The sequence below is a fragment of the Bufo gargarizans genome, chromosome 1, assembly GCF_014858855.1.
Source record: "Bufo gargarizans isolate SCDJY-AF-19 chromosome 1, ASM1485885v1, whole genome shotgun sequence".
NCBI classification, from domain to species: Eukaryota; Metazoa; Chordata; class Amphibia; order Anura; family Bufonidae; genus Bufo; species Bufo gargarizans.
Genome location: NC_058080.1, coordinates 456,837,174 through 457,045,597, shown reverse-complemented (window position 1 = coordinate 457,045,597; position 208,424 = coordinate 456,837,174). Strand labels below are relative to the sequence as shown.

Here is a 208,424-nt window from a genome sequence, read left to right as displayed (position 1 = left end):
TGCCCAACCCCCACATGAGGGGCAGGATGTACCCCACTATCCTCACATCACAGGGCATGTTCACTCATAGTCTGCCCGAACCCCCACATGAGAGGCAGGATGTACCTCACTATCCTCCCAGCACAGGGCATGTTCACTCATAGTCTGCCCAACCCCTACATGAGGGGCAGGATGAACCCCACTATCCTACCAGCACAGGGCATGTTCACTCATCGTCTGCCCAACCCCCACATGAGGGGCAGGATGAACCCCACTATCCTCACATCACAGGGCATGTTCACTCATAGTCTGCCCGAACCCCCACATGAGAGGCAGGATGTACCTCACTATCCTCCCAGCACAGGGCATGTTCACTCATAGTCTGCCCAACCCCCACATGAGGGGCAGGATGTACCCCACTATCCTCCCAGCACAGGGCATGTTCACTCATCGTCTGCCCAACCCCCACATGAGGGGCAGGATGAACCCCACTATCCTACCAGCACAGGGCATGTTCACTCATAGTCTGCCCGACCCCCACATGAGGGGCAGGATGTACCCCACTATCCTCCCAGCACAGGACATGTTCACCCATAGCCTGCCCAACCCCCACATGAGGGGCAGGATGTACCCCACTATCCTCCCAGCACCGGGCATGTTAACTGAAAGCCTGCCCAACTCCTACATGAGGGGCAGGATGTACCCCACTATCCTCACAGCACAGGGCATGTTCACTCATAGTCTGCCTGAACCCCCACATGAGGGGCAGGATGTACCTCACTATCCTCCCAGCACAGGGCATGTTCACTCATAGTCTGCCCAACCCCCACATGAGGGGCAGGATGTACCCCACTATCCTCCCAGCACAGGGCATGTTCACTCATAGTCTGCCCAACCCGCACATGAGGGGCAGGATGTACCCCACTATCCTCCCAGCACAGGGCATGTTCACTCATAGTCTGCCCAACCCCCACATGAGGGGCAGGATGAACCCCACTATCCTACCAGCACAGGGTATGTTCACTCATAGTCTGCCCGACCCCCACATGAGGGGCAGGATGTACCCCACTATCCTCCCAGCACAGGGCATGTTAACTCATAGTCCGCCCAACCCCCACATGAGGGGCAGGATGTACCCCACTATCCTCCCAGCACAGGGCACGTTCACCCATAGCCTGCCCACCCCCACATGAGGGGCAGGATGTACCCCACTATCCTACCAGCACAGGACATGTTCACCCATAGCCTGCCAAACCCCCAACTGAGGGGCAGGATGTACCCCACTATCCTCCCAAGACCGGGCATGTTAACTGAAAGCCTGCCCAACTCCTACATGAGGGGCAGGATGTACCCCACTATCCTCACAGCACAGGGCATGTTTACTCATAGTCTGCCCAACCCCCACATGAGGGGCAGGATGTACCCCACTATCCTCACATCACAGGGCATGTTCACTCATAGTCTGCCCGAACCCCCACATGAGAGGCAGGATGTACCTCACTATCCTCCCAGCACAGGGCATGTTCACTCATAGTCTGCCCAACCCCTACATGAGGGGCAGGATGTACCCCACTATCCTCCCAGCACAGGGCATGTTCACTCATCGTCTGCCCAACCCCCACATGAGGGGCAGGATGAACCCCACTATCCTCACATCACAGGGCATGTTCACTCATAGTCTGCCCGAACCCCCACATGAGAGGCAGGATGTACCTCACTATCCTCCCAGCACAGGGCATGTTCACTCATAGTCTGCCCAACCCCCACATGAGGGGCAGGATGTACCCCACTATCCTCCCAGCACAGGGCATGTTCACTCATCGTCTGCCCAACCCCCACATGAGGGGCAGGATGAACCCCACTATCCTACCAGCACAGGGCATGTTCACTCATAGTCTGCCCGACCCCCACATGAGGGGCAGGATGTACCCCACTATCCTCCCAGCACAGGACATGTTCACCCATAGCCTGCCCAACCCCCACATGAGGGGCAGGATGTACCCCACTATCCTCCCAGCACCGGGCATGTTAACTGAAAGCCTGCCCAACTCCTACATGAGGGGCAGGATGTACCCCACTATCCTCACAGCACAGGGCATGTTCACTCATAGTCTGCCTGAACCCCCACATGAGGGGCAGGATGTACCACACTATCCTCCCAGCACAGGGCATGTTCACTCATAGTCTGCCCAACCCCCACATGAGGGGCAGGATGTACCCCACTATCCTCCCAGCACAGGGCATGTTCACTCATAGTCTGCCCAACCCGCACATGAGGGGCAGGATGTACCCCACTATCCTCCCAGCACAGGACATGTTCACTCATAGTCTGCCCAACCCCCACATGAGGGGCAGGATGAACCCCACTATCCTACCAGCACAGGGTATGTTCACTCATAGTCTGCCCGACCCCCACATGAGGGGCAGGATGTACCCCACTATCCTCCCAGCACAGGGCATGTTAACTCATAGTCCGCCCAACCCCCACATGAGGGGCAGGATGTACCCCACTAGCCTCCCAGCACAGGGCATGTTCACTCATAGTCTTCCCAACCCCCACATGAGGGGCAGGATGAACACCACTATCCTCACAGCACAGGGCATGTTCACCCATAGCCTGCCCAACCCCCACATGAGGGGCAGGATGAACACCACTATCCTCCCAGCACAGGGCATGTTCACTCATAGTCTGCCCGACCCCCACATGAGGGGCAGGATGTACCCCACTATCCTCCCAGCACAGGGCATGTTCACTCATAGTCTGCCCAACCCCCACATGAGGGGCAGGATGTACCCCACTATCCTCCCAGCACAGGGCATGTTCACGCATAGTCTGCCCAACCCCCACATGAGGGGCAGGATGAACACCACTATTGTCACGACCCTTGGTCACGGTCGTGACTCCTTGGGAGCCGCATGCAGTTACCCGCGGTTTTGGTGTTGTGTCAACCGCAGCTGGGGGCACTTAGTGGTTTGCCTCAGGTGCAGTTGCCGCGGATAACAGGCATGCGTGCGGTTGCCCTTGGCAACGTGTTTTATGTGCACTCCCTTTGTCTGTTTGTGGTGCACTAGGTCATGTGTTGTATGCACGGAGACACCTTCCTTCACCTGCGGTTGTCCGCGGCAACGTCTGTTGCTGTGTGCATGTGGTGGCAGGGTCTCGGCCTGCTGGCTGTTCCCCAGAACATGGTTGCCACGCATGCCGTTGCTGGCGGTAACAGGTGAGTGTGTTGGTGTGTGTTATGTATTGCGTGTACTTCCCCTTTAAGTTGGTGTTTTCCCTTTCCTGTGGTGCTGGAAGGGTTAATTCTCTTCTCAGTGTGTGTGATGTCACTGGGTGTGTTCTGACCGGTGGGTGTGGCCACTTAGGCCTATAAAGCCTCGTTCTCTGGCTGGGCTCAGTAGGTTGCTTTCAGCCAGGCATAGCTGGAGCAGCCGCCTGTATATTACCATCTACCAGTGGGGGCCTCCCTTCTGGTCATAAAACTTTGTTATTCAGTGTTATCTAGGTGTGTGGGGGGTTTCTGTATCATTGCGGCTTATGGTCCGGGTCCCTGTGTGATGTCTGTGTGTGCTGTCATTGTTGGTGTCCTGAACAAACAGCACCTGCACATGGGTTCCTGGTTGTGTTGTTCTGTGGCAGGTGAGTGTTGTGTTGATTGCGTTTGCCTGTCACTGCCATAAGGTGTTTTCTGTTTCCCCTTGTTGCTTGGCCATTGAGACTCCTGCTCCTCCGTGCCAAGGAGGAGTAGGTCGTCTCACCCAGCTCCTAGGTCAGGGATCTGCGGAGGGTCAGCAGGGATCCGAGGTTCCTGAGTATGGGCCCTCCTACCATCAAGGTCGGCCCATGCAGGTAGGAGACAGGGTCAGAGTTAGGGACGCAACAGGAGGTGACCTGCTCCCTAATTCTGTGTTGTTTGGCCAAGTGGTAACCCTACCATCTCCTGGCACCGCACGGCTGGGGGTTTCCCCCACCTCCAGCCGTGACAACTATCCTACCAGCACAGGGCATGTTCACCCATAGCCTGCCCAACCCCCACATGAGGGGCAGGATGAACACCACTATCCTCCCAGCACAGGGCATGTTCACTCATAGTCTGCCCGACCCCCCACATGAGGGGCAGGATGTACTCCACTATCCTCCCAGCACAGGGCATGTTCACTCATAGTCTGCCCAACCCCCACATGAGGGGCAGGATGTACCCCACTATCCTACCAGCACAGGACATGTTCACCCATAGCCTGCCCAACCCCCACATGAGGGGCAGGATGTACTCCACTATCCTCCCAGCACAGGGCATGTTCACTCATAGTCTGCCCAACCCCCACATGAGGGGCAGGATGTACCCCACTATCCTACCAGCACAGGGCATGTTCACTCATAGTCTGCCCGACCCCCACATGAGGGGCAGGATGTACTCCACTATCCTCCCAGCACAGGGCATGTTCACTCATAGTCTGCCCGAACCCCCACATGAGGGGCAGGATGAACACCACTATCCTCCCAGCACAGGGCATGTTCACTCATAGTCTGCCCAACCCCCACATGAGGGGCAGGATGTACCCCACTATCCTCCCAGCACAGGGCATGTTCACTCATAGTCTGCCCGACCCCCACATGAGGGGCAGGATGTACCCCACTATCCTCCCAGCACAGGGCATGTTCACTCTTAGTCTGCCCAACCCCCACATGAGGGGCAGGATGTACCCCACTATCCTCCCAGCACAGGACATGTTCACTTATAGTCTGCCCAACCCCCACATGAGGGGCAGGATGTACCCCACTATCCTCCCAGCACAGGGCATGTTCACTCATAGTCTGCCCGACCCCCGCATGATGGGCAGGATGTACCCCACTATCCTACCAGCACAGGGCATGTTCACTCATAGTCTGCCCAACCCCCACATGAGGGGCAGGATGTACCCCACTATCCTACCAGCACAGGGCATGTTCACCCATAGCCTGCCCAACCCCCACATGAGGGGCAGGATGAACACCACTATCCTACCAGCACAGGGCATGTTCACCCATAGTCTGCCCGACCCCCACATGAGGGGCAGGATGTACCCCACTATCCTCCCAGCACCGGGCATGTTAACTGAAAGCCTGCCCAACTCCTACATGAGGGGCAGGATGTACCCCACTATCCTCACAGCACAGGGCATGTTCACTCATAGTCTGCCCAACCCCCACATGATAGAACATGTCCTATATTTTTGCTGAACGGCCGGATCACGGACACATTAAAGTGAATGGGTCCGCGATCCGCTGCGGCTGCCCCACGGACGGTGTTTGTGCTTTGCGGGCCGCAGCACGACCACGGGGCGCACAAGTTCGTGTGCAGGAGGCCTTAATCTGAGAAAAGGTGCTCTGTCTGTATCAATTCAATAATTATATACTTTTATAGACATGCACTCTTCATTTGGAACTATTCAAGAGCAATAATCACGTGTATATAAGGTTATATTAAACATATACATATGTATTGACACATCTGTAAAAACATATAGGCTAAAATATCAAACAAAATATATAAGGATATGGAAAATAAAAAAAGAAATTGAAAATGATACCACTTCAATAGTGGGTTGCATCTATGGTAAATCAATGACATCACAATGTCTGTCAACCATTTAGCTAATATGGCAAGAAAGGGGTATTGCTTAATACCACTGGTTCATTAGGATTTTGCACAATGTGAGAAATAGGAGATATAGCTGGATGATCTCAATGAAATATCGTCGATTAATATACTATATGTGTGACGGACAAAGAAAGATGGAGAAGGTTAATGTTTGTAGGAAATATTATATCCAATACCATAAGTTCAGATATGACATAAATGATTTTCCAGTAAATAGGAGGTAGTTCACTTACCGCATATAAAAAGATATATAAAAAGAAAGATGAAAATAAAATATCTCAATGCATTGAGTTAGCGTTTGTTATTATGTTCAGTCAAAAGTTCTTTATTAATCTTTCCTTGATAGTAAGAACTTAATCCATATGTTATATTCATCGTTGGTGGTATAATGTAAACCGACGCTGCGTCCTACGTGGTAGCAGTAAGGTAACAGGTGTTTGGTAAAGTGATGAACTCACTGCTTATGGTGAAGGGTAAATTGACCTGCGCCCCACGTGGCACCAGTGAGTGAATGGTGAGGCTTATCTTACCTCCACACCTCCGTGTATGGCGGGTGCTGCTCGTGTCGGCGTCTCACGTGGTATCGCTGGGGTGCAAGGGGTGCAATGCAAATACGCTCAGGCCGGTCAGCTGTAGTTGAGTGGTATTTGTAGTGTCCTTGGAGCGCTCCAATTCTTCCTCAATGGGAACAGTATTCTGGCAATAGATGAGTATTCTATGGGTCCTGGATCTTTGTTATCCCACCTGTAGTACCTTTCTCTGTCTAACTCCTTAGACTCCTGTTTCATCAAAGATGAACTTCATATTCAGTCTTTCCCAAGACCCAAAATGGATTCTTGGTTGTCATCAACTCAAATTGTTTTGATATTTTGGTTGTATACTGTATATTTTTACTTTTTCATTTATACATCTGAGAGTTTGAGTCCCCTTTCTTATTTGTTCGCAATCAACTCTTCCGTAACCCTAAAAAACGCATGTGATTTTCATGCGTTTTCAACACAGTTTTTTGTCTGAATATGCGTTTTTTGTGTACAATTGCGCCTTACTTCAAATAATAACCCTATATATTCATTTTCAATATATTATAAAATATTATAAAAATATAGAAAAAATAAGAAAATATATAGAATTTGTAACTTTAAAAAAAAAGATAAATATATATAAATAGACATAATCTTATCATTATACAAATCAATGTCTTATTCATTATAGTTCTCTTGTAGTTATTCTAACAAATAGGCTTCTTCTTTTCTACAGATCTGTGCATTGATGTGAAGGAGATGGGGGCCTCCCAACGAGGAGAGATCAGGGTGCTGGTAAACAGCCTGACTCCGATCTCCCGTCAGTGAAGGACATCCATCCCTAATCTACAGAAAGCCAAAAAGTTCCATCTCAGCATTGAGTCCCCCAGGTATGAGTGTATTAAAGTCAAAGATTCTCCTTGATTCTAAACGTGACATCCTTGTCACATGATTCCCTCATCTCCAATGTATTTTTACTTTTTCAAAGGCAGCAAAGGTCAAACCTGCTGGGTCTTTGTTGTGAAACTGTTTAAAGTGTTTGGATAAGGAATGTTTCTCATAACCATTTCTTATATTCCCTATGTGTTCAGATATTCTCTTTTTAAGTGACCTTTTTGTCCTCCCTATGTATTGTTTTTTACAGGGACATTTAGTTATGTATATAACGTTAGTTGAATTACATGTCAAGAATTCTTTAATTTCATACACAAAGGAATTTTGTGTAGAGCCGACCTTAATAGTTTTTTGTCTGGGACTGTGTTATTCTTACAATTATTACATTTTTCGCATCTAGAAAATCCTTTTATATTAAAGGGGTTCTGCAGTTTTTTAAAGTGATGATCTATCCTCTGGATAGATCATCAGCATCTGATCAGCGGGGGTCCGACACCTGGGACTGCTGCCGATCAGCTGTTTGAGAAGGCAGCGGCGCTGGCAGTAGTGCCGCGGCCTTCTCACTGTTTACCGCAGGCCCAGTGACGTCACGACTAGTATCAATGGCCTTGGGCGGGGCTAAGCTCTGTTCACTTAAATTTCACATTTTATACAACGAAACTGTCCCATGGGTAAATTAAACAACCATAGGGGTAGGTGACAGCTTGAGTACAAAATATAACTGTTCTTGGTTACTGGTTTATGATATGTACTATAAATCAATTTGTAATTCTGTACTGTAATTAACAGATTAGGGTATTAAATTAATTCTTTACTAATATTTGAGGAAACGTGTAGGTTGTTTGGATTATTATTGATTGCTTCCAAAAATAACTGAAGTTCTGGCTCTGTCTTTTGCTATATAAAAACAACATCGTTGATGTACCTGCGCCAGAGCACCAGGTCCGTCCCCAGCCTGGGCACTATGTTGTGTTGTTCCCATTGTGCCATAAATAAATTGGCATAGCTGGGGGCAAACCTGGTGCCCATGGCAGTACCCTTGATCTGTAAATAATAATCTGACTCAAAAAATAACTAATTATTTGTCAATATGTATCGTACTCCTTCTGTTATAAAATTGATTTGTTCTGCACAAAGCCGAATACTCATCTCCAATTGTGTCTTCATTGCTGTAATCCCTTGATCATGATCTATTATAGTATATAATGAGTTAATGTCTAATGTACCTATAATCCAATGTGATTTATAGTCTAGACTTTCAATGATTTGTATTATCTGTGTAGTATCCTTTATATATGAGAATGTGTTTTTCACAATAGGCTGTAAAATTCAGTCAATAAATTAGAAGTCAAAGATCCAATTCCTGAGATGATTGGTCAGCCCGGTGGGTATTTCTGATCTTTATGTAATTTTGGTAGACAAAAAATAAAATAGTCTAACGCCACACATTAAAGTACAAAAACAACATCTTTATTAATCAATATAAAAGACAATAATGACACTAAAACAATGGAAGGAGTATTGGAATGTAGAACAAAGGCTCCCCCAAAAAACAAATGAACAAGTGGTCATAAATTAATAAATAGGTGTATAGCCACAAGATAACAATATTGTGCATTTGGCTTGCAGGCGTGACCACCAAAAGGTGAAACCACAGTATATATTAGGCTACTTTCACACTCGCGTTTGGTGTGGATCAGCCATGGATCTGCACAAATGCTTCCGTTCAGATAATACAACCGTCTGCATTCGTTCAGAACAGATCCGTTTGTATTATCTGTAACATCGCCAGGACGGATCCGTCTTGAACACCATTGAAAGTCAATGGGGGACGGATCCGTTTTCTATTGTGCCATATTGTGTCAGTGAAAATGGATCAGTCCCCATTGACTTACATTGTGTGTCAGGACAGATCTGTTTGCCTCCGCATCGTCAGACGGACACCAAAACGCTGCAAGCAGCGTTTTGGTGTCCGCCTCCAGAGCGGAATGGTGGCGGAACAGAGGCAAACTGAGCCAAACTGATGCATTCTGAGCGGATCCTTTTCCATTCAGAATGCATTAGAATGCAAACTGATCCGTTCTGGACCGCTTGTTTGAGCCCTGAACGGATCTCACAAACGGAAAGCCAAAACGCCAGTGTGAAAGTAGCCTTAATTATTAAGCTTGTTTTAAAAAAACATTATTCACATTTGTAACAATGGCCTGTAGCAAAAAAAACAACAACCATGTACAGATAACAAAAAATAAACTGATGGCCCTAACTAACAATACAAGTCAATCTACATCTACAAACAATAAGCAAGTGGTACAATACAATCCCTACAAAAAGAACTGACCAGTTTAGGGAGAGCCAGAGGCAGTGGCGTCGCCGGGGGGGGGGGGGGGGGGGGGGGCCAGAGGGGGCCACGGGCCCCCCCTACATCATGCTGTGCCCCCCCATGTGCCCCTTCCAACTAAAATGCCCCCCCAAGTGAGCCGCCGCCGCCGGGCACAGGGAGATGAGCGCTTCCATTGCGCTCATCTCCATTGTAATCTGCCTGTGCCAGCGGCGGTGCAGGGGAGGGAGAGGTGTGTCCCTTCCCCTTCCTCTGATAGGCTGCAGGCACTAGGCCGGCAGCCTATCAGAGGCCGGCGCAGGCAGCGCGATGACGTCATTGCGCCGCCTGAGCCTTGCAGAGCAGGACACAGGCCGGAAGAGGCTGCATCGCATAGCTGACACTGAGGTAAGTATAAGTGTTTTTTTTTTTTTTTTTTTTTTTACAATAGTGTTACTGGCACATTGGGGGGGGGGCTTATTACAATACTGGCACATGATGGGGGGGGCTTATTACTGGCACATGATGGGGGGGGCTTATTACTGGCACATGATGGGGGGGACTTAATACTGGGACACGATGATGGGGGGACTTAATACTGGCACATGATGATGGGGGGGACTTAATACTGGCACATGATGATGGGGGGACTTAATACTGGCACATGATGATGGGGGGACTTAATACTGGCACATGATGATGGGGGGGACTTAATACTGGCACATGATGATGGGGGGACTTAATACTGGCACATGATGATGGGGGGACTTAATACTGGCACATGATGATGGGGGGACTTAATACTGGCACATGATGATGGGGGGACTTAATACTGGCTCATGATGATGGGGGGACTTAATACTGGCACATGATGATGGGGGGACTTAATACTGGCACATGATGATGGGGGGACTTAATACTGGCACATGATGATGGGGGGGACTTAATACTGGCACATGATGATGGGGGGGACTTAATTCTGGCACATGATGATGGGGGGACTTAATACTGGCACATGATGATGGGGGGGACTTAATACTGGCACATGATGATGGGGGACTTAATACTGGCACATGATGATGGGGGGACTTAATACTGGCACATGATGGGGGGGACTTAATACTACGACATGATGGGGGCTTAATACTGGCACATGATGGGGGGCTTAATACTGGCACATGATGGGGGGCTTAATACTGGCGCATGATGGGGGGCTTAATACTGGCACATGATGGGGGGCTTAATACTGGTACATGATGGGGGGCTTAATACTGGTACATGATGGGGGCTTAATACTGGCACATGATGTGGGGCTTAATACTGGCACATGATGAGGGGCTTAATACTGGAACATGGGGGGGGCTTAATATTGGCACATGATGGGGGGCTTAATACTGGCACATTGGGGGGCTTATTACTGGCATGTGATGGGTGGCTTATTACTGGCACGTGATGGGACTCTTGTTACTGGCACGTGATGGGGGCTTATTACTGGCACATTGGGGGGCTCTTGTTACTGGCACATGATGGGGCTCTTGTTACTGGCAGTGGCACGTTATTGAGGGCACTTATTCTTATTACTGGCACATTATTGGTGGGCACTATAGGGGCATCTACTGAGGCCACAAAGAAGGGGTGTTTTATATGGGGGGCTCTGTACAGTAGCATTTTATACTGGGACACATTATGGTGGGTACTATGGGGAAGGGGGGAGAGGAGTACTATGTAGTCATCTACGGGGGGCACTAAGAAGGGGTATTTTATACTTGAAAATTATGGGGGACACTGAGGGCATTTACTGGGGCACGATATATGGGGCATTTTATACTGGTACATTATGGGGGGCACTAGCAGGAAGGGGGGAGAGGAGCACTATGGAGGCATTTACTGGGGGCACTATATAGGGGTATTTTATACTGGCACATTATGGGGGACATTAGCTCAACTGGGTGCATAAGGGGGTATTTTTGCACTGTCACATTATAAGGAGAATTATTTCTACTGGGGGGCATTATGGTGGGCTTTATTACTCCCCCATGGTATGACCCCCTAGTAGCAGCACCAGCCTCTCCCTGCTCTGCTATCCCTCTGCCCCTTCTCCAAATCCTTATTATGAAATCTTTCTCATTAGGATAAAACACAACATCAGCTCCACCGAGCCCCCGGCCAAGTGTTGAAGTGGCGTCCGAGATCCCCAAGGGCCAAGCCAAGTAACTGTAAGTGTTCTTGTGAAATATGTTTATGTTATATATGTACACTCCTGTGAGAGGCGGGGAGGGAGATCTGTGGATGACACTGTTATAGGGAGGGAGATCTGTGGATGACACTGTTATGGAGGGGGAAATGGGGATGACACTGTCATGGGGTGGATCTGTGGATGACACATATAGCATAAGATGCTATATACGGTATGTGTCATCCACAGATCCCCCTCTCTATAAAAGTGTCATCCACAGACAGCTGGACTTTTCTTCCCTGTTGCGGTTTTAGGTATTGGGTAAAGTATCGCAGCATTTCTAAGCATACTTGTGTAAATGTATTGTTGTTATAGCTGCCCCCCCTACTTTTGTCCTGGCCTCCAGTGTGCCCCCCCAAAATTTGAAAGCTAGAGACGCCACTGGCCAGAGGCCCAACGTACGTTTTGCTGGTGCGCTTCTTCCGGGAGGCAGTGGAATACAGGTAATCTAACTTGTGTTCCTAGGATGAATTTATACTGCTGTTCCAAAATAATCTTATTGTCCAATCCTTTTTTACAATTTTCAAAAAGAGTTTTATTAAACTCTTTAGTAGGATCCCCTTTTAGTTTTTTATATGTAGTTTCATCAGACAGCTGATTTATACACTCTAAATTATATTAGTCTGCTTCAAGAATCACGATGGCACCTCCCTTATCTGCCGGTCAGATAATAATATTCTCAGAATTTTGTAGTTGGTTTATAGCCAACACACCGATGATTGAAATGTAGTACATATCATAAACCAGTAACCAAGAACTGTGTGGGGGATTAGTGTCCCGACCCTTTCTCTTTTGCCTTGCGGGGCTCCTTCAGCAGAGCAGGTTTCTTATGTCTAGCTCCTTTTCCACTCATCTGGACCCCTTTAACATTATTCTCAGCAGGGGTTTCTTTGGGTTTGGGGCCAGTTTCAGAGTCTTCTGCGTCTTCAGTGGTTTTTCCCACTTCAGCAGTCACTCCTTCCACCCTAACCTTGGTCTCTGGAACATCCAAGGATTTCTCCCATTTCAAGACCTCGGCCTTAGCTTCTTTGGCCTCTATTTCTCCATTTACTTTATTAGCCTTTTCATCCTTCACGCACATGACATCATATCCTTGCCTTCTTAACTCCTCCTCCTTCTCATCAAGGTTGGAGGCACTGGGGACATCAGGATCTTCACCAGACTCATTGCCTTCTGGCAAACCCTCCAGAGGTTCACTCAGGATATTGTCCCCCAATCGCTTAGGCTCTAGGAGATGCATCTCACAGTAGTAGACACCATCTGTATGCTGGTCATCTGTCTCCTGCTATTTCTTCTCCAGCAGACCGCTGGCTTTCTGTAAGGCACTGACAGCAGAGGGAACATCTTTCATGACCAGGTCCTGGCTACTCATTGCCACGAGTCTCTTGGCCTCTGCATTCACATCAGCCCCTTCAGCTGGGTCAGCAGAAAGATCTTCCGTCTTCTCCGCTTCGGTCGGCACCACGGCGCCACCATCTCCAGACCCATTCTTAACAGGCTCTGGCTTAGACTTCTTCAACTCATAGACGTTCTTCCTGACATCATCCTTTGAGCTCATGAGATGATCCATCCCTGGTCTGAGTTGCTTGTTCAGCCTCTCACATTCATCTCGCTCCTCAAGTGCTTCTTCAAGGGATCGAGCCAAGGAGAAGGTCTCCTGTTCCAGGTGCTCTTCACTCGGCTCTGCTGCAGCCGATGTAGGAGTATCACCATTCTCTTTTGGCCACCCTGTGGGGGTTCCACCCAGGGTCCCTTTGAGCACTTTGTTTGTATCTACCGCAGTCTTCTCCGGTGACTCTGTTAAGACATCTAGTCCCTTCTCTATCATATCTAGGGACCGTGTTGAGAGGGAAAAATCTTCAGGATTGCAGCTGTACTGACGTGTCAGGTCATCTAGCCCTGCCTGGGTATGGGTCTCAGACACTAGGCTGCCATCTCCCCACTCAGCTCTCGTCACGTCAGGTATAACTGTCGTCTGGTCGCTACTAGTGACCGCCTGAATTTTCCGAAACCTTGACGTGGTAGCTTCCCTCTTGGAGTTGCTAATGGTCACAGCACATATATCGCCTATGTCACTCGTGTCATTATTAACGCTGACCCTTAGGGGCACTGCCGAGTTAATCCCTACCTGGGACATTACTTTATTGACCATAAAACACTGTGGAGACTGCATGTTCACCTCTAGTATGTGTGATACACCCTCTAGGACTGCTACCTTTTCTTGCACGTTCACCAGAGTAGGATTGCTCCACTCGGTGCTCACATTTATTTGCACTTCTGCATCATTCACATGTTTCTTATCAGCACCCTTGTTTTCAATAGGCAATATTCTTTCCCCATGGCAGTCAATGTGCAGCTCCCTTAGACCTTAATTTAAACAGACAAGTACAGGTTCTGCAGGAGTTTCGTCACTACCTGCAGAAGTGTCTACTTTACCCCACAACAACGAAACGTTATCACAACCCAACATCACATCATATATGAACATATTTGTAACATCTTCCCCTCGGAGACTTCCCCTCAGTGAGAACCACCTGAACTTGCTCAGGCTCTCTTTCAGGTGCCTGGTTCACATTACTCATACAGTCAGATCCATAAATATTGGGACATCAACACAATTCTAACATTTTTGGCTCTATACACCACCACAATGGACTTGGAATGAAACGAACAAGATGTGCTTTAACTGCAGATTATCAGCTTTAATTTGAGGGTATTTACATCCAAATCAGGTGAACGGTGTAGAAATTATAACAGTTTGCATATGTTCCTCCCACTTGTTAAGGCACCAAAAGTAATGGGACAATTTGCTCCTCAGCTGTTCCATGGCCAGGTGTGTGTTATTCCCTCATTATCCCAATTACAATGAGCAGATAAAAGGTCCAGAGTTCATTTCAAGTGTGCGACTTGCATTTGGAATCTGTTGCTGTCAACTCTCAAGATGAGATCCAAAGAGCTGTCACTATCAGTGAAGCAAACCATCATTAGGCTGAAAGAACAAAACAAACCCATCAGAGAGATAGAAAAAACATTAGGTGTGGCCAAAACAACTGTTTGGAACATTCTTAAAAAGAAGGAATGCACCGGTGAGCTCAGCAACACCAAAAGACCTGGAAGACCACAGAAAACAAATGTGGTGGATGACCGAAGAATTATTTCCCTGGTGAAGAAAACACCCTTCACAACAGTTGGCCAGATCAAGAACACTCTCCAGGAGGTAGGTGTATGTGTGTCAAAGTCAACAATCAAGAGAAGACTTCACCAGAGTGAATACAGAGAGTTCACCACAAGAGGTAAACCATTGGTAAGCCTCAAAAACAGGAAGGCCAGCTTAGAATTTGCCAAACAACATCTAAAAAAGCCTTCACTGTTCTGGAACAACATCCTATGGACAGATGAGACCAAGATCAACTTGTACCAGAGTGATGGGAAAAGACGAGTATGGAAAAGGAAAGGAACTGCTCATGATCCTAAGCATACCACCTCACCAGTGAAGCATGTCGGTGGTAGTGTCATGGTGTGGGCATGTATGGCTGCCAATGGAACTGGTTCTCTTGTATTGATGATATGACTGCTGACAAAAGCAGCAGGATGAATTCTGAAGTGTTCGGGCAATATTATCTGCTCATATTCAGCCAAATGCTTCATAACTCATTGGACGGCGCTTCACAGTACAGATGGACAATGACCCAAAGCATACTGCAAAAGCAACCAAAGAGTTTTTTAAGGTAAAGAAGTGGAATGTTATGCAATGGCCAAGTCAATTACCTGACCTGAATCCGATTGAGCATGTATTTCACTTGCTGAAGACAAAACTGAAGGGAAAATGCCCCAAGAACAAGCAGGAACTGAAGACAATTGCAGTAAAGGCCTTGCAGAGCATCACCAGGGATGAAACCCAGTGTCTGGTGATGTCTATGCGTTCCAGACTTCAGGCTTTAATTGACTGCAAAGGATTTGCAACCAAATATTAAAAAGTGAAAGTTTGATTTATGAGTACTATTATGTCCCATTCCTTTTGGTCCCTTAACAAGTGGGAGGCACATATGCAAACTGTTGTAATTCCTACACCATTCACCTGATTTGGATGTAAATATCCCCAAATTAAAGCTGACAGTCTGCAGTTAAAGCACATCTTTTTCATTTAATTTCAAACCCATTGTGGTGGTGTATAGAGCCAAAAATGTTAGAATTGTGTTGATGTCCCAATATTTATGGACCTGACTGTATGCAATTCTTCAAACCTCCTGATCAAGTCATAAAGTTCTTCATGAAAAATAGCAGATGAAGAAAATAAAGCTTCATCATTTACATTTTTACCACCAGGGGGCGCTTCTCCCCTGACCACAACCTTCAACGAAAAATGCATGTTATCAACATCAGATATTTCACATGACATCCCACTTTCATTATGCCTTTCCGCCAACTTGGCACAATCACCTTGCACCTTATCCGCAACATTGTTTTTAATGGTCACTTCACTTAAAGGATTAGGTACCAGTTCTGCACTGACTGCGGAAGTGTTTCCACTTCCCCCCAAGTCACGGAACAACAGGAAATCACGGCCCAACATTCCCTCATGTATGAGCGTAGTTCTGCCAGCAAGTCCATAAGTCCCAGTTCTCACCGCAGTCTCACGCTCAGTGAGAACCACTGGACAGTTCTTATTAACTGCATGACTCTCCCGTACACTTAGCATTTTATTACTTCCAGGTTTCTCCCTCATGCTACCTCTTACCTGGGCTAGCATAGGATCTCAGAGTTTTGCCACCCCAAAACTAGCTTTCGTCACGGGCAATTTAGGCAACATAGCAACCTTCTCCCCTGCAGATTCCTGTGAGGAAGCAACCAGAACAGGCTTATCCGCCTGTTCAGACACTACTTTTTTCACATTGTCACATATTTTAGTAGCAGTTTCTCATTTGGTTGTCTTACCCCATACCGGCCCAGCAGGTAGCAACTGCCGCCGGCTCACTGTCATGGGGTCTGCCACACAATCAACAGGAACGTTCTTACCTCTTGATGTCACAGACTTAACAGTTTCGGGAGATGAGGACATTCCAGGGACATCTCTACCGAGATCATCATCCTTTTTCCGGACTTTGTAAACCTGCCCCTGGTTCCTGGTACCACGATCACCTGCAGACTCTGTGATGCAACCGTTGCTACTGGAAACGCCCTGGCCTTGAGTCCAGACTTTTCCCGGATGGTTACTCCAGCCGCACCCTTTAGGACTCTGTGCACATTTGCAGGAAATATAGGAACTCCTGAGAGCAAAACCTCTCTCCACCTCCTTTTCTTCCCGTTAGTTGCCCTTGGCAAAACACATATCTTTGTCTCCGGAATTTCAACCGCAGAACTTAAAGCACTCTTGACTCTCCATATCTGCCAAAAGAATGTGAAGTTCTTGCCCAGTGTGAACGCTACCCTCAGGGTCTCGCATTTCAAGAGCTCCCACTGTACGGAGCCATAGTCCGTCACAAAGGTCAGTGACACCGTCGTTTTTATCTCTGGCCCCCTCGTTACAAAGTCCAGAATTTCAGGCAGGACCCAAGACAATTACTGGCGAGAGTCTAGAATGACCCCCAGTGGGATTCCCCCGATCACTAACTCGCAGGATTTCTCCCACGGGCTATACCATTTTGCAGCCATTTCCACCGGTCAGTCTCTCGTACTCGGCTTCTGGCCCTTTAAATCCTGCAGAGTAACTCCTTTGCAACCCAGCAAAAATTGTCCAGAACAGCATGGGCAGCACCTGCTCCATTCAGTGATGTCGTTGCCCCTAGCAACCGTGTTGATTTTTACTTTTCAGCACGGACATGTGCACGCATCCTCCACCAATTATGGGGGATTAGCTCTTTTTCGAGGGTTGCAACCACACACTTCTTCACAGACACCAGGATTTAGGGGCCAAACTGTGCTTTATTGTGGCACACGGCATGAAGAAAAAACATACAAAGCCAAAATAAAATACCGTGCCTGCCTGGGCCCTATCTAAACACATAGGTTTCCCTGACTCACCTAAAGCGTACCACAGTTCACACCCGTGATGAGATGCGGCTTTCCCAGCCCAACCTCCAGCAGTCTCCAGGCTGCTCCCACACCAGGGTCTCTTGGGGAATAGTGGTCTCTCAGCCCTCCCGGCTCAGACCACACAGAGCCACTCCAGCTTTCTGTGTGCAAGTCCCCACCCCCTCTCACTCTGAGGATTCCTTTATCCCCAGGTGATTACTGCACCTGGTCTTTCTTCAGACCTGGTTATTGTTGGGAAGACACAGCAAATCCTGCCATATATCTCCCCTAACAACTGTTATATTTTGTACTCAAGCTGTCACCTACCCCGATGGTTATTAAATGGTATAAAACGTAACTGTACAGAGAATGATAAATTTGAGGAAGAAGCCAAAAAGATGAAGAAACTATTAAGGCTACTTTCACACTAGCGTTGTTTTAATCCGGCGTTCAATTCCGACACTGGAACTGCCCGCCGGATCCGGAAAAACGTGTGAAAACGGATTACATTTGAATCCTGATCAGGCTTTCGATCACAATGGAAAAATGCATTGGAAAAAACGGATCCGCCATTTATGGACTTTAACTTTTTTTTCACATTTTTCGGGTTTAACATGCAAAAGCCGGATCCGTTTTGACTGAACACACGGGGCCGGATCCGGCGTTAATGCAAGTCAATGGAAAAAAAGCCTGATCAGGCGTTCAGTCAAAGTGTTCAGGCTTTTTGGCCGGAGGTAAAAATACTGCATGCTACGTTTTTCTGAAAAGCCTGATCAGTCAAAAAGACTGAACTGAAGACCTCCTGATGCATCCTGAAGGACTGACTCTCCATTCAGAATGCATTAGGATAAAACTGATCAGTTCTTTTCCGGATTTGAGCCCCTAGGACGGAACTCAGCGCCGGAAAAGAAAAACGCTAGTGTGAAAGTACCCTTATCATGGAGAAATATCCACTTGATATAGAAATGTCTCTAGTGAGGGATATGGATAGACAATCCTTTTTTATGGTAGGTAATATTGATAAAGGAGAAGATCAGAAGGATGATGTTATACAGATTATTTTACCTTTTAATGCACAATATAAGAAAATAGAACAGATTATAAAACACCATTGGCATCATATTCTGAAAGATAAGGTCATCGGCCCCTTGATAAATACCACTCCTTAACTAATTCACACAAAGGCCCCAAATTTGGAACCACAAATAGCACCATCTATTAAAATAAAAAAAGGGGAGATCAGTCTATAAATAATTGGCTTATTATAAAAGGGTTTTTTAGATGCGAAAAATATAATAATTGTAAGAATAACACATTCTCCCAAAAAAAACAATTAAGGTCGGCTCTATACAAAATTCCTTTGTGTATGAAATAAAAGAATTTTTGACATGCAATTCAACTAATATTATATACATAACTAAATGTCCCTGTAAAAAACAATACATAGGGAGGACGAAAAGGTCACTTTAAAAGAGAATATCTGAACACATAGGGAATATAAGAAATGGTTATGAGAAACATTCCTTATCCAAACACTTTAAACAGTTTCACAACAAAGACCCAGCAGGTTTGACCTTTGCTGCCTTTGAAAAAGTAAAAATACATTGGAGATGAGGGAATCATGTGACAAGGATGTCACGTTTAGAATCAAGGAGAATCTTTGACTTTAATACACTCATACCTGGGGGACTCAATGCTGAGATGGAACTTTTTGGCTTCCTGTAGATTAGGGATGGATGTCCTTCACTGATGGGAGATCGGAGTCAGGCTGTTTACCAGCACCCTGATCTCTCCTCGTTGGGAGGCCCCCATCTCCTTCACATCAATGCACAGATCTGTAGAAAAGAAGAAGCCTATTTGTTAGAATAACTACAAGAGAACTATAATGAATAAGACATTGATTTGTATAATGATAAGATTCTGTCTATTTATACAGGTCCTTCTAAAAAAATGTGCATATTGTGATAAAGTTCATTATTTTCTGTAATGTACTGATAAACATTAGACTTTCATATATTTTAGATTCATTACACACCAACTGAAGTAGTTCAAGCCTTTTATTGTTTTAATATTGATGATTTTGGCATACAGCTCATGAAAACCCAGAATTTCTATCTCTAAAAATTAGCATATCATGAAAAGGTTCTCTAAACGAGCTATTAACCTAATCATCTGAATCATGGGTAAGACTGCCGACCTGACTGCTGTCCAGAAGGCCATCATTGACACCCTCAAGCAAGAGGGTAAGACACAGAAAGAAATTTCTGAACGAATAGGCTGTTCCCAGAGTGCTGTATCAAGGCACCTCAGTGGGAAGTCTGCGGGAAGGAAAAAGGGTGGCAGAAAACGCTGCACAACGAGAAGAGGTGACCGGACCCTGAGGAAGATTGTGGAGAAGGACCGATTCCAGACCTTGGGGGACCTGCGGAAGCAGTGGACTGAGTCTGGAGTAGAAACATCCAGAGCCACCGTGTACAGGCGTGTGCAGGAAATGGGCTACAGGTGCCGCATTCCCCAGGTCAAGCCACTTTTGAACCAGAACAGCGGCAGAAGCGCCTGACCTGGGCTACAGAGAAGCAGCACTGGACTGTTGCTCAGTGGTCCAAAGTACTTTTTTCGGATGAAAGCAAATTTTGCATGTCATTCGGAAATCAAGATGCCAGAGTCTGGAGGAAGACTGGGAAGAGGGAAATGCCAAAATGCCTGAAGTCCAGTGTCAAGTACCCACAGTCAGTGATGGTCTGGGGTGCCATGTCAGCTGCTGGTGTTGGTCCACTGTGTTTTATCAAGGGCAGGGTCAATGCAGCTAGCTATCAGGAGATTTTGGAGCACTTCATGCTTCCATCTGCTGAAAAGCTTTATGGAGATGAAGATTTCATTTTTCAGCACAACCTGGCACCTGCTCACAGCGCCAAAACCACTGGTAAATGGTTTACTGACCATGGTATAACTGTGCTCAATTGGCCTGCCAACTCTCCTGACCTGAACCCTATAGAGAATCTGTGGGATATTGGGAAGAGAAAGTTGAGAGACGCAAGACCCAACACTCTGGATGAGCTTAAGGCCGCTCTCGAAGCATCCTGGGCCTCCATAACACCTCAGCAGTGCCACAGGCTGATTGCCTCCATGCCACGCCGCATTGAAGCAGTCATTTCTGCAAAAGGATTCCCGACCAAGTATTGAGTGCATAACTGAACATCATTATTTGAAGGTTGACTTTTTTTGTATTAAAAACACTTTTCTTTTATTGGTCGGATGAAATATGCTAATTTTTTTAGATAGGAAATTTGGGTTTTCATGAGCTGTATGCCAAAATCATCAATATTAAAACAATAAAAGGCTTGAACTACTTCAGTTGTGTGTAATGAATCTAAAATATATGAAAGTCTAATGTTTATCAGTACATTACAGAAAATAATGAACTTTATCACAATATGCTAATTTTTTTAGAAGGACCTGTATATATTTATCTTTTTAAAAATATTGTACATTTTTTCTATCTATTTTCTTATCTTTTCTTTTTGATATTTTATCTTTATAATATTTTATAATATATTGAAAATGAATATATAAGGTTATTATTTGAAGTAAGGAGCAATGATACACAAAAAAATGCATATTCAGACCAAAAATTGCATTGAAAATGCATAAAAATCGCTTTTTTTAGGGTTATGGGAGAGTTCATTGCGAACAAATAAGAAAGGGGACGCAAACTCTCAGATGTATGAATGAAATAGTAAAAATATATACAGCCAAAATATCAAAACAATTTGAGTTGATGACAATCAAGAATTCTTTTTGGGAGAGCTGAAGGCCGGGCGCCTGATGAATTTATAGAAAATTGGATGAAGCAACTTTTCCCAGATACAAATTTCTCCTCTGCTTATGCAGTGGAAAGGGCACACAGAGTACCGGCAAAACACCCTCCACCAGGGGCACCGCCTCGCCCCATGCTTGCAAGGTTCCTTAACTATAAAGACAGGGATAAGATACTCGCTCTAGCTAGAAGACGGCAGGAGATAAAATTTGACAACGCTAGAGTCCCCATCTTCCCAGACTTCTCTATGGAACTACAGAAACAACGCGCCACCTTCATGGATGTTAAAAGGCGCCTGAGAGAAGCCAATATCCCATACTCAATGGGCTACCCTGCTAGACTTAGAGTGGTGGACGGCGACAGAGCGGTGTTCTTCACTTCCCCTGGAGAAGTCTCCTAATGGCTGGCCCTGCGGCGACGATCACCGAGACGTTGACATATCTAACACATCCAGAATTGGCCGTCTGACAACCCCAGTGGACTGGTTTGCTTGCATTAAAATGTGTTAATTATAGTTTTCCTGGCAAAACCCTCTAGGTTTTGTTACACCGTAGCTAATAATATAGGGCTTTGATATACAGACGTGGACAAAATTGTTGGTACCCTTTGGTCAATGAAAGAAAAAGTCACAATGGTCACAGAAATAACTTTAATCTGACAAAAGTAATAATAAATTAAAATTCTATAAATGTTAACCAATGAAAGTCAGACATTGTTTTTCAACCATGCTTCAACAGAATTATGTAAAAAAATAAACTCATGAAACAGGCATGGACAAAAATGATGGTACCCCTAACTTAATATTTTGTTGCGCAACCTTTTGAGGCAATCACTGCAATCAAACGCTTCCTGTAACTGTCAATGAGACATCTGCACCTCTCAGCAGGTATTTTGGCCCACTCCTCATGAGCAAACTGCTCCAGTTGTGTCCGGTTTGAAGGGTGCCTTTTCCAGACTGCATGTTTCAGCTCCTTCCAAAGATGCTCAATAGGATTGAGGTCAGGGCTCATAGAAGGCCACTTTAGAATAGTCCAATTTTTTCCTCTTAGCCATTCTTGGGTGTTTTTAGCGGTGTGTTTTGGGTCATTGTCCTGTTGCAAGACCCATGACCTGCGACTGAGACCAAGCTTTCTGACACTGGCTAGTACATTTCTCTCTAGAATTCCTTGATAGTCTTGAGATTTCATTGTACCCTGCACAGATTCAAGACACCCTGTGCCAGACGCAGCAAAGCAGCCCCAGAACATAACAGAGCCTCCTCCATGTTTCACAGTAGGGACAGTGTTCTTTTCTTGATATGCTTCATTTTTTCGTCTGTGAACATACAGCTGATGTGCCTTGGCAAAAACTTCGATTTTTGTCTCATCTGTCCACAGGACATTCTCCCAGAAGCTTTGTGGCTTGTCAACATGTAGTTTGGCATATTCCAGTCTTGCTTTTTTATGATTCGTTTTCAACAATGGTGTCCTCCTTGGTCGTCTCCCATGTAGTCCACTTTGGCTCAAACAACGACGGATGGTGCGATCTGACACTGATGTTCCTTGAGCATGAAGTTCACCTTGAATCTCTTTAGAAGTCTTTCTAGGCTCTTTTGTTACCATTCGGATTATCCGTCTCTTAGATTTGTCATCAATTTTCCTCCTGCGGCCACGTCCAGGGAGGTTGGCTACAGTCCCATGGATCTTAAACTTATGAATAATATGTGCAACTGTACTCACAGGAACATCTAGTTGCTTGGAGATGGTCTTATAGCCTTTACCTTTAACATGCTTGTCTATAATTTTCTTTCTGATCTCTTGAGACAGCTCTTTCCTTTGCTTCCTCTGGTCCATGTCGAGTGTGGTACACACCATATCACCAAACAACACAGTGATTACCTGGAGCCATATATATAGGCCCAATGGCTGATTACAAGGTTGTAGACACCTGTGATGCTAATTAGTGGACACACCTTGAATTAACATGTCCCTTTGGTCACATTATGTTCTGTGTTTTCTAGGGGTACCATCATTTTTGTCCATGCCTGTTTCATGAGTTTATTTTTTTACATAATTCTGTTGAAGCATGGTTGAAAAACAATGTCTGACTTTCATTGGTTAACATTTATAGAATTTTAATTTATTATTACTTTTGTCAGATTAAAGTTATTTCTGTGACCATTGTGACTTTTTCTTTCATTGACCAAAGGGTACCAACAATTTTGTCCACGTCTGTATGCCTGCACTTTACTAATAAGGACACATTATTTCTGTGGCCGCAGCCCACATGCCTCTGCCACCCGACATCATAGGCGGAGGCATCCCGGATTTGCTGGAAGTTAGTCTGGAATAAGAAATTATTACAGACTTAATACCTGGACAGTATACCGTTAGGAAATGTTGACGGTTAATAACTTTGAAAGTTTTTCTGGTATTATAAATACTATGTTTTATTCGTTAGATATAATTGTTTCTGTAGCAATGCAACGTGTTACTACATCCACTGCATTTGACACCACTACCGTCCACACATATCTGCATCTGAATCCATGGCTGAGTTAAAAGTACTATCATGGAACGTTAGTGGTTTGGGGACACCGCAAAAGAGATCTATGGCGCTAGCCTTTATTAGAAACTATAATCCACAGATCCTATGCTTGCAAGAGACGCATCTCACTGCAAATACCTCTCGGGTACAATGGGCCGCATATTCATATCACTTCTCCTCTTCACGAGGAGTGTCCTTAGTACACAAGCAACTGCGCTGGGAAGTGAATCATTGATTCAGAAGGCAGATTTGTCTTTGTACACTATCTAATTGATAACGTACAATATACATTAATAGAGATATATAATCCACCCCCAGGCTCTATGCATGTCCTTCACCTGGCAGCTACATTTGTGGCTTCATATCCGCAAGCTACAGTAATCTGCATGGGTGACCTGAATATGATGTTAGACCCCTCACTCGACCGTCACCAGAGAAATGTGGACCCAATGGATATAGGGATTCCCTCACGACTGGATAGATTTCTGACTGAATTTAGATGGTTAGACCTCTGGAGGACTAAGTACCCAACAGATAAGGTATACTCTTGCCACAGTGGAGGACATGACTCTCTATCCCGAATAGATTATATGTTGGGCAATGAAGTGATGAGGTTATATCTGAAGGTGATAGCATATTTCCCCAGGGGAATATCGGATCACTCACCGATATTGGGTACTCTGATGAGAGGCACCCCTTCAATTATGTATAGGATGAATGTACATCCCTTCTGGTTGAACCTTTTAGGATCAGCGGACGGAATCCCTTACCAACTGCAAGAGTTTTTAATGACACATGAAAAAAAGCATAATCTGGCGTTAGTATGGGACACCTTAAAGGCTTTCCTTAGAGGGACCTTACAATCCAGCATATCCTATATAAAAAAAGACACTAAACGTTCAGAGGGGGAGCTGGAATCCCAGTGTAATACACTGGAGCAGCGACATATTAATCACCCATCTGACACCAATAGAAACGCGTGGCTCCAAGCGGGCAGACAATACTTAGCAACACTTAGAGAAAAGGCTGACAGGAAACTATTTTTCCTGAAACACATAGCATTTGAACTGGGAAATCAGTCAGCCAAATTATTAACCCAATTAGTCCGTCAAGACTCACCATCCTCAACAATTTTAGTAGTTAGGGACTCTACGGGACAATTGCACAACACACAAGAGGAGATACTCCGCACCTTTACTCACTTCTACCGAGAGCTATATAGATCTAGCATAACAGCTACTGAAGCAGAGATAGCTGCCTATTTGGCAGACATAGCTAATACCTACCCTTACTACAGTACAACGTGCAGCGTCCCACTAGCTTATGTGGGAACTGCAAAAGCTTTTTGTCATCTTCTGTAATATCATGCTGTATTGTGTTATCATGTGATATCCCTTTTTACCAGGCTGTCAGGTGCACTACATACATCCACCACTAGATGGGGGTAGCACCACAGTATAAATAGTGCAGTTCAGGCCTAGTTAGGGGTCTCTCAGTTGAGAGTTAGAAGTGTGAAGGAGATGGAGTAAGGAGCTACGGGGGAAGGAGAGGTCCCCTCTCCTCTCAGCGCTCTCTGGAGCTCCACGGCCCAGAGAAACCACCGTGTACCTCAGTATAAAAGCCAGGAAGACAGGCAGAGGTCTACATTCTACTTTGCATTCTTCAGGAGTAACAAGTGAATTTCTTGTATTATTGGATCAAGACAAAGGAAGGACAAGGCCATTATTATAGGCCCTTGTGATTAGGTGAAGAACTTATTAGCTTCTGGCAGCCTCACTGTTATTCTTAAGACAGATAAGGATTCTGTCATATCACTTGTGTAGAAGATCAAGACTGAGACTACCTCAACTAAGACTGAAGCAAGGCAAAGAGCTGTTTCTCAGTGAGTACATAACTAACTACCCTAGCCTGACACATTACTACCAGCACAGCCTGTTACTGGGATTAATCACATCCAACTTGCATGTGTATCAGAGACTGTTTAATAACTGTGTACTGTCTTCTCTTCACTATTGCATAGTTTGTTAATGTGAGTGCTCATGTGTGTGCCTTCAGCACCATCTAGTGACCTTTACCTGTAAGTGCATCTTCTGCCTTGTTAAACTATGCATATTCATTAGGTCACCTGACTTCCTGCTCACAGTGCTTTCTGGGAAAGAGACAAGCTCCTGCTTCCTTTTCTCCTCACCTCATGGAAGGAGCAGCTGCACATTGTGTGTCTCTTACTAAAGCATCGTCGGTAAGGGATTTATTTATGTTTTTGTATTGATTTTGTGTACATTGTGCTGTATACTCAGTTATTGTATGTTCATTTTCTTATAGTTTACCTTATCTACTGCCGGTTAATAAAAACCACAGACTACAGAAACAAGTCTCATCTTATTAACTAGTAGAATGGTGATATCTGCCTGTTGAACTGCATACAGACCCCGGGGGTACATGTTGTGAGAACAGGACAAACTGGATGTAAACTATTATCACGAACCTGGTTATAGTAAAGTTCCCAGTTGGATTTAAACCTGCCTTATTCTTCTAACTCCACACCGCTATTACTCTCAACATTTTGCACCATCAAGGTGCTGGAGTCACGACATTACTTAAACCAGGGGCCCAGCCGCACAAGCACTCAGCACCCATTCACCATCAAGGGCACCTCAATAACCACCTGGCCGGTGTGCCCTGTAACCGAGTGTGCCCCTGGAGAATCCAGTGCTGTTCTCCCCTTCACTGCACTGCTGGCCCAGGGAGGCATCTGCTAAACTGTGAGTAACCAATGAACTGTATGTACATTCCGGCCCACCGTGAACCTTATGTGTTTTACCCCTGTGGACTGGCACATTGAAAACGTACACAACTAGACCACCAATCAGCTTAGAGGAAATCATGCAAGCTATAACAGACCTTAATAATGGGAAATCCCCCAGCCCCGACAGGCTTCCCAAAGAAGTATACGCCAAATATGGGGAGGTTCTAGCTCCACAATTGCTATCTACTCTCCAATTTTCTCTGGACAGAGGAAACCTACCTGACACTTTTATGAAAGCCACCACAATATTATTTCTCAAGCCGGATAAGGACCCCTTAAAATTGTGGCTCATATAGACCTATAGCATTGCTAAACATGGATTACAAAATCCTGACAAGAGTTCTGGCCACTCGGCTAAACCGGGTAATCCTGTCATTAGTCCATCCAGACCAGACATGATTAATGCCTGGTAAATCCACCACCAAAAACATCCGGAGGGTCCAGGTAGCCGCCCATATGCAGACTGGGCCTTGGCTTCATTAGATGCTGCCAAGGCATTCGATTCAATAGAATGGCCGTATCTTATTGAATGCCTGAAAAAGTTTCTCAAATGGATTACTATTATTATTATTTATTATTAAAGCGCCATTCATTCCATAGCGCTGTACGTATGAAAAGGGGTATACATACATAATACAGACAATTGCACTAATCATAAACAAGACGAGCTACAGACTGGTACAGAAGGAGAGAGGGCCCTGCTGTGGGGGGTTACAATCTACATGGTATGGGAGAAGGACACAGTAGGTAAGGGTGAAGTTGGTCATGGTGGTATAGAGGCAGCAGGGTCACTGGTTGTAGGCTTGTCTGAAGAGGTGGGTTTTCAGGTTTCTTTTGAAGGATTCCACTGTAGGTAAGAGTCTGATATGTTGGGGTAGCGAGTTCCAGAGTGTGGGGGATGCACGGGAGAAATCTTGAAGGCGATTGTGGGAAGAGGTGATAAGAGGAGAGAAGGGGGTCTTGTGAGGATCGGAGATTGCGTGTGGGGATGTAGCTCAGAGATGTAGAGAGGACAGGTTGCGGATACACTTAGATACACTTAAACGGCCCAAACCGGAAGGTGGCATGGTTCTACCAGATTACTATTATATTACATTGCAGGGCAGTTGAGCCTTATTAGAACATGGTATGTTGCGGAGGAATTACCTACTTCAGAGTACTTCCTAATGTGCTTTCTGGACTGTCACTCCTTATGGTGAGTCCTAGAGATGCCCCCTAGATTCCAGAAACCACTGCTACCGCTGCATAGGCAGGCACAGTATATCTGGAAAGAGGCAAAAATACTAACCCAGTTCACAGGAGTGGTTTTAGATATACCTTTATGGACCAATCAATCGCTACCACAGATGCACGTGGTCATGGGGGCTGATAGATGGCAAGCTGCAGGGGTAAGAACTCTCGATGATGTATACGATTAGGGTATACTGATAATATTTGAAGCACTGACCCAAAAATATTATATTCCCCACACTCACTTCTTTTCATACCTACAACTTAGGCCAGCCATACAAGCCACATTCCTGAACAACAATACCACGATCTCAAAATACCCGCTAATAGGGATAGTTAAAACCCAGGGCCCCAGAGGTCTAGTGTCAGCAATGTATTCCCACTTAGTGCAAGCAAAGGTCAAAAATAGCCCTCTCAAAGTCATTGATAAATGGAAAAGAAAGATACCCACACTCACAGAAGAATCCATAACAGATTTATTGGAATCACATCTACAAGTATCGCCAGCAGTTAATAACAAAATTATACAACTATACATTATTCATCAAACATATTTAACGCCAACTTAGCTATATAGAATGGGCAGGGCTTCATCTACCGTATGCCCGAGATGCGGCGAGCTAGACGCAGATTCCTGGCATATGATATGGAGTTGCAGTCCAATTGCAACGTTTTGGAGAGAGGTGACTGCCTTTCTCTCCAATATGCTGCCGGTAGAGATAGAATGCACTCCTGAGATTTGTCTGCTTGGACTCATAGTTGATGATAACTGGGATCATCACTACATGACGATATTCTTGAGAGAATCGCTATACATGGCGCGCAAATGTATTGCACTGCGATGGTATGACCCCAATACACACGACCATATCTATATGGAAATCACAAATCAACGAAATTATACCATATTTAGTGTTGGTGTTTAAACACCGTAATAAGCCTAAAATTTTTTAGAACGTCTGGTGTACCTCTCCCCATACACTGTACTCAGCTCCAAGAATGCAGCAGGCACTGTCGGCAGCGCAAGGTCCTCTGGATTGGTCGGTTTAGTGGAGTAGCAAAAATGTTTTATGTCAACCTTTGATAGTGGTTAAGAAATTATAACAATGCAGTGAACAACTGAAAGATATATATGTAATGGACTCGATTTATCTGTGTATACTATGATATGCTTTGTGGTTGTTGTAAGTTGTTGATGTTTCTTCTTTTGTGTTAATAAAAAAGTTTAAAAAAATGAATCCTTTTTGGGTCTTGGGAAAGACTGAATATGTCTATGGAGTTAGACAAAGAAAGGCATTTGGTACTACAGATGGAATAACAAAGATCCAGGACCCACAGAATACTCATCTATTGCCAGAATACTGTTTCCATTGAGGAAGAATTGGAGCGCTCCAAGGACATTACAAATACCACTGCAACTACAGCTGACCGGCCTGAGCGTATTTGCATTGCACCCCTTGCACCGCCGAGAACAGCGATACCACGTGAGATGCCGACACGAGCGGCACCCGCCATACACGGAGGTAAGATAAGCCTCACCATTCACTCACTGGTGCCACGTGGGACGCAGGTCAATTTACCCTTTACCATAAGCAGTGAGTTCATCACTTTACCAAACACCTGTTACCTTACTGCTACCACGTAGGACGCAGCGTCGGTTTACATTATACCACCAACGATGAATATAACATATGGATTAAGTTCTTACTATCAAGGAAAGATTAATAAAGAACTTTTGACTGAACATAATAACAAACGCTAACTCAATGCATTGAGATATTTTATTTTCATCTTTCTTTTTATATATATTTTTTATATGCGGTCAGAGTGAACTACCTCCTATTTACTGGAAAATCATTTATGTCATATCTGAACTTATGGTATTGGATATAATATTTCCTACAAACATTAACCTTCTCCATCTTTCTTTGTCCGTCACACATATAGTATATTAATCGACGATATTTCATTGAGATCATCCAGCTATATCTCCTATTTCTCACATTGTGCAAAATCCTAATGAACCAGTGGTATTAAGCAATACCCCTTTCTTGCCATATTAGCTAAATGGTTGACAGACATTGTGATGTCATTGATTTACCATAGATGCAACCCACTATTGAAGTGGTATCATTTTCAATTTTATTTTTTTCCATATCCTTATATATTTTGTTTGATATTTTAGCCTATATGTTTTTACAGATGTGTCAATACATATGTATATGTTTAATATAACCTTATATACACGTGATTATTGCTCTTGAATAGTTCCAAATGAAGAGTGCATGTCTATAAAAGTACATATTCACTCATAGTCTGCCCAACCCCCACATGGCAGGATGTACCCCACTATTCTACCCACACAGGGCATATCCCGCCATAGTCTGCCGACCCCCACATGGCAGGTTGTACCCCATTATTGAGTATTCAACCAGCACCGGGCATGTTCCTTCATAGTCTGTCAGAATCCCACATAACAGGATGTACCCCACTATTCTACCAGAGCGTATTCCTTCATAGTGTGCCCAACCCCCACATGGCAGGATGTACCCCGCTATTCTACCAGCACAGGGCATGTTCACTCATAGCCTGCCCGACCCCAAAATGGCAGGATGTACCCCACTATTCTACCAGCTAAGAGAGCATGTTCCTTCATAGTCTGTCAGACCCCCCACATGGCAGGATGTACCCAACTATTTTACCAGCACAGTGCATGTTCACTCATAGTCTGCCCGAACCCCACATGAGGGGTAGGACGTTCTCCATTATTCTACCAGCACAGGGCATATTCACTCATAGCTTGCCCGACACCCACATGGCAGGATGTACCCCACTATTCTACCCGCACAGGGCATGCCCCTTCATAGTCTGCCTGACCCCCACATGAGTGGCAGGATGTACCCCACTATTCTACCAGCACAGGGCATATTCACTCATAACCTGCCCGACTCCAATATGGCAGGATATACCCCACTATTCTACCAGCTGAGAGAGCATGTTCCTTCATAGTCTGTCAGACCCTCCGAATGGCAGGATGTACCCCATTATTCTACCAGCACAGGGCATGTTCTTTCATACCAGTAGAAACCTGACAGGCACTCAATCAAATAGAACCACTAGAATTAATTAGTAGTAAATAGTAAATTTATTATGATAAAAAGCATACCAAAATATGCCTTAAAAATGGTGAGGTCAAAAGGTATGCTAAAACATAGGATAAAAATGGATCTGTAAAAATAGCAATGAAAAAAACAGTATCAATAAAAATGGCAATGGCATTAAGAGGATGGCATCTAAAAAAGAATTAGTGAGTCAATAGTCCAATAATAGATGCAGTCTTTAAGAAAATATATAACAGTATGGCTACATGCACACAACCATTGTGTGTTTTGCAGTCCGCAAATCTCGGATCCTCAAAACATGGATGGCATCTGTGTGCGTTCCGCATATTTCGGAACGGCACGGACAGCCTTTAATATAACTGTCTATTCTTGTCCACAAAGCGCAGACAAGAATAGGACAGGTTATAATTTTTTTGCGGACCACGAAATGGAGCAACGGATGCAGACAGCACACGGAGTGCTGTCTGCATCTTTTGTGGCCCCATTGAAGTGAATGGGTCCACATCCAACCCGCCAAAACTGCGGCTCGGATGCGGACCAAGACAAGGGCCGTGTGCATGAGGCCTATAAAAAAGTCTTGGAGTACTGCCAGTGTATTTTGGCAATCAACCTTCCATTATAGCAGATAACCAATATCTGTTCAGCTTGGTAGTAAATAATGACGCTGATGGAGATGTTGAGGGTATAAGGATATTAGTAGATATTGGTGAAAGATGATATATCTTTTAGCTCAAACTGCTCAGGTGGACATATACACTCCGAAACGCATCTGGTAATATCTTAAACAGCACTCACATTCAGGATCCACAGATGAAAGTTCCAATGAAGCTTTGAAACTTATTCAGAATTTTTGAAAGCGCTTTCAACACCATCACCAGGACCTGGCTTTTCCCATCTTCAACCTATGAATGGCTGCATAGAGAAGCACATACCATAGAGCAGCACAGACTACGTGAACGGCACAGATCAAATGAGCGGCATAGATCACGTGAGCCTCAGTGATCGCATCGAGGTACAGTGCTCACATCCTATCCACGCGGGACGCCAAACCTGGACAGAGAACGGCCGCCAAACAAGCGGTACAGGTTGGTGAAAACGCAGAGAGGTACGAATATTTGTGTTACTAATCTCATGTGGGACTCCACATTAGACACATATCTAGGCAGCCAATGTGATAGTACGATTGCATTACCGCTCTCCTTGACAAATCTTTGAACTGTCAACTTGCTGTTCACTGATGAGTCTGGGACCAAATGCTATTTAGATACATTATACTAACATATGTCCACCTGAGCAGTTTGAGCTACAAGATATATCATCTTTCACCAATATCTACTAATATCCTTATACCCTCAACATCTCCACCAGCGTCATTATTTTCTACCAAGCTGAACAGATATTGGATATCTGCAATAAGGGAAGGTTGATTGCCAAAATACACTGGCAGTACTCCAAGACTCTTTTATATTGTTATATATTCTCTTAAACCCATTAAGGACCCTGACATTTTTCACCTTAAAGAGGACCTTTCATCTGGCAAAAGATTGTGAACTAAGTGTCATTATCTGTACAGCGACACCCAGGGATCTCACTGCACTTACTATTATCCCTGGGCGCCGCTCCATTCTCCTGCTATGCCCTCCGGTATGTTCGGTCACTTGGTTATAGTAGAAGGAGACTGCCTTTGTTCTCCTGGGCGTCTCCTTCTCCTAGGCTGTAGTCTCCTAAGTCTCTGCCTACTATAACCAAGTGACCGAACATACCGGAGGGCATAGCAGGAGAACGGAGCGGGGCCCAGGGATAATAGTAAGTGCAGTGAGATCCCTGGGCGCCGCTGTACAGATCATGACACTTAGTTCACAATGTTTTGCCAGATGAAAGGTCCTTTTTAAGGACCAGGCCATTTTTAGCAAATCTGACGTGTCAATTTATGTGGTAATAACTTTAAAACGCTTTTCATATCCAGGCCATTCTGAGATTGTTTTCTCGTCACATATTGTACTTTCAAGACAGTGGTAAAATGGAGTAAAAAAATTTAATTTTTATTTCTAAAAAATACAAAATTTACCAAAAAAAAGGAAAAATTAGCAAATTTCCAAATTTCAATTTCTCTACTTTTATAATAGATAGAAATACCTTCAAAAATAGTTATTACTTTACATTCCCCATATGTCTACTTCATATTTGGATCATTTCGAAAATTACATTTTATTTTTTGGGGATGTTAGAAGGCTTAGAAATTTAGAAGCAAATCTTAAAATATTTAAGAACATTTCCAAACCCCAATTTTTTCAGGACCAGTTCAGTTATGAAGTCACTTTCTGAGGCTTACCTATTAGAAACCACCCATAAATCACCCCATTTTAGAAATGACACCCTTCAAGCTATTCAAAACTGATTTTACAAATTTTGTTAACCCTTTAGGTGCCCCACGAGAATTAAATGAAAATGGGAATGAAATTTTCGAAATTTCACTTTTTTTTTTGCAAATTTTAAATTTGTATCTATTTTTTTCTGCAACACATCAAGGGTTAACAGCCAAACCAAGTTCAAAATCTATTACCCTGAATCTGGAGTTTACAGAAACACCCCATGTGTGCTCAAAAAAATATGTATGGCCGCACAGCAGGCAGGCTTCAGAGTGAAAGGAGCACCATATGGCTTTTGGAGAGCGGATTTAGCTGGAATGGTAATTGGGAGCTATGTCGCATATGAAGACACCCAGAGGTGGCCCTACAGTGGAAACCCCCAAAAAGTGACCCCATTCTGGGAACTACACCCCTCAAGGAATATTTCAATGTGTGTAGTGAGCACTTTGACCCATCAGGCGTTTTACAGAATTAAGAAACGCTTGGCTGTGAAAATGAAAAATTTCAATTTTTTGCAGAAAAAGTTGCTTTACACACACATTTTACACTTTCATAAGGGAAAACAGGATAAAATGTACCACACATTTTGTTCCACATTTCCCCCCAAATACGCCAACACCCCTTAAGTGCTCAAAAATTGATGTATGGATGTATGGCAGGGTTCAAAAGGGAAGTAGCGCCATAGGGCTTTTGGAGGACAGATTTTGCAGGATTGGCTTTTGGGAGCTATGTTGCATATGAAGACACCCTGAAGTACCCCTAGAGTGGTAACCCCCCAAAAGTGACGCCATTCTGGAAACTACACCCCTCAAGGAACATTTCAAGATGTGTAGTGAGAACTTTGTCCTCAAAGGTGATTCATGGAATTGGCTGTAAAAAATTAAAAAAAAATTACTTTCAAAAGGGGGAACTGGAGAAAATGTACCCCCTAATTTATTGCCCATTTTCTCCTGATTACAGCAATACCACATATGTGCTTGTATACTGCTATATGGGCATACCACAGGGGTCAGAAGGAAAGGAGCACCAAATGGCTTCTGGAAGGCAGATTTCTCCGGCATAATTGACAGGCGCCATCTTGCAATTGAACACACCCTGAGGTGGCCCTAGAGTGGAAACCTCCAAAAAGTCACCACATTCCGGAAACTACACTCCTCAAGGAATATTTCAAGGTGTGTAGTGAGCACTTTGACCCATCAGGCGTTTCACAGAATTAGGAAACGCTTGGCTGTGAAAATGAAAAATTAAATTTTTTTTGCTTTACACCCACATTTTTCACTTTCACAAGGGGTAACAGGACAAAATGCACCCCACATTTTGTTCCCCATTTCCCCCTGAATATGCCAACACCCCATATGTGCTCAAAAAATGATGTATGGCCGCATGGCAGGCTTCAGAGTGGAAGGATATGGCAGTTAGGAGAGAGGATTTAACTGGAATGGTAATTAGGAGCTATGTCGCATATGAAGACACCCTGAGGTGGCCCTAGAGTCAGGGCCGTCTTTACCAAGGGGCAAAAGGGGCAGCTGCCCCGGGCCCAGTTGCTCCTGGGGGTCCCAAGGCAGCTGCCTCTTGAGCCCTGCTAGCTACTGCCCCGGGTGTCAAGCTGTCTGTGTACTTTAACATTGTGATCTAGGACCTTAGATGACATCATCACCATGTGACCAGTAACCTAGCAAATACTGGTCACATGGCTATGAGGTCATCACAGGTCCTAGCAGGAGTGTTGCAGAAGTTAACTGTGGAGCTTTTTTGTGTGAAGATTACATCAGAAAAAGGTGACAGGGGCTGTTATGTTAATATACTGTAAACTACTGTATAGTGGGGTGCTGTATATTGTGTGGGGGCCTGTATACTGTGGGGGGCTGTATATTGTGTGGGACTGTATACTGTGTGGTGGGCTGTATACTGTGTGGGGCTGTATACTGTGGAGGCTGTATACTGTGTGGTGGGCTGTATACTGTGTGGGGGCCTGTATACTGTGTGGGAGGCTGTATACTGTGTGGTGGGCTGTATACTGTGTGGGGGGGCTGTATACTATGTGGGGGCCTGTATACTGTGTGGTGGGCTGTATACTGTGGGGGGGGGGCCTTATATTGTGTGGTGGGCTGTATACTGTGTGGTGGGCTGTATACTGTGTGTGGGGGCTGTATACTGTGTAGGGGGCTGTATATTGTGTGGGGGCCTGTATACTGTGGGGGGGGGGGGGGGGTCTGTATACTGTGTGGTGGGCTGTATACTGTGTGGGGGCCTGTATACTGTGGGGGGGCCTGTATACTGTGGGGGGCCTTATACTGTGTGGTGGGCTGTATACTGTGTGGTGGGCTGTATACTGTGTGGGGGGGCTGTATACTGTGTGGGTGCCTGTATACTGTGTGGGGGGCCTGTATACTGTGGGGAGACTTATACTGTGTGGTGGGCTGTATACTGTGTGTGTGGTGGGCTGTATACTGTGTGTGTGTGGGCTGTATACTGTGTGTGTGGGGGCTGTATACTGTGTGGGGGGCTGTATACTGTGTGGGGGTCTGTATACTGTGGGGGGCTATATACTGTGGGGGGGGGCTGTATACTGTGGGGGGGGGGCTGTATAGTGTGGGGGGGCCTGTATAGTGTGGGGGGCTGTATATTGTGGAGTGCTATACTGCTGTACTGTATACTGTGGGGGTCTGTATACTGTGGGTGCAGTATAGTGTGGAGTGCTATACTGCTGTACTGTATAGTGTGGGGGCTGTATCGTGTATAGTTTGGGGTGCTGTATACAGTGAGGTGTTGTATACTGTGAGGTGTTGTATACTGTGGGGTGCTGTATACTGTGGGCTGCTATACTGCTCTACTATATACTGTGGGGTACTGTATAGTGTGGGGTGCTATACTGCATACTGTGTGGTGCTGTATACTATAGGGTGCTATACTGCATACTGTGGGGTGCTGGGGTGCACTGTAACACTAGGTTGAGCCAAGCCCTGGTCTCCTTCCTGCAGAGCGGTGCCCACTTCCAGCCTGAGCCCAGCTGCCCAGAACACTGATCCTGAGCCGCTGGAGTCTTCAGAACTGGAAGTATTTACAGTCATTCACTGTACTCTACCAGATGTGTGGATTTTTTGTGTGTGTGTTGTGGTGGAGGGCGTGATTGCCTGCTAAGGTGTGGGAAGGCGGGATCCAGGGGGCCCAAGTAAATTTTTGCCCAGGGTCCAATCAATATTAAAGACGGCCCTGCCTAGAGTGGAAACGTCCAAAAAGTTACCCCATTCCAGAAACTACACCCCTAAAGCAATATTTCAAGGTGTGCAGTGAGCACTTAGACCCATCAGGCGTTTCACAGAATAAGGGAACACTTGGCTGTCACTTACACAAGGGGTAACAGGACAAAATGCACCCCACATTATGTTCCACATTTTCCCCCAAATACGCCAACACCCCATATGTGCTAAAAAAATGATGTATGGGCACATGGCAGGGCTCTAGATACAAACAGCTGAATATGGATTTTGATGACCTGAATTGGCAAACATAGATTTTAGGTGCCATATCGCATTAAATAAATTCCTGAGGTCCCCAGAAATGAAAAACCCCATGAAGTGACCCCATTTTGGAAAAAGCACCCCCGTACGAACATTTTAAGTGGTGGAAAGGATACTTTTTAGCAAACAGTTGTCTCACAGGAGGCAAAAGCAGAGAAGCATTTCAAAGCAAACATTTGTAAAAAAGAAAAATTACTAGCAGACCCCAATTTTTCACTTTCACAAGGGGCTAAAGGAGAAAATGCACCCCAGCATATGTTCCCTATTTTCTTCCCATTTTGCGAACACCCCATATGTGCTCGTAGCCTGCTGTATTAGCGCACAGCAGGCCTCTAGAGGCAAAGTGCAAAATATGTTTTTTGCTGGCTTGAATTAGCAGACATGGATTTTAGCTGCCATGTTGCATTTAAAAAATTTCCTGAGGTCCCCAGAAATGAAAACCCCCAAGAAGAGACCCCATTTTGGAAAGAGAACCCCCGTACGAATATTTTAAGTGGTGGAAAGGGTACTTTTTAGCAAACAGGTGTCTCATAGAAGGCAGAATTACTTGAGAGAAGCATTTTGAAGCACACATTTGTAAAAAAGAAAAATTACTAGCAGACCCCAATTTTTCACTTTCACAAGGGGTTAAAGGAGAAAATGCACCCCAGTATATGTTCCCCATTTTCTCCCCATTTTGCAAACACCCCATATGTGCTTGTAGCCTGCTGTTTTGGCGCACAGCAGGCCTCTAGAGGCAAAGTGCAAAATATGGATTTTGCAGGCCTGAATTGGCAGTGTGAAGCCATTACAATATGGCGCTGGCAACCTAAAGGTTTACATACCCCACATACCAAAGAGGTTGTAAAATGGTACACAGAGCGCAGAAGCTAAGTGTTATCTGTTTCTTTGCTTATGTATTCTAGCCAATGGAACTATGCCATGAGCCTCAGGGGGGATGTCCCCTCTGATGTACATACAGTTGTGTTCAAAATAATAGCAGTCAGACATCACTAACCTGATCAATCACTGTTTTTGGTAGAAATTATATTTCTACATGGCAAATAATTTACTAGCAGGTGTAGTAGAGTAAAAGAAATCCAATAGACCCAACAGTCATGACATGCATGCTGCTGATTCTGTGTAATTGAATCACTAATTGAAAGGGGCATGTTCAAAATAACGGCAGTGCGGAGTTTAATTAATGAGGTCATTCATTCTTTGAAAAACAGGTGGCAATTATTGCCCTTATTTAAGGAAGGAAGGCAGCAAATGTTGTACATACTGGTTACAGTGCATTTCTCTGTGAAATTGTGGGGAAAATGGGTCATTCCAGACATTGTTCAGAAGAACAGCGTACCTTGATTAAAAAGTTGATTGGAGAGGGAAAAACATATAAAGAAGTGCAGAAAATAATAGGCTGCTCAGCTGATCGCAAATGCTTTAAAATGGCAACCAAAACCTGAAAGACGTGGAAGAAAGCGAAAAAGTACCATTCAAATGGATAGAAGAATAGCCAAAATGGCAAGGACTCAGCCAACAATCAGCTCCAGGAAGATCAAAGAAGGTCTAAAGCAGGCATCCTCAAACTGCGGCCCTCCAGCTGTTGTAAAACTACAACTCCCACAATGCTCTGCTGTAGGCTGATACCTGTAGGCTGTTCAGGCATGCTGGGAGTTGTAGTTTTGCAACAGCTGGAGGGCCGCAGTTTGAGGATGCCTGGTCTAAAGTTACCTGTGAGTACTGTTACAATTAGAAGACGCTTATGTGAAGCCAAGCTATCTGCAAGAAGCCCCCGCAAAGTCCCACTGTTGAAAAAAAGTAATGTGCTGAAGAGGATACAATGTGCCAAAGAGCACATTGACTGGCCTAAAGAGACATTTTGTGGACTGATGAAAGTAAGATTGTTCTTTTTGGGTCTAGTGGCCGGAGACAGTTTGTCAGATGACCCCCAAACACTGAATTCGAGCCACAGTACACTGTGAAGACAGTGAAGCATGGTGGCGCAAGCATCATGATATGGGGATGTTTCTCATACTAAGGCAGGCATGGCCAACCTGTGGCTCTCCAGCTGTTGTAAAACTACAACTCCCAGCATGCCCTGCTGTAGGCTGATAGCTATAGGCAGTCTGGGCATGCTGGGAGTTGTAGTTTTGCAACAGCTGGAGAGCCTCAGGTTGGCCATCCCTGTACTAAGGTGTTGGGCCTATTTATCGCATACCAGGGATCATGGATCAGTTTGAATACATCAGAATACTTGAAGAGGTCATGCTTCCTTATGCTGAAGAGGAAATGCCCTTAAAATGGGTGTTCCACCAAGACAAGGACCCCAAACACACCAGTAAATGTGCAACATCTTGGTTCCAGACCAACAAGATTGACGATATGGAGTGGGAAGTCCAATACCCGGATCTTAATCCAATAGAAAACTTGTGGGGTGACATCAAAAATATAGTTTCTGAGGCAAAACCAAGAAATAGAGAAGAACTGTGGAATGTAGTCCAATGATCATGGGCTGGAATACCTGTTCACAGGTGGCAGAAGGTTGACTCCATGCAACACAGATGTACAGCAGTTCTCAGAAACAGTGGTTATACAACTAAATATTAGTTAAGGGATTCAAAGGAAAGCAAAATCTTCAAACTGTTTTTCAGTTTATATAGTAAATGTTTGAGTTTGTAAAGAAGAATACGAACAGTCTAATATTCACTTTTCTAAAAAATAAATTGAGGAACAACGCATATTTGATATATTTTTCTTCATGTTTTGATTTGGAACAGAATGTGTAGTGTTCCCAATGCATTTGTGTGTATGGAAATAAAAGCTATTAGAAGGATTTTGAGCTTTATTTGCTTTTTTAAACACACTTCTATTATTTTGAACACAGCCAGGGGCGTAGCTAAAAGCTCATGGGCCCTGGTGCAAGAGTTCAGCTTGGGCCTCCATCCCTCAGTGCTTGTTGGCAGGGGAGCACATATCCTTCCTGCTGCCTGAGGCAAACATTGAAAGGGCACCCCCCTCATGCCAAATTCTTAACCTAACTCCTTCCCTCCAGCCAGAGGTGTAAATTGACCAGTATGCACCTTCTATAATGCCAGTGTCTTATGTTCTTATGTGGCACAAGGGTCTTTAGGCTCCTGGGCCCGGTAGCGACTGCTACCTCTGCACCCCCTATAGCTACGCCCCTGAACACAGCTGTATATACTGCAGGGTCAAAACGTCTTTAACCCTGCCTGGTGTCAGTTTTGTCTCTTCCATGTATGTACAATCCTAGGATTAAGACAATTTGGAGCAGTAGAGCAAATACATTTAGCTCTGATTGAAAGCAGCTCTAACACTGGCCATGGAGGCCAAAGCTTGAAGCCTCAGGAGCCAGGAGGAATGTTCCCTGGCATAACTTATCAGTCAGACTACAAAGTGAAGTGCAGCATACAAAAGAAGCTTAGATATACAGCCAGCCTGTCAGTACAGCAGATTCAGAGAGAAACAGATGTAGCAGAGTAGAGTTTGCCTGCCAGTTTTATGCTAAAGCCTGCTGGAACCAAGACAAAGCCTGTAAACCGTTTTGGAGAATGTTTATTCAAAGTAAAGCTGCCATTGAACTTCATCTCAAGGTCTGGACTCCAGTTATTCTTTTATCCCTCAACTATTCCCCCTATTTATTGCTTCGGAGACAAAGTCTGGGTACCGTGACACATAAAGAGACATTTTAGGCCACACTATACCACTTGGCATTCCTACACCTGGGTTGCATTATAGAGGGCCCTAGGGGGAGACGCCCGTTACAATAACAATACATTAGTAAGTGGCTTGTAGTAACCTTATCTACATGATAAATACCATTCAACGAGAGCAGACATTAGCTGTTTGAAACAGCAGAGACCTGACAGCTATGATGCACACCAGTGGGCACCATATTTAACAACCTCCTTTCACTGTACATGTACGGAGCTGGGACTCAAGGGGTTAAAGATATTGCAAAATCTTTAATGCAGTAAATTAAATAAGTTTTTAGGCAGCAGATCGTGCTGTGTGAACAGTGATCTGCTGCCTAGAAACAATGAATCTGTATGAGGACAAGTGATTGTGCAGTGAGCCCAGGATGAACAAGTGGTGGATGGGAGTGGTAGTAGCTCTGGTAATGAGGGTTGTATAAATGGATCACAGTGGCAATCCTCACACTGTTACCCCCTATGGTAGTGGCATGAAATCGCACACTTTTCTTCCCTCGGAGCACACTCTGATGAGGCTCCTGTCTGGCAGTAGTTGGGGTGCCCTTGGTGTTAATGGTTGGTCTGGGTACAAGGCAGGAGGTGGAGGTGGAGGTGCAGTGGCCAGCATGTGGTGGAATCAGTAACCAGGCCAGTTGCAACAAATAAATTAGTCTCTTTTTTTTGTTTATCTTCAGATAAACAAGTGTCTGGTTCTAGAATTGAGTTTTTTTTACAAATGTATTTTTGTTTTCATGGCTCTCCTTTGAAGGTGCTTTTACTTGGTGATGTCTATTTTACTAACCACATGATTTTAAAAAGAAATCCACTGGGCTGGTCTACCTGGCCACATGTACAGTCGTGGCCAAAAGTTTTGAGAATGACACAAATATTAGTTTTCACAAAGTTTGTTGCTAAACTGCTTTTAGGTCTTTGTTTCAGTTGTTTCTGTGATGTAGTGAAATATAATTACACGCACTTCATACGTTTCAAAGGCTTTTATCGACAATTACATGACATTTATGCAAATAGTCATTATTTGCAGTGTTGGCCCTTCTTTGCATGCTCTCAATCAACTTCTGGGCCAATTCCTGACTGATAGCAACCCACTCTTTCATAATCACTTCTTGGAGTTTGTCAGAATTAGTGGGTTTTTGTTTGTCCGCCCGCCTCTTAAAGATTGACCACAAGTTCTCAATGGGATTAAGATCTGGGGAGTTTCCAGGCCATGGACCCAAAATGTCAACGTTTTGGTCTCCAAGCCACTTAGTTATCACTTTTGCCATAAGGCAAAAGTGATAACTAAGTGCTCCATCATGATGGAAAATGCATTGTTCTTCACCAAACTGTTGTTGGATTGTTGGAAGAAGTTGCTGTTGGAGGGTGTTTTGGTACCATTATTTATTCATGGCTGTGTTTTTGGGCAAAATTGTAAGTGAGCCCACTCCCTTGGATGAGAAGCAACCCCACACATGAATGGTCTCAGGATGCTTTACTGTTGGCATGACACAGGACTGATGGTAGCGCTCACCTTTTCTTCTCCAAACAATCGGAAAGAGGCTTCATCGGAGAATAGGACTTTGCCCTAGTCCTCAGCAGTCCATTCACCATATTTTCTGCAGAAGATCAATCTGTCCCTGATGGGTTTTTTTTTTGGAGAGAAGTGGCTTCTTTGCTGCCCTTCTTGACACCAGGCCATCTTCCAAAAGTCTTCGCCTCACTGTGCGTGCAGATGCGCTCACACCTGCCTGCTGCCATTCCTGAGCAAGCTCTGCACTGGTGGCACTCCGATCCCGCAGCTGAATCCTCTTTAGGAGACGATCCTGGCGCTTGCTGGACTTTCTTGGACGCCCTGAAACCTTCTTAACAAGAATTGAACCTCTTTCCTTGAAGTTCTTGATGATCCTATAAATTGTTGATTGAGGTGCAATCTTAGTAGCCACAATATCCTTGCCTGTGAAGCCATTTTTATGCAACACAATGATGGCTGCACGCGTTTCTTTGCAGGTCACCATGGTTAACAATGGAATAACAATGATTTCAAGCATCACCCTCCTTTTAACAGGTCAAGTCTGCCATTTTAACTCAATCAGCCTGACATAATGATCTCCAGCCTTGTGCTCGTCAACATTCTCACCTGAGTTAACAAGACGATTACTGAAATGATCTCAGCAGGTCCTTTAATGACAGCAATGAAATGCAGTGGAAAGTTTTTTTTGGGATTAAGTTAATTTTCATGGCAAAGAAAGACTATGCAATTCATCTGATCACTCTTCATAACATTCTGGAGTATATGAAGATTGCTATTATAAAAACTTAAAGGGCTTCTGTCACCCCCCCTAAAGTCATTTTTCTTTTTTTGGCTACTTAAAATCCTTATACTGCGATTTATCAATATATAGGGCTCTTACTCTTTTTCGTTCAGTAGTTTCTTCAAAAAACTGACTTTTATAATATGTAAATTACCTCTCTACCAGCAAGTAGGGCGGCTACTTGCTGGTAGCAGCCGCAGTCTCCTTTCAAAAAGACGCCCCCTCCTCATGTTGATTGACAGGGCCAGCAATCGTTCTCGTCCTCTGGCTGGCCCTGTCTGCGTTATAAATCTCGCGCCTGTGCTGTAGAGGTCTTCAGTCGGCGCAGGCGCGCTGAGAGGAGGTCCCTCGCTCGGCCGCTCATTCCTCAGTGCGCCTGCGCCGGGTGTAGATGTGCACAGGCGCGGGATCTCGGCCAGACCTAGGGATGATACAAGGGTATAGGAGGGCGGGCAAAGGAAGAGGCTGGGAGAGGAGTAACAGTTAAAAAGGCAGAGCAGCCTGGGCAACTACACACGGAACACCGACCCTGGGCACTCGCGAGTGCTCATTTGTATATGAAATAAACAGTAGTTTTTCCTGCTTCTGGATGTCTAAAGAAAATAACAAAGGTACCATTACATTCATGTATAGCTGTGCTACAGCTCTATGTAAGCGCTGTATATGGTCATATAGTGGTGACAGACTCCCTTTAATACTAGTATCTCCCTGCAACTAGTTTCAGGATCGTGAAGGCAATTCAGATGGGCAGAGGTGCATTCTTGAATGGAGAGAGTGGCCTGTGTCGGACGGGTGCTCATTTTATTGCTTTAACTGGCCCCATGTTTGATACCTGTCCTTCCTTTGGATAGAATTTATCAATAGCAGGGGCATCTTCTTGAGTATACTCTGACAAGAGATGTGGTTTCTCATGTGTATCATGTGGGCCCGGGTTTCTTTGATGTCATCTTTTATTGTGCACTGTGTTCGTCTTTAAAAATTATTTTAGGGAGTTCGGTCAAAAGCTTAGGGCAAGGACCTTTTCCGAAATACTACCTGTACGACGAGCCACACAAGAAAGGCAGCAGGACATTAGGGAGGTGAACAAGTGGCTCAAGAACTGGTGTAGGAAGGAGGGGTTTGGGTTCCTGGAGAACTGGGCCGACTTCGCTGTTGGCTACAGGCTCTATCATAGGGATGGGAGGCACCTTAATGGGGAAGGGGCAGCTGTGTCGGGGGAGAAGATGGCTAGAAGGTTGGAGGAGTGTTTAAACTAGGGACTGGGTGGGGGAGGGTAATTACGTTATAGGATGGGAAGATAGTGCAGATAGAGACCGGGGGCAAGGTAGTGGGAATGGGGGAGGAATGGAAGGAGGGACTAGAACAGTTCAGAAGGAAAGGTGTAGGGTACAAAATATACATAAACCTCTCAAATGTATGTATACTAATGCCAGAAGCCTGACTAATAAAACTGGTGAACTGGAATTAATGATGTGTGAGGAGGACTATGACATAGTGGGAATAACTGAGACATGGCTGGATGATAGCTATGACTGAGAAGTTAATGTACAAGGTTACAGTCTGTTTAGAAAGGATCGCCAAAACCGGAGAGGGGGAGGGGTCTGCCTTTATATAAAGTTCTGTCTAAAGCCCACACTCCGCGAAGATATAAGTGAGGGACATGAACATGTGGAGTCACTGTGGGTAGAAATACATGGAGCTAAAAACAACAATAAATTACTAATAGGAGTTTACTATAAACCACCTAATATACCAGAGTCCACAGAAAATCTACTACTAAACGAGATAGACGAGGCGGCAAATCATAATGAGGTGGTTATTATGGGGGACTTCAACTACCCAGATATAGACTGGGAAACTGAAACCTGTACATCTCATAAAAGGTAACAGGTTCTTGGCAATAACCAAAAACAATTACCTTTCCCAACTAGTTCAGGACCCAACTAGAGGGACGGCCATATGGACCATACTATTAACCAATAGACCTGACAGAACAGCAGGTAGGGGGACACCTGGGAAATAGTGACCATAAAGTAATAACCTTCCAATTATCATTCAAAAGAGTGTTTCTTCAGGAAGGAACAAAAATACCAAAACTTCAAAAAAGCTAAATTTAACCAACTAAGGCTCTATTTACACGTCCGCAACGTGTTTTGCGGATCCACAAAACACGGAAAGCAGCAATGTGCGTTCCACATTTTGCGGCCCGCACATTGCAGGCACTAATAGAATATGCCTGTTCTTGTCCGCAATTGTAGACAAGAATATGACATGTTCTATTTTTTTGCGGAACGGAAGTGCGGACCCGGAAGTGCGGATCCGCAATTCCGTGTCAGGGCAGCACATTGTGCTGCCCCATAGGAATGAATGGGTCCGCAATTCCGTTTCACAAAATGCGGAATGAAATTGCGGATGTGTGAATGGAGCCTAAGAGAGGCCATAGGCCTAACTAACTGGGACAAAGTCCTCAAAAATAAAAATACAGCCACAAAATGGGATATTTTTAAAAGCATCCTAAAATCTAATTGGGAGAGGTACATACCTTATGGGAATAAAAGGTAAGGAACAAGAAAAAAAACAATGTGGATAAATAGAACTGTAAAGAAAGCAATAAATAACAAAAAGAAAGCATTTAAATCACTAAAACAGGAGCCCTACTCTCTGCAGAGTGTGACACATGGACATCTTAGCTTCCTCACTTTTCTATCATCCCCCAACCAGGAGTCCCCACAGTGTTAGGGTCCATTCACACATCAGTATTTTTCTTTTCCAATTTTTCGTTCTGTTTTTTGCGGATCCGTGTTTCCGCAAAAACCTTCGGTTTTCACCAATTGTACATCCGCATACGGAAGGAGGAATATATGTTGGTAGGGTACTAAAAAATAAATTTCTTTCAATTTCCTGGAAACGGATCCGCAATATGCGGATGAGATATTGATGCATTCTGCATGTAATCCGCATTTTTTGCATTCTGCATGTAATCCGCATTTTTGCCAAAAATGCGGATTACATGCAGAATGCATCAATATCTCATCCGCATTTTGTGGACAATAGTAGGATAAGCTCTATTTTTTTTGGCGTATCCACGGAACAGAACGGATTAATTTTTTGCGGGGCCATTGAAATCAATGGGTCCGCATTCTATACCGCAAATTGGCAGAACGGATGTGGATTACAAAATACGGACGTGTGAATGGACCCTTATCCTGCTGCTTGCTGTGCTCCCCAGTACTCCCAAATATTATCCTTAAGGCCCCATGCACACTACCATTTCACAGCCGTGTGCGGGCCGTGGAACCGCGGCCTGGATCCCTCCTGAGAGCAGGAGCGCACGGCGTCACTGGTTGCTATGACGCCGTGCGCTCCCTGCTGCCGGCACAGTACAGTAATACACTGGTATAGATCATACCAGTGTATTACTGTACTGTGCCGGCAGCGCACGGCGTCATAGCAACCAGTGACGCCGTGCGCTCCTGCTCTCAGGAGGGATCCAGGCAGCGGTTCCACGGCCCGCACACGGCTGTGAAACACGGCAGTGTGCATGGGGCCTAAGGCAAAGGATTGCCCCCATAATAATAGTGCTCCTTATAGTCCCACCAATAGTAATTCCCTTCTAGAATGCCCTTATTAGTAACACTGCCCCCCTATAGTGACCCCAACAGTGATAATGCTCCCCAAGAGTGCCCCCATAAGTAGAAGAGCCCTCCAGTATTAATAATACCCTCACAGAGTCCCTGGTACAAATAAAGTCCCCCTATTGTTACCCTAGTGGTAATAAAGCTCTCTACAGACCCCTAAGTAGTAATAAGGCCCCCATAGTGCGCTTAGTAGAAATAAGGCAGATCTATAAGTCCTTCCTATAGAGCCCCCAGTAGTAATAAGAATGCCAACACAATTACACTATTTCCCTCCTTCCGCCAGAGTCCCATGTAAATACCATCACACCATCTCTCCAGCCCCCTCCAATATATAATCACATGTAAATAACATCCCTCTCTATCAACAGCCCCTTCCAAAATACAGTCCCATGTAAATAACATCACTTCCTCCCCAGCCGCCTCAACATGCAATCTTATGTAAACATCACCCCCTCAACATTCAGTCCCATGTAAATAACATCTCCCCCCCCCCCCACTAGCCACCTTCAACATACAGTCCCATGTAAATAACATCACCCCCTCAAAATTTAGTCCCATGTAAATAGCATCACTCCCTCCCTCAGACCCCTGTAACATTGAGTCCCATGTAAGTAACATCACTCCCTCCCACAGCCGCCTTCAACATACAGTCATATGTAAATAACATCCCTGGCTCTCCCAGCCCTCTCCAACATATAGTCCCATGTAAATAACACTACTCCCTCCCTCCCAAAGCCACCTCCAACATACAGTCCCATGTAAATAACATAATCCCCTCCCATAGCCGCCTTCAACATACAGTCCCATGTAAATAACATCACCCTGCCCAGCCCCCTCCAATATACAGTCCCATGTAAATAACATCACTCCCTCCTACAGCCACCTCCAACACACAGTTCCATGTAAATAACATCCCTCTCTTCAGCTCTAACATACAGTCCCAGTTAAATAACCACAACTCCCAGCATTGCTCTGCCTCTCCATTCACTTACCTCTCCTTATGTATCAGACATCCCCACAGCTTCCTCTCCTCTTGACTGCTGTCCTCTCCTGCACTGGTCACATGATGGTGACATCATTGCAGGTCCTTCTCAACAACTGCCTGTTTTGCTGGTCACATGACCTGTGATGTCACCACAGGTCCTTCAGCTCTTCCAGTGCATTAGATTCAAGTGTATTGCGGACCAGAGGAAGGCAATACAGTTGTATCTATCTGGAAGGCAGGACATTCAGGGCCTGGGACAAAACATCAGGGGCCCAGGCCCCGAATGTTTTAACCTAGCGACGCTCCTGCCATAAACTATAGGCCGGTAAGTTTAACATCTGTCGTGGATAAACTGTTTGAGGGTTTTCTAAGAGATACTATCTTGGAGCACCTTAAGGAAAATAAGCAAATAACACCATACCAGCATAGCTTCATGAGGGATCGATCATGTCAAACTAATTTAATCAGTTTCTATGAGGAGGTAAGTTCTAGACTTGACAGTGGTGAATCAATGGATGTCGTATATCTTGACTTCTCCAAAGCATTTGACACTGTACCACATAAAAGGTTAGTATATAAAATGAGAATGCTTGGACTGGGCGAGAATGTGGGTAACTGGCTCAGTGATAGAAAACAGAGGATGGTTATTAAGGGTACACACTCAGATTGGGTCACTGTCACTAGTGGGGTACCACAGGGGTCAGTATTGGGCCCTATTCTCTTCAATATATTTATTAATGATCTTGTATATGGCTTGCACAGTAAAATATTTTTTGCAGAGGACACTAAACTGTGTAAAGTAATTGACACGGAAGAGGACAGTATACTACTACAGATGGATCTGGATAGATTGAAGGCTTGGGCAGAGAAGTGGCAGATTAGGTTTAACACTGACAAATGTAAGGTTATGCACATGGGAAGGAATAATGCAAGTCACCAGTACATACTAAATGGTAAAACACTGGGTAACACTGACATGGAAAAGGACCTAGCAATTTTAGTGAACAGCAATCTAAGCTGTACAAACCAGTGTCAGGCAGCTGCTGCCAAGGCCAATAAGATAATGGGCTGCATCAAAAGGGGCAGAGATTCCCGTGATGAGAACATGGTCCCTACCACTTTACAAATCGCTAGTCAGACCACACATGGAGTACTGTGTACAGTTCAGGGCTCCTGTGAACATAGGCAACATAGCAGAGCTGGAGAGGGTTCAGAGGAGGTCCTGGCCATGTCGTGCTGGGAGAGGCACTTGTTGGTGCTTAATATTGTAGACATGCAGGATGAAAAAAAGACGTGGTGTGTCTCTTTTCCGTTTAGGGAGGATTGGCACCTCCAAGTGGGGGGGGGAGATTTAGGAGCAGCCACAAATAAGGCCAAGTTGCTTTCTATCCTGGCACCCCCTTGATGACATGCCCATCTTCTATCAGGGGCAAGCAATTCAGCACTGGGACACAAGATATAGACCATGTATGCACTCCCCTGGGCTGTCACCGATTACTAAGGCAATAAATAGCATTAGCACCATTGTCGCATTAGGCCATCTCATGCCAAGCAGGGGATGTATTTCTGACTAGCTTGGACTGCATCTAGGCACAGTGATGAATCGCATATGCCGCATTCTTCCCACTTTGGTTCATTTTACAACCTCTGTTAATGCCTCTCTGCCATCCCTGTAAGCCTTTACCTGTCCACTTACCTGATATCGGTACTGCTTTTGATCCCTGCAGTAACAGTTTCACACCCTTTGCTGGACCTCCACATAGAGAGACACCGCAAATCATCTGGGAGGAGTGACCTGGCCTTTGGATACACCTCCTCCCCTATGATTCACTGACATGTGGGCTCGGTCCTGTTGGTAGGTGAGACTTAACCCCGTAAAACGGGTCAGTTCCAATGGCCGCCATACACGCTGCCACTAAACACTCTAAGGGTCCATTCACACGTCGGTATTTCTGGCTCCGCATCCGTTCCACAATTTTGCGTAACAGGTGTGGACCCATTCATTTTAATGAGCTTCCCTTATTAGACAGCAGGTAAATTTATCTACCCAGTCTGGGGTCAGGTGTTTAGGGCAGCAGCCTCATTACTGTGGGGATAAATACAAGCCTCAAAATCACATTCCTGGTCAGAGCTTGGAGACTGCATGACCTGTGGTGGATGGTTAAAACCTGATGGCCCTGTTTGATCTGAAGAACCTAGATGAGGTAACCTTCTACATAGTTTGCACCCAGATGGGCAAGTATTTTATATTTATTTTTTTATTTTGCTATGAATGTCGAACTTGGATGCCCTGCAGTGTTTATGAAGACCCCCCCCCTAATTTGGACATTGGATATTGGTCTTCGATAAATGCAGAGTACCTGCCAGCCCTACTCCCTTTTTAGAAAATAAATGTGGAAATGCGTTGAACGTGACAATCTACAGCTAGCAACTATAGCAGAGACTAGACTTAATAACTATTAGAGCAGAATTTTAGCAGTTTATAGCCATAGGGGAGAAATAAATAGTTGAGTTAATAGGTCTGCATATGCACTAATTACCACCCATATAACTATAGACTTGTGTTCAGCCTCCATTCTTGACCAAAAAGGGGATTCTAATGCTAATGCCAATGTACAAATACCTGTGAGGGGCGCAATATCCCTTGGTCAATGATGAGGGTGATTGGGGATTGCGATTAGGACATATAGGGGTGCAGTATATTTGCCTGGACATCCCATATACCAATGCTCAGCATGATAGCAAAGGGTGTTCCCTGCAGGGCATAGAGCTACCTTTGCTTACCTAGAGATGTTAGGATTACACACCTTTAACGACCTGCACATTCCTAACACTAAGCTTAGCCTGAAATGTGAAAAAAGCTATGGGAGCTTCATAACCCTTGTTTTATTAGTATAACAAAATAAAGTTTTTTTAAATTTGTTATTACCGATCTTTCAGGCGGTGTATCATTTTACTGATGATCAACTCTGTGAATGTCCTTGAGTGACCCAGAGCCCTGACGAACATCTCTGGAGAGACCTGTAACTAGCTGTCCATCCACAGTCCCCATCCAGCCTGACAGAACTTGAGAGGATCTGTGAAGAAGAATGGCAGAAATCCCCAAATACAGTGTGCAAACCTTGTGGCATCAAACCCAAGAAGACTGGAGGCTGTAAAGTGACAAAGGTGCTTGAAGTCCTGAGCAAGGGTCCATTCACACGTCCGTAGTGTATTGTGGATCCGCAATACACCCGGCCGGCGTTCCCATAGAACTGCCTGTTCTTGTCCACAATTGCGGACAAGAATAGGACATGTTCTTTTTCCGGATCCGCAGACCGGAAGTTCGGGGGCGCGCTCCGGAAATGCGGATGCGACAGCATCCATTACTGCCCCATAGAGAATTAATGGGTCCGCCCCCGTTCCGCAATTAGCAGAACGGATGCGGACCCATTTGGTCCGAATACTTAAGTCAAGGCAACATTTAAGTTTTTCCTTTTCGATAAATTAGTAAACATTTCAAACATTCTGTTTTCACTTTGTCATTATGGGGTATTGCAGAATGATGGAGGAAATGCCGCAACATCAAATGTGAACTGGTCTGTGTGTATATATGTATGATACTTTTTTTTTTTCAGAGTTCATTGTGCAGGTTAAACAATATGAAAACTTCATAGTTCAGGTTATGATCATAGTAATAACTATTGTGCATTGTTAGGCCTCAGGCTGCCACAGGAATCCATCAGCACCACATGATCGTATTACAGGGGAGCTAATGGGTAAGAGATGGAGTCCCCTCATTTTGTAAACCAAGTAGCTGCCATGGTCAGCAGATGAATTATTATCTACAGTAGGTTGACAATATTTTATTCTTTTTTTTTTTTTTCAGCAAGGAAAAAAATTGTTCAGAATGTTTAATTTAAAACATTTCAGTTATCTCATACATTTACAATGTTCTTTTCAGACTTCAGATTCCAAATATCTGGTATGGGTATGTGCTATAACCAAACTACTATATTTATATATGGTATATTGGTTATTTGATCCTATGGTGAACACATGTTGATAAGGGTCCATTCACATGTCCGTATGAATGGTCCGGATCCGTTCTGCAATTATGCGGAACGGGTGGGGACCCAATCATTTTCAATGGGACCGGAAAAGATGCAGACCGCACACAGTGTGCTGTCCGCATCCGTATTTCTGGTCCGCGGCCCCAGACTTCAGCCCCAAAAAAATAGAGCATGTCCTATTCTTGTCCACAGCTGCGGACAAAAATAGTAATCCTCTAAATAGTGCCGGCCATGTGCGGTGTCAGTGTTTTGCGGTCCGCAAAACACTACGGACGTCTGAATGGACCCTTATATGATGGTGATTTGGAAAACTACCAAAAATTGGATACATGTATAACAGTTATGGGCAAGGATTTCTAATGTCTTGGTAATTTAAAAATGAAATTGTTACCAAGCTTTGCTGATATCCATGTGGCACTGTATGAACAGAAGGTACAGTAACTATAAATTACATTACCCCAATTATAAAGTGTGTAAAACAATTGTGATCACAGAAAAGTCAAGATGCACAAGAGCTGTTCAGCCATGTTTGAGAGGGCTATAAACATACCGTAACTGAACATCTAATAATCGCTGTGCGGTACCTATGTATTTGTATCTCACCTTTTGTTGCAGAAGCATAGAACACATATTACATCTTTTTGAGGAAAAGAAAGTCTAAAATGGTCGAGTAGAATCAGTGTTTACAATAGTTTACAATTCAGAGAGCTGTAATTTAAATGGTTTATTACTGAAAACAGAACAGGAGAAAAAATACAAAAACAGGCTATGTATTTCCCAGCCTGGTTGTAACAGGCAAACACTAGTCAGAGAGACATACTAGCCCAATGATTTGAGACAAAGGAACATTAACAGCCAAGTTATTTTAAATTAATGCATCACATGTTTAAGAAATTCTACGCCAAAAAAGGCACTTGTCAAAATTTTTGGAATGTTATTAGAAAGCAGGACATTGCCAGAATCCTCACAAGAGGTAAGTATGCCAAAACGGAACCATCCCTGCTGAATAGGTGGAGCTTTCAGGACAAATGAACATAGGAAACAACTTTGCAGTACTACTTCTTATATTTACATCGTACCAAAAGACTACAATATCGATCACTGTAGTTCATCAGTTTAGAATACAAATTGAAGTGTCTGTAATAGGACACGTAAAAGAAACCAAGCAGAACAAATACTGCAAACGTTTTGCATGTTCCTACCCAAAAAGAACACGGTACATTTAATCTAAAAATAATCTATATTCCTGTACAATATTAACCACCAGATGCACTGTATCCCCTATTTTTGAGCAAAGTTCACAATTCAGTATCCCTGTATTTTGTTGGTTGGGCATAAAACCCTCGCTTTGACTGGTCAGACAACTGGCGGCGATAATCATCTTCCTCTTCATCACTTCCGTAACTTCCTCTCTTATCCATGTATGACCAAGCAGCCGGTTTCTGGGGCTCTGGATGACGAGAACTTTAGGAGGAAAGAAATGAAATGAGTCAAAAGACTTGTAGGCATCAACAAACTAGGCGTATTTAAACACTGGGGGACATTCATCATTGTTGGAGTACTTGAGCTTAGTTTTTAGACTGTGGACCTAAGCCAAATTTATGACATTGGCAAAAACCCATTCAATGCAACCTAGCTGCACCTTTTGCAGTGAAGTTACACCTAGGGTTGAGCGATATACCAGTATACCGCGGTATTAAGAAACAGCGATATGGCGGTATTGCTATTTCCTAATAACCACTGCATTTTGCGAAGTCATAGAAGAGGTCAAGTGCGCTGACCGCTTAAAAATCTGCATCCGTGTATACCAATACAGTTACTGCCCGCAGCAGCCGGCCTGGCTCTGGAGCGATGAGGCGGGTAAAGTCTCACTCTGACCCCCGCAGAGTTCACCTGCGAGTGATGGAGGAAGAGGAGAGTGAGACAGAGAGACACGACTGTCTTACATAAAGATGTTAGGTCTGTCTATGACCATGTATGTTATACTGAGGGGAGGGCCTTGTGGCTGCCCCAGTGCCACATACAGTATATTTGGAACATTTGGGACCTTCAAACCTGGGTCCCCATCCACGTGCACCACCTGTCCCATGGATCACTATCGGGTATCCTGAAGATCGGTGTATAAAAATCATCCCCTATTTTGGGTTGGAGTGCTGCTTAACACCGACTGTACCATACAGTATAACGTCACCTTGTGGCTGCCCCATACAGTATAACGTCACCTTGTGGCTGCCCCATACAGTATAACGTCACCTTGTGGCTGCCCCATACAGTATAACGTCACCTTGTGGCTGCCCCATACAGTATAACGTCACCTTGTGGCTGCCCCATGCAGTATAACGTCACCTTGTGGCTGCCCCATACAGTATAACGTCACCTTGTGGCTGCCCCATACAGTATAACGTCTCCTTGTGGCTGCCCCATACAGTATAACGTCACCTTGTGGCTGCCCCATACAGTATAACGTCACCTTGTGGCTGCCCCATGCAGTATAACGTCACCATGTGGCTGCCCCATGCAGTATAACGTCACCTTGTGGCTGCCCCAGTGCTCCATACAGTATAATGTCTCCTTGTGGCCTCAAGTGTTTTTTTCTTCTAAATGGGCATTTATCACAATATACATCATTATCGCGATAAATTTAATATCGTTATCGTGGAAATATTTTTGATATCGTCCAACCCTAGGTGCACCTGGGGTGGATGACTGGTGTAGAGATGCAACTTTTGTGTAACACTACTTGCGACATTTTAACGCCACAAAACTAGGTAAATATACAACTATATAGGTATATGCATGAAAACTTTCCCAGTCAAAAAGTTTCCCTGCAGGCTCAGCAGTTAGGGAGGGGGGAGGGTCGGGATTGTTATGTTATACACTTAAGTGATATGTAATACATGATTGTACTGATCGCATGACTATTTGTAATATTGTACAAGATGTGTATGACAGATAATATTTGGAAAATTAATAAAAATTTATGTACAAAAAAAAAAAAAAAAGTTTCCCTTTTGCCCTTAGTAGCTAATCAGATTGTCTTTTATAAAGGGATCTGCCAGCTCCAAAACAACAACTAAACTAGAATAAGCGGTATATAATGTGCTGTAATTTCATCAAATAACATGTATTCATTTATATGAAAAATGTATACAAATTTCCAAGCTGCTTTGTTCTCAGTGCCTCGCACCTTTCATCTATGGAAACCTCCATTGCTTACATCAAGGGGGTAACAAGATGCCCTGGTTGTGAAATGAGCCAAGTTCTGCGTCAAATCATATGACCAGCACTGATTCAGTAAAGAGAAACTGCACTATATAAAAAGCCAGTTCAAAGAATATACCAATAACATCCACTGACTGCCGCAGCGCATGTAAAAGACTCAGTTGAAAAGACCTTTTTAGTCTGTAAGTACCAGCTTATCCAAAAAGCCTTACAAATAATATAATCAAAAGCTTCCATTTGTTCCAACCATAACCCTACTAAAGCAATCCGTACAGGGGACTAAACACCAGTTACCTTGTTGGTTGAGGTCGAATCGGTTCAGGTTTCTGTGGCTTTATAGGAACAGCATAGATATCAGGAAGTTTCTGTGCCAGCTCCAACTGCAGAAACAAACAAAATCTTGAGCTTTTATGTATGGGGAGCACAAAAGCAGGTGAAAGTAGCAGTTATGTAAGACAATAGGGCAGATTTACTAATCTAAGACAGTGTAAACTTAAAGGGGTTTTCTGAGAAGTTAATACTGATGACTTGTCCTCTGAATAGGTCATCAGTATCTGATTGGTGGGGGTCCAACACCCGGGAACCCCAGCAATCAGCCATTTGAGAAGGCACCGGTGCTCCTGTAAGTGCCATGGCGTTCTCCGTACTTACCAAGCACAGCGCCATACATTGTATAGCTGTTGTGCTTGGTCCCATTCACTTCTATGGAGCTAAGCTGCTCCTAGGTCATGGGACCAAGGAACATGTCACTGGCCTAGGAAAAGCTGGAGAAGGCCATAGCGCTACTGCAAGCACCGTTACCTTCTCAAACAGCTGTCCGGGTGTCTGACCCCCACCAGTATCAAAATCTTAAAGAGGACCTTTCACCGAATATTACACTGTAATATACAGACATGTAGATCGGCACCCGGGGATCTCACTGCACTTACCATTATCCCTGGGAGCCGTTCCGTTCTCCTGCTATGCCCTCCGGTATCTCCGGTCACAAAGTTATGGTAGGCGGAGTCTGCCCTTGTTCTGCTGTCGTGCTGGCCAATCGCATTGCAGAGATCACAGCCTGGGAGAAAATAACATCCCAGGCTCTGAGCTCTGTGCTGCGATTGGCCAGAGCTAGAGCAGAACAAGGGCAGACTCCGCCTACTATAACTTAGTGAGCGGAGATACCGGAGGGCATAGCAGGAGAACGGAGCGGCGCCCAGGGATAATAGTAAGTGCAGTGAGATCCCCGGGTGCCGCTCTACATGTCTGTATTCTTAGTTCACAGTGTCATAATCGGTGAAAGGTCCTCTTTAAGAAAGCCCAAGCCCTTTTAAAGCTGCCATACAAATTCATGAGATGCTCCGATGCTAGCCTTAGGTGGCTGCCTGGGTGAAAAAAAGGGTATGTCCGGGTTTTAGCTCTGAACCCGGACAACCCCTTTAAATGCGGTGCAAGACACCTGCTTCTGTTTTTTGCCACATATTTCACCAGAATTTTAGCACATTTTCTAATCCATCTTATCTACCTACGTGTCCTCCTGCCTGCAATAAGTGTATATTATGACAGTATTCAGGGAAGAACTTTGGACCTCTTTAGTTTTAAGAAAATAAAACAAAATGTTTTTCAATGGTGGACATTCACTTTAGGTAAGGGGTGCAAAACCTGCGACCCTCAATGCCATTTTGTGTGTCCCCAACAATCTGGTTACAGATATGATTGTCTGTATCTCATGGCTGCTCATGTATAATTTATAAGTCAGAAACAGAAGACATGTTAAAGGGGAGGTCATAGTTAAAAGGTATGACTGGAGGACATTTTCACCTAGAATAAAGTGTAAACTTTTTCATTTTCACAGCAACTCCTCACTTATTGCTAATTCAATTTCATAACAGTTTTTTTTTTTACAATTATTTGCTTACTTATATACCTTCTGTTAGGTAATCTGTTCATTATCTCACTGCTGTTTTCCTACAGGTCCATGGAAGCCATTTTTTATTGTTTTAATTTTTTACATGAACCTTATACTATACTTATGTCTTCTAGGTTTTTAAATGGATTTTTTCCTTCCATACTTTATTTTGGGTGAGATACCATATTTTACCTTTAACTATGACCTTTCAGCCATGAGGGTCATTCCACATAAAATTTATACTGCAGGTGGGAAATTTCCTCCAGTCATACTTTACTTTTAACTAGAACCTCGTCTTTAACGATGCAGGTCAATTCTTCCGATTCCCCAACCTATTGGCTTTAATCCTACAAGAACGCCCTATTGTACTTATTCCTTTATTTCTTTCCCTTTAACTAAGTCTTTTCCTTTAACCAGGAGGTTCATGTCCACGTGCCTTCAAAATCACGTTACCCGAATGAACACATTCAGATCACATGACCTGTGAATTTTGGTTCTATTAGCCATTTTGATTTTAAAACCTTTTACCTGTTTTTCTTTATGTTATGCTATGATTAAGCCTTACATGCGTGAAATATGTAAGCTAAGGAATGCCATGAAGTTTTAATGTTTCTTTAGAAAAAGTTAAGTTTTAACCTAAAAGGGCACTGGATCTACTTATGCATTTGCGGAATATCAGCTAGCACCTGGAATTCAAGGGATGATATGTGCTGCCTTTCACTACACCAAGGAATATTATACAGTGCTGGTTTTGGGGGAGCTGTATAGCTTTTTAGTTTCTCATTACAGACTTGCAGTGACTGGGATTAAAGATGGCAAATTAGGTTAATAGCAACTGCAGCATACGATTGATATAAATGGGGGAGGGGGTCTCTGTGCTCCAATTGCCACCCCCTTCATGGGAAAATCATGACCTTCCAATCGGTTGCTAGACCAATCTAGGACCTTGTGAAAGGATTAACAGACAGACCACAGAATCGCCAAAGACTGCAATAGTAAACAGGACACCGAGTGGGAGGGTCATGTGACCATTCCAGTCCATCAGAGACCTCCACTGACTAACACTGTGCATGCGCTAGTTTCTAAAAATGTGCAGTGTTAGTCAATAAAGGGCACTGATAGACAGTACTAGTCACATGACCCTCTGTCAGCATAAATTTTTTAACCACGGTGCCTGGCTACAAGTAGCAATCAATGTCATACACAAGAATTAAGCATATATAAAAAAAAAAGTAATCAGTGCCAATGGATTAATAACAGTATCACTATTTGCCTTCATGTGCTGTTCCCAGATAGTGGCCAACCCCTTTAACTCCAATATACAGTAATAGTCAGCTATAACAATAAGAAACTATTAAGATCTAATGTCATTTTAATACATTAATTGGCACAGAATCTGGACCTAAAAATGATGTGGTGTTAATAATTTAAATATGTAATGAGGATACAACTTACTATTTTACAGAATCCCTTATAAACCATATGAAATTTTACAAAGCTTGTCTTTTTATAGGAATTCACCATGATTTTTATATTGATGGCCTATCCCAAGAAGAGAACATCAATACAAAAATCCCGGATAACAAATTGTATAAAAAATAAATTTAATAAAAAAATTAGGAAGTTTATAGCTGAGGGGAAGAAGGTCCCTGTGTGCTGATCACAGGCATTACTTACCCGTGCATTTTGTGCCTCGTGAAGCTCCTGTATCCTTTGCTGCCTTGCAGTGTGATCCATTTTCTCAAATATTTTCACTTTTCCTAATACAGACTTGGGTGGATTTAGTATTTCACAGTCTTGTCCCTCATCCTGAATCCCAGCTGAGGTGGTAACAGTAACAGGAGGTTTCAGAATGGGCTTCCCACCAATCACAGGCTTAGCAGCAACGGGAGGGGGTACAGCCTTGGCAGATTCACCTGAGATTTCACTGCTGGCTACACTGGAGCTGCTTCGTTTAGCGTCATAACTGCGAGGAGAATCATAAAGCTCATCCTTGTCTTGTGGCTTCACCTGTAAAACGAAAATACAAAAGTACAAGCTTTAAGAGGCAGACACGGCTTGTCATGTCATAAGACTATATCAAACATGTCCATGAACACACTCATGGACTTTTTTTTATGTAGGTGGACTACCTTATACCTGCACCATGATAGAGCTGAAGTATGGCAAGTCTTTCTAAACCAATTTAGTGGCATAACTGCGAATATTTAAAATGTTGAATGGATTTTCCTGTCGAAGGCTTGGTCCCATCTTATAATGCCATGGCATATCACTAAGATAAGTTATAGCATTTGGAAAGTGGAAGTCTGACTTATGAGACCCCTTCTGATCTTAAGAGCGAAGGGACAGAAGTGACTTCAGCACTACCACTGCACAGCAGCGCTCCTGACCATTCAAGTAAATGGAGCTGCGCTGCAAGCACCGCTGTGTAGGAATGATCTATGATGGTTTAACTAGCACTGCAATCCTTTTATTCTGAGGATTGTGGAAGAACTGGCATCTAGATCTCAAATGATCTTAAATGGATGGCTATACTACATTAATATAATATTCACACCAGGATAAGGATTTAGAAATGCCACATATAAATGAAATACCATAATTTTCACATTATAGGACGTACTGGACTATAAGACGCACCCCAGTTTTAGAAAACAGAAATTTAGAAAATATATTTTCTAGGTCCTCTTTGAAGGGAATGTGGTTTACTGAAGTGGAGGGGTCAAGGTCAGTAGCTTTAGGGTGTAGTGTTGGGGAGGGATAGTTTTGGTCAGCTCCTGTTACCCTTAGTGTGTCATCTGCTGACCATTGTAAGAACTATCAATGGTGCATGTGGTTACCTTATTAAATATACTTATCCAAATAAATGTCTCGTGTCATTGCTCTGTTGTGTCCTGCCATGCAAGTATTTGTCTGCAACACACACACACACTGAGTCCTGGTACATATACAGCACAGTTAATTACACACAGATACAGCTCTGCTAAATCCATGTGCACACATACAGCACTGCTACACATACACACCCCCTTTAATAAAAAATAAAAAAAACATTTCCCTATTTCCCTGCATAGTGTGTGCTATATAGTTCTTCTGCTCTGGCTCCTGCAATTATCATCAAAAGGTCCTTAAGCTGTACTTGGAGTTTTCACTTCCTTTCAGTACACCTGTAGGATCTTCCTCCCCATGTGCTCTCCTTCTGCCGCTGTTCACGCAGATCGGTGTCTACTGGAAGAGAGAGGTGAGTGCAGATGCACAGTTCTCTCACTTATCGGGCAAAGCGCTGCATGTGTGCTCTGCCGGATCATTAAAGAAGCAGTCAGGGGTCTAGCATGCTGGATCTCCCTGACTGCCGTTTACAAAGATGCAGGCGCTTTTTAGCAAAATTTGTTATTGCGAAAAGGTGCATCTTATAAAGCGAAAAATATGGTAATAGGAGAAACAATGGCCAGGTATAACATGTAAGTGTAGGAAAAATTACATAACATGATCTGTGTTCGCGTTATGTACATCGATCAGTACACTGCTGACTAAACATACCTTTGGTGGTTCTGGTTTAAATGGAGGCGGACTTGGCTCTCGTAGGACTTCTCTGCTGCCGGCTTTTTTCATGTTACTTCTTGGTTCAGGTACTGGCTTAACCACAGGCTGAAAAAATTATGTGTACCACAATAATCTTATTCTGCGGATTTTAGGACCCCCTCAGTTTTCAACTATTTCCCAAGACTGCTCTACAGCAGTGTTTCTCAACACTAAGGCAAGGTGTATTTTTTGTAACGGATGTTTTTTCTTTTTTACTATTTATTAATCCCACAAGGTTAGTTTGACAGGCAATCTTCTGATTGCTTCTAATGCACTGTACTGTTTATGCAGTATAATGTATTAAACTGTCACTACTATATTGACAGGGAGGGGTGGATTGGCCACAGACCTTACAGGGAAATTTCCCGGTGGGCTGATGCCCAGGGGGCCGCCTGGTCCCCCTCGCAGCCGGCTAGTGGAAATTTTTGGGGATGGATTTTGTGCTGCTGGCAGGATTTTGTGATACAATATGGTATTGCTGGTCCCGCCTACTTGTGTTGGCCCTGCCATCCATAAAGTTGGACCAGACTACAAAACTGGGCCACTTTTAGTATTTTTTCCAGGGACACTAAGTTTCCAGTCCGCCCCTGCTGACAGTTAAATCATGCTGCACCAGAAAGGAGCAGACTGATAGGGCATACACTGCAGGTAAACCAAGTGGCCTTTATTAGGCCTCCAGCTGCCATGTAAATATCCAGTGATCTCACTTGCGTGGTGCTGAGGCCTGACATAGTGAGCTCCCTCCCTCTAAACATCTTAGACACCATGGCCAATAGCGACCATGGCATCTAAAAGGGCTAAGCAGCCCAGATCAGAACTTCCGCTAATCCAACTTTCATATGAGAGACGGACTTCTGCTCTCTGTTGCACAGGCGCACCCGTGCAGCACTCATTCTAGGTCACCATAAAGAGGTAGCAGCCTAGAATAAAGCCCATTAATGACCACTGTAAGAACACATATCAGTCACAAGTCATTGCTATGAACACTTAAAACCCCCTTAACATACCTCTTCAAAATGAACGGGCTCTGATGACCGGCTAATAGCTGAAACTGGCACTGGATCATCCACAATCTCATCCAGCTCATTGTCTGTATATGCCCCACCTTCCCCGTCTGTGTCTTCAAAGTCACTTATCAATCTGCTGTCACAGCTCAAGTAGTCAGCTCCCATTGCAGTCAGATAGGACATTCGGTCTTCATCCTCATCAACTCCATCTGCCTACAGGTTTCAAATTTTTCAAGAAAGAAAGAAAGTAGTCAGATTACAGTTTCACAAAATTATATAGAATCCAGAAGTTGAATGGGTCACTATGAGGGCGTATGAACCAAAACAGATAACCACTCTGCAACAGTGGCAGGATACATTACATATGTAACAATACAATCTGATTAAGCATGCTCACGATACATAGGGGGATATTTACCATCAATGAAGGAATTTTTTTTAATGTTTACGGTAAACATTTTTAATACGTACAAGAACCCTTAGGGCTTAAACAGTAATATTTAGTTATGGCAATTTATCCATATTACAATAATGCCCACAAGACAAACTGCAGTGCTGCACAGCAGAGCACCTATATGGTTCACCATAACATAATAATAAAAAATATTAATCAAGTCTTAATGCACCTACTTAAGAGAAGTCTCTATGCTACACATGCCCTGGAGGGACAGAAGAAATAATCCAAGTTTGGAAAATCTGCCCTTCCTAACTGAAATGCTAATTTGTCTGCTACATCTCAAATTTAATCTAGTCTGTCTTCTGAGACTGCTGGTAGAACACCCTGAGTGTCTTGTGATCTTACAGAGGTTGTCCCATTATAAACACTTATCCCTTAGGGCGCATTCAGAAGACCGCAATTTGCAGAACGGGTAGCCCATTATCGAAATGCCTATTCTTGTCCGCAATCAAGAATGGGACATGCTGTATATTTTTTGCGGGGCTGTGGAATGGAACAAAGGATGCAGACTGTCCACGTCTTTTGCGTCCCGATTGAAATGAATGGTTCTGCAGCAGTTCCACAAAGTTGTGGAATGCATGCGGACTCATTCATACGGTCGCCTGAATGAGCCCTTATCCACATAATTGGTGATAAGTGTCTGATCGGCAAAAGGTCCAACTGCTAGAGCGTCCGCTGATCACGAGTACAGGGCCCTGTGTTTCCTGGTTTGAATGGAGCAACAGTTCTGCATGCATGTGGCTACTCCATTCAACTCTATAGGGTTGCTGGAGATGGCTGACTTAAAACAGTTGCCTATCTCCAGCAACCCTATATTGAATGGAGTGGCAGAATGCATGCATGACTGTTGTTCCCATTAAACTAGGGAACACATGACCTCCATTGGTCATTCCCCACCCATCAGACATTAATCTCCTAGGGTTTATAATAGCACAACACTTTTAATGTTTGGGCCAAGAAATAAAATACATACCTTTCCTTCTGACACCCAGACTGCTTCTCTCTGTTGGTCTTTGATTACATCCTTCAAGCTTCCATACCAGCCATCATTTGAAGAGTTTAAATTAATAGTGGCTGTGTAGAAAACCAAACAGTCAGTAGAAAGTAAGAAAATCTTCCTGCATGAAGGACACTACACACCTAAAAATAATTTGGGAGTAACTTTAAAGGGCATCTGTCAGCAGATTTGTATCGCGGTTCGCTCGTTCATTTGTGGTACATGTTCACCTCCTGATCATCACTAACGAGCATTACTATGAACACTCGTTAGCGATAATCTGTGCGATTCTCAGCCCGTGTAAAGGGCCACCTCAAGCACCCTCTTCATTTGTATTAAAGTATAACAGTATGAACAAGCATGGACGGGGTGCATTCTTCGGTCTCCTGCCTCTGCTACTTATATTGGTAACTGCATGCCGGTTTTGAGTACAACAATGGTCAAGGGTCAACAGCTGGAAGTTCCCAAAAGGTAAAACCCATCCATTCAGTCATATATGGCATATGACACTGATAGGACTTATATGTATTTGGTTGAAATACCCCTTTACACTCTCCTGCAGCCTCAGTAGCATGTACATTTTGGTTTTATGATAAAACATCCAGTATTCCATAAAATCTCTGGGTAAAAAATTGTGGACACCGACTGGGTTTTAATTACAAAAAATGGCAGTGCCAATTTACCTGCCGGATCTCCACATATTCTGTGAAGGCCATGATAACATGGAGCTAAAAGCACTTTCATCATGTTGTAGTGTTAGGAAACTAGGATAAATGTAATAATACACTTGTTGCCCTACTTACCTGTAATGAGATGAGCGCAGGACTTCCTCAGCTTATTTGCCTGCTCATATAGCTTCCGAGAACTTTTGTTTGATGTTGGGCACAATCTTTGCCTCATGGTCTTTACTCCTTGCTTGCTGTCTGGATTGAACAACACGACTATAGGGAACCATTGAGTGTAGTTGAGCAAGTCCACTGCTTTAGGAGTAACATCCATAAGAGCATGTTTATCCTTAATCAAAGTGAACAGAAAAGGCAATGTAAGAAAATAATAAAATGTCCTGCTATTAAACTGGTATTAAATACACTACTACTACTGGTCACAGATAGTCAGAATCATATGTATAATTATATTAGAACTTAACAGACTCAAGCAGAAGTCAGTGTGGGGGTCAGTCCTTGTATAAAGAATTCGGCAGAGCGTATTAACTTGTGTTAACAACTGAAGCCACTTCAAGTGTGCACATAGCCCAAAATATCAATATATAATGACCTAAAATTTATCATTCACAGGTGAATGTATTTGCTGTAGTTGGACAACCTTTTACAGCTTAAAATAGTTAAATCTATATTAAGTACCGTAAGTAATAATGTCTTATTTCATTTACAAACGTGGTTAATATAAAAAAATGGCAAAGGATTCATTTATTCATTCCAAGGACTTTACAAATGACTAGGGGACAATACAGGAAAGGGTTCTTTACAGTTAGAGTAGTAGGACTATGGAATGTTGTACCCCAAAAGGTGGTAATGGCATTAAAAAAAGGGCTAGATGCTTATCTAATAGCAAACAGCATTAAGGGTTATAATTAAACAATTAAATTTGTATAATTGGTCCAGAAAATACATTTTCAACCTATGCAATATGAAGTAATGCAGTTACAACTTTGCTTGCATACACACATGTTCAATGATCTGTCGAACTGTATTTAATCGCACTATCCCATTTGATTTCTCAGAGCCAGCATCTTTAGGTTCCGTCTCTGCAAGAGTAAAATAAGATTGTCAACAATCTTCTAAATATTGGCAACGTGTACACCAATAGATCCCTGAAAATATCACTTACTGGCAATTTGAAATAGATCTGGCATATCTGCTGCCAATTTTTCCATGGCTACATCTGCAATCGGGCCAAACACCACAACAGGTCTTTTAAAGCCGGCTGTGACAAAAAGACAACATTATTAGTAAGGTGACAGAAAATTCACATTTAAAAAGGAATGTGTCATTAGAAAATTACCCATTGTTGCAATCAAGTTTTTATGTTTAAAGGGGTTTTTCGATACTTTTATACTAATGAACCGTGCCTTCCGTAGCAAATTCATCTTCATGCGTGACAATGCACCACGGATGCAAGAATTGTGAAGGTAATATCAAAGAAGGAGCCCTATGTTAACGTGTAACTTGGCCTGTTAAGATGTTTATGATTGAAATAGCTTTTGATTTCAGTAAATGTGACATCTTAAAGGGGTTGTCTTTGTGATGGACCCCCAGTACTCAGGAAGAGTATGTCCACCTCTGTATTCTTCCTTACTCAGGAGATATTGCAAACCGCTGACCTGTAGCTCCCAGTTTTCCCCAGTCACTGGTTGAGACTCTGTGTAGGTGAAAAGAGTCTGCTTTATTGAGCAACTGCACAAACTTATATAACTAAAGTGATCAGATGAAACTGTAATCCCATCATATTCCCCTTCCGCTCCCCAGACAATCTGTCTGTACCACACCGGTCCACCTGCAAAAATAGCTCCATACAGCCCTAGCAGGAGCCTGGCAAAAATCTCATTGTCCTGGGCTCTTTCAGAGTACAATGGGAAATAATGAAGGGGGGAGGGGGGTGCTGACAGTCTTGATAACAAGTTACAAAGTATAACATAATTACACATATTCAACACCAATACACATTTAACTCTAACTGATGACCATGTCGTCACATAACTCCCTCAAGTTAAAGGATGGCAGACCCGGGTCCACCTGGGGATGTCCTTGTTAGTCACCCTTCCAGTTCTGTTTGGTGAGATAGTCAATCAGCATTTGCATTGTTTTTCCCAGGCCGGTATTAGATTGTGAAAATGAACGGCTGTAGGGACAGGCTCCACTGCAACTGCCGTCCATGTGCCCCGGACACCTGGTTCAACCAAACAAGGGGGATCTCCAAAATTCTAGGTCTGTAGTAGCTAGGAAGGAGGCTAGCCCTCAGGCTTCTCCAGCAGCCCCAGTGACTGTTCAGTCCGTCACATTTCTCCCCTCCCAACAGTAGAGTAACCAGGTACCAGACCCCTAACTGGTCTGGAGCGGTGTTAGTCGGACAAGATAAATCCAAAACCTCTTCCAACTGGTCCGCTGGACTCTGCTGCAGGAGAGTGATGCCACTGCCGCTGGGAAGGGAGGTCGGCTACCTCTTCTCCCTGGAACACCCTCTGCCGCTAGGGGGAGAGAGGTCGACTACCTTTTGTCCCTGGGACATTTTCCGCTGGGATGTGGTCAGGGAATCCTACCCCCAGGACCTGGTTGTGGGTCTGCTGTGGAGAGGAGGGATCGCTTACCTTCCCCTCCTGGCATTCCTGCGGGGTTGGTTGGGGATTTGTACCGGCCGTCTAGCATCCCTGTAGGTCTGGTGCAGAGACCGTGGTCCCATTCACAATATCGGAGTTACAGTGCTGCCCATAATTATTCATACCCCAGGCAAATTTTTACTTAAAGTTACTTTTATTCAATCAGCAAGTATAATTTTTTGACGGGAAATGACATAGGTGTCTCCCAAAAGATAATAAGACGATGTACAAGAGGCATTATTGTGGAAAAAAAAAAACATTTCTCAGCTTTTATTTACATTTGAGCAAAAAGTGTCCAGTCCAAAATTATTCATACCCTTCTCAATAATCAATAGCAGTATGATGGATATACACCCCGTCCTCGTGATGGAAGAAAATTCGAGGGCTTCAACCAAGGATGCTTATTTTATTTCAAGAAAGCTCGACGCGTTTCGGGGATTACAACTAAGTCCCCTTTATCAAGAGCACAAATAAAAGCATAACATAACACTGAAAGGACTCACAGTTAAATAGGGAGGATGCATATCATTCGTTTGGTTGGTTCCATGTGGCTTCTCATTGTGGGCAGTAACTTCCTGGTCACATGACCTCCAGGGCCGGAACAGGAAGTGAGTTGGTGGGGCAATCTAACTGGAATTTATTGTATTGCAGGGATTTAGTGGCTATGTTTTTAATATTTAATAGTGGCATAACGTTTTGCCATAGAAAACTGTATTGCAGCCAGAGGTCTGCGCCCTCTGATTGCATTGCTCTAGCCCCAGTATCGCTGTGCGTTCCACTGTGGAACGCAACAACAGCTTGCCTGCTGGGAGCGTCCCACAGCGAGTCCTCTTCCTTCCGGCTGCCACCCGATGCGCTCCAAGCTGGAACGCACCGCTCAGGCTCACTGTCGGGGGGAGTGGCCACGATCCTTTGAACGTAGGATGCGTTCCAGCCTGGAGCGCACAACATCGGCCTCCTGCAAAGGGGAGTGGTTATACTTTAATTTAATGATGCGCTCCAAGCGCATCACTTAGATCTTACACCTGAATCTTGCATATTAAGACATAAAGGGGCAGGTGATTGAAATTATACAAGAGGGTTTTTTTTATCAGTCAAGAGACTTTGAATGATATGCCTGGTCCCATAACAATCACAACAAAAAATGTATATACTATCAGTTGATAAGTTGCCTTGAGGCATATTTGAATAGCATACCCCAAGCTTCTATAGAAAATAGAATACAATAAAATAATAATAAATATGAATATAAATATTGATTAAAAAAAAATATATATGATTTCAATCACCTGCCCCTTTATGTCTTAATATGCAAGATTCAGGTGTAAGATCTAAGTGATGCGCTTGGAGCGCATCATTAAATTAAAGTATAACCACTCCCCTTTGCAGGAGGCCAATGTTGTGCGCTCCAGGCTGGAACGCATCCTACGTTCAAAGGATCGTGGCCACTCCCCCCGACAGTGAGCCTGAGCGGTGCGTTCCAGCTTGGAGCGCATCGGGTGGCAGCCGGAAGGAAGAGGACTCGCTGTGGGACGCTCCCAGCAGGCAAGCTGTTGTTGCGTTCCACAGTGGAACGCACAGCGATACTGGGGCTAGAGCAATGCAATCAGAGGGCGCAGACCTCTGGCTGCAATACAGTTTTCTATGGCAAAACGTTATGCCACTATTAAATATTAAAAACATAGCCACTAAATCCCTGCAATACAATAAATTCCAGTTAGATTGCCCCACCAACTCACTTCCTGTTCCGGCCCTGGAGGTCATGTGACCAGGAAGTTACTGCCCACAATGAGACGCCACATGGAACCAACCAAACGAATGATATGCATCCTCCCTATTTAACTGCGAGTCCTTTCAGTGTTATGTTATGCTTTTATTTGTGCTCTTGATAAAGGGGACTTAGTTGTAATCCCCGAAACGCGTCGAGCTTTCTTGAAATAAAATAAGCATCCTTGGTTGAAGCCCTCGAATTTTCTTCCATCACGAGGACGGGGTGTATATCCATCTTACAGGCGACCTTGGCGAGGGAGGTAAGGAGGACAGGTGTCTTAAGTTTATCCTGTCCATCCTCCTCCCTGGTGAAGTAAGTCCCTTGACTTAACTTATTTTTTATTATTATACCACCATTATTGTAGCAAAACCTTTCTATACCACCTTGACATAATATCAATTGAGCGGTTGCAGATAACCCGTATATTATACTATACACATATATCTCTTTACTGCCATTCTTGTAATACCTGTCACATGTAACTGGCGCCCCACTATACTGTTATATGTTCTTCTGCATATGGTACACTATCAGTGTTCCTGTGCTGTGTTTCTTTTTAAGTGGGTAGCTGCCTCATACTGTGGCCAATCTATTACAAGCTGATAATCTGACACCAATTCAGAGTTCTCCTCTGGCGCTTTATCCCTCCTATTCTCCTTTCCCTGTCCCATTTCCCTCTTCCATACATCCACTCCAAAATTTTTCTCTTTTATCTTCTACAATAATCAATAGAAAAGCCTTTATTGGCTATTACAGCAATCAAACGCTTCCTATAATTGCAGACCAGGTTTTTGCATGTCTCCACAGGTATTTTTGCCCATCTTTAGCAATGAGCTCCAAACCTCTTAGGTTGGAGGGTCTTCTTGCCATCACCCTGATCTTTAGCTCTCTTCACAGATTCTCAATTGGATTCAAGTCTAATGTTAATGTTGTTGTCTGCTAACCATTTTCACCACTTTTGCTGTGTGTTTTGGGTCATTGTCATGCTGAAAGGTCCACTGGTGCCCAAGGCCAAGTTTCTCTGCAGAACACCCCCAAAGCATTAGGTTCCCACCACCATGTTTGACAGTGGGGATGGTGTTCTTTGGGTTGAAGGCTTCTCATTTATTACGCCAAATGAAGGAAACATCATTGTGACCAAACCATTAAATTTTAGTTTCATCTGACCATAACACAGAAGACCAGAAGTAGTCTTCTTTGTCCAGATGAGCTTTTGCAAAGGCCAAGCAAGCTTTTGTGTGCCTTATCTGGAGAAATGGCGTCTTCCTTGGTCTGCATTGTGCAGTGTCCGTTGGATTGTCTGCCTTGAGACATTGCCATCAGCAGAGCCCAGATGCACCAGGATGGCCATGGTGGTGATCCTTGGATTCTTTTTCACTTGTCTAACTATCCTCCTGGCCAGCACAGGTGTCACTTTTGGCTTCCGACCACGTCATCTGAGATTTTCCACAGTGCGGAACATCTTGTATTTTTTGCTCAAATGTAAATAAAAGCTGAGAAATGTTATTTCCACAATAATGCCTCTTGTACATAGTCTTATTATCTTTTGGGAGACACCTATGTCATTTGCCGTCAAAAAATTACTTGCTGGTTGAATAAAAGTAACTTTAAGTAAAAATTTGCCAGGGGTATGAATAATTATGGGCAGCACTGATTATATACCGTATTTTTCGCTTTATAAGACGCACTTTTTCCCCCCCAAAAGTGGGGGGAAAATGGCCGTGCGTCTTATAAAGCGAATACTTCGCTGGCCGCTATGCTGCACAGCGCGGCCAGCGAAGTATCAGTGACAGTGTGGAGGGAGGAGGCGGAGACACTCATGGCGGGGCCCGGTGCAGTGACTCTACTCTAATACACCGGGCCCCGCAACTGTTAAACATTCAATCTGATCTATATCTAATAGTATATGCTCTGTACGGTACTTACTGTAGTACCGTAAGTATAGCGCAGACCGGCATCTCCCTCGGTCATGCGCCGCTTGCCGCACCTCCTTCCTCATGCGCCGTCTGCTCCAGCTCCCTCTGTCATGCGCCGCCTGCCCCAGCTCCCTCTGTCATGCGCCGCCTGCCTGTTCATTCATAAAGTGAGATAAGCAGGCAGGCGGCGCATGAGGAGGGAGCTGGGGCAGGCGGCGCATGACAGAGGGAGCTGGAGCAGACGGCACATGAGGAGGGAGCTGCGGCAGGTGGCGCATGACCGATGGAGATGCCGGTCTGCGCTATACTTATGGTACTACATTAAGAGCCGTACAGAGCATATACTATTAGATATATATCAGATTGAATGTTTAACAGTTGCGGGGCCCGGTGTATTAGAGTAGAGTCACTGCACCGGGCCCTGCCATGAGTGTCTCCGCCTCCTCCCTCCACACTGATGCATCTGATGGGGGATCTGTAGATGACACTTAGGGGGATCTGTGGATGACATAAGTGTCATGCACAGATCCCCCCTCAGTGTCATGCACAGATCCCCCCTCAGTGTCATGCACAGATCCCCCCTCAGTGTCATGCACAGATCCCCCCTCAGTGTCATGCACAGATCCCCCCTCAGTGTCATGCACAGATCCCCCCTCAGTGTCATGCACAGATCCCCCCTCAGTGTCATGCACAGATCCCCCCTCAGTGTCATGCACAGATCCCCCCTCAGTGTCATGCACAGATCCCCCCTCAGTGTCATGCACAGATCCCCCCTCAGTGTCATGCACAGATCCCCCCTCAGTGTCATGCACAGATCCCCCCTCAGTGTCATGCACAGATCCCCCCTCAGTGTCATGCACAGATCCCCATAACAGTGCGTCATCCACAGATCCCCCCATAACAGTGCGTCATCCACAGATCCCCCCATAACAGTGCGTCATCCACAGATCCCCCCATAACAGTGCGTCATCCACAGATCCCCATAACAGTGTCATCCACAGATCCCCATAACAGTACATCATCCACAGACCACCTTTAGTTCAAAAGCTACCAAAAGCACACCTTTTGGTTCAAAATATTTTTTTCTTATTTTCCTCCTCAAAAACCTAGGTGCGTCTTATCATCAGGTGCGTCTTATAAAGCGAAAAATACGGTATATATATTTATATATATACATACATACATACATATACACACAGTACAGACTAAAAGTTTGGACACACCTTCTCATTCAAAGAGTCTTCTTTATTTTCATGACTATGAAAATTGTAGATTCACACTGAAGGCATCAAAACTATGAATTAACACATGTGGAATTATATACATAACAGAAAAGTGTGAAACAACTGAAAATATGTCATATTCTAGGTTCTTCAAAGTAGCCACCTTTTGCTTTGATTACTGCTTTGCTCACTCTTGATGAGCTTCAAGAGGTAGTCACCTGAAATGGTCTTCCAACAGTCTTGAAGTAGTTCCCAGAGATGCTTAGCACTTGTTGGCCCTTTTGCCTTCACTCTGCGGTCCAGCTCACCCCAAACCATCTCGATTGGGTTCAGGTCCGGCGACTGTGGAGGCCAGGTCATCTGGCGCAGCACCCCATCACTCTACTTCATGGTCAAATAGCCCTTACACAGCCTGGAGGTGTGTTTGGGGTCATTGCCCTGTTGAAAAATAAATGATGGTCCAACTAAACGCAAACCGGATGGAATAGCATGCCGCTGCAAGATGCTGTGGTAGCCATGCTGGTTCAGTATGCCTTCAATTTTGAATAAATCCCCAACAGTGTCATCAGCAAAGCACCCCCACACCATCACACCTCCTTCTCCACGCTTCATGGTGAGAACCAGGCATGTAGAGTCCATCCGTTCACCTTTTCTGCGTCGCACAAAGACACGGTGGTTGGAACCAAAGATTTCAAATTTGGACTCATCAGACCAAAGCGCAGATTTCCACTGGTCTAATGTCCATTCCTTGGGTTCTTTAGCCCAAACAAGTCTCTTCTGCTTGTTGCCTGTCCTTAGCAGTGGTTTTCTAGCAGATATTCTACCATGAAGGCCTGATTCACACAGTCTCCTCTTAACAGTTGTTCTAGAGTTGGGTCTGCTGCTAGAACTCTGTGTGGCATTGACCTGGTCTCTAATCTGAGCTGCTGTTAACCTGCGATTTCTGAGGCTGGTGACTCGGATGAACTTATCCTCCACAGCAGAGGTGACTCCTGGTCTTCCTTTCCTGGGGCATGCGAGCCAGTTTCTTTGTAGCGCTTGATTGTTTTTGTGACTGCACTTGGGGACACTTTCAAAGTTTTTCCAATTTTTCGGACTGACTGACCTTCATTTCTTAAAGTAATGATGGCCACTCGTTTTTCTTTATTTAGCTGCTTTTTTCTTGCCATAATACAAATTCTAACAGTCTATTCAGTAGGACTATCAGCTGTGTATCCACCTGACTTCTCCACAACGCAACTGATGGTCCCAACCCCATTTATAAGGCAAGAAATCCCACTTATTAAACCTGACAGGGCACACCTGTGAAGTGAAAACCATTTCAGGTGACTACCTCTTGAAGCTCATCAAGAGAATGCCAAGAGTGTGCAAAGAAGTAATCAAAGCAAAAGGTGGCTACTTTGAAGAACCTAGAATATGACATATTTTCAGTTGTTTCCCACTTTTTTGTTATGTATATAATTCCACATGTGTTAATTCATAGTTTTGATGCCTTCAGTGTGAATCTACAATTTTCATAGTCATGAAAATAAAGAAAACTCTTTGAATGAGAGAAGGTGTGTCCAAACCTTTGGTCTGTACTGTACATATATAATATTTATATACATATACACATATACACACATACGCATACACACACACATACCGTACGTTTCTACTATTGGTCCTGCGAAAATGAGGCATGCAGATGACCGGTTTCAGTATTTTGCGGATCCGCTGTTTGTGGACCCCATAACACATATGATCAAGAGCATGAGGCTTGTTGTAAAATACACACAAATTACTGCTTAGCAACTCAAATTGAGTATAGAATAAATAGCAAGGGTATTATTTAGTAAATTTTATTATACACATCACAAAATATACTTCAAAGTGGTCTGACACAATGACATGTGAGCTTGAAGGATAAAGAAATATCGAAAATGGCAATTACCTTCCCTCAGCATAACCCTCTCATAGGACGGGAATCTGGTGCTGATCCACGAGATTGAAGTTGGGTCATCACGACCCTTCTTAGCATTCTTCTTTGCTCCAGCTCTTTGGGCTCGGTTCTTCCAGAAATCTGCCCGGTCTCCGGCTCCCCCTGTTTTCTGTGAATTCTGCACACTGGCCAGCTGATCGGCTCTGAAACATTAACAGCTAATCTCAGAAAGGAATCATACTACCCCACACCAGAGATCTGCATGCAACATCTGACAAGTATGAAGTAGGGGTTGAACACCTTGTTTCCACATTCCCTGGGGTTTCTTTATTCCTCAAGCATTTACAAACTTCTCTCAACACTATCCAGGCTTGGCGTCATTACAAGAACAGGTCAAATTCATAAGCAGAACTATCTACTCAATATCTGTACTAACTACACTTCTTTAGTAGCGATTTTGACTTGTAACCCCCCCCCCCCCCAATACACATCTGTGTTAACTACTTGCACCCCCTTGTAATAACAATACCAGAGTATGTATTCTTATGAGTCTACCAAGAGCCATTCCTCTATCATTCCTGGTGGAAGAGATGGATTAATTACTAGCAGTTTGCAATGAAGGTCCAGATGGGTGTTACCAGTTCAGGGTGTGTCCCTGCACAGTCTAGAATTATATCAGTGTTGCTAGTGTCAGACTCTTTAGGGTCACAAGTTTTCAGTGAAGGTACAGATGGGTGTGACCAGTTGGGGTTGTAACTCACAACCCCAACTGGTCACACCCATCTGTACCTTCACTGAAAAAATGGCTAGTAATTCACCCAAATCTTCTAGCAGGAATAATAAAGAAATGGTACAACATACAGAAAAGTTATATAAAAATGACTACTACATGGGGAATGCACGTAGTTGCCGACACAGACATGTCAGGAGAGGTGACAGGTTCCCCTTAAAGCACATAGGAGAACATGGTTAAAATTCAAATCCTTTTACTCATAGTACTAAACAAAAACGTCTATATTTGCTTCAATAGCTTCAGGTCAAAGAACATTCAAGAAAACAAATCTGAGGAAACTGCTGTGAACTGGCAGCCTTATAAATCACACCCAGACATCCCTGGAGCCCAAGTTGCTTTGAATGACTTGAAAAATCTCTATATTGAAAGGAAATGTGTCACCAAAAATTTGATCTGCCATTTAAAAAATCTGATAGTAGCACATATCTTTTTTTATTGCAGATTTTTTTAATTTCAATTCCTGAACATGATTATGGGGGCTGCCATAGCTGTGCTTAACAGCAATTAGAAAGCATTAAGATATTTGCTTTACGGCAATGGTCAGGAGGGGAGCTCACTGACTTTTATAGGAGAGTTTTCTAGGCAAGTTCTGCACACTGTGCAGAGGTCATTGTACAAGGAAAGAATAGATAAGATTTGACAATCACATATTGTGAATGGTGGATCCTGTCTTATCTATATACAGAGGTGGTATCATCACAGGCAGGATTAAAATGAGTTAACTGCAGTAAAGTGATCTGTACAAACCAAGAAGAGGCACCAATTATTAGACAGTGCAAAAACTGCTGGATTTTTGGTTTTAGTTTAAATATAAAAAAAGACATTGAAAATTAAAAATCACATCATCAAAAATTATTTAAACATAAAAGACGTGATTTAAACAGCAGATCATTTTCGGATGACATATTTTCTTTAAGCCCTGGACAAATAGCAATGAAAATATTGGAAACAGAAGGCATAATTAGTGGGCAATCTGCCACACAGTACTTATGTAATCCAATCCCAGTATCCATATTATAACAGAGATAATGTATCACAAGTGTCTTTATACACTCAACGACAAAAAAATAACACACCCAGATCGAAATGTCCGATGGCAGCAAAACTGTACATGCAAGCAAATCTGTAATGATTACAGGTGTGATCCGATTAGACATTGGGTTTTGCCATAAGACTGTGTAAACGTGCTTCCCACGCTACCCTATAAAAATGCTCTCAGAGGTTACTTTTGGGCAGTGTGCCCTTTGATGAGAGATCATTGACTGCTAGACATGCCTCTATCATGCAGTAGCATTTTGCCCCCTTGAACCATATCATCTTTAGTGAGGAACCCAGGTTCTGTTTGGGATCCTACAACAGTCAGTACACGTGGTGTGTGCTTTTTCATGCCTTTGCGGTGGAGTGACACACTGCCACAAATGCTGGTGTGACGATCTGCAGAGCCATTGCATACGACAGTTGCTCAGCCCTACTAGTTATATAAAGGGACACTAACAGCTCAGCGATAGGTGCAGAACATCCTGCAGCCATGTGTCACATTCCAACTGGTACTTTTTAGCAGGAAAATGCTCCCCCACACACTGTAAGGGTTTCCCAGGAATGTCTCCGACAGACTGCAACACTTCCTTGGCCTTTCCCGTCGCCAGATTTATCAGCAATCAAGGATTTATAGGACTAGCTGGGATGCTGTCCGCGTCTTTTGTGGCCCCATTAAAATGAATGGGTCTGCATTTAAGTAAACAAAATAAGCAATGCCTTACCAATCCCTTCACTCCCGTGCTGACAATTCTTAGGTTCCCTGCCAGTCTTTATTCACCTGGTTTCATCGATTCAGTGTGGACACATGTGACCGTTGCATCAGTGACCATAGCGGTGCAGACATATGACAGTCAATGATTGGCTGCAGCGGGCATGTGTCAACATGCTGGAAGCCAATATATAGGCTAGCAGGGGACCAGGGAAATATCGGCACAAGTGGTTGAAAAGGGGAGGAGTGTTATTTTTGTCATTTTATAGCACTGTAAACTGGACAATCCTTTTAATATATTTTTTGTGGTCTAAAGTAACAAAGCAGTTCATTTTGCTATTCTCTGGTGGTCTAGGGTAATCCTCTAATAACCTAAAAAAGAAAGCAAGCAGGTGGTTTAACTCCCCTACCCAGGGTATCTGCTGTGCACCCTTGCTAGGATGCTGAACAACATGTACTCATTCAACTTCCCCTCAATCCCTGATGAAACACAGCTGCACAGTGCTCACCATGAGAAGGCACATAGTCACTACTGCCAATGACAAGCATTAGCTCTAACCAAAAGCAGCAAACCGTGAAGGATCAGGTTAAAAAGGGAATCAACGATGTGGTCACATTAATATCTAATAAAGATATACATAGGTTAAGAAATTGGAAATACCTGCTTTTACTAGGAATAAGGCCTTTCTCCAACTCATTGGCAATCCTAACAGACAGCCAGCTGCCCAGTTTTCCATCGTATAGGGTATCAACCACCCTAAAAATCTCGCCTCTTGTGAATCCTAGGAACTGTGGACCTTCTTTTTCATATTCAAAATGAGTTCTTATGAAGAATGAATCCCCTCGACCACAAGCAAGTATATTTTTGTATACTAAAAAAATAATTATACATTAAAATTGGTTGCATGCCCTTTAAATGCTAATAGAGAAACTTAATTGTAGTTACGAAAAATGTTAGAGAATTAAAAATGTATTAATATAAGACCATCAATATATCACTATACTAAATGTATAATTGCCCATGATAAAACAGATTAAGGCATCATATACACAATAGAGCCATGTGCGTAGAGTCTTATGGTGGCCACATGGGATTTATATGATGCAATAGACCAGTGATGGTGAACTGTTTACAAGCCGTGTGCCCAAACTGCAAACCCAAAGTGCCAACACAGCAATTTACCCTGAATACAAGTATAGTATATCTTCCATGTACTTTATCACTTAGCTATAATAGCCGCTGGCTGCATTCAATGCTCTGCCTGTGCCATTCATAGTGCGCTCTGCGCTGATGAATGGCAGGAAAAGTACAGAGGCAGATTGGTACACCAGGGTGCAGGTGCCCAGGTGCCATAGGTTTGCCACCACTACAATAGACAATAATAGCAAACCTAAATTTAGGTGCAAGTGGACTTTATATGCATTCCTCACCACTTTCCAAAAAGGGGGCATGGTGGGTGGGGAATGGGTGTGGCCATCACCCTGACTTAGGTACTGAAATCTAGGCACACGGACTGCCAGAGGATGTGCATAATTTGTGACAGGGCATGCGCCTCGTTTTAAATTAAGCACATCCTCCCGTGGTACAGGTGGATATCAAGACCAGAAATGCCTGTGTTTATGAATGACCCCCAATGTGTGCCACTGCCACCACATGTTGCCTTTTTTACAGCAGGCTTTAATAATTCTATTTGACAATAAACTTACCATCATATTTACTCTGGATTAAAATGGTCACCTCTTCACCTTTTGGGATTTCCAACAAATAAAGGACAGCATCTTCTCGAACAATGCAACGGAAATCTTGTAAGTTCACCTAACAGTTAGGAAAGAAAGAACAGTAATGTCAAAAATTGTAACCAAGAGGTCCATCCAGACTGCCCTCTTTCACCCTACAATGTCATTTCCAGGTATGTTTAACCACTTCATTACCATAACTTTTTTATTTTTCCGTTCACTTAGCCATATGAGGGCTTTTTTTCTGCAGGATAAGACCTCATGCACACGGCCGTTGTGCGGCCGTTCAGTGTACTGTGGACAGCAATTTTTGGTCCCCAATGCATGGGCAACAGCCATGCGGCGGCCAAGACGGGTCGAGACCCATTCAATTTGAATGGGTCCGTGATCCGTCTGCACCGTAAAAAAATAGAACATGTTCTATTTCTTTGCGGTGTGGAGGAACAGACAAACACCACGGAAGCACTCTGTAGTGCATCAGTGGGGTTCCGTGCATCCGTTCCGAACCGCAGCTCCGGACCCATTCAAGTGAATGGGTCCGCATCCGTGATGCGGGGAGCACATGGTCGATGCACGCATATTGCGGACTTATTGTTTGCAGGCCGCAATACGGCCACGGCCGCGTGCATGAGGCCTAAGTTATACTTTGTAACAGCACCATTTAATACTGCATATGATGAGGCTAGTAAGATCACAGTGATAACACATTTACAGTATATAGGTTTTTCTTGTGTTTGAATACTGAAAAAAATATATTGAACTCTAGAATAATATAAACTTTCTTTTCATCTCCATATTGTTAACCCCTTGACTTTTTTAGAGTTACGTCGATGGATTTGTGTGAGGGCTCATTTTTTGTGGGACAATATGTCATTTTGGGGTATGTGTTACTTTTTGATCATTTTTTTTCTTGTTACACCATACACCGTATGGGATAAATATTTTTATATTTAAATTTTTGGGAAAAGGGGGTGAATTTTGATTTCTTTTAAACTTTTTTTTTTTTTTAGGCCCCGAAGAGGACTTAAAAACATGCAATCATTAGATTGCCATTTATTTTCCCTAATAGATTTCTATCCATTAGTGAACACAAAATGTTGTATATTCCAATGCAGTTCTGCCACCCACAGGCCTGCATTGTAATATACCAGTAATAGGCCTAGAAGTCTTGTACATGCTCTGGCCTATTACTGCCAAGGGACGACTTAAAAGGACTCTTCCGAGATTTTTATACTGATGACCTATCCTCAGGAAAAGGTGCCGACGCTCACAAGAGCCAAGTGACAACATGTTCATGTGCCACGTGGCCTTGGAGCAGCTCAGCCCCATTCTAGTGAATGGGGCTCATATGCGATACCAAGCACAGCCGCTATACAATGTATGGTGCTGTGCTTGGTGAGCTGCGCGAAGGCAAATGTGCCTTCTCAAAAAAGAGCTGATTGGGTGGGGGGTGTTAGATCAGTAGTATCTGATTGGTGGGGGTCTAACGGGTCATCAGTATAAAAATCCCAGAAAACAGTTCTCAGCCAGCGGAAGATGCTAGGACTTTAGTAGTCTTCCGTTTTTTGTTTTTTTTCACCTTTCAGATGCTGAGGTCACATTTGACCACTGCATCTGAGGGGTTAAACGCTATAAGTGTTATCACCAAAGACATTAGGCCCAGGTGTCTGCTGTATGAAAGGCGCCATTAGTGAATACCCTGCTGCTGATGTATATGGTTGTCCGGCGAGAGGGTAGAGGTTAAGAAACCTATTACAGATCTTTCCACTAACTATGCAGGGCACATGTTCCACACCACTATTCACCCACTTTCTAATGTTAGGGTCGATTTACATGGGCCAATATACAGGAAAATGGTCGGGACTGAACGGTTTGTTTGCTTTACATGCAGCAATCATCCCTGTTCATACCTTAAGCAGCTGGTCACCCTCTTGAAGACCTTCCTGCTCAGCAGCACTACCTTCTTGCACACCAGCCACAAATATACCAACGTCATTGCCCCCAGCAAGACGCATGCCAACGCTATCACCTTTTCGAAACTGGATCATTTTTGTATTGGGTCTGAGAAACAGAAAATAAATTGCAAATGTTTAGGGTAAACGATAAAAAGTAGATTTCTTTATATAGTCTCTGTAAAAAAATAAAAATAAAAAATTATATTATATATATATATATATATATATATATACACACATATATATATATATATATATATATATATATATATATATATATATATATATACACACACACACACACACATATATATTTGTGAAATATGATTTAATTTGTACATAATGGCCTTCTGCATGTATGAGGACTGTACAGAGGTGGGCACCCCATAAAAACACATTCTTCTATTGCTGCATCACAAACAAATGTTTTATCATAAAATATGTTATACCTAACCCCAGATTATTCTTACTTACCCATAGGTCTCTAGATCTTCTGGACTTGGTTGCAAAAAATTATTGGTAGGTGCTATAGGTTTGTCATCTGTAAAGTAAGAAAGCATGAATTCTTAGTCAGTGACCAGCCTCACAAAAGACATCTAAACTACTTAGAGGGGTTACCCCACAAAGAATATTTTCTTTTATTTCAACAAAGCACCAATTAAATAAACTTTGCAAATGTTTTAGTATTTTCATCCCCGCCCAGATCTATAACTTTTATACTTTTCTATTGGCATAGCTGTAGAAAGGCTTGTTTATTCTGCAGGATGAGTTATACTTTTGGCTAAAACTAAGGGCGTTAACCTGGCAGTCCCCTAGTATTCACATCCTTTAACCCCTATAGAGAGATCTGTACTGCTACAGAACAGCCACCAGGGTGCTAATTCTTGGAGTAGTCTCATGGGGTCAGAGACATTGATGCAGGGAACAGAGGGGTCAGGTGAAATCGAAGTCAGGGACAGACCAAGGTCAGGATGGAGGAGAACATGCAATATAATAATAGGACTTAGGTCAGAAAGGCAGTGTAGGATCAGTGCGGGTAACAGGCACAGCTCAGGTCAGATAGCAAGGGTCAAATAGCGGTAATTGGGCAGAGGTCAGTAAACGGGCAGACAAGATACAGCACACCTAGCAGGAATTTACCAAGCTAAAACACCTACTGCTCAGACGCATTCCCACAGGGGAGGGTGCCTTAAGTACCAAGGGTAGCCAGGCTATTGGCTAGTGAAGATGCATGTGTGTGCCCTGGCCCTTTAAGAGCCTGGGGGAGTGTGTGCACAATCACCAATCATGCCCTACAGGCATAGAGTTAAGGCCTAGCCAGCAAGCAGGCCATAGCCTGCACGAAGGAACAGAGCTGAGCCACAGAAGCACTTCTGGCCAACAGGGTAAGTTTAACAGCACAGTGGCAGCTCTCAGCCATTGCCGCTGTAACAAAATGCTACCATGAACTGTACAATAAAATATATTTGCGGAGTGGAAAAAAAAAATGCAATTCTGAAATTGTTTTTACTGTTTCATTATTTTCTTTTTACTGCGTTTACTATGCAGTAAAAATGACCTGTGACATAAAGTGTATTCTGTGGGTCAGATCCTTTTGAAAATGACAATGTAGCAAATCAGGACTAACCTTGAACTTCTTCTAAGTATACTGCTTCTGTGATGGGCCCTGGAACTGGGCTTACAGAAAGTGGACTTGGTGTTTCAGCTGCATTCAACACTTTAAAAGGAGTGGGCATGGCACCCATCTTAGCAAGTCTCTTAGGTGGTTCCTCTTTAGAGCTAAACGTAACAAAAAATAAAATAAATAAAATTAAAAAAAAGGCATTATCGAAACAGTCTACCTGTTTCAGGAAATAAGAAAGGCAAATGCCTATACTGGTAGAAGCTATTTTCATTAGTAAAGTCATCAAGGGATTAATAATGGCACTGAAAAGCCTGGAATATAAAATGTAAGAGTTTTCAGAGCTTTTTTTTTTTTTACTGATGATCTATCCTACTTGATTGGTCGATCACATCAGACACTTATGCCCTATTCTGTGGATAGGGGATACATTGTTTTAATAGAACAACCTCTTTAAACTGGCCCTACACAACAAGATTTTCTGCAGGAAAAAAATACAAATAAAAATTGTGTGTACAGGTGATGTGAATTGTACCTTTAAGGGGCTCTCTCACTATGCCATCACTCTGACTGACTGCCGGGACAATTCAGAACTACCAACACAGCACTCATTACTTGAACTACTGAAGAATGGACAATTGCCAGGTTTTTTTCTTGGTCAGGACTTCCCAATCAGAATACCCTAGCAATATGCCATAACATTAAAACATGATAAAAGGGCCTGTAACAACTACTGACAAAACGGTCAGGCTTTTCTATCATTTTAGGCGATCATAGCTTTAAACTCTTATGTGAACAATCATTCATTATGTCCGAAGACCGATTACTGTTTGACTAAAAATTGATCAGTCATATTGAATTTGTTTGGATGGTTGTCTGCTAAAACTTTACATGTACTGCATGATCGCCTGTATACGGTCATTCCCCACAGCTCTTTTTCTTTTAATAATTATACCCCTGACCTACCAGTTCAGTCTGGGATGTTGACGCTTGGATCTTTTGTACAAATCGTCTGATGTACCACCGATCAGTAACACTATGGGAACTTCTAATCCTAAAAGGGTTGGCTCATTTCACACACTAGGATATGCCATCAATGACCAATAGGAGCTGGGACCCGCACCCATCATCAGAATGGGGTCCCTGAAGTGAACGGAAAGTAGCTGTGCATGCGCCGGCACCCTCCATTCATCGCTATGGGAAGTTTACAAAGAGCTGACTCTGCTATTTTCAGCAGTCCCATAGCAGTGAATGGAGCAGTAGCCACACTTGCGCTCCCCATCCATCACTATGGGACTTCTGAAAATAGCCAAACACACTTACTCAGCTACTTTCGGAACTTCTACACCAATGAATGATAAGCACACTGGGGGAGATTTATCAAACTGGTGTAAAGTAGAACTGGCTGAGATGCCCATAGCAACCAATCAGATTCCACCTTTCATTTTCCAAAGGAGCTGTAAAAAATTAAATTGTGGAGTTTGGTTTCTATGGGCAACTAAGCCAGTTCTACTTTACACTAGTTTGATAAATCTCCTCCACTAAGCATGCTCGTGTGCTCTCCTTGACGTTGGGGGCCCCATTCTGGAGAGAGGTGCAAATCTTACTTTTGGGACCTGCTCTTATCCGATACTGATGGCACATCCTAGCAATATGCCATCAATGTGTGAGATGAGCGCTTAAGTTCCAGAAGGGACAAAAATTCTCTTTGCAGAAAAGAATAATACTGTTACATGTATGGTAAGCTGGAAGGTCTTTCTGGTAGTGCTTTATGGAGTATACGCAGGACATAAATATTCCTTTACCATGGGGAGGGGTTGAGGTGGGGAGCTAAAGCCCTGCATTTCTTTAAATTGTCAAATTATGTAAGCAGTGATGCCATTATCTAATTTACTATACTGGCCAGTTATGTACAGAAAGACATTGTAGCACTGTTTCTCACACTGGCATTTCTTTCAATTTCTCGGTGAAGGAAGGAGAGTCTGAATGCTGTAATCTCCTATCATCTTGAGGGGAGCTGGAACGGTCGGATTCTATTTCAGATATATCTGTGTAACATAAAGTGAACAATCTCAAATGTAAAAACATAAGAACTTTTTAGAACAGAAATATGGTGCATAATGCAAAATATTGTAAAACAATTCAGGAAAATAATCAGTAGCCTTCAGCAATTGACATGATTCAGCCTAAACTGGTTTAACATGCTATTGCATTCATAATATCATTGTGGTATACATTATTTTCTATATCTATAACCTGCACCTAAGGGACATCAGCACATCATAAATGACCGAGTCTCTTCAGAGACACTCGGCATATTAGCATGAATGACTGGCTTCCTCGATCGCCGCAATTTTACTATTTAGATGCAGTGTTCACAATTGACCACAGCATCTAAAGGCTTAAATTACTACGATCAGCATTATTGCCAGTTGCAGACATTAGCTGCAGGTCTCTGCTGTTTGAAATAGCAAAGACCCACCGGCTATGGCATCCGCATTTTAAAGAACATGTATGGTGCTGAAAGCCTATGTGTAAATTATTATTTTTTTTATTTCTTTTTTCATAAAAACACAGAAGCATGATTTCTTGGATATAGTTTTTGGACTTTGCTCCGTGTATTCTACTTTCTGTACTAGCTCTTGAACGTCCTCCTTTATTTGAGCTTTTAGCACAGCAAACAGGCTCACTTGACTTTCTCAGTCAAACTATTCACTGTGACCAGAATGGAAAGAGGATGAGTGACTCAATGAGAGGCATCAAACATTGCACGGATAAGTGCAATGCTCTTCTGTGGACCACTTTACTGTTTTGTTGAAAGGCCTAGACAGAGTTGTTATACCAGCATCCTAAATTATACATCAACTATTATATTAGAAGATAACATCTGTCCCAAACAGACAAAGTAAAAGTATCAATGGGTTGCCCATCTATATAGGAGTTTTCTCTCTCTGAGCAATAATTTGGATATCATTTACAATGGCACAGCGCTGCTGAATTGAAAAAGTACAGCTAAATAGTGAAAAAAATTATAATATAAAATATATATATATATATTTTTATTTATTTTTTTTTTTTTTCTATGAATACGGAGTTAAAAAATACCCCTTTCTGATTGAAGTGTCCCTTCAAGAGGTTTCCCCCCCTCTGGGTTATGTTTATAGTTTGTACTGGTGTTTCATCCCAAATTGTCCTTCTGTACACTTGCCATATACTAGAGATTTCAGACAGCTGTTTTCTGCAGAACGTGTTGTTCATGAATGGTCTTGGAAGGCTGTAATTTTGGACAAAGCCATAAATGAAAAATAAATCACTGACCAATCTCTGCCCTGATCTGTAGCCTTCCATTGATGTGATGCCTATATGTCATTTGGCATAAAAAAAACTATCCGACAAGACAGATAAGCTAAGCTTTCTTCGGTCAACTGTCATGCTTGTGCGTGTGATGAAAAGTAGTCAAAAAGTGGTCCAAATCAGTCTTTTCAGGAGCCCCAAATCTCTAATGTACAGCCAGCTTTCATTATAAAGGCAGATTAGGAAATAAAAAACTTTAATTTAAAAAAAATTTAAATAAAATCTGCTATTAAACACATACCTCCAATATCCGAATCACTGTCGTGCAAAGAAGGTACATTGATCAGTGTCTGTCTGGCATCTCTTTGTACAACCAGTTGCAGTTTCCCTCTTGACTTCTCAATTAGTTTCCGGGCATCAGCTAAAGACATATTTTCTGTCACCGTGCCATTGATCTGTGGCAGAGAAGGAGAGGCTTTAAAGAACCTTTCATATTAAACATGTAGCACTGTCTGGACAGTGTGGTAAGGGCAGGATGGACTGAAGAGATTAGTATATTGATATAGGTACAGTATATGGTGGTATATGTATATTGGAGGGTTGCCCCATTGTCTATTTTGAGACATTTTTGTACGTAAACATAGATTAGTAGATCATTTTATAAGAAGAGATACCATGTAACTGTTTGCGGTGAGCCTATGTCTCTAGTAAGCAGTCTTACTTAAAGGGTTTTTCCAGGCTTTTAATATTGATGACCTATCCTCAGGATAGGTCATCAATATCAGATCGGCAGGTGTCCGACACCCGGCACCCCAGCCGATCAGCTGTTTGAAGAGGAGGCGCGTGCCGTGCCAGCGCTGCCTCCTCTTCGCTGTTTACCTTCTCGCCGTCGCCTCTACAGCGGTGAGCAGGTGTAATTACACCTAACCGTCCCATTCATTTCAATGGGACAGATCGTTCCCATACACTTGTATAGGAGCGATCAGTCGCATTGAAATGAATGGGACGGCATGGGTGCAATTACACTTGCTCACCGCTGTAGAGGCGACGGCGAGAAGGTAAACAGTGAAGAGGAGGCAGCGCTGGCACGAAACGCGCCTCCTCTTCAAACAGCTGATCGGCGGGGGTGCCGGGTGTCGGACCCCCGCCAATCTGATATTGATGACCTATCCTAAGGATCGTGAGATGAAAGGGTCCCCATTTTAGTGATCAGTGCAGGCCACAGTGGTCAGACCCCTGCTCGTCAGACAATCGTAATCCTTAAGAGGGACAACACCTTTAAGTAAGACTGCTCACTAGTGGCATAAGCTTAGAGCGCACTGTTACATGACATCTGTTCATTCCATCCTGCCCTGTACCACACTGCTGACAGACAGGGAAACATGTTCAATATGAAAGATTCACATCAAACAAATCAAATCTAGTACTACATTTTTTTCAGTTATTCATTAGTTTTTATGCATGTTACACACTAGATTAATATGTACTTCAGTGTACAACTATTCTGCTCAACCCCATACACATGCAACCTCAGCTTGGCCAACTGTGAATGTGTTCTCAATGGAGAGCAGGGAATAATTTGCTGCCAGACAAATGTCCTGCAAAGACCAAGGACTGGGCATTATAACTGTCACGGCGTGGTGTGGGTAGTAAACTCCACAGCAGAGGGAAGGAAAAAGGTACTAGGCCTGGAAACTAAGGAAAGGGGGAAAGGTCATCACCTAGTAAATCCCTAGACCGAGCCCTGACTACTATCAGTATGGCAAATAGTCCTGACTACTATCAGTATGAACAGACCTCGATGGTAGGAATGTTCATACGCTGTAACCTAGAGCCCTATCTGACCCTAAAGAGCCCTGGAGATAGAGTAAAGACAAAAGATGACCTGTTCCTTCCCAGCTGAAGGAACAGGAGACTTCCTCAGGCCTAATACCAAAAGATAGGGGAATACAACGAACTAGAAAATAGTAAAAGACACTTAACTCCGAAGTATGCGGATGAGCAGCAACTCCGTGGAGAACAAAACACCAGCACTTCCAAAACCAGAAAGGAGCTATCAACTGCATAGCATGATAGGCGAGACCAGACTAAATAGAGGAATTGGAATGACCACTTAACCTACACCTGAGACAAGATGTGCAGTCATAACCAGCAACAACACAGAAACAAGTGAAACCAAAGAGGCTGTCAGATCACATCACGTGCAGCCAGTCTCTTAGATCTTCTGACCCCTGTCACGGGAGAGACCGTGACAATGTCAGGACAACTCAATACACATCAGATGGTCGGCTGATCCCACCACAATTAGTAGGTTCAGATGACATTCTTCTAACCTGTAAATGGACGTCCTCAATATAGCATAAAACAAAAATACAAAAGATATTTACCTTAAGAACAATGTCTCCTTCATTTAAATTGCCATCTCTTGTTGCCAATCCAGTATCTGTCATTTCTTTGATAAATATCTGGCTACCTAGTCGCAAACCATACTCTGTGATAAACAAAAAAGCATAAAACATGACCTGAAATTCTCCAAAATAAACAGTGTGTGCACACATTTGTATATGTGTGTATGCTGACCCAGAGAAAAGATGCAGCAGCACTCCAGCTGCACTGGAATAAGATGGCAAATACTTCATTAACCCATATTGCAATGTATTAGCTGACTTGATGAGGCCTTTTTAAGCCCTTATATGTATATTTGCACCCATGGGGCATTTTTATATGTATGCATATGATTGTGTGTGCACATGAACTATAACACTACTCTGAAACATTTTTTTTTCTATGTATTTTATTTACATGGTTACGACACTTGGCTGTGAACAGTTCAAACATTTCCTTTACAGTAGCCATGTGGAGAAAAGAAACCTCACTGAAAAACAGATCTGGGAGAGCTTTAGGCATGCTTCGTGACCTGTGCAAAAGCCATTGTGCTGGGAGGAGAAGGAGGTAAGTGTGGATTAAGAGTCATAGTTATTCATAATCTCCTGATCTCCTGCTGATGATTGGCAGTTCTCTCCTAGAAAGAAAGGGAGAAAACTAGGTAGAAGACGGTCAGTCATCGGCAGGAGAGCAGGAATCCATGAATAACCAGGACTCTTCTCAGGTGGCCGGGACTCTCCTCCAGGCCCAGTCTGCAATGATTGTGATGTTGGTTCTCGGGAACCACCTTACTTGTAACTTATAAATGACAGACTTCTGAAGTCAACTCGCCTGTCTCTACTTTATGCTGCCGTTAGTATGGGCAGCATAAAGTTGATGACAGGTTCCCTTTAAAAGGAGTACATCTGTTACGTGCATTCAATAAATTCCTGTGTTTGTACAACAAAGTCAGGGGTGCCAGGAAACTCCTAATCATCCTTATTACATAAAAATGCATCATCTATGACTCCATGCCCCAATTTTGTTACTGTTTATTGCCGAAATGTAAAGTGTCACAATTTAAAATATAATCAAGATGCTGTTGTAGTGCAAAGCTGGGGCAACCCAGGCACATGTGTCTCGTGACTTCTTGCTGCAGAAAAGTCACATGACATTTTTTATAATAATCATCAATGGTGTCGCACTGCAACATGTAGCAACTGTGATACGGCAGTAGGAAAAAATCCATCCAATTTAGATTTTTGTGCAATGGTCATGATAGTCACAGCATGTCGCAGTGCGACACCATTGGCTATCATTATAGTTTTCATGCCGCAGTGTAGTTGTACCCTTTTTGTTACGCGACACATGTTGCTGTGTAGCCCTAGCCCAATTCTACAAATAATTCATTTAAAAAGCAAAATTAAACAAAATCCACAACTTTTACAGTATAGTCCTACCTTCATTTTGCCTCTTTTTGAAAAGTAATACACTAACGGGTTTCTCTTGACCTTTTCGGGCAGATAGTCGGAGTGGTTCAGGGGATGGGCTATGAGACTGGAGCAGATCTCGGCTGCGGTGAAGCACTTCTTTATCACTCTTGTAATCAAGTTGGGATCGTCGGTTACTTCCTCTATCTGGACTGTAGTCTCCACTGTAGCTACGTTCAAAGGACTCTTCCCTGTCCACACTCCTTACTCGATCTCTCCTATATTTCCGTTCCTCACTCAGATCTCGGTCAATGCTTCTGCCTCGGCTTCCCTCCCGTCTAGATTCATGCTCATCATCTAGATTCCGTTCTCTGCTCCTACCACGAACATAACCTGGGTCTCTGTCATATGAGCGACCTCTTTCTTGCTCCCTACTATAGCCTCTGTCTGGGCTGGATTCTCGACTACGTCGACCATTGCCACTCTGCCAGCTTTCACTGTATCCACTGTATGCACTTCTGTTATCAAGCTGTCCATCATCAATTATATCAAATACCCTAGAATCAGGTTCAGGAGAGGGGGTTCGCCTTATTGCTGTTACTTGAACCTTACGAGGTCTTTTCACTACCTATTTCAACAAAGAAGAGAGGGGAAAGAACACTGATAAATTAAAGTTCTACCAAAATGACAATGGGAAAATGGTAACATCTGCATGGACTTTGCATGTTCTCCCCATGCTTGTGTAGGCTTCCTGTAGGCCTCCTATTTTTCCCTGCACTCAAAAAACATATGGATAGGTGAACTGGATTCTTATGAAATTGACTGTATACAAGATGGGGTAATTAAATTGTGAGCATCACTGGGAACATGAACTGAAGTGAGAGATGAGAATTTCTGTACTGCGCTGCATAATATATGTTGCCACAAACACACAGAAATACATGAATAAATAAATAAGACTCAAGTATATTTATGGTTTTATTTTTTTGACAAATTTAACAAAAATGTGTTAACCTGAACGCCATCTCAGTGCAAGTCTGGTCGTTAGCTGCAAATGCTTTCCGTTATGTAACATGGAACACACACTATCTAATGGAACCTCACATTTCACAACCTTGAATGAGAGGTCCCTTTGTTATGGCTGAGAAACAAGCCTCAAAAGATTTTCTGCATGATTTCAAAAACTTGCTCCCGACTTCTAGATTAGACAAGGAATATTTAAAAAAAAAAAAAACACCTTCATAAAGTGCTTATTGCTTTGTGAAGACACTTTCACTCAGTTAGGTTTTTTCATTAAAAAAATAAAATAAAATAAAATAAAATGGAGAAATATCTGAAAGCTACTATGGTACATTTATTACTTCTACTCTACTTTTGTGGTGTAAAAAATAAATAAAAATAAAAACACTGTCACTGCTTTTGAAGTGTAAAGAAATGTATGGCCCATTTCACACAAGCGAGTTTTCCACGCTGGTGCAATGCGTGACGTGAAGGTTTGGCTCCCGCACTGATTCCTGACCCATTCATTTCAATGGGTCTGTGTACAGGAGCATTTGTTTTCACGCATCAGTTCTGCATTGCGTGAAAAACACAGCATGTTCTATATTCAGCGTTTTTCACGCAGTCCTGGCCCCACAGAAGTAAATGGGACTTCAGTGAAAAGACTTGCTTCCGGATGCAATGCGTTTTTCACTGATGGTTGCTAACAGATGTTGTTTGTAAACCTTCATTTTTTTATCACGCGCATGAAAAAAGCATCAAAACGCATTGCACCAGCGCAGAAAAAAACTGAATAACGCAATGGCAGACAAAACTGACTGAACTTGCTTGGAAAATGGTGCGAGTTTCACTGAACACATCTTTATTGTTCGTATGAAAGAGGCCTAAGTGGGGTTTAGCAAACACCCCCCAAACTAGAGTACGCAGTGTACAATGTGACGCAGCCTGATCAGGTCATTTTTATCTTCATACCCTCTTGCATTCGGACGCTATGCTCCCACAAACCAGCAGTAAAATGCATTGAGAGGACTCCTGAGCTCATGCACATAATGGAGAGGACTCCAGGAGGAGTCCTCACAATGCATTTTACTGCTGTTTGAGGGAGCACAGCATCAGAAAGCAAGTGAGTATGAAGATACAAATTACAGAATCCGACTCAGTGTCACTTGCACTACACACTGCTTACTCTAGTTTACCGTGGGGGGTTGGCGCTGACATATTATACTATATCTGCCCAAGTAAGAAAGCACATTGGCACATTTAAAGAAAGGAAATCTAAAAAAAATGTGTAACTCTTACAATCACAGCAGTTTTTCCACACTTTCGTAATTGTTGCACTGCAAATGAATGTGGAACATTATCCATAGGTGTTCCATTAACCATGACCACTCGATCATTTTCTCTGTAAAACAGCAGAACAAACAATAATTAGAGAATATGCATTAATAAAAAACTATATTACTACCGACGTTTATCTTCGATCATTAAGCAGGCACAATTGTACCAACTTGAGCTTTGACACAGCACTGTACAAGAGATCCACTCTAAAGCTGGGATAACTATTAGATTGGTGGGGGTTCTACTGCTGGGACACCCCCCCCCCCCCCCCCCATTGATCACCAGAACCCCATACCCCATGGAGCCCCCGGAAATTAATGGAGCGGCCGGTCAGTCGGTCGATTCATTTCACTCAGCTATCTCCGGAACTTCCATAGTAATGAATAGCCTAGCTGATGGCTCTGTTGATTTCTGAGGGCTCCATGGCGTACGGTGTCCCCATTCTTGTGATCAGTGGGAGTCCTACTGCTGGGAAAGGGGATAACTTCGCACAACCAGAATACCCCTTTTAAAAAAATGACCCACACATGGAGGAAATTCAGGACGTTTGCTACTCTCCCTAGGACAGGGCATTCTGTTAAGATCAGTCCAAGAGCACATTGGGCAATTCTGTGAGGTTGTAAAGAATTATGTCTACTATTAGAAAAATACTAAGCAGGATCTAAGTGTTCATGGAAGGGCACCACTTGCGGTAAAAAACAAAACATTGCAGCTCATCTTAAGTTTGGCAATTTCCAACTGGATGTTCCACAATTTTTCTGGAAAATATTCAATGGATAGGTGATACAAATGGGGAACACAAATTCACTATGCTATGATCGGAGGAAAAAGAACATTGCACATCAACACCAAAAACTGTCTTTTCTGTCTCAGGGTGCCTTATAATTAAGGGAATAATGCGCTCTATGTCATAAGACGGGGCTGTGTTTTCGAAACTGGTGGGGGTCCCAGAAGTGGTACCTGCGCCTATTGGACATTTATGGCATTTTCCTTTAACCCTAGAGCTGCTGTGTCACCTCAAAACTGTACAAATATAATTTGCATCTGCAATAAACAATTGGTGGAGGGGACTGCTGCTATTAAATTCAATGGTTCACTTACTTTTTCTCGCTGCACTGTGGCCGTTTAAGTAATGTGCTCAATAAAAGACAAGGATTGTGTTTGTCTACAATTATAACTTAGATAACAATCAAACCACATTTATTACTAACACAGAATCCAGGTAATTCCAAATTGTATACTTTTTCTAGCTAATCTATAAAAATGAGTTAGCACATGGAAATATGCTTTTGTATATTTTTGGGACATCAGAAAAGTACATGCGATGACAAGTATGTGGTACAATAGGATGCAACTGGATACATGTAGATCCTACTGCCATCGACTTCTATAACAACAACAAAAAAAAAAAAAAAAGTACAATGGAAGTCAATGCAACAATAGGGTCTAACTGCACAAGTCTCCAGTTACATTTCAGGTTTGCAGAATGCAGTTAAAGGAATCTGCCTAAACTGTAAAGAAAGAAATGTGGTATGAATCTAGACTTACACCTGTAAAACGTGTTCCTCTTTCATTTTTATCTAGAATCTTCCATGGTCAGCAGTGCACCATTTATTAAACAAAGCCCATGCATTCAGTTTGCTTTATGTAGACATTTACAATACAATGCAATACAACATGGTTTTCTTAGTGGACTGTGAAAGCAGCAGAATAGACTTTATAAGGTAAGACTCTCATTTAGGTAATCATCATTTTACTTAGGCAAACAAAGTACTTACTGTAGGACACCATCAGCAGGACCATCAGGAAGAACATCAGAAATGACAATAGAAGGCTCTCCATTTTCAAAATGTGGATTATCTTTTCCTCCAGAAACTGCTATGCCAAAACCTTTTTTGCTATCCTGTAAAACAGAAGAACTGGGTTTTCAGGTTGCTTGTAATGGTTTTGATGATCTGTGGACAGTCTGATTGCAAGTACCAGAGTATTGGGGAGTGCACACAATAAATAAGAAGAGGGCAAAGAAGACCTTCTGATGACCAGACATCAAGCGTGAAGATCAAAAGACTAGGGCCTGAGATGTACAGAAGGGACAGGTTGTGAACGACCATATAGGTTATTAAAGTGTAACTGTCATTTTTTTTATTTTATTTGCTAGTTTATTACAGCTAGGCATGTATACCTGAGTTAGTCTGTCAATGATTGCCAAAAGATCTGTAATTACCTTATAATAACAGCTTTCATTAATGTCCTCTGTCCCTTTCCACTGCTCCCTTAACCCCTTCTACCCAAGGCCAGTTTTCACCTTCCTGCCCAGGCTATTTTTTGCAAATCTAACATGTGTCACTTTATGTGGCAATAACTATGGAACACGTATTTATCCGAGCCATTCAGAGATTATTTTCTCGTGACACATTGTACTTCATGACAGTCATAAATTTGAGTCAATATATTTCACCTTTATTTCCGAAAAAATTACAAATTGCCCCAAAATTGTGAAAAATTTGCAATTTTCTATTTCTCTGCTTTTAAAAACAGAAAGCGATACCTCATAAAATATGTATATAAAAAAATGTCCAAAACCCACTTTTTAAGGACCAGTTTAGGTCTGAAGTGACTTTGTGGGGCTTACATAGTGGAAACCCCCCATAAATGACCCCATTGTAGAAACTACACCCCTCAAGTTACTCAAAACAGATTTTACAAATATTGTTAACCCTTTAGGTGTTCCACAAGAATTAAAGGAAAATGGAGATAAAATTTCACTTTTTTGGTAGATTTTCCATTTTAATCCATTTTTTTTCTTTAACACATCGAGGGTTAACAGCCAAACAAAACTCAATTTAGTACCCCGATTCTGAGGTTTACAGATACACTCCACATGTGGTCGTAAACTGATGTAAGGGCGCACGGCAGGGCGCAGAAGGAAAGGACTGCCGCATGGTTTTTGGAAGGAAGATTTTACTGGATTTTTAGACACCATGTCCCATTTAAAGCCCCCCTGATGCACCCCTATAGTAGAAACTCCGAAAAGTCACCACATTTTGGAAACTAGGGGATAAGGTAACCATTTTATTGGTACTATTTTGGGGTACACATGATTTTTAATAGCCATTACGTTTTTTGTGAGGCAAGGTAACCAAAAAATGGCCGTTTTGGCACAGTTCATTTTTTACAATGTTTATCTGACAGGTTAGATCATGCGCTATTTTTATAGAGCAGGTTGTTACGTACGCGGCGATATCAAATATGTCTATTTTCTTTGTTTTCATAATAAAGCATTTAAAAAAAAAAAAAAGTTTGTCTCCATTTTCTTAACGCCATATTTTTATTTATTTTCTGCCAGTCTTGTGCAGGGGCTGATTTTTCGCAGGGAGAGTTCACGTTTTTAATTGGTACCTTTTTGGGTACATATGATTGTTTGATCATTCATTATTACACTTTATGAGGCAGGGTGACCAAAAAAAAAATTTGGTTGTTTTGGCACAGTTTTTATTTATTTTTACAGAGTTCACTTGAGGGGTTAGTTCACGTGATTTTTTTTTATAGCGCAGGACATTACGGACGTGGCAATACCTAATATGTATACTTTTTCTTATTTATTTAAGTTTTACACAATAATATGTCTCCATAGTCTGAGAGACATAGTTTTTTTTATCTTTTGATCGATTGTCTTAGGTAGGGCATTTTTTGCGGGATGAGATGACAGTTTTATTGGTACTATTTTGGGGGGCATACGCCTTTTTTGATCGCTTGGTGTTGCAAATTTTGTGATGTAAGGCGACATAAAATGGCTTTTTTGGCATGGTTTTTATTTTATATTTTTACTGTGTTCACCTGAGGGGTTAAGTCATGTAACATTTTTATAGAGCTGGTTGTTATGGACGCGGCGATACCTAATATGTATACTTTTTTTATTTGTTTCAATTTAACACAGTAATTGCATTTTTGAAACAAAAAAAAAATGATGTTTTAGTGTCTCCATGTTCTGAGTGCTATAGTTTTTTTTTAATTTTTTGGGCGATTGTCTTATATAGGGGCTATTTTTTTGGCAGGATGAGCGGACGTTTTTATTGGTACCATTTTGGGGGACATATGCCCTTTTGATCACTTAGTGTTGCACTTTTTGTGATGTAAGGTAACAAAAATGTCTCTTTTGTAAACAGTTTTTATTTTCTTTCTTTTACGGTGTTTATCGGACGGAGTGGATCATGTGATCATATTTATAGAGCCTGGTCACACGTGGTAAGTCTGTGTTACTTCCATTAGATCGACTTCCAAATTATACTATTCTTTCTTTTTAAATACTATGTATATGGCAAAAGAAATAGGCATGATGATGCATGTCTGAACACTGATGTTCAGACAAGCATCATAGTGCCTATTTCTTTTGGAAGTCGATCTAACGGAAGTAACACAGAGACTTACCACGTGTGACCAGAGATTAGAGTTTTTTAGTTGTGTCAATTGGAGAGGAGAGGAACGCCCCAGAAGAAGCGGACAGTGAAACCCGGGTCGGGCAAATTGATTTTATATGTGATGTGAACAAGTGTCGATCTTGTAAGTAAAATAAAAAAAATACGTAGTGTTTCAATAACCCGTCGGTATTGCACTTGTCAAACATGTCGTGTTCCTTTTAAAGGATAGAAGAGCTGTAATTGCTGGTGGATATTGAGACCGAGGAGCTGGAATTGTTTGGAATCGAGATAAAATTGTCTTGTGGATGTGTTGCTGTGTGTGAACTGTTCCTTACTGATGAAGTTCAAGCGTGGACCCTGAATTGCAGTTTATCTTGGTTAAGAAAGGAGAAGAGATCTACTTCTGTTTGGGACTGCTGCTGATTGTGCCGCTTGGAAGACCACACAAAATATCTTGGTTTTTTTCACCCAACTTAATGTAAACACAAGACAGAGGGGCGGTCCCTCACACTGCATGCCTGCATTAGGCTTCAGAGTGAGGAGGCGCGTCTCTCAGTAATCCAATCTGATTGGCTGGCAGGGAGCTGCTGGCTACAGCAAGTGTGTATGGGAAGTAAGGGAAAGCAGTTTTGGCCTCAGAGAACTGGCAAAGGAGCCATCTTGAAAAGGTCCTCATATTGTAAATGTTTAAACAGCCATAACTAGGGCTGCAACGATTAATTGAAGTTATCGATAATATTCGATAACGCGATTCGTTGTCAACTAATCCAGTTATCGAATAATCGGCCGATTCGCTGCAATGCGGGCGGACAGGCACTATGCCTGCGGTTCCTTAACCGGCAGTCACTTTTACTTCAACTTTAAATCAGCGCATCTTTATTACCTGACAATGAAGCTCAAGTAACAGGCAGAGTGGGCGGCAGCGTAACGTCACTTACCCTCATGTGATACGCCTGCTTCATTCATAAAGTGGGCAGAGCAGGCGCGTCACGTGGGTGAGTGATGTTACGCCGCCTGCTCTGCATGTTAGTGGAGCTTCATTGTAAGGTAATAAAGATGAACTGATTTAAAGTTGAAGTAAAAGTTACTGCCAGTTAAGGAATAGTCTACTGCTGTGAGCGGCGAGGCCGGGGCTGTTATGGGGAGGGGGGATCTGTGGATGACACATATAGCATAAGATGCTACATAGTGTCATCCACAGATCCCCCCCCCCCCCATAACAGTGTGTCATCCACAGATCCCCCCCCATAACAGTGTGTCATCCACAGATCCCCCCCCATAACAGTGTGTCATCCACAGATCCCCCCCCCCATAACAGTGTGTCATCCACAGATCCCCCCCCCCCATAACAGTGTGTCATCCACAGATCCCCCCCCATAACAGTGTGTCATCCACAGATCCCCCCCCCATAACAGTGTGTCATCCACAGATCCCCCCCATAACAGTGTGTCATCCACAGATCCCCCCCCCATAACACTGTGTCATCCACAGATCCCCCCCCCATAACACTGTGTCATCCACAGATCCCCCCCCATAACACTGTGTCATCCACAGATCCCCCCCCCCCATAACACTGTGTCATCCACAGATCCCCCCCCCATAACACTGTGTCATCCACAGATCCCCCCCCCATAACACTGTGTCATCCACAGATCCCCCCCCCATAACACTGTGTCATCCACAGATCCCCCCCCATAACAGTGTGTCATCCACAGATCCCCCCCCATAACAGTGTGTCATCCACAGATCCCCCCCATAACAGTGTGTCATCCACAGATCCCCCCCATAACAGTGTGTCATCCACAGATCCCCCCCATAACAGTGTGTCATCCACAGATCCCCCCCTTAACAGTGCCATCCACAATTAGTTTTAATAAGTAAAATCATATAAACCCCTTTTTTTGTCATTTTGGTGTTTTTTCCCCCTGATTAAATCAATGAAATTATCGACAACTAATCGATTATTCAAATTATCGTTAGCTGCAGTCCTAGCCGTAACTAAGGGAAAAACTCAAGGAAAACTGTGGTATGTGAAGAAACTAAAGATTGCTTTATGCATAATGCTGCTGCAGCAGTAACATATGCTATAATTGATTTTTTTTTATGAAGACATGACAGTTACCCTTTAATAACACAAAATATAAAATCATCACTCACATTCTGACAGTCCTGACATAGCAGCGTTGTGGGTCTGTTTCCATCAGAACATATAACGTGCTGTTCCCATTCAGATGACTGCTGGAGCGAATCACTAGCGTTCACGGTTACGTGTGCAAAAACATCTCCCCCCACCTCCCATTTCTACTTATTTTTTTGTCTTTGGTCAGACAACCTCTTCAACTCAGGGTTGAGGATAATGTGAGGACTTGTAAGACTGGGAAAACTGTTGTAGTAATTTCAAAAGCAAGGACGTTCCACACTGGAATTAAAGGGGTTCTTCACTTTCATTTAACTGATGATCTATCCTCTCGATCAGCTGTTTGAGAAGGCAGCGGCGCTCCAGCAGCGCCGCGGCCTTCTCACTGTTTACCGCCGGGCCGCCCACCCACTGACGTCACGACTTGTATCAACTAGAGTGGGCGCGGCTAAGCTCCATTCAAGTGAACAGAGTTTAGCAGCGCCCACTCTAGTTGATACTAGTCGTGACGTCAGTGGGCGGGCGGCCCGGCGGTAAACAGTGAGAAGGCCGTGGCGCTGCTGGAGCGCCGCTGCCTTCTCAAACAGCTGATCGGCGGGGGTCCCGGGTGTCGGACCCCGCCGATCAGAAGCTGATGATCTATCCAGAGGATAGATCATCAGTTAAATGAAAGTGAAGAACCCCTTTAAGCTTCATGTTCAAGACTGATAAATAGTTACAATATCCATCTCTATCTATCCATATGTAGGTAGCATCTCAGTGTAGTCTACTGCATTTGACAGTCAAGTGGTGCATCTCTAGATTAAAGGGAACCTGTCACCGGCATTTTGTGTATAGAGCTGAGGACATGGTTTGCTAGATGGCCGCTGGCACATCCACAATACCCAGTCCCTATAGGTCTGTGTGCTTTTATTGTGTAAAAAAAACGATTTGAAACATATGCAAATTAACCTGAGATGTGTCCGGGACAGGACTCCTCTCAGGTTAATTTGCATATGTATCAAATCTATTTTTTTTACACAATAAAAGCACAAGGCGCTATGGGACAGGTATATTGCGGACATGCTAGCGGCAATCTAGTCGTGCATGTCCGCAGCTCTATAGGCTAAAACGAGGGGACAGAATCCCTTTAACCACTTCAACCCCGCTAGCTGAAACCCCCTTAATGACCAGGCCACTTTTTACACTTCTTCACTACACTACTTTCACCGTTTATTGCTCGGTCATGCAACTTACCACCCAAATGAATTTTACCTCCTTTTCTTCTCACTAATAGAGCTTTCATTTGGTGGTATATCATTGCTGCTGACATTTTTACTTTTTTTGTTATTAATCAAAATGTAATGATTTTTTTGCAAAAAAAAAAGACATTTTTCACTTTCAGCTGTAAAATTTAGCAAAAAAAAAACACAAAAAACATCCATATATAAATTTTTCGCTAAATTTATTGTTCTACATGTCTTTGATAAAAAAAAAAATGTTTGAGTAAAAGTTATAGCGTTTACAAACTATGGTACAAAAATGTGAATTTCCGCTTTTTGAAGCAGCTCTGACTTTCTGAGCACCTGTCATGTTTCCTGAGGTTCTACAATGCCCAGACAGTAGAAAACCCCCACAAATGACCCCATTTCGGAAAGTAGACACCCTAAGGTATTCGCTGATGGGCATAGTGAGTTCATAGAACTTTTTATTTTTTGTCACAAGTTAGTGGAAAATGATTATTTTTTTTTTTTCTTACAAAGTCTCATATTCCACTAAGGGTACTTTCACACTAGCGTTTTTCTTTTCCGGCGCTGAGTTTCGTCCTAGGGGCTCAAATCCGGAAAAGAACTGATCAGTTTTATCCTAATGCATTCTGAATGGAGAGTCCGTCCCTCAGGATGCATCAGGAGGTCTTCTGTTCAGTCTTTTTGACTGATCAGGCTTTTCAGAAAAACGTAGCATGCAGTATTTTTACCTCCGGCCAAAAATCCTGAACACTTTGACTGAACTGCATGTTAAACCCGACAAATAGGAAAAAAAAAAGTTAAGTCCATAAATGGCGGATCCGTTTTTTCCAATGCATTTTTCCATTGTGATCGAAAGCCTGATCAGGATTCTAATGTAATCAGTTTTCATACGTTTTTCCGGATCCGGCGGGCAGTTCCGGTGTCGGAATTGAACGCCGGATTCAAACAACGCTAGTGTGAAAGTAGCCTAACTTGTGACAGAAAATAAAAAATTCTAGGAACTCGCCATGCCCCTCACGGAATACCTTAGGGTGTCTTCTTTCCAAAATGGGGTCACTTGTGGGGTAGTTATACTGCCCTGGCATTCTAGGGGCCCTAATGTGTGGTAAGTAGTTTGAAATCAAAATGTGTAAAAAATGACCTGTGAAATCCTAAAGGTGCTCTTTGGAATGTGTGCCCCTTTGCCCACCTAGCGGCAAAAAAGTGTCACACATCTGGTATCACCGTACTCAGGAGAAGTTGGGGAATTTGTTTTGGGGTGTCATTTTACATATACCCATGCTGGGTGAGAGAAATATCTTGGCAAAAGACAACTTTTCCCATTTTTTTATACAAAGTTGGCATTTGACCAAGATATTATCTCACCCAACATGGGTATATGTAAAATGACACCCCAAAACACATTGCCCAACTTCTCCTGAGTACGGCGATACCATATGTGTGACACTTTTTTGCAGCCTAGATGCGCAAAGCGGCCCAAATTCCTTTTAGGAGGGCATTTTTTGACATTTATATTCCAGACCTTCTCACGCTTTTGGGCCCCTAAAAAGCCAGGGCAGTATAAATACCCCACATGTGACCCCATTTTGGAAAGAAGACACCCCAAGGTATTTAATGAGGGGCATGGCGAGTTCATAGAATTTTTTTTTTTTGGCACAAGTTAGCGGAAATTGATTTTTTTTTGTATTTTGTCACAAAGTCTCCCTTTCCGCTAACTTGGGACAAAAATGTCAATCTTTCATGGACTCAATATGCCCCTCATGGAATACCTTGGGGTGTCTTCTTTCCGAAATGGGGTCACATGTGGGGTATTTATACTGCCCTGGCATTTTAGGGGCCCTAAAGCGTGAGAAAAAGTCTGGAATATAAATGTCTAAAAAAATTTACGCATTTGGATTCCGTGAGGGGTATGGTGAGTTCATGTGAGATTTTTTTTTTTGACACAAGTTAGTGGAATATGAGACTTAGTAAGGGGGAAAAAAAAAAAAAAAAAAAAAAAAAAAAAAAAAAACACACAATTTCCACTAACTTGGGCCCAAAAAAATGTCTGAATGGAGCCTTACAGGGGGTGATCAATGACAGGGGGGTGATCACCCATATAGACTCCCTGATCACCCCCCTGTAAAGCTCCATTCAGACGTCCGTATGTGTTTTGCGGATCCGATCCATGTATCCATAAAAATCATACGGACGTCTGAACGGAGCCTGACAGGGGGGTGATCAATGACAGGGAGGTGATCAGGGAGTCTATATGGGGTGATCAGGGGTTTATAAGGGGTTAATAAGTGACGGGGGGGGGGGGGTGTAGTGTAGTGTTTTGTGGTACTTTACACAGCTACCTGTGTCCCAAACAAAAGGGACCACCAGAGGACCAAGTAGCAGGTATATTAGACGCTGTTATCAAAACAGCGTCTAATATACCTGTTAGGGGTTAAAAAAAACACACATCTCCAGCCTGCCAGTGAACGATCGCCGCTGGCAGGCTGGAGATCCACTCCTGTGTGCGCGCGTTCACAGGAAATCACGGCTCTCGTGAGATGACGCATATATGCGTGACTCTGCGCAGAGCTGCCGCCTCCGGACCGCAGATCTGCGTTAGGCGGTCCGGAGGCAGTTAAAGTAGCTTCAGGAATATCTGGCAAGTACTGGCTGTGTGGTACATGTGACAACAATCTCCCGTATTCTTCATATGTCTGGGCTATGGGGTAGAGTGGCAAGATGAAAGCCTTTTCTTACGAAGAAAAACATCCAAGCCAAGCTACATTTTGCAAAAACACATCTGAAGTCTCCCAAAAGCATGTGGGAAAAGGTGTTATGGTCTGATGAAACCAAGGTTGAACTTTTTGGCCATAATTCCAAAAGATATTTTTGGCACAATAACAACACTGCACATCACCAAAAGAACACCATACCCACAGTGAAGCATGGTGGTGGCAGCATCATGCTTTGGGGCTGTTTTTCAGCTGGAACTGGGGCCTCAGTTAAGCTAGAGGGTATTATGAACGGTTCCAAATACCAGTGAATATTGGCACAAAACCTTCAGGCTTCTGCTAGAAAGCTGAACATGAAGAGAACTTCATCTTTCAACATGACAACGACCCAAAGCATACATCCAAATCAACAAAGGAATGGCTTCACCAGAAGAAGATTAAAGTTTTGGAATGACCCAGCCAGAGCCAAGACCTGAATCCAATTGAAAATCTGTGGGGTGATCTGAAGAAGGCTGTGCACAGGAGGTGCCCTCGCAATCTGACAGATTTGGAGTGTTTTTTCCAGTTTTACCGGTACGTCCTAACTTTAAATCGGGATTCCGGCGCCGCGGGGGTTAATCGGAACGGGATGCCGGCTGAAATCATCAGCCCCCCCCCCCCCCCCCCCCCCCGTCTCAGCGATCGCAGAAAACCGCAGGTCAATTCAGACCTGCGGTTTTCTGCATTTCCAGTCCATTCGGGTCTCCTGTGACCCGATAAACCGGAAAAAGACTGCGATCGGTGGCGTGATTACACACCACCAATCGCAGTACGAAGATTTGGAGAGGCCCTGGTGCTGAACACACCTCTGTCCAGGGTGCTGATTGGTGCAGGGGAGAGAGGCGCGAAATTCAAACTTCCTGCGCTACTCTCTCCCCTCCTCTTCCTGTCCAGCACCCTCTAGGTGCAGCACCGTCCAGGACCAGCTCTTGCGTCCCCCTAAAACCGGCATCCATCACCCTCCTGCACCCATCGCCATCCAGGTAGGTTAGGGTCAGTGACGGAGAGGCACCGTTAGGCAGGGAAAGAAGGGAAAAGTTAGTTAGGAAAAAAAAAATAACTTCTCTAAATCTTTCTTTGTTCCATCTCTCAGACCCCAGACCCCCCTGCCACTTGCCCCCACCACTAAGCCTCACAATATGACTTCAAACCTGAACTGGTCCATAAAAAGGTGGGATTTTAAAGATTTCTGAAAAATGTCAAAATTTGCTTCTGAACTTCTAAGCCTTGTAACATCCCCAAAAAATAAAATATCATTCCCAAAATGCTACAAAACATGAAGTAGACATATGGGGAATGTAAAGTCATCACAATTTTTGGGGGTATTACTAGGTATTACAGAAGTAGAGAAACTGAAACTTTGAAATTTGCAAATTTTTCTAAATTTTTGGTAAATATGCTATTTTCTATGAAAAAAAAAATTAACTTTTTTGACCCAATTTTAGCAGTGTCATGAAGTACAATATGTGACGAAAAAAAATTCTCAGAACGGCCTGGGTAAGTCAAAGCGTTTTAAAGTTATGAGCACTTAAAGTGACACTGGTCAGATTTGCAAAATATATCTATATCTCTAATATATATATATACACACACACACAATTATATATATATATATATATATATATATATATATATATATACATACATATACATATACATATACATACACACATATATACACACACACCGTTTTTTTTCGCCCTTTAAGACGCACTCACCCCCCCCAAAAGTGTGGGGGGGGGAATAGCAGTGCGTCTTAAGGGGCGAATGCTGCGGCCATCGGGTGTATCGGCTGAGAGGGAGGAGGCTGGGGGCCGGCATCTGGGTCTGTTATGACAGCGGGGCCCGTAGCAGCCAACGTCACGCTCCTGCTCCGCCCACTTTATGGATGAAGCAGGTGCGTGACGTAGTGAGTCACGCTGCGAGCGAGCGCCCGTCCGGCCTCCTGGCTGCTACGCAGTTAGTAGTAAGTAAAGCGCTGGATTTCAGATGATATTTAAATAGTTACACTTATGGCAGATCTGTGGATGACACATTAGATAAGATGCTATATATGTGCCAGCCACAGACGGGCCCCCATAAGAGTGCCAGCCACAGACCATTAGTTCAAAACTCACGAAAAAGCACCCCTTTTGGGTCAAATTTATTTATTTATTATTTTCCTCCTTTAAAACCTAGGTGCATCTTATGGGTCGGCGCATCTTATAGGGCGAAAAATACGGTATATATACACAGTACAGACCAAAAGTTTGGACACCTTCTCATTCAAAGAGTTTTCTTTATTTTCATGAAAATTGTAGATTCACACTGAAGGCATCAAAACTACGAATTAACACATGTGGAATTATATACATAACAAAAAAGTGTGAAACAACTGAAAATGTCATATTCTAGGTTCTTCAAAGTAGCCACCTTTTGCTTTGATTACTGCTTTGCACACTCTTGACATTCTCTTGATGAGCTTAAAGAGGTAGTCACCTGAAATGGTCTTCCAACAGTCTTGAAGGAGTTCCCAGAGATGCTTAGCACTTGTTGGCCCTTTTGCCTTCACTCTGCGGTCCAGCTCAGCCCAAACCATCTCGATTGGGTTCAGGTCCGGTGACTGTGGAGGCCAGGTCATCTGGCGCAGCACCCCATCACTCTCCTTCATGGTCAAATAGCCCTTACACAGCCTGGAGGTGTGTTTGGGGTCATTGTCCTGTTGAAAAATAAATGATGGTCCAACTAAACGCAAACCGGATGGAATAGCATGCCGCTGCAAGATGCTGTGGTAGCCATGCTGGTTCAGTATGCTTCAATTTTGAATAAATCCCCAACAGTGTCACCAGCAAAGCACCCCCACACCATCACACCTCCTCCTCCATGCTTCACGGTGGGAACCAGGCATGTAGAGTCCATCCGTTCACCTTTTCTGCGTCGCACAAAGACACGGTGGTTGGAACCAAAGATCTCAAATTTGGACTCATCAGACCAAAGCACAGATTTCCACTGGTCTAATGTCCATTCCTTGGGTTCTTTAGCCCAAACAAGTCTCTTCTGCTTGTTGCCTGTCCTTAGCAGTGGTTTCCTAGCAGATATTCTACCATGAAGGCCTGATTCACACAGTCTCCTCTTAACAGCTGTTCTAGAGATGTGTCTGCTGCTAGAACTCTGTGTGGCATTGACCTGGTCTCTAATCTGAGCTGCTGTTAACCTGCGATTTCTGAGGCTGGTGACTCGGATGAACCTATCCTCCGCAGCAGAGGTGACTCTTGGTCTTCCTTTCCTGGGGCGGTCCGCATGTGAGCCAGTTTCTTTGTAGCGCTTGATGGTTTTTGTGACTGCACTTGGGGACACTTTCAAAGTTTTCCCAATTTTTCGGACTGACTGACCTTCATTTCTTAAAGTAATGATGGCGACTCGTTTTTCTTTACTTAGCTGCTTTTTTCTTGCCATAATACAAATTCTAACAGTCTATTCAGTAGGACTATCAGCTGTGTATCCACCTGACTTCTCCACAACGAAACTGATGGTCCCAACCCCATTTATAAGGCAAGAAATCCCACTTATTAAGGCCCCATGCACACGGCCGTGTTTCACAGCCGTGTGCGGGCCGTGGAACCGCGGCCTGGATCCCTCCTGAGAGCAGGAGCGCACGGCGTCACTGGTTGCTATGACGCCGTGCGCTCCCTGCTGCCGCCGCAATACAGTAATACACTGGTATGATCTATACCAGTGTATTACTGTACTGTGCCGGCAGCAGGGAGCGCACGGCGTCATAGCAACCAGTGACGCCGTGCGCTCCTGCTCTCAGGAGGGATCCAGGCAGCGGTTCCACGGCCCGCACACGGCTGTGAAACACGGCCGTGTGCATGGGGCCTAAACCTGACAGGGCACACCTGTGAAGTGAAAACCATTTCAGGTGACTACCTCTTGAAGCTCATCAAGAGAATGCCAAGAGTGTGCAAAGCAGTAATCAAAGCAAAAGGTGGCTACTTTGAAGAACCTAGAATATGACATTTTCAGTTGTTTTACACTTTTTTGTTATGTATATAATTCCACATGTGTTAATTCATAGTTTTGATGCCTTCAGTGTAAATCTACAATTTTCATAGTAAAGAAAACTCTTTGAATGAGAAGGTGTGTCCAAACTTTTGGTCTGTACTGTATATTTTTTACTTGTCACTGTAACGCTGCCTGTGATGATAATGAGATGACTGCTGAGAAGTCAACTGTAAAGGTTAAAAGTGGTGCCTATTAGGCATAGCGACCAGCATTAAAATTGCAGGATTTTAGGATTTTTTTTCTTTTTGAAGATAGAGATAAAATTGTAGAAAATTAAAAACACCATACAAAACCTCTTTAAAATATGTTTAACATAAAAACACAAATTAAACTATGGTTCATTCTGTAAGAACACATTCTCTGATGTTATTTAGTAGCATATATTTACGGACTAGAGCCTTCCAAGCACATGGCAAACCCTTTAGTTGGTAAATGATGCAAATCGCCATTTACTGATGTAACATGCACCAGATTTAGAGAAACGGTCTTGACAATGTGAAGATGTAACGTGTGCACATACAGAATCCTGTGATTAATTATCAGAATGTACAACTTATTTTTTACACAAAAAAAAGCTTATGACCAATGTACTTTATAATATCTGTCAGATATTAAACACATGCATAATACACCATATTCCAATTTGCCATGCAGTTCTATGCAAACTATTTTAAATGCATAAAATACAGTTCCTGTAACAAAGCAGACCTAGATTTTCCTGTTCATACCAACATATGTATATTGACTAGGAAGGACACCACTTGTCTGCCATTTCCAGTAAGAGAACCAGGTGCATGCTATTCATAGCACAGTGGTAAAGAAGGTTTAAAGGCTAAAGACACCTCTGACATAGAAAAATTGATTTTACATAGGTTACTGGTTAACGAATATAAAAAAAAAAGTTGTTCCAATTTTCAGTCTGTAATCTATTTATTCCCTTATTTTCAGAATCTCTGATATTTCATATATACAACCTGCTGCTAGTTTCAGACATGCCTCACCTAGTAATACATGCTGGATCTGTGTGTCCAGGATGCTGATGTCTACACTGATAAACTGCCTTGTGTGCGCTTCTGCTCTCCACACACACACACACGCACTGTATACAGCCTCCTGCTAATATCTCTAAGGCAAGATTCCAGACTGATCACAGCTTTAATGACCCAAACCAGAATTATAGGGATCTAGTTTGGGTCATTAATCCTGCACATGTCCAGAATGTGGAAGTGTCAATCTGGCCTTACCCTGAAAGAATGCAAAGTAAAAAAGATAAATTTTGACAGAAACAGGAGCAGTGCCCTCATGGATTTAGATCAGATTGAGCAGCACCACAAGCTTGGCGAAGGATTTACACCCACTCTGCGGATGCAAAATAGGAAATTCTTAATGAAGACTATGTGGCAAGTGGCCTAAGTTCTGCATACAGAAAGCAAACAAACAAACAAAAAAAAAAACCAAACAGTACAAATGTGTCCACAGACTGAATCTGATGCTTCCCGAATGTTTTACTCACCCTTGTCAAAAGAAAACTATTAGGACTGGGCAGTAGTGTTGAGCGAACTTGTGGTTAGGGCTTCTGTCATCCCACTAAAGTGATTTTTTTTGGGGGGGGCTAGTTACATTCGTTATAGCGCGATATATGAGAATATAATGTTGTTACTTGCTTTCATGCGGCAGTTTTTTGAGAAAACAAAGTTTTATAATATGCAAATCCGGTCTCTACCAGCAAGTAGGGCGTCTACTTGCTGGTAGCCGCCGCAAAAAAACGCCCCCTCGTCGTGTTGATTGACAGGGCCAGCCGTGATCTCCTCCTCCGGCCGGCCCTGTCAGTATTTCAAAAATCGCGCGCCTCTGTTCATTCGGCGCAGGCACTCTGAGATGAGGAGGCTCGTCTCCTCAGAACTCCCTCAGTGCGCCTGCGCCGATGACGTCTTCTCTTTCGGTGATGTCATCGGCGCAGGCGCACTGAGGGAGTTCTGAGGAGACGAGCCTCCTCATCTCAGAGCGCCTGCGCCGAATGAACAGAGGCGCGCGATTTTTGAAATACTGACAGGGCCGGCCGGCCGGAGGAGATCGCGGCTGGCCCTGTCAATCAACACGACGTGGGGGCGGTTTTTTGCGGTGGCTACCAGCAAGTAGACGCCCTACTTGCTGGTAGAGACCGGATTTGCATATTATAAAACTTCGTTTTCTCAAGAAACGGCCGCATGAAAGTAAGTAACAACATTATATTCTCATATATCGCGCTATAACGAATGTAACTAGCCCCAAAAAAAATAATCACTTTAGTGGGGTGACAGAAGCCCTTTAAGTTCGGTGTACAAGGTTTGGGTTATCTAAGAATTTTGTTATGGATTCCGCTACCATGGACCATAAGTAATGATTAGATAACCCAAACCTTGTATGCCAAACTTGAAACCACAAGTTTGCTCAACACTACTGGGCAGGTATTCATTGGATGCTTTGGAATGACAGAACAGACTTTAAAAGGTACTCACCTTTTGCAAGGTGACAGTGTATTGCTCCCATATGAGCTCTTCCATGCTGGAGGCCTGTATCAAAGCAAAAAGAAAACAATAATTAGCCTTCAAACAACTCCTGTATCCTAATCTACACAAACAAAAATATTCCATGATCATAGGTTATTATTGGCTAGAGGATGTAATGTCTACTGAAAAGAACAATTGTGCAGCAGCACAATGCAATGCTTATGTAGCACTAGTGGGCAAACAGTGACTCATACTGTAAGAATCACTGGCCTTCTGTCATAGTAGGGCCCAAATACCACACCAGCAACCATTTCTTCTGTCATCATACCTAGACATCCTTGCTGTACCGCTATGTCACATGGGTCACATTTGACAGTTGTTCTGGCGCATACTCCACAATGAAATCCATCAATGCCTCCAATGTAAGTTAAAGAGATTTCCGAAACCCTGTTCTCTTGCACCGAAATTTCCCATGTGGATTTCAATCCGTGCCAAATAAGTGACATGTAACTTATCTACCAGGGATTGGAAAGTATACTGTTCCCAGTGGATGCTACAACTGACTAAGGCCTCATGAACGACCGTAGTTTTGCTCCGCGTCCGATCCATATTTTTTGCAGATCGTACGAGGAACCATTCATTTGTATGTGTCCACAAAAACATGCAAACAGCACTCGGATGTGGCTGTTCTGCAAATTATAGAACATGTCCCACTCTGGTTCTAGTGAATCACCTCCAGGAAGAAGCTCTGAAGTTACCAGTGAGAACACCTGTAATCAGAAGATAATTAAGTGAAGCCATTTAGCATGTAAGACTTGAGAAGATCATGTTTCCATATGCCGAAAACATCCATGACCCAAAACACCCCAGTAAGCAAACAACCTGGTTACAGACAGTAAGCCCCAGTATACTGCATCTCTAGGCCTCACAAACCTGACCAGTAGATGGTAATCTACATTAATTGCAGAATAGGCACGGACAGCCTTTAATATAACTGCCTATGTTATCATTTTTTTGGCGGACCACGGAACGGAGCAACGGATACGGACAGCACACGGAGTGCAGTCAGCATCTTTTGCGGCCCCATTGAAGCGAATGGGTCCGCATCCGAGCCGCCAAAACTGCGGCTCAGATGCGGACCAAAACAATGGCCATGTGCATGAGGCCTTACACATGTATGCCGAGTCCACTCTGTATTTTACCTCATGTGATGGACCATGTGATGAGCGTAGTGACGTCAAAGGTCCTATTCCTCACAGATGAAGACAGAAGAGATGCCCTATTTTACTTAGCATTCTGTATTCAGAATGCTATTATTTTCCTTGATAACCATGTTATAAGGGAAAATAATAATTATCGGGTCCCCATCCCGATCATCTCCTAGCAACCGTGCGTGAAAATCGCACTGCATCCGCACTTGCTTGCGATTTTCACGCAGCCCCATTCACTTCTATGGGGCCTGCGTTGCGTGAAAAACGCACAAAATAGAGCTTGCTGCGATTTTCACGCAACGCACAAGTGATGCGTGAAAATCACCGCTCATGTGCACAGCCCCATAGAAATGAATGGGTCCGGATTCAGAGCGGATGCAAGGTGTTCAACTCACGCATTGCACCCGCGCAGGAAAACTCGCCCGTGTGAAAGGGGCCTTATACTTGCACTAATAAAATCAGCCTGTGGGACAGACGGGTGTGTTAGGGGTGCACGACCAATAGAGACAGCCACATCTCCAATGCAGACTGCAAAGAAAAAAAGCAGGGCTAGGCCTCTTGCACTTGGCCGTGCTGCGGCCCACAAATTGCGGGCCGCAATGCACGAACACCCACCATGGGGCAGCCGCAGCAGATCACGGACCCATTCACTTTAATGGGTCCGTGATCCAGTTGTTCTGCAAAAAGATATGACTTTTTTTTTTTTGCGGAACGGAAGTACGGGACGAAACCCAGCGGAAGCACTCCGTAGTGCTTCTGTAGGGTTCCGTTCCGTGCTTCCGTTCCGCACCATTTTGCATCTCCGGATTTGCGGACCCATTGAAGTGAATGGGTCCGCATCTGTGATGCGGAATGCATTCGGAATGGTGCCCGTGTGTTGCGGATCCGTAAAAGCGGTCCGCAATACGGCCACAGTGCGCACACGTTTGTGTGCAATAAGCCTTAGGGCTCATGCATGCGGCCATTGTTCATCTGTTCATTGCATTTGGGGATGTAATTTGCAGTCCCCAAGGCACGGGCAACATCTGAGCGGATTCCGCAGACGGATCCAGACCCATTTAACTTTAATGGGTCCGTGATCTGTCCGCACCGCAAAAAATACAAGTTCTATTTTTGGCGGTGTGGAGGCATGGAGAGAAACCCCACGGAAGCACTCTGTAGTGCTTCAGAGGGGGTTCCAAGCCTCCGTTTCGCACCGACCCTCCGGACCCGCCTGTATGCGGCCCATAATACGGGCTCGGCCGAACAACGGCCACGTGAATGAGCCAGTCAGCACATCCCACTGCGCAGGTGCTCATCGCCATGGCTGAAAGCGCAAAAGTAAAAACAAACAATGCAATAGCACTCTGCAAACACAAATAATAAAGTAAATACAACGGTGCCATACTCGCTATAGAAAGTATACTAGTACTAATGTTATGCTCATTATATAAAAGGTGAGATTTTTGGCAGTGTGATGTGCTGACTAACCCTCTTTTTTCATTCAGGTCTAAATCCAACTAAAATCTGACCACCTAAGTGCTCATTCACATGACTGGATTATGGCACCATTTTACACAAATCTTAACCCCTTAACGCAAACTTGAAATTTGGAAAGTTGCGAATTTTTCCAAATTTTTGGTAAACTTGGTATTTTTTTTATAAATAAAAATGAAATATTTTGATTCAAATTTACCACTGTCATTAAGCACAATATATACAACAAGCTGGGCACTCACTAATACTTGGAACCAGACAGTATAATTTATTATACAATAGACGGAATAAAACTGATAAAAACTACATAAGATCAGAAATCCAAAATTCGCATATGGACCAATTACAGTCTGTATAAAAAATGTCATATAAAAATGTCCCATGCAAGGATTAATACTACATAAAAGTACAATATGTGATGAGAAAACAATCTCAGAATGGCTTGGATAAGTAAAAGAGTTTATTTTTTATTTTATTTTTCATTCTGTTTATTGGAATTAAAGCAGTAGAGCAATACAATGACCACAAGTACATAGCGGATACAGAAAAAAAAAAATCTTATGAAGACACATTATTGCATCATTTAGAAATCAGTGGTCTTATCCAGTGCAAATAACGACTTTACGTCTGAACAGTATTACAGAATAGAGGGAAGGAACAGGGACAAGGAAAGGGGATAAAGGGAGAAGACAGATAGGACTACACCACCAAAGGACCTAATATATCACACAAAGAGGACTTAAGATACCAAGAGGTATATTGGAAGGGGGTAACCAACTCAGTAATGGCAGCAGGATTAGGGTAAGTAATAATGAAAGTCCGCCATTTGTTGAAAAACTTCGAAGCTGAACATTCCTTATGTCTCTCCGCCTCAACCCGCTCATACCTCATCAGAATTTTCAAGTCTGAGCTCACAACCTCGATGTCTGGCAAGGCCCTTTTGGCTATCAATAAGACTGAATGCAGGATAATCAGGATCTTAGTAGGGCGACCGGACTGGTCCGAATCATGGCGTATATGATGGAACACCAGGGCCTGTGGTTCCATGGGCAGATCCACTAGCCAATGGGCTTTACTATAAGACCGGATCCTACCCCAGAAGTGAGAGACTTTTTCACACGTCCAAATGCTATGCCAAAAGTCAGTTGCCTGAGCATTACAATTAGGACAATGAGTGATGCAATCGGGGAAATGAGGAGAGGCTGGGAAGTTAAAACCGTAAATTGCATGATGCATCATCTTAAAGTATGTTTCTCGCCAAGTTTCACTTACACACTGGCGGACCTTTCCCCATCCCTCCAAAAAAAATCCCCTATCTCACCATCCATGGTGAGACGTTCCCATAAGGAAAAGCGTTTTACAGTTATCACCACATAAAGTGACACGTGTCATATTTGCAAAAATCAGTCTGGTCCTTAAGGTGAAAAATGGCCAGGTAGGGCTGCTAGGGAGATTCCCTACTGTACTTCCTTATGCCTCCAATTTCACCAAATTCATGGCATGTTCCATCCGGCGTCATATTTATGCAAATTATTTTAGTGTCTCCGTGCACAGGCTCTGCCACATGCATTCTGACTATATATAACTAGAGCTACACCATAAAGGAACACCTTATAAATACTGTACACCTAGGATTTCTGTAGGCTTACATTGGCATGAGTCATCCATAGGCTCCCATGTTTTATATTTTAAAAAAACACACAAAACATGGAAACATGTAGTCAACTACTCAATTCTAAACAGCAAAAACATATACCAATGTATAAGAGCCCGACAGAAAACACTTTTGGTTTCCGTGGGGCGATTTGAAACCTATGAATATAGGCAACATATACCAGACAGCATGAATGCATCCTTACAGACACCCAGAACAGCAAGGTGACAAGGCCGATCGCCTGTGACAAAGAGAAGATGTTTTTAGGTTTTTCAGTTCAGGACACAAAATAATGTCAAAAGAAAGAAGGAGCGAAGAGCTGGGATATTCCTGTATTTTCCGTCCCTTTTCTACATTTCTTTAATAATACAGCAGAGGAGGGATGGAGGCTGATGTGCCAATGGTGCCACTTTTTTTTTTTTATTTATTTTTTTTAACCTTAGAAAAGGAAATCAGTCTGATCTATGCCAAGAAAACACTCATTGTAATGTCTATAGCATACTCTGGTCACTTTATGAGAGTACCACAAAGATCAGCAACCATCCATGGTGAAACAAACTCACAGCATGCACACTTGCTTAGGCTACTTTCACACTGGCGTTTCTGGGTCCGCTTGCGAGATCCGTTTCAGGGCTCTCACAAGTGGCCCCAAAACGGATCAGTTTAGCCCCAATGCATTCTAAATGGATAAGGATTCATTCAGAATGCATCAATTTGGCTGCGTTTGGCCTCTGTTGCGTTTTTTAGACGGTCACTAAAACGCAGCTTGCAGCGTTTTGGTGACAGTCTGACTATGTGGAGCCAAACGGATCTGTCTAGACTTACAATGTAAGTCAATGGGGACAGATCCGTTTTTCACTGACACAATTGGTGCAATTGAAAACGGATCCATCCCCCATTGACTTTTTTTTTTTTTAAGAATAATGCAAACGGATCCGTTATTAACGGATACAAGCGTTTGCATTATTGGTGCAGATACAAGACGGATCCGGATAAAACACGAGTGTGAAAGTAGCCTTAGCTGTTCTTGGAATCCCCACGGAAGTAAATGGAGTTTGCTGGAGTGCAAGAGGTTGATGACCCCTGGACTATTACAAAATCTCCACATCAGGTTTCCTACTATCTTTAACCATAAAAAAACACATCAGAAACTGAAATACTTGACTAATAACAAATGATTAAACAGGCCCTTGTAAAGCTTACATAATGACCCGTTTCAGATCCATAATTAAAGGCTTCTTTGAACTACATGGTTATTTCTAAGATATATCTTATAAAGAAAAGTCATTTAAACTGAACGTCCCTCTGCCAATAAGAGCATTTTACAAACTCACAATCAGGTCTGTGTTTCAAGCTAGCACAAATGGCCGTGCGTAGCAAAACTCTAAGGCCTCTTTCACACGGGCGAGTTTTCCGTGTGGGTGCAATGCGTGAGGAGAACGCATTGCACCCGCACTGAATCCGGGCCCATTCATTTCTATGGGCTGTGCACATGATCGTTGATTTTCACGCATCACTTGTGCGTGGCGTGAAAATTGCAGCATGCTCTATATTGTGCGTTTTTCACGCAAAGCAGGCCTCATAGAAGTGAATGGAACTGTCTGAAACTCAGAAGCATCCCGAAGGAAGTGCGGATGCGGTGCTATTTTCACGCATGGTTGCTAAGAGATGATTGGGATGGGGACCCGAGCATTATTATTTTCCCTTGTAACGTGGTTATAAGGGAAAATAATAGCATTCTTAATACAGAATGCTTAGTAAATTAGGGATGGAGGGATTAAAAAAATAATGATAATAATTAAACTCACCTTATCCACTTGTTCGCGCAGCCCGGCTTCTCTTCTTTCTTATTCTTTGATGACCTGGGGGAAAAGGACCTTTGACGACATCACTGCGCACGTCACATGGTCCATCACATGATCCTTCACCATGGTCTGCCAGGTCTCCCATGGTCTGCCAGGTCCACCTTTTCTGCCAGGTCCTCAAAGAAGAAGAAAGAAGACACGCCGGGCTGAGCGAACAAATGGAAGAGGGGAGTTAAATATTATCTTTATTTTTAACCCCTCCATCCCTATTTTACTATGCATTCTGTATTAAGACTGCTATTATTTTCCCTTATAACCATGTTATAAGGGAAAATAATAAAATCTACAGAACACCTAACCCAAACCCGAACTTCTGTGAAGAAGTCCGGGTATCAAACATGCCGATTTTTCTTGAGCGCGTGCAAAACGCATTACAACACTTTGCACTCGCGCAGAAAAATTGTGCATTAGCCCATGACGCACCCGCTTCCTATCTGGCCTAAGGCCAGACACACACCAGCAAGTTCAATGCGAGAAACTCGCAGCATGTCAGATTGCGAGTTGCCCTTCTGACTTCCCCTCGTCTGACATGATCACACAGTATAACGATTGATAAGGCTGTGTGACCCTGAGGGTCCTGGAATCTACTGTATTAGGGCTCATGCACACAGCTGTAGCCGTTTTTTGCAGATCCGCAAAACACATATACAGGCTGTGTGCGTTCCACATTGTGCGAAACGCAACGCCTGCCCATAAGAGAACTGTCCTAACCTTGTCCATAATGCAGTTCTGCAGAACGGACATACAGATGCAGACAGCACATGGTGTGCTGTCTGCATCTTTTGCAGCCCCACTGAAGTGAATGAGTCTACATCCAATCTAATTTTTTTTTACGTTCTTGTGCACAGCATTATGTCAGTGTAATGCAATAGATTTTATAACTCTCAGGGTTACACAGGATTATAAACCAGTATAAGTATGCTTTCACACTAGCGTTATGCGTTTTTTCCGGTATTGAGACCCTTTACCGGATTTCAATACCGGAAAAAAATGTAAATGTATTAATGCCGGTTTTCTGGTCTGCGCACGCACAGTTCTTTCTAGCTTTGAAAAAATGAAATACCGGATCAGTTATTTCGGATGATACCGGAAAGACGGATCCGGTATTTCAATGCAAAAGTCTAACAGATCCGGAAAAAATAAATAAAAGGATATCCGTTTGTATACGCTAGTGTGTTAGCACCCTAACGCTGTGCAATCCTGTCAGAGGAGGGGAAGCCAGAATGGGAACACTGACACACGCTGCGAGTTTCTCACATCGAACTCGCTGACGTAAAGAGCATGTTCACATGGCTAAAATCTGCCACTGATTCAGCTTCCTCTGCGGAATCCACATTTAACCTGTTTAGGACATAGGGCGTACAGGTATGCCCTGATGTCCTGGTACTTAAAGACACAGGGCGTACCTGTACGTCCTGCGTATTTCCGATCACCGCCGCGCGGCGGGCGTGATTGGAACAAGGTGCCTGCTCAAATTATTGGCTAAATGCGCGGGGGGGCGGTTTGCGGCTTTTTATGGTGCAGTGTCGGGCGCAGGTGCCATCGGGTCCCCGTGGGGCTGTAGGGGAGACCCGATGGCATGGAAGGCAGCGCGATGCCTTCCTGAGATGTGCCTGTGAAATCCAGCCCCCTGGATCTCACAGGCCGGAAGCTGTATGAGTAATACACACAGTATTACTCATACAGCCAATGCATTCCAATACAGAAGTATTGGAATGCATTGTAAAGGATTAGACCCCCAAAAGTTGAAGTCCCAAAGTGGGACAAAAAAAAAAAAAAAGGAGTTGAAAAAAATAAGGTTGCCCCCAAAAAATTAAAAGTTTTAAGTTAAAATAAACAAAAGAAAATGTAATTTTCCCAAAATAAAGTAAAAAAAAAAAAAAAAAAAAAAGGGTAAAAAAAATAGGGGTGGGGGGGGGGGGGGGGGGGGAGTAGACATATTAGGGCTCTTTCACACTTGCGTTCTTGTCTTCCGGCATAGAGTTCCGTCGTCGGGGCTCTATGCCAGAAGAATCCTGATCAGGATTATCCTAATGCATTCTGAATGGAGTGAAATCCGTTCAGGATGCATCAGGATGTCTTCAGTTCCGGAACGTTTTTTGGCCGAAGAAAATACCGCAGCATGCTGCGCTTTTTGCTCCGGCCAAAAATCCTGAAGACTTGCCGCAAGGCCGGATCCGGAATTAATGCCCATTGAAAGGCATTGATCCGGATCCGGCCTTAAGCTAAACGTCGTTTCGGCGCATTGCCGGATCCGACGTTTAGCTTTTTCTGAATGGTTACCATGGCTGCCGGGATGCTAAAGTCCTGGCAGCCATGGTAAAGTGTAGTGGGGAGCGGGGGAGCAGCATACTTACCATCCGTGCGGCTCCCGGGGCGCTCCAGAGTGACGTCAGGGCGCCCCAAGCGCATGGATGACGTGATGGCATGGCACGTCATCCATGCGCATGGGGCGCTCTGATGTCACTCTGCAGCGCCCCGGGAGCCGCACGGACTGTAAGTATACCGCTCCCCCGCTCCCCGCTCCTACTATGGCAACCAGGACTTTAATAGCGTCCTAGCTGCCATAGTAACACTGAAAGCATTTTGAAGACGGATCAGTCTTCAAATGCTTTCAGTAAACTTGCGTTTTTCCGGATCCGGCGTGTACCTCCGGCAAGTGGAGTACACGCGGATCCGGACAACGCAAGTGTGAAAGAGGCCTTAGGTATCGCAGCGTCCGTATCGACCGGCTCTATAAAAATATCACATGACCGTAAAAAATAAATAACCATTTTTTGTCACCTTACATCACAAAAAAGTGTAATAGCAAGCGATCAAAAAGCCATATGCACCCCAAAATAGTGCCAAACAGTCATCTCATCCAGCAAAAATCATACCCTACCCAAGATATTCGCCCCAAAACTGAAAAATCTATGGCTCTCAGACTATGGAAACACTAAAACATGATTTTTTTTGTTTCAAAAATGAAATCATTGTGTAAAACTTACATAAATAAATAAAAAAAATTAAAAAAATCTCGAGATTTGCTTCTAAACTTCTAAAGCCTTGTAATATCCCCAAAAAATAAAATGCCATTCCGAAAATGATCCAAACATGAAGTAGACATATGGGGAATGTAAAGTAATAACTATTTTTGCAGGTATTACTATGTATTATAGAAGTAGAGAAATTGAAACTTGGAAATTTGCCAATTTTTCCATAGTTTTGGCAAATTTGGTATTTTTTTTATAAATAAAAATGATTTTTTTTTACTCCATTTTACCAGTGTCATGAAGTACAATATATGACGGGGGAAAAAAAAAACAATCTCAGAATGGCCTGGATAAGTCAAAGCGTTTTAAAGTTATCACCACATAAAGTGACACTGGTCAGATTTGCAAAAAATTGCCTGGTCCTTAAGGTGAAATGAGCCCAGTCCCTAAGGAGTTAAACCTCCATCAACAGTTTACCATCGACTTCAATAGAAAAAAGAAAAAAAAAAAATCCTTGAGAAGTGACATGTTACTTCTTTTATTTGTGGTTTCCATAGAAGTCAAAGGGTAAGCAAAAAATCCTCAAAAACACTTCGAAAATGCTTATAAATAAAACTAAAAACAGCTACCAAAAACTACCTGTTTTCAGCTGATTCTGCCTTTTTTTAATCAAAATTGTATTTGATTTTGCAAATTTTGTATGTCCATACAATCATATCGTACAGAAATTTAAATGTGACAGATATCAATCAATCTTTACATGAAGCAGTCACAACATTTTTGTGTAACATCATAAACTTCCCCTATGGGTCTGTTACATTAGTATAGTAAAAATAGTATGCCTCTAAGTAATTACCTTCCTTAACCAGGGTAATTAATTCAGGTTCTATTCAATTCTGGATGTTGTCTCTCTTCATTTCCCTAAAGTGCCCTTGAGTTCTTCCAGAAGATACCAGTTAGTGTGCCGGAAGGGATCAACCAATACTTCTCTCTCTCTCTGTCCTCACAATATCTAATAATAAAGTTCTTTACAAAATGGAAAAAAAAAATATTGTATCTGGTACTCTTTGCCGTTATTATTTGTTCTATCCATAAGGCCTTTTTTATAACCAATACAACCTGCCTATTACAAACCGGATTCCAAAAAAGTTGGGACATTATACAAATCGTGAATAAAAACTGAATGCAATGATATGGAGAGGGCAAATGTCAATATTTTATTTGTAATAGAACGTAGATGACAGATCAAAAGTTTAAGGCCTCTTTCACACTTGCGTTGTCCGGATCCGTCTTCAAAATGCTTTCAGTGTTACTATGGCAGCTAGGACGCTATTAAAGTTAAAGTCCTGGTTGCCATAGGAGGAGCGGGGAGCGGGGAGCGGTATACTTACCATCCGTGCGGCTCCCTGGGCGCTCCAGAGTGACGTCAGAGCGCCCCATGCGCATGGATGACGTGCCATGCCATCACGTCATCCATGCGCCTGGGGCGCCCTGACGTCACTCTGGAGCGCCCCGGGAGCCGCACGGATGGTAAGTATGCTGCTCCCCTGCTCCCCGCTACACTTTACCATGGCTGCCAGGACTTTAGCGTCCCGGCAGCCATGGTAACCACTCTAAAAAAGCTAAACGTCGGATCCGGCAATGCGCCGAAACGACGTTTAGCTTAAGGCCGGATCCGGATCAATGCCTTTCAATGGGCATTAATTCCGGATCCGGCCTTGCGGCAAGTCTTCAGGATTTTTGGCCGGAGCAAAAAGCGCAGCATGCTGCGGTATTTTCTCCGGCCAAAAAACGTTCCGTTCCGGAACTGAAGACATCCTGATGCATCCTGAACGGATTTCACTCCATTCAGAATGCATTAGGATAAAACTGATCCGGATTCTTCCGGCATAGAGCCCCGACGACGGAACTCTATGCCGGAAGACAAGAATGCAGGTGTGAAAGAGCCCTAATCCGAGTAAATGTATCATTTTAAAGGAAAAATACGTTGATTCAAAATTTCACGGTGTCAACAAATCCCCAAAAAGTTGGGACAAGTAGCAATAAGAGGTTGGAAAAAGAAAATTTGAGCATAACGAAGAGCTGGAAGACCAATTAACACAAAAAAAAAAATAAAAATATTGCAAAAGACTTTGCATCTATCATCATCAACTGTGCATAACATCATCCGAAGATTCAGAGAATCTGGAACAATCTCTGTGCGTAAGGGTCAAGGCCGTAAAACCATACTGGATGCCCGTGATCTCCGGGCCCTTAAACGACACTGCACCACAAACAGGAATGCTACTGTAAAGGAAATCACAGAATGGGCTCAGGAATACTTCCAGAAACCATTGTCAGTGAACACAATCCACCGTGCCATCCGCCGTTGCCAGCTGAAACTCTACAGTGCAAAGAAGAAGCCATTTCTAAGCAAGATCCACACGCTCAGGCGTTTTCACTGGGCCAGGGATCATTTAAAATGGAGTGTGGCAAAATGGAAGACTGTTCTGTGGTCAGACGAGTCACGATTCGAAGTTCTTTTTGGAAATCTGGGACGCCATGTCATCCGGACCAAAGAGGACAAGGACAACCCAAGTTGTTATCAACGCTCAGTTCAGAAGCCTGCATCTCTGATGGTATGGGGTTGCATGAGTGTGTGTGGCATGGGCAGCTTGCATGTCTGGAAAGGCACCATCAATGCAGAAAAATATATTCAGGTTCTAGAACAACATATGCTCCCATCCAGACGTCATCTCTTTCAGGGAAGACCCTGCATTTTTCAACAAGATAATGCCAGACCACATTCTGCATCAATCACAACATCATGGCTGCGTAGGAGAAGGATCTGGGTACTGAAATGGCCAGTCTGCAGTCCATATCTTTCACATATAGAGAACATTTGGCGCATCATAAAGAGGAAGGTGCAACAAAGAAGGCCCAAGACGATTGAACAGTTAGAGGCCTGTATTAGACAAGAATGGGAGAGCATTCCTATTTCTAAACTTGAGAAACTGGTCTCCTCGGTCCCCAGACGTCTGTTGAGTGTTGTAAGAAGAAGGGGAGATGCCACACAGTGGTGAAAATGGCCTTGTCCCAACTTTTTGGGGATTTGTTGACACCATGAAATTCTGATTCAACATATTTTCCCCTTAAAATGGTACATTTTCTCAGTTTAAACTTTTGTTCCGTGATTTATGTTCTATTCTGAATAAAATATTAGAAGTTGGCACCTCCACATCATTGCATTCAGTTTTTATTCACGATTTGTATAGTGTCCCAACTTTCTGGGAATCCGGTTTGTATTTGGGAGCTGTGGGAGTAGCCAGTTTGCTAAAATGCATCTTTTCGCTGCCATGAAAATGGTATGCGCCACTGAAGGCAAATGAGTAACCCCGCCAGTTGATGGCTCAAATGCCCATCCATCTGTATGAAACAACGCCATTTTATAATCCATGGGCCCCACCTGTACACAGGATCCCTAGACCATAGAGTGAATGTCCTCCCAGAACGCTGACAATGTGTGGCATCCCCAAAGCCCATGGTACAGATCAGAGCATTTTGTTTGCCTGTCAGGCATGAGGGCCGAGGGAGGTACGTTAAAAGCATAGATTGCCCTAGGCATGATTTTTAACCGAGTTTCTCTCCAGTTTTCAGATATGATATGTTTTCTAAAGTCTGTCCATCCACTAATAATCTTTTTTCCCATCTCCTGATCCCCCAATTGTTGTGCCCAGCCTTTATATATTGTATGGATGTCTCCCGGTAGTAACTTGCTTCTAAGAAAGGAGTACAAATCTGAAATGGAATTTCTGGTATTAGAGGAAAGGAGGGTGTCAAAGGCATTCCAGGGAGCCTCTCTAGAAAGGTCTCTCAGTTTTGCCCTGCAGTAATGCAGAATTTGCTGGTAGGGAAAATACCGAGAACCCTGGAGACCAAATTTGCTACATAATTCTTCCAATGATAACCACCTTGGCTCCTTATCATGAATCAGGTGCCCTAGTTATTTCCTTTTCCTTCCAACATTTATACAAGTGGCTCATCTCCCCTTCATAAAAATCTGGTGAGTTCCATAGGGGTAAGTGTTTAGAGCAATGGTAGGAAAGATTAAATAATTTATGTGTAATTTTCCAGGTAATAAGGGTATCTCTAAGGAGAATAGATCGTTTTACCACCGGTGGAAGATCAGGGATTCTGGAATGCACAAAGACCATTAGGTCCCATGGGTACCCCATACTTCTCTCCAATGGTAAATTGGAGTAATAACTGGTGTTTCTTTTCCAGTCCAAAACATGGCGTAATAAACATGCTAGATTATACCCCCTTACGTTAAGGAAGTTTACTCCCCCTTCTATCTTGGGTGTCATAAGTTTATCCAGGGCAATCCTCGCTCTCTTTCCTGCCCATATGAAGGAGATAAAATGTGAATTTAAAGTTATGTCTTTTTGCTTTATCAGTATCGGGATCGTTTGTAGTGGATATAAAAGAGTCTGGCAAAACATAACATCTTGACTAGGTGACACCTCCCCACTAAATTAAGCTGGAGTTGGGCCCACCTTTTCAAATCTGAGGATATCCTTTCCAGTAAAGGATTGTAGTTTAGGTTATATAGGGAAGTGACCTATCTTTATTCCTAAGTATTTGATATGGAATCTTAGGGGTGCAATCCCATGAACCCTGTGTATTAAGGCACCTCTGCCCATATTACCCCCTAAATCTAATAGCTCACACTTAGATAAATTCACCTTGTATCCTGAATACAAACCAAATTCTGTCAGTGCAGAAAATATTTTAGGTATTTGTGTGGTTGTATTATCTAGAAACAAGATAATATCGTCTGCGAATAATGATATCTTTACTTCACGTTTTCCCACCATAATGTCCTCTAAAAGTTCAGAAGTTTGGAGGTAACGGGATAAGGCTCCATTCACACGTCCGCAATGTGTTTTGCTGATACATGGAGACACGGATCCGCAAAACACGGAAAGCGGCAATGTGCGTTCCGCATTTTGCGGACCGCACATTGCCGACATAATAGAATATGCTTGTTCTTGTCCACAATTGCGGACAAGAATAGAAAATGTTCTATTTTTTTGCGGAAACTGAAGCACGGATGCGGAAGTGCGGATCCGCAAATGTGGATGCGGACAGCACATTCCGTCCCCATAGAGAATGAATGGGTCCGCACCCTTTCCGCAAAATTGTGGAAAGGATGCGGACCCATTTTGCGGACGTGTGAATGGAGCCTAAGGGTTCAATAGCTATATTAAACAACAAGGGTGATAGGAGGCATCCCTGCCTGGCTCCCTTTTGTAATTCAAAGGGGACTGACAAATGACCACCGGCAGCAGGACCACTAATACTGTTCGTATGTTGGTCACAGCTGCTCTGCCTTATGTGAAACCCACCTGCACTGGATTTATCAAAGAAGGCATCTGATTCTGCTACTGATTTTTGTGCTGTAGATTTTAGCAGGGTTAATACACTATAATGAGAAATGGAAGTGGAAAGCCTGAGAACAATGTGTAATAGATATAAACAAAGTTCACAACTACAACAACCATATAAAAAAAATGCATGAATAAATGAATGAATAAGAAATAAATTACACATGATCCTAAATAAAATTGTGCTCAGAAGCAAGTTGTGCCCGTTATGCTCACATAAGAAGGCTTTGATGCAAAAAAAAAAAAAAATGAAAAAAAATTCCCATGAGATGGATCGGGGTTAAAAGCCATTGTTGAGAATACGTACCATTATCATTTGTAGGTGGTCTCGACTAATAAACACATTAACGTATAACTGCAAGTTTTACTACTTAGCCCCCTTATGAATATCATCCACTGGAGAACAGAATGAAAGAGGGGAAAAAACTACTAACAAATCATACTTCATTTTTTTACATGATGAGACTATAGCACATTAGTACTTTTCACTAGGTTCGCTGCCTAATGTCACCATAGTACTAAAGTACTGTAAGTCAATGACAACGCCTGTGAAAGATACAAAGCAACGTAACACCCACTAATTCATACTACAACTCCTCCTTTACCTGATCTTGAAATCTGACTGTAAGTTTTCCGGGCCATGTGTAAGTGCGGCGCCTGTTTTGCTTGATGACTGAGGAAAGTTTGCGGACAGGCCTGCCGTCTACCTGCATTGCATGGTGTGTCATGGACAGTGGTAAAGGAGTACATCAATCCCACAAGTCAAATGATATCAAGTTAATAATTACTTGCAATGCCCCACCTCTTGTATGCTGCACTTCAACCAGTAATTTGATCCTGCCTGACAGGACAGTAGGGCGATTATTTTTTTCCTTTGAGATTCAGAACCCTATATGCAAGGAACAAGGGTATAAACAAAAAGTATAATGCCTATATTACACAGGCCCATTGAGCAACTGTCGAGAGGGAAGCGTTCCCTCCTGGCAATCACCTGCTAGCTAGCAGAGGAGACCACTGCTATTACACACAGTGCCCCCAGAGGAAGGTTTCCACCGAAATGCGCGTCAGGGTGTGCGGTCTTCCTGTAGAGATTTTATTCTGATTAACGGTATGTGATCATTTACATTTATATTGAAGTCACAATATGTACCATCTGTGAGTCATTTAGGAGGGCAGAGACGTGACTTTTTGCTGTCTAGATGCTTATCCAACAGACCCTTTCCTAACATTCTCTCCCCAGGCTCCTTTTCATGTTATACCTCTTATTTATATCTCCCAGGGTGTACCGCACTTTGATATTGATATGTTTGTCATCTCTTATTATATGTTTTTTAACAATGTATTCCAATAAAACTCATTTCTATAGCTAATTAGTCTTAGTGTCCGATTATAGGTTTTCCCAGCTTCTCCTGAGCTAGCTTTTGCTAGAAGGGTTTTACGCCATTTGTTGCTTTACGCACTTTCATGTAACCTACCTAGAGACAGTATTCTACTATCCCTGCCTTCAACCACTGCAGTATACACAGAACACAATGCCACTTCTTGCTCCAGTCCTAGCGATTACATGATCATCGGGTCCCAGGTCACTGCACAAGCTGTTGGGTCTTAGCAGGACCAGACACACACACACATACATACATATAGCATAAAAAAAAACAACATAAAAATAAATAAAAGACCACCACTACTAACCAACACTGCAGTTTCTAGCTTCTCCCATAGCGATTATAAAATTCCCATATATAAAATGGCCATAAAAGGAAAGGGACACAATTTAAAAATCTATATTAGTTGCACTTAGCACTATTTAAAAGAAAAAAAAAATGGTGAACATTTTTTCTCTTTTATATTTTCTCAGACATAGAAATTTAAAAATAATAAAAACAGCGTAAAAAAATAAAATCACCAAAAACAGAGGCAAATATTATTTAGAAAACTAAAAGGAAGAAAAAATAAAAAGCTAAAATACTAAGAACACTGTCCGTCTTGTAACAGACATAGAAGCTTGTTAAAAAGGCAAACAAAACAGACACGCAGAATAAGACCTCTACAAGGCATTTACTACCCGTGCGTTGTACAGCAAACAATGCAGCCATTCTTAGCACCCAAACACTGCTTCCCTTCACCAAGACAATCCATTCCTGGCATATTTTTTCTCTAATTAATATGGCAAGCGTGACTGAAAGAATGTTATGTCTCGAAACTACACAGAAATAAATGTTTTTACAGGCAAATTAACATTTACTCTTTTTCTTACGGTTCTGATTGAATCCGAGCGTGAAAGTATGACATAGCAATCTTTTGTATATGAAGTGGCTGGTTTGACAATTACCATTAGTTTATGCTCCACCAGTCATTTTCTTTACTTCCTATGTTTAAGGGTTTATGAGCAAAAGAAGAGAATGAGGAGATCCTTTCCAAATGTAGGCATTAAATAAAAATGTTTCTGCAGAAAAATTCTAAATCTGAAGTTTCTACAGTTTTCTAAACTGAGGGACATGTCAGGAAAGAGACCTCATATACGTGCCCATATCCTAATAGTGCACCCATATAAGTTCCTAGGGCCTCTACTGTGCCATCACATGCCTCTGCTCTCATACACAGGCTTCTTCTGCCAGAATATGGTACAAACCTGACTCCATCCCATGCTCTATGTGCTAGGCAATTCTCATGTTAGAAGCATTGCTGCCAGAGAATAGCTCCATACATACAGCACTTGACAGAGTCTGTATGGAAGCAAATGAGGCTCTCTGGGGCCACACTAGAGTCTTAGGCCACTTTTACACTTGCATATTTAGGTCAGTATTTTGCAGCAGTATTACAAAAACAAAATCAGCAGTGGCTCCAAAGCTCATAAAAAGGTACAAATCTTTCCATAAGGCCTCATGCACACAGACGTTTTTTTTGACGGTCCGCAAAAACGGTTTCCGTTGTTCCGTGATCCATGTCCGTTTTTTCTTCCGTGGGTCTTCCTTGATTTTTGGAGGATCCACGGACATGAAAAATGAAAAAAATAAAAAAATAAAATCGAAGTCACGTTTGCCTTTGAAATGATAGGAAAAAACGGATCACGGACGACAATGTTGTGTGCAGCCGTGATTTTTCAGGGACCCATTGACTTGAATGGGTCCGTGAACCGTTGTCCGTGAAAAAAATAGGACAGGTCATATTTTTTTCACGGACTGGAAACACGGATCACTGACGCGGATGCCAAACGGAGCATTTTCCGATTTTTCCACGGACCAATTGAAAGTCAATGGGTCCGTGGAAAAAACTGAAAATGGAACAACGGCCGCGGATGCACACAACGGTCGCGTGCATGAGGCCTTAGTTTTACGCTGTGTAGGATACACCCCTGATTTTGGCCTATTAATATTGACGCAAAATACAGAAAGTGGCCTAAGGCCGCATTCACATTGCAGTGAAAAAAAAAATTTACATGAAAAACTGAGACACTGGCATTTTCTCATGGCCATCAATGTATTAAAAACGGATGTAGTTAATTGCCCCTTGGGCATCAAATACCCCCCATAGTGCTCCCAGTATGAATAATGTCCCACATAGTGCCCCCTCAGTATAAATAATGGCCTCTTAGTGCCCATCAGAAATATTTGTGCCCCATTTCATTTAGTCACCCAGTAGTGTCGACCGATCCCTTAAAAAATAAAAAAAATGTACATTATGACCCGGCTTCGCATGGGTATATTTCATCTATTTCATTCAATGTTTGTGTGTGAGGTTAAAAGATATTCACAGTGTTCTCCATCACAGTGACCTCTATAGCATCCCGCCCCTTTAACAGTGACTTCCACAGTACTCTGCTCCTTTAATAGTGGCCTCCACAGTCTCCTGCCCCTTAAGGGCCGCTTCACACGAGCGGATGCCGTGCGTGGCATCCGCTCCGTGAAAGAGTGCCAAGACCCGCTGCAGACTGCAGAGGCACGGAGCGGTAACATGACTGTTAATGCTCCGTGCCTCTCTGTGATCTCTTTACTACGAAATCACAGTGACAACTGTGATTTCGTAGTAAAGAGATCACAGAGAGGCACGGAGCATTAACAGTCATGTTACCGCTCCGTGCCTCTGCAGTGGGTCTTGGCACTCTTTCACGGAGCGGATGCCACGCACGGCATCCGCTCGTGTGAAGCGGCCCTAACAGTGACCTCCACAGTGCCCGCCCCTTTAACAGTGGCCCCAGCAGTGCCCGCCCCTTTAACAGTAACCTCCACAATGTCTGCCCCTTTAACAGTGACCTCCACAGTGCCCGCCCCTTTAAAGGGAGTCTTTCACCTAATCTGAGCGTTTTAGACCGCTCAGATCAGGTTATAGACTCTTTGACCCTTATTACAATCGTACCTTTCTCTTCTGTGTCCCTCGTCCAGATAATGAAAATAACACTTTTTAAACTTATGCAAATGTAATGAGGGTTAAAGAGTCTATAACCTGATCTGAGGTGATTAGGTGAAAGACTCCCTTTAACAATGACCACCCCTTTAACAGTGACCTTCATAATGGCCACCCCTTTAATAGTGATATCCACAGTGACTGCCTCTTTAATAGTGACCTCCACAGTGCCTGCCCCTTTAATAGTGACCTCCACAGTGCCCCACCATTTAACACACGACTCCCCACAGTGCCCCGCCACTTTAAAATGGGACCTCCACAGCAGCCCATCCCCTTAACTTTGACCTTCACAGCAGCCCGCCTCTTTAACAGTGACCTCCACAGTACCCTGCTGCCTTAACATTGACCTCCACAGCAGTTGCCGATTTAATAGTGGCCCCTTCTCCCTTAACAGTGACCTTAATGGCAGCTACCCCTTTAATAGTGGCCCCTGCCCCCTTAACACTGACCTGCATAGCGATCTGTCCCTTTAAGGCTAGGGCTACACGACAACATGTGTCGCGTGACATTTTGTCTCAACAATTTTTATAATGATAGGCTATGGTGTCGCACTACGACATGCTACAACTCCGACACTACAGTCGCAAAAAATCCATCCATCCATTTTTCTGCGACTGTCGCGCCGCCGTATGTTGCATGTCGCAGTATGTTGCATGTCGCAGTGCAAGACCATAGACTATCATTATAAAAATTGTCGCGTGACACATATAGCAGTGTAGTTGTGCCCTGTGTGTCCCGCGACACATATCGTTGTGTAGCCCTAGCCTAAAGCTGACCTACTGCAATGAAAAAAAATGGCTGGGTTGTTATGGAAACCTGGAGTAAAACTGTGTGTATGTGAAGACTAAGGGAATGTGAGCTTCTATTGGCCGATAAGGAACATGTGACCGTGTGTATAGCAGTTGGGATACGAAGAGATAGACTTGCAGGCTTGTATTGGCTAATGCATGTCATTTTTTGGGACTCTCTCAGGAACAGTACATCCTAGAGAGCTGTGACCCAGTCTAGAACCTTCCCAGTACCTGAGTGCCAAATTTGGTGAAGATCGGTCCAGTAGTTCGGTGGCACATAAAGGAGACAGAGACGTTGAGACACACACACACATATATACTCACCTAATCCACTGCATGCAATGGAACACTCGCTTCTCACTGGAGGCAGCAGGACCTGTGTTCCCAGCATGATGTCACAACACTTGGAATGACAGGTACTAAATCCAGCAGTGAAGAGCTAGTGTCCCCGTGTGTGCAAGTGGATGAGGTGAGATTTTTTTTTTTCAACCCCTGAATGCCTTTTGGTGTAGCCGTTTTTAACGAACATTAGACGGGTGAACTCCTTTTTAAACGGCCGTGAAAAATGGTCCCATTGATTTCAATGGGGGTCTATCTGGTCGCACCCAAGGATAATAGTGTAGTGTGTGGATCGTGCCGTCTAAACACGCTCTGCTGCCGGAAAACAATTATTCTGTTTGGGGGCAAGCAATGGCATTTTTAAATCACTCCTCCCCATATTGTGGAGGATATCGCTGCATGTAAATGCAGTGCTTCACCTTCAATAACGAGCAGGCGATTGTTGGGAAGGAACGCTAAATCGTCTGCTAAATCTAGCAGCGTACAGGGGCCTTTAGGATAGGCCATATCTTGTAAAATAGTGGACAACTGCTTTAATATGCAAAGGTCCCTTTGCACATTATTGGTAACCGATGTTTATATGAAAACTTGTTCCCAATAATTAGCCCGTGTAAAGAGGCCACCAATCAGCCGCTCATTCATCGGGTGAAATCATTTGTGCCGACACCAAAATCATCACTTCTGGGCCGAAGATCGTGCTGTGTAAATAGTGATCTTCAGCCCAGAAACAGTGACTGCAGTAGCAATCGCTCGTCATGCAGCTCTCACTTCCTCTCAAACGCTGGCAATATCCGGGAACATACAGTACCTTCCCAATAATTGCCCACTCAGTTGGCGTGTGTAAATGCATCATAAGGCTCTGTGCACACTACTGTCAGGAGCATCTGTTCGAAATTTCACCATATTTGACTGGAAAAAAAGCGCAGCAAGCAGTGCTATCCTTCCCGTCAAAATGACAGAAACTGTGGTAGAACCGACAGACCTAAATATAAAAATCAGTAAAGTGCATTGGGCGATGTCATATGACGGACTTGGCACTCTTATTTTTGTCTTTCTGCTCCTACGGTAGAACAGAAAAAGAAATCATTTGATGGACATGTGAAGAGAGCCCTACATGTACAACTATTAATGAACTAGAGAGCCATATCATCTCTGTATATAGGAATATCCATTATATACCCATATTACAAATAACAAGTTTTGCTGTAAAACGTGTAGTGTAATGTAATCCCTGTTGTGTAAGCCGAGCTCCCAGCTGACCATTGATGCACCAGCCTCAGGCCGTGTAACCATGAAAACTCCAAAACGCTTAGGAGAACATAATATCCTGGCAAACAGAGCCAAGGAATGACTGACACCAGGCTGATCTCCGATACTGCAGTGCCATGAAAGTAATCTGCACTGCAGTCACAAGGACTCTGCATAATTCATATTGAAGTCTAAAGCCTCTGTCACACAAGCGATACAGAACGTGTTAGAAAAGCGGATGGTTGAGCATACAAGTAGAATCCGTGCACGATGGCGTTCAGTCTTTCATTTGTCTGTTTTTCACAAAGTGAAAGAAAAACCGAACAAGAAGACACGGCATCTCCTTGCAACAGTTAGTTAAAAAAACGGACCGCATGCAGTGGGCCGTCAGTGTTTTTCTGACTGACCCAATGACTTGAATGGACCGGTCCTGTGTGAAAGGCGGGTGATGGAACATGACGTGATTTTTCCTCAACGGACAGATGATCAGTGAAAAACAAGGTGCTTATACCCATTGAAATAAAACGGGTTAGGGTTCAGTCCGGATGCCGTCCAAAATAAAAATGCACCACATCTAGATGGGAAAATTACTGACGTAAAATAAGCTTACTGGTGCCTGCATCCAGTGCAATTTACGCAAGTTTTTTCTGCACAGATTTCATGTGAAAATAAATAAATAAAAAAAGCATCGTAAGGGCTCATGCACACAACCGTGGGCCCGGCTGTTTTTGCACCGCATACGTGGGCCCGGCTGTTTTTGCACCGCATCACGGATGCGTATCCACTTGAATGGGTCCGTAAATCTGGAAGGTGAGATGCGGAACGGAGGTAGTAGGTGATCGTTCCTCCCCATACTGTGCAGGAGATCGCTGCCTGTAAATGCAGTGGTTTCCTTCACTTAACGAGCAGGCGAATGCTTCCTTCCTGACAATTGCTTGCCAAATTGTCCCGCCTAAATGGACCTTAAAGGGGTTATCCGAGGCTGGAAAAGGCCCCTCACACTCATTCTATTTACCTGGCTCCCCGTGCCGCTACTGGTACCCGAACAGCTGCAGCTGCTTCTCCCTGTGCGCGGATGAAAACATCCGGTGACGTGGGGGAGCAGCCAATGGCAGGTGCTGATGGGGACGAGCCTACCTAGCATCGCGGATGACGCTAGGAAGGCTCATGTCACTCACCGCCCGCCATTGGCTGCACCACCCCCCTCCCCGACACCGGATGTTTTCATCCGCACACGGGGAGAAGCAGCGGCGGCCATGCAGGGACCAGGAGCGTGGAGCCAGGTAAGTTGAACCAGTGTGAGGGGCACGGGCGCATTTCCAGCCTCCGATAACTCCTTTAAGCAGCAATTACAAGTCACAAGGGACACAAGTGTTCCTCATTGTGATTACTTTAAAATATTTGCTAGCGGTGGACCCAGAATTTTGTGGCTGCTACCCAGTAAGAGGAGATAAAGTGGGTGGAGATCTGGCTGTAGGATTCTGTGAGGAGACCTGCCTAAAGCTGTCGCAAAAAGGATGGCGGTGACTGGGACCCAAAACAGGATCATGGATTTTTTTGGTGAGCATTTTCCTCAATAATCTAGGTACATAGTCACATAGTATGGCTGAAAAAGAGACATTACCATCAAAGTTCCACCAAGGGATGGGTCGGGATGTGACTTAGAGGAGGAGAGTAAAGGGTGTATTAGACCCAGCAATCGCCTGCTGAGGAGACCGCAGCTGTTACATGGAGCGATCTCCTCAGCAACATGGGGAGGAGCGATCGCTATGCCACCACTCGTCCCCATGCTGTACAGTGGTGTGCTGGCGGCAGATCGTAATTGGACAGCACGATCTGCCGTCAGCAAAGCCAGATCTTTCTGAATGCTGAAAAACCTGGATTGTCTGATGAACGAGCAATCGGAGGGAGTATTACACTGAAAGATGATCCCCAACGAGCGTTCGTTAGCAATCATCGGGTAGAAAATCTGCCTGTCTAATACACCCTTTAGGGGGCCTTCACACGCTGCATATTTTGTTGCAGAATTTTCTGCAACTGAAAATCAGTTCCTTTCATTTGAATGGGGCAGCAATCACATGGATTTCTGCCAGCCCCATTTAGCTGAATGGAACAGATTTTCAGTTGCGGAAGACACCCTAAAAATTCTACCCATTCTCATGGGCAGTAATCTAAGAATTAATCTAAAGATCACTTTATATGCGACTATTATTGGGCAGATTATCGACAACAATTAGTACAAATGCGAATGCTCAGTCCTGATAATTGCCCTGTATAAAAGGTGCTGCATAAGCTCATTTATCAGAAGAAATAATCGTTTATGCTGATCCCAAAGTCATTTCTGGACAGCAGATCGTGCCGTGTGCACAGGCATCTGCTGCCTGGAAACAGTGAATCTGTATGGGGACAAGCGAATGCAGTAGAGATCACCCATCCCCATACGGAAGAAGTGAGAAATGCAGCTTTGTCAAACAGGCAATTATCGGAAAGGAACGGCTCCTTCCAGTTCATTGCCTGCTCAGACGTCACGTGTAAAAGCGCCATAAGCCATTTTTGGAAACATTCACTGTTCCTGCCGTTTCCACGACCTGAGGTAGACTGTTCCAAGCTTCGTCACCACTGGAGACTGAATTTTCTCTTCTCCAGACGGAGGCAGTGCCCCCTGGTTTTTTGCCGGGATTTTACATGGAATAGTTTTCCACCATATTGTTTGTATGGGTCGTTTCTACATCCCTCAGGATACAATATTTTCAACATGCAATGGTCTTTTCCGACCCATTGTAAGTTGAAACCAGACTCAACGTACAATGTCTCAGACTCAGATCCAACCAATCCAGGTCACCTCTCTGGTACAATAGCTGGATTAGTTGGCTAGTTAGCAGCTATTCCTGTTATATGTAAGGACTTGTCTTATCTGTCTTATCAGCTTCATTTTCTCTTATCTTGGATGTTATTGTAAGACTTTGGAATAGATTACTCAAGTTACAATGGTTTCAACATACAATGGTCGTCCTGGAACCAATTAATATTGTAACTTGAGGGACCATTGTATTAAAATGTATAAAATGCCATCACTGTAGCTACTGCGCCTATGGTCCGCCTCCTTGCCGCTGGTTTGGCCGATGCATGCGCAGTAGCTACAGTGATGCCATGCCCACAATGGGCATCGCAGTGTGCATGCCCCGGCCCAGCGAGGGAGAGCGCAGGCACGGGATCTCGCTGGGAGAGAATGAGGACGCGAGGGAAGAGAAGGGCGGGCAGAGGCTGGGGCGGGGATATGAGCAAAAGAGGCAGAGCAGCCTGGGCTCCAACAAAGTGAACGCCGCCCCTCGGCACTTGCGAGCCCTCATTTACATACGAATAAAAGTCCGTTTTTGCCTCGGGTGAACTTCAAGAACACAAAGGTACCATTTGAATCATCTACAGTTATGCTACAGCGCTATGTAAGCGGTCTAGAATGTCAAAATATGGTGACAGACTCCCTTTAACCTCTTCAGGACACAGGGCGTACAGGAAAGCCCTGATGTCCTGGTACTTAAGGACACAGGGTGTACCTGTACGCCCTGCGTATTTCCAATCACCGCCGCACGGTGGGCGGTGATTGGAAGCCGGTGCCTGCTCAAATCAGCCCCCTGGATCTCACAGGCCGGAAGCTGTATGACTAATACTCACTGTATTACTCATACAGCCAATACATTCCAATACAGAAGTATTGGAATGCATTTTAAAGGATTAGACCCCCAAAAGGTGAAGTCCCAAAGTGGGACAAAAAAATAAAGTAAAAAAAATTAATAAGGTTGAAAAAATAAAGTTTTTCCCCCCAAAAAGTTAAAGTTTCAAGTAAAAATAAACAAAAACATAATTTTCCCCAAATAAAGTAAAAAAATTAAATAAAATAGGGAAAAATAAATAGACATATTAGGTATCGCCGCGTGCATATCAAGCGGCTCTATAAACATACCACATGACCTAACCCCTCAGATGAACACCGTAAAAAATAAAAACTGTGCTAAATAAACCATTTTTTGTCACCTTACATCACAAAAAGTACAACAGCAAGCGATCAAAAAGGCGTTTGCTCACCAAAATAGTACCAAACTAAAACATGATTTTTTTTTTGTTTCAAAAATGATATTATTGTGTAAAACTTACATAAATAAGAAATTTTTATACATATTAGGTATCGCCGTGTCCGTGACAACCCGCTCTATATAAATACCACATGATCTAACCTGTCAGATGAATGTTGTAAATAACAAAAACGGCGCCAAAACAGCTATTTCTTGTTACCTTGCCTCACAAAAAGTGTAATATAGAGCAACCAAAAATCATATGTACCCTAAACTAGTACCAACAAAACTTCCACCCTATCCCATAGTTTCTAAAATGGGGTCACTTTTTTGGAGTTTCTACTCTAGGGGTGCATCAGGGGGGCTTCAAATGGAACATGGTGTCAAAAAACCAGTCCAGCAAAACCTGCCTGTAAAAAAAAATTATATATATATATATATATATATATATATATATATATATATATATATATATATATATATATATATATAAATAAAAAATACTGAAATGTGAAGAGACACATTTAAATCAATGGGTACGTGTGCTGTCTGTGTAAAATGAGTACAGCCAGGGCCGTCTTTACCGCGGGGCAAAAGGGGCAGCTGCCCCGGGCCCAGTTGCTCCTGGGGGGCCCAAGCAGCACTCGGTGACCAACAAGACTTTTTAGCCTTAGCTGCCGCACTGTAGCCGAATATTGGGGGTACGCAACCCAGCTCGATATGACTGCAGGAGCCCAGGAGCGCGACCGAAAGTCACGTGACTGTCAGAGCTTCCGGTGTGCAGAGCAACTGGTCTCAGCTAGAAGAGACGGAAGATGGCGTCAGCGGCTGCCAAGCAGATAGCGGCGGAGCAGGTGCCTCATCCCTTGTACATATATATATATATATATATATATATATATATATATATATATATATATATATATATATACACACACATACACATACACACACACTGTATGGAGACCAACCCGCCACCCGCTCATTTCCCAGGGCTCCGCCCTCTAAACAGTTTGTGTGTGTCAGGCACATGTCCGATGTCTCACCCTGCAGCTTTATAATCTCCTGTGTCATACAATAGAACGAACTGTAGTCTGTAACGTCATATAGAGGGATGACATCACTGATGTAATATGCCTCTTATATGTGGAGAGTGGTGATGTCACAGATGTAATATATCACCTATATGTGGACAGCGGTGATGTCACTGATGTAATATATCACTTATAAGTAATATATTACATCAGTGACATCACCACTCTCCACATATAAGTAATATATTACATCAGTAACATCACCACTGTCCACATATACCGGTAAGTAATATATTACATCAGTGACATCACCGCTCTCCACATATATGTGGAGAGCGGTGATGTCACTGATGTAATATATAGCCTATATGTGGGCAGCGGTGATGTCACTGATGTAATATATCATATGTGGGCAGCGGTGATGTCACTGATGTAATATATCATATGTGGGCAGCGGTGATGTCACTGATGTAATATATAGCCTATATGTGGGCAGCGGTGATGTCACTGATGTAATATATCATTATATGTGGGCAGCGGTGATGTCACTGATGTAATATATAGCCTATATGTGGGCAGCGGTGATGTCACTGATGTAATATATCATTATATGTGGGCAGCGGTGATGTCACTGATGTAATATATAGCCTATATGTGGGCAGCGGTGATGTCACTGATGTAATATATCATATGTGGGCAGCGGTGATGTCACTGATGTAATATATAGCCTATATGTGGGCAGCGGTGATGTCACTGATGTAATATATCATTATATGTGGGCAGCGGTGATGTCACTGATGTAATATATAGCCTATATGTGGGCAGCGGTGATGTCACTGATGTAATATATCATTATATGTGGGCAGCGGTGATGTCACTGATGTAATATATAGCCTATATGTGGGCAGCGGTGATGTCACTGATGTAATATATCATATGTGGGCAGCGGTGATGTCACTGATGTAATATATCATTATATGTGGAGAGTGGTGATGTCACTGATGTAATATATCATTATATGTGGGCAGCGGTGATGTCACTGATGTAATATATAGCCTATATGTGGGCAGCGGTGATGTCACTGATGTAATATATCATTATATGTGGGCAGCGGTGATGTCACTGATGTAATATATCATATGTGGGCAGCGGTGATGTCACTGATGTAATATATAGCCTATATGTGGGCAGCGGTGATGTCACTGATGTAATATATCATATGTGGGCAGCGGTGATGTCACTGATGTAATATATCATATGTGGAGAGTGGTCATGTCACTGATGCAATACAGCGCTCCAGATGGCGACCAAAATGGTCGCCAATGCGCCTTAAAATTTGCAGATGGCGACAAGACTTGTCATAGGCTACAGGCCTGAGGTCTATTTGGTAGTAAAATCCCAGAGCAGGCAGGCGTGATGATATCATCACGCCCGCCTGTGCCAGGACGCGGTGAGGTGTGCGCGTCTGCATTGCACCATTCCTCGCCGTACCGGCAGCTAGTGAGCACCAGTGAAAGGAAACAGGTGAGTATAAGATTTTAGCTTTTTTTTTTTTTTTTTTTTTTAGGGTGTGGGAAGGCGGGATCCAGGGGGCCCAAGTAAATTCTTGCCCAGGGTCCAATCAATATTAAAGACGGCCCTGAGTACAGCACACGTCATTGAAAAACAGAAATGTGTAAGAGGCTTAAAGGTCAATGCAGTGCACCCTAGCAGCAATTTACAGCCCCCCTAATCAGGTTGGGAATCAGTGCACTTACATTGTGCAATCACAAAGCTGCCCCCAGACCACTACCATCAGATTACCACCCTCTTTTGTCAACTCCATGGACAATAAAATTCCTTTAATCTGGTATTGGAGAATCTTATGAGACTGAGCAGATAAAATTAAGTAGCAAACCATCTAAATATTGCTCTTCCCATGTTATTTTGTCCTAGCAGGTCCCATACGTTTAGCAGCCTCCTGCAATGTATAGAAACGTGAGAAAGAAGCCCAGGACGAGCCAGACAAGTGCACTGCAGACCTCTCTACACCAGGAGCCTCCAGAAAACGAGCCCCCTGTGTGCACAGCAAAGTTCAGTGAGGTCTCACCCCCTCCTGCCCATCTCGCCTCATACCATGTGGGTACTTACGCCGAGCCATGCTGACAGCTTCTTGCTGTGGCTCTGTGGAGGATGCTGAAGGAACCTGTCTCCTCTCATGGGCATCTTGTTGTAGTCCTGGCAGCCGCTCAGTGCCGCATGTGCTCCTGAACAGACGCCGCAGTCCTCACCACCAACCTGTCCCCTCTCAGCCAAGTGTATACTCCCCTGGGTCAAGCTTCCAGCGGGCCTCTACCATTACATAAACGGGGGAGGGAGGGTTACCACCGAAGCAAGCTAGAACGGCTGTTTGCCGTGTATGTCTGAGCTCACAGCGCCACACAAGTAACGAAGGTAATCATTCAAGTACTACATGGATTTCATGTGTTCTGGGCTAACTAGAGGAAACTTGTTGGTATTCTAGAAAGCGCGCTCACCTGTCCGGAGTAATGGTTTAGTCCAAGTGCTGCAACTATAAGCTGGAAGTTTCACAGCAAACAATGAGGGAGGGGAGTTTACAGCCCGCAGTGTCCTGGGGACAGGGAGGGCTCCTGACGGGGGTCTCAAGCCCCATTCATCACTAGCACGACCCTACCACACCTAGCCCGTATTACTGTAGGACCGATAATAGTAATAATTACTATTCAGTATGGCTACATGGTTGCTATGCATATCACATACTCATAAGGGTCAGTGCTAAAGTTTTTCTGGTGCCATGTTTTTTTCCTGTGTTTCAGGTGTTTTGGTGCATTATTTGTTGCATTTTGCTTTACAGTGTTTTCTTAGACAAAAAAACCATACAAAAAAAAAATGCAAACGCAAGATGTTATATAGAAGTCTATAGGAAATATTTAATACCGGACACACAGGCGCTTTTTTTTTTTTTTTTTTTTTTCACAGCATGTTGTGGGTCTGGCATATTTCGCCCTTATTTTTTGTGTTTTTGTCCCATAGACATTCATAATTTTTTTTTTTGTCTTTTGGCATTTTTGTGTGGCTTTTTTGTAACAATGCATTCAATATACTTACTACTATATAAAAAAAAAAAAAAGACACAAGGCATACAAAAACACCAGGTGCTTAAACATACTATATGACCAAAAACACCTAAAAAAAGCTATAAAAAATATCTGGTCTCTCACTCAGGGTTGCCAACCAGAAATTTTCTTTTTTCTGGACGACTTATCCAAAATCACGAACAGCCAACATTTTTTACGGGCAAATTGGAAAACCATAATGAATAATAAAGATTATAAGTAATCCATGTCTATAGCTCATTATACTGATAAGAACTCATTACCAGCATTTACAGTGAGCTGTAAAATGATGCAAATCACAATCAAAATAATCTAGTCAAGTACTACCAGCCTCAAAATAATCATGGACACATCTATTTTTTTTTCACAGGCACTGGAAAAAAGTTGCCTATTTTTACAGACTGTCCAGAAATTTCTGGACATTTGGCAACCCTGCTCCCACTGTTGTCCACCTGGCTCAGATTCTAACTGAGCAAGTGCTGGGACCGGGGGATACAGTACAGGCATGAGATGACAGGTCTCGGCACTTGGAGAGCAGCAACAGGCACAAGAAGACAGGAGAAGGGACTGGAGCTGAAGGGGTGTAACAAACTGGTGTTCCAAGGGCTCTGGCCAGCCCCTAGGTCAGGCATGTCAAACTCGCGGCCCTCCAGCTGTTGCAAAACTACAACTCCCAGCATGCTCGGACAGCCTACAGGTATCAGCCTACAGCAGGGCATTGTGGGAGTTGTAGTTTTACAACAGCTGGAGGGCCGCAGTTTGACATGCCTGCCCTAGGTGCTCCATCTAGGTAATTTGCATATGAATAAAAATGTATAGTTCCCATGTCCATGTTCGATCAGTGATTTCCATCCATTATACCTTATCTCTCTACATAACTACTGTGAAGGCGGCATTAAGGAAGCATAACTACTGTGTGGGTGCACTAAGGGGAAATAATTACTGTGTGGGGGCATAAAGGGAACTGGATGAGATGTATAAATAGGCATTGAGCAGAGTTAAAGGTGTGGCCTAGTGTAAAGAAAATTTGACACACCGTGCTACACGCAGCACTGCTATTGTGCTTCCTTGGGCTTTTCAAAAATCGGAAGGTATGATTTCTCCCACTCCTACCATACATACAGTGCATTCGGAAAGTCTTCAGACTCTTTCACTTTTTTCCCTAATCATTCTGTACTCTATACCCCATAATGAGAAAGTGAAATCAGAATTTTAGAAATATTTTTTTCTAATTTATTAAAAAGGAAAATGTTAAATTTCGCATGGACATAAGTATTCAGACCCTTTGCTATGACGCTTCCTTTAGCTCTGGGGACTTCCCATTTCTGTTTATTGTCTTTGAGATGTTTCTACACCTTGATTGGAGTCCACCGAGGGGTGGCCAAGAGGAGGGCTTAGGTGGCCCTCTGGGTATCGTCCCACCAGGAAATTTCCCTGTAGAGTGGTAAATTAAGTTGATCGGACATGATTTGGAAATATACAACCCTGTCTATATAAGGTCTCACAGCTGACAATGCATATCAGAGCGAAAACCAAGGCATGAGGGGGAAAGAACTGCCGGTAGAGCTCAGAAACAGGATTGTGTGAAGGCTCAGATCTAGAGATTTTTTTGCAGCACTAAAAAGTTCCCAAGAGCAAATTTTAGAATAATTAGGACTCTTCCTAGAGCTGGCTGCCCCAACAAACTAAGTAATCGGGGGAGAAGGGCTTTGGTAAGAGACGTGATCAAGAACCCAATGGTCACTCTGCTGAACCCTAAAGATCCTGTGTGCAGAAGGGAGAAACTTGCAATTAGACACAATAATCATCCATTCCTGCGAACAGTCTTCCCGATCATCTGTCCGTCTAAATGTGCGATCTGCTGCTCAGAAGCCATGATTCTGTATGAGATCGGGGGATCGCTATAGCAATCCCCCGTCCTCATACAGTGAAGGAGATCGCTGCATGTAAATGCATGGTCCTCTTCATTGAACGAGCAGCTGACTGTCGGGAAGGAGTGCTTCCTTCCCGACAATCGGCCACTCAGTATGCCCATCTAAATCCACTTTACATCCATCATCACTGCAGCACTCCACCAATCTTGGCTTTATAGCAAAATTACCAGAAAGAAGCCTCTCCTCAGAAAAAGACACAGTCATGAAAGGACTCTCAAACTGTGAGAAACAAGATTGTATGGTCTGATCAAGCCAAGATTGAACTTTTTGGTTTCAATTTTAAGCATCATATTTGAAGGAAACCAAGCACTGCCCAAAACTATTTCTACAGTGAACCATAGTGGTGGCAGCATCATGCTGTGGTGGTGTTTTTCAGCGGCTGGGACAGGGAGACTGGTCAGGGTTGAGGGAAAACTGAATAGAGCAAAGCACAGAGATATTCTTAATGAAAGCCTGATTCAGAGTGCTCTAGACCTCAGACTTGGCTGAAGGGTCACCTTCCAACAATGACCCTAAGCACAGAGCCAAGACAACACAAGAGTCAGAGCCCTGACTTAAACCCAATCGAATATCTCTGTTAAGACCGTAAAATGGTTGTTCATCAACGGTCCCAATCCAACCTAACAGAGCTTGAGAGGATCTGCAGAGAGAAATGGCAGGAAATCCCTAAATCCCGGTAGGAAAACCTTGTGGCATCATATCCAAGAAGACTGGAGTCTGTAATTGCTGCTAAAGGTGCTTCAACTAAAGGTAGGTTTACACAAGTGATGATCGGTACGAGTGAGCGACGAACGAGTTATTTCTTGGTGTAGTGAATGTTTCATAGATGACCCTTTAGACGCGCAAATTATCGTTCACAAAATCGTCACTTCGATCACATATTCCACTGTTTATCAAGCAGACTGTTGGATTTACACAAAGTGATATCTGAGTGGTGTGCAGTGGACGATTCCTGTTTACACGTAGGAAATCATTACTGTCCAAGATTTTTGTGCCCAAATGATCGAACCAACGAGAAATCTACCGATTGTCTCTCTATTGTTCATCGCTTTTACACTGCTCAATAATCGGGCAATTTCACTCAATTTAACGATAATTTACACGATAATCGGCTCGTGTAAAGGTACCTTAAGTCCTGAGTAAAGGGTGTAAATACTTATCTCCATGCAAGAGTTTAGTTTATTCAAGAGAAAAGGAAGCGATAGTGGTAGCCTGTTATTTTATTGTGAGAGGGACAACTAGATTTAACGGTTCTTTTAGGCTACTTTTACACCTGCGTTAGGTTCGGTTCCGTCTGGTATCTGCACAGACGGATCCGCACCTATAATGCAAACGCTTGTATCCGTTCAGAACGGATCCGTTTGCATTACCATGAACAAAAAAAAAAACTATATATAAATTATATATTTTTTCCTGATAATGCAAACGGATCTGTTTTGACTTACACTGAAAATCAAAGGGAGGTGGGTCCGTTTTCAAACGCACCATATTGTGTCAGTGAAAATGGATCCGTCCCCATTGACTTACATTGTAAGTCAGGACGGATCCATTTGGCTCAGTTTAGTCAGACGGACATCAAAACGCTGCAAGCAGCGTTTTGGTGTCCGCCTCCAGAGCGGAATGGAGGCTGAACGGAGGCAAACTGATGCATTCTTAACGGATCCTTATCCATTCAGAATGCATTGGGGCTGAACTGATCCGTTTTGGGGCCACTTGTGAGATCCATGAAACGGATCTCACAAGCGGACCCAGAAACGCCAGCGTGAAAGTAGCCTTACACTGGCTATTTGACAGGCAATTATTAGGATTGAACCATTGAGAAGAGCTGAGAGCTGCATTTACATTAGAGATTCGTTGTTTGCCAGCAGCACATTTCTGTTTACTTTAGGCAATCTGCTGCCTGCAAACAATGATTTTATGTGCTGCATTAATTTACACAAGAATGAGTGTTTGCTCATTCATCGGATGATTGCAGCACATTTACATGGAGCAATTATCGGGAATGTGCGTTCCTATAGACGATCATCCCTGATAATTGGCCCAATCCTTGGCCCATGTAAAAGGGCCTTTAGATCTAATTAAAGGAGTTTTCCAGTTATACAAAAAATAAATAACATCACCAGTCAACCTTACTGCATTTGACAACTCAAGCATAATTGCAAATTTTGACATGCACTCCGTGTATACATCCCATCCCAAGGCTCATGGGGAGTGTCTGTAACATCAGGTCCCTGACTCTTCTTTTTAATCACTGGATGAAGGAACGTTGTAGAAAAAATAAAATCACCTTTATTAAGTATATTATTAAAACAACAGGAAGAACAACACAAACTCTACTTAATTCACTATGCAAATGGTTGATGGACGACTATCCACAAACAACAGGCTGGCTCAGAAATCAATCTGATACACTGAGGTACTGTGTCGCTGAAGTTCAGTGTGTCTGGCCGCTCAAGTGTGGAAAAAAGTCAACCATATGCACTACTGAAGACTATGACCATTCACTAGACATTGGAAAGTGGTGATAATCTTGTTTGTGGATAGTCGTCCATCAACCATTGGCATAGCGAGTTAGGTAGAGTTTGTGTTGTTCTTCCGGTTATTTTAATAATATACTTAATAAAGGTGATTTTATTTTTCCTACAACGTTCCTTCATCCAGTGATTACATTTCAGAGAGTGGAACCCTCTGTTCAGTGAAGTTTTTTCTCTGCCTCTTCTTCCCCTCCTAGCTGGAACATTCACTTCAATGCAGTATAGATACTAATGATGCTGTGACCCTCAACCAGCACTAGGACCTTTACTAAAGAAATGATTTAACAGGTCTGCATCAGGATTTGAACTCCAGAAGAGTTACCAATCCACTACAGACCTGCTTTGTTGGAGGAGCTATTTTCTTCACAGACAAAAACGAGGTAAATAGTATATTACTGAAGTGAAAGGAAAAAATCATCATAAATAATATGTTCACTATATTGCACAGCGAATTATGATTACAGGAATACCGAATACTGTTTTGTGATATTTCATACTAGGGATGTTGCAAAAACTTTAACAGTTTTTACCTGGTTATTTTTTTTTGTAACAATAACTTTGCTGAAAATTGTTACTTTTACAAAAACAGCCAACTTCTACTATAAAGATTATTTCAGAGGTTTCAGTGAGATTTGAACCCAAGACCATCTGTACAGTGAACAGCTGCCTTACCCTCTTCTCTATTGAAAAACTCTGCTATGAAGAGGGGATTGATTATAGTTTTACATATCACTAAACAGTACTTGGTATCCCAATAACCAGTACAATATTGTGAACATATTATTTATGGTGATTGCTAAACAGTGTACAGTTGTGGCCAAAAGTTTTGAGAATTACATAAATATTGGAAATTGGAAAAGTTGCTGCTTAAGTTTTTATAATAGCAATTTGCATATACTCCAGAATGTTATGAAGAGTGATCAGATGAATTGCATAGTCCTTCTTTGCCATGAAAATTTACTTAATCCCAAAAAAACCTTTCCACTGCATTTCATTGCTGTCATTAAAGGACCTGCTGCGATCATTTCCGTAATCGTCTTTTTAACTCAGGTGAGAATGTTGACGGGCACAAGGCTGGAGATCATTATGTCAGGCTGAATGGGTTAAAATGGCAGACCTGACCTGTTAAAAGTTGGGTGATGCTTGAAATCATTGTTCTTCCATTGTTAACCATGGTGACCTGCAAAGAAACGCATGCAGCCATCATTGCGTTGCATAAAAATGGCTTCACAGGCAAGGATATTGTGGCTACTAAGATTGCACCTCAATCAACAATTTATAGGATCATCAAGAACTTCAAGGAAAGAGGTTCAATTCTTGTTAAGAAGGCTTCAGGGCGTTCAAGAAAGTCCAGCAAGCACCAGGATCGTCTCCTGAAGAGGATTCAGCTGCAGGATCGGAGTGCCACCAGTGCAGAGCTTGCTCAGGAACGGCAGCAGGCAGGTGTGAGTGCATCTGCACACACAGTGAGGCGAAGACTTTTGGAAGATGGCCTGGTGTCAAGAAAGGCAGCAAAGAAGCCACTTCTCTCCAAAAAAACCCCATCAGGGACAGATTGATCTTCTGCAGAAAATATGGTGAATGGACTGCTGAGGACTGGGGCAAAGTCATATTCTCCGATGAAGCCTCTTTCCGATTGTTTGGGGCATCAGGAAAAAAGGCTTGTCCGGAGAAGAAAAGGTGAGCGCTACCATCAGTCCTGTGTCATGCCAACAGTAAAGCATCCTGAGACCATTCATGTGTGGGGTTGCTTCTCATCCAAGGGAGTGGGCTCACTCACAATTTTGCCCAAAAACACAGCCATGAATAAAGAATGGTACCAAAACACCCTCCAACAGCAACTTCTTCCAACAATCCAACAACAGTTTGGTGAAGAACAATGCATTTTCCAGCACGATGGAGCACCGTGCCATAAGGCAAAAGTGATAACGAAGTGGCTCGGGGACCAAAACGTTGACATTTTGGGTCCATCGCCTGGAAACTCCCCAGATCTTAATCCCATTGAGAACTTGTGGTCAATCCTCAAGAGGTGGGTGGACAAACAAAAACCCACTAATTCTGACAAACTCCAAGAAGTGATTATGAAAGAATGGGTTGCTATCAGTCAGGAACTGGCCCAGAAGTTGATTGAGAGCATGCCCAGTCGAATTGTAGAGGTCCTGAAAAAGAAGGGCCAACACTGCAAATACTGACTCTTTGCATAAATGTCATGTAATTGTCGATAAAAGCCTTTGAAACGTATGAAGTGCGTGTATTTGTATTTCACTACATCACAGAAACAACTGAAACAAAGATCTAAAAGCAGTTTAGCAGCAAACTTTGTGAAAACTAATATTTGTGTCATTCTCAAAACCTTTGGCCACGACTGTATATACAAATGGAGGGGGGGTCATGCTTTTCCTGCATACAGCCCTAAAATTTCTGATAGCAGCCATGGATCCAAGCCTGTTTGAAGCCCTGCTGTAAATATCCCACCCTAAGGCCTCATGCACACGACCGTTGTTGTGTTCCGTTCCGCAAAATGGGGTTCCATTGTTCCGTGATCCGTTTCCGTTTTTGTTTCCGTGTGTCTTTCTTTTTTTTTGGAGGATCACCAGACATGATGGAAAGTTAAAAATAGTCTAAGTCAAGTTTGCCATGCAAATGATAGGAAAATAACTGACGCGGACGGGCGGACGCGGATGACAATCTTGTGTGCCTCCGCGTTTTTTCACGGTTCCATTGACTTGAATGGGTCCGCGAACCGTTTTCCATGAAACAAAAAGGACAGGTTATATTTTTTGGACGGACTGGAACCACGGATCACGGACGCGGATGACAAACGGTGCATTAGCCGAGTTTTCAACGGACCCATTGAAAGTCGATGGGTCCGCAGAAAATCACGAAAAACGGAACAACGGACACGGAATGAAACAACGGTCGTGTGCATGAGACCTAAGGGTCCATTCACACGACCGTATGAATAAGTCTGCATCCGTTCCGCAATTTTGCGGAACGGGTGTTGACCTATTCATTTCTATGGGGCTGCAAAAGATTAGGACAGAACACCGTGTGCTATACGCATCCGTTGCTCCGTGCCACGGCCCCGCAAAAATAAAATAAAAATAGAACATGTTCTATTCTTGTCCGCAGTTGCGGACAAGAATATGGATTTTCTATGATAGCTGCGGCATGTACAGTCCGCAAATTGCGTAAACGCACATGGGCCAGTATCCGTGTTTTGCGGATCTGCAATTTGTGGATCCACAAAACACAACGTTCATGTGAATGTAGCCTAAGGCCTTTCGCACACGACCGTATGTATTTTGCGGTCCGCAAAAAATGGATCTGCAAAAAATACGGATGACGTCCGTGTGCATTCCATATTTTGCGGGACAGAACAGCTGGCCCCTAATAGAACAGTACTACCCTTGTCCGAAATGCAGACAATAATAGGACATTTTTTGCGAAACCAAAATATAGGCATACGGAAACGGAATGCACATGGAGCACCTTCCGTTTTTTGTTTTTTTTTGCGGACACATTGAAATGAATGGAACGGACACCGAAAGAAAATACGTTTGTGTGCACAATATCATTGCTGACATCACGTCTACAGAGCGGGATCTTGGAGAATGAGCAGTACATCACCTGAGAGGCAAGGTCACGGATGATTTACAAGCCTTGTCACACCTCAGATGTAGACATGACGTCATCGGGATAGAGAAGCAACTCAGTGGAAAATGTCATGTGACCATCATATAGTGTAGGAACGCAGGGTATTACAGATAAAAAAAAAAAAATCACTATTAGTGATAGTATGCGTTTCATGTCAATTGATGCTGAAAATTGCAAAATGGGAATACCCCTTAAAATAAATAGATAAAATTAAAAGGTATTCTATAGTTCTTTGTCAGCTAGCAACCAGCTCTGAAAGTCTATTGATTTAACCAGTGCAGATAGTCCACACCCGCGTCCAGATGAAGTGAACCCACTCTACATGGCCTATTTCAGTATTAATCTTCACTTTAGATGCCATTTCAAATCCACAGGTTTCCCATATGCAGTGCTATGTTTTACAGTGGATAAAGCACTTTTGGATTAGTTTTTCTCATCCTTTATTTATTTATTTTTTATGCTGGTCACAGCTTTATAATGTTAATTGAACTACAATAAAATGATCAGAAGCGATTGCCCTTCAGTTGAAGTACAGTGATAGGATTACCATTGCATTTAGGGAATTTGCTCTTTGTGTTTAAGCCACATTACTCTTTTGTAATTCACATTAGAATATTTCCACAGATTTTGCAGTCACGTGCCTAGTGCTAAAAAATAGACTTCATGCACGTGGCAAAAACATATGACCACTGAGGAAGGGGCAAGCTTTGGACCCGAAACACGTATGGTATCAGCAGCCACTGCCACGCTACATTTGATGGATCCTGTCCAATTAAGCCTTTGGATTTAAGCAACTTTTTTCATAAATTTTTTTGAGCTTGCAAGCTAAGAAAGGCGTGTGCCTTTGCAGTAATATCAATCCAAGGCAGTCCAGCCTCTTTACGTACCTCATCGATCATGTGGACTCACTCCGATCACATGATCTGGTATGATCACGTGGAACAGCGCGGATGGTCCTAGAGACACAGCGGGAGAGACATCGCACGCCGACCAGAACCTCCAGCGAACTACTACCCGACACAGAGGTAAAGTAACTTATGAACTGCGTTATTAATGTATCAATGAATCATTTCTCTACCCTAGCTGTATATCTAATGTACACCTCCATGAAATACCGCTGTTGAAACAATACTCTGCAACGCTGTTGGTATAAGCTGCAGCCCGTATTATACACCTATTCTACATCTAAAATTCACATCGCTACCATCTGCAGCGGATGATCTGTGCCTCCTATACCTGGGACCACTGACTCTCATCTACTATTAAAACAGGACCCCCAGGTACCTATTTTTTGGACATCTCACTGCCGTACCCTCTGTTAAATATAATACAGGATTATATAGCAAACATTTGTGTCTGATCTCACTGGCGACATTTTTATGTGTACTTTTATGTGTATTTTATCTGATGTTTTATTTTCAGTTTTTTAAGGTGGATCCACCATTTTTATTGCTATAGGGTTGGTAACACTCTCCTAGTGTTTTACTTATTTGGTAAATAAATTCTACTCTCTTTATCCAATTTGTGTCCGCCTGGCACCGGCTAGTTGAGTGCCCCCTACCACTTTATTTCCATACTATTTTGTCTTTCTATTTCGATCAGGGGTAGGTCACAAGGGTTGTGCACCGAACCATACGTTGCTACAAGAGGTCACGAGCCGCTTATATATATATTTATACAAAACCATATGGTGCTTACATGAGGCAAGAGAAATAGCCTAAAAATGTCAATTTAATTATTGAGTCGGGATGTACATGAATATAATAGGGCCCTGTATCCAAACTTAGTAGGCCTGTCCGCCCTGTGAAATAACTGACAAATGTACAATTTTTTTTTTTTTTTATTCATGGAAGAATATCTTAAAGGGGTTGTCCAATTTCATGATATTTATGACCTATCCTAAGGGTAGGTCATCAATATCCGATCAGTGGGGTCCAACCTCTGTCACCCCCACGATCAGCTGTTTGAAGAGGCCATGGCAGTTTTGTGAGCGCCATGTCCTCTTCAGTGGTTACCCGCATGCTGTGTACTGGTGTAGTGTAATAACTGAGGTTTGTCCTATTCAAGTCAATGGGAGAGGAAGCTGTAATTACACTGCACCACCGCTACAGGTAAACATTGAAGAGGACACAGCTGAAAGTCGGGGTGTCGAGGGTTGGACCCCAGCGATCTGATATTGATAGCATATCCAGACGATACATCATGAACATACCAGACAACCCATTTAATAAAAAATAAGGTCACACTTTTGCCCATTTTACCCAACTTCTATGTCAGAAACAGTGTACCTGATGCATTATAAATATGGTGCTGTGTCTAAACACCATTTCTCAATGTATTTACACCAGACAAGGGCATAAACAAATTTATAAATCTCCCCCATGCAGCTTTTAATCCGGTGCTCCCCTTTACTGAGCTACACCACTTGGGGGATCTCTGTGTATAGAAATTCATAGTTGCCATTGAAGTTTATGGAATTTGTAAACATCCTTATGCACTAAGCTTTCCTTAGTGGTGACTACAGGAATTTGTCATTGCTTTATGTTGGGATGCAGAAGGAGTCAAGTGCCCCCCTCCGCTTACCACAGGCCCAACAGCAGTGCCATGGTCTTCCTCCATGGTAAGTACGCCACTGCTTTAGGTTTTTAGCAGCAGTACTCAACTTGAAGACCTCGGTTCGAATGTGGACAGGGGAATCCACCTGTCTAGACTCTGCAGACCTGCCGGCATAGTCATAGATGCATTGTGGAATAGAAGCTGAACTGCCGCCATCATCTGGCACAAAAGGTCAGGGTGTTGTCTGCAGTGACACCTGGAAGTGAAGCAGTAGCACTGTATTCTTTTCTTATTTTTTAGCCTGGTCTGGGGGCTGAATTAATTTTAGGGGCCACTCTGGAAGCTGATTAAGTGTAGGATCTCTTAATTTTAGGAGTCTGGTTCTAAGTCTGAATAAATATTAAGTGCTGATCTGGGATCTGATTACTTTTGAGGTCTTATCTGGAGTACAACTAATTTGAGGGGCTGGTCTGGGTGGGATATGGTTAAGTTTAGGAATCTGAAGTTTAGGGGCCTAATTTAGTTTTGGGATCTTAATTTAGTGGTCTGGTTTCCCACTAACAAATAATCTTAATGCAAATAGTTGATGGTGTTTAGCTTGGGCCTTCACCTGACCGCAGACTCAGGTAAGCAGACCTTTACTAATACTACTTGTGTACCCTTGGTTTGCTGTCATCTGTATCTTTCCAAGTTCAGAAGTATCAAAAATGCTGTCATAGCATTGCTCTCTATAGAAGGTGATCTGCGTACTGAGTGCTGGTGACAGGGCCTGTCCGTTGATACTTGTTATTTGTTGGCATATTGTACCAATATTGATAGGGTCCTCTATGGGTTTGCACATAAGAAAGTTATGAGGTTATCATGGGACAGGATTAAAGGGACCTGTGACCTCGATCTTGGACCATCATCTACAGTAATACATGAGTAGTACTGCAGATATGGAGTCCAGATCACTACCTTTTATTTTCCTGCTGCCCTGAAATACATGGTGAGGACTGCTGTATATGTGCACATGAGTCCTCTCCATCCTGTTACCACCGCAGTCTGGACTGTGTATTTCAGTGTGGGTCTGAGTGCTGACAGCAGTGTGGGTCTGAGTGCTGACAGGGAAATAGTGATCTGGACTCCATATCTGAAAAATCAGGGTGACAGAGTCCCTTTAAGGTTAGTGTCTGGTTGGTTTGTATGCTTGTACTCTTGTCTCATCATATCATTATTCCACCACGTTCATCACAATTTATCAGCTGTGACATACCTGGTATGGTGCTCTGCTGTGTAATATCCTGTGCCTTAACCCAGTGACCTTCTTTGGTGGAGGGTTCCAGTGTGGGTTAGAGTACCATTCACACGCACTAGGCAATACAGTGCTCCTTTGCCTGTAAAGAAAGCAATTTCTACTTAAAAAGAAATCACTATAAAAGGAAGTGGAGTTATTATTAGACCCCCTCACTCTAATGGATCCAACATCATATTAGATGTACTTCTGGGTTTAAAATTGATGTCAGCATGGACATTGCTGGCTTATATGGACTGATAGGAAAATAGAATTGTGGTGGATCAATTACATTAAGGGCAGTTTACAACACATTAGAAAACGGGGGCAGAAATTTCATGCATTTTCCCACATTCTTTTAATTTAATTTGTTATGGTCTAATAATATAGAAGTGGGACAATTGTGCCCCCTCCGACAAATGCATTCTTTATGACATAAAAACAATATCATTCTTATTTGCAATTATTCATAGATGTTTTTCCATTGTTCCAAGATAACTCAGTTTTAACATTTTACCTTTCAAGTTCATGTTCCCTGTCTTAAATACTGAGCTTTTAATGGTGCTAACCGATGAGCCAGAGCAGTGTCTTCCAGTCCTCAAAGAGGGTCCGGCAACCGGGGAACAAACTTTCCGGAGCTGATTTTACCATCATTCTGCAGCAGAAATACAGATGTGGATTTGTTGCGGATTTCGCTTAGGATTTGCCATGGATTTTGCGTTGTAAAATATGCAGCATAAATTGACCTGCAGATTTAAAATCCACACGCAGGTCAATTTATGCAGCAGATGTCTGAATAAGATTTCTTAAAATCTCCTCTGCTTTGCTGGTAATATTAAATGTTGTGGATTTGCTGCATGCAGATCTGCAGGATATCGTTTCTGTGAAGACGTACCCAAACAGGCAACTTTCAGTAAAAGTTGCCCCTTTAAGCTTTATATTAATGAAGCTTAAAGGGGTGTCCAACCTTGAAGCTGACAACCCCTATTATCCGGACCTGTGTCCCTGAAAATATATTAGCAGATTCTCCTCCCGCAGTCCCACCGCAGGACCAGGAAGCAACTGGGTCCCATGATTTAGTGCAGGGCAAAGGAGAGCATCGAAGTATGGACTGCTCCGATGCTCAAGTCAGGGGAGCTGCCTGGGTGAAAATGGAGGTATGTTCGGGTTCAGCTCTGAACCCGAACAACAGCTTTAACTTGCTCTACATGATAAATGTTATTTGCTGAAGTGAGACAGCCCTTTAAGATTTCAAATATTTCTGACAGGTATACTAGCACAATTTGCAATACTATTTTTGCTGTATGAAATTCCAGAAGCATTCGGGACCTCCATTGGACCACATTAAAGTAAAAATCCTAACCCTACAGTTTGAGCTCTAGTAATTATAAATGGAATACATGGCACTAGTGTGATCAGAATCCTAAATCAGTAATCAGCATTAAAGATATCTATCTATCTATCTATCTCATATCTATCGATCTATCTATCTCCTATCTATCTATCTATCTATCTATCTATCTATCTCCTATCTATCTATCTATCTATCTATCTATCTATCTATCTATCTATCTATCTATCTATCTATCTATCTATCTATCTATCTAATCTCTCTCCTATCTATCTATCTATCTATCTATCTATCTATCTTATATCTATCTATCTCATATCTATCTATCTATCTATCTATCTATCTATCTATCTATCTATCTATCTATCTATCTATATATCTATCTATCTCATATCTATCTATCTAATCTATCTCATATCTATCGAATCTAATCTATCTATCTATCTATCTATCTATCTATCTATCTATAACACAGGAATTAAATATCTTCTTTTAAAACAATTAGTATTTTTTATTTGTAGCTTTATGTAGATTATCAGCTATCATATTCTGAGTCTTTACATCATAAAACGTGGTATTGTGTGAAATCATCTAAGGATTTAAAATAAAAATGTAAGAAAACTTCCACAACAGCTCAAGGAACAGCAGTAGTTAGAGGCAATGAATGCTGTAGCTAGTCCTTACACAATTCTATAAAGACATAGAACGAAGTGAGGGATCTTGATGGCCAATGAACAGTAAAATATACAGACTGCAAACACAAGGGGGTCATTTTGCCACAATCGCCTTACCCTGAAAACTGCCACAGGTTTGCATGTCTTCCCTCTGGTAGAAGTTCTCTTTTATTCAGTGGGGTGATGCCAATGGCAGCCTCTAGAATAGTGAAATATTTTTTGTACCGCATGGTGCCTGTGCCAGCACAGCCCTGCATGAAGTGGTGGTATAACCTTTCCTCTTCCAGCTGCTATGTGAGCTTGTCATTTGATGCCAGTGCCATACACGATAGTAAAATCTGGCCGTCCCTCCAAACACATATATCAGAAATCAAACCCATGCATTGAGATGGTTGCCTGCAACGTCACTCTTATATAATTCCAGTGATCTTTGAATAAAGCCGTAATGAAAATTCTCCGCAGTTACAATCATGTTGTAAGCCTTTATGGACGGACTAGAACTCCAATTCACTAATCCCTAGATAAATCTTTTAGGTCAGTAACGTGTCTCTGGCAAAAGAGCACACTGCATTTTTGTAAAGTATAATGGAAAAAACTAAGTGTTATTCTGATTGCTTAACACATAGCGATTACTCATCCAAAATAATAAATCCTGAAACTAGTAGTAAAAAAGACAGTAGGGGAAGATTTATCCAAACTAGTGTAAAGGAAAACTGACTTAGTTACCCATAGCAACCAATCAGATTCCACCGTTTATTTTTCAGAGCTCCTTTGGAAAATGAAAGGTGGAATCTGATTGGTTGCTATGGGCAACTAAGTCAGTTTTCCTTTACACCAGTTTCATAAATATCCCCAAAGGGGTCTTACTGATACTACATATCAATGTTATGTAGTAAAAGAGCCGAATCCATGGTGTCAACGGTGTGACTTGGAGGTCCTAGGCATTATGTCAAATATGTGACACAGCTATACACCCACCCTGTGTCATTTATATGAGAGGTGACACCTTATGTTGCCGAGGGGCTTCTAGCCCACTCAGGTAACAGGGACCAGATTGGACTGCTGCCTCTACACCGGCTATTCCTATATGTCAATATGATCTACTACGGATTTTCATCCTTCTATATGTTCCAGCATAAAAGGGGTATTATCTCATGTACAGCAATATTGAATTGATCTATAAGCATTCATTTAACTGGAATCTGTTACCACATAACTAGTGATGCACACTAGTCAGAAGAGGTATCATTGCATCCACGGCCCAACTCATATTCATTGCTGGCCGCACCACCTCCACTTTGACTGACAGGGCCAGGAAGTGAAGACGTACCCACACCTTTCCCTGAATTCTTGCGTGAGGGCATTTGGTGCACACACTGTACCGGAATGGAGGTTGCTTGGCGCTCCATCTATGTACAGCCTGTGTGCGGAACGTGCTCCCGGGAGACTTCATGGCCAGGGGTGAGTACATCTTCACTGCTTGGCCCTATCAATAAAAGTGGCCAGAGTGCATCTGGTATGTAAGAAGGCTTCATCACCAGGTATGTGGTGACAGATTCCCATTAGGGAGTTTTCCAGAAGTAGAATTTTGATGACCTATCTCCAGTATATCAGTGGAGGTCCAACTCCTGGTACCCCTGCCAATCCTCAATTTTAAGAAGGCTGCAGTGCTCCTGTGAATGCCGTGGCCCCTTCTTAGACCAGTGACGTCATATTAATTGGTCACATAGCCTAGGCACAGCTCACATGGGCCTGGGTCACAAAACCAAGTGCAGCCATTATATAATGTACGGCCCTATGCCTGGTATGCTGTGAAGAGGATGCAGTGCTCACTGGAGTTCCTCTTCAAACAGCTGATTGTAGCGGTGCCCCACCCATCCTGAGGACAGGACATCAATATTGTACTTGTACACGTATGTAGCGGATGTCAGGTCTTTAAAGTTGGCGCCCATTCCATAGCTGAGCAGGCACCATAGCCTCCGTATGCTTGCTTTTTTACACAGCAGTGGCAGAGTCCACGATGAGAGAGAACTTATTTTAACCTCTCAGATGCCATGGTCAAACAGCATCTTAGTGGCCATTTACCAGGTTTTGACCAAACAGCGCTCCCACAACAAGATTGTGAGAGTTGTTGTGGTTGCTAAGGTAGCCTGTGGCCTTCTGAAGTGTCAGAGGCCTGCCATAGAAAAGTTCTTATTAAACCCTGTGGCAGGACTTGATAGGAATGCACTGATTCTCCCATAGACTACAATCTAAAGATATATGTATACAGATGTAAAAATACTACAGTACCTGTATATGCAATATTAAATATTGTCATTAGAAAGTACAATTTGTCCCACAAAAAACAGGCCCTAATATGCAGGGACATATACCTTAGCATGGGTCCCCCTGCCCCACCAATTTCCCAGTGCGCATGTCTCAGTCACTCCCAGGCAACGTGGAATGCAAGGCACAGTGCCCCAGATCCCTGACGAATTTTAATTTTTTTATTAAGCAGATGAAATTTTAATTAAAAAAAATAAAATAAAATAAAGTCAGCCTCACCTGCTTTATCTGACTTCTATGTAGGAGAAAATGGAACAGGTGCTTCAAAAATATGGTGCTCATACTGAACAGCAAATTTCTCATGTACTTACAGCTGAAAACTGACAATACATTAATAAATTCTTCAGCTTCACTTCACATTTCACAAAGCTGTCTGCCTGCAGCTACCACTAGGGGGAGCTCATTGCATAGGAGTGTATACAGTGCAATGAAAGGTATAATAATGTCTTTGCACTAAGCTCTCCCTTATGGAAGCTGCATGAAAATAATTTTTTTTTCACCTCAGAACAGAAAAATCAGAGAACAAGGACATCAGCGCTGGATGCCCTGTCACTACTGAGCAGTCACATGGTCTGCCTTTACTAAAGATATGCCATTGCTCATACGGCTATGTAAACAGAAACATTTAAAAGGTTTAACACCTTAAGGACCTTGCCATTTTTTGCAAATCTGACATGTGTCACTTTATGTGGTAATATCTTTAAAACGCTTTTACTTATGCAGGCCATTCTCTCGTCACATATTGTACTTCATGATAGTGGTAAAATTGAGTCAAAAAAAAATTCAATACCAAAAAATACCACAGCTGATAGCCGAGCCATGGACCAGGAAGCGGTGAGTACAGATCCTTCACCGCTTCCTGGTCCTTCTGTACTAATGAAGCGCTTCCATAATGGAAGCGCTTCATTAGTACAGCGTTTAAGACTGCCCTGATCGCCGCGGCTCGGCAAACCATCTTCCAGGGCCCGGTCCTGGGCCACGGCCCAGCGGTTGGGGACCGCTGCTTTAGGTGATCCACAAGAATTAATGGAGATGAAATTTCAGAATTTCACTTTTTGGGCAGATTTTCCATTTTAATCAATTTTTTCCATTAACAAAGCAAGGGTTAAAAGCCAAACACAACTCAATACTTATTACCCTGATTCTGTAGTATAAAGAAACATGTGGTCATAAACTGCTGTACAGGCACTCGGCAGGGCGCAGAAGGAAAAGAATGCCATATGGTTTTTAGAAGGCAGATTTCACTGGAATTATTTTAAGCTGCCGTGTCACATATGAAGACCCCCTGATGCACACCTAGAGTAGAAACTCCAAAAAAATACTTCATTTTGGAAACTACGGGATAAGGTGGCAGTTTTGTTGATACTATTTTAGAGTACATATGATTTTTGGTTGCACTATATTACACTTTTGTGAGGTAAGGTAACAAAAAATAGCTGTTTTGCCACAGTTTTTATTTTTTGTTATTTATAATGTTCATCTGACAGGTTAGATTATGTGGCATTTTTATATAGCAGGTTGCTACAGACGCGACAATACCAAATATGTTTGTTTCAGTTTTACATAAAACATTTTTGAAAAAAAAAATATATATTTTTTTAGTGTCTCTATATTCTGAAAGCCATATTTTTTTTTTGGGCGACTGTCTTATGTAGGGGCTCATTTTTTTTAGTATGAGATGACGGTTTGATTGATACTATTTTAGGGTGCATATGACTTTTTGATCTCTTGGTATTACACTTTTTGTCATGTAAGGTGAAAAAAAGAAGGCTTTTTTGACACTTTCAAATTTTTTTTTTTTGCAGTGTCCACCTGAGGGTTTAGGCCATGTAATATTTTTATACAGCAGGTACTTATAAATGCGGCAATACCTAATATGTATACTTTTTATTTATTTACTTAAGTTTTACACAATAACAGCATTTTTTAAACAAAAAAAACATGTTTTAGTGTTTCCATATTCTGAAAGCCATATTTTTTTTTATTTTTTGGGCGAATGAGATGACAGTTTGATTGGCACTATTTTGGGGTGCATATGACTTTTTGATCGCTTGCTATTACACTTTTTGTGATGAAACAAAGAAATCATGTTTTAGTGTCTCCATAGTCTGAGAACTATAGTTTTTTATAAATTTTTTAGGCGATTGTCTTAGGTAGAGGCCTTTTTTTTGTGGGCTGAGGTGATGGTTAGATTGGTACTATTTTGGGGGGCATATGCCTTTTTGATCGCTTGGTGTTCCACTTTTAGTCATGTAAGGTGACAAAAATAGCTTTTTTAGCACAGTTTTTAATTAATTTTTTTGACAGTGTTCATCTGAGGGGTTAGGTCATGTGATATTTTTATAGAGCTGGTCGATACAGACGTGGTGATACCTAATATGTCGACTTTTCTTGTTTTCGATGTTTTTTGCACATTTTTCAACTTTATTTTGGGAAAAGAACGCTTTTCTTTTTTATTGGAACTTAAAAAAAATGTAACTTTATTTTTTTTCACTTTTTTTTCACTTTATTATTTGTCCCACTTTGGGACTTAAAAATTACAGGGTTTGATGCCTGTTTCAATGCAGCACAATACATCTGTATTGTGCTGTTTTGAACTGTTAGTGTCTTACACTGTAAGACGCTAACAGTTGCCTAGGAGACCCAGCCTTGGGGCTGGGCCTCTAAGGTCTCCGTACATGCCGGCCCCAAGCCTTGGAATGGCGTGGGGCTGCCATGGCAACCATCGAGTCCCCGCCACAGCAGCATATGAGGGGTTAATCCACCGGCGTTATCACCGATGCTGGTGAATGCAGCACCGAACGCGGGGGGAAGGAGGACTGAGTATCACTATGACACATTCATGAGTCAGTATGAGAAAGCATATTGAGCAGGTCAAGAGCATCTTACTATACACCTTCAACAAAAAGCTTGGGTTTAACCACTTCAGCCCCGCTAGCTGAAACCCCCTTCATGACCAGAGCACTTTTTACACTTCGGCACTACACTACTTTCACCGTTTATCGCTCGGTCATGCAACTTACCACCCAAATTAATTTTACCTCCTTTTCTTCTCACTAATAGAGCTTTCATTTGGTGGTATTTTATTGCTACTGACATTTTAATAACTTTTTTTGTTATTAATCAAAATGTAACGATTTTTTTGCAAAAAAATGACATTTTTCACTTTCAGCTGTAAAATTTTGCAAAAAAAATTATATTCCATATATAAATTTTTCGCCAAATTTATTGTTCTACATGTCTTTGATAAAAAAAAAATGTTTGGGCAAAAAAAAAAAATGGTTTGGGTAAAAGTTATAGCGTTTACACACTATGGTACAAAAATGTGAATTTCCGCTTTTTGAAGCAGCTCTGACTTTCTGAGCACCTGTCATGATTCCTGAGGTTCTACAATGCCCAAACAGTAGAAAAACCCCACAAATGACCCCATTACGGAAAGTAGACACCCTAAGGTATTCGCTGATGGGCATAGTGAGTTCATAGAACTTTTTATTTTTTGTCACAAGTTAGCGGAAAATGATGATGATTTTTTATTTTTATTTTTTTCTTACAAAGTCTCATATTCCACTAACTTGCGACAAAAAAAAATAAATTCTAGGAACTCACCATTTTACATATACCCATGCTGGGTGAAAAAAATATCTTGGTCAAATGCCAACTTTGTATAAAAAAATGGGAAAAGTTGTCTTTTGCCAAGATATTTCTCTCACCCAGCATGGGTATATGTAAAATGACACCCCAAAACACATTCCCCAACTTCTCCTGAGTACGGCGATACCAGATGTGTGACACTTTTTTGATGCCAAGGTGGGCAAAGGGGCACATATTCCAAAGTGCACCTTTCGGATTTCGCAGGCCATTTTTTACACATTTTGATTGCAAAGTACTTCTCACACATATGGTCCCCTAAATTGCCAGGGCAGTATAACTACCCCACAAGTGACCCCATTTTGGAAAGAAGACACCCCAAGGTATGTCGTGAGGGGCACAGCGAGTTCCTAGAATTATTATTTTTTTTGTCACAAGTTAGCGGAAAATGATGATTTTTTTTTTTCTCTTTTTTCCTTACAAAGTCTCATATTCCACTAACTTGCGACAAAAATTTAAAAATTCTAGGAACTCGCCATGCCCCTCACGGAATACCTTGGGGTGTCTTCTTTCCAAAATGGGGTCACTTGTGGCGTAGTTATACTGGCCTGGCAATTTAGGGGCCCAAATGTGTGAGAAGTACTTTGCAATCAAAATGTGTAAAAAATGGCCTGCGAAATCCGAAAGGTGCACTTTGGAATATGTGCCCCTTTGCCCACCTTGGCATCAAAAAAGTGTCACACATCTGGTATCGCCGTACTCAGGAGAAGTTGGGGAATGTGTTTTGGGGTGTCATTTTACATATACCCATGCTGGGTGAGAGAAATATCTTGGCAAAAGACAACTTTTCCCATTTTTTTATACAAAGTTGGCATTTGACCAAGATATTTTTTTCACCCAGCATGGGTATATGTAAAATGACACCCCAAAACACATTCCCCAACTTCTCCTGAGTACGGCGATACCAGATGTGTCACACTTTTTTGCTGCCAAGGTGGGCAAAGGGGCACATATTCCAAAGTGCACCTTTCGGATTTTGCAGGCCATTTTTTACACATTTTGATTGCAAAGTACTTCTCACACATATGGTCCCCTAAATTGCCAGGGCAGTATAACTACCCCACAAGTGACCCCATTTTGGAAAGAAGACACCCCAAGGTATGTCGTGAGGGGCACAGCGAGTTCCTAGAATTATTATTTTTTTTGTCACAAGTTAGCGGAAAATGATGATTTTTTTTTTTCTCTTTTTTCCTTACAAAGTCTCATATTCCACTAACTTGCGACAAAAATTTAAAAATTCTAGGAACTCGCCATGCCCCTCACGGAATACCTTGGGGTGTCTTCTTTCCAAAATGGGGTCACTTGTGGCGTAGTTATACTGGCCTGGCAATTTAGGGGCCCAAATGTGTGAGAAGTACTTTGCAATCAAAATGTGTAAAAAATGGCCTGCGAAATCCGAAAGGTGCACTTTGGAATATGTGCCCCTTTGCCCACCTTGGCATCAAAAAAGTGTCACACATCTGGTATCGCCGTACTCAGGAGAAGTTGGGGAATGTGTTTTGGGGTGTCATTTTACATATACCCATGCTGGGTGAGAGAAATATCTTGGCAAAAGACAACTTTTCCAATTTTTTTATACAAAGTTGGCATTTGATCAAGATATTTCTCTCACCCAGCATGGGTATATGTAAAATGACACCCCAAAACACATTCCCCAGCTTCTTCTGAGTACGGCGATACCATATGTGTGACACTTTTGCGCATCTAGGCTGCAAAAGTGCCCAAATTCCTTTTAGGAGGGCATTTTTAGACATTTGGATCCCAGACTTCTTCTCACGCTTTAGGGCCCCTAAAAAGCCAGCGCAGTATAAATACCCCACATGTGACCCCACTTTGGAAAGAAGACACCCCAAGGTATCCAATGAGGGGCCTGGCAAGTTCATAGAATTTTTTTTTTTTTCGCATAAGTTAGCGGAAATTGATTTTTATTTTATTTTTTCTCACAAAGTGTCACTTTCCGCTAACTTAGGACAAAAATTTAAATCTTTCATGGACTCAATATGCCCCTCAGCAAATACCTTGGGGTGTCTTCTTTCCAAAATGGGGTCAGTTGTGGGGTGTTTGTACTGCCCTGGCATTTGAGGGTCTCCGCAATCATTACATGTATGGCCAGCATTAGGAGTTTCTGCTATTCTCCTTATATTGAGCATACAGGTAATGAGATTTTTTTTTCCGTTCAGCCTCTGGGCTGAAAGAAAAAAATGAACGGCACAGATTTCTTCATTCGCATTGATCAATGTGGATGAAAAAATCTCTGCCAAAAAAAAAAAAATGGAGGGGAAAGGCGTCTGCCAGGACATAGGAGCTCCGCCCTACATCCATACCCACTTAGCTCGTATGCCCTGGCAAACCAGATTTCTCCATTCACATCAATCGATGTGGATGAATAAATCATTGCCGTGATTTTTTATTTTTTTTATATATATATACAAAGTGTTTGCCAAAGCATAGGAACGCCGCCTCCTCCTCAGCTCGTATGCATCGGCAAACGTATCTGTTACTGCAGAGTAGAAATCTCGTCTTGCAGCGCCGCATACACTGACTTGCGTGTAATCTGACAGCAGCGCAATGCTTCTGTCAGAATGCACATCAGTGCTGCAGCTAATCGATCGGTTGGTCCACCTGGAAGGTAAAAAAAAAAAGAAAAAAAAAGAAAAAACCAGGCCGCAACGCAATAATTTTATTAACTTTGCAACAGAACATATAAACTTTAACTTTTTTAACTGAACATTAACTTTTTTGCTTACTGGTGTTTTTTTTACCTTTATAGAACAAACCTCTCCTTCCCCATGGGTCAATGTGCAAAGCGCAAATCGCCCAAAGATGTGGCGAAGTGCGTTATGCACTTTGTCCCATGTGAAAGGAGACGTTTGCAGCAGCTGTGTGAGTGAATGGGCCCTAATAGCCCTGTGTGCCTATCCTGGTGAGATGATCCCTATGCTAATAGTGTACCTGTGAGTGGTACTTCCGGAAACACTCTCCAAAGCATAGGGCAGGGTGGTCAGGACAGTCAGGACAGAAATAGCGGGTGTCACGCCTTATTCCACTCCTGCTACAGACACGACATCTTTTTCGGGGTGACGGTTGGGTTGAGGTACCAGGAACGACATTGGGGAAATGTCGCTCGTGTAGACGGCTAACTACACTGGTGGATGGGGCCACGGAACCTCCTGGGTACAGGAGGTTCTCGATGATCTCTTCCTGAAATTTGAGGAAGGATCCAGTTCTCCCAGCCTTACTGTAGAGAACAAAACTATTGTACAGAGCCAATTGAATTAAATATACAGACACCTTCTTATACCAGCGTCTGGTTCTGCGGGAAACTAAATACGGAGACAACATCTGGTCATTGAAGTCCACCCCTCCCATGTGGAGGTTATAGTCGTGGACTGAGAGGGGCTTTTCAATGACACGGGTTGCTCACTCAATTTGTATTGTCGTGTCTGCGTGAATGGAGGAGAGCATGTAAACGTCACGCTTGTCTCTCCATTTCACCGCGAGCAGTTCTTCGTTACACAGTGCGGCCCTCTGCCCCCTTGCAAGACGGGTGGTAACGAGCCTTTGGGGGAAGCCCGCGCGACTAGTTTGCGCGGTACCACAGGCGCCAATCCGTTCTAGAAACAAATGCCTAAAGAGGGCCACACTTGTGTAAAAATTGTCCACATAAAGATGGTACCCCTTGCCGAATAAGGGTGACACCAAGTCCCAAACTGTCTTCCCACTGCTCCCCAGGTAGTCAGGGCAACCGACCGGCTCCAGGGTCTGATCTTTTCCCTCATAGACACGAAATTTGTGGGTATAGCCTGTGGCCCTTTCACAGAGCTTATACAATTTGATCCCATACCAGGCGCGCTTGCTTGGGATGTATTGTTTGAAGCCAAGGCGCCCGGTAAAATGTATCAGGGACTCGTCTATGCAGATGTTTTGCTCTGGGGTATAAATATCTGCAAATTTCAGGTTGAAATGGTCTATGAGGGGCCGAATTTTGTGGAGCCGGTCAAAAGCAGGGTGGCCTCTGGGACGGGAGGTGCTGTTATCACTAAAGTGCAGGAAACGCAGGATGACCTCAAATCGTGTCCTGGACATAGCAGCAGAGAACATGGGCATGTGATGAATCGGGTTCGTGGACCAATATGACCGCAATTCATGCTTTTTTGTCAGGCCCATGTTGAGGAGGAGGCCCAGAAAAGTTTTAATTTTTCGGAAACTTGGACTGGTTTCCACCGGAAAGGCTGGGCATAATAGCTTCCCGCATTAGCGGTTATAAATTGTGTGGCATACCGATTTGTTTCTGCCACAACTAAGTCTAAGAGCTCCGCAGTCAAGAACAGCTCAAAAAATCCCAGGGCCGAACCGATCTGAGCTGTCTCAACCCGAACTCCAGACTGGGCGGTGAAAGGGAAAACTACAGGTGCGGCTGAAGTTGGGGACTGCCAATCAGGGTTTGCCAGCACCTCTGGGATTCTAGGGGCTCTACGGGCACGTCTTTGCGGTGGCTGCGACGGGGTCACTACTGCACGTGCCACCGTACCAGCTTCAACTGCCCTTCTGGTGCTCGCTACTTCACCAGGTTGTACGGCAGTGCTGGTACTAGGTCCAGGAAGGGCTGGGCTGCTGGTGTATGCCTCACCACGTAATCCGACAGCACCAGCCCCACTCTGCTGCTCTTGAAGCGGATCCAGCGCAACCTGCGGTCTAGCGACACGGGGCCGGGTACGCCTGGTGCTATCAGGGACCTCAGCCTCCTCGTCCGAACTTTGGGTCAGAGAGCCACTGCTTTCTACAGGTTCGTATTCTGACCCGCTGGATTCATCAGATGAGGGTTCCCACTCCTCATCCGACTGGGTCAGAAGCCTGTAGGCCTCTTCAGAGGAATACCCCCTGTTAGACATGTGGGCAACTAAATTTAGGGGTATTCCCTGAGACTACCCAAGAAAAAAAAGCAAGCCTGTCTTACAAAGGGGAGGCTAGCGAAGTACCGGAGGCCGCTGCGGTTGATAAAAAATATCAAAACTGATTTTTTTTTATCGCCGCAGTGCGTGTAAAGTGAATGTGCAGCGATCCAAAAAAAATTTTTTTTTTGTCACTGCGGTGGGGCGGGTGTGGGCGAACGCACGTGTGGGCGAGCGATCAGGCCTGATCGGGCAAACACTGCGTTTTGGGTGGAGGGAGAACTAAAGTGACACTAGCACAATTATAGATCTGACCGTGATCAGTTTTGATCACTTCCAGATACTATAAAAGTACAAATGCTGATTAGCGATACGCTAATCAGCGAATAACGGACTGCGGTGCGGTGGGCTGGGCGCTAACCGATCCCTAAACTACCTAACCAAGGGGCCTAAACTATACTGAAACCTAACGGTCAATACCAGTGAAAAAAAAAGTGACAGTTTGCACTGATCACTTTTTTCTTTTCACTTGTGATTGACAGGGGCGATCAAAGGGGTGATCAAAGGGTTAATTGGGGTTCAGGGGTGTGATCAGGGGCTAAAGTGTAGTGTTTGGTGTACTCACTGTGAAGCCTGCTCCTCTGCTGGATCCAACCGACGAAAAGAACCAGCAGAGGAGCAGGCAGCCATATAACAGATCATATTTACAAATATGATCTGTTATCTGGCTTCTGATTGGATTTTTTAAAAATCAGCAACCTGCCAGCCAATGATCACGGCTGGCAGGTTGCTGACGAAATACTCCTGAACGAAATGCCGGCGCGAACTGCGCATGCGCGGGCGCATATTCGCGTCATCTTGCGTCTCGCGAGATGACGCGTATATGCGTGACTCTGCGCAGCGCTGCCACCTCCGGACCGCACATCTGTGTTAGGCGGTCCGGAGGTGGTTAAAGGGGTTGAATGGGTATGGAAAAATAACCTAAATAAAATAGCAATAACCAGTGTCTATTGCTCCCAGACATTACTTGAGCCTCTGTAACATACTATACAGTTGACTAAAACATCACCGCAGGCTACTACCATCGGAGATTGTGCCTATGTAACTTTATGTAGAGTGGATGAACCACTCACAATTACATTTATCTTAACAATTACAGGGGTTGTCTGAGTTATATATATTTTGTTTGTTGTATGTTTCTGGCTAATCAAATGTAAGGGGTTTACAATTCACTTCCTTCATCTGCAGTGGCTCATTTCTCAGATTTCACTGAGGGTTGCATGACTTTGATGTCAGCTTCTCTTCCTGCTCTGATGATGTTTCATGCACAAGCCTGAGAGAGCAGGTCTGTGTCTGTGCACGAGATGTCACTGTGCTGGCCATGCCCCCTGCACTGACATCTGCTGCTGCTGTCTGCCCTGTGTCTCCCTCCCACTGGAGTCTTCAAGAAATTTTAACCCCTTCTGCAGAGCAGACTCAGGGCTGGAGGCTCTACTGAGCACCTGCAGGCAGTAAAGAGACACAGGATCCTCATCCTGCAGATACAGAGCTGACAGACTAGAGGAGTTCTGCACAAAAACAGGTAGGGGGAAGATCCTGTGTGTATCGGCAGTGTCATTGTACAGCTGGGACTTGTAATCCTACACATACAACATGCAGCTCAGTATCCCAGCGTTCAGACATTTCACTCAGGGCAGCACTTTTATTCACTCCCTTTGCAGAGCAGGAAGAGGGGCAGTATTTTTTGACGCCCACAAATATTCATGAGAAAAAACCTCAGAGATTGTTGTTATTGCAGGTAACCAAAAGGCCAGAAAAGAACTGGGGAAATAGAATTTATTTTTGCCTAAACTTGCTCAGCTTAGTTATATATTGCTGACCATCAGATTTACAGTTTCTACAAAAGCCATGCAAAATAGTAAATCTATAGCACAGCATCATTTTCACTTTAACAGTATACAAGCTAAGATTTTTGCATTGGTCTCAGACGTAGAGCAGGAAATTCTAGCAGACAGACCTCAAAGCCTCAGTATTCCAAATATGCATAATCAGACAGGGGGCAGGGGCGTACATAGAATTCATTGGGCCCCATAGCAAGAATTTTAATTGGGCCTCTATGGCCCTTCTTTGGCCCCTCCCATACACAAAAGTGAGTACTCTGCTAAGTGAAAATGGCCAAATTGTGCCCAATTAGCCATTTTCCCTCCCCGTGTCATGTGACTCGTTTAGTGTTATATGGTCGCAGGTGTTTTAAATTTGGTGTTATCGCTCTCACACCCTCTCATACTGGTCACTGGAAGTTTAGCATGGCTCCTCATGGCAAATAACTTTCTGAGGATCTGAAAAAAGAATTGCTGCTCTACATAAAGGTGGCCGAGGCTATAAGAAGAATGCCAACACCCTGAAACTGACCTGCAGCACGGTGGCAAAGACCATACAGCAGTTAAACAAGACAGGTTCCATTCCAAACAGGCCTCACCATGGTCGTCCAAAGAAGTTGAGTGCACATGTTCAGAGTCATATCCAGAAGTTGTCTTTTCAAAATACATGTATGAGTGCTGCCAGGATTACTGCAGAGGTTAAAGAAGTGGGGGAAGGGGGGGACAGCCTGTCAGTGCTTAGACCATACAGTCGCACACTGCATTAAATTAGTCTGCATGACTGTCGTCCCAGAAGGAAGCCTCTTCTAAAGATGATGCACAAGAAAGCCCGCAAAAAGTCTGCTGAAGACAAGCAGACTAAGGACATGGATTACTGGAACCACGTTCTGTGGTCTGATAAGACCAAGATAAACTTATTTGGTTCAGATAGTGTCAAGCGTATGTGGCAGCAACCAGGTGAGGAGTACAAAGAAAAGTGTGTCTTGCCTACAGTCAAGCATGGTGATGGGAGTGTCATGGTTTGGCGCCACATGACTGCTGCCGGCTGTGGGGAGCTACAGTTCATTGAGGGAATTATGAATGCCAACATGTACTGTGACATACAGAAGCAGACCATGATCCCCTCCCTTCAGAAACTGGACCGCAGGGCAGTATTCCACCATGATAACAACACCAAAAACACCTCCAAGACAACCACTGCCATGCTAAAGAAACTAATGGTAAAGGTGCTGGACTGGCCAAGCATGTCTCCACACCTAAACACTATTGAGTATCTGTTGGGCATCATCAAACGAAAGGTGGAGGAGCGCAAGGTCTCTAACAGCCACCTGCTCCGTGATGTCGTCATGGAGGAGTGGAAGAGGATTCCAGTGGCAACCTGTGAAGCTCTAGTGAACTCCATGTCCAAGAGAGTTACGTCAGTGCTGAATAAATAGTGGTGGCGACACAAAATATGGACACTTTGGGCACAATTTGGCCATTTTCACTTAGTTGAGTGTTGAGTTATTTTAAGGGCACACCATATATACACTGTTATACAAGCTGTACACTGACTACTTAACATTGTATCAAAGTTTCAGATCTTCAGTGTTGTCCCATGAAAAGATATAATAAAATATTTACAAAAATGTGAGGGGTGCACTCACTTTTTTGAGATACTTGTATTTTACCAAAAGTATTATTGTCAGCCTCAGATTCTGCAGAGGAAGAGTGAAAGAATACATTGAATCAAAACCTGTCCTATACTCATACTAAACCATCTGGGGGGAAATTTGCAATGTACATTGTTGGAATCGTGGTCTGAGACTGTTGGAAGTACTACAACCCTCATTTTTTTACTACAGTAGGAGAGATGTTTATTCAGTTAAAACTGATTACTGACTCCTACACCATACGCCAGCCATTGCACACCCTACATGTTAACACCAAGAGCACCCCAAACTACAATCAAGCAGGAGCCCTCACTCGAATGACCACTTGCTTAACCCCAAAAGGAGGACATCCTAGGCCACTCCCCAAGCCACCAAGCCATGCCCTCAAAAACTCCACTAAGCCATGCCCCCTCCCCCAGTAACTCCTCTCCAGCTCCTCATGCAGGATCACATTAAGTAATGAATGCTCAGTGACAGGTAGAGCTGGACCAGGATACACATGTCACATAACTGAAGGCTCCTTTTATGTATCATTGACATTGCATCATCTCAACACAAAATACATTCACTTTAGGACTGGATTTTCTGCTTATTGACAGTATGGTAAACCATACCATCCCACATAATCCTACAAACTGACGTTTAGAATAAACTAACGTTTAGCCAGCACTACCAAGGCTATCACCTGTAACCTGAGATGCATGAAGGTGTCTTAAACATGTGTTATTGGTTCTTTTATCCAGCTGGGAATTCTAAGTAGACTTTGTGGCAGCCAGTACTTAATCAGTGCAATACTGGCCCAAACTCTCATGAGGTACTATGGAAGAATTGCATTTACAGAATACAGGCAGCCACCAATAGTATTCTGCTGGCAGCACCTGCAAGGTAGTAGCCACATGCAACACTTTCCTTCACCATTGGGAGAAAACAGAAAAAAGTTAACAGCTGTGTTATAGTCATTTCGCCATTAGATCTATAAAGTACAACAGTTATACGAGTGTTTTGTGTGCTGCACTACAGTTGAGTCAGGATGCAACCCTTCTCCATCTCTTTGTTTCAAATAGTGCAATTTAATTAATTCCCATAGATATGTATGTTGTATAACTACTGTTCAGCTTCCTCCAAATTCACACAACCTAGGGCATGTTCACATCTGTATTGGAATCTCCTTTCAAGGTCTTTGTCTCAGAATCTGCCAAAAAAGAGAACAAAGGACTTTTTTCCACTAAAAAGAAGGAACTCCCGAGTTAAACCCCCTTATAGCCTATGGGGTCTGTTCAGCTCCATTCGGTTCAGTTATGCGCTGAATCCTGCACATCCATTATTTTCATTGTTCTGCTCCTCCAATGGAGCAGAACAATGGAAATAACCAACGCTGGTGTGAACAAGCCCTAAAGCTGTACTTGTAGTTTATTCGTAGCCTAATCATAGGGTGAGGTCAGCCACCGATGGATAGGGTAACTCTCCTGATGATGATATCAAAGGACAGCAAGGTCTCGGCTGAACACAAAGGAGGAACACACACAATTATGTGTCTAGGAGTTTGATTGGATTGCTTTAGTAAGTTTATTAATAAAATGCTGATTATCGTACTCCTGTCTTCTGGGAAAAAGATTTACAAACATGAGGTCTACTTGAAGGCATCACATATCCTATGAAGGAGGAAGGTGGTTTTCCTCACCCAGGGCACAGATTCAGTTTGGTGCCCAGTAGTAATGCATACAAATGCGTGTATGATAATGTGCATATAGAAGCAAATTGGTCGGCATTCCTAGTCGTTGTAGGTGGTGCTCAGTGGTAAGTAATATACAAAATCAAATGGAGTAAACTACGGCACTCAGTTGTAGTATACAATAGTGAAGATTCTTTATTCCATCCAAAATTTAACAAGGAACCATTGGCCAACGTTTCGGTCTATCCTAGACCTTGTTCACGGCCATAATGTCAGCTGCCAGAACTTTTTTATTTTCCTACGGCCCCCGATTCCCCTGCTGTCAGCACTCAAAGCTGCACTGAAATACACAGTCCAGACTGCTGTGTTGTTCTAACATAATGGAGAGGACTCATGTGCACATCTACAGCAGTCCTGACAATGTATTTCAATCTAGCTCTGAGCACTAACAGTGGGGGAACAGGAGGCAGTAGGAAAATAAAAATATTGTGATCTGGACTCCATATCTGCAGTGCTACTCATGTATTACTGTAGATAATGGTGCAAATGGTGTGTACATGTGCTGCTAGATCGCCACTAGCATGTCTACAATATACATTTTCCATAGCTGTGAAAAAACGATTTTATATATATGCAAATTAGGCTAGTAAGGAGCCCAAGGGGCTGTTATAAACGTTTCAGGAGCCCAGCCATGCCCACTGTGAAGGAGCCCAGCACCGCCCTGCATCCTCCGAATCTCCTCTTTGCCCCTCCCGACGTCACACAGTTGAAGTGCCGTAATCTCGTGCATGCCAGCTAGCGCATGCGCAGTTCGTTCCCTGAGGTTGATCTAGCAGCACATGTACACAGCTCTAGAGGCTAAAACTAGCTGACAGAATCCCTTTAAGGACCAGTAACATTTTCCCCCTTTATGTTCCAGCAGTCATAACTTTTTAATTTTTGCTCTTAAATTAAGTTTTTAGGAACCATTTTGGGGTATATATACTGTATTAAATAACTTTTATTAAATTTTTAGGGGGAAAAATTAAAATTTTAACATTATTTTGTGGATTTTATTTACGGTGTTCACTGTGAGATATAAATAACATAACTTTATTATATGCATTATTACAATGATGATAATGTCACATTTCTATATATTTTTATTATTAATTTTATTTCCTCCTGCAGTCTGTCAGTTAAACTGCATCTCCTCCTCCTCCAGACTGAAGGGGAGGGGGGCGGCTGCTTTAGCTGCTCATATCTCTAGAGAGGAAGCAGCTAGAGATATGGGCTTTGTCTTGTTTGAAAGCTGACATTCCAAGCTTTGAAGCAATACTAGAATCACATTATCTTCACTATATCTGAAGATATTGCTGTTAGAAATTGGGATGGCAGTGAATGCAGCTGAAAGTAAAAGCAGATTTTAGTGTGTTTATGCCCGACTAGATTTCTAACAGCGATATTTCCTGCTGATATTGCTAATGTTGTGATACTGGTCTTGTATAAAAGCTTTGAATGCCAGCTTTCAAATAAGGCCAGGCCCATATTTCTAACTGCTATCAATCTGGAGATATGAGCAGCTAAACAGCCCTCCCCCTCTTCCCCTTCAGCCCGAGCACACATCTCGGGGTGAACAGTTAAAATGGTTGTGCGGCCATATATATTGATGACTTATCCTCAGGATAGGTCATCGATATCTGATCGGCGGGTTCTGACACCTGGTACCCTTTTTAAGTGCTTTTCCCAAAACTGTAGCTGAGCTCGGGCAAAACTGTTAGGTGGTTAAAAGGGTTGGTCACCTTTTGGGGAGGGGAGTTGGGCAGCTTCCCAACTGGCTAGACCTGCAAAGGGAAGCATACTTACCTGCTCCCTGCCGTTGGGTCCTGACCCCTTCGCTGCATGGCCGCCACTTTAATACTGCGGCTACTGACAGGGCACAGTGGCGACCTTTCCCCCTTGCGTCATGTCAATTGGCCACATGACCCAAGGGGGCCAGGTCACCTCTACAGCCAGTCATTGGCTGCAGTGGTATCAAAGCAGATGTTGACAGCGGGGAAGTTGAATGAGGCAGCGGTGGCCAAGCAGCAAAGGAGCCGGGACACAGTGGTGGGGAGCAAGTAAGAATGCTTCCCTTTGCAGGTCTGGCCAGGAGGGGGGTCTGTCCAAACCCCCTTTCCCCCCAAAAAATGAACAACCTCTTTAAGTTATAATTTTTATTACAAAATAATGTATTCATTTTGCCATTTAAAGAAGCTTTCTAGTTTTGCACTGGAGTGACTTGTAATTTGCATCATAAAGGGGGTTTCCCACCTCAAACAAAAAATTTGAAAGTCAAACAAAAAATCGGAAAAATCTAATAAAAATTACTAGATTTGGTTGCATTACAGAAACTAAAAAAGGAAGAGGTGTGGATCCAGCATTGGAGAGATTTGCTGTTCCCTACAAGTTAAGCATTTTAATGCTATCATTGGACTAGGTCATGCAGGTGTGTTCAGCAGAAGAATGATGATTATTTCAATAAAAATGTGGAAGTAGTGAAAACAGCCATATAACTGGAACAGTACCTATCTATAATCAGCCACCCTCATCTTTCACCTTGGCTATTCATAACATCTCATTGCTCCAACATTACAATAACTTTAAATATTGTTTGAGAAGAGTTTTATTGAAAGAAAAACTAGAAATATAATTTGTCACTCTATACATTCCCAATCTTTTTTGTCTTAATGGCATTTTTGTGCACATCTCTGTTTTTAGTGCCTTTTTTTGCACCTTTTGGTTTTTGGTGCATTTTTTTTCCAGATGTTAGATGAAAGCGGAAGAAAAAAATGGAATACAGGCTGACCGACCACCTTTTTTTTGCAGTTGTACTGGAGCTGGAGGTGTGGCTGACTCCTGTTCGTCTTGCCCCCCTGACTAGCCTGTCTGCCCCATAGGCTGATTATAATTAGAGTAAGTACAAAGCTGTAGCCTGCTCTCATTGTATTTATTGGAAGCCATTTGGCACCAGGAGAGGTATAGAGTGGGCTCAGCATGCATGTTGGTACCTGCATCCCTGGATTTAATGGGGGTCGTTACAGCACCAAAAATGGTAAAAAGCAGAGTGGACCCAGCATGCATGTGGAACCTGCACTTCCTGAATTTTATGGTGGCCATTATGGCACATAACAGGTAGGATTTAGTGTTAGGGTCCCATCTTATAGAGATCGCCTTGACGTTTGGCAGACTGGCCCAAATAACTTTGCCAAGAATCTCAAATTTGCAAGATAAGGGTAGCATTAGCATCAGAATGTTTTCTATAATTATGGCTTTATTGTACTTAATTTGTGTTTGCAGTGTGCTGCTGCATTGTCTCTTTTTGTCCCCAAAAATGGAATACAGGACACACTAGACATTTCTTTTCATATTGCCTTTTTTTTTTGTTAATTAGGTGTTGCTGTTTCTTTTTAAATTGTCACTGGCTTCTTGTTGCACTTTGCATGACATGGATCTAGCTGTGGATTTAATGCAGAAACCACGGCAAGAAGGATTTCAGATCTTTACAGTGCAGTCTACATCACAAATTCAAATTTAAATCAATGGGCAGTTATGGTATGTTTATTATTTTATGTGGATTTCAGTCTGGAAAACATACCAAAATCTGCAGCAAAAAAAAAAAAAAAAACAACTAAAAAAGCTTGTACCCTATACTGAAATAACTGCACTGGATGGTCACAGATTTTTTTATAAAAATATTTGTGAGCTTCCTTATTTTACTTTATATAGTGCATTTAGCATTACCACAGTTTATAATCCATATATTCAGTGTCTGCTTTTGCATCCTGCTCTTATGACATGTCTGATTGACATATCGTAAAGATTGATTTAGAGAAAACTCACTTAGAGGGCAACTGTTAGGGCTCTTTCACACGAGCGGATGCTGTGCGTGGTATCCGCTGCGTGAAAGACAGCCAAGCCCCACTCTGGACAGCAGAGACACTGAGCATTAACATGATTGATAAGGCTCTTTGCCTCTTTGTGACCTTTTTGCTACAAAATCACAGTGACAACTTCATCTCACTGTGATTTTGTAGTAAAAAGATCACAGAGAGGCATTATCAATCATGTTAATGCTCTGTGTCTCTGCTGTCTGGAGCGGGGCTTGGCTGTCTTTCACGCAGCGGATTCCACGCACAGCATCTGCTCATGTGAAAGAGCCCTTATCTTTTTCTCTGATGCCATTAGAACTGTGTTTTAAGAAACTATATAGGAAGATGACCAGCAATGTTTTGCCCCTTTTAAACACTCCCAGAAGGGATACAAACAAAATTTTCTCTACCTCATGTTATTTCCCTGTCTGTAATGTCTAGAAGTGCACTAGAGATAAAGCTGGACAGGCCATGTGTTGCATGTATAGAGGCTGCCCATTAACCCTCTAACAGTTTTGCCCAGTAATGTTCGGGCTTTGAGAAAAGGACCCAACGTCTCAGCCCATACATTAGTTGGGCAACAGGGTAAGGGCTGTTTTAACCCTTCATATCCCACGCTGTATAGGCAAATATAGGCTTTAGAAATCGGGTCAGGAGTGAAAGCAGCTGAAACCTGTTTTCCAAACCTCAAAAGCTGATTTTTAAAGGCTATATCGCCTGATGTATAGCAGATAATGCTGCAATCCTGTCTCGTTTAATAATAGCTGATTGTCAAAGAAGCTTTCAAACATCTTTATCAGCTACACAGCCTGAGATATGAAGGGTTAAAGCAGCCCTCCCCCTTCAGCTGGCTGTAATCTCAGCCAGCCTGGAGGAGGAGAAGGGCCAGTCGGGGAACTGACAGCCTGTAGAAGAAGAGAAAAAAACATCCTCTCTCATGACCCCAGGGGAAGGACAACATGGAATTCTGTGCATGTTACCTATCTCCCTCCCCTCCATCAATTACCACCATTTCTGATTGTCACGAACCAGCGGGTGTGAACCCACTGTGCCACGTGTCCTACCCCCTCTAAGGGCGTTAGCTAAGTGAACCTCTCGATCTTCACAGTACCCCTGATGGTGGGGATAGAGTTGCCCAAGGGGAACACCAGGTCGCTACCTCTTGAGGAGGATAGGTAAACGAGGCAGCTTGTCCCGGTGGACCAGGAGGTACCTGAGAAAGGTACCAGAGGTACAGGCATTGTCAGCAGGCTGAGTTGTTACTAGGAGCAACAGTGCAGGACCAAAGGATGAGGTAGAGGCAAAGTCAGACTGGCAATAGGTCAGGGCAGGCGGCACAGGTACAGGTCAGGCAATCTGGATCGGCAACAGGAGAGTCAAGGCAAGCAGGCAGGGATCAAACGGGTAACACAAGTACAAGTCAGGAACACAAGCGGATATCAGGAACCTAAGCAGGACACAAGGACCTTGACACTGAGACATCTGGGAAGGGGGCTGAGCCACTTATATATGTGCAGGTGGGCTAGGATTGGTTGGAGAGGTCACATGATCCAACCCATAAAACACAGGAAGTGATGTGCACCGGCCCTTAAGGAAATGCTGCAGGAAACAAGCAGCAAGCGTGCTGTTGCCAGGGCTGAAAGGAAACACTAGCAGCAGATCACCGCTGAACATGGTGCCCAGGACCGCGGCGGTAAGCAGGGGAACAGCGGCGCACAGCAGCTGATGTTACAGTCACATATGGAGTCTTTTTTTTTTTTTTCCAGGAAAGGAGTGTGACCAACTAATTATCGTCAGGACCTCAGTGTCAAATAAGTCAAACCAAACACTAGTACCCCACACACAAACGTCAATAAAGGGGGTCATTCGCTAAGCTGAAATACGCTATCTGCAACTTCGCCCCACTCACGCCAGGTCTAAAATTGTGGCCATGGCGTGGGAAGTGTAGGGGCCAGTAGGCCCATCTCATTCATAATTTTCTATGCCTGTTTTAGGGGTAGACAATGGTCTAAATGTAAGACAGCTCGGAAGCTGTCTTACATTTAGAACTGGCGCTGGATTTGCCGAAGTTATAGAGAGGCCTGTGCCTCTTCATAACTCCGGCGGATCCTCCGTCAGCTTAGGGCTTTATTAAGATCGGCATCTAAAATGGCGGTCTTAATAAATGTGCCACAAAGTTTCTATTTTACACCGTTCCTCCTGCCTATATCCTATATTTGCCATACAATAAGCGGACCACTTCTTTAGCAATACCTGTTACACTCTACAGTGAAAGCAATAACGATTATCACTAGAGAGGAATCTATTAGCTCTCATGTGATTAAAATTGCAGTTTTTTTGTATCTTCCCCCTAAATAATGGAAGCTATTTAATTCACTACATGGACCCCCAATATGGTTCCTAATAAAGCTACACATTGTCAGGCAAAATTCTCCTACAGCTAAATTGAAGAAAAATAAAAGATTATGACTGCTAGAATATAGAAGGGAGAAAATGTTACTGGTACTTAACCCCTTAAGGACACAGGGCGTACCGGTACGCCCTATTTCCCGAGTCCTTAAGGACCAAGGGCGTACCGGTACGTCCTGACTTAAAATCGGCATTCCGGCGCCGCGGGGGTTAATCGGAACGGGATTTCGGCTGAAATCATTCAGCCGGCATCCCGTAACAACGCAGGGGGGGGGTCATTTGACCCCCCCGTATCGGCGATCGCAGAAAACCGCAGGTCAATTCAGACCTGCGGTTTTCTGCGTTTCCGGTCCATTCGGGTGTCCGGTGACCCGATGAACCGGAAAAAGACTGCGATCGGTGGCGTAATTATACACCACCAATCGCAGTCCGAGGATTTGAGGAGGCGGTGCTGGCCCTGGTGCTGAACACTGCTGTCCAGGGTGCTGATTGGTGCAGGGGAGAGAGGCGCGAGATTCAAACTTCCTGCGCTCCTCTCTCCCCTCCTCTTCCTGTTCTGCACGAGCACCCGGCAGCATCGTCCAGCACCAGCTCCTGTGTCCCCCTAATCGCCATCCATCACCCTCCTGCACCCATCGCCACCCAGGTAGGTTAGGGTCAGTGAGGGAGAGGCATCGTTAGGCAGGGAAAGAAGGGAAAAGTTAGTTAGGAAAAAAAAAAAAAAAAAAAAAAAAACTTTTAACTTTTACACAAAACTTTTTTTGATCCATCTATCAGACCCCAGACCCCCCCCTGCCACTTGCCCCCCCCTACCAGCCCCCCACCACCACCAGCCCCCCCACCCCCTCCACCCATCCCCCCACCACTCCCCCCAACCCCCCCCCCCCCCCACCACTAGCCCCCTCACCACCACTTTTTTTTCTGCGTTCGCTGACTGGTCGGCACTTTTTAGCGTCCGTCCACTGTTAGCGCATCGCCTGCCCCACCGCTGATCAGCGTTGTACCGCTAATCAGCAACTTTTTTTTTTTCCTAACACTTGCCCTTTTTTCCTTTTTTTAGTACGCGAACACCCGTTGCCCCCACACACACGCACATATAATAAAGTTTTACACACACGCACACCTACACGCACACACACCCATGGCCCGCCGGGTGTTCTCGGCCGAGGAGGCATATGCCCAGATTGCCTCCGACTCCGAGAGCCCCAGTGAGGATGAGGATGACCCCACATTCCTCTTATCATCAGCATCCTCCTCATCATCATCGGATGACGATGAGCCACCAAGGCGGCGGAGACGCCGCCAGGCGGAGCCAGGGGCCGCACATGCTAGGGATCCTGTGGCCCACCCTAGTACGAGCCGCCCTGGGGTTCGTACTGGTTTCCCGGCCCACCAAATAAGTTCACCGGAGACCCCTGCCGATGAACTTAGCTGGTGTCCCCCAGTGGACTTTGAGCCTGAGATTCCGGATTTCGCTGGCAATCCTGGAATCCAGATTCCCACAGTGGGGTTTACTGAAATTGACTATTTTAGTTTTTTTTTCAGTAACCCACTGGTGAATTTGATGGTGGAGCAGACGAATCTGTACGCCCAACAGTTCGTCGCTCAAAACCCAGGCTCAGTTTTGGCTAGACCCGGTGGCTGGACGCCGGTCAGTGCAGCCGAAATGAGGACATTTTGGGGCCTCGTGCTGCATATGGGTCTAGTCCAAAAACCCAGTGTCAGGCAATACTGGAGTGGGGACGTCCTGTACCAGACCCCACTGTACAGTATGGTCATGACACGCTCCCGGTTTGAGGCCATCCGGAAATGTCTGCATTATTCCGATAATGCAGCATGTCCACCCCGAGGTGATCCTGCCTATGACCGGCTGTATAAGATACGGCCTGTCATCGATCACTTTGGGGCCACATTTCAGCAGGCCTACGTACCTGGAAGGGAGGTCGCGGTTGATGAGTCGCTCATTGCGTTCAAGGGGAGACTCAGTTTCCGCCAATATATTCCCACAAAGCGAGCGAGGTATGGCGTGAAGCTATACAAAATTTGTGAGAGTACCTCAGGGTACACTTACAAATTTCGTGTGTACGAGGGGCGAGATTCCCGTATTCAACCCCCAGAATGTCCCCCCACTCTGGGTGTTAGCGGGAAACTCGTGTGGGACCTTATGTACCCACTGCTGGATAATGGTTACCACTTGTACGTGGATAACTTTTATACCAGCATTCCCTTGTTCAGGTCCCTTGCCGCCAGATCTACGTTCGCTTGTGGGACCGTGCGGAAAAATCAGCGCGGCCTCCCTGCCTACCCCCTCCAGGTACCTATCCCCAGGGGTGAGACCCGTGCACTTACCAGTGGAAACCTGTTGCTGGTCAGGTATAAGGACAAGAGGGATGTCCTTATGCTGTCCACAATCCACGGTAACGGCACCACCCCAGTCCCTGTGCGAGGTACCGCGGCAACGGTCCTCAAGCCCGATTGTATCGTCGACTACAATCGGTATATGGGAGGAGTTGATCTCTCGGATCAAGTCCTCACGCCATATAACGCCATGCGCAAAACCCGGGCATGGTACAAAAAAGTTGCGGTCTACTTGGTGCAGGTTGCCATGTACAACTCTTTTGTACTATCCCGAAGCGCTGGCAGCACAGGGACATTCCTCCAATTCTATGAGGCAGTCCTCAAGGACCTGATCTTTTCGGACCGGGAAAGAGCAGGCCGGAGTACCTCGGGAACTGGAGGCGCCCGGATCGTCCCTGGCCAACACTTTCCAGGTGTGGTCCCCCATACTGGAAAGAAGGGACGAACCCAAAAAAAGTGCAGAGTGTGTCGCAGGAGGGGGATACGGAAGGACACCACCACTCAGTGCGACACGTGCCCCGATCATCCGGGCCTCTGCGTTATCGATTGCTTCAGGGAGTATCACACTTCCATGGAGTACTAAATTTTTATAATCCCCAACAGTTCACTAGAGAACATAAAACACTATGGCTCTCAGACTTTGGAGACACGAAAACTATTTTTCTTTCCCCCAAAAATATTAGTTTTAGTGCAGGCATCCTCAAACTGCGGCCCTCCAGATGTTGTAAAACTATAACTCCCAGCATGCCCAGACAACCTACAGCCATCAGCAGGGCATGGTGGGAATTGTAGTTTTACAACATCTGGAGGGCCGCAGTTTTAGGATGCCTGCTTAGTGTCTCCAAAGTCTGAGAGCCATACATATTGGGCATCGTCGCGTGCGTAAAAGTCGTCGCTATAAAAATAACTTTTGACCAAACGCCTCGGATGAACGGTGTTAAAAATATAAAATAAAAACGGTGCCAAAACACCTATTTTTGGGCAAAATTTCAATTTAAATCCATTTTGCCGGTAATAAAGCAAGGGTTAACAGCCAAACAAAACTAAATATTTATTGCCCCGATTCTGTCGTTTGCAGAAACACCCCATATGTGGTCGTAAATGGCTATATAGCCGCACGGCAGGGCATAGAACGAAGGGAACGCCATACGGTTTCTGGAAGGCAGATTTTGATGGACAGTTTTTTTTTTGACACCATGTCCCATTAGAAGCCCCCCCTGATGTAGCCCAGACTAGAAACTCCAAAAAAGTGACCCCATCTAAGAAACTACACCCCTCAAGGTATTCAAAAGTTACTTTACAAACTATGTTAACCCTTTAGGTGTTCCACAAAACTAAATAGCGAATGTAGAAACAATTTTAGATTTTAATTTTTTTGTTACATTGCCTCAAAAAAGAGTAATATAGAGCAACCAAATATCAAATTTACCCCAAAAATAGTCCCAAAACAACAACCACCTTATCCCGTAGTTTCCTAGATGGGGTCACTTTTATGGAGTTTCTACTCTAGGGGTGCATCAGGGGGCTTGAAAGGGTACATGGTGTAAATAAACCAGTCCAGCAAAATCTGCCTTCCAAAAACCATATGGCGTTCCCCTTCTTCTATGTCCTGCCGTTTAGCCAAATAGTAGTTTACCACCACATATGGGGTGTTTCTGCAAACTACAGAATCAGGGCAACCCATTTTGAGTGTTGTTTGGCAGTTAACCCTTGTTTTACTCCTAGAAAAAATTGATTATATTGGAAAATTTTCCAAAAAATTGAAATTTCATAATTGTTTCTCCATCTGCCATTAACTCTTGTGGAACACCTAAAGGGTTAACAAAGTTTGTAAACCCAGTTTTGAATACCTTGAGGGGTGTACTTTCTTAGATGGAGTCACTTTTTTGAAATTTCTATTCTAGGGGTGCAACAGGGGGCTTCAAATGGGACATGGTATAAACAAAACCAGTCCTGCAAAATCTGCCTTCCAAAACCCATATGGTGTTCCCCTCCTTCTATGTGCTACCGTTCGGCCAAACAGTAGTTTACGACCACATATGGGGTGTTTTTGCAAACTACAGAATCAGGGCAACCCATTTTGAGTGTTGTTTGGCAGTTAACCCTTGTTTTACTCCTAGAAAAAATTGATTATATTGGAAAATTTTCCAAAAAATTGAAATTTCATAATTGTTTCTCCATCTGCCATTAACTCTTGTGGAACACCTAAAGGGTTAACAAAGTTTGTAAACCCAGTTTTGAATACCTTGAGGGGTGTACTTTCTTAGATGGAGTCACTTTTTTGAAATTTCTATTCTAGGGGTGCAACAGGGGGCTTCAAATGGGACATGGTATAAACAAAACCAGTCCTGCAAAATCTGCCTTCCAAAACCCATATGGTGTTCCCCTCCTTCTATGTGCTACCGTTCGGCCAAACAGTAGTTTACGACCACATATGGGGTGTTTTTGCAAACTACAGAATCAGGGCAACCCATTTTGAGTGTTGTTTGGCAGTTAACCCTTGTTTTACTCCTAGAAAAAATTGATTATATTGGAAAATTTTCCAAAAAATTGAAATTTCATAATTGTTTCTCCATCTGCCATTAACTCTTGTGGAACACCTAAAGGGTTAACAAAGTTTGTAAACCCAGTTTTGAATACCTTGAGGGGTGTACTTTCTTAGATGGAGTCACTTTTTTGAAATTTCTATTCTAGGGGTGCAACAGGGGGCTTCAAATGGGACATGGTATAAACAAAACCAGTCCTGCAAAATCTGCCTTCCAAAACCCATATGGTGTTCCCCTCCTTCTATGTGCTACCGTTCGGCCAAACAGTAGTTTACGACCACATATGGGGTGTTTTTGCAAACTACAGAATCAGGGCAACCCATTTTGAGTGTTGTTTGGCAGTTAACCCTTGTTTTACTCCTAGAAAAAATTGATTATATTGGAAAATTTTCCAAAAAATTGAAATTTCATAATTGTTTCTCCATCTGCCATTAACTCTTGTGGAACACCTAAAGGGTTAACAAAGTTTGTAAACCCAGTTTTGAATACCTTGAGGGGTGTACTTTCTTAGATGGAGTCACTTTTTTGAAATTTCTATTCTAGGGGTGCAACAGGGGGCTTCAAATGGGACATGGTATAAACAAAACCAGTCCTGCAAAATCTGCCTTCCAAAACCCATATGGTGTTCCCCTCCTTCTATGTGCTACCGTTCGGCCAAACAGTAGTTTACGACCACATATGGGGTGTTTTTGCAAACTACAGAATCAGGGCAACCCAATTTGAGTGTTGTTTGGCAGTTAACCCTTGTTTTACTCCTAGAAAAAATTGATTATATTGGAAAATTTTCCAAAAAATTGAAATTTCATAATTGTTTCTCCATCTGCCATTAACTCTTGTGGAACACCTAAAGGGTTAACAAAGTTTGTAAACCCAGTTTTGAATACCTTGAGGGGTGTACTTTCTTAGATGGAGTCACTTTTTTGAAATTTCTATTCTAGGGGTGCAACAGGGGGCTTCAAATGGGACATGGTATAAACAAAACCAGTCCTGCAAAATCTGCCTTCCAAAACCCATATGGTGTTCCCCTCCTTCTATGTGCTACCGTTCGGCCAAACAGTAGTTTACGACCACATATGGGGTGTTTTTGCAAACTACAGAATCAGGGCAACCCATTTTGAGTGTTGTTTGGCAGTTAACCCTTGTTTTACTCCTAGAAAAAATTGATTATATTGGAAAATTTTCCAAAAAATTGAAATTTCATAATTGTTTCTCCATCTGCCATTAACTCTTGTGGAACACCTAAAGGGTTAACAAAGTTTGTAAACCCAGTTTTGAATACCTTGAGGGGTGTACTTTCTTAGATGGAGTCACTTTTTTGAAATTTCTATTCTAGGGGTGCAACAGGGGGCTTCAAATGGGACATGGTATAAACAAAACCAGTCCTGCAAAATCTGCCTTCCAAAACCCATATGGTGTTCCCCTCCTTCTATGTGCTACCGTTCGGCCAAACAGTAGTTTACGACCACATATGGGGTGTTTTTGCAAACTACAGAATCAGGGCAACCCATTTTGAGTGTTGTTTGGCAGTTAACCCTTGTTTTACTCCTAGAAAAAATTGATTATATTGGAAAATTTTCCAAAAAATTGAAATTTCATAATTGTTTCTCCATCTGCCATTAACTCTTGTGGAACACCTAAAGGGTTAACAAAGTTTGTAAACCCAGTTTTGAATACCTTGAGGGGTGTACTTTCTTAGATGGAGTCACTTTTTTGAAATTTCTATTCTAGGGGTGCAACAGGGGGCTTCAAATGGGACATGGTATAAACAAAACCAGTCCTGCAAAATCTGCCTTCCAAAACCCATATGGTGTTCCCCTCCTTCTATGTGCTACCGTTCGGCCAAACAGTAGTTTACGACCACATATGGGGTGTTTTTGCAAACTACAGAATCAGGGCAACCCATTTTGAGTGTTGTTTGGCAGTTAACCCTTATTTTACTCCTGGAAAAAATTTATTATATTGGAAAATTTTCCAAAAAATAGAAATTTCAAAATTGTTTCTCCATCTGCCATTAACTCTTGTGGAACACCTAAAGGGTTAATAAAGTTTGAAAAAACAGTTTTGAATACCTTGAGGGGTGTAGTTTCTAGAATGGGGTCATTTTTGGGAGGTTTCTATTATCTAAGCCTCACAATATGACTTCAAACCTGAACTGGTCCATAAAAAGTGGGATTTTGAAGATTTCTCAAAAATTTCAAAATTTGCTTCTAAACTTCTAAGCCTTGTAACATCCCCAAAAAATAAAATATCATTCCCAAAATGCTACAAACATGAAGTAGACATATGGGGAATGTAAAGTCATCACAATTTTTGGGGGTATTACTATGTATTACAGAAGTAGAGAAACTGAAACTTTGAAATTTGCTAATTTTTCAAAATTTTTGGTAAAAAATGTATTTTTTTATGCAAAAAAAATAACTTTTTTGACCCAATTTTAGCAGTGTCATGAAGTACAATATGTGACGAAAAAACAATCTCAGAACGGCCTGGGTAAGTCAAAGCGTTTGAAAGTTATGAGCACTTAAAGTGACACTGGTCAGATTTGCAAAAAATGGCCCGGTCCTTAAGGTGAAAATGAGCCCGGTCCTTAAGGGGTTAAAGAGGACCTGTCACCCAAAAATGCAATGTAATCTGCAGGCAGCGTGTTATAGAGCCGGATGAGCTGAGCAGACTGATATATAGTTTTGTAGGAAAAGATTCAGTAAAACCTGTAATTTATACATTTATATCTTTTACTTTTTCTACTTCCTGTGAAAAACTATCGGTACAGGAGGGAGGGGTTATCAGTGAGTGACAGCTTTCTCTGTATACATACTTATACACACAATGCTGTCGGTCACTGATAACCCCCAGGTTTTACTGAATCTTTTCCCACAAAAATATTTATCAATCTACTCTGCTTCTTCTGTTCTACAACGTGGTGCTGTCATATTGTATTGCATTTTTGGGTGACAGGTCCTCTTTAAAGCTAAAATTAGTTATGTCACTAAAATGCACTTATATCACCTGAGTTGTGTGCTAACTATATTTACTTCAAATGTAAATTCAAAATCTACAATAAAAATGTGACATTTTTGGAGGGGTTTTCCAATTTTAATGTGACTGTTGGGAGGTTAAAGGGGTTTAGGGGCCTTTTATATTGATGTCTTATCCTCGGGATTGTGGGGGTCCTACTCCTGGCACCCTCGGTGATCTGATGTTTGAAGATACTGCTTCCTAGGCCTGTCCCATCATGTTCATCAGTCACATGGCCTACTTGCATCTCCGTGCCATTCAAGTGTATGGGCCTGAGCTGCAATGCCAAGCACAGCCACTATACAATGGATGGTACTGTACTTGGTATGCTATGAGGAGGCCGCAGTGCTCACTGGAGTACCATGACCTCTTCAAACAGCTGATCAACTGGGGTGGCAAGAGTCAGACCCCCAACGGTCAGTCAGAAATTGATGACCTATCCTGAGGATAGGACATCAATATAAAAGGCCTCCAAAACCCATTTAACCTCCCAACAGCCATATTAAAATTTGAAAAACCCTCCAGAAAATGTCACTTTTTTATTATAAATTTTGAAGTTATGTTTGAAGTAAATATAGTTGGCGCACAACTCAGGTGACAGAAGTGTGGTATATTAAATTCAAAAAAGAGACAAAACTGTTGAAAATACATTGAAATTCAATAGACATTGAAAATAATAATATATGGGAAAAAAAATCAATACAGTGATATTTTCAGTTCATTTTGATAACATAGAATGGCTAAAATTAGTTATGCCACTAAGGGGTTAAAATGTACGGTAGTTAAATTCGCAGACATAAGAAGTTGCTGGTAGACTAGTAGACTAGGCAATGGCTGCCTACTCTCTACACTGACTCCATAGATGTTTCACATGTTGTTTTGTGAATGCAAATATGCAACGTTTAGGCATAGAAGCATTTGTTAAGGGGTACAACTGCCATCATAAATGCCACACTATATCAGTTTAGCTATCAGCAAACCCTATGTGGAATTAGGATAGACTCCATAACATTTCCCGTCCAACCGTGGAATATCAGCCAGAGAAGCAAGCAGTGTATTCAGCTTGCATGTTGGAACCTGTTCAGTAATGTAGCTAAACCAGTTGAGTGCAGCATATTGTAAACCAAAGGAATATAAATAATACAAAGAAATACAATTTTTCATATTATTATCAAAGTAACAAAAAGAACTGAAACTGAAGTCATCTGTAAAGTCCTGTTTAGTGACTTGGTCCATTCTATAGATAGATAGATGATAGCCCTAACTAGGATCCACAGTCCACGATAACAATCACTTGTTCACAGTCCTATCACATGCCATAAATACTAAGCCGACAACATGCATACATTATACCAGTCCAATGACATTGTCACATCAGCACACAACGACCGGAACAGAGGCTTTACCTGAGGCCATGTTGACAGGTTTGTACTCACCTTGCAGTTCCTGAAAGTGTTTGCTGTCTATATTACAGCATGAAATAAACAGTCCAAAGTACAACAGGCGGACAGAAAGCAACTACCAAAGAATATCCAAAGATTTCTTTTTCTCTGGAAAAGTTTCCTTAGGGAGCCTTGCGATTTAAGGTTGGACTGGAAAGGGTGTGTGCTGCCTGAAGCAGCCAGGGTGGAGAATGGGAGCCAGGAAGCTTCCTGTTTGCAGAACAGTGTATGAGTGAGCGCACAGCTTGTGTAGAGGGGAGGTGTTTGTGGGTCATAGGTATCACTCCAACAAGTGCTCAGCAATTACTGTACTTCTTAACAAAAGGCTGCGTCTAATCAGCTTTCTGCAGTACAAACAATAGTAGCAATCAGAAACTCACAAGGTTGGCCATAATTGGGAAGACTTTACTAAAAAATGCCTTTTACCTGTAGGCACACGGGCGACGCCCAATCTTGTCGTAATGGCAAAAGTGATTAGATCTGGATGAAAAATAATTGTCAAATATAAGGTCCAACTGGTTACACGGTTGAGGAAATGATGTGGTTTCTTCAAAGACTTTTATAGAAAGACAAATATAATTAATTTGATGACTTAAAGGGAACCTGTCACCGGGATTTTGTGTATAGAGCTGAGGACATGGGCTGCTAGATGGCCGCTAGCACATCCGCAATACCCAGTCCCCATAGCTCTGTGTGCTTTTATTGTGTAAAACAAACAATTTGATACATATGCAAATTACCCTGAGATGTGTCCTGTCCCTGACTCATCTCACATACAGGACTCATCTCAGGTTAATTTGCATATGTATCAAATCATTTTTTTTACACAATAAAAGCACACAGAGCTATGGGGACTGGGTATTGCGGATGTGCTAGCGGCGATCTAGGAACCCATGTTCTCAGCTCTAGACACAAAATTCCGATGACAGGTTCCCTTTAAAGTGGAACTTATTTGTAATATATTGAAGGGACAGGGATGTTAAAGAGCACCTGTCACCACTCCTGACATGTCAGTTTTAGTAACTACTTGCATTTTCCATGTAATACCAATTCTGGAGAATCTATTCTTATGATTCGATGTTGTGCCATTCCTTTATTATTTTCTGCGAGTTTAAAAATAAGTTGCCAGCAGTCTGCAGTAAAGGTACTGCTGGGTGTTACCAGTAGCGGGTGTAAATTGTGTCCAATCAGTGCTGCTGGTGTTGGACTTTACAGGGACACACCCTCAAGTAGTAACATCCATCTGTACCTTTACTGCAGGCTGCTAGCAATTCATTCATAACTTCTAGTAGAAATAATAAAGGAATGGTACAACATAGAGCCGTAAGAATAGATTCTCCAGAATTGGTATTACATGGGGAATTTAAGTAGTTACTAAAACATGTCAGGAGAGGTGACAGATTTGTAATGTACTTTATTAGAGAAAGATGTAGCCACCAGTAGCCAGTAGCCAGAGCCCCCCATCATGTGCCAGCACAGTAGCCACCAGTTGACAAAAAAAAAAAACTACTTATACTTACCTCAATGTCAGCGATGCGACGCAGGCCTCTTCCGGCCTGTGTCCTGCGCTGTACAGCTCAGGGCTCAGGCCGCCTGCGCCGGCCTCTGCCTAGTGCCTGCAGCCTATCAGAGGAAGGGGAAGGGACACACCTCTCCCTCCCCTGCTGCACAGCCATCTGTATCGCTGTCCTGAGGACGGCGATACAGATGACTGGAGATGAGCGCTTCCACAATGGAAGCGCTCATCTCTGTGTCCACAGTCCTGACTCCTGCCTATAGTTAGTTGCGGGCCGGCGCCTCTAAGGACTCTATGGAAGCACCGGCCTTGCTTACTAGAGCGGTGGCGCAGCATGAGGGGCGCCGCCGGCTACTTAATCAACGTTTTTTTCTTTTAAACTGCACGGTTCCGGCGCCCCCTGCTAAATTGCGCCCTAGGCGGCTGCCTTAGTCGCCTTACAGGTGGCGCCGGCCCTGAACACAGGGTGCAAAGAGCCTTCTTAGCAATGCTAATAGCATTGCTAAGGAAAGTCTGTCTTCATTCTTCAGTTCTACTGAGTGCTGAAGATGCCTGTGTGTAACATGCAGAGGCTTCCTGCCACCTCTTGTCTCTACCTCAGTCCCTGCCTATGGACATGTGCCCATTACCCTACCTAACTGACTTGTCATACACAAGCGTCATCATTGCTCAGTACAAAGAAACATCTTTCCCTAATAAAGTACATGACAAAAAATGTTCAAGGGAAAAAAAAATCACCTTAACGTTGGACCAGAACACTTACCAGGTAAGGGCCTTTTACATGGGCAGATTTTCTGGCCATAATAGGCACCGTTTAAGTCGATTGGAGCTAATTATTACGGTACTTTACTTTTAAAGTTAAAGCGACCCTCCAGTTCAAGAAAAAATATTCATATTAACAGGGGGAAAACAGCTTATATGGCCTCATGCACACGACCGTTGTTCAGGTCCGCATCCGAGCCGCAGTTTTTGCGGCTCAGGTGCGGAACCATTCACTTCAGTGGGGCCTCAAAAGATGCGGACAGCACTTTGTGTGCTGTCCGCATCCATTGCTCCGTTCCGTTGCCCCGCAAAAAAAAATATAACATGTCCTATTCTTGTCCGTTTTGCGGGCGGCTTCCGTTTTTTTGCGGACCGCAAAAAACTGAACGGTCGTGTGCATGAGGCCTATGGCTCATCTTCTGTCATTCAAGATGGTCGCCTAGATTCTCAGACTACTGTTAGGTCAGCAGTCCGAGCCCACCACTGCCATCCTGCCCATGTACTCCTGACTAGAGTTGAGCGAACACCTGGATGTTCGGGTTCGAGAAGTTCGGCCGAACATCCCGGAAATGTTCGGGTTCGGGATCCGAACCCGATCCGAACTTCGTCCCGAACCCGAACCCCATTGAAGTCAATGGGGACCCGAACTTTTCGGCACTAAAAAGGCTGTAAAACAGCCCAGGAAAGAGCTAGAGGGCTGCAAAAGGCAGCAACATGTAGGTAAATCCCCTGCAAACAAATGTGGATAGGGAAATGAATTAAAATAAAAATTAAATAAATAAAAATTAACCAAAATCAATTGGAGAGAGGTTCCATAGCAGAGAATCTGGCTTCCCGTCACCCACCACTGGAACAGTCCATTCTCAGATATTTAGGCCCCGGCACCCAGGCAGAGGAGAGAGGTCCCGTAACAGAGAATCTGTCTTCATGTCAGCAGAGAATTAGTCTGCATGTCATAGCAGAGAATGAGGCTTCACGTCAGCCACCACTGCAACAGTCCATTGGCATATATTTAGGCCCAGCACCCAGGCAGAGGAGGGAGGTCCCGTAACAGAGAATCTGTCTTCATGTCAGCAGAGAATTAGTCTGCATGTCATAGCAGAGAATGAGGCTTCACGTCAGCCACCACTGCAACAGTCCATTGGCATATATTTAGGCCCAGCACACACACAGGCAGAGGAGAGAGGTCCCGTAACAGAGAATCTGGCTTCATGTCAGCAGAGAATCAGTCTGCATGTCATAGCAGAGAATGAGGCTTCACGTCAGCCACCACTGCAACAGTCCATTGGCATATATTTAGGCCCAGCACACACACAGGCAGAGGAGAGAGGTCCCGTAACAGAGAATCTGGCTTCATGTCAGCAGAGAATCAGTCTGCATGTCATAGCAGAGAATGAGGCTTCACGTCAGCCACCACTGCAACAGTCCATTGGCATATATTTAGGCCCAGCACACACACAGGCAGAGGAGAGAGGTCCCGTAACAGAGGATCTGGCTTCATGTCAGCAGAGAATCAGTCTGCATGTCATAGCAGAGAATGAGGCTTCACGTCACCCACCACTGCAACAGTACATTGGCATATATTTAGGCCTAGCACACAGGCAGAGCAGAGAGGTCCCGTAACAGACAATCTGGCTTCATGACAGCAGAGAATCAGTCTGCATGTCATAGCAGAGAATGAGGCTTCACGTCACCCACCACTGCAACAGTCCATTGGCATATATTTAGGCCTAGCACACAGGCAGAGCAGAGAGGTCCCGTAACAGACAATCTGGCTTCATGTCAGCAGAGAATCAGTCTGCATGTCATAGCAGAGAATGAGGCTTCACGTCACCCACCACTGCAACAGTCCATTGGCATATATTTAGGCCTAGCACACAGGCAGAGCAGAGAGGTCCCGTAACAGACAATCTGGCTTCATGTCAGCAGAGAATCAGTCTGCATGTCATAGCAGAGAATCAGGCTTCACGTCAGCCACCACTGCAACAGTCCATTGGCATATATTTAGGCCTAGCACACAGGCAGAGCAGAGAGGTCCCGTAACAGACGATCTGGCTTCATGTCAGCAGAGAATCAGTCTGCATGTCATAGCAGAGAATGAGGCTTCACGTCACCCACCACTGCAACAGTCCATTGGCATATATTTAGGCCTAGCACACAGGCAGAGCAGAGAGGTCCCGTAACAGACGATCTGGCTTCATGTCAGCAGAGAATCAGTCTGCATGTCATAGCAGAGAATGAGGCTTCACGTCACCCACCACTGCAACAGTCCATTGGCATATATTTAGGCCTAGCACACAGGCAGAGCAGAGAGGTCCCGTAACAGACAATCTGGCTTCATGTCAGCAGAGAATCAGTCTGCATGTCATAGCAGAGAATGAGGCTTCACGTCACCCACCACTGCAACAGTCCATTGGCATATATTTAGGCCTAGCACACAGGCAGAGCAGAGAGGTCCCGTAACAGACGATCTGGCTTCATGTCAGCAGAGAATCAGTCTGCATGTCATAGCAGAGAATGAGGCTTCACGTCACCCACCACTGCAACAGTCCATTGGCATATATTTAGGCCTAGCACACAGGCAGAGCAGAGAGGTCCCGTAACAGACGATCTGGCTTCATGTCAGCAGAGAATCAGTCTGCATGTCATAGCAGAGAATGAGGCTTCACGTCACCCACCACTGCAACAGTCCATTGGCATATATTTAGGCCTAGCACACAGGCAGAGCAGAGAGGTCCCGTAACAGACAATCTGGCTTCATGTCAGCAGAGAATTAGTCTGCATGTCATAGCAGAGAATCAGGCTTCATGTCAGCCACCACTGCAACAGTCCATTGGCATATATTTAGGCCTAGCACACAGGCAGAGGAGAGGTTCATTCAACTTTGGGTAGCCTCGCAATATAATGGTAAAATGAAAATAAAAATAGGATTGAATGAGGAAGTGCCCTGGAGTCCAATAATATATGGTTATGGGGAGGTAGTTAATGTCTAATCTGGACAAGGGACGGACAGGTCCTGTGGGATCCATGCCTGGTTCATTTTTATGAACGTCAGCTTGTCCACATTGGCTGTAGACAGGCGGCTGCGTTTGTCTGTAATGACGCCCCCTGCCGTGCTGAATACACGTTCAGACAAAACGCTGGCTGCCGGGCAGGCCAGCACCTCCAAGGCATAAAAGGCTAGCTCTGGCCACGTGGACAATTTAGAGACCCAGAAGTTGAATGGGGCCGAACCATCAGTCAGTACGTGGAGGGGTGTGCACACGTACTGTTCCACCATGTTAGTGAAATGTTGCCTCCTGCTAACACGTTGCGTATCAGGTGGTGGTGCAGTTAGCTGTGGCGTGTTGACAAAAGTTTTCCACATCTCTGCCATGCTAACCCTGCCCTCAGAGGAGCTGGCCGTGACACAGCTGCCTTGGCGACCTCTTGCTCCTCCTCTGCCTTGGCCTTGGGCTTCCACTTGTTCCCCTGTGACATTTGGGAATGCTCTCAGTAGCGCGTCTACCAACGTGCGCTTGTACTCGCGCATCTTCCTATCACGCTCCAGTGCAGGAAGTAAGGTGGGCACATTGTCTTTGTAGCGTGGATCCAGCAGGGTGGCAACCCAGTAGTCCGCACAGGTTAAAATGTGGGCAACTCTGCTGTCGTTGCGCAGGCACTGCAGCATGTAGTCGCTCATGTGTGCCAGGCTGCCCAGGGGTAAGGACAAGCTGTCCTCTGTGGGAGGCGTATCGTCATCATCCTGCCTTTCCCCCCAGCCACGCACCAGTGATGGACCCGAGCTGCGTTGGGTGCCACCCCGCTGTGACCATGCTTCATCCTCATCCTCCTCCACCTCCTCCTCATCCTCGTCCTCCTCGTCCTCCAGTAGTGGGCCCTGGCTGGCCACATTTGTACCTGGCCTCTGCTGTTGCCAAAAACCTCCCTCTGAGTCACTTCGAAGAGACTGGCCTGAAAGTGCTAAAAATGACCCCTCTTCCTCCTCCTCCTCCTCCTCCTCCTGGGCCACCTCCTCTTCCATCATCGCCCTAAGTGTTTTCTCAAGGAGACATAGAAGTGGTATTGTAACGCTGATAACGGTGTCATCGCCACTGGCCATGTTGGTGGAGTACTCGAAACAGCGCAACAGGGCACACAGGTCTCGCATGGAGGCCCAGTCATTGGTGGTGAAGTGGTGCTGTTCTGTAGTGCGACTGACCCGTGCGTGCTGCAGCTGAAACTCCACTATGGCCTGCTGCTGCTCGCACAGTCTGTCCAGCATGTGCAAGGTGGAGTTCCACCTGGTGGGCACGTCGCATATGAGGCGGTGAGCGGGAAGGCCGAAGTTACGCTGTAGCGCAGACAGGCGAGCAGCAGCAGGATGTGAACGCCGGAAGCGCGAACAGACGGCCCGCACTTTATGCAGCAGCTCTGACATGTCGGGGTAGTTGTGAATGAACTTCTGCACCACCAAATTCAGCACATGCGCCAAGCAAGGGATGTGCGTCAAATTGGCTAGTCCCAGAGCTGCAACGAGATTTCGCCCATTATCACACACCACCAGGCCGGGCTTGAGGCTCACCGGCAGCAACCACTCGTCGGTCTGTTGTTCAATACCCCGCCACAACTCCTGTGCGGTGTGGGGCCTGTCCCCCAAACATATGAGTTTCAGAATGGCCTGCTGACGTTTACCCCGGGCTGTGCTGAAGTTGGTGGTGAAGGTGTGTGGCTGACTGGATGAGCAGGTGGAAGAAGAGGAGGAGGAAGTCGAGTAGGAGGAGGAGGCAACAGGAGGCAAAGAATGTTGCCCTGCGATCCTTGGCGGCGGAAGGACGTGCGCCAAACAGCTCTCCGCCTGGGGCCCAGCTGCCACTACATTTACCCAGTGTGCAGTTAGGGAGATATAGCGTCCCTGGCCGTGCTTACTGGTCCACGTATCTGTGGTTAGGTGGACCTTGCTACAGATGGCGTTGCGCAGTGCACACTTGATTTTATGGGATACTTGGTTGTGCAGGGAAGGCACGGCTCTCTTGGAGAAGTAGTGCCGGCTGGGAACAACATACTGTGGGACAGCAAGCGACATGAGCTGTTTGAAGCTGTCTGTGTCCACCAGCCTAAATGACAGCATTTCATAGGCCAGTAGTTTAGAAATGCTGGCATTCAGGGCCAGGGATCGAGGGTGGCTAGGTGGGAATTTACGCTTTCTATCAAATGTTTGTGAGATGGAGAGCTGAACGCTGGCGTGTGACATGGTTGAGACGCTTGGTGACGGCGGTGGTGGTGGTGGTGTCGGTGGTACATCCCCTGTTTGCTGGGCGGCAGGTGCCAACGTTCCTCCAGAGGCGGAGGAAGAGGCCGAGGCGGCAGCAGCAGAATAGGCCGAGGCGGCAGCAGCAGAAGAGGTAGCAGGGGGAGCCTGAGTGACTTCCTTGGTTTTAAGGTGTTTACTCCACTGCAGTTCATGCTTTGCATGCAGGTGCCTGGTCATGCAGGTTGTGCTCAGGTTCAGAACGTTAATGCCTCGCTTCAGGCTCTGATGGCACAGCGTGCAAACCACTCGGGTCTTGTCGTCAGCACATTGTTTGAAGAAGTGCCATGCCAGGGAACTCCTTGAAGCTGCCTTTGGGGTGCTCGGTCCCAGATGGCGGCGGTCAGTAGCAGGCGGAGTCTCTTGGCGGCGGGTGTTCTGCTTTTGCCCACTGCTCCCTCTTTTGCTACGCTGTTGGCTCGGTCTCACCACTGCCTCTTCCTCCGAACTGTGAAAGTCAGTGGCACGACCTTCATTCCATGTGGGGTCTAGGACCTCATCGTCCCCTGCATCGTCTTCCACCCAGTCTTGATCCCTGACCTCCTGTTCAGTCTGCACACTGCAGAAAGACGCAGCAGTTGGCACCTGTGTTTCGTCATCATCAGAGACATGCTGAGGTGGTATTCCCATGTCCTCATCATCAGGAAACATAAGTGGTTGTGCGTCAGTGCATTCTATGTCTTTCACCGCTGGGGAAGGGCTAGGTGGATGCCCTTGGGAAACCCTGCCAGCGGAGTCTTCAAACAGCATAAGAGACTGCTGCATAACTTGAGGCTGAGACAGTTTCCCTGGTATGCATGGGGGTGATGTGACAGACTGATGGGGTTGGTTTTCAGGCGCCATCTGTGCGCTTTCTGCAGAAGACTGGGTGGGAGATAATGTGAACGTGCTGGATCCACTGTCGGCCACCCAATTGACTAATGCCTGTACCTGCTCAGGCCTTACCATCCTTAGAACGGCATTGGGCCCCACCATATATCGCTGTAAATTCTGGCGGCTACTGGGACCTGAGGTAGTTGGTACACTAGGACGTGTGGATGTGGCAGAACGGCCACGTCCTCTCCCAGCACCAGAGGGTCCACTAACACCACCACGACCATGTCCACGTCCGCGTCCCTTACTAGATGTTTTTCTCATTGTTATGGTTCACCACAACAACAAATATATTATTTGGCCCAATGTATTGTATTCAAATTCAGCGGGATATAAATTTGAGGCCTAGTATTTAGGCGCTGGGTGACCGGTATGGATTTAGTGACAGAATTAGACTTGGAAATGCACAGAAGCGTGTGTGTGTGAAGTTATTCTGAATGACCCAATGTGCACCTTGAATATTATATACCCTTTTAGGGATAGATTTCAAATAGCTCTGATATAGCAGAAACCACTAAATTATGAAATTGCTAAATTGGGAATTGTATTTCAACCCAGAACAAAAAATGTGCTTTGACGGACACTAAATAACTTTCCCAGCCACAACAGGACAGCGTTAACGAGAGATTTAGCAGGATATAAATTTGAGGCCTAGTATTTAGGCGCTGGGTGACAGGTATGGGTTTAGTGACAGAATTAGACTTAGAAATACACAGTAGCGGGTGTGTGTGAAGTTATTCTGAATGACCCAATGTGCACCTTGAATATTATATACCCTTTTAGGGATAGATTTCAAATAGCTCTGATATAGCAGAAACCACTAAATTATGAAATTGCTAAATTGGGAATTGTATTTCAACCCAGAACAAAAAATGTGCTTTGACGGACACTAAATAACTTTCCCAGCCACAACAGGACAGCGTTAACGAGAGATTTAGCAGGATATAAATTTGAGGCCTAGTATTTAGGCGCTGGGTGACAGGTATGGGTTTAGTGACAGAATTAGACTTAGAAATACACAGTAGCGGGTGTGTGTGAAGTTATTCTGAATGACCCAATGTGCACCTTGAATATTATATACCCTTTTAGGGATAGATTTCAAATAGCTCTGATATAGCAGAAACCACTAAATTATGAAATTGCTAAATTGGGAATTGTATTTCAACCCAGAACAAAAAATGTGCTTTGACGGACACTAAATAACTTTCCCAGCCACAACAGGACAGCGTTAACGAGAGATTTAGCAGGATATAAATTTGAGGCCTAGTATTTAGGCGCTGGGTGACAGGTATGGGTTTAGTGACAGAATTAGACTTAGAAATACACAGTAGCGGGTGTGTGTGAAGTTATTCTGAATGACCCAATGTGCACCTTGAATATTATATACCCTTTTAGGGATAGATTTCAAATAGCTCTGATATAGCAGAAACCACTAAATTATGAAATTGCTAAATTGGGAATTGTATTTCAACCCAGAACAAAAAATGTGCTTTGACGGACACTAAATAACTTTCCCAGTCACAACAGGACAGCGTTAACGAGAGATTTAGCAGGATATAAATTTGAGGCCTAGTATTTAGGCGCTGGGTGACAGGTATGGGTTTAGTGACAGAATTAGACTTGGAAATACACAGTAGCGGGTGTGTGTGAAGTTATTCTGAATGACCCAATGTGCACCTTGAATATTATATACCCTTTTAGGGATAGATTTCAAATAGCTCTGATATAGCAGAAACCACTAAATTATGAAATTGCTAAATTGGGAATTGTATTTCAACCCAGAACAAGAAATGTGCTTGAACGGACACTAAATAACTCGCCCAGCTACAGCACTAAGGACAGATTTAGCTGGATATAAATTTGAGGCCTAGTATTTAGGCGCTGGGTGACAGGTATGGGTTTAGTGACAGAATTAGACTTGGAAATGCACAGTAGCGGGTGTGTGAAGTTATTCTGAATGTCCCTATGTGCACCTTCAATATGATCTACCCTTTTAGGGATAGATTTCAAATAGCTCTGATATAGCAGAAACCACTAAATTATGAAATTGCTAAATTGGGAATTGTATTTCAACCCAGAACAAGAAATGTGCTTGAACGGACACTAAATAACTCGCCCAGCTACAGCACTAACGACAGATTTAGCTGGATATGAATTTGAGGCCTAGTATTTAGGCGCTGGGTGACAGGTATGGGTTTAGTGACAGAATTAGACTTGGAAATGCACAGTAGCGGGTGTGTGAAGTTATTCTGAATGTCCCTATGTGCACCTTGAATATTATATACCCTTTTAGGGATAGATTTCAAATAGCTCTGATACAGCAGAAACCACTAAATTTTTAAATTGCTAAATTGGGAATTGTATTTCAACCCAGAACAAAAAATGTGCTTTGACGGACACTAAATAACTTTCCCAGCCACAACAGGACAGCGGTAACGAGAGATTTAGCGGGATATAAATTTGAGGCCTAGTATTTAGGCGCTGGGTGACCGGTATGGATTTAGTGACAGAATTAGACTGGGATATGGCCAAAAAATAACCACACTATTGCTGGTTAAATGCACTTGGTGATGGGCGCAGCTTGCCCCTGATGTAGTATATGGCCAAAAAATGAACAGACTATTGCTGGTTAAATGCACTTGGTGTCACAGCTTGACCAACCACACTACTGAGGGTTAAATGCACTTGGTGACGGGCGCAGCTTGCCCCTGATGTAGTATATGGCCAAAAAATGAACAGACTATTGCTGGTTAAATGCACTTGGTGACGGGCGCAGCTTGCCCCTGATTTAGTATATGGCCAAAAAATGAACAGACTATTGCTGGTTAAATGCACTTGGTGTGATAGCTTGACCAACCACACTACTGAGGGTTAAATGCACTTGGTGACGGGCGCAGCTTGCCCCTGATGTAGTATATGGCCAAAAAATAAACAGACTATTGCTGGTTAAATGCACTTGGTGTGACAGCTTCACCCTGATGTAGGCTTTAGCCAAAAAACAAACGCACCATTGAGGGTTAAATGCACTTGGTGACAGGCGCAGCTTGCCCCTGATGTAGTATATGGCCAAAAAATAAACAGACTATTGCTGGTTAAATGCACTTGGTGTGACAGCTTCACCCTGATGTAGGCTTTAGCCAAAAAACAACCACACCATTGAGGGTTAAATGCACTTGGTCGCAGCTTGTGCTGGCGCACCACAAGACACAAAATGGCCGCCGATCACCCCAGAAAAATGTGACTGACAAACGGTCTGGGCAGCCTAAAAACAGTGAGCAATTGAGGATCAGCAGCTCAATGATCCACAGCTGCAGATCGATCAGTTAATCAAGTCCTTTGGAGGAGTTAATCTGCCTAATCTCGCCCTACTGTCGCAGCCGCAACCTCTCCCTACGCTAATCAGAGCAGAGTGACGGGCGGCGCTATGTGACTCCAGCTTAAATAGAGGCTGGGTCACATGGTGCTCTGGCCAATCACAGCCATGCCAATAGTAGGCATGGCTGTGATGGCCTCTTGGGGCAAGTAGTATGACGCTTGTTGATTGGCTGCTTTGCAGCCTTTCAAAAAGCGCCAAGAAAGCGTCACAAAAGCGCGAAGAAAGCGACGAACACCGAACCCGAACCCGGACTTTTACGAAAATGTCCGGGTTCGGGTCCGTGTCACGGACACCCCAAAATTCGGTACGAACCCGAACTATACAGTTCGAGTTCGCTCATCCCTACTCCTGACCTCACAGTTCAGCTTTCAGTTCAAGTCCATGTTTTAGTTCTCCTAGTCTCTCTGCCTGTCTTTTATACAGTCTTGGTTCCTGTCTGCGTTGTTTCTGCTTCCACCACTACCACCCACAAGCTATCCTAGTGTCTCCAGTTCTGTGTTGCCATTATTTGCAGTTCCTGTATTAGAGACTGTCCAGACTACTTCTGGCACTGTGGTGTGGTTTTCCTGTGTCTCAGGCATCCAGCATTCTGCCAGAAACCATATAATCTGTATGAGACTGTACCCGTGGTTTTGATTCGTTTTCTGTGCTTAGAGCTTCTGGTTCTTGCACCAGAGTCCCTGAACCCGGTGGGTCAGCTGCCAATTATATTGGGAGCGCCAGAATAACACCCTTAGGGTTTAGCCCAAAGCCAAACCAGTTAGTTGGCACAGTGGGTCCACACTCGCTGATCCGTGAAAACTACCTGATGCACACTGTGCATTTGGTAGCCCAAGATATTTCCTGCTGCCCTCAGATTTGCCAGCACTGTTCATGTGGGCACTGCAGACCATTCCAAGAGCAGGGCTGGACAGGCAGGAAGTGATCTGGGTTACCAACGCACCATCTTGAATGATGGAAGAGAAGCCTGGGAATTGTTGGATCAACAGTTGAAAAGATGAAAAGGAGGGAGCCAAGTGTTCAGTTTGTTCCCCAGTTAATGTGATTTTATTTTTCTTAACGTTAAAATGACAACTGAAATAATATTAGAGTTCTTCATACTCGTTTATAGGCCTCTATGGAAAATACTTGTGTGCATTCTATTACTATATTTTATTTGTACCCTATTTCATTTGTATACCTATGCTTTTATACAGTTTATCTTTGTTCATGTTTATTCTCTGTAATGTTTTTTTATTGGCAGAATGTTTCCACTTGTAGCACTTAAAACACAAAAGAAGGGACACTGTTATAATATGTACTAGGTAAGGGCCTTTTACATATCCATAATGGGCACCATTTGATAATGTGGTGCTAATTATAGTTGTCCATAATAGTTTAGATTGGTACGTTGACAAGTGAAATCTAGGAGGACTATATTTTCTCACATAGCACAAACCTGTATAAACATATAGCTGTTAGTTTTTCTCACAGAGCATGATTTTATTCACCCTTCCTACTACCAGATCAAACACACGGCTTGTCTTTCTCCACTGCTGCACTAAGTTAGAAAGGCTGAAGCTCAGCCTATATTTGTGGGAGGGGCTTGAGCCTATATCAGCCCCTCTCACTGTTACCCGGCAGACGTTTCGGTTATTGATTTCCGGGTAGAAGAGTCGCATCTGCTCCCCTCTGCCGTCCTGGCCGCTTCACGCTGCAGCTTCCGCGTTGCACAGGGGTAAGTTGGAGGCTTCCCCCTCCAAGCTTTGCTTTCGGGTTCCCCGCTGGTCGCATCCTCATCACACCCCAGCTGCCACAGGTAACGCACTGCTGAATCACCAATGCTATAGCCGGCGGCGTGCGTTCCACCGTGGAACGCACACGGCGCCCCGCCTTCTCTAAGGAGGGATTCATGGGCGGCCAGCAGCTCTGTCTCCTGGCCCCGTTCTTACTGTTGCGGTCCGCCGCTTGACGGCCTGACTCCGGGGGGGGGGGGGGGGGGCTCGGGTCCCACGCGCCACATCTAGTGCCCACCGTACTTCTCGCAGTGGCTGGTGGCTTCCTTCTGTGGTCATGTCACTCTGGGTTCCAGGTAGCCGCTTTTGGGCGCCTGCTGCGCATATCTGGTCAGCAGGGAGCGGCATTGGGCATGTCATCACGTTTATCCACCCTGCAGTCCTGCCTGCTGACATCCCAGGTAGGGTGCGGCAGGTATGTTCTAGCATGCTCCTAGCTCGTGTGGGTTGCATTTTATAAAAAAATAAAATAAAATTCAAATGACCCACCTCCCTGATACGCGCAGGTCGTCTACCTCTTGCCGGGATCGCCCAGGCACTCTTTCTACGCCTTTTCTCCACCTGGTCACGCCCAGGCCTGTCATCGTCTGCCTGGTATGCCCAGGTCACTGTTGTCCTTGTGTCCTTAGCCACTTCCTAGGCCCCTGATTGTTCACCGGGCACGGTCGCTTGTCTTGTTTTGTCTCATTGTCGTCCCCTGGTTCGCCCAGGGCACAGTTCGTTCCTGTACGCCCAGGTCCTCTTTGCCTACTCCCCTTCAATTGGTACGTGGGTCTCCTCGCACCTTTCCACCAACTGGCAGTCGTGCTGTCTGGTCTAGCACAGCCTGCGGGGCCACTCTTCCGCCTGGTCCTCGCTCTTTGTCCACCTGGCTCACAGGTCCATTATGTAATGTCTTCCGCCCTTCGCGGGCCGCTGCTACACGCGCCATCTCTCCCTCCTACCACCTGGTACGCTCAGGTGGCCTTCTTCTGTCAATAGCCTATCTGATACGCTCAGATCGTTTATTTGACTCCAGGGTTGCACCCCATTCTGGCCAGTTCGCCTGGCTCAACAAGTCTGGGGTCATCCCTCGTTCTGCACTCTCAAGTTTTCGCCTGTCCCCCTTTTTCTTTGAGGTTCTAGCCTATTCCCAGGTTCCAGTCTGTCCTGTCCAGGTAAGTGCTCACTGACATCCTCGGCGAGCCCAACGGGTCAATGTTTCTCGGTTAATCAGATTCTTCATCTATCCGGGCAGGTCAATTTTTCTGCTAGTCCGTGTTAGGGTGTTCTGTATTCGGGTACGTTTATATCTTCGCCCTCACACCTTCTCGGTCCTTTGCTCCATCACCCTTTCAGTTTTTTTTGTTTGTGTTTGTCACGCGATTTATGTTTCCACAGGTCAAGCATGTCTCGAGCCTCTGATATAGATGACAGCCTTTCTGTCCCTGAAACAGTCGTTTCAGGCCAAGCCGGTCCTTCGTCACTAAGGAGTTGGACCATTCCAAAGTTACTCGCGGAGCTTAACAGGGGGGGCATCCCGCACCCAGCCTCCGCCAGAAAGGCAGAACTATATAAGCTCCTCATGACCAGCCCCAATCCGGGGTTCAGCCAGGCACATCATCTACCCAGCTCTCGCTGGTGCAGCTACAGTCCACCTTGAACACACTGGTCGACTCGGTGGCTGACGTCCGAGCAAGAGTATCAGAACAGGAGTCCCGGGCCTCCGTGGCATCCCGGCACCCGCCCCACTGGCCACCCCCTCCACTTCGGTTTATCTGACGCCAGGTACACCCAGGCCTATTCCCCAAGTGGCCCCCTCGCATTTTATCCCAGAAAATCTCAAAAGAGACATTGTGGCAAGGAAAGACGTTAATCTTGCGTAAGTTCTCATTGCCACCCAAGATGTACCCGAAAACAGGGTGATTAATTGTGGGGATGTCTCCGTGGTCCTCAGGGCCAAGGACTCTCGGCTTAACCACAAGTTATCCATTCCGGAGTTTGTCCTGGCGTTCAGCCTCTTTAGGGACATTGTCTGCACCGCACAACCGGAGAGAAGGGAAGAGCTGGACAACTACTTGTACCTGGTCACCGACCTGGGTCACAAGTATGGAGGTTCGGCCTTCCAAGATTACCATCGTTCTTTCTCGGCAAAAGCGGCAGCAGCTTTGGCTCAGTTTCAGTATGTCACCAGAATTGATACAGAACTATTCTGCCATCACTTCGCGGGGCTCAGGGCACCCACCTGCGCGATGTGCCAGTTCATTTTTCATACCACCGAGTGGTGCCCAAATACCGCCCACACCGTGCAGGACCGGGTTCTCCCGGGGGCCTCCCGGACCCAGCAGCCCACCCCTTCTACCGACAAGCTCGGCCGGCCTATCATCTACCTGGGAAGGAGCCAAATCTGTAATAATTTCAACACAGGTGGTTGATCCTATGGCAGTTGCAGAGCCCTCCACGTTTGCTCCTTGTGTTTTAGGGCCCACCCTCGTTCCTCCTGTCCCAAGAGGGCGGCTAAACAATCCTGACTAGCCGACATTAATGTGGACCTCCTGGTGGCTCTCCTCCGGGACCACCACAATGAGAACTTCGTGGCGTTCCTGTTGGCAGGCTTCTCGGAAGGGTTCCACACCAAACTCATCGCACTACCGCAGGTCCCTTGGGAAGGCAGGAGTCTTCTATCAGCCACTGGGGATCCAACAGCAACGGGCGAGTTAATACAGTCCGAAGTAGATAAAAGTTTCCTTATAGGACCCTTTCCATCCATACCCTTTCATTCATGGCGCATCAACCCTATCGGCCTGGTGTAAAAAAAATAAACACTAATAAAAAAAGCTTGATCTATGACCTGTCCGCCCCTTATGTTTCTGCTATTCCTAGCCTTAATTCACTCATTCATTCGGAAGAGTTTTCCATGAAGTATTCCTCCATAGATGACGCCATACGAGCCATTTTGTTGTATGGCAGAGGCGCTTGGTTGGCAAAGGCGGACATCGCGGATGCATTCAAGCTCCTCCCTATCCAACTTTAGTTGTGGCAGTACTATGGCATTAAGTGGGCCGGCCAATATTACTTCGCCAACAGGCTCATTTTCGGCTCTAAAAGCAGCCCTTGGTTGTTCGACCAGTTCGCCAAGGCGCTACACTGGATCTTGGTCTTTCACGGCGGACTGCAGACGGTCATCCATTACCTGGATGACTTTCTGATCATTGAGGGCCTGCAGGACAGGTCAGTGCAGCTATGGATCCTATGTCTGTACTGGTCGAACAGCTGCAGGGACTGTCTTTGGAGATAACTGACCTCCGCGTGACAGTTTTTTTTACGGATTCAGAGACCACAGGCGGCTGGTTCCGATGATGGGTACCAGGCCTGCCCTGAACCTAAGGTTGCCCTCCCGGACAGATAGTTACAATAGGGGGTAGTTACAATTTCATTCGGTTCAGGGAATCGTGTAAATTTTACTTTAAGCTGCGTCCATACTCTTCTGGGAATGAGTGTCAACGTGTAGGTATGATCATTTCTTTGCTTAAGGATAATGCACAGTCTTGGGCTTTTGCTCTGCTGGCTGGATCACAGTCCCTCCAGTCGGTAGATGAATGTTTTAGAGCCTTGGGTCTTATTTATGATGACCCGGATCTGATTTCTCAGGCTGAGTTACGTGGTTTACGGCATGGAGGACGATCCGCGGAAATCTATTGCTCTGAATTTAGGAGATGGGCTACGGATACGGAGTGGAATGATCCTGCTCTCCATAGCCAGTTCTGTCAGGGTCTATCTGAGAGTCTGCAGGACGCATTGGCCTTTCATGAAAAACCTGAGTCATTGGAAGCAGCCATGTCTCTTGCTGTACATCTGGATATACGCCTGAGAGGGAGAGCGAAGGGTCCTCATCCTCAGGACTGTCAAATAAGGTGACGGCTTCCTTTGACACTTATGGTAAAGAGACACCTGTGGTTATGCCTTGTGAGGAGCCTATGCAGTTGGGGGGAGCTACTCCTGGGACTGCTGGTAACAGCTCTGGTCATATGAAGGGAGCATTCTGTGATTATTTATCCATACATTCAGCGTCAAGGTATAAACAAAACAAAAAAAATTGCTTAATCCCCAAATTACTATTGGTGGTGTGAATGGGGAGCAAGAAAACTTAATTTTGTCATTTACTGGTAGTACCCAATTTCTCCTGTCTGCCGAGGTGGCGCTAGAGTCCAAAACTGTGGAAATCGAGGTATTTATCGACAGTGGGGCTGGGGTTAACCTGATTGATGGACAGTTTGTTCGTATTCATGGGTTGACTACTAGTGCACTAGAGAGAAGCATTTCTGTCTTTGCAATTGATTCTGCACCTCTTACCCAAAAATGCCTGTCGCAGGTGGTAAATGACACCCATTTAAGAGTGGGTTATTTCGATAGGAGTTGTTTTTGCATGGACAACTGTCTTGATGCGTCTTTCTCTGTGGTCACCACTAAAACCGTACCCTCGTTTTCCGAGAGTGGTAACCAGGAGTTGCCCCCGCATCGGGAGTATGATTGTCCCATCAATCTTATTCCTGGAGCTAAACTGCCCAAATCTCGGTTATATAATCTTTTAGAGCCCAAAAAAAAAGGCTATGCGAGAGTATATCACTGAGAGCTTTGCGAAGGGTCATATCAGACCATCCAAATCCCCAGTGGCTGCTGGGTTGCTCTTTGTATGGTACCCTTACACCATGTCTAGACTTCCGTTAGCTCAACCGTATTTCAGTCCATGATCCTTACCCCCTTCCTTTTATTTCGGATTTGTTTAGTCAGATTGTCGGTGCCAAGGTGTTCTCTAAATTGGATCTGAGGTGGACATATAATCTGGTAAGGATCAGGAAGGGGGATGAGTGGAAGACCACATTTAATACCCCTGACGGTCATTTTGAAAACCTGGTCATGCCCTTTGGGTTAAACAATGCTCCAGTGGTTTTTCAACCCTTTATCAATGACATCTTTCATCATCTGGTGGGGAGATTTGTTGTTGTATATCTGGATGACATACTAATTTATTCTCCAGACATGGAGACTCATAAGGATCATGCGAGACAGGTGTTACAGATCCTAAGAGAGAATAAATTGTATGTGAAGATGGAAAAATTTGTTTTTGCTGTTCAGGAAATGCAATTCCTGGGTTACCTGCTCTCACCCTCAGATTTCCGTATGGATCCTGAGAAAGTCTGTGCAGTGTTGGACTGATTGGCCCGAAAATCTGAAAGCGCTTATGCGGTTTTTGGGATTCACCAACTACTACCGTAAATTCATCTTGAACTATTCAACTGTGGTTAAACCTTTAACAGACATGACTAGGAAGGGGGTCGATTTCTATGTTTGGTCTGAGGCGGCATTACAAGCCTTTTCTGCTATGAAGGAATGTTTTGCTTTAGCCCCTATTCTAGTGCAACCGGACGTGTCTCAGCCATTCATTGTAGAGGTTGACGCATCCGAGGTAGGGGTGGGAGCAGTTTTGTGGCAAGGTCCTTCACCTAGTAAATGGCGCCCTTGTGCTATTTTCTCGTAAAAAAAACTCTCAACTGCTGAAAGAAATTATGATGTGGGTAATAGGAAATTGCTGGCCATTAAGTTGGCTTTTGAAGAATGGCGCCATTGTTAGAAGGAGCAATTCATTCTATTACGGTAATTACTGATCAGATGGTCACTGTTTTTCACTAGATTCAACTTCATTGTCACCTACCGCCCTGGGGTTAAGAACGTCAAGGCGGATGCTTTGTCATGCTGCTTTCCTGGGGGGGGGTGATTCGAAAGATCCTAGTCCTATTTTGTCTAAAGGGGTAGTCATATCTGCCCTATATCCTGATCTTGAGGCTAAAGTGTTGGAGGCCCAAGAGGATGCATCGGACTCTTTTCCTCCAGGGAAATTGTTTGTTCATTTAGACTTACGTCACAAGGTATTTGAGGAACATTAATGTACTGTCTTGGCTGGACACCCTGGGAGTAGATCCACTGTCGATCTCATCTCGCGCAGATTTTGGTGGCCGGAGTTGCGTAAGTGTGTTGAGGACTATGTGTCAGCCTGTTGTACCTGTGCTCGTGCTAAGGTAACACATAGTCGGCCTTCTGGATCTCTTCTTCCGTTACCTATCCTGTCCAGACCTTGGACGCATTTGTCCATGGACTTTATCACGGATTTACCAAATTCTTCGGGAAAAACCGTGATCCTGGTGGTAGTTGATCAGATTAGCAAAATGGCGCATTTTATAGCATTGCATGCTCTACCTAATGCCAAAACTCTTGGACAGGTGTTTGTCGATAACATCGTGAAACTACATTGCATTCCCTCTGATGTGGTGTCTGATCGGGGGACTCAGTTTGTTTCCAGATTCTAGAAAGCGTTCTGTACTCGACTAGGGGTACAATTGTCCTTTTCTTCGGCTTTTCATCCTCAGTCGAACGGACAGACGGAGCGCACCAATCAGAATCTGGAGACTTACTTGAGATGTTTTGTTTCGGAGAACCAGGAGGAGTGGTCTTCATTCTTGTCGTTAGCTAAGTTTGCCATTAATAACTGTAGACAGAAGTCCACTGATAAGTCGCCGTTTTTTGGGGCATATGGATTCCATCCGCAGTTTGGCACATTTTTTGGTTCTCAAACCTCCGGTATTCCTGAGGAGGAACGATCTTCCTCTTCTTTATCTTCGATTTGGCAGAAAATTCTAAATAACCTGAAAAAGATGGGCAACAGGTATAAGTGTGTGGCTGACAGGAGACGTATTAATGGTCCAGACCTGAGAGTGGGTGATTCTGTGTGGCTGTCCACAAGAAACATTAAGCTTAAGGTACCTTCTTGGAAGTTGGGCCCAAGATTTATTGGTCCACATAAGATCACTGCCATTGTTAACCCTGTAGCCTTCCGTCTTGAACTTCCTCAGGCTTTGAAAATTCATAACGTATTTCATAAGTCATTGTTGAAGAAATGTGTAGAACCTATTGGGCCATCCTCCTTGCCTCCCGATCCTGTCATGGTGATGGTAATTTAGAATTTCAAATCAGCAGGATTATGGACTCCCGAGTTCTCCGTAGATCCTTCCAGTATTTCGTCCACTAGAAGGGTTACGGACCAGAGGAGAAGATGTGGGTTCCAGCGGCCGATGTTAGTGCGAATCGTATGGTGAAGGCCTTTCACAGATCCCATCCTGATAAGGTCGGTCCTGATGTCAGGAAATCAAGGAGATTAGCTGAGTGTGGAGGAATCTAACAGCCTCCTTGATTTCTCTTGATTCAGTGTTGATAGGGTTAATGAGCACTTCCCTTTTCTCAGCTATTGCTCAGTGGTCATCACTTTTCCCCTTTATAGTCTCACCCTACCCTTCTGACCATGCGGTTGATAGCTTAATTTGGATTTGGCTGAGCTGGTGTGAAATCATCTCTGGTGTTCCTGTTCTTCCATCTCTACAGAAGTTAAGTGTCGTGTTTGTTTGTATTTGTTATTTTCCCTGTAGTTGTATCTGGGCCTAAGACAGAGACTTCCATTCGTCCATCTGGGGAGCAATGTGTTGAATGTGTTGTCTCTGGTCCTATACTAATTCCAGGGCCTTATAGGGAAATCAGGGCTTAGATATCCTGATTATGAATATTCCTACCTTCAAGGTCTATTCATATTGATAGGTAATCAGGGCCCGGATTAGGGTTGTCTAGGAGGTGACCTGTTTCTTTCCTAGTTTCCAGTAGTGATGAACAGCAGGGGCAATATTCTAATTCGTGATATTTTGCGAATATTTTGTAGAATATTCGTCATATATTCTTGAATTCGAGATTATTTTCTTGATTGCGAAAATCGGCAATGTATTATTCAAGTAATGCGCACAAAATACCGGCGTGGGTCACTTATGCTACATTTTTCAAGCTGGTATAAATTTCCTGAGACTGTAGAAAATGGTTGACACGGCAGAACATTAGAATAGCTTTATATGCAGATAGAGTGCTCCAATATATTTGCGCTTGCAAGTTTTCGTCAATTAATGATGCGCATATTTTTTTGCAATATGTGCAACTTGTATAGTAAGGGGCAGACAACTTTTCTATTGGTTGCTAGGGATGTTGCTAAGCTGTGACAAAGCCTTCTTATTGGCCCACAAACTGGAAGAAGGGAGGGATGATTACCTGATGTGTATTGTGTTAAAAAACAAACAAAAAAAACGAATATTCGTCATTACGAATATATAGCACTATATTCTAAATATTCGCGAATTCTCAAAGTGCCATAATTCGCGATAAAATGCACTTTTTGAATATTCTCGCTCAACACTAGTTTTCAGGCCCAGTTACTGTTCCCCTTCCCTCCTGTGTTCAGTGTGGAGTCCCCCCCCCCCCCACTGATCGTGACACCTGGGGTGGAGATTTCCGGGGTTTGCTGACCTCCCACCCGACAGAATCCTCCTTTAGATTCCTGGTAGCTTCATAGCATTCCACCAGGTCCACCATTTCAAGGGCATTGCCAGGAGACACCTGACCGATCCAGTGCTGGAGAGGGTATGGCAAAGCCCTCCAGAACATATCGGCTGATAGTCTATCCAGCATAGCTGGGGGACTCAGCACATCAGGCTGTAGACACTTTTGCAAGAGGTGGAGTAAGTCATAATACTGGGTCCTTGCAAGCTCAGCCGCCTTAAGCCCCCACTGATATACCCGCTGGGTCCGGACCAACACATTCACCCCCAGTCTTGCCAAAATGTCACCATTTACTTTTTTTTAGTTGGCCGCTTGATCGTCCAGCAAGTCGAAATACACCGTCTGGGAATCGGATGCCAGGAATGGAGCACCAACCTGAGCCCACTGGTCACGGGTTAGCTTTTCCCTGATGGCCACTTTCTCGTACATGGCCAGGTAGGTTTCGATGTCGTCTGCGGAGGTCATCTTAGAAATCGTGACACAGACTTCTTTCCAGGCATCGTGGATGCTCTGGGTTGCTCCTGCTGTCTGCAAAGCCATCACGTGTTGTAGCAGCAACTGGTTATTCTCCTGCTGCTACTTATTAACCTTGCGTTGCTGCAGGTTTGTCTCGCTGCTGCAGATTACCCTCCATGAGGGTCTTCACAACAGCCTCCATTTTGTCGTGGAGCACTGATTGTAATACAGCTGGTTTAATGTACGAAGTACAACTGTGCCTGAAAAATGCAGAAACAAAAAATATCGGCGTTCACGCCAGCCTCACTGCTCTTGCCCGCAATCTCCACCAATTGTTAGGACTCGCTGGTAGACAGGATTAGCGGACGCAGTATAGAGGCAACAACAAGTTCTTTGGATCAAACAGTTCAGTGTTTTACTCACACTTTAGGCAAGTGACAAAACAAGCAGTCATATTCAAACGAAAAGTCAACTTGCCGTTTTGGTGGTAATTCACACCATGTGGCAATTCTGCCTCAAAGAGTCCTTGCTGATAGCAGCACCAACCTGTTTTCATGCCAAACAGGTAGCAAGCCTTCATCCCGACACAAGGCTCCCAAATCCCAACACAGAGACATGGCTTTTGAGTCCAGCTGCCTATTTAAGGACAGCCAGGTGCTGCCAAAACCCAGACCAGCATTTTAAATCCGGTCCAGTATTTGACCTCACCTGACTGTAAATCAGCCCAGCAGCACATGCTGGGAGGAAAATACCTGTTTTCCCAGACCAAACCTTTCACTGTGTCACATACACTGAACACACGCCAGACAGGGCATCCGCGTTTCCCTGTAACCGGCCTGCCCTGTGTTCCACCGAAAAGTTTTGTAGGGAGAGAAATCATCGGGTGAACCAGGCATTTCTGTCCTTGGCCTGGCTCATCCACTTGAGAGGGGAGTGGTCAGTCAACAGGTGGAATTTTCTCCCCAATAAATAATAACTGAGAAATTCTAGTGCCCACTTGATAGCCAGGCACTCTCTCTCCACTATACTATACTGGGTCTCGGCTAGGGTGAGCTTACGGCTGAGGAAGGCAACGGGATGCTCCTCCCCATTGACTTCCTGAGACAGTACAGCACTGAGGCCTACTTCAGAGGAATCAGTCTGTACTATAAACTCCCTTTTGAAGTCAGGCGTCACCAAAACCGGGGACCCCCATAGGGCCGACTTCAAAGTGGAGAAAGCCTCTTCCGCCCGATCATCCCAGCGAACCATCATTGACTTGTGTCCCTTCAAGAGTCCTGTTAAGGGTGCGGCTAGAGTAGCAAAGTGGGGAACAAACCTCATGTAATAGTCCACCATTCCCAGGAATGACTTTATTTGCCTAGTGGTGACAGGTCGGGGCCAATTCCATATCGCCTCTATTTTGTTCACTTGGGGTTTGATGACTCCGCGCCCAATGAAAATGCGGTCCGGTATTTGACCTCACCTGGCTGTAAATCAGCCTATCAGCACATGCTGGGAGGAAAATACCTGTTTTCCCAGACTAAATCTCTCACTGTGTCATAATAATTATTTTGGTTTTTTTTCAGTAGTATGATTAAGTGGTGAAAATGATTAGTTCTCCCCCATTTTTGACTGTGGTATCCCCTATATATTGTTCCTAGAGTCGCAACTGTATATACGCAATACTAATGTAGATGACTGTATAGTGTAAGCAGGATACTGGCACGGGGAGAGGCTGAAGACTGTGCCCAGTGCGGCAATGAGTTTGTCACAGGTAGTAGACTCCAGCTAACTGCAGGGAGGGGCAGGGATGACTAATTGCCAATAGTCTTACATCATACTACAGGAAATAGGCAGCAAGCAGCTTACTACATGCATTACTCTTAATTCTACCAGTAAATTTGGAACAAACTGCATTGTTATTGCATACAACACCACTATGACACATTTCTCCATTTATTCCAGAGGAGAGTGACCACACAATCACTTTCCATCAAGAACATTAATTGGCTCCCCTCTGTCGCTAAATTGCTGGGGATCCCAGGAATCTAAACCCTCTGATCAAACCTTTAGGTTATGTCTAATGAGCATTTGAACAATGCGTGGGCATTGTCAGGGTGCCAGTCAGCAATAAGCGAAAACCAAAATTAGAACTCCGAATGAACGTTCTACAGTCTAGTGGAGAAAAAGTCATCTAAGGGCTGTTAGGCCAAAACCAGGAGTGAAGACTACACAGACCTAAGGTATATTGGAAGAATTATAACGGGCACATACAATCTGCCATCCATTATGCGGAACGGGTGCAGACCCATTAATTTTCAATCGGGCTGGAAAAGATGCAGACAGCAAACATTGTGCTGTCCGCATCCACACTTCCGCGAAAAAATAGAACATGTCCTATTCTTGTCCGCAATAGCGGACAAGGATAGGCTTTTTCTATTGTAGCTCCGGGCATGTGCACATGGCCGGTGTCAGTGTTTTGCGGATCTGCAAAACACTTACGGACGTGTGAATGGACCTTTAATTAGAAAAGGCCTTGTGTCCAATCCTCATATACCTGTAAGAATGCATGGGATAGTCACCAATGCAATAATTACCTCTACAATTCCAATATAATTATCACAACATGCCCAGGGAGGCACTCAAGGAATGGCATTGGGAAACACACACTTAGGGTGCATTCAAACGTCCGCAATTGCGGACCCATTCATTTCTATGGGGCAGCACGATGTGCTGCCCGGACACGGAATTGCGGACCCGCACTTCCGGGTCCGCAATTCAGTTTCCGAAAAAAATAGAACATGCCCTATTCTTGTCCGCAATAGCGGACAAGAACAGGCATATTCTATTAGTACCGGCAATGTGCGGTCCACAAAATGCGGAACGCACATTGCCGCTTTCCGTGTTTTGTGGATCCGCGGATCCGCAAAACACATTGCGGACGTGTGAATGGAGCCTAAGGCCCCTTGCAGACGAGCTTGAGCGGATTAGGTCCGGATGCGTTGCGAGCGCGTTCAGTGAAAAATGCCTGATTTCGCAAGCAAGTTCATTCAGTTCTGTATGTGATCGCATTCAATTGTTCAGTTTTTATAGCGCGGGTGCAATGTGATTTAATGCGTTTTGCATGCACGTGATAAAAACCTGAAGGTATACAAACAACATCTCTTAGCAACCATCCGTGAAAAACGCATCCCCATTTGCTTGTGGATGCGATGCGATTTTCACTCAGCCCCATTCACTTCTATGGGGCCAGCGTTGCGTGAAAAACGCTAAATATAGAACATGCTGCAATTTTCACGCAACACACAAGTGATGCGTGAAAAACAACGCTCAT

The 208,424-nt window shown here is 43.8% G+C and overlaps 1 protein-coding gene across 4 annotated transcripts; it reads right to left on the bottom strand.

Annotated features, from left to right (window-relative positions):
- Positions 1-52,380: 52,380 nt before the first annotated feature.
- LOC122922236 (tight junction protein ZO-2-like) lies at positions 52,381-182,854 on the bottom strand. Of its 4 annotated transcripts, XM_044272809.1 has the most exons (24): positions 182,649-182,854; positions 148,880-149,000; positions 107,344-107,397; positions 92,046-92,170; positions 90,229-90,331; positions 87,961-88,558; positions 86,524-86,627; positions 84,438-84,591; positions 82,785-82,890; positions 80,849-81,000; positions 79,696-79,762; positions 79,177-79,327; positions 77,237-77,345; positions 76,191-76,401; positions 73,002-73,192; positions 64,673-64,768; positions 64,510-64,589; positions 63,628-63,838; positions 62,801-62,901; positions 61,371-61,583; positions 60,322-60,429; positions 58,459-58,791; positions 55,188-55,273; positions 52,381-53,135 (listed from the first exon to the last, which is right to left on the bottom strand). In XM_044272809.1, the coding sequence occupies exons 3-24, from the start codon at positions 107,386-107,388 to the stop codon at positions 52,970-52,972; spliced, it is 3,510 nt and encodes a 1,169-aa protein (XP_044128744.1). In that variant the 5' UTR covers positions 107,389-107,397; positions 148,880-149,000; positions 182,649-182,854; the 3' UTR covers positions 52,381-52,969. The 4 variants fall into 4 exon arrangements, with proteins under 4 accessions (XP_044128744.1, XP_044128753.1, XP_044128762.1 ...); XM_044272818.1 differs by lacking the exon at positions 148,880-149,000; XM_044272827.1 differs by lacking the exons at positions 148,880-149,000; positions 182,649-182,854 and adding an exon at positions 145,042-145,061.
- Between the last annotated feature and the right edge of the window lie 25,570 nt (positions 182,855-208,424).

Bases quoted from the DNA above. Each gene is read 5' to 3' on its own strand.
- LOC122922236 (XM_044272800.1), bottom strand. From the start codon at position 136,032: ATGCCCATGAGAGGAGACAGGTTCCTTCAGCATCCTCCACAGAGCCAC. The intron at 107,398-135,957 runs GTAAGTACCCAC...GCTTTGATACAG, and splicing joins AGCTGTCAGCATGGCTCGGC to GCCTCCAGCATGGAAGAGCT. The intron at 55,274-58,458 runs GTAAGTAATGCC...TTGTTTCTGCAG, and splicing joins ACGAGGCACAAAATGCACGG to TTGGAGCTGGCACAGAAACT.